The following is a 288,358-nucleotide window of genomic DNA, read 5'->3' as shown; positions in this document are numbered from 1 at the left end:
ATGCAGCCTGAATATTTGATTTCCTAGCTCATCTGACCATAAATCATAAATCCTAGTAATGTGTCCTACATCACAGAAGAAGCAAAAATATCCCGTGCTATTTTTTTCTGCTCACATTTCTTGTCACTTGTCTTACACATACATTCCCAGCTTACTGTGGCAGGAACTGTTATTTGTTATGTAGTTGTACAGCACCTCATACAATGGAATCTGAGCCCACAACCACGCTTTCTATGTGCTATGGCAAGACTGATAAATAAATAACTACCTGAAAGCAGAACAAGCTGCTTTCAGGCAGCGTACCTCTGCAACTGAGAGCAGAATCCAGGGAAGGGCTGAGTGCCTGCAGCTCTCATTGACTCCAGCCAGGCTGTAGTAGCTCAGCAGCTCTCAGCATCTCTGAGGATTTACTCTGCAGTGTGTTTGCTTTTGCCTCCAGTGAGCAATGTGAGGAAGGCAATAGTGTGACTCTGAAAACCACAGCTCCCAGCCACTTCTCCCCTGGTGCTGAGTGAGAGAGTGAAAGCTTGCAGACCAGCGGTTACCTTTCTCATGCGGATGTCGCAGTGGGAATAAAAGCAAAACATGGAGCTGAATTTATTTCTAGCCAACGGAAATTTCATATTGAAGGTTACAGGCGTCCTGTGCCTCTTAAAAGCAAGTAATAAAATGCTGCTCTCAATTACAAATTGTATTTACATTTCAAACCCCCATATGGGTTGGTGAAGTAGGGGGAGGTGTCACATGCATTAGCAGCAGCACTGTGCCATGATTAGTTCCAATTTTTCACTCTTTGTAATATGCAATTAATGCCTCCTCTTTTTTCTTCTTGCAAACTAACCCTGTGGCCATGACAGGTCAATAGCAGACAAGACACAACTCCTGCCTCATACCATGATCCAGTACAAGCAAGAGCATTGAGCTGACCATCTCTAAAATCTCTTGTAACAGGATTCACATGTTAAGTACAAATTCAATAATGATTGACTTTTTTTCTGTCATTTCTTTGTCTAAACTTTTCAAAATGTAGGGTCATTTAGCAGAGAAATGCAAAAATGCCTTCAAATGTGCACAGCTTCATTTTCCTGTGCTAGAAAAGTCAAACTCCTTTCTCTCTGTCCCCAAGCTGTAATAAAGGCAAAGCACCCATCATCTTAAATCATAGAGTCATAGAATGGCATAAGTAGGAAGGAACTTTAAAGATCATCAAGTTTCAACCCCTGCTGCCATGGGCAACGTTGCCACCCACCAGATCAGTTTGCCAAGGGCTCCATCCAACCGAGCCTTGAACACCTCCAGGGTAAGTGATGCACATATCTCATGGCCAGACTGCTGCTTCTCACAGCTCATTTGTGTGCCCTGGCATCAACAGTTCTGTGAGACCATCTTGCCAGGTGTAGTTTCGAAATAAAGGTGTTCAGCATTGCCTACAGGACCTCAAATATTTACACAGACTCTCAGCATTAAAAAAAATCTGCACCAGATCACTGCTCTCACAGTGTTTTTCCCCTTTAGCCAGGATAAGCACATATGAGATTATCTCTACAGATTCTGGGGACTACTGATCATTTGATGTCCCCAGCTGCCTTCTCAGCAGCCTGTATTAGCAACAATATCAAAAGGTGTTTTCATACCAGGAACTGTTCTATGGTCTGGTTATGCTTTGGTTGTAATGATATTCATGTCCAGGTACTGCAGAACAAACCTGAGGCCTCAGAGGTGAAAGGATGCTCCATGCTGCAAGTGAATGAGGACCTGTGGATGAGGCTCTGTGGTGCTTCATAGCCTTGTCTCCCCCACATGCATTCCCAACACAACTGTGATGACCACAATGGAAAAGCTGTGCCAGTTTCCCTGCTGTGTAAATCACTTTTGCAATCATTTGGGCCATGTCAATTTACCGTGGCTAACCTGGTTTGCTTTTATTTATAAATAATACATCTGTTGCACAGTGGTTATAAATAGTATTTCATTAATTTTATTACTTATTTAGATATTTCCCTACAGGGCTAATGCAGAGTTGTAGTTGCATTCCTGTTTCTGCTTCTGTTCTTTCCAAAGTTGAGGCTGCAGCTAAGCTGTATGGTTTGCTTGGAGCCGAGGCTGCGCTCAGCAGCTTGCCTTTGGATGAAGAGCACGTTTGGTGTAATTAGATTTGTGGGTTTAGGTGTTTGGGGGTTATTTTATTTTATTATTTTTTTTAGTGTACAACAGTGTAATAAAAAGAAATGGCTGTAATTTATAGCCTAGCACTTGGCAAGCGGATTGTCTGGTCTCGGATTTTTATAATGGCAGAAATTTTCAATTTAGGTTAGAATTTCAAAAGAGATTAGCACCCACAATTAAGGCAGGTATTCAGTGCTGCAAGGGCCAGGCATTTAAAGATCATGAATCAGGCATGAAAATGCCAATATTAACCTTCAAATGATGAGAAGATATAGACAGAAGCTCACAGCTATGGGTAGATATGTATATCCAGGTACCTCTGAATAAGGCTACTGTTTAGTTCTGCACCAAACTCTCTATTTAAGTAAATATACTCTCTATTATGTTTTTCATTCAAAATGTAACATTTGTGATACTAAATAGAAAGCTAAATTTCTAAAGAAAAACATTTTGACTTTGGATTAAGTATCCTTAAGAAAATAAATTTTAAAATATTTAATTTATCTTAATAGCAGCAGTTCACTAGGAGAACCTGGAACTGAACTATCCTCTGTGCCACAATATTGCACCAGTTTAGCTCAGGAATGCGGGTTCCTTTTTTAGCATTCGAGATTGGCTTCCTTTGTGCCTTTATTTCCAAGCTTTTCTTTGCAAGAATGATCTCAAAACTTCCTGTTCTGAGTACCACACATTCTGAGATTCCACAGCCATAATCTAGCTCCAGGGACTGCAGACTTAAGAAGAACACTAAGTATGATATGAATCACAAAATAAATAAATAAATAAGAGAACTATGAATAAGGTGTGTTGTTTTTCTTTATGAAGAAAGCTCAGACTTTGCTTTCTTTGCAAGAGTTCAATCCTTAGGATAATGAACACCCAGACATAAAGAGAACTTCTGAGACGAGAGACTTCTGAAATATGTAATTGCACTTTTAGGCGCTGAGAGCCTTGGCAGAGCAAATACACATTAGATGGTACAAATGCCAGCATAACAAATGGAAAAGTTTAGTCAAAATGGATTACGAGTTACCGTGTACACTGTACTCTGGTACTGCAAATGCATACATTGGGACATTGTGAAAGAGGGGCCCCTTTCAAACAGATGTATTGACCCAGCCTGATCCAAAGCCATCCAAAAGCAATGAAGCAGTGTGCCATGGCCTCGCATCAAGTGCAAAAGTAAGCACGTCAAGAGGGCCTTGCCGGACTCAGAAGTCTTTTGAGATCATGTCTTGCATTCAGGCACAGAGTGAAGAGTGCTGATTGTATCCCATTGTCCCCGTGCATAACTGCTACAAAGATGGATTTGCACTGTTTACTTAAAGCAGAAGTCTACTTGCCTATGTTATTGTAATACAAAAAAGCGATGCCTTGGTGCTGAAATACAGAGAAGCAATGGCACATTAACACCATGTTACTGGAATACATCAGAGCGGTTTTGCTCTGTGCTGTATTACTTACTACAGGGCATCTCAGTAACAACAGCATTGAAATGCTGAGAACTCCAGCTGAGGTGAAAGAAACATCTTAATGGGACACCCTGACATTTCTGCAGACCCATCTACATTCCTTCCAATCAACACAGTGACTGCCCTAGCATGAGGTCACAAAGAGCTGGGTGAAAACTTTTAATCACAAAAAAGCCCAAACCCCAAACTAAAACATAACTCAGGAGGATGGGAAATCATGCTGGGTGTCGAGCTAACCACATGAACTTTGGAAACAAACAGGGCAGTTCAGAGCATATCAAGAAAAGTCTTACCAACACTTTATTCATGAATTAAATGCTTAAAAGTATCAGTTCAGTTTAAATTCACATTCGAAGTGAAAGCAACAGAGATTTTCAGTGGCCTGGCCTTATCATGTTAGAGTCCATCTGTCCAACAAATGTGTAATGCACAAGGTTTCGACAAGCCAGTAATAAATGGTGACAATGGAATCTCTGTTCCAGAGCCCAAACTCTTGCTGATTCTTAATATTTTAGACTGCATTTTTTTCATTGGTAGTTTTGTTTGAGTGCTTTGCTCTGCACTCAGTCACAATTTGACCCTCATAATTGCTCATCAGGTGAGCAATGAAGTTTGATATCTACTTCTAGCAAATTTGAGGCAATCTCACTTAAGCAAACCTAAAGCATTTGCAGCAGTCTTAGTGTATTTAGTCAGGATTTCATGGAAAAGTTGTGATTTCACTAAAAATAAAAGTACAATATTGTACTTACATTGGTTGGTTTGCTGATGGCATGTTGCTGAAAAAGTAAGATTTATTCAAGTTGAATCTGGTTACTCAGAATGCTCTTGTTTCTGTGGGAAGATTTGGGATGTTTCCATGCTAATTCAGGGATAGATTAAATTTTGTGTCAAAGCCTGTAAAAATGATTGTTCATATTTCAGTGTCAATAATAAATATTGTGTCAGTTTGTGAGGAACTGAGCATGAAGCAAGCAGCAGCAAAATGGGAAAATCTTGTCATGAAACACGTAAGTATTACTTTTTACTCAGCTTGATCTCTGATAAGAAATTAGGGAGGAGTTAGACAGTTCAGTCATTGGTCACTTTAATACAGCAACAGTTCAACATATGTCAGGAGATTTACATTGGATATTAGGAGGAAATTCTTTACTCAGAGGGCGGTGGGGCTCTGGCTCTGCTGCCCAGAGCTGTGGGTGTCCCAAAGCTGTGCCCAGGGCCATGGTTGGGTGCTGGGCAGCCTGAGCTGGTGGGGGCAGCCAGCCCATGGCAGGGGTGGGGCTTTGGGATCTTTAAGGTTCTTTCTATGAGGTCCCAAACCATTCTATGATTCTATTATTAGAAATTCTTAAAATGCCAAAGGAAAAGCATAAAGGGCAGAGAGATTTAGCAAATCATGTTGGCTCCAGTTTGTCCTGAAAAGGCTGTAACATCACCTGTGAAGTATCCACAAGAGTACTTATTTATTCTTTTTTAAAGTGAATGCACAAAACCTCAGTGTGTTTGCTCTTATATATATATATTTATATATGAAACTGTTCTGTTCTGCATCTAAAGAGCAATTCCCATCCAGTGTCCAACTCACAGCAGTGAGGTTAAATTGGTTTGGATGATATCAGCTACATGTAATTAAACCAGCAGCCCATGTCTGATCCTTTCTGTGACCATGTTAGGTGTTAAATTAAGGTCTGATTAAGAGTGTGCTGCTGCAGTTAAGGTCAAGGACTAAAGATCACAAGCTTTGTTTCATCTAATAACAATAAAGACTGTCTGGCTGCCAAATACCACAACAGCCCTTGTTCTCCTATCAGACTGCTGTCCAGCTAGAGGGATCTGATTTCACTGGTATCCCTTTTTAAACCCTACTTCTAAGAGGGTTTGTAGCTATTTCATCTGTGTTAAGCAGCACTCAGTTACCCGAGGCTATATGCTACGTTCTGTATGATCAAAGCAGAAATGCAAGCAGCTTCTGACGAAGAGTTATCGTGGCTGAGGGGAAAAAATATCAAGGAAGGAGAAAAAAAGATACAGCGCTACAAAATACCAGGTCATACCACCAAAGTAAACACCCACAGGTAAGTTCATAGCATGAGACCACACAATGGTGGAAACTGTGCACATGTGTTTGCTTGGAACAAATCACAGGCTCGCCCCACCAGCAGTCAGCAGGAGAGATGTGTCAAATAGGAGAGATGAGAGATAAAAGCAGAGTGGTGAAGAGACAAAACAGCGACTTATTTGTAGGATGAAGACAAGAATCTGTTCATAAAGAGCTTCTCCCTGTGTGAGTGTTTTCCACGAAGACAGGTCAGGAGACATTAACAGATCAGTTATTTGTTAGGAGAGATCAAAATTCCTATCGACCCAATGCCACGCTCTCCCCAGACATGCCCATATGAATCTTAAACAAATGCAGGGTGCTGGGGTATGTTTGCTTCACGAAGAAGGGGTGGAGCAGAGTGAGAAACCACATGGCCCCCAACTAATCTCTCACAGCCGTGTCCTATTGTGTCTCCATACTTGGGGTCCAATTTCACAGTTGATATCAATTCATTTTCCAAGAGTCAGCTGAAGTGTCTGTCATTCACTGCTATTGCAGACGACTTAATAGATTATTAATAGAGCACTATTCATACCTGGAACGATGATTTTGTTATTCTATCAGGCTGCACACAAGAAATTCATAATGGGAACATACTAAACACAATAAGATCACTGTTTGGACAGTTCTTGGTGAATTGCATCATACCTGTTTATTTCTTGGTGAACACTGGGTGAATCCCAATGGATTCAGTGGTGTGGTTTAACATGGATCAGCTTCCAATGGCTTTCTGTAGCTGCTGAGCTGCAGATATTTGCATAGGCTGTGCTGTGGGAGTTCCCACACCTCTTGGAATCTGAATTGTGTCAGAAAGAGCGATCACCATGGAATGACCAGGTGTGAAAACAACTTCTGTGTGATAAGAGAAATTGATTTGCCATTAGGAGTCAGTACCTGAACCAGAAAGCAACCTCCTACTGAATTACGACTTCCTCTACACGTTGTTTCCCACCTATCTGAGAACATACTCTGCCTTTTCCAGTAATACAGTGTGTAAAAACAGTCAAAATAAAGGGCAGGTTTAGTTTGATTTGATTCGTTTCTTGATCATTCTTCTTGCTAAACATTACAAATATCGTGCACAGAGGACCATTGTTTTAATGAAGTGCTGGAGACTGTGACCAAAGCCTTTTTAAACTCAGCACTTAAAAACTGAGCACATCTACCCACATTATCTAAATGATAATGCTGAGCCATCCTTATTGACTGCTGCAAGTCAAAGGAAGCTGCTTTTGAAAAATACCATTCGTTTTCAAAATGGAGCCACTACTGATAATGTACTCTGCTACCATTTTAGATAGCAGAACTGCAATCTGGATCCAGATACATTCAGAGGTGAGGTGTAGGTTGCAGGTCAGCACGGTGCAGGTCAGCCACTTACTCTCATGTAGGAGCAACGTGATAGCACCAAGTCCTGACACCTCTGACTGCCCAGGTTGAATGACCAGGGATCGGGTCACAAGCAAAGTGACTGGCAGAGGCTCTCACCATCAATCTGGAATGAGCTCACAGTCCTGCTGTTGATAGAAGGATTGCTTTTGAAAACTTTCCAGCCTTGTCATGCATAGCTGCATTACGTTATCTCAGTATCGGCAGTATTCCCCGAACTACACTTAAGCTGGTATAAGAGGGATTGTTGTAAGTATTATGGTAATGTCATTTATTTATTTTACACAACTGGAAAATTTAAGGGCAACCACTTCACTTCTGCGCTGTGTATATTAGAGCATTCACGGTAACACCTGCTTAACGGACAGATAGAAAAAAGCCCCTATATTCCTTCTTTATTGCAATTTATTATTATAGCTTGAATGGTTCCTAGTGACTTCCTAAGATTAATGTTAATATTCTGATCGGAGACTTCCCTCTGGGGTTTTATTATGGGTTTTGAACATTCATTTCATTTAACGTACACATGGGAGCAAGTCTGGTGGTTCCAAAAATATTTGTAGTTGGAAATCACAGTGATTTTTTGTTAGGCTCAGTGCCAAAGAAATCACAAATCAGAAGTCTGTTATAGAGTAGTTCCAATTTCTTGGCATCAGAATTTCTCTTTATGTATGTGCATAGTGTGATATTTTCCCCAGCTGTATGGCACTGAAGATTTACTCAGATACGCATTGTTTACCTGCTTTTTAAGGTTTCTCGTGGACCTAAAGAATTTGTCTGGCTGCTTGGGGATTCATAGGGATTTTATGGACTTCCTGTGTGAGCCAGGGGCTGCCCATCAGGTATGCATCTTTCTCTATCGCAGCTGGTGTTTTTGAACCAAAGTGTGGAGTAGAAATTTCACCCCTGATTTTTTTGGCTGGATCGATTGTTTAGTCTAGGAGCTCTAAAGTAGACTTTTTAGGTGCTGGAATTCCTCTTTTTCTTCAGTCAGCAGCTGATGTAGTATGGTGTACATCAGAGTCTAGATTCACATCTTAGTGAGCAAAGATTTATGTTCCTCCTAACGCTTCTTGACATTAATGAGTATTACAGACATGTATCCCCATGGATTAAGTTGAGAACATACCCCAGAGTGTGTGTGGAGTTTGTCATTAGGGCATCACGCGATTAAAACCAACAGAGAAATTCCAAGGGTAAGGAAGCAATTGGATCTCTTCCCTTCTCTCTGCTGGAGTACATGTAAGAGATACACTTTAAATCTTCTCATATTTCCAGCCCTCTCACACCAGTTCCTGCATTCGGTTTTAGTTGTTAATGACTTCAAAGAAGAATTGACTGCCACGTTTAAGACATTTCCCATAACAACGTTATGAGAAATATTTTGCTGGCAGAGAACATTTCTGTAGCTCTTTAATTAAGGAACTTCTATAGAGCTGGGGGAGAGAAGAGAGCACTCTTCCCCAGCCAGACATTTCAGGGATTGGATCAATGCAATGGGATGATCCTGACAGAACACTTCATTATCTAGGGATTGTGATCCTACATTATGGATCCCACTGGATGTGCCAAAGACTGTGGCACGGTCAGACCTGGTAGCAGTGTGCCAGCTGTCATCCCAGAGGGTTCACTAACACCAGGTATATTACAGCAGGTGTGTACAGGAACATGTATGTGGATGTATTTGCTCTCCACTGACCATTGCTCTAGGCTTGGGGCTTATTTCAAATGCAGAGCTGCATGGACACACAGTCAGCTGCATTATCTGTACATCTCAGGAACAATTCAACTGCAAGCCAGACAAACCAGGCACAAATAACAAAACCCTGGATGTAATTTCATTCTCCCTTAAGGCCTCGTATAAAACTGACCTGTGAGATGGATTTGGTGCAGAATTTAACCCCCATAATCTATTGTCTACAACAAACAATTCTGAAGTCAGGATCCTTGTATTTTCTTCGTGATAGCCCAGCCATGGAGTGGAGATAATTACTGTGTGTCTGGTCCATAGGGTTTTCTAGGCTGACTGTTGTCACACACAAGGGTTATTAGCTGGTATAGGCAGGATCATGCAAGACTAACTGCAACATGGAAATAAAAATTCTGTGTTTTCCCATAGAGTCACTTGAGATCTTTTTGAGAGAATTTCCACAGGAAAAATCTGATTTATCTCACTTGAAAGCGGTAATTCCTGGACCAGTCACTTCCCTTGAAACACGGCCATTTCTCTCTCAATAAAAGACGGATAACAATACTTAGATTTTGAAAACTTTGAGATCTGTGGAAAGAAAAGAGCTGCCTGTAAAGTGTTTAGAAAACTTCAAAAAAAGAGAAAGGTGCTACATAAATGCATATTGATTGCAGCTCTGACACTCGTGTGGCAGTTCTGAATGCAGAATCAAAAGCAGAGGGGGCAGCACGTGAGTCAGAATAAGGAGCTGTCAGCCTTTAGCCTGTATCTTAATGTACTTTGAAATGTTGCAGACATTCAGAGGATCTGGTTTGCCAGTACTGTATGTTATAGTAATTACACCAATGTGGAACAGAAGTTTTCCTCCCCACTCCTGAGAGAAGGTAAAGCTCTTAGGGATATACATAAATGGAGCCTTAATCCCACAAACTTTAATGCATGTGCCTAATGCTAGGCAGCAGAGCTATCCCACTGGCTTCAATAGCTCTACTCAGATGCATGTGTGGAAGTGTTTGCGTGCTTAGAAGTTAATTCTAATAAATGCACAGTTCATGCAAGATCCCTATGTAAACAATCTATGTCTGCATCCAAGTGATGATTTTATTGCTGCTCTGTAGTTCTGTGTAGTGGCTTTGAGAAGAAGTCTTGTATTCTCTATAGCAGTAAATGTTTCTGATAGTGTTTTTCATTGCTAGATCTTTGGGGGCTAATTAAAAGAAATATCTGTTAAATTTATTCATTGCTTGGTTCCTTGATAGCAAGAGGCACCTGGTGTAAACATTAAAAAGCAAAGCAGGCAGCAGCCAGACCTCATCAAATACTAGATGCATTAGGACATTTTATTTATAAATATGAAATTGGTTTTAATGACTTCAAAAGGAGGAAATGTCAGCAAGAGCATAATATGTGCAAGCTCAGTAAAACTGTCATGAAGATGCCAAAACCCACAAAAATCTAGAAGCTGTATTTGCTCCCCGCTTCTCCCTTCAAAAAGCAAGTGACAATTCCAACTGCTATTGGCAAAAGTACATGTAAAGTGTTCCAGGACTAGCCAAAGAAAGCTGCCAATGAAACTGAGCATCCCAGAGCAAGTCTGAATGGAAAGCACCATCAGTGGTTGATCAGCAAAGTGCTAATTCATACTGAGTTGATTGATTCATTGAAATGAATCTTGAATTTTATCCCATATGACTTAATGCAAAGTGCTTAAGGATGAGAAATCTATCCTTCTTTTGGGACAACATTTAAGCAGGCACTCCATTAAGCATATGCTTTGCATTCACTTGACTTCATTTTAGAAAATACTTAGCACTGTTTCACTCTGTTGAGACTACAGACATCAGTAAATCTGTGATGAAAAGTGTCTCAACATTATAATGAAGCATGCATTGAGTTCAGTCCCAAATAAAGACACAGTAAATTCCTGGTTAATAGACCATAGTAATACAATTGAGAACAACAATAATTCTTCTGGAAGAAAAAAAAAAAAAAAAGAGTTTTCTATTCTTATGAGGCAAAATCTATCCTAAAGATAGATTTCACTTTAAGGCATTTTATTATAAAAAGGCACAGAGAACGATATTGTTTCAGAGAAGTAACTTTGATGTCTATGAGATCATAGCCTAGTTTTAGAGCAGGATGAACCACAGCATCATTTAGGGAACTGAAATTTTCAGCCAGGTGTAAGGTACGTGGCTGAGTCCAAAGAGGTAGAAATGTACCTGTTATAAGAAGAACTCTCATTGGGTGCTATTAGGAAACGTAAGTTCTAAGCTCAAAGGAATTTTGACTCAAAATAACTAAAGTGCAAACATTCTAACTTAGTGAAAAGAGAGAGAATTCCATTCTAAGCCAATCTACTGTGCGGAAGTGTGACAAAAGGGACATTGCTCACTTGTAGAGCAGAACTGACTCTGTTGGCAGCAGGGCTATAAAAGAATTGGGATTTTGTACAGTAAGGACAAAGGGCCTCCTGGAGTACCATAGGTGTGATCTTCTCAGAGGGTCTGTTCCCAGTTTTAAAGAAGTAGAGATCTGACCTTCTAATCACATCAGACGTGCCCCATTTCTAGGGTTTTTCTCTCACGTCTCTATAAACAAAATACAGAAGCAGTTTTCCATCCTGCCCTGACCTTTGGAAGAAGTCATCCCTGCCAGTGCTGCACTCTGGCACAAGAGGGATTGGAGCGGCCTCTGAATCACCATCACACTTCCTGCAGGCTAGCACCTGTGTTTTCCTTGGAGGTGACCCCATCCAATAACTAACCAGGCCCGACCCTGTTTATCTTACAAGATCCGAGCAGTAGGATCGTTCAGACCTCCAAAATTAAATGTGAAACACTCTATTAGGTCTCAGAGGAGTCTGTGAATAAGCAACTGCAGCCAGGGAACACAGTCCCTGTACAGAGCTGCTGTTTTCAGAATACAAGTAAAAGGATGCTATAGCAGGAGCTCTCCATTCCAGGTTTTAAGTGAATTTGGTGACAGGACCTTGCTAGGTTTGGGATGAGAGCAAGTCTAGACGAGGGGGAGCAGCAGGGACTGCAACTTATGAAGTGACTCACTCCTACCAACCCTATACGTGAGCTTTCTGCATCCACCAAGCCAGGTGACATTTAACCACAGAAATATTTAACCTACTTTTTACAAGGATGTACATCATTGACCAAGATAAAATACAGGGATGTGGGAGAGTCAGGATGCAGCCTTTTCAGAGCAACTCTGTATAAAGAAAAAAAAAAGCTATAAAAAGGAGGTCTTGACATAAGGAAAACATCCCAATGAAATTCTGCCTTTTAATCTGGGCCACAATCTCTCTTCTTGTTATCTTCCCTTTTTTTTAATCCTCTGCTGCACTTAGCTTTTTTATACTCCTTCGCTTTTATCAACTTCACCTGTCTCCAAGTCAGTCAGTGCAAAGGCCGTGGTTTTAAAACACAGGGACATGAGCTGATGCACCAAACTTCTCAGCTTCTCCTGAAGTGCCAACTATTCAAACTGTCAGCAACTTCAAAGCAATCTATGGCTGATCGGTGCCTTTATAAAACTACTTAAACACCCAAGGAGGAACATAATGCAAGAACCCAGTGAATACTGCTTAAAAAAGCATCTGATTGAAGAGACATTATTTCCAGTAATGAAAAGCACTGCACCCCATGATGAGGGAAAGCACATGGAAATCCAAGAACTACTTTAAAAAAAATCAAATATCTTCTGAAATATGTAATTATTTTGGTAAATGATATACAAATGCAAATTTTAATAATATATTTACCCAGAGTTCTAGACCTTCCTCAGAGAGAGCTGCAATATTGTGCACTCATTGTACCTAAATGCTTGTCCAAGTTTGATCAAGCTCTCATCTACTCAAGCTTCACCAGCACTGTGGTGAAAGAGTAACTTCTTATATTCATTGCCTTAGGGAAATTCAGTTCAAGAATGACCTAAACACCAAACTTTACCTCCATTGAAAAACCTGAAGAAAGACTCTCAAGCATTTTATTCATGCCTCTGCTAGGTGGAAATCCCTCATAGGAAAATAGTTTTTTCAGCCTTACTCCTGTTACCATTTTTCTCTGACATCTGTTCGTCACTAAGCCAGCAACAGATTCAATATCATGCCATACTGCATGTGAGCTGCTAAAACACTTTGAGAAGGAGTTTGCTAAGTGTACAGAGAGATGGGCAAAGCCAATCATGTCATGGTTTAAGCCACCTTGTTGATATAGGAGGTTTACAGCTGTCATTAGGGAAATGGAGAAGGGGGCCAGTACTGTAAACTCATACCAGTGACAGCTATAGATCAGGAAAGACCATCTCAACACATGGCAGGCCTTGACTGCTGAACTGTCCGACTGTACTTCTGTTAATAATTTGCTGAGCTTTAGTCTGCAGCTGGTAGCAAATGCAGTCTGAGGTCTTCACGAGATATGTGTTTTGGCTGACTAGAGTCATAGACTAAAGCCTAGCAAGTCTTTCTACCAGTGTCATCTGAATCTAAAAGGGTATGCAACAGTTTCACATAGCTACTTTGAACCTAATGAAGCCACAATCCTAACACCTCTAGAAGAAAAAGGAGTTCCTAGTGACTCTGAATTTAGGGAAGACTGCTGTATATTGAATCTGTAGCCCAGTCTGCTGCATAATTGGTCAGAAGACTGAACTCTTTAGAACTGATCTTTTTTTTCTTTTTTTGTGAGTCTTTGAGGAGACTGAATCTGGAATTGATAACAGCCTGCAGTGCTGCCATTGTGGACAGTGCCTATCTTATCAGGCTAGAACACTGGTTGGAATATTAGATATTATGATATACCTAGAGAGGTATTTCATTCTTCTTAGTTTTTCTCTAGCATGGAGAAGGGAAATCCTCTTGGTTTCTTATTCTCTAATAACACAATTCTAACGCAATCCAAAGAAACTATCTAGCTATATACAAAAAAGGTTTTTCTCACTTTGCCTTCCAGCCTGAAGTGCTGCTCAGATCTCTCTCACTGCAAGAAACCTTCCCTTCTTCTGCTATTCATCATAGCAATTTCACAGGCTCTCTTCAGCTGTTCTCTCCATGGGTTGGTGAAGCTGGTATGGTTATTATCTTCTCTATCCTGTACAAAGTAAGAAAAAAAAGATTATTTATGGATAACACTGCAGACCACCCATAAAGCAAGAAAAATTGAGAAAAAGCAGTTGTTTTCATGCTCAGGGCAGATATAAGCATACATAGCTTGGATTAGACAGTCCTTCCCATTTGACTTCTGTTCCTTCATAAATATTTGTAACTTTGCTGATAAAGCAATGCTGAATTTCTCAGCTGGATTTCCATGTGGCCAATAAGCTGTGGGACTGGAGTATGGATCTCATTCTATAACAATATTTCTTGAATAGTCAGTTGTTCCAGTCTTTATCTTGGTGATGAAAAATCTTTTCAGGAATCAAATGGCAGAACAAAGTCACTACCTACAGCTGCTTTGACTGTGTTACTGATTGCCTGTGAGGCCCATGTGGTAGGTGATAAGGGCTAAAAGACATTAAAATGATTTTTATTGTGACCTGAATGCAGGAGACTTCTGTACAGGAAATTACAACATTGCAACTTTAAAAAAGAATATTATTTGATTTCTATTTAACGCGCAGAATCTTTACTTCAGTCCTGTTGTACCGATGAGCAAAACATAATGCTTTCTTGTGCTTAGAAGCTTCTAAGGACAGTCATTGTGTGTTGAGATAGTTAAGTGCTGAGACCACATAAGGAAGCATAGACAGTGATAACCTGAAGGACAGAGCAGTGTGACTAAGAATTACCCCATGGCTGTCCAGTTTGGGGCTTTATGCCACATAGAGTTAACAGGTAGCCTGAGATAGCCTTCACACCATGATAAACTGTGGCCAGTACCAGGCCAGTGCTAAGAGGACAAGTCCTCTCTAAGAGGAAAGAAGCGTAGGAAGATAGGAATGGTTTCAAACTTCAGTTTTATAGTTGTATCCCTTGTTGAATGAATAACAACACTAAAATATCCCTTTTGTCCCCAGTTCTCAAAGTACTTTACAAAGGCAACAAAAACATCGCTGACACCACTTTACAGCAAGAGAAACAGGAGCAGAAAGGGGAAAGTTATTTGGCTGAGAATCCCTTGAGAGACCAAAAGCAGAGGTAAGAATATAAGCAGCAATGTGCCAAGTAGGAAAGCTGCCCCAACTACATGCTGCCTGTAATCATCACATTTCTGATGCCAATAAAATCTTTGTTTAGCATTCTTTGTCCTTCTGCTCATGCAAGAGTTGTTTAGAATTCTCTGACCCCCTTATCTCTCCTTCCCCTCCCTTTTCAACTTATACATTCCAAGTTTGGCTTCATCTGACAGTGAAAGTCCCTTTGGGTTGAACTTATGGGCTATATTACTAAACTTTCTTTTTCCAGGCCTCTTTTTTTTACAGTATTGGCTCTGGTACTTAAGAAAGAAATGTTCTGTTTCATGAAAAGCAGGCAGATTGGGCATCTGGGAGGTTCAACGTGTTCAGTAGGCAGAGACAACCACTTCTATATAAAGATTATTTCAAAATTGCACTCAGTGCAAGTTACAGTTGAATGCACTATTTAAATGCAGCCCTTGGCCTTTTTGCAGTTTCCTGCCCAGAAGAGCAGCTCTCTAACTCTTTTGAAATAAAAAGATATAAACATTAGAAAGGATGCAAGCAGTCAATTGACCTCAACAGTGCTCAGCCCTGGTGCTAGTCAGGAATTTTCCAACAATTTTTATTTATTTATTTATTTGTTGGACAGAAAATGCTGATCTCTCTGAACTGAAAATCTTTGTGGGAAACAGTTTCAACAAAATTCTTTCTGGGAAGAATCTTCCAGTCCAACTAAAGACTGATGGTCAAAATCTGATTGGGAAAGGATTCTAGCACAGCCAGAAGCACGGTGGTTAGCACATTCCCTGGTGATGTGGATTTATACCGTGTGATACAGGAAAGATTGAGATGGCTCCAAACAAAGCAGGGCAAAGATTTAACATCGTCTTCCCACAGACCTTACTAATGCCCTTATGTCTGGATTGTGGAGCATAGTCTCTCCTTTGTCCGAAGGAATGGGATTTCACTGAGTCAAAACCAATCCACTGGGAGCAATTTTGCATAACAGATTGAACCTAGCCAAGGACATGTTGTAGATTGAGCCCTGGTTTCCCATATCTTACAGGAATGGCCTCAAAGCTGGGCATTGCTGTGCTCCAAGCTGAACCTCTTTCTGTTCACTTGCTCTCTCTATAGGAAGAGGTCTTACTTTTATTTCTATGAGACAAAAATTCTAAAAATTCCACATTTTTCCTGAAACAGATGTTTCACTTTCTAGCCAGCTTTACTCAGCACGTTGTAGAAGGGAGTCCTTGGTCTGATACCAGATGTTTAACATCTGCCCGACTTCAGGTTTTCCACCACAGCCATTTCAAAAAGCATGGCCAACATATACACGACAAGAAGCACTTTCTACCAACCTCAGGACTGCAAATCAGACCTCAAATTCTTTGATATCTCCCCAAAACATTTGTGATCTGCTGACAGAAAAAAAATAATAATACGTGTTCCTTACAATAAACATTCATTTAAAGAGTCACGGCAGGAGACCACCCTGGGAGTGCCAGTGATCTCACATTTTGCCTTCTGTACATGGCTGTTCTTTAACACCTTGTTTTTCCATTCCTACTCTGAGATAACCTGGCAGGACTCATGTAGATCTTTGCACAGATCCTTTTGCCACAGCTCTGCAGCTATAGGAAGAACAGAGACGGATCAGTGATGGCAAGGAGGATAGTGAAACCCAGGGTTGTCTATTCCTCTCTTTTCCTGAGACCAATTATTAGAACCCACTTCCTGAAATTGCTTGGACACATCGGAGGAGTGATGCTGATGATTGTTTCTTTAACCAGCCCAACAGTTTTCATTTGGAAAAGAAGCTCTTTTCTAATCCATCAGTATAAATTAATGCTTTGCTCAAAGCTAATTGTTCTTCTAAATTAGGAACTGAACCCGTATGTATTTACATTTAAGTAACTGGGAGCTGGATGACAACTAAGGGAACATTAACTGAAAGGTGCTGAAGAATAATGGCATTATTCTATCACTACTACGAGAAGAAAAGGAAACTGTACATCACAGAGAAGGGTGACCAGCTGCTAGCGTTACATAACAGATGGGTACACTGCTGATTCAATAAATGCTAAGAATACAGGAATTTATTTAGAAAGGCAGATATTTGTGTGTACATGTTAAGAATTTCCCAAAATTTATCACTCAAATATATTGTATACTTTTTTGTTATTTCTCTCTGCACAATGACTTATTTCATATCTCTTTTCTCCCCAACAGTATTTTTTCCACATAAATGATAAACTGCAGAGGAAAAGGAAAAAAGCATTCTAGCAAACAAGCACCTCATCTTACCAATATAAATTGGGGAAAACAAAGAAAAAAATCATTTCCAGACTTTGCAAGAGCTCAGCTCTGCACAGCACCTTCTGTGTAAGATGTAAAACTTGAATGTAGATAGAGGCACATCGCATCCACCTTCAGAAACAGAAAAGATGCAGCTGAAGAGGAAACTTGAGGAGTAATGATGGTTTAAGTACTCATTTGCTTTTGTCAGTGTGTTTACAACATACCACAGGGAAGATGCACAAAAGGACTCCTTAGACAAATTCCAAGCATATTGACAAAGGAAGAAACAGATCTTATTAAAAAGTCAGCGTTTGTTAAATAAAAGAAAACATTGTGCTGAGACTCCAGCTTAGATTGAAGCAAAGCCAGGCAATGTTCACGGTAACTGGAAAGTACTGGGAGAGAGAAAAATACTTGTGCTTCTGACAGACACCTGGTGATTACAAATTAGAGCTGGATATTTACTGATAAGGTTACCTAGCCCTGGATTATTAATAAATTTCTTGCAGAATGTAGTTCTGGTTGCTGGGATATAAAACACTCAACTATTGCATCCTCATATGGAAAGCAGAAGTAATGGGAAAAATAATCACATCTGTTGTGCAGGTAGGCATGAACATCTGTAAGCACATGCATATGAATACATCTGGCTAATACTGAACATGGATGGAAGCTTTGGGATGCTGAGGGTAGAAGCAGAGACCTGACAGATCTGTAAGTAAAACTTCTGTACTGCAGATATAACGGAGATGTAACAAGCAATAACATACAGCAATCTCACTGTACTGCCTGGACCATGGTTCCACTTTCTCTGCACAAAGAGAAGTTTCCAAGCGTTCAACTGCCATTTAAAATCAAACAAGGCATTTTGGCTTTCCAGAGAGGAGGAAAAATCCTGGCTATCACCAATCTATATCCTGGAATCCATCAGCATAGCTAATAGTATTTCATCTGCAGGAGCACAGCTCCATCAATTTGCGCTAGGCAGCGAGCTTCTGTTTCCAAACAGACCATGAGAGAGTTATGACCCACAAATCAGTCCAGAATATCCTTGGCTCTGTTTCAGGATGCAAATGCTGCTTTTTCTCTTCAAAATATTAAAATTGAATGATCCAGTGAGGAGAGCTTTTCTACCTATTTTGGTTATGGGTCTTTTGAGGGATTGTTTTGACTACCAAGTAGCTTTTAGTGGTAATCAGTGACCTCAAGATCAATTTACACTCTTAGAAAATAAATACAATTCTTGTTTACAATAAAAAGCAAATGTGCAAGGAGAGAGGAAAAGAAGACAGAACGGGATTAATAAATTACAATTGTTAGCAAGCACTAACGTGTATCAAAATGGCAAATCCTCTGGAGTATGGCTGAGTTTCTTTTATTCAGGTCAATGACTCCTTTTGCGATTCCCTTCTCTAAAAAGAGCATTTTTCAATGATTTATGTATAATAATCTCCACATCAGCATATCTTATTTTTCAGTATTTGTTTGTTAAACATGCAGGAAGAATTTCATACTGAAGCTCTTAGCCTTGAAAATACAACTGGGACAGTGGCATAAAAATATGCATATAAAATAGAAATATTTATTAGTAAAGCTCATGCTTATGTTTTGACATGTAGGTAAGGAAACAAAAAAATAAGCCATTTTAGATTGCTGAGTTGAGATTTTAATGGTGTGAGTTTCAGACAGATACACAAGGGTTGATTATTAAGCAAAGAAAAGAAAATCATCCATCATAGGCCAGCAGAGCAGGGAGCTGCAGCGAGCATCACAAAGGCTCCTTTCCATCAGCCAGCACAAAGCACATTTCCCTACATCCTGTAGGAATCAGAACTGGAAAAAAATGGTATTATTTGGTTAGTGATTAAAATGGCTTGAGTCAGTTCAAACACACCTGTAAGCCTGGGTGGGTTTTTCACGACTAGAACTTCATCACAGAAGATTTTCAGCCACCTTTCCTCTATGGCTGCCAACAAAAAACCCAGATCCTCCCATGTGTTTGCCCACCTCACATGCCTGGATCACATTCAGGGACTGGCATTCTGGTTTAATGAAAAAAAATTCAGTCTTCAAAGAAATGGACATCCCATTCCCATACAAATACTTCTGTCTTCTGGTCAAATAATTTGACAAAAAATCCAATCTGAAGACTTGAAAAATGCAGAAGTCACGGATGGGAATTCCACAATGGGCAAAACGCACTGTGTATGAGTGAATAAAGTGCACTGTGTATGAAAAGTGACAGTATTTTAGAGGTTGTAATCTGATATAGAAACTATTTAGATCACTTTGATTGTCTGCAAATGACAATCCCAAGTGATTTCACTTGTAGAATGAATTATTCTCATTACCAGGTTTGCCCTTGGCTAGCTCAGGCATGAGTCAGACCTGAATAGACTCTACTTCTTCTCCAAGGGGCTGTCTGTAGCTACAAAAGAAAGCAGCCTTACTCCTGTTCATACAGTGCCTGTCCCCCAGCATAGCAGAGGATTTCATTCACTGTGCTGTCCATTTGAAGGCACAGGAGAGGGAAGGGGGAACTGATAGATAAAATGGCAGATTTGCAGTACCTTCCAGCTAGGAAGTCTGTCCTACCCAAGACATTAAAGTCACCAAGCCTTCTTACAAGAGCTGTATTCTCCAAGTTGACTGGATACTAAGTAGGCACTGATGTCCATTAATATTTCACAAGGAAAAGAATGCATTTCCCAAGCATTGACTAGCTACATATATTATTTATATAAAACCATGGCTTAAGTTGAAAAACAATAAATGCTTCAACAGTGTACCTATTCACAACCTACTCCACTGCTAAGTAAAGTGGGCTCAGGTTATTCCTCAAGACCTTGAAACTGTGCACAAATTCAATGAGACCTCCATATGAACATGACCTACAAAGGTGAGTATGAGATTGCAGCCTCTTTACCAATACTAGTTAGCTATGAAATTACATGGACCCATGGGCAATAGATTAGAAAGCCGAGACATTCTTTTACATTTTATATTTGTATTATATTTTACACTCCCAACTGAGATCAGGTCTCCCACTCTAAACAAGGGGCTGACAATGCACAAGGAAGCAGTGTTCTGTCCTACTTCACAAACAAAGAGTAAGAGCTCAGGGAGATAAAGGACTACATTTTCCACTGCTATTCAACCAGCTCAGCTCACTGATAGCCTTTTCGAGAGGAATAAGTTGCTACAAAAAAGATGAAGGTCAGAAAAACCAGAGATTGCACATTCCAGGGCCATGCCAAGAGACTGCTAAAGAGTGGAGATATGAATTTAGGCCTTCTTCTTCCCCAGTGACTTTTCCTACAAGACTACTCTTTCTTCGTAAATGATCTTCAAACAGTTGTCTTAATGACTGCTTTGTCATTCAACCTTTTCAAGACTGTAAAGGAGGCATCCCAAAGGAGGTGCAACAGAATAAAGTTATTTTGCCTGAAGCACTTGTAACATTACAGAATCACACAGAATCACAGAATCACAGAATTACCTGGGTTGGAAGGGACCTCAAGGATCATGTAGTTCCAACCCCCCTGCCTAGCAGGGCCACCAAACATACACATTTACTAGATCAGGTTGCCCAGGGCCCCGTCCAACCTGGTCTTGAACACCTCCAAGGACGGGGCATCCACAACCTCACTGGGCAGCCTGTTCCAGGACCTAACCACCCTTCTAGTAAAGAACTTACCCCTAACATCCAACCTAAATCTTCCCTCCTTCAACTTAAAACCATTTCCCCTAGTCCTGCTATTATCAGCCCTTTCGAAGAGTTTACTCCCCTCCTGGATGTAAGTTCCCTTCAGGTACTGAAAGGCTGCAATGAGGTCACCCCGCAACCTTCTCTTCTCCAGGCTGAACAAACCCAACTCCCTCAGCCTGTCCTCATAGGGGAGGTGCTCCAGCCCCCTGATCATCTTTGTGGCCCTCCTCTGGACCCTTTCCAAAATTTCCATATCTTTTTTGTACTGAGGGCTCCACACCTGGACACAGTACTCCAGATGGGGCCTCACAAGAGCAGAGTAGAGAGGGACGATCACCTCCCTATCCCTGCTGACCACCCCTCTCCTGATGGAGCCCAGGATCCCATTTGCTTTCTGGGCTGCCAGAGCGCACTGCTGGCTCATGTTAAGTTTCTCATCTATCAGGACCCCTAGGTCTTTTTCAGCTGAGCTGCTCTCAAGGACAACTCCTCCCAGCCTGTACATGTGCCTGGGGTTCTTCCGGCCCAAGTGCAAAACCTTGCACTTTGCCGTGTTGAACCTCATTAGGTTCACCCGAGCCCAGCTTTCCAGCCTGTCAAGGTCCCTCTGAATGGCATCTGTTCCCTCCACCGTATCAACTGCACCACTCAGCTTGGTGTCATCAGCAAACTTGCTGAGGGTGCACTCCATTCCCTCATCGATGTCATTAATAAAGATGTTAAAGAGCACCGGTCCCAAGACAGACCCTTGAGGGACACCGCTCGTTACCATTAATGGAAGGAATTTAATTCTGTCACTGAAAAAGGGTTAAGAGAGGTTTACTAGCTCATAACCATAACTAGAGAGAAGGGAAAAGCTTGCGGAGGGGAGAAAGTGGATCCAAGATGTAGGCAGTACCATCACCAGTTATGTGTTTACCACTCAGCCGGCAGCTAATGGCCCATGTATAAACTCAGGATGAAAGTGGGTAAAATAAATTGCATTCTTTAAAAAAGCCATCTCTTCTTTCACTGGCACTGAAAATCCATCTGAAATGAACCCCTGAAAGCCATTTTGAGTTTCTTCGGCAACACACAGAAAGTGCCAAGGTAATTCTTCACAATTCAGTATTGGGAAGAAAAACAAAAGCAGTAAAAGCACTGGAAGCTCTGGAGACAAGACTCACCTCAGTGCAGACAGCAAGAAGGATATTTATGCACTATTTATACTACACCAACTGCCACTTTTGCCTTACATCGATTATAATACGTTTCACAGATCCTTCCAAAGCTCTGGCATAACATTAACATAACACAGCACTGGGAGATAGAAGCAGCAGGGCTACAGGCGGCCACTCCATGCAGGGTCAAGTGCTGTATCCCTCTCTCCTTCGCACATCCTGATAAGCAAACACTGAAAAGAGATGGAGAGGCTGCAACACAACAGAGGCTGCATTAGTAAGGGACCATTCCTGAACATCTCCTGGCTGCTGCCCAGCTCTTCCGGATGGACCCAGAGATCCTGCCAGCCTCAGCTGTTCTGTGATGTTATGAAGCAAACAACTGCTGTTCTGCATCTCCTGCCATCACTGCTCCATGGTAGGGGAAAGAAGCAGTAGGTTTGTGAAAGGACAGGGGAAAACGGGGTCTCTGAAGCTTCTCTGGGTCTTCCATTGCCTCTGCAAAGCTTTGCTGCCCTGCTTTCTTTTTCCCTGAGAGAGAAGCAGAGATGAGCATAGATTGTGTTGCACCTGAAACACAGCTCTCAGTAGCGAAGCCCACTCACTTATACAGTATTGCTGGGTTATATGGCAGGTGTGAATGAATGCAGTTCATTTGGATCCAAAAGAACTCAGCAAAAGACAGCAAGATAAATAACCTTGGAAAAGGGGTGTTGACAGGCAGGGACTTGTGGAAAGTAACTGGATGGACCAGGAACCTGCATACACAGCTATCCCCACTGCCTCAGCAGCCTCGAAGCACCCCCACATCATGGCCTGCATACTCTCTGCATTTCCCTTTTCACTGAAAGGGCATTTTGGTGAGGCTCTGCAGGCAGCCAGCCATTACTACCTGGTCCTTCCAAGGCTTCTACCCATGAGGATTTCTGAAAACACAAACCTTGAAGATATGCCCAGCCCACTGCTACCATCGGTAAGTCCTGGCTCCACTGACACTGCTTCTTGCCCTCAGCACCACTTAACCCTATCAAGCTCTGTAGCATCTGTAAGCGCAATCAATCAGCAGGAGGTAGCGAGCATCCAGCTTCTACAAAGGATTATCCAACCTCTGATCATAGATCTGAATGCATACAACATCAAGCACAACTCCAGGTGGTGATTTGCTCTGATTTCTGCAGCAATACCAGTGCAGTGACCATCTTATAGAACTGAGGTAGACCACTGAGAAGTTCACATGAATATCCCACGTGCACAATGTCTGTATCGATTTCCAGCCACTGGCAGAGCACGAGCAATGCAGATGCCAAGTATCAAAGACAGGAGGGTTGTGTCCAAACCAGCTCCCCTCCACACCAGGCTCAAGCAGATGTGAATTTGTATAGGCTGCTTATGAAGGCCTGCAAAAGGAAATCCTGACACAGCAGTGTGAAATCACATGCAGCTCTGTCACTCTAAAGGCTTACACTATAAAACCTTCATTGCTCCAATCCGTGAAGCAAAATGACAAATGACTCCAGTCAAAAGCTTGCAGTCAGGACCTAAATCTTCTACCACCCCCTTTCTGTGTGAATTAATTTTAGGTGTTCTGTGAGATAAATTGAATTTTGCACTCCTCCAACTGCAGAAATAGATTGTTCTAGTTATTAAAATAAATGTATGAAAAATAAAAATAAAGAAGATAAAAGAAAAAGGAAATGCTAATGTAGTCAGAAGCCACAGAATTGTGCCAAAGAATTGCAGTGGTACTAAGACACTTGTGCTATATTTATGCAGGAGCACCAAGCAAGAAATAAACAAAGAAAGAAAAACCAAACTACAGCCCTTTTCAGAGAGTCTTTGGGGAGGCATTTTAAGGTTAAAATGAGAGGCTGCCATGTAGCAGATGTCAGAATTTATCCTGACATTCTACACTGCACTAAGTGATTGACTTCAGAGGGAGAAAGAATGGGCCAAGAGTTTTTAACCTTCTGATTTTCCCTCCAGGAGTGTCTGTGCATTCACTGATCAGTACGGGTTTTTCATGCCTAAATTGCAGATTTTGCTCATCATAGTTGTTCTCTTCAAGCAACCTTCCTCTGCTCTCCTCCACTAGGCACCATGCACCATTGTTCTTTAACTGACCAAGCTCAGTCCTACACAGAAGACACTACAAATCTTAACTGTTCAGGCAGGAGCCTGAAGACTTCCCAGAAAGTCTTCCTGAAAGCTGCCTTGGTCTCTCAGGTACCATTTTCCTCCTTCTTTGATGCATTACTGCACATCTGGTTTACATACCTGCTACCAATATTTCATCAAGGAAAGGTCCTCAGGAGGTGGGAAGACAAACAAACAAATATCAACACTTAGAGATCAAAATTAAGATAGTGGCATCTCCACAGTTGTATGTTTGGGCCCTTGTGAGCATTATGAAGGGATTATCTCTTAAAAGCTATGAGTCTTCACCATCTTAGTCACCCACTAGACTGGAACTTCTCAGGTGGGCCTGTATGATCTTTTTAGACATCTGTTTTCAGACAGCTGTAGATCAGGGTCAACTGGAACTCTGTACCAGGCTTGTAGAAAAACACACTTAGAGAAATGAGGGCATTTTATTCAAAAATCAAGTATCTGCTATCTTTTAAGTAAGCGAGCTTTGAACATGAAGGTTTCATTTCAGCTCAAATAAAATATTTCATTTGATTTGAAACAAAACTTTTCTTAATGTTTTGATTCATCCAGCACAACAAAGAAAAGATCAGTTATTTATACAGCGCTGCTTAGATTTGGGCTCTCAATAGATTTCAGTACAGAAGAAAAACAATCAAGTGCTGTAACGCTAACTATGACCAATTAAGTCTTAGTTCTGCAATAGTGGACTTTTTCTTAAAGCTCCAGCTTCTTGAATCATGTGATTACATGAAGATCTCAGCCTTTGTTAGCACAGAAAGTGAATATCTAATAATCTGGGTTGCAAACAAACACTCACTGACTGGAGTTCCAGAGGCTTAAAGCCCCTAAACAAGCTAAAAAAATATCTTCCCATCTTACTAATTAATAAAATATATATATATCATGATTTGAGATGGGCCTTATTTGTGATTTTTCAACTCTTCAGGTAAACAATATCACAAACGACTTCCCAGCTACCTCCACCCTTTGGACTTTTTCCCCTTCTCTGTTCTTGCCCCCTTCCCTCATTGGCTTCCATTTGGTTTGGGGAAGGAAACCCTCAGTCAGTCAGCTCCAAGCCCCCACCAACAGTAAGAGTTAATTTCTTGCAATGTATCTCAGTGTAGTAACTGATTACATTTTTCCCCAAAGGAAACTTCAGTTAATTTGGTTAGTGACTCATATGCCAGGCTGCCAATTACAACACAGATGATTACACACATAAATTCATGTCGGAGTGGCTCAACGATCACAGGGAAAAAAAAAAAAAGAAAAAAAAAAAAAAAAAAAAAGAAAAAAAAAGAAAGAAAAAGGCAGAAAAGAAACCCCTGGATTCCTCTTTACCTTCCCAGGAAGGGGGTTGGTAAACATCCCACAATGAGGGGTACCCACCAAGGTTTGAGCCTCAGTGCCCCAACCTGTGGGATGGTGGCACAGTCTCTGCAATGGCAGTGCCTCCTAGCTTTCATTTGGGATGTTCGCTGTAGAAATGTGTTGCACGTTCACTAAGAGATTGTTTGCCAGTATCGTTAGAGGAATCCATATACAAAGAGAGCAGGAAGGAGGTTAAATGAGCAGTGCTTGGCAGTACGTCAGTAAATCATTTAAAGATAACCTGTGCATACCAATACAAAAAAAAATCCAATTAAAGTAACTTATTACAAACCTAGCTCTCTCTGAAGTGCTTTAAATTTCCTAAGGAGGATCTGGAGAGGGGGAGGGAAGAAACAGGACAAGGAGTCAGAGTCTGATGCTACAACATGGGGAAGGCCCAAGTTCAGCATTAGAGAAAATCTGCTCCACGCCTCATCAATTAGCCAATGAAACCAATATCCAGGAGTTGGCTGGGCTCCTGAATACGTACATACAGAGAAAATTAGACTTTCTACTTCAGAGCAATAGGAAGCTCTGACATTTGGTGGAGTGCGTAGGAGGAAGGTGTTCTTTAATGAAAGATACTTCGCTGGCCCCAAATGCATTTCTGTCTCGACATTCCTCTAGATAAACAGCTGCATACGTTTCCTTCACTCAGGGTCAATGGGCTGGCTATAGTATAACTCACACAGCTCCTTGCTTGAGAGGTCAAAATCCTTCACAAACAGTAATTAGGCTTCATGGCACTGGGCTATTATTATACCAGTTTTACAAGGGAATAAATAAAAGCATGTAGTGGCAAAGTGATTTGCCCAAGGTCACCAAGCAAGGCAGTGGCAGAATGAAGTCCCATCTCCTATCCTCACCTCTTACCAATATGCAACTCCTCCATGTCAGCCTTTATTAAATAACCATTAGAATACGTATTAATTGTAATTTGGAACTATGTAAATTGACTCTTTCCCAAAAGACAGCAATTGGCTGTTAAATAAATACCAAGTGATTATTACAATCATATTTGCTGAAGGGTGGATCATCAGTGTAATGTGCTGGGTTCAATAAAAAGGTTATTGCCTGTCAAATAAACATGATGAGCAGAGCCTGGACTGACACAAAGCGTATTGAACAGCAACCAGCTCTACTGGGAGCTGCAGCCACTCAGCACCATGCAGCTCAAGCTCAACACATAGGGATCTGGCACTGACAAAGCAGAGACCTCCATTAGCAAAATAACTTCGGGTCAGGATGTGGTACCAAGAACTTCACTGTAAGGACAGCTGTCCTACTGATTTCTGGCAAAACAACTCATGGTGTGAGTTGCTGCTCTTAAGCTGGAGAAAGGTGGAAGAAATCTACTGTATAGAAGAGTGGGATGGTTTTGATGTTAATGGTAAATTAAATGCAGATACAGGAAGCTAAGGATCTTGCTTCTGTTTTTATAACTCACCATAAGGGGACAGCTGTAAATACAGTCGAATGGTCAGATTATGTCTTTCAGGAAAATGGCCTGAGCACAAAGGAAGCTATATTAAATTGCCTGTTTTTTTATGTTTTTAAGTGTGAGCTTGTGAGAATAACATTTGTGCTCTGCCAGACAATTGTGGATGCGTCAAAAAAATCTTTGTACCCTGCAGAACTGACTGTCATTTGTAGTTTCACACGAAGGCAGCGCCCTGCTATGAATGATGGCCATCCATTTTTAGGCTGCTTCTCTGGCAAAGAGGGGTTAAGGGACATGACTACAACAACCCCATTTGGATGCAGTTTGTCAGCACAAGCAGCTGGAACAGCAAACATTGCTGCTTGTCTCAGAGCAAATCTTGTTCTAAAAGCAAAACAGTCCATGCATGCAGTAACTGCCACTTATGTCAAATAAGCAATTTTTAAAAATCAGCTTTTCCAGCAGTGAGGCCGGCAATTGGACGAGGAGAGCAGTACCGAAGCGCAGCACTAGGTGGCAAGCCTCTAACAAAGAAGGAACTTCAGGGAGCAGAGCCTCCACCGAGGCTTGCAGCAGTCACCTGACATTGTCGTGTGGTGGAAAAATGTTCTTGATTTAAACACCTAATGTTTCCCATTAAGAGCTAATGTCCTGTATGCTTTAGCTGTGCCAGCATATAGGGAGGACATGCTGTACTGCAGACAATGCTCGGAGAGAACGATTCTTACCATTCTTATCTGGAGACCTTACCAAGATGTACTTTTCCTGTTAATGTTTCTTTATTACAGTTACTTTCTTCTCTCCTCCCTTCACATTTAGTCTGTTTGTGGTTTGGCTTCTGGAAACAGCTGAAGGTTAACAGATAGGGACTGCAGCAGCACGGGGCTCAGTGTGGTTTGGAGTGGGATTGGGATGCACGCAGTGCGGAGAGCCAGGCAGCACTGCCATGCACATCTGCACTTGCACAGGCCAATTAGAACGTTAATAATAATTAAGTGTCTTACTCCTAAGACACTCCTACACAGGGGAACGCTAAAGTGCCAGTCAGCTCATTTCATTAAAGCCAGACACCTCTCAGACCTGGCTGAGGGAGCAGAGCAGGGCAGTTCCAGTGCAGCTGATGTGCTTATAAACTGGAGAGAAAATATGGTCCTGAAAAGAGAAGTCCAGCTGTGGCAACCAAGCTGCACCTCTCACCCCAAACTGAGCCACAGCAAATAAATGCTGAGTGAAACTGATAAATTTCCAGTTTGCAGGGGTTGGTAGGAGTCTTTATCTAGCTTCAGTTCACACGCTTCAAAGTGGCTCCATTTCAGATTTGAGATAATCTCCTAATTAAACACAAACTCAGCCTTAAGCTGCATGTCATCTGATTTCCACTCAAGCACTCAGAGCTGGACACAAACTCACTCCGAGCTGCTCAGCCCATCCGGCACCAAGATGACATTTCACTGTGCAGCAAGGGCTGGCCCTGAGGTCACCTTCCATCTGAATGTGAGTCACCCACCTTCTTCATCTTCCATAAGCACGGCAGCCTGGCTCTCAGCTGACTGTAGAGTGCCGCTTATTCACCAATGAAGCCATTTCAGATGCTAGTTTTCAAGCAGTGAGATCCTCTGATGGGCGACAGGATAGAAAGCCAGCAGAAGGAATGGGTCTGCTCCTGAAAGAGCTCTAGGGTTCCAGGCTGCCCATCATGTAACACCCTGGAGGGCTGGAAGAAAAGCGTAGGCTAGTTCTCATGAGCACATCCTCTTGGGTGACCCTGACATGTTTTCAAGTTCCACCATCCTTGGCTTTAGCAGAATGGATTCTGTGCATTCCTTCTCTCAGAAATGTTACGGCTACTTTTCACTCAAACCTCTAGGAGCAAATGAAAAAAAAAGAGGAGCAAGAAGCAAAATCCACATAAGTATAAGAACAAAAAGCCCCATTCAGAGCACGCTCTAAACAAAGCAGATAAAAAATATGTTAAAGCAAAACTGAGCCAGTAAATTAAAGGAAAAAAAAATCCTACCACTTTTCACTCACATCAGAGAACAATCACAACAGAATACTCATGTAATGTGATGATGACTTTACTCTTGCACCCAAGGGATTTCCCTGTCTCTCTCATACAGTTCTTACAATTATCACATTTGCTCCCACTTTGCATCCTTCCCTAAATCCAGTTTGCCCTGTTTTGAACACTTTGGGCTGACAGAATTGCCTGCTTGCAGTTTCCTTTTACTATCCTTTGATTTATTTTTTTTTTACCAGCTGCAAGAGAAAAGTCAAGAGAAAACACAAAACCACGAATGTGCTTAGGTGTGCATAATGCAGAACTCTGAAGCTGGTACAACTCAGGTGTCGTTTTCCTGAAAGATCAGAAATGTGAGCAAACTCAAGTCATCCCAACATCCCGAATCCAGCAGAGCAAAGCACAGTGAAGGTCCCCTGCACCCCATTTCTTGCTTCTCCACCTATAACCAGAGGAAATGGTGTTAGCCCAGCTCACTGCCGGGGTAAAAGCCTTGTATACACAACCTCAGTTTTATCTGCAGCCCTTGGAAGTAAAAAATGAAATGAGGAATCTTTCTGTCTTGTGCCCGCTTTGCTTGAGATCAAATTCCATCCATCCACTCAAACAAGAAATTTGTTCTCTGAAAAATGTCACTGAAATTATAAACAGAAAACAACAACCAAAAGTGAAAAAAGTAAGTTTGAATAACTCTAGACAATTTGCATTAGTGTTACGCCACACACACCAACTTTCAAACCACAGAAATAACAAAGTGTTCTCGATAGTCATTTGCCTCTGTGCCGTGCTATAATGAAGAAAGTCTGTTCTCTTGTTACTGTGCCGTGCTATAATGAAGAAAGTCTGTTCTCTTGTTACTGCAAGGTACCAGTGAAACTGTTGGACAATATCTGAAATGGGAATTAGTATTAAAAAAAGTCAGATGATCTGAACTTTGTTATTCACATGTGGCTAATAAGCCTAATGTTAGCATTCGCAGACATTGCTGTCTTATAAATTAATGGAAAATGAGCTGGGCAATTAGCTGGAAGCAAAATAAGCATTCCCACCTCCTGTAAAACACAGCGCAGTATTTTATAAAGGAGCGTTTGATCAAACAATCATTTGATCTTGAGGTCTGTGTAACCAAAGTTTTCAATCACTTCTCCTTGGCTGCCACGAGTTTCAGAATTACGGAAGCTGTATCATTTTGTCAACCTTCAATGCACGGAAACGTTGAGGCATGTCCCCACAAGATGATTATCTGTCTGACTTGCAGTTGAAAGCTATTAGATGTTACTTTTTACATTAGCTGAGAATTGCCCAGTTGCAGTTTTTAAGTCTGTTAAGGATGACAAAGATGGGCATGACAGAGAGACTTGCCGTGATTAAATGCTACTTGAATTTATTTCACAACGTGCTAAATGTTTCTTATGATACGATCTTAAAATTAGAACAAACTGATCTCGTACCTACTGAAGTTTATGACATGATGAATTCTTTAGAGAGTAAATTACAATGAAGCATTGATAGCAAATTACTTGGTTATAAACGTAGCTCATCCAAAAACACATCATTACAAGAACAATGTGAAGGGTTTTATTCGGTAGCATACGTCTGCTCTCATTTCTGATTTCACATTCTGATTACAGCAAATAAGATTATTTTCACCTTAGACAATCATTTTCTCTGGGGAAAAAAAAGAAAGACTTTACAACAACTGCTGAAGAGCTGCAGTTTTACAAGAAGCTGAATTGGGACCGTTTGATGAGAAATGCTGCATATATTATACACTATAAGGTTAAGTGGAGAGTGTGTGTGGATGGACTTCAAAAGCCTTGAATTTGGACATGGTATATTTATCTATCTTCAGAGTTCCGGCTCTTTCAGTTTCTTGCAGTTCATGGAATTAATTATGCCCGTTTCTACCTCAAATGCAGAAGTGGAACAAATAATTTCCTTGGATAAACAGACTTGAGCAGATTGCAGAAGACCACAAAATATCGATTATGTTAAGTCTGAACTTCAAATTAAGGCACAAATGAAGGTTAATTTCAGTTATTCGTGTAAAGAGTCTTATGAATTGCTTTAAAATGTATGAAAAGTATCAGAACTGGCCTTAAGTACTATTTTCAGTAATACGTTTACCTTTACAGGATTGAATTGTACATTCAAGGGTAGAAGATGTGACCACAAGGAGAAAAAAAATACAGGATTTACCAATAGAAAGAACATTTCTTTATATTGCCCCTTCAAAGTGGCATCTTTCCCTAAAGTGCACAACCATTTCCCAGGCAGGTGGTCGTCCATCACTGCAGGTACAAGAAAGGCTGTGGTCAGAACAGCACTGTATTTTTGCTGCTTTGCTACAGTAAGTGACAATAACCTGCTTCAGTTGCTGTCACCGTTGCTTGCTTTTGCAAGCACTAAGAATGTTGTTGCTGTCATTGCTATTAAATTTGTAGTGTGGTTGGTCTGGAGACGCTACATATACACTTCACTTTGGGAAGCTATGCTGAATTCTGAGGTCACAGAGTCACATACACTATGTTCACACTTTCTCTGGGGATGTAGTGTGAGTTTAAGCCAGGGAAACTGAGTCTATCTCTGTAGTAAAACCAGAGAAAATGGCATCATGAAGGCTGTTCAGATAAACTGGAATAAGGGATTTCTCTGTCGTGATACTGCAGAAGGAAATTAGCCATCTAATGGGCTTCAGCATTACGAAGCAGCTCCCTGGCATGGCATTATATCCCCACCATGTCGCAAGAGGTTCCCAGCTGTGGCATCAAGGTGGTGTGACCACACAGCTTTCCTGTGTAAGTCCTGAAATGAACCTGTGAGATGTTTCTGTTTTTAGCAGCAAAATGGACCAAGGGTTCTCCACATACCACTTCAGCTCCACACTTTGGAGTCAAACAATTCTGGTATTTAAGGCTTTAGGAAGCTTCACATCATGGTGTCTTCTTTATAGTATTTGCACATATCCACACCCAGCACTTCATTTTCTTAAAATACAAATATGTACATGTGTAATAAAAATGCTGCCAAGTCATAAGAGTTTTAAATGATTTAAACCCGGAAAAACTAACCTGTTTCTAATTTCTCTGACCTGCTGCCCATCACTGCACTGATGCAGAGCAGTACTGAAAGGGCCATGTGCCACACACTGACAGCTGGCATCAGCAGAGGTGCTCAACTGTAAAGCTACTGACTGTTTTCATGGCATCACATGAAGCACAGAAATAAACAGCTCCTCTCTTATGATCACAGTATGGAAGCTTTGCTTTGCTGTCTATCCCTTCTCACTAAAAGCATAAAGCACAACGCAAGATAGGAATTAGACACAGAGGCAGGCGATAGCAGCTGAACCTCACTCTCTGAGCAGAGGAACAACAGGCACTTGAGACCACACAGATGTGTGCACCCATTTCCTTCTCCGGAGCCTTTATGCAGGTGGTAAGAGAAACCTCTCCCCAGCAAACTGTCACAAAGCTGTTGCTTTTTCTTTTCTAAGTTCTTGAAAACAAACACGCACATGCTCTTTTCCTGTGAAACAAGTTTAGTTTTTGTCCTATTTAAGTTACAAACACATCAGAAATCTTCCTCACCACAGTGCATCCTGTCTTTTCTCTGTCTGACATTTAGAGTACAAACTCTACAGCGCAGGGTCTCTTTATTTTTCAGTGTCTCATGCGGTGCCAAGTCTCAGTGTTAAAAAGTAAGTAGGAAATGCCCACACTCCTATACAAGTTTATAGGATATGTGATAGCTTATGTCTGATACAGGCAATTTTGTCAGTAAAACAGGCCTGTGCAACATACCTGTCTGTTTATACATGGTAAAACAGATCCTGACTTACATGCTTGGGCATACGCACGTGGTGCAATGCTGCCGTCCTCAAAGTAAAGAAGTTTTTCAGCATGTTCAGATGGAACTTCATCTGTTCCAATTTGTGCTTGTTACCCCTTGTTCTGTCACTGAGCCCCACTGAAAAGAGCCTGGCCTCATCCACTTGGCTCTTGGTCATTGGATATTTAGAAGCATCGATAAGATCCTCCCTCAGTCTTCTCCCCGCTGGCCACACTCCTTTTAATGCACCCCAGGTACCATTGGCCTTCCTGGCCACCAGGGCACACTGCTGGCTCATGGTCACCCTGTTGGCCACCAGAACACTCAGGTCCTTTGCAGAGCTCCTTTCCCACAGCTCAGCCTCTAATATATACTCCTGACAATCCAATGAGTGTGGGGTTTGTGAAGGAGACACAGACATTGGGCCCTTGACTGTACACCCACTGTTCAGCCTGACACCTTCCCCAGGCAAAAGCATGGGAGAAGCATCTCCTTCACCAGCTCCCAAGCTCCAGGTCGAGCAGGCGCTGTGATGAGATCAACTTTACTTTCGCAATGATTTAACTCCTTTCAGATCAGCAGTGAACCAGTAAGGGTGACTAACACACACATCAGCTTTGGAAAATTATCAACATACCTAACACAGTGCTGGCACTCAGAAACGAACTATTCTGTTTCATGAGTCAGTTTATTGTGTGTCTGGGGAAAGAACGTATGAAACCAAATGTTGCATGTCCATAAGAAGATACAGGCAAGCTGCCTGTGCCTCAGAGAAAGTTCAGTCCTTGTGCAGATACAGCGGAGATCACTGGTTTGTCTCATTTCTGTTATTTTATGCTACTCCCCTCCAGCTCCAGCTCCTGTTCTTACTCTCCACGCAAGCACAGAAAAGAAGCTTCTCTTAACTTGACATCTGCAACAAACGTGCTGATACTTGAGATATAAACTGGGAGGCTGGCATTATAACAGAGCCTCTAAATCAACCTCAGGACCTCGTTAGCATAATTAGAGATAGGATAGGTATCTTACAAGATCCAGGACAAAAAGCAGAAAAATAGTAATAACAATAAAAAATATAGCTGTACACCCCAGCAACTGCTGGGGGTTCAAGAGCAAGTCATATCTTGTGTGAGATAAATACGTTTTATATGATGTTTAATCTCACAGGAATTCTGTCAGAAATACTCCAAAGCTTGTTAGGTGAAAATAAGAGTATTTATGTGCACGAACAGTAAGAGATTATTGTGCAGAAGAGCTATTGTGGCTTCCATCCCCACAAAGGATGCGCATCTTGCAATCACAAGTGTACTGAAAATTAATGCTATGTTCACTGCTCCTTTCTGCTGATTTAAAAATCCAGAGAACACAGTTCTAATACTTCTTCCTATTGAAACTCAGGTGAGATACAGAAACATAGAGGAAAGGATTTGTTCAAGATCAACAGGAAATCAGTGGCAGATGCAGACCTCACTCATCTGTGAGGTCTCTGAGAGCACTAACCAGATGTAATGGCTCCAAATAGCCTAACCTGGAACTTCCATCCTCTGCCCATGGGCCCAGGAGCCCCATTGAAGATCAGCCCTGAGTCTCTACTCCCTGTAGGAGACCCATTATCCCTTCAGCTCCCAGTCTCTTTGGGAACAGAAAGTGCTTGCTGCACCCTGATGTTATCCCAGGACACCGCCATGCCTTCCTTATTCATTTCCACAGCACCGAGGGCAGGAAGAGAAATGTCATATACATTTTTCAACTGTTGGGAAGCAGAAGTAGAAAGAATTTAAAGCACAAACACAGACTGGAACTCTTCTTTGCTCACTGTCTTAAGCATGTCCTTCCTCCCACTTGATACTGTTGATGGCAGCATCACCTGCCCCCATGCAAAGCAGCAGCAAAACAGTGTCAAGGGGTTAAATGAATGGAGATGTTCCTGTTCTGCATTAACATCCTCTGAGAATAATAAATCATGCCTGGCAGAAGTAAAAGCAGTGGGAATAAGGTTTTAGCAGAAGGAAATTATCACTGCAGAAGGCTTAAGACCCCTGGGAAGGGGAAGAGGCAATATTTAATGGTTCAGTAGCATAACTGGGGAAAATGGGCTAAGCACCCATTGGAGAGAATGTGAGGCACAAACAGCTCACAGCAGAGAGTCAGGTTGTCCTTTGCCTGCCATTAGACACATCCCTGTTCTTAAGTTGTACCAGATCTTAGCCTTCTCCAGCAGTCTTTGGTTCAGGATGAAGCATTCCAGTAAGGTTCATCTTGCAGTGAGGGACCTGGACGTCTAGAGCCCTGGTACCACGTGGGGAGGGCAGAATAGCTCATCCAATGGCTCAGTCTGTAAATACAATCTCACTTAAGCTTGTCTTTTCATGTATAAGAGGAGAAGTTCCACGTGTAGTTCACACTGACATGTGGTATAAGACAGCAGTTGTCTAAATCTTCATATACGTGCAATTACTGGTCATTTAATTTGGAAGCTGGAAGGTTGACTCAACATAAAAAGATTCAGGCTGAGTCGACAAGGTCTTTTCCTTGGGAGTTAGATATACAGCAAGAAAGCAAAATAACTCCGAGGGAGGCACAAAAAACTTTGCATAGTGGAGGTCTGGGACATAGAATACAACTTTTCCCACAGACAGTTTCTGTGCTTTTTCTTCTTCCATCCCTGAGACGTCCATGTGCAGACTGTGGAGTGACTGCAATTAAGAGAGGAAGAAAAAAAGTTAACCCTTTATTCCTCCTGACCAGCTGATACCTCAGTATCTACAAACCTCCTCAGTCACCACTTATCTGGCTCAATGGTGCAGCTCCTCTACTAGAACAGGGCCTTGCCAAAAGTTTATTTTAATTTGGAGATTAGAAACCTCTGTCAACCCTACTGCTCAGTGTCAAAGTAAAGACCAGGATCTAGGCTTCTACAGGAATGGATGAAGAGAAGAAAAATAGTGCATTGCACCTCTCTGGGGTACTACAAGTGGCTAATTAGCCTGAAAAAAGCACAGAAACCCTCAGTCTCTCCCTGCTGGAGGCAAGCCAGGGGAGTCTGCCTTATTCTACATGAAGTGTATGAAGAAAGATCAAAGACCAAGATTTCATGGCTATGTGAAATCAGGAGAGTCTGTCGAGGGTCTCGATATGATCTTTACAGTAAAGAGGAATCTTTTTTGCTTAGTTATATGTCAGTAATGAGATATGTATTTTCTATGTTTTACTAAAATGTACGTTAAATTCCTTGGGTCAGTTGATGGCTCTATAGTTTCATATTCTTCACATGGGAAATACTGGTGCAGATGTTTTCAAATTCTGTGGGGGCTCAGGGGTATTTTTTAAGTGTAATGTCTGAGATTCCTCCACTTTCAAAGGGATTTGGAAGACTCACTTGGATGCTTTGGAAAATATTACCTTAAGCAATTGTTTCCTGAAAGAATTACCACTAAGGCCAGCGAGCAAGCCTCAGTCTCTAAATAAATGCTTTTAGGGACCAGCTAGCAGAGCTGAACGTGATCTATTACGTCTCTTTGCCCTTTCACCAGTGTACCTCAAAGCACTCTGTAATCATAAATATAGGAAGAATTTGCTTCCCTTCCATCCATCCCCACCCTGCTATGGGAAAGAAAAGAAGAATTATGACAATTGAGCAATTGTAGAACAGGGTAATTAAGTGGCTTGCCAAAGGCCAGGTAGCCAAACTGGGGAACTGATCCTAAGCGTCCCAGTTCCCGCTCCTCCTTTGGAGCCAGTGTGCACAGAACCTGCTGCTGAAAGGTCAGAATGCTTCCCTGGGGAAGATTTCATTTCCTCCTTTGAACGCTGAGGGAGGGGCACCTCTAAATCACAGGTTAGGCAGGCACTCAACTGCCTTAACACAATGTACTTCCCTACACCATGTCTTGAAGGTGTAGTTAGATGTTATTACATGTACTGCTGCAGCTCCTAGAGGTCTCTGCCAAGAGCAAGCCCCATTGTGTTGGACACCGTTCACACACAGTATGAGACAGTCCCTGCTCCCAAAGAACTTTAATATTCTTTGATATTTCTGGGAAACGTTTCATGAGAGAATTTTAGCATAGAGTACAGGGCCTGTTTCTTCCTTTTAACCTGGATTACACCAGCATAATTCCATTGACTTCAGTCCACACCTGTCAGAGATGAGACTCCGGATTCCGTATGCTGCAGTCTCTCTTTTTAAATCCACTGGAGCATGTATAACAAAGAATCAGGAAATGAGTGGGCAGTTGGCATTAATTTCCTCCATGTCACCATCTTTGGTTTCTGTTGTGGAAACACAGCAAGGCACAGCAACTGCTATTTCAGTGCACAGAGCCATCCCTAAGCCCAGATGGTGACCATATGATCTGTCCCTCTTATGGACCATGGACACGTTTCTTTTCCTTAGTATTTGACTTCTGCATACAAAGAGTGCTCACCTAAATGTTCCTAACCACCGGAGCATCTGGGTGCAACACAGGTCCCTTTAGGAACCCAGTAAAGACCCAGACAGAGGGTAAACAATTTGTGGAAAAAGCACAACCTGACTCAATTAGAATTTCCTCCATGAATAGCTCCCTATGTCAGAACTTAAGGCCCCAATTCACAGGGAAATCTGGGACCCATTTCCTCAGGAATTGCTAGCTATTTACGCAGAGAAAGTACTGCATTCTGATTTTGTTTTCTGGACAGTCTGGGGTGGGCTTTACTGCTCACTTGAATAGACGGGATTTATGCTGAGCTGGTAGTAGTGAGATGACAGGAGATCTGTACTTCTGAATGTTACCACTTGTGTCCTTTGGCACCCGTCTCTCCTCCTGGCACAAGGTGCCCAGCTATCAGGAACGGCTCAAATTCATCACATAGATCACATTCATCAGCTGCTGCAGATGAGCACACCCTTATACCCACGCTGGCGTTGTCAAATTGTACCCAGCTTGTGTGAAAAGTAGCAGTTTGATGTCCTCTCTTCAATAAGGATGCCTTGGACTCCCACCAGCCATCATGCAGCAATAGTCAGGGTCTAGAGAATTCTGGCATTTTCATTTATAATGGTCCCCTGTGCAAGAATCACCTGTGGGCCAGAGCCCCATACATCTCATAGAGCACACTGCTAGAGCTGCTAAAGGAGAAGCAACAGCTATCTTTGTTCATCTTACTGTGTCCTTTACTCCAGGCAAAGCTGACTGGTCTGTGGAGTAAGACATTATAAGGGGAGAATGAGCCCGGCACAGCCTGACCCTCAAGGAATAGTTACGACAATCTTCCAAAACCTTCAGAGTGTATAATATGCCCTTTCAAAGGCCCAGCCTTAGCCACACACTCCTGTGCAAACAAAAATGGATCTAATTCCAACTCCTATGGCCTTTGCTAGAGTTAAACAAAGCCTTGTAGAGCTGAATGATAACAAACCACAGAGCGAGGGAGAAATTACGCGAGAAAGAAAAAAAACAAAACAAAACAAAACAAAATATTCATCCGTGACATTTCGAAAGCTCTCATTTGCCTAACTGCTGGATTTCAGAAGAGCTGCATGACTTTACACCAGCTTCGAAGACGGGCTCTTTTTTTTTTCATCTTTCTTCTGACAAGCTCTGAAATCAGCAGAGATGTTCAGGCAGACTTGTGTAGGCTGTCTCAGACAGCAGGGGCTTCAGGCAAGAAGAATCTCAGGCCAACAGCAGCAAGAAAGAGAAAAGGTTGGTGGTGGAAGAACAGAAGACGAAGAGGGAAACAGTGAGAGGCAATTCTTGTGGTTTGGAAGTTCCTGTGGCTGTATGTACAGTCAGCATTTCTGTCTGCAAACAGAAACATTTCTGTTTGCTTTGCAAGCCAGATTTCTCAACCTTTGGCCTTCTGACCTTCACTGTATCTGGCACTACAATCAGGTGTGAGATAGGAGTTTGCTGCTTGAGCTGCAGGGCTTTCTCACTTGTCCAGCAGCCTGATGACACAGGGCCTACCCTGTCTGCCATTGACAGAGTGCAGCAAAAGAGACTGCAAGGAGAAAGCGCCCAAACCTCCCTGTTCAGAAGAAAACACAGAGGTTACATGAGCTTAAACAATGCCACGTTATCCAATTCCAACAAATACAGACTTTAAGCATAAGGAGAATCTACACAACCCCTTTTATTTTGCACGGTTGTAAGAATCAGACAAGATTTCCACCTGCTCGAAGACACACAGTGTTATCTCTGTTGGAATCTGGCAGGAGATGAGCAAAGGGGTGTTCTTACCTTTGACCTGAAAGTTCATTCAATTTGCCCTTATCAAATTAAAATAAAGTTTTGTTGTTTTTTTTTTAAGTCTGTACAGTTTCTTTATACCACATGCCCATGTTTATAGCCATATAAAATTCCCTGTTTGCCTACACCCCACCCAGGCTCTTGTACACACCTGCATAAGTCTATAATTTTATCCCATGAATCATTCTGTACCATCAGATCACACCCAAGTTACCAGAACTCTAAGGAAGTGGCGAGTTCATTATGCTCATTTTCATCTTTCAATTTTAAAATAAAAGGTTTTTCTATTGCCGCCCTGAATCCACAAGTATTTTTTCTTTCTCAAATGACAGGCAAAAAGGAGCATGCAAAATTAATTAATTACATGCACCCAACAAAAGGGACTACAAAGGAAGGGAGACCTAATAAATGATTTTTAAGGGACTGTTTGGACCTGTCCTGTAGTGGCTGTATCTACCTCACGTGGCACTGCAAATCTTAAGCCTTCAAAAATCATGACTCAGGTTCACCAGCAATCTCGAGGCTGAGGAAAAATCACAATTTCCAGTTTAAATTAAAGTTTTCTGGCTTATTTGCCTCTGGGTTTTGCAATAGGCCATGGCTTTAAGCGCTTAAGCAGCCATTGGAAGGACCTTTTTCCCTGTTCTTTTCAAGGGAAAGCGGACATTTTCAGCTAATGAATTGTGTCCTAGAACTGGATGCTTAAGGAAACTGCCAGACACAAGAGGTTGGAATCCAACAGAAAGCAAAGTGATGTGTATAAGAGCAACACTGCAGTGACTTGGGATAGTTTAGAGTGTTGTTTGTTAGAAGCACAGAGCAAAGAACAGTACACATGGAGAGAGATGTGAGCAAACAGCCGTAAGTTACAATTTCTTTCACTTCTGTGCAAAAAGTATAGGAATATGCTGCTATCTTGGCAGACATTTCTTAGTTTTAACTTCTTAGGATTGTCTTAGGACTACCACATATCATTCAAATGGGTTGGCTTTGTAGTTATGACAGTGAAGCTCAGTATTCTTTTTGATTTCCAGCCATTTTGTGGCCTCTTCATTGTTTCACAACTGTACCATGCAGTAATGACACGACTTCTTGCCATTCAATCCAAAAATGTCAGGCGGCCAAAAAGTAAATTTGGGCTGTCTCATGGGTAACTTAAGTTCATGTAATATTGCCACTGGGTTGTTTCCTAGCCAGAATGCTTAATTGCTGAGAAATGTGTTTACAGCATTGTATGTCCACCTCTGTCCATTTGGGACTGAGACAGGTGTGACAGAATCCTACCAGCCTTGGACTGGCCAATAGGTTGCAGCAGGCTGCTGCCAGGGGGCAGCTCTTCTGCAGTGCAAAGAGTGAACATCCATAACAAAAGTTGTATCTGACCTAGTGACGAAGGAAAAGCAAAGCAAAGAGGGGTTGAAGTCCTTATCTGCTGTGGAAGGGCTGATTTTTGCAAAAATGATTGTGCACTTTAGACGTGAGGTCTATTTTCCTCTATACACACTCACTGTGCTTTATTGCTTATTAATGGAACGACAAAGAAATGGTCTAAATCTCATCATGCTGCAGCTGACTACAGCTGAAAAAAAAGCTGGAGCACGGAGTATCAGATACCTCACTGGTGCTCCTCTATACAAACTCCTCCTGTTAATGGCCTTCTGTTTTACAACCACAGTCACAATGACATTTAAAACTGTGGTCTCCTCACCGCTTCATTCAGAACTATCAATGCAGTGTCCACTGTTCCCACACAAACCAACTTTTCTGGGTACTTTCGGATGCTCTGTGATTGGCAGGGAGGCTCAGGGTAGCAGACAAGGTGAATTCTGTAAGCATGGTAAGAGATAAGGCAATACCAAAAGGAACAGTAACCACAAAACTAGCTCACAGAGTTCAAGGGATGGAGGTATTGTTTATTTTCTGCGCTCTTGGATCAGCTGCAATTCCACATGTAAGCTAACTTCTTCAGCCCAAACTTTTAGACCTGGAAAGTCCCTTAGCACTGAGCATTATTTAACAAAGAATATATGCTTTCTTTATCTTTTATCTATATAGGAAACAAAACAAAAACAAAACAACCAAGACGGTTGAACAATGCCTACAGCTCTGACTTAGGCCACGTCTCTGCCCTTGTTTGCACTGATGCAAATCAGAGATCACTGGAAGAGATTTAACACGGGCCTTTACATTTCTTATCACATCACTCCTCTGCTCCGCCAGTGATCTGTTCTCTGTATTTGTAACAACAGTGCCCAAGCTTTTGCCAAGCCACAGTTACACATGGAATGTTTTCTCTCTCCAGGCACACAGAGCTCCTGTCCCCTGTACTTCCATATAGAACATGCATCTTTTGTCCTGCTCACAAGAAGCACACCAGCAATTATACCAATCTCAAGGTTTTTTAAGTCATTTCCCCAGCATTAGCTCAGCTGGCTTGCCCATCCCATTTCTTTATGATGAATGTTTTAAGACAATTACATATTCCCAGGTGCATTTAACCAGAAAAGCAGGAACAGAAAGAAGTAACAGACCTGGGACTGCCTGGGCTTGTATGGTGGCAGCAACAAATAAGTTTACATGCTTCAAAGGCACTGATAAATCTGCTTCTGCATTTGAGGGACCCATGATTACAACTGGCTGGTAATGGGTGATTGCTACTTTTCAGTATATTTCTTCTTTTTTTGGGTTTAGCTTTGGCCTCTGTAACTGATCTTGCATTTGCTAGCATTGCTAAGTACCAGTTTAGTCAAGGTCTGGAGATAAACGGTGAATAAATAAATAGACAAAATTTTTCTCTTGTCTGGGAATTACCTGCACCTCTGAACTGCCAGGTAATGTCAACTGAGTTCTATTAGCCCTTGATCTCTATCTACCCATGGTTGCCAAAATTAGTGAAGAGAAACTGATACAGTCGATGGTGACACAAGGCTGAATCTGCATCTGAAAACCAAGCAACAGAGTAATGTGATAAACTACCCACCCCTACACACACTGTACATTGCTCCAAAACATCCAGGCAGTGTGGTCTGTATGATTTTCATACCTTGGATGGTTGAGGAAAGAATAATGCTGATTTAAATAAATAAATAACTCAAATAAGAAATAGGGTCTGAAACTGTATCAAACAGAAATAATCCCCAAGGTGCATTAAGATCTGACAGTTTCTGTTCAATTTGCAAGTGGGAAACAGTTGTCTGTCACTCTTTCTCTTCCTTGAACACAAACACATTCAAAGTTAATCCAAATCTTTTTGTTTCATCAGCAGGTTCATCCAGTTACCTGCAGGATGCAGAACAAGTTTAGGTACCAACAAGTATAAGTCAATAATGGGCCCAGTGTTATTCTCCCTCTCTCTACTTTGTCTGTCAATCTAATTGTCAGAGGAAAGCGAAACCCACTCCCAGACTCTGCAGCTTTGGGTCTCACATCTGCTCCTACATTTGCTGTTTGTATGACCCCTTTTCTAAGCACAGTTTGAGGAACTCTCGCTAAAGAGTAAGGCTCTTTCTCCCAGACACTTTGAGAGATTTCCTATTAGTCACTAGGATAATTAAAGGTTCCAGTTGCATTGCATTAGCACCTTTCATGTCATTAGAGTCCAGCTGCAGTGCGAGAATCACATATTTGCTGAGACTCCTGTGCCAGCCAGCATGCCGAGAGCAGAGTTTTACGTTTCATCACTTTGTAAAAGAAATACAATTAAGCAGTGTTCCCTGATCGTATTGCAGGGCAGGTCATAAGTGGGGCTCTAAGCACCAATCACTGGAATGACTGGACAGGAGTTGTACTCAAATGGTGCCTTGACAAGGTTTTATGAGCACATTGTTATAAATCTGTGCTCACCTAAGACTTCTTATTTGTCAGTGCACCACATGGTGAAGCGGCTCAGGACTCTACAATGAAAATGCCAATAGCACTTGGGCACTTGCTTCACAGTGTGTGGTATCTCTACTTGACTTAGAGGAAAATCTTCACCCTTTATTAGTATTGCAGGTCCTGTGCCACAGGGTTTGGGAGTTCTGAATTCACCCTCCAAAGGCTACTGGTACAAAGATTTACTTCATTATAACATTGTTAATTGACAGACTTGTGTGCCTGTCTAGTCAATAACTGCCTGTTAAAAATATGCATTAACCAGAGAGAATGAATCAGCTGCTAATAGCAGTCTCCTGATTGTCAGCTTCCATCTATCTTCAGTATTTGTTGGAACCTTGTCACTATTGTACTCCCGCGGCTCCAAGCCTCTAACATATTTATCCTCCAAACACCCCTCTGGGGCAGGGCGGTTGTTGCTCTCACCAGCTTACAGATGGGAAACTGTGATACTGAGAGGGAGAGTGATTTGCCCAAGGTCACACAAGAAATCTGTAGCAAAACAAGGAATAACACATCAGTCTATCAACCCCTGGAGGATTAACCTACCCCCAGCCAGGACATCCTTCTTGTCTCCTTCCTCCTTCAAGTGAGCAGAGCTATATCAATTTATACCAGCAGAAATTCTTTGAGATGCTTTGAGAATACAGAGTCTTCTATTTATAGGTGGATAAAGTATTAATTAAATATCCTTTCACATTCTCAAAACGTGGGCATCCAAAAGTCAATCTTAAAAACATGAAATACGCACCCTCAAAACTTGTTTAAAATCAGTGATTCCTGTAAACCATGCCCTATCTCTCTCGCTTGTCTATCTGCAATTCCCACATTCACCAGCATCTCTAGCTGCAGGTGTTGGCAAAGAGTGGCCACCGTGCACTTTTGTTGGAGGTCTAGATAGAATTAGGTCTAGCAGTGTTAGAGAAATGTGAACCCGAGATCTGGCTTAGAGTCTTGGCAATCACATGAGTCCTTTAGTTCATGTACCAAATATGTTTGCTTGTAATTCAATAAACTGACATAGGATCTTAAGTAACATTAACTACCGTGTTACTGCGGCACTGTGATTGATTACAATATTGCTCTTATATTAGTGTTTCTTATGTGCTATGGAATGAAGAAATGTAAGGCAGGCATGATCCTTCACATGACAAGTTTGTCTTCCAAATAACATATGATAAAGAAGAAAAGATAAAGAAAGAGTGGGGCAGTAGATCTCGAGAACATAGACATAAGGTAATTAATAATGGGTTGGAAACTTGCCCAGTTTGTGGGAGCCATGAATTCAAGCAAGGAAGCTAAGCTGTGCCAGTCACACTAGAGGGGAAAGATGGTGTAATCAGGTGAGAGAAAGCAGTGCCAAATGCACATTACTGCAGCATGGCTCCACGTGTCTCACTGCACCAGCTAAAAAAATCAGCCATGCATGTGAAGCCTCTTGAACAGCTCTCTGCTATTGCTTGATGAAGCAGTGACTGTAGCTCTGTTCCTGAACAGACACAGAAAACACAGATGAAAATGTTTAGAATGCAGTAAACCTAGAAGTAAGATGGTAAAAACAGTAATTTCTGGTCAAAGAAAAAGTTGTGTTTCATTTTCATATCTTTTTCCTTTTTGCTTATACACTTTTCCATCAAGAAGCAAACATATGTTGTATTACATCAGGGCTGCCTCCCATTTCTTCCTGCTATGTGCTTCAAAACCAAAACCCCAGGCTGCAGATATTGCTGTTTCAGGACTTCAGTTCAACAGAGGGAGGCAGTGTCAGAAGAAATGGACGGTGGTTTCTCTGGGCTGGGGGGGAGGCCCAAACCACTAGTTCCAGTTCCTCTGCCTGCCTTTCCTCCCTGTGATTATTCTCTCCCCACAGTTTCTAGGAGGCTGCTTCAGGAAGTCAGAGCCCCCATTGCACTCTGCTGTTCCTGCAGGCAGTTGTGGCTTCAGCTGCTGCACAAGACGATGACTCTGCAGGTTTCTCCTTCCTGTCCTTGCAGTCTATCAACCCCTCCATCAAGAGGGGACGCTGAAGTTGGCAGTTGGTGCAGCTGCAGAAGCTCCCAGCTAACCATGGCTACTGGGTGGCATCTTTCAGAGGAAAGGAGAAGTACACCAGAAGGCCTGCCCAGCTGCACAATAGGCACAACCCCTTCCTTGTAAAAACAAAAGTTTTCAGCTTTTCGAGAGCCTCGAGGGATTTTCCTCCACCTTCCTACAGGAGTGTTGGGGCAGACACTTGTCCCAGTTCTGGTGCAGCCCTCCCAGAGCACTAACAATAGGGTTCCTGTTCAAAAGACCTGTGTACAATTAGGCAAAGCAAGCTTCAGAGCTGTCTAGCCCACAGACCCAAGATGGGATAACCCAATTCAAAGAATTAGACATTGATACAGCGTCAGCTTTCACTGGGAAAGATCTTGCTGGAGGTAGAAAAAGGTTGAACTCTGTTCTCAGAGGTGTAGGTTAATTTCCAACCAAGGAGGAACTGAGATCAGGGCTATAAGAACAATATTATTTGAGTACTTGGGTCTGAAATGCCCGTTTTCAAAATTCACTAGGGTCTGGCATTGATTGTTTGCAGTTTTCATCCAATGCCAAGGCAATAAAGGAAAGCAGAGACTGGTCTTTGTGAAATGGATGACTGTCATCATGGGAAGGATGACACCTGACCCAGTGATCCCTCTTGTCTGCCCTCCTGGAAGTATTAATTATTAAGGAGGTGTAAGTAAGTCAATGCAGAAAGAAGAACTCTAACAAACCATAACAGTCTCATTAATTGACACCCCGAACTTCCTTTGCACTATGCAACCATGTGTTTAGTGCCAGATAGAAAGCAACTAAAGCCAGAGAAAGTCTCCAGAATGTAAGGCTACTTGACTGCTTGCAGTTATTAATGAATTAACGACTTTTCAGTGGGATGGGTCAGTGTTCTTAACCCCATTTTACAGACAAGGAGATTGAGGAAGAGAGAGAGGAAGTGACTCACTGAAAAACACCCTGCATTAGAAACAGGAATAGGACTCAGATCTCATGACTCCCATTCCTGAGTCTTAATCACTAGGAGATCGAAGCTGTATAGCTAAGACTAGAAGGTGGGAAGGGTGCGGATCTTCTTTGAGACAAAACGAAATGCAAGTTTCCTGGAATGGAGCCACCACTAATTTCAATAAATTTACTTAGATCTTGAGCTTTGGGATGGCATGAGCAGCTGTGAGTCATCTTGGCCAGTCAAAAGAATAATTAATTGTTGTGGGCAAATCTCAAAAGGTTTAGGGGGTCATGTAAGGTAAGCAGCTCAGCTTATCCTTGACTGCTCTTTTCTGCTGTGCAGACTACGCTGGAGACATTCAACAGAACACTTACCCCATGTTTTCCTTATGCCAGATCTATCCATCTGTTGCACACACTTTCAGCCTTGTCTTATATTTTGATTACAAACTAATCAGTGCTGGGATTGTTTCTTTTTAGAGGATTTATAGCACCTGCCGTGGCACAGCTCTGATCCCTATAAGGATAAGGGAGTCTCAGACATACAACCGTCACCCAAAAGGTAATAAAAGGCTGAAAAGTTTGGCTCCTGAGATTTTTTGTGCTTCCTGATTAGAGCAGGAGTGGTTTCCTTGCGGTGCTTTGATAGTTTTGCTCCCAGCACAACTCACAACCAGGAAGTACAAGAATGCAGTGCAATGACAGCCAGAATTTGCAGAACAGCTCAGCATGCACAATCAGAAGCAGATTTGCAAAGGAGCTCAGCTCTCATTTAGGCACCAAAATCAGTACCTAGATTTTCTAAAGTGCCAAGCTGGCGGGCTGCAGAACTCTTTAGCAAATCCAGCCCTCATGGCAGCTTCTGAGCATGAGGATCTGGCTCAGCTCTTCAGGATGAAATGGAACCAGAGCTATGTGATGAGTCTCTCCTGGACTTGGTGTTAAGTATTCTAATTTTTTTCATACATTTTAGCTCCTGTCAGTACTGCAGTATAAACTGTAAAAACAAGAGTTGTGTTCTTCAACAGCTCTTCATTCCAAACAAAAATTCCAAACAAAACCAAAAGAAGAAAGATGGTTTGGTTTTGGTTTCTTTTGCCTGTTCTCCTGCCCTGAAATCTGATCTTTTCTCTAGCCCCAATCCTTAGGCAGCACCTGAGGTTGGTAATTGTGCTTCAGTATTCTAAGGGTCATATCCAGGTAAAAGAAAATCCCATAGGAAAAAAAAAAATAAAAAATGCTAGCTCTGCAGTTTCCTCTCCATTGTCCAAACTTCATATCTCATCATAATGTCAGGGAGGCAAGCAGGATGGATTGTCACTTAGGACTCCAGCATTCTCCTTGAATGAGACAGGACTGGTAGCTCTAACTGGCTTACCAGCAACGTGCTCAGCTCCATCCCTGCTTCACCCCACAGTAGGGTACCAAGGACAGTCTGGCTGTGGAGGGTGCCTAGGAGGTGTCTCATGCCAAAAGCCATCAGGGCTCCTTGCAAGTATTGACAGGCTGTCAGCAAATGTTGTGTGCTCTCTAGCATGTTTGCAGAACACTACTCTTGGCATCTAATTACCAGGCTGAGACCTAATAGCACATCTCCTCTGAGCTGGGCTGGCACAGCAGCACTATGGGGAAAGGATATGGAGGAGAGGAAGAGAACTCCATACTGGTCTATGGAATCAACAGATCAGGGTCTAATGCACAGGGATAACAACTCAACTGCTGTGGATGTCTCACAGAGCTGGATAAGAATTCACTGCTGAAAATTATTTGCATCTCAAAAGAGACAGTGTCCTCGAAATTCAAGAAACTTACTGGCTTCTTAGACACAGAAGGAATCCTGACCGATCCTGGCCAAGTTAGACTGCCCCATAAGGTATCATGGAGCACAGGCTTCAGGATGTGGAGCCTTGTGACAGCTTCTCTGTGACAGTAGACTGGTCAAAGAGTTATGCAGCTGGTAATATTATGTTAGTGAGAAAGTTCCCATTGCAGATTTGGCCCAGAAAGTGACCTCCTGCTTTTGTGTACTTTTTGCTTCCCATCTGGTCTAGTATGACTGCTCTCTTTCTGTTCCAGAGCAAAGCCAAACAGCCAAACTATTGGTGGTTTAAAATGATTTTTTTTCCCCCTAGAGCAGAGGCACTCAGCCCACACTGTGCACAGGGGAGGTGACGACTAACATACCTGTGGAAGCCCTGAGAACCTCACTGAGAGCCGATAGGCATGCAGGAATTTAAAAGCCCTGAAGCTATGTCTGAACCAGGAACTTCAGAGCACAGACTTTCAGGTTCAGTTTCATTTTGAAATGTCTGCAACGAAACATTTTGATATTTAAAAATCATTGTAATTTATTTTCCCTTCCATGGGAAATTTCAAATATGTCACTTTTTTTGCACTGAAATAGAGCACATCGCCCCCATCTTCTTCCAGGAATTTCCCCATTTTTTCAAATTCAAGGATTGCCTATAAAGCAGAGATGCTGATTTTCAACCCTCTCTCTGCCATTACTCCACAGACTTTTTCCAATGATGATTAAATTTTCAAGAAAGAGTTTATAAACCCCTGCCAAAAAAAAAAAAAAAGAAAGAAAAAAAAGAAAAAAAAAAAAAGCTTCTTTTAGGTTCCAAGTCTGGAGAAAGGTTCCCTTTTGTTCCTCCTAAAGAGATATGTTGCCTGGTGCTGACTGGGAGCAGAGACACTCCTGCATTCCCAGCCCTGACACTAACTGCCCCTGTGGCCCCAGGCTAATCGCTTAAATGCTCTGGCTCAGTCTCCCCATTGGTAAAACAGAGATAATGATACTTACCATCTTCTTCACAGGGGTGTTGCAGAGAAATAATTAGTTTGTCTCTGTAAAGCACTTTGAAGATAAAAAACACAATACCATTGATAATAATTATTGCTATGCAGACTGGTTCTCCCCTCCCTACTGTCTTCTTGGTGCAGAAAGGTAAGAAGAGCCCCAAACTGAACTAAGCATCTCTCCCAGTGAAAAGAAGCTATTATTTCAGCAAAAGTGCATCTAAGCCAAAACCATAAGCCAGTCACCCCAAAATTCTGTCAAATCTGGTTTAGTGACCCCAGTTTTAACTTGCCAAACTTAGATGTACCACTGCTTGGAAAAGAGATTTGTTTTTCACTGTCTCTTTTCCTCCAGTCTCTCGCAGTTTTTAATAGCATTCTGTGCCTTCAAAAGCTTCCACCAGTCCCTGATACCTCTGCCTTTCCCGGCATGGGGCAGCAGCTTATTATACATCAGTTTGTTACAGCCTTTGCTTCAAAGACCCACAGTTCAAAGGGTCCTAGAAGCGTTGAACAGGTCAGTGCTTTAATGCTGATCCACACATCTTTAGAGGGCAGTAACGCAGCCACAGTTTTGTTCCTGGGGGAAACAGGGAACAACTGGTTTGTAGAGTTCCCTTTGGCCTTAAAACTGGCCAAAGAATTGGATGCTCCTGGTGGCAAAGATCAAGCGTCAAGGAACCCTGCAGTGGCTGAGCATGTAGGGCTGTGATGTAGTGAATGAGTGAAAATGTGCCTTTGTGAGTCACTGACTTGTTCCTAATGGGAGCTGCAGAGAAACAGAGGAAGGAAAAAGGAAGAGGGGAGTAAAAGAGAAAAAAAGTATCAGAAAGGATAAAGCAATCTAAACTACTTCTTTCCATGCATGTATTTTTTAAGATACATGATGGTGTGATGGCATACCTAGAGATTATCAAAAGCAAACCAGAGAAAATAATAACCCAAATACACCTCCAAGGCATCCTGAACCACATCCTCTTCTCTAAACTTTGGGGGGGAGGAAAGACAGATATGGAATATTTGCTAAACTATTTTTCACTTGCACGTAGACTTGAACTTCCTGCAAGGTCAAGGTCTTCTGCAAAAGGCCCTTCTTGCTGCACTTATGGCCCAAAAGGAAGCAAGAAAAAGCAGAAATCGTCCTGTTCTGCTGAGATCCTGAAGACCGTTTTCCAAACAGTTTGAAGAAGTAGTGTTTGAGTCTCTGGATAAATCTTTAGACTGAATCCAAACACTGAAACCAAATGCCAGCTCTTCCTTTCTGATATCAGCCGAAGTGGAAGAAGCCATTTTTGCAATGAGTATTATTTATTGTCTTATTGTCTCTGATGTGAATCAGATACGGTATCAAGCCGTGGAAGAGCTTTGCTTTTACCAGCTTTATATGCATACATATATACACCAGTTTTAATCAAAAGCAGCATGCATAAGGGCAGAATTTGCCCTGCAGTATCTAGTTGGGAGATTAATATTAGCAGATTGCTTTGAGTAACAGAAACAGAGACTCTTCAAAGGGGAATATAAAAGGTGGGGGGTGTTTCTGTCTGCAAGGAATTTACCTTGGGAAGAGCTGTTTGCTATAGCCCACGAATGAAACGTATGACTGAAATGTATCCCAAATCAACTGTATGAGAAAACTACAGCATCTCACCGGTGTGATTTTTTGCAAAGCATCATTTAACTACAGATGCTCATAGACTGTAGACATTTAGACTGTAGACATCTCTAGACAATAACAAAAAGACTACTTTGGTTGCTAAAGTATTATGTGGGTCTTGCATTTGGAAGGGCTGAATTTCCCACCATAACAATAATTCAAGCGATATAGAAAATAAATTTGGGCTCTAACAGAATGTGCTCCATCCAACATTGATTTCAGTCGATCATCTTAAAATCCAGTGCACAAATAGGACCAAATTCATTTCTGGTTTCTGTTGTTTCATCTCCCTGTTTCCAGTCCCTGGGGGAAGGGTGTTTTCATTCACTGCAGAGCTGGTACAGCAACATCCTGAACACCAGTACCTACCAGCCTTCGTATGCGAAGGTGAGCACATACACTTCTGAAAGGCTTTTTTTTCTTTGCCATTATCATCCAAATCCAAGTCTATGCTCAGAGACCTGAATTTGTGTTTTCAGAGCTGTTGGAACTGCTGTAAAAACCCACATTTTTTTTGCTAAGCACGTAGGGCTACTGAAAGCATACAAAGTGCACAGGCGCCCACTATAAACAGGTATTTCATTTGAGAAGGGGGATGTTGCATTTGACCTGAACTATGAAAGTATAGTTCTCCCTAGTCTCAGGTGACAAAGTCTATAAAGCTACCTTGTCTATAAAGCCGCATCCTTCTGCTCAGTTTGCCTCAGGCTCAGCCATCCTTGCACCTTCAGAAAAATATTCAGAAATATGTTTCCCTGCCTCTTTTTCCAGGCCTGGGTGGCATGATCTCTTAATGCACCTCCCTGTTTACGTTAACAAAATGGAAAGCAGCTTTGTTTATGGAAAAGATCTATTTTTGTTGTACTTTTTTTCTCTCAACTAAACTGACTTTCATCCAGGATTGTGTTTTGCTTTGGGAAAAGAAATGTGCTGCGATTCTTAGCCTTAGCTTGAAAGTCGGGTCAAGAGGAAAGGGGGAAATCCTGATCATATTATTTAATTTTGTAGGATTACACTGCAGCCTGGAAATCTACAAGACCGGAAGAGTTAATATCCCCCTGTTCTTTGCGACATCATGGTTTGTGTCCCTGTGCAATTATATTTGCTATTCTCTCACATCCATTTAGACAATCCAGACCAGGAACAGAATCAGTATTTCCATTTTATGGGCAGGAGTACAGCGTGTAGAATCCAGGGCAGAAAGAAATTTCAGAAGTCACTGTGCTCCCCTGAGGATAAATCATGTAATTGTGTCTTTCAGCTTCTCCAGACTTTGATCTTGGGAGAGATCAAACAGGGTCAGGCCATGGATAGCAGATTTTGAATGAAAACCCAGACAGGGTTCTGTGACGTGGAGATGATGTGGAGAGGTGAGGAGCACAGCATGCAGTATTCCCCCTCGGCAGATATTACTAAGTACTTGAAAATATATACAAATACTGTTCCATTGCTGAAAGGTGAAGGGTCCCACTCTTGACTTGGAAATCAAATTAAGGTCTGACCAGTCCTCCTCATGAAAGTCTGCTGGGCAAAACTTGGCACTTAAGGCTTGCTTTCTAATTTTAGTTTCAGTTCTGACTCAGAACATGGATTTTGGTAATTGTCTGCATCTTCCTCAAAGAAACTGAGCTTGTACTCTCCTGCTTTGTGGAACTGGACTCTTTGAATGTGCGGTGTAGAGCTGGAGGTTGTATAAGTTATGGACATCACTCACTTTATGACACTTAATAACTCAAGGTGAAGCCTATATATAATATAACTTTATAGCACAGTCCCTGAAGATGTTTCAGAAACATGTGGATGTGGTACTTATAAGGGACATGGGTTAGTGGGCAATATTGGTGGTAGAGGAATGACTGAACTTAGGTCTTTTCCAATGTTAATGATTCTACGATTCTATGATTCTAATCTATTCTTAACATTCTGTGACATAGGGAAAAGTCTTTATCCCAATTCCCATTGTAAAAATTTAAATACGAATGCATATATTGTGGGAAACATTGCCTACTCTAAAGGTTTTCTGACTTTCCACTGTAAAATATTTGTACGCGTGTGTATGCTTGTATAATGTACATACACATAACTGCATTTAAAACCTACTGTGTTAATGCATTGTTATTTTGATTTTAAAGCAAAGTGCTCAAAAACGAAGGAAATTATAGACATGAGGTGGGCCACGCAACTTCAGTTCAGCCCCACTGCGCATATGGCTTTATGACACATCCAGTTAGCATACGATCACACACAGCTTTCATTCCACATATTCCATTTCCAAAGCCTTGTGCAAATCACAATCCTGGTTGCATCCTTCAGCATAACAGCCATAGCAATTTTTAAATACATACTGTTTGAGTGGCCTAAACACGTTTGGTTCTACTCTCTAATATTAACGTAACGTAATAGCCAGGGTATGCACTATTAAAAAGGATGATGAACAACAATAATAATCTTTAATAAGTCATAAGAAATGATAAAGTAGGTAACGAGGTGCTAGTTTTCACAGTTAGCTGTGACATGTTTCTGAAGTTGATGTGAGAAAATCCATAAAAGGGGATGAAAATGACCATATCTCTTGATTTACTCTCACTTTTGATGTTTTTTTTCCTAACATCAAATTTGTGAACTGGAACAACAGAGCTTAACCATGTACCAATACATGTCTGGTGCAAAGAAATCTTTTCCAAAATGCAAAATCAATGTAAGAACAAGAAGCAATAAGATATCTGCTAGTTTCTGGCTGATTTCCCATCTGACACTGTAAAATCATCCAAGACTGTTTGTTTAATTTGAAATAGAATAGTGAACCATGCCATTCTGGAACCCCTCCTAGCACATATGCATATACACAGACACAGCAACAAGCTCCCTACCCACAGCCATCTGTCATATGTGCCAATTGGAGTAAACCACTAATATTACTAAACAAGCAGCTCAGTTTAAATTCCTTCTCATAGGCTGGGCTTTTGTGGAAGATCATGATCTTTGGGAACATACAGCAGGGAGAACAGGTGTTCTGGACTGAGGTGCAGTCTTTTCCACTGCTACACATCCATATCAAAGTCTGTGCCTTTCAGTAACAACTGTCATTATTGTCACTGACGTCTCCCTACCACATAGACCAGCTGTGGAATCAACCTTGAAGATGACTGGCAGACAATCCATTATAACCTTCTCTGGACTATTTCAAGAGTTTATTTCATTTTATCTATCTGTAAGTCTGTTTTGAATCAGCATTTATTTTAAAATCTTCCCAATTTCCCATCACTAAAGTGGACATACTCACTAGAGAGGATTTTCAAGAGATAACACAGTTCAATGCTACTGTTCTACACTTCATTCCCTGTGATTTCACTGCTGGTCATCCCCTATTTAACACTTCAGTGAAGTTTCCTGCCCTTGAAACTCTTTAAACTCTTTGGGACAGAGATGATTTTATTGCACTGCAGTATTCAGTATGCAGCACAGCAAGGCCCTGAGCACAACTACTGTACTATATTAAAGAAAAAGGGCAAAATTACAGTGAAAAACTGGCACACAAACAGATCCCTTCTCTCAACTTGTACCTGAAGCAGATGTTGGTGGTATATTTTCGTGTGAGGCTTCCCTGATTTACACCCTTGTAAAAATCAGTATTCAGAGCTCCTTTTCATGTGCAACTTTCATCTAAGTAAAGGAGATACTGCATATCAAAGGCGGCTGTACCAGCCACTTCAGATTTATTAGTAAATCCATTGAAAAAACATTTCCAGTGAAATAAATCTCAGCCTGCTGACTTCCTCCTATTCTTTACTTATCCTCTTATTGATTTTTGTCTCGGAGATCTAAACCTCTCAATTTGTTTTATGAGACACTTGTCGAACAGATGACAAGAAAAAAGACAGTGCTGGATATTTTCCTTAGCAGTTTTAAGTAGAAATAAAGAGCATTGCTTTGAAATTAGTCTTGCTCTTGTGACATGGGAGGAAGACTGTATCTGACAGGCCCTTTAGAAGGCTTTAACTCAGTGCATAGAGAAAGCTCACCGGCTGCCACTGACACAGTTTTGTGGCAGCAGTGCCCCAGCAGTTCATTGACAGGTTTGACATGTAAACAAGCTGTTGCCAAAGATATTTAACCTGGGGGACCCTGGCTAGTTCAAGAGGCTAGTAATGGAATACAAATCCTTTCACCTCTAGGCATCTGTTCAAAGCTACACCACTGGCTGAGAGTCATTACCGTCTCATAGCTGTTCAGAGGAATGAGAAGGTAGGCTCTGCTCTGTGTCCTGTGAGCAAGTTGTTTTGGCTTTACTAAGCCAATCTCAACAGAATCTCAACAGAAAGGTGGGGCCAGGCCCCTTCCAGCACTGGAGCAGCAACTCCACACATACAAAGTTGTCTACATCTTCCTCTTCTGGAGCTCCCCTCTGTGGATGTGACACCTGGTAGGCAGATGTATCCTTCCAAAACACCCCTCCTGGCTGCTACTGCTGCTCAGGAGGTGAGAGAAGATGGAGCCCACCCATCCCAATTCTGTTCCTAGCACCTGTCCCACAGTCCAAACCTATCCCAGACAAGGAACACTTTGTTGTTTGTTTAGAATCATAGAATGAATCATAAAATTGCTTGGGTTGGAAGGCACCTCAGAGATCATCTAGTTCCAACCCTAAACCAGAGGCAGAGGTGCCCACAACTACATCATGCTGCAGCTCAGGCCTGTTCCTCTCATCCCGCCTGCCTGCATCGGGGTGGGATGTCACAGAAGGAGAGTCTGCATTCCCCCACATTTTAAATTGCTATTATTTCACTTACCCACCTTTGTGTGCTCCGAGATGACTCTGTCAGCTTTCCCTTCAAGTCATTTATGCTTCAAATCCCATCCGGAGGGGTCCAGCACCAAGGCGCTACTTCAGAGGCGCTGGGCATCCCCACACTGGTAACACCCGCTGGCGCCATTTTGTTTTCCCACCACAGGAGGGATGCACCTCAAGCCTCACCTCACGGCCTCCTCAGATCGGTGTGCATTGGAGAGAGGGGTTGCATCTCATACCCTATATTCAAATATATATCTATGTAAGGGTATGGCATAGGTGGGAGAGATTGCTGCCAGGCTCTGGGATTTGTATATGGTGCCCTGTGAGGGGACTGGATGCCATGCAGTGCTGACAGCCATTCCTGAGGTGGATGTCCAGTTGGTGTCCTACTGCACGTTGCAGCATCTTTCTGCCCCCAAAAGCAGAGAAATTAAATCCATTAATTTTTTTAAAAATATATTAAGCTGGCACCTCTCCTGCTTGCTCGTTTCATTGTGAGGCTTTTCAGTTCCCATTTAAGAAGAGACATCTCATCCCAGGAGCTGCAGGGCAAACTCCCTCTCCACACACAGAGGAACATGATGTTGCTAGGCAAGGTTGGTGTTAATTTAACTTTGGGAATAGCAGGAACAATAGGACTGGAAGGGGCCTTCTGGTTCATCAAACTAGTCGTCTGTTGTTAGAGGCAACGATGTTATATAATCCCTTTTGCAAATGAAGCTAGCTCTATCCTAAAGCCTTCTAGGTTATTTTTGTCCTTCTCCCTCCACGGGAAGGCCCTTGGAGGACCTCATTGCTGTAAGGACATCTCTAGTTGAGGAGCACCTTGCTTGCTGCAGAGCATTGCTGTCATCAATCCCAAACTGCACAGCCTGAGATCTCATCCTATTAAATCTCATCTTGTTCCTAATGCTCTTATGTCTGAGATCATACAGGTCTTCCCGTGGAATACTCTCATCTTCCACATTTACAGTACTACTCTTAATTTGTATCACAAGCGTAGTCCTACATTCACCATTTAGGCTTCTTTTTGAGACAACTATCACCTCCTTCTTGCTGTGGAATTCATTGGGCAGAGTTATGTGACCTGGAAAAATCTATTAATTCCTATCCAGTTTTGTTCAAATTCAAGATTGTATCTGCTACTCCAGTTCTTCTGTCATGTAATTTGGAGGATGATACATCCTGGGTTGGCTGAGAGATCTGTGAACTGCTGCCTTCTGGAGAGAACTTGGCTGCCACACCTTCCTGTGGCTTTAACTCAGGTCTCAGCATAGATTCCCTGCATTTATAACCTTCTTTTTCTTTTGCCCTAGCTCTGTGAAGATTTTTTTGTCACATTTAACACTGACTCTTTCCACATGATTTATTTTCATCCAGACTCTTGGCAGGACAGGACAGAGCAGGAAAAGTGCAAGACCTTAGCCACTTGTTGCAAGAAAATTCAGAAACACCCCTGTTTTCTTGTACCCTGACTGTCACACTGAGTATGTGAGTATTTTGGAAATGGAGGAGGGGTCCTGTTAACAAAGAGACCTGCTTCCCACTCTCTTTTTCTAGCACTTCTTAGAAGGCCTCTTTGCAGGGGGAATAATGGCCCTTTGGGACAAGCCCCCTGCTGCCAATAACCATAGGTCAAAAGTTAAAGTGAGCAGAGAAGAATGAAAACCGGATAAAATACACTATAAATCTTGACATTCTAATTGAGAACTGTCCAATGCAAACTGCAGCAGTGTGTCTGTTTTACCTCAATGCTCTACAAGAGGCCAGACTCTGCTTTCCTTAATAGCTTGGAGCATCCTACTGATTTTTACTGGGACCTTTCACTTGATTAAGACGAGCAAGATTTGGACCTATGTAGTCTCTTTGAAAAGACTTGATGTTTGATGGTTAAAATAATTTCTCTTCTGCAGGGGCAGGATGATGCTTTTGATTTCAAAGTAAAGGCAAGTTCATCTCATCTTTCAGAAGAACTGACATGATTGTGGATGTGTGTGTCTGAGGGCAGAGATTTGCAGGACAAAAAGATCTGTGGACAAATATAGCTAGTGCAGAGAATTTCTTGGTGAATAAAAATACGCCTGAATGTAACATGTCATCTTAGATGCTTTATAGATATTTTTGCTGGCTGAAGTAAATGGGGGAGGTTTACACCTATTTCACAAACTGGTGAAATCAGCGCATGAAGAATTTAAATGACTCACCCCAAATTACACAATAACTCAGTGGCAGACCCTAGCAGACATTTCAGGAGTCTGGAGTCCCTGTGCTTGGAACACTAGCCCAAACTGTCTCCTTGGTTTCATCGTTTCTGTCAGACTTACATCGCTTTCAAGACACTTAGAATACATACAGAGTCAAAAATAGAAGAACAGAGCTTGTTTATTCCTCTGCTTATATATTAAACATTAGTTTGCTTTCAGTGAATAGTTTTGTTGTTTACACTTTCATAGGAATTCTAATTATTGAAGCAATTCATTCCAGACTTTTGCTATTCCATTTCACAAAGGGACATACAGATACTGAAACAAAACTACCACTACTATGAGCAGACCGCTGTGGTTCCCACCCTGGCAGCGTGAGAGAACAATCCTGTAATATTGGAGTGAAGGAGCTTTTTATTAATGTTACACCTTGGAGCTCTTCCCTAAATAAGAGACTTTCCCAAAAACTGTATTTGAAATTACATCCCTACACCCTGAGCTAATTGTTTTTCAGCCTGGTTAGCGTCATGGATTGTGAATATGTCCTTTGAAAGCGATGCCAGTTCTCTATAACTTATACAGTATGTATGTGTTGGTGCAAAGAAAACTGCTCCTACTCTTTAGAATATGTGTGCCAGAGAAGAGAGAGAGGGTTAAGGAGGGGAAAACATATACTGGAATGTAGTGGCATAACAAATCCATCCCTAATCTTGAAAGCTCCGTAGTGCATGAGTAATGAAACTAAAGATGAACTATTACGTCTTGCACTCATAATTTACAGGTATGTGTGTATTATCTTACAGCATAAATATTCCATTTATGTTGTGTGTTGATGCTTTTCTTCATATAGGAAAATAAAAGAAATATTAGTCACGTGTCCGTAGCTTTGTCAAGTGGCTGCAAAATGTTTTTCTTTCTGAGAGGAAAGCAAAGTGAATAATGCAACATTTATATTTAGGCTGCTTTTTAATTCATTGACACTTTCAAAATCTAGAAATGATTCTTTTAATTTTAAGGGCTACAGTGTCTGCTCCCTTTATTCCTGCCCTTTATCATCTTACACACCGTGTTCTTATAGACAAGGGGGGCAAAAATAACATTCCAGTGTCTAATAAATCTGAAATCCATCAGGGGCCGCAAAGCGTTCATTCTCCTTCCTTGGTTCAGATCGTGTTACATTCAGCAGCACAACAAATGCACTTTGTGCACAAATGCCAATGGATTAAGCACTTTCGTTCACTTTTCCAAGGCAGGAACTGATTCAATTTTTTCAGAGTTTTGCTAATTTCTAACAAAGAAAAGAGCCCCACAATTGATTTTCAAGCTAAGAGAAGGAACATTTGTATTACAATAGATGTTTCCAAGCAGGACTTTAATATCATTAAAGGATTTTAGAAGTATATTTTATGATACCAGCCTTCCATAGCATGCAGGGCTCTACCTGCAGTTTCCTGAGCTAATTTATGAGAATCTGTGTGCAAATCTCAGAATTACTTTGTTTTGTTCTTAAACCTTTTTCTGCCCATAGTAGTGAATTTGCACATGCTGTGCTTTCTCAAATGGGAATTTTACTTTTGTTCTTTCCTGATGCATTTCCCTGAAGTAAAATATTTCGGGGGCAAAAATAAGTTTTATATTACTATTTGTGTAAGAATCTGTAGTGCAGGGCCAAATTTTTGGGCACACCGAGGCTGGTTTTCGAATACGTGATCTCACAGGTATGAGAGATTTGATTTCAAAAGAGTTCAGTTCACAGTTGCATACATTAAAGAGAAGTGGATTAATAGGTGTTGGGCATTTTAACACTTTTTTTCTGACCCTTGTAGCCTCAAAATAAAAAGCAAATGGACAGACCCTCAAAAGATAGACTTTCAGATGGGTACATTCTAATCTCATAGTCTGCTGAATTTGTGTGTACATATTTTGCGGTGCAGAGGGGAAAGGTTCCTTCATGAGCTTTCTTGTATGTACCAAAATTAAGCACTTACATACAGACAAATTGGTAGATTTGAAAATGTCTGCATTGAATGGTACACAAGCGAGACAGCTATAATTGTGCCTTGATTTCAGTCTGTTGTATTAACTTCCATTCTTGTCCACAGCTTAAAAAGAAGACAAGGCAGTGCAAGTAGTCCAGCCTGAGACATCACTGGCTCTGTGCTCAACTGAATCAAGTCAGAATTCAGACCTCTTATATTAGGTAAGAAAAATGTCTTCTGTGTTACTGTTGTCAATCCACTGCTTTCTTCCTTTCACTGATCCATAAATGCTATTACCAGATCTGGAAGGATGCAAAAAGTTTTGGGTTTTTTTTTCTATTATGTCTGATATTTTGAACATTCAGTACATTGTAGAGGGGTTCTTCTGTTCCAGTCAGTTTTCATCAGGGGTGGCTTATCAGACATAAAAAGCTGTAAATGATGGCTGGTGTTTCAAAGCAGAAATTCTCCTTTGAAAAGAACATGTTCCCAATGCCAGCATGAAATACTTGCCTGAAGACAATATGTTATGGTCCTTTAGACATCATCATCAGTATCAGTAAGGCAGCAGGGGGAGAAAAGCACAATGGAGACACACCTTGAGGAAAAAGGTTTGGTGGGCATCCAGTTTTTTGGGTAACCTGTGTTCTGCCAGTGGTATCACTGCTTTATTTGCAAGAAGCCATCCAGTTCACCCAAAGAAGGTGATCTCATTTTAAAGCAGAAGCATCTGCTTAGAGCTGCAGTCCTCGGTGTTTCTCAAGAAACGGTTGAAACTGTCAGCATTTTAGGAAAGCTAGAGGTATTGCAGCCATTTCCTATCAGATGCTGTCTTTCTAAGTATGCAGAGTAATAGGACAGTTGAACAGATTAGGTTAAATGCTAAATCTGACTTGATTAATACTGATGGAAACACAATGCTCAGTACTCTATGCAAAATTATGGTCTGAATGAAAATTTCATGTTAAATGAGTCAGAATGTTAAATGCAATACTGTTTTAACATAACATGTTTTAAAACTGAGTATCATTCTGAGATAAGCAGACAGGTTCCAGTCCTGTACATTTATAAATGTTGGTGTTACTGGTGTTCTTTCTTTGTACTTTTTGAATCCATTTTCATCAGAAAACTCTGTGTGGGAAATAAATTGGGAGAAATTACTCTCAAGGATCTTGAGTCAAGTAGTCTACTCAGTAATTTTGTTATGCTCATTATTCTGATTAAATAGAGAATTAAGTAGTCAACCCTTATCTATAGCTTGCTGTATATTTGTTTTGCAGAACAAAACCACAACAGAAAGCTCAGAAAGTAACTGTGTGCTTTAGCAGTGCTGGCATCCCTGATGATTCTTGTACACTAACAGGGTAATAATAAACAGAAATGCCTTTTGAATTACAAGTTCCATTGGAATCACAGGGGGAAGGTCAGTGTTTGCCAAATTGAAGAAGACAAAACTGGCATGAAAGGAATTTTATGTTCAGGCTTCTCAGAGGGGATTAGAAGTGCTTTCTTAATAGTGACTGAAAGGAAACTAGAATGGTGTCACTGAACATACAGACATTGCCCTGCTCATGCACATATACTCACAGTCACCACACACAGCAGTATAAGAATCAAATGCATAAAGTTGCTGCAACTTTTTTTCATCCTTCATCTCCACATGCTAAATATATAATAAGATACCTTGTTTTCTTGGCCTGTAGACCCACATGACCAAAATGAGGGACATTAGTAAGTGTTAGAAAAAGTATTCAAGTGTGAAATGAATTTCTCAAACATTAATAAGTATTTCTAGAACCTCAGTTTCATAATTTGACAGTTCCACAGTTAATAAATCACAGCAAAAGGAAAGTGTGATAACAGCAGAGCAAAAGGAAGCCTGGATCTATGAAGTGCAACTGAGGAATAAGTGAAAGAAGCATGCTGATGACCCTGAGTTTACTTTTGGGTTTTCTGAGCTTTCACTCAATTAAATTCATTCCTCTCCTCTAAAGACCTATTATATGCCTTTACCTAGGTTTCTAACTGATTTTTCTTGTAATTCAGCTTCTTTGCCAAGTTATTTCCATGATTTAAGGAGCAATGATTAAGGGAAAAAAAAAAGAAAAAAAAAAAAGAAAAAAAAAAAAAAGCAACACTAAGATGAAAGGAGCATCTACAGTATATTTGAAAGGGTTTTCTAAAGAGGTGGGTTGATTTTAATTAACTTCCTGAATGAAACAATTCAGGTCTGGAGCTGGCAATCTCCAATAATCATTCTTTGGACTCTGGATGAAAAAAAAGGAGTCAATTACACAAAACAATGCAACAAAAAGGCAGTCAATGGAAGGAAGTAGTTATGTGTATTATGGCAGTATACACAGTAAGAGGATCAGCATCTAGAGGCTCAAAGTGAAACAGTCTTAAATGAGTGTCTACTGCAGTAGACACTAAATACACATTTGAAGAGACAGCCCCCTACTCCAGGGCTTATCTTCTTTGCAAGACTAGTTCCTGTTTATGTATTTTGAGCATTTCCCCTAATTCAAACTCTATCTGCACAAAAAATACTTGAACATGAGTTGCTGTCCCAGTAATACCACAAGCTGCAGATCAAGTTACTCAACAACCATATGCCAATGTGACCATCCTGTAACATGGACATCACATCACTGGTCCTGCATCTCTAATTCTTTCCCTCTGTCTCCTCCTTTACATGTTCTGAAAAGAGGTGATTTAGACCACACTTTTTCCCAGTAAGAATTAATACAGAAACTTGAGGAAGTACTCAACACTTTCCAGTTGCTATTGAGCATGAAGGATAGAAAATAAAAGAGTGAATGGGAGAGAATGGCTTGCTGAAGCTCATGGAAATAAGGGCTAAAAGTGCTGGTTTGGTTTCTGCAGGAGACTAACATAGCCCCAAGAGTCTCTCCCTAGAAAACCAGTTTAAATCCTGCAGACATCAATGTCTTTTAGTCCTGACAACATGTGAATATTTACTGCAAAACAAAACAAAGAAGGAAATAACATTAGAGCAAATCCAGAGACATGAGACTAGTTATCTTCTCTCAGCATTTCACCTTTCCCCCCATCTTGGTCTTCCCTTGCAACAAAGCGCGCTCATCCTTTGCAAACACTCATACTTCAAAGGCCACAGCCCAGAGATATGTGAGCGAACAAAAAGAATTCAACAGGATCAAGGCATTTGTCTCTCCTTGCTCTTAGTTTTGGATAATTCTGGGTCAGAATTTAATACCACGCTTTGTTCAGCAAGGCTTTAAGACAGATTTAGTTCTGAACAGCATGGCATATCCTCACTTCAGACGTGCATCTACTCCAGTGCACCTTCAGTCTACCCAGCAAAGCTCCTGGGATTCTCCTGAGCAAAGAATGTCAGTTGAGAGGACTGTGCTAAAATTGCTTCATGGTTTTCTGCTGCTGGGAGAAAGAGAAAACCCTTGTGATGGACTTGAGAGTCTGAACTCTGCCACCTGTCAGTTCCACTGACATTAATGTGGTAATTCTGGGTTAGGATTTGGTTTAGGAAGCCATCCTCAACCAGGTGAGCACACTGGCTTAAAAGCAAGCGTATTTATAAGAGGTTACCCTGAAGCAGTTGCTTTTATTGATATAGCTCAAATCAGAGTCTGACCCACTGACTCGAAGCCCAGAAGACAGTTACTGAGTAGTTTAACAATCAAAGCAGCTTGAAAATAAAGAAAATAAAATTGGCTTCTAAGAGTGAGATTTGTCTTATCACTCCCAGCGTATTTTCCCCCCTGCCTGAGGAATCAGTGTGTGGAGAGTAAGCAGAAAGGAGCAAGAGGAGTAGGGAATCTTTAGGGTTGTGATTTTATCAGAATGGCATATGCACCACTGCTTCATTCTGAATCATCCTATCTATAGATTTAGCAAAAGAAATTTGAGACACTTCAAAAATGAATGAAAGTGATCCTGAATGGGAGGAAGAGAGAGAGAAAAGCTTAAATAGCTTAAGTCAATCTATCCAAATGTCACATGTAAGGATGGCTCTGCTCTGCTTAATGACAGGAGAGCAAAGAAGGTGAGGGGGAGGAAGGGACCCTTTTGAAGGGCTGTTGTTCTAATGTACCTGTGTTTATTTTAAAAGCTTTTCAAGGAGGCAGGGAGGGAAGCTACTGTCTCTCAGCGATAAAAGTTGAGTGATTGAAGACACCATTTGGGGGCAATCTGTTCTCTGTCCGTGTAGTTGCCCACAAAGTTCATGATAGGTAGGTAAAGTGGGCTCAGAAAAACATGGCTGATGGGAGAGGGCTAAGAGTAAGGACTACTGGACTTTATTCCTAGTACTGACCCCATCTCCACATGTTGGCAAGTAATGGGAAATTTCAGTGAAACCATCCATCTGCCAAGTGGATCTTTCCTCCTCTGGTAAGACAGAGATGCAGTGAGGTTGCCAAACAGGAAGATTTCATGGGTAAAAAGTAGTACAGATATATTAAATACCTGGTAGATGAAAGAGATCCTTACTGAAGAAATCCTAATTTCTCTAATACATTTGTCCCCACTCCAATTAAATGTGCTGTAGGAACACCTGCACCCACCATCTCGCTGGTACGTGGCAAATAATATCATGGTTTATGGCTCCTCTGTTACAAATGGCTTTTTGCTCAGAGTCTGATATAAAATGGTTTCAGGTTGGAGTCTACTGTGCTGTACATGAACTACTCTGTTTCAAAAGACAAAAGCTTTTGCTTTAGTTGCTGTCATACACAGACACTGTAACCTGGCTCTTGTGGAGAAAGCTGGCTGTGGAACATCTCCCGGCAGGTTGCTGAGGATAAAGGCATTCTTGGTTTTAGTTCCAGGAGATTGTTCTGCCAGAAGTTCAGAGTCACTTCCAACACTTGCTGACCCCTGCTGTCCTCACACACCTCCAAATGGCCCTTATTTAGCTGATAGGAAAAAAATCTCTCTTTTTTCTCCCTGCCTCTCTCCTGTGCTCTTTCTCTTCTAACGTTGTCCTTCACGAACAATGACATATTCTCACTGTTTCTCATATGCCCTTCCATTAGACGAAAATCTCGGTGCAGATTTGTTTTTTGCTGTCATTCCACATGAAGCCAGAAGAGTTATTCTGGGAATCATCTGCACGCTGCTCTTTACCTAAACAAATTTGGAAGGACAGGTTTTTGAATGCAACTGATCCTGCAAAGCATGCAGGCCTTTAGTCAATGAGAGAGAAGGACATTTGCAGCCACGGTGCCAACAAAGGGCTTTTTCATAGCACGTGCATACTGATTAGAAAACTATTTTCTCCCCATATTCTGTGGTGTGCTCAAATTAGTCCTCAGAAAACATCAGAATCAAGAAAAGGGAGGAAAAAAGGGAGGGGGACAGGGCGGGGGAAGGGGGTGAGGAGGCAGGGGAACAAATAAACTAGTATATAAGGTTTGAGGACATGAGACCAAAGCTGGGAATCAGTATTCCCAGGTACTAGCCATAGCCCCATCCTCAAGTCTACGTGTTGACAGGAGAACCAGATTTTCAAACTTGCATAGCACTCAGACTGTGCCCAGCCAGCCAACCTGTTTTACACAGTCTGATCATTTTTCTGTATGGTTAAATAGGAATAGAGCTCATAAAAGGAAAGGACCCAAAGGTTTTAGACAAATTACTTCACACAAATCCTTGTCACTAGCATTCCCTTTTAGCTTGTGGCTCATTATTGCAGCCTTCTGAGTCATCTTACAGTAACTCTGAAAACTCTTTAAAATGCCTTACTATTCTGTTTTCTATGCAGAGGGACCTGCGTGGAATTTAGATCGTACAGCTGGGAGATGACACAGATGGCTTGGTTTCAACAGGGCAAGTGGTAAACAACAGGTGACAAAGATGGAAGAGATGATAGATAATTTACTGATAGACATTATAGATAGGCAAAGTGAACACGAGGGGTTTGAACTTCATGAGAATGAGAACAAGGAACTTTGAAATGTCAGGTTGGTTAGAAGAGTGTGCTACAGGAGGCAGAGGAAGAAATAATCAGTGTGTAAGCTATCTTGTCCTGAAGTTTGGGTGGAGACTGGGAGTTTCCTTAAGCGTCCTTTTCCCTACTAAGGGCCATGAGACAAAAACTCTGGGGACAACAAGGCGGTCCAGGCAAACCAGATGGGGTTGTTGTAAACAGGCTACTTAATTCATTCTTACGTTCCCTACAACACTTAAGAATTTTCTTATCTTTCATATAATTAATAGTAAATGAGCATAAAATTTCCTAGGAATAAACCTGAGTTCTGCCCCCAAACCAAGAGAAACAGCATCACCTCAGCAAATCTTCAGACATGGATGGATGGTGGTTAGCATCGCTCTAAGTGCAGAACTCCTGAACAAGCAGAGTCAAGTTTCAGCATGGCAGAGCAATAGGAAAGCTGTAAATTGGGGTACATTTATGTCTCAGCTTATTTTCTTCTAGCTCACCATTGGAATTAACTGCAAAGGGGCAAAAAGTCACGTATTTTGACCCCTAAAATATCTGTCCATGTGAGTTCAGCTCTTTGTCCTTGAGGATCTCTGGCTCTGCCTTAATGGAGCTGCAGCCCAAGAAGGAGACAGATGGTACTGATGGGCTGAAATTATACTCAGCTAAGTGCAGAGCTATAACTGCTATTTGTCATTCTAACATCACTGATTTGTCTAGAGAGAAAAGCAAATAACTTGTTGGGGGAGTAAGCAACCGACTGGCTGTGGCCAGGCCAGATTGGAAGTGGGTGGAAGGCTCTGCACACTGAGACCCAGGTGCCATCCGCGCTCAAGGGAAGCTATTAGGATGTCATTTCACTTTCTTTCTCTGTCTGTCTTTCTCTCTGCTAGCTGTGGAGGTGGAAGGTGCATGTGTTGTGAGGTGAACTGGGGAGTGAAGATAAAAATCTGTGGTAAGGAAATGCTACAGCTTTATCTCTCTTCTTTGATGTGGCAGGACAAATTAATTGATAACAGAACCAGCCAAAGCAGATGTGGTCATGGCCTCCTGAACTGCCCTATTGCAAGGAAAGGGCCCAGCAACATCAAAGACAAAGGTCAGCCAGCATTCCCCAAGCACGAAAAGACAAATCGTGACAGGCAAATAGCTTAGGCTGCCATTGGGAAGGGGTTATTACCACGAAAGATGAAGTCTGGCACATGGCCACTACCCCAATCAGCTGGACTCAGTGGCTTCCCTTCTGTGCCATTTCTTTCTGTACCCAAAGGCAGAGTTTTGACATAATATTTTTCTGTAAAAGTGATGGTTACTTTGCTTGTGATGGCTCAGGAGAATAAAAACACAAAGCAGAATCCAAGGAGCAAGACAAAGCCCACAAAATGGAGTTAGAAAATTGTCTTCAGTTACTTTGAATGCTCTCGTAACCATGTCTTTTGGAACTAAGGTAAATCTGTCCTCTCACTTGATAATAAGAATAAAAAGATTTGGATTCTAGTCCTGGTTCTGCCATTTGGCTGTTTGCCTTGAGCAAGGCAGTTCCTCTCTTGTGTCTGAACCTCTCTGTAAAATGGAGGTGGCAGAGACTATGAGACCTCCAGCCCTCCCAGGACTCCAGATGATAGGAGTATTTTGTATCTAGTATTGCTTGTTTCTACCATTCCATTCACTATGCTCTCACCATTATCAATATGCTGATGCTTTCCTAACATGCTTCCTACCTACAAGAAATAAGTGTTTGGTAACTCTCTTGCCAAAGTGCTGACTGCGCAGCATTTCCCAGATTTAGTTTATTTGTTCCTTCTTTCTCCATGTGGGAACAGAAAAATATGTCCTTCAAACACCATGACCTTCAAAACAGAAACCCTCTCTGTGGTTTTCAGCTAACTTGGGGTGTGCATTTTCTTTCTGACTATAGTAATAAATTCCTTGTATTCAGCCTTGCATCACCACACAGCATCAGCACAGTATAGTGACATCGACGTGCCACTGAGGTCTGTGATCACGTATGCCAGGATTTAAGCCAAAGCTTTAGCTACTTTTCTGCCATTCACATGGGCAGATCTGCTACACAGGACCCATGCTGTGTCATAATCTCTGAATGCATTTCTTTTCACTGCAATAAGGCAGTTCAGCAGCAGATCTTGGTGCACTCAGGCAGCCCTGGAGAGCTGCACAGCACTGGCTACCAGGAGATGCTCAGTTGTTCCACTTTTAAGTGTCCTTGTGCCCATTATAACATTGTAACAAAAATAACCTGAAGCGGGTATGTGTTCCCAGCAGGCATCAGTGATTCATAGCAAACTGTAAAAGCCAATGCATGACATAGATAAAGGCATTTGAAGCCCCAAGATACAATGCTGGTGTGTGTATGCACCCTGGACTACGTCACCAGCCAACAGAGGACTGGAAAAGCTTACCTCCTGTAGTGTGCAACAGTAACGCGGGGGGACAGGTCACATTCACAAACAGCCAGATCCCGTCCTTCTCCTATGGAGAAAATGAAAGGAGAGAGCAGAAAGGCAGCAAAGCCCTGGGAGGCAGTCCAGACAATGTTCTGCAAAGGAACCTGGGACAGCTTTAATTGTGGTACCCATGGTACTGCAGAAGCAGCGGGTTGTTAGCTCTGTCCCTGCAGACCTGTGACTCTCTTGGGGAAGGGAATCTCTTGATCATGCCTGTTTGGTTTTCTGAGTTCATTTCTGTTTGGTTCGTTTTGTGTCTTATTTTCTGGAGACAAGGACCAACTAGATTTTGCCCCTTTTTTAGTTAGACTTGTGGACATAGACTTTTACATGACAGAGACAACCTGGATGAAAGAAGTTAATAAAGGAGCCACAGAGGAAGAAGAAATGAGTCAGTGGGGTGTTTTTAGACACGGGAGCAGCTATACAATTTCAGACCTAAAACTGATCCCTACTGGTGCCAAGGGGAACACTCTCATTTACAAAACCGAGAATCAAACCCACTGAAGTTATTTCTGATCTAAACCCAGCATCAGTGCAGGAGAGCTGGACTCTACCTGCACAGTTCTGACAAATCTGAGGAATAAGGGAACTGGGGAAATCTGTAGCTGCTGCTTGAATGTGGGGAGTGTGAGTATGCACACCAGGCAGGCTGGTTGTGGGTCTTGGAGTGATCCTCACTCACTGCTGGTTCCTTTTGCCTTGGTTTTCCTGGCTGTCAGAGTGGGAAGTGACACTGACCCCCTTTCGGAAAGTGATGTGACAAGCACTTAGTATTAGACTGTTAGACAGCTGGGGGAAGCACTGTGAGATCTCTTGGAATTACAGATACAGAAACGAGGAAAGATTTTGTCAGCTGGATACAGGGACCGAAAAAAAAGACATTCTGACATGCTATTGCTGCTGAAGTAACCTCCCTGGAGAGGTCTGGCGAGGGCATTTCTCAGTGCCCACTCTTTATCTGAACTCCTCCACAAGCCTCAATCCTAATCCAGCACAGCAGAGACTCATCCCATTGTGTTACAATCAAATGTACTTACAGGTAAATGTCACTCTGCCATAAAAAGAAAGGAAACCACTTAACTTTCTGTTTCTTTGTCTACCTCCCTCAGTTCTTGTCAATTTACATTATTCATGACTAGCAGAGCTAACTTAAAATGTATCTTTCAATGGAATATAATGCAAACAGTTTTCTGTGTGGGTAGGGTAAAACAAAATAATAATTACCAAACAAAATGGTGGTACTTACAACAAAATATTATTTCCATAAAAAGATTTCTGTGGCAGGAATGCATACTACAGCAACAACAAAAAACAGCGAGAAGGGAAAACATCTCTCCTGGTGTATTTGATTCTGTCAATGACTTTGATGGTTTCATTGTCTAAATAAACATCGAGTGTAGATAAGGTATGACCTGCAAAGTAAATTCTTAGATTGACAGGATAAAACAGATCAACTTTCCTCTGTCTCTGTGCCTCCTACCACATACACAAGCACACTTCTCCCTATGTGGGCACTCTGACTGCAAGCATCTGTCAGGATCATCTATTCTCGTAGCTTGGGTCTTGTAGTTTATGATAAACTGACAAAATTGCACCAGTCCATTTCAGATGCTTTTTCCTCCCTTTTCAGCAATATGAGCACCTACAGTTTTGACTTTCAAAGAACATTGCACCTAGGTAGCTTGATTCTGTGATTCAAGATAATGAACCATATTGTGCGTGTGCAGGTCTGTGCGTACACATCATGTATATGGAATTTAGTTAGAATGTAAACACATAGCAATGCAGCCTCCCCATCTTAAATCGATGAGTGGAAAACCCAAAGTGAAGATTTCTGTGCTGCTCTCACTAAGCTTCTGCTAGCTTTTCTGGCAGGTTTTTTCTGCCTTAGAAGTGAAGTAAGTGCTGTTGGATTAAAGTATTCAGTAAATCAGACCAAAAAGCCGTGTGAAACACAAAGAGGATACACAGGAGTATCTAACAAGTTAATTCAGGCTAACTCTACTGTCCGGAACCAGAGCAATATTAAGATGATAGACTTGGCATAAAATAGCTTAAGCAAAATCCCACCATAACTCACAGCGCTGAGCGAATCCAAAAGTCAGCTGACTGAATCCAGAAGATAAAGTGACAGGGATATATTCCCTCACAGCCCTAAGCAGCTTGCCCCACAGATCACAGTCCACATCATGACAAACTGCAAAGAAAAAGCCGTTAGTTTTAAAAAATAAAATAAAATAAATCACCTGCAGAAATGATGGGATTGTGTTGCACTTTGGGAAAAATAATAACCTGCAACATCACCTGCCTACCTCCACCGCTCTGAAGGTGCCACTGTGAGGGCTGTTTGGGTAATATTCTTGTGCTGGAGGAGGTTTCTCCCATGTTATTAGAGTCCCGATGGACCCCTGTTTATACATCTTCCCCAGCACTATGGTGACCTTTTCTGCAGGGTGGAAATGCTTTCAGAAACTATTAATCTCTCCTCTGGAGTGGATAGAGAGGATCCGTGGAGAGAAAGGCTTCCACACTCTTCTTCATCCTTGTCAACAAAGATCAGAGCCAGGAAGTAGGTTTCTTGTTTGGCAATGCAGAGCAATAAGTGCAGAGCTATTACAGGGCAGGGCTCTGTAAAGATGAAGGGCTGAGGAACACGAAATGGAAAAACAATGCTGCTCAGTAAATATTGATAGATGTTCCCTGTACTCGCTCTACCTCTGTTGCACGGCGATCCCATCACCACTGCCTTTCACGCTGTCACTCTGTAGATGAGAACATTACTTCACCTTCTGGCTGTTTAATTTAAAGCAGGCTTCTGCATTTGCTCTGAAAAGTGAAGAGGTGAGAGAAATGGTAGGAAACTTTCCACTCAAGACTTTCTGCTCAAGGACAGCAGCACAGACGTAACCCCAGCTTATTGCATGAGATGAGGTGAAAGGTTTTGTCAGTGTTGATCAGTGTTCATTTCAGCAGTACTGATTTCCCATTTTGGTAGAAAGATCAAGGGCTGAATGCAGAATGGCAGGAAGACTCTTTCTTCCCAGGAGATGATCACTGTGGGCCAGGCTGGAAGCACATTAGCCAGGTATCATAAGGGGAAGCAATGCTGATACTCCCGCCGTGCCTGTTTGGCAGATAAATAAAGAATTTCAGGCTCTGGGGCAGACAGATCAGCAATAAATTCATATTAAGAAATGTCTGTGAGATTTGCTAACAAGACTTCAAGTACCTCGGGGCAGGGACCACAGCCTTTCATGTGTTTATAAAGCATTTTACTAATGGAGCCCTGGTCCCGAACAGGGCAGTGATGCATTACTGCAGTACAGGTAAGAACTGTTCAACAGTTCTTTGGGCATACAGGTGCAAAAGAGAACAGTATGAGTTCAACAGTACAGACTTGAGGCAAGCTTTGGTTCTAAATGCTCTCTTCATTGTTTTCTCCCTCCTCCTACCAAAAAAGGCAGCTGCTCCCTGGAGATAGCCAGACAGAGGGGTTTGAAGTCGTGGAGGAAAGCCATGTCTCCGCTGGGGTCTGGCTGCCATGAACTCCAGAATGAGTCCAGTTCCAGCTTTGCCACAGATATTCTTCTTAACCAAAGGAAAGGAATTTGGGATGGGATTCTCTGAAAAATGCCTAAATAACTTAAAAGCAACAGGAGTGACTTCGATCATTGTGTGCTTCTAAGCCTCTTGCTCTTAAAGCAGTGTTTCCTGCCTCTGAACAGCATCCATAAGACTGAAGTGAAAATTCAGCATAGAAAGGTATAGTGAGGTAGAATTTGATGAGTTTTTCAAAGCACTGATGTGAGTGCTGAGTGTCACTCTGTGATAGCAAAGCAGAGGGAAAGTCATGTGGAATGGAGGAACCAGCTCCTCTCACTAGATTGCTTTCAAACAGACACCTATGCTTTTGCCATGCAAAGTTGAGGTCCAACTCCCCATTCCCCAACTCCCTACCCCTCCCTGTCATAATGCCCTCCTACTTTCTGCCATCTTCTCTCTTTCAAATTAAGCAGGTCCCCTTGGATGAGACATTCACTGAACTGTTTTGGGTTGGGCAGGACTGGAGTTTGGGATGCTGCCACATGCAAGAAGGGAAGCAGAGGAGCACATTACTGCTTAGAGTTTATAAGGACAGCAAATTTATCCTGGCTTCAGGAGGTCCTGCTTTCTCTGCCCCCTCTCCATCATAATTAGACACATCAAAGAGCTGATCTGTCATCAGGGATGGCAAGATGCCTAATAGTCATATTAGAAGGAGTCAAGCCCCAAGCGAACAAAGATCAGGAACGTGATGGTGAATGTGGGTGGGGGGTTGGGGGTGGGGAAGATTAAAGTCTGTCTGTGGACCCCAAGGAAGCTAAAGTGATGGAAAGTGTAAAAGCAAAGAAGAAAAGGCAATCAACCTTCCGATTAAAATCCCCAAGGATGAGAGTTTTGTCTGTGTTCGTATTAATCAAGGGTAAGAAATCAGACAACTCAATGAGACAGGAAAAATTGTGCTCAGAAGCAAAGGATGGGGAAGAGCTGGGGTCACTGGGGGATGGGCACGCACAGGAAGAAAGAAAACAATGACTAAAAATTTAACTACAAGGTGCTTAAAGGAAATAAAAATCTCCCCAGGTGCCGGGAGTGTTCTAAAGGCAAGACTGGCTTTACTCACCCCTCGACCTAAACAGCAGGCTTTCTTCAAAGTGGAGACCTACTCAAACATGCTTATGCAAAGAGGTTTTAAAGCTTTTATTGACAGCACTTAGCAACTATGGCTTTCCTGCACCTCAACTTGCCTGGGGTGAACATTGCATAGGTTGAAGTTCTTCCTCTGGTCAGGAACGCTGTCCCACAGCTCAGGGAGGTGCTGGCTGTGTACTGGGGGTAGCAGAGGGAAGGGTTCCTGCTCACTTTCATTGCATCAGGAATTCTGCAGCAGCCCCTACCTCCTGCACCCATAGGAGAGATCTCAGTCAAGCCCATGCTGATTAGCCTCAGGCAATAGATGGTGTCAGTGTCAGAGCCAGGATTAAAACTCCCGTGGTTTTTGGCTGCCAGTCTGATGCTCAAATCACTAGACCACACCTCTCATTATAAAATAATTGTCTGATTTTCCCTTTGAAATCAAAGCTGTTTACAATTATATGGGAGAGAGCTAGAAAATGCAATCTGGGATGGTTCTGTTTAAAAGCATTTATTTGCACCTTTTTATGCAAAATTTCAGCTTAAACCATCTCTGTGCGTGCAGTTGTTAGGGGACTCTAATCCTTTATTTTGACTTCTGTTTGACAATAGGATTTCTTGCTCCTTTTGGAGAAACTCTGCAGATTGAGATGAGTTCATGTATTTTCATCTTCCTGAGAGCTGATTGTGAGGAATATAAAATGTGAATCTTGAAACACAACATAAATGTCTGCCCCTAAATGAGGAGGTGAAGCTTTTTGGTAATGGATATCTTATAAATTCACAAGTATCGTGTAAGACCAAGAGTTTTGCTGAAATAATTCAAAACAAGCTTATAACACCGTACAAATAAGTGTTAAATATCTGTTTCTCTATGAATTAATTTTTTTAATAGTAAACTAATATTACTACTAATGAAATCATATTTTTTAATTAATTAAACACCCAGAAATAGGAAATTTCTATGTAGGCTAACAACCGAGTGCCATCAACTGCCAGAAAAACCCACAGAACTACTCCAGCATTTCAGGTTGTGCACATGTCCAATACCAACTAATCAGGCCTCATTTAGTAACAGAAGGGGACACCACCTTTGAAGGGTTTTAACAGAGTTGCATGGAAACTTATTGATACTGAACATATATCTGCTTTCTTATATAGAATTTCAGGGGGAAGGGTGTTGGGAGTTTTTATGTTTGATACTTTGGGCTTAAGCTAAGTAATACTAACATCAGTGGGAGCTTCTCCCGTGAGTTTAGGGGCTTTGGACTGGATCCTGGATACCTGAGGAGCTGTAGACAAGTCTGTATTGTAGTCAGCCTTCATATTTAGATGGTAATGTATATTGCTCATAGTTATTATGAAAATGATTCCAATTAGAGATACCAGATGCCATGATATGAGGTAAGCTAAAGAAGCTGTCTTTAGCTAAGGAATCGCATCCAGACCTATCATTAACAAAAAAGGCTGAAGCTGTTGATACTTAAGACTGCACATAAATATTAGTCAGTAAAACCTGTGCAATATGTTCTCCCAATTATTCTATAACTAAAACCAGCAAGATGGTGCAAAAATGTTATTTTCAATATTACTCTTCCTTCAGCTGCATTGCGCTTTTCATGTAATACACTGTAGATAGACACATATTAGTTCATTAAGATACCTATTTAACCAGATAATCAACATTGCAAAGTATGTTCTCTGTGCATTGCCTTTGAGTTAACACTGCTCCTGGGTCTTTGAAGTTCACTTTCCTGTGGAAATGGACTACAGATAAGCATAGGTCGACTAAAGGCAAGTGTTTGACACAGAGGTAGATTTTCCTTCAGTGATTCAGTGATTTCACTGATTCAGTGTACTCAGTAACAAAGAGAAAGCTGCCAAAAGAAGCGATGAGAAGAAGAAAAGTGAAAAGGAAGGGTAAATTTAACCCCAAATACTCAAGTCCTGTGGGTTTTTCTTGTTATATCACATATACAGAAACAAAAGTGTTATTTTCAAGTTCAGTAGGGCTTGGGTGGTGGCATGTACATAGTCTCATCTTCCTGGGTGGCATATGACAAATGTGTTGACACCAATCAGGATAACCACGTTTTGTTTTAGTGTTAAGCATAATGATAATGATGTAACCTTAGATAGTGCTGTATTGTAATTACACAGTTGTGCCAGTTATTACATAGTTGTAACACAGATCAGCTTCTTGATCAGATATGCCCAGGAGCTTCTTTTGCTTTACTCCTAATGTAGGAACAGAAAACTAGATCCCTAATTAACTTTGATTGAACTGTGATTAGATAAGGAAGTGGGGCTAGTAGGCACCAAGCGGGCGGGGAAGTCAGCCCATATGTAGATATGGTAAGTGTGTAGGCACCATCCTGACTAAGTCATAGGAAAGAGAAAGGAAACTCCCTTTTCAGGAATTGATACCTCCCGACAAGCACGAAGGAATTGGCCCAGACTAGCCCTCAAAATTCAAGCAGCTTCTACCTTCCCCATCTAGCACTGCCCCCACCCCACAAGCAATTCACCTTGGGAGCAGATAGATTTCTATCATTATCTCCTGCCAGCACAGAAGGGAATTTTAGAGAGAATTTAGTATAAAACTTAATTATTGCTAAGTAGTCATTTCTTAGCCTTTTTTTTTTTTTCCCTCCTAAAAGTGCTGAATTGTTGGTGCTCCACAGAGCCCCTTTGGCCTGTCTGAACAACCTCACCGAATATATGTGATTTAATAATCAAGTGAATGAAGCCAGACTTGGTTAACTGTCTGGTGGACAGCTGAAACCTAACAAGCAACAGATGCATCTGAGGAGAACACAGTAATAAATCTGATTATGAGACAGGAGATGCACAGATATCATCTCACTTTTCCAGAGCTGCAGTGGTCATTTTCTTTTAATGCAAATGGTGTATTTGGTAATTATACCACCATAAAGTGAAGCTTCAGTGTAGTAGAATACACATCATCCTTCTTTTCAAGAGTAGAACTGCATTGAACACCAAATTTTTGCTATGCTCATTTTTCTAGGAATCCCTATTGATACAAACTCAACATAGCTCTAGGATGTGTAGTATCCCTTAAAACCTCACTACTTCTAATCTAACTATTGAGCAATAAATTGGGAAAGCTTGAGACACCCCAAAAACCTTTCTTAATCAACTAAGGATGACCTTTTTGAACGGGTTAAGCCGTCCTGTTGATTCCTAACCTGTTTTACAGAGTGCGTTTTGCCTTAGCTCTGTGAAGAGCGTGAAGATATTTAGGATCACTGAGCACAGAATATTGGGAAAGTGCAAGTGCCACTGCAGGTTCGACTGTGGTCAGTCCTACTAAGTTGTTATCATCTGGGTGATGGAACCTCAGCATTTCCTAACTCCTACATCTTTCCTGCTTCCTAGGAAGCCTTCTCCCTTCCAGCACCTTCCCAGTGTATAGGACTCAGACCTGAACCTTTATCTCAACCTACATTCAAACTTTGAAAAAAGCTGAATCACCAGCTTTGCTGATTGAACAAATCAGCAATTATATGCCTAACATGGAGCTGGTGAGCAGTAATCCGTTGTTTCAGTCCAGGATATGCCTCCGTATGCTGGATCAGAGGCAGTATTCTTAGGACTGAGCCACCTTTATGATTTTGCTGCTTTCAGAGCAAGGGAGGTAATAGTGACGTAGTACGAAAAGCATCCTGTAGATCATTTAGGAGTTTGTAATAGCCACAGAGACTCCAGTGCAAATAAACTATCTGATGATACTGATTTGGTTTCTGCTGAGTAGGGCCTTAATAGTGTGAGGCTGAGATAACCAGCTCAGCCCCAACGGAGAGCTTGGCTCTACATTTGTCCCACTTCGCTCATATTCATTTCACACAGAAAAAAACAGCTTAGCAGTTTTGCCTGCTTTACAGCCAACAACAGAGTGACAGAAAGCTGTAATAAATGGCAGAGAAAATGTGGCTTCCAGCATCTGAACCTCTGAAAAAAAAATTACGTTTCATTTAGGGCTCTAGGGAGGGACTCTGTAAGTATAATGCTGGCTTTTTCTCTTTGCCATGGCCTGCAATTCTTTTGCCAGGACTGGCTTCTCTTTCTGCCTTAACAAATCATCACAATTTGGGCAAGTACTCCATTGACTGCCAATGCTGTGCTACCAATAATTCACCAGAATTGAGAAATTGTGCTTTCAGTCTGCGCAGCTAAATTATCCCCTGCATGCCTGGATCTGTTCAGTTCTGGATTACGTACTGGAAGCTCCATCCTACCCTGATACTGGGCACCGTCTCTAGACTATGAGCACTCCCAAGGATTTCAAAGTTAAGACAGCAAGTGAATGTTTTTGGTTCAAGTGGGGACACTGTGCTCTTGGAAAAGGACTGGGGATTTGTATTAGCGCTGTAAATCAGAAAGCAAAAGGAGTTGTTCACAGCATATTGTATTTTTAAGGCTTCTATGCAATTTTGTGATTTCTGATAAGTCAGCAGCAATGAGCACCTTCTGCAAGATGCTGCACCAATACAGATTACAAAGGGCCCCTATTTAAGCAGTTGGTAAAACTGATGTAAAACAAGGTGAGATAGCAGCAGAAAGATGCACAAAACAAGAACAAGGGAACAGCCTGTGACTGTAGTGATGCCTTCTTCTAGGAATCTTTCTTTGGGTGAGCAGGAGGTACAGCAAGGAGATGCTGCATAAAACTGCAATGAAATTTGTCATATTAGCCTTCATGCTTAGACCAAAACTTGTATTAACGCGGGCAATAATACAAATGCCATTAGAAAGCCCCTTCTGGTAACATTTCTGACCCACTTCAGACTCCTTTTGGTAATGTGGGCAAGGACTTTTGTTCCCATAGCAGCCCATAATTTCCTGACTGAAACAGTTCAGCTGAGCTCTGAATGACACAGTCAGGCATTTGGATGCTTATCTTGCTTCCAAGTGTTCTGAGGTTCCTCATTTCTCACTTATTGCACAATGCCCCAATCTCACCGGGAAGGTGAGAACTGGATCAGAAAGAAATATAATTGCTTTTTTTTTTTTTTTATTAGCTTATGATACAGTCCCGCCCTTCTGTGTTGCCAGCTTACCCAGTTATTCACAAATGATGATATACATACAGGGAATTATATAATTATCAGCCTATAATTACAGGTATATAGATATATGCATCCCCCTGGAGGAGAGTGGGACTTGGCACATACCTGCTTGCACCTCTGGGTCTTTAGGGGATTCGTGCCCGTTTTAAGTAGAAGATTATTTATTTATCAAATGCTTGAGACATTTTATGAAAAATGAACCCAAAAGAATCCTTTGATTCTTTTTAATAATGTTCATAAAGTATGTAACTGAACAAATCCGGGCATGCAGGAGCAAACTCACTTGTGCAGAGTGAGAGCAGGGAAGTTTCTCAATAGTAGTAAATTATCGGTAGCGCAGCATTGGCAGTCAATGAAGAGTTTGCAGGAGCCATGCTGATTTGTTGAGGGAAGAGAAGATGCCAGTGTTGGCACAGTGATCAGAAGCTAACATTGAGAAAGAGGAGTCGGCGCAGTGTTTCTATAGACACCTTTTCTGAAAGCATTAGACAAGAATTAGTTTATCTTATGATGATGTTTTAATGCTGTAACCGTAGATAAACCCTACTGCCTTCCCACTACGTTTCAGTGCCTCATTTTGTCACTGGGGCAGATAGTGATTCTCAGCTGATATAAATCAGCAAAGCTCCACTGATTTTTAACAAAGCTGTGCCAGCTTCAGCGAGCCGAGGGTCTGCCTGGATGTTTCTCTGCTTGTAAAGCAAAGAATCCAGCAGGCAAAGCTGATGTAGGTTGGATATTTTTCTTGGCTTGTTTCTCTTTGTTCTGTCTTTCAAACGCTGCTCTCATTCATAACTGCTTGGATGCTTTTGAGCCGGCGTATGAGAATTACGGAGCCTGAGCTGGCTCCTACAATGGTGCAAATCCAGGGTAGCTCAGTGTAAATCAAAAGCTTCACTCAGAGGTATTGCAGAACAGTTAAAGCAGAGCACTCGTGCAAAGCATCCGGTCTGTAAATCTCATCAGGTGCCCAGTATCTTTTCAAGAGTTTATTAGCAAACAAACAAACAAACAAACAAAAAGAATCATCGTGGCTGAGCAAAGCTGATTCCAATCCCTGAAAAATGGACTGAGCCTCCGCCAGAAATCAGCCATAGACACTTGCTAATTACAGTTTGTGGCCAGCTTACAAAGTTCAGGAAAGGAGAAAACTACCCCATTCAGATCCTCTTTCCCAGCCTGATGACATCATTCACATCATTATGTTGTGATATGCCAGATGGGAAAACTTGAGGTGGAGATGAAGTGAAAACCCGGTTACACCTTCTCTGCAGGCTATCTGCCTCTCCATCATTTTACAACATCACAGAGACTCTCAGACAGTTTCACTCTGCATCCCCAGCTGCTTTGGACCAAACTGATAAATGCTGAACCATTAAGAGTCAATACGCTTGCACCAATGTGACAGGTTATGTTGCACGCAGTTAACTGCAGTTTATTTAATTAATTTAGGCTCATATGTATGTTTAAATAGAAAGTGAAGGTAATGGCATAAACTCTGTAATCTCTATTCCCTAGAAAAAAAAAAAAAAAAGGAAAAAAAAAGGAAAAAAAAAAAAGCAGCCCTGCATCGAATGCTTATTGAAACTGAAACATATGTATTAACATATGGCAGAATTTCACTTACTGTATGTTTTAGTGCGGAGCTGATGAGGAAGGCATCTGTGCCGAGAGAGTCTGAATGGAGGCTCAGATAATGAGCAGAGCTCAAAAAAAAACACTCTGAAAGGTTGGGATGTGTCAAAGTGCCCTGCAGTTGATTTGTGTTAGAGCCAAAAGAATGTACTTAAGCTTCCATGCAGGTACATTGCTGTGCTTTGCTTTTTGCATGGAGACCCGTCTGAGTCCTCGTGTGCTACTTTGGGCACTGCCTTGAACCGCAGAACCATTAAGGTTGGAAAGCCCACTCAGATCGTCTGGTTCAACCATCAGCCCATGGTCTTGAAAGAAATGCTCTTGACAAAAGTATTTTCACACCAGAAATGCTGACACAGCATCTGCCTGGAGTTTAGGGAAGTGTACTTTCAGTATGACTGTTTAACAAAGATATTATTAGAGAAGATCTTAAACACCAAGCCTAAATCTGGGTCTCGATTTCAGACTCTCTGAGGAACAGCAGCTCTTTGGAGCTGAGATTGTGGTTTTGTGCTTTCTGCAGACATATGAACTGGGATGGTTTGTAAACGTTCTCTGTCTTCAAGCAAGAGAAAGCTTTCCCTGAAGATATTCTCATCCCAGTCATAGAAACTTACATAAAGGAATGTCATTGGGTTCCAAGATGAACCCCTGAACACTCTGAACATCAACCATTTCTCCTGTACACCGTGATGTGGTGCAAGCTGCATAAAGACTCCCAGAGGCTCTTGCTGCCAAGTACTGATATTGCTAATGGGCACTACAAAGCCACATTGTTCTGCACCTACTTACTGGAAGCAAGATATGAGGATACCAAGTGTAATTACTTTACTGCCTTAAGGATAGAAGTCTTTCTTTCTGATTTGACCACAGCTGAACATCTGCATCGCTCAACCACAGCTTACCTGGCTCCCGGGAGATGCTTTCAAAGCACCCAATAGCTGCCTGGTGACCCAAAAGAAAGTTTACCACCTACTCACAAATCCTCATTTGGAAGTACTGTGCCTCTTGTAAAAACAAGGAATCTTAATCTTCCCCAGGGCACAGGCCACAAATTAAGTGTGCAAACTGCTTGTGCTCTGCTGTACAAAGAAATTGTGGCTTTCAGATGAAGCTGTATTCCAGAGGTTATTCCTTCTCCATAACTATATTCCACTGAGTATACACCACTGCCTATACTACACTGACCGTACTCCATCAAGTATATAAATCCTTCTCCACAACTATACTTCATAACATAACTCCAGTAAGACTATGGAAAAGTATTTAACGCATTTACATTGCTTTTTCTGGAAGTCTGCGTGGAAATCAAGTAAGACGGGAATACTCAGAAGTTTATTTCCCAGAAGTACTGAAGAGTGACACAGGGAAGGCATTGCTGCATACAAACCATGCTTCTCTTTTCTGAGAAGGTCCAAATCTGTCATATTTCTGCTATTAGCTGTACTGAGGGGCTGCACCCATGGAGTGGAATGGTTCTTGCCATCACGAGGTTTCAGTTTGTGGCCCTAGAACAGGAATATTCTTCTTATATTTATCGAACTCCACCCAGGTACAAGTTTCTCCTTGACAGGAAGGACAGGTTGTATAATTAGGGGCAAAACCAAACTAAATACAAAGGGATGTCTCAGTTCTGCAGGGTAAATGCTGACGTGCTTATGTCCCAGCTGCAGTGCAAGCCTGCTGAATCCCCTTTGGCTGCAGAAGATGGCATTACTCCCACTGCTCTGCTCAGTCTCTGTGCTGCAGCTCACATCTCACTGTAGCATAATGGATTGGCAGGGAGGGAGGCACCTGCCTGTGTCTTTGGGACAAAATGGAGATGAGTAACTTCTCCTCTTTGAAGATGGGTTTGTGCTGAGGGCCCAGAAGTTACACTGAAGTGGCTGATGCTATCTGGGGGACAAGGGGGAGCCTTTGGCAGCAGACAGCTGAAAGCTGTGTCATCTTCAGCCAACAAAGGAGGATTTTCCTGAGCTTGTCTGAAGCCCCCGACTTAAATCCATCATGACTGAGAAAAGGGCAAAAGAGTCTATGTATGCATACAGTTATGCAAAAACATACTTAAATGTCGGTTCAGGTATCTAAATAATGCTGTGAACAGAGCCTTGGTGTTTTGCTCTAAGTGAGGCAGAACCACTCGGCACTGCCTGGATGCTGAGCTTGGCTCTCCCAGGCCCCAGCCCACCATTTCATTCACAGGGCTATTAGTCTTCCTGAGTATGGATTTGTCTATCCCCTATGTCTTTTCCATCATCTCTAAACTTGAGTGACTCCTATGACTAATGTGATTGTAAGTCATAAAACATTAAGTTATGACACAATCAAATCAAAGCCAAGAAATTCATAGTTAGGGTGTAGGCTACATTCTTAACTCAAAACCAGAAAAGCAGCATTACAGGATAAACAAAAGGATGAAGTGTCAGCCCTCATTTTTCATTTTTGGGCTCTTATCAGTTTGTATCAATTTAAGCCTTTTTTAAATATGTAATTTCTTTGACTTACTTTTTCCCTCTAGGAACTGAAAATTATTCTGCTTTGAGGTCTGGAACCTGCCATACAATAAACACTACTTAATTGGGACATGCTTAATAGGGATGGCCACTTTAATGGGACATCTCCTAGGGAACCTATTTATGTTAATAAGACTGAATGACAGTGGCTGTTTCTTAAGTGGGACAACAAAAGGAAAGGAACTCCACTTCACAGGGATGCACTCAGCTGTTACCAGACTGTTAAGTGTTCAACCAGGTGTTAAATAGGTATCACATTCTGAGCTTCCATATTTTAATTCAAAAAGGAGAAACTAAAATCTACCTCATGATGAAAGGTGGTGCTATTTGTACAGTGCATTTAATACAAAGAAAGGGCCAGGCTCTTCTCTGTGCCAGAGATGGAGGTTCTCTTCATCAAAGAGCTAAAATAACTTTTTCCAAGCATGGAACTACCTGTAGATTGAATTTGTTCAGTTTCATTCCAAAAGCTGGAAATAACCCTTGTCTACCCTAATTCTCAGCCTTACATTTTACCCCCTCCCCTCAAATCCTTCCACTTCTGTATTTAGGACAGTAAGATGGAAGCAATAAAATACAAATAGAAAAGCTTTTAAAACCTAAGTGATCCTTTCTCAGTCTTAAAACCCCCTAAGAAATGATGTCTGAAGACTTCCAGGAGCTTCCAGAAGCCTGTAAGCCATTTGGAAGGTTATTCCCTTCCTAAAGATCCTTCTTGCTCTGCAGTTGCCCCTGAAGATGTGTATGCTTGTTTTAGGGGTGAAAGGAGACTGTGCTAAGAAGTTGTCTTAAAAACAAAAATCCCATCTTAGATGGAAGCAATATGAATCTGGGGACTCTCCCAGGCAAACCAAGACATCTGATTATGCCATTGTATCCTGTTTGGCAAAAGAGAGAGTGAAGGAAAGTGATAGACATGAGGGGCAGATGGAGTTTGCCTAATGTGTCTGTTCTTTTCTTCGCTGCCTTTTCAATTTAAGAATGTAGCAAAATAGCAGCTGCTCATAATTTCATGAATCAAGAAGTATGTAAATTTCAGCTACAAAATTTGTTGCATAGACACATGCACAAAAAGAAGGGGGAATAAAAAAGGGAAAAAGATCTTGCTTGCATCTACAAGTTTCTTAATCTCACATGCAAATTTAGCTTTCAGGCCTGGATCTCCTCTTGTTTCAACCAAGAGCAGTTCAATCAGTTTTGTTGCTGTCACAGAGGGCAAACACTGGGATAATCCTGCTCTAAGGATGCTGCTGGTCTCTGCTTGTTGCCCTAACACTTTGCCTGGAAGGGTGAGGCAGGATCCTTCCATGCCCCTGAGCCAAGAGGGCTTTGTGCCTCTGCTTCCAGGCTGCAGGTGGAGGTGAGGGATGGGACAGGAATGGCTCTGTAATGGGAATGGGAATGGGAGCGGCTGGTGATGGAAAGGGCTCCACGGAAGCCATGGTGGCGAACTGCTCTACCTGAGGATGCTGGTGGCCTCTTAGGTTGAGATGGAACTCATGTGCCTTGTATTTCAGTCCTTAGCAGCCTCTGAATGAAAGGATGGAAAAAGTGACTTGAAATGTATCATCCAAATGTACAAAAGAAAGAGCCGGGGATCAGGGCCTCCATATACTATACAGCTGGTTCTAGTTTTCAGACAAGATTTACTAAACACATGTAAACCGTGCATATCTGTTTGAATACTTTTTGTGCAAATAACTTCCTCTGTGGTCAAGCTGTTTCTTTCAGATCCAGGCTGCAGATCTGTGCTTTCTACTCACTGCTTTTTTACCCTTGGATTTCCACCAGTATCAGTTCACACTCAGAGTACGAAACTGTGAAGAGCGGAGCTGAGTTTGGCAGCATGAGTCGGGAGAATTTACAACGCGAAACTCAGAGCAAACTCATGATAAAGGGCAGAAATCAGCGCTGGCTGAGCTCCATCCCAGTCAGTGGGCCAGATCCTGAGCAGCTATAAACAGACACAGCGCTGAGTATTTCATAGCAACTGCAGCACTCGTGTCGTTCAGCCCAACAGCCTCTTGCACGGAGGAAGAGTTTGACTGGTTCTGGTGGGGCTCCTCCTGATTTATACCCCTGAGCAAGCAAGCAGAGCGCTGGTCTGTCCTCACCAATTAAAGCTGCCCCACAATTACGTCTGCTGAGTGTCACAGATTCAAACTTTAAACACAAAGCAACAGCCGAAGCTGGATATAAAGAAGCGGGAGGGCAGAGTTTTATGATCAATGTTTTATTGGAATCATATAAAAAAGCATTTCACATCTTTCACGGAGGCATTTTATGTGCAAATTTAATATAAATCCTTTTCCTGTTAAACTCTTAAGCGATCTGTGCCTTTCGGTATATAAAGCAACGTATAAGACAACTACGAACAAGTTTATTAAAGCAGCTCGGGTTCCTGTTGACATCACCAACCACACAAGTGCTTGCTCAGGGTTGGTGCGATCTTATCAGCCTCCCCTTACATTTCAGGTTGCCTACTTGTTCATTTTCCCAATATATCTTTCATTGCTACAAGAATTCAACTCATGGGCAGATCTCTAAGATAAATCTACTTGTCTGCTTTGGGAATATGGCTCTAGTTCTAATTTTGCAGACTTCGTTCAGGCAATACTCCCTTTGACTTCAGGGATTTTTGCCTGAGTAATCCTTTCAGAATTGGACTCTCCATGATTTTCATTTACTTAACAACTTGGCATTACATCTGTAAAATATTAGCCCAGTAATGTGAAATATCAAATTAGATTTATGTATTAATCTAATCTATATATGAGACATGATAGTCAGCGCTGTTACACTGCGTTACTGCAATTCCAGCCTTTCTGTGTTCCTTCAGATTCACACTGATGCTGTAAGAGAAATAGAAATTGGGGGGGGGGCTGTAGATCAAATTCAGCAACCTGCGTGTCATCAAATCACGGAACACCCCGAGCTGGGAGAGACCCGCCAGCACCACTGAGGTCAACATCTGGCTCTACCTAGAAGTAAATCACACGCTTGAGAAAGTCCAACATTTTGTTGAAAATTTCCTAAAAATTTCAGTTTTCAGAGGAAGCAGACAAACAATTTCCTATCAGCCACGCGTGGAGAGCAGACAAAAACACCCATTAGAACCAATCAGCCAAACAATAAGATATTTTAAAAGAAGAAAAGGTCAAAATAGATATCTGGAGCGCAGTGTGTCCTCTTGAAATCCTTGATAAAGACAAATCAGCAATTATTCCTTTTCTGTGTGACAGTTGAGGCCTGAAAAATTAAAATATATATATATATTACTCTTTCATGCATGTTGATGAACTGCATTTATAAACACTTCACTTGATGAAATTATCCGCGTTTCCTCCCGGCTGGCTGCCCTCGAACATTTTCCTCCTTGCAGTTTTTAAATGTTTTAATATAATCCTTCCATGAAAACAGGTCTTACGCTCACGGCCCGGAGCCAGCAGCCGGCCCCACACAGCAGCACATTTAGGACCGCGTTAAACTAAAGTTTTGTGTGAGCTTGGGTACTATTAAAAACTGGAGACTTGGAGGCAGCCCACCAATACGCTGCTCTGATCCCTACAACCATTTACCTCTTCTCTTTATGAATGGTTTCAATTTGTTTTACTCTTGTTGGGCCAAATCCAGCTGGTTATTTACAGAAAGAACACAACAAGATGCATCGGCCATGGTCTGCACTAGCCTACCCCCAGGGAATGCATTGCAGTCCCACGGGCTCTCATGTAACTCCTCTGGATTCACATCAGGTTAAAGCTTCCATCCAGGACAAGGCCAAGCAGTGCAAATATGGGCCAGGATGTACATGTGGAGAATTGTGACCTGAATGAGACTGGATCTATTTATTCAAAAGCAGAAGGTAATTTTAAAATATATTTACTTTTTCTTTCTTTTATTTTTTTTTTAATTTTTTTTATTTTTTTTTTCCTTTTTGGTAATCCATCACCAACCAAACACCAAATAGGAAGTGAAGCAATGCCAAGGGAAAAGCAATCAACTTCTTTCCTACATGTTACAGAACAAATACAATCCCGATCTGCTGTCTTGAGCACATGGGTTCATTTTCAGCTGTAAAGTTTCCCATTGGGGATATTGACCTTCTGGACATGGACTTCTTATAGCACAGTGACACAGGACTGGTGCTGAGCTGGTGCTGTGTTGTGTCTCCCATTCACTTGGATGGGTCTCATATAGGTGAGAGTGGCACAAAAAGCCGAGCAGCAGCTTTGCATGTGCTCTGTGCTGATAGGAACCCCATGCACTTCCCTCGAGGAGATTCTCCGCAGCAAAATATTTACTGCACTGTGCCAGTATATGGCGGCTGCAGTGAACTTATGGCTCCCTCGAAGGGTCTCTGTTTTCTCCCTTTCTGCATTAATTCACAGTTATTTCTCCTCCTACCCCAGCGTTCTGACCCAACCGCCCCAAACACAGTTGTGTCTGCAGCAAATCACTGTTGTTCCAAGCAAGTCACAGTCTTGCTTCTAAGAAAAGATGCGCTTCCCCAAATGAAATCACACACGTTATTTGAAGACAAACCACCTCAACCATCCTAAACATCCTGTGCTGCGATGAATGCAGCTCCCAGCGAGAGCTGCGGGGTTTTGTTTCGCACTGGATGAGGCTGTCTGTCTGCCTCGCTATCCGCCCATCTCCGCACACACCTGTCTCCCAGCCCCGCACACCCGTCTGCCTCCCGTCTCCCATCGCTGCATGTTGCAACAGGGCCTGGTGTGGCTGCCTCTCCCTGAGCACTGCAGGGCTGAGCCAGCAGCATCGGACCCGGTGCCACCCCTGGGCCACCCTTGGCAGGGTGAGCAGGAGGAGGGGGAGGCAGTGCCAGGCTGGGGGGGAGCACGAGGACCTGCCCTTCTTCCCAGTGGGAGAGGGAGCTGCCACAATTGGAAAGTGCAAGAACAACCTCTCTTCTTTTCCAAGACAGCACCAGCTGTACCCTTACCTGCTTTATGGGCCCTATCTGAAAGTGAATGAAAGGGAAATTGGCAGGAGATGGAGAGCCCTCTGAGCTGTCTCAGGTACACATCACATCTCTCCATCGCCTGCTTGCAGCTTCCCTCTTTTGCCCTCGCAGCCACCACAAGATTTGTATCTCCTGGTGACCACAGGTGTTTCACAGAATGGAGAAACTGAGGGGAGATTCAATGAATGTCACGAAGAGAGCCGTGACAGCGGCTGAGCACAGCTCCAGCACTAAACCAGCACTCCCACCATGGGGGAATGGCACAAAGAAAGGAGCACATCAGCACAGCTCAGAAAGCAGGAAGGGATTTTGTTTATTGGTTTCAGATTTTGATTCTTAAGTAATATGGAAAATACTGAAGGTCCACAAGAGGAGAAGCAAGAGTTGAGAAATAGCAATAGGAGAGGAGCAGCAAGGGCTGAGGAGAAGCAAGGGCTGAATAACACAGAAAGAGATGTGCAAAGAACGAAAGAAACCGTGAAGAAGTAAAAAAGAAGTGGTAAGTTCCAGGAGTGGGGGAAAAAAAGGTGGGAATTTTGCCCACCCAGAACAGACACCTGCAGGCTCACCCCAGCAGAACGCTGCCTCGGATATCACCCTGCAAATGGGGTGAAGCTCAATCAGGCAAGGGTAATGCCTACAATTAAAGCTGGAACAAACCACATGCTTATTGGATTTGGTGTGAAGCTGTTCTTCACCGCCAGCTGCAGGGAGTAGATGATCTGATAGGTCCTTTTCTTCTCTAATTCTCTTGATTGCCTATGGGTATTGTTATTGCTTGTGTTGGCCAAAACCTGACCACGCATCTGGATAGAAGGTGCTGTAAAGAGAAGCAGTTATTTGACAGAAATACTGCAAATGTGCCCAGTTGGAAAGGCAGAATCCATTCACTATGCACACCAATGTTATTTGTTCTTTTGGGGTCTTCCAACTTCTTCAGTAACTTCTACCACACGCGGCAATGAATACCACTGCGATGTCATCACACGTCTTTGTTGCTGTGGGTTAATCCACAAATTCCCAATGAAGATCTGTTGTGGGTTATGCTGGATGCTTATGAATGTCTTCAGAGCTAATGAGCAAGCAACCACACTGCCCAAATTTGCTTCGCTTTTAATTGTGGCCATTTTCCCTGCCCTCTGTAAGAACTGCTTTCTTCTCTTCCACCTACCTGTGCCTCTGTTCTACACAGAGGATTTCACGCTTCGATCACGTGTGCCACCACGTACATGATTTGTACAAAAACTTCCCCAAATCACCAAACAATATGGGAACCCCCACAGCGATTCCAAGCACCCTGGATAAGAACAGGAGCCCAGCCAGGTGAGAGTGCTGTCTGCCACTGCCCTCGGGTGGGCACCCAGGGAAGGCTGCAGTGCCCTCTGCTTCCATCCCTCTGCAGCTCAGGGGGGTCCTGAGCCTGCACAGATCACCATGGATCTGCTGGCCAAATTTTCTGCAATTTATGTGCTGCAAAACCTCCGGCTGCTACAGGATATAAATCAGTGGAGTCATTGACAATAATTGGAAAAAAAAAATCCGCGATGTTAAAGGCATAATATGAATCTTGATCTTAATCTGGACTAAATCTCTCAGCAACATAAATTACCTGTCTGCTTGGCTAGCTCTGTTCTCTGCGGTCCCTGTGGAGTCTGACTGTGCAATGGGCACGGTGTAACACGATAGATGGAACAAGGCTTACTGTGCTCTCAAATCCAGCTGGAGAGTGGCAGAATGATGTGTTCAGACTGGAGAGGGACAGGATTTGGGACAAGTTCCTCTTTCTTTTTCATGTTCTGGACAACGACACATGAAGCACAAGTCCAGTTGATCAATGATGGTCCAATGCAAGTGGCAGAGCAACTGTGCTGGTTAAATATCTGTATTAGTGCCATCTTATAGCACGGTGACATTAATAAGAAATGAATTTTAATTGAATACTTGTACCTAAAACCATAGAATCACAGAATGGTTTGAGCTGGAAGGGACCCCCAGAGGCCGTCTGGTCCCACTGTCTGCAATGCACAGGGACACCCACAGCTCCATCAGTGCTCACAGCCCTCCAGCCTGACCCTGGGGGTGTGCAGGGATGGGCACCACTCCATGGGCAAACTGTGCAGTGTCTCTCCACTCTAATGGTTAAAATCTCTCCTGTACCTAATTGCAATCCTTTTCTCTTAGCTTGGTAAGGGTGTCAGTGTGGCTACACCTGGAAGAAAAGGAAAAAGAAATCAGTGTAACACACCTACAACTGAAGTGCTGCAATTGCCATCCTTTTAGATTTAAACTTCAAGCGCACTGTGCTTACTTTCGCAGCGCTCGGTTAATGCGCGTTGAGAGAAGTTAGCATTTACACAGATCAAATGTAACCTTAAGGAAGCCCACCTCAAACGAGCACACACAACTGATTCCTTAAAACATCATAATCCGAGCAAACTCCAGCCCCGCCGGCTGCTTCTCTCGGCCAGATACGATCCAGCACAACACGGCACACATCACCGCTGCTCTGCGGAGCTCCGTGCCCCGCAGGACGGCGTGGAATGCTGCGCTTCCAGAAAGCAGAGCCAGAGGGAGAGACCTCCTCGGGTGAACGGCAGGAGAGACGATGATCCTGCACTGCAGCCAACAGGAGCTCGGGGTGTCCTCAATTCGGCCGCACCGTGTGCTCCTCCTCATCACCGCGCTGCTGAAACACAGCGGGATCCAGCACTGAGCTGCTCTGCCAGCCTGGCAACAAGGCGACAAGATGGAACTCCTGCAAGAACAGAAAAAAAGACTGCAATAATGTTCAAACCGTCGTAAAAATGTTATTTATATCAGGACACATTTGTTGCCCCATATGACAATCATTCACGTTGCTTGACAGATATAAACCTCTGCTTAACACATTAGTATCATAAATATTATCAGATATAACGCCGTAATTTAATACCTACCAAATGCATTTTAAAATATTACCCAATTTGAAACTTTGGATTTTAACCAGATGTGTTTCCAGCACAGGATTCGGGTCAGATGCTTTTTTTTCCTTTCCCTCTCTCTGTGCGTGTGTTCAAAGCGGAGCGTTACTCTGTGATTTATTGCGCTGCGACTGCGTGCCCCCAACCCAAAGCAGCGCCGCGATACTTCATCCTTGAGGCACACACACACCTGCAGTCCAAACTAACAAGAGAAAACATCTCCATGGCACGGCAGGAGCCTTTGAAATGTCTCTTTGCAGTTGCCTGGACACAGAACAGACTGGTAGAACGGGGAGGTAACAGAGAAAGGGTGAAGGCAGCAACTCCGGCCTCTTTCATCTAGAAAGGGGGGACCGTGCAGAGATTAGAGGAGAGGATTTTGATTAGATCACTGGAATGTGAAATGATGCTTCCCAGGATTAAAATCCTATTTTTGTGCTATCCAAACCGGTTACGTCGTTAGCCGGGCTCCGGAGGGGCTGCACGGCTTAGTCCCTACAGGCATCCATCAGGCTGCCCCTCAGTGCCCCCCATAGCACAGAACCCAGCTGTATTAAGGAGCCAGCAGCCCTACATGCAAAGGGCTTCGGGACCTGCCCGGTGCTGTCGGTTGTGAGCTCGGCTTTGAGCTCGGCTGGCAGGCCCGGCTCGTCCCCACCCAGTGCCATTGGTCACAGGCACAGGCAGCAATTTGAAGGTCTGTAGTTGCCGGGTTGATCATTACGTGCGACTCATTAACATAAAACCCGCCATGGCGATTAGTATCAGCGAGAGCTGCAGCCTCGGCAAAAAGTGGAAATGGAGACAGAAGCGGCCGGTGCTGCTCCGAATGGGAAACCAACCATCGGCAGCCAGTGGGACTTGAGCAGTGACAGGCAGGGCCGTGTCCGAGCAGCCCGAGCTCTGCGTGCACTTAGAGAGTTAAGGACAAATCTACACTCACCCAGATGGATTTATTTATGTATTTTATTTCCCTCCCCCCCCCCCCCCAAATGCACACAGCAGCGCAGGGAGCACAGAGTGGGGCTGAGCTGGAGCTGGAGAGTATAGGGCAGGGATGGGAGCACAGTGTAGGGGATGGGGACACAGTGTAGGGCTGACAATAAATGGGGCTTTGGGGGCTGCTGTATTTGCCGGCTGTGAGCGCAGTTTGTTTTGGGCAGAGATGCGGCGGGCAGAGCGCTCCGTGCTTTTCAGGAAAGGAGCAAGGGAAAATGTTTGTATTTGTAGGGCGCGTCTTACAGCACAAAACAACAACTTCTCGCACCTTTTTACATCCCCTTTTCTATAGACGTGCCGCATTTCCCGGCCCTCCCCGAACAACGCGCTGCGGCACCGACCGCCCCCATCTCCCCGACCCCCCCTTCCAGCACAGCCCCGTCCAGCGAACCACCCCCCCCCGGCACTTTCCCATCGCCGTTTCCCTTCGATTCTCCGCTCTCACCCCGCACTATGGGGCAGCTCCTTCCCCCACATCTCAGCCCTCTCGGGCGCTGCGGGGGGGGAACACCGGGAGCTCCGGAGCGCCGCCCCCCCCCTCATAGTCCCCCCCCCCCCCCGCATTGACTCCACGTTCCGGGCGTTGCGGGCTCCAGGCCGGGATTTGGGCGCTCCCCGCCGCCGCCCTCCCCTCGCCCCCCCGCCCCTCCTCCCCCCTCCCTCCCTCCCCCTCCCTCCCGGCTCCGAACTCCAGCCCCTCTCTCTCTCTCTATCAGCCGCTCACTCTGTCTCAATATGTCTCAAGATGGCGGCCAATGTGGGATCGATGTTTCAATATTGGAAGCGCTTTGATTTACAGCAGCTGCAGGTCAGACTCTCCCGTTCGTCTCACCGGCCGGGCCGTTCCGCCGGACCCCCCCCCCCCCCCTTTTCCTCCCCTTCTCCGCCTTCCCTCGGGCCCGTCCTCCCCCCTCCTCCTCCTCCCGCTGCCGGCCCCGCCGCCTGCAGGGATCCCCCGCTCCGCCCGGCCGCGCCGCGCCGCTCCCTCCGCCCCCCCCCCCCAGCACCGATCGTCGCCCCCATCGGACATCGATCCCCTTTGTTCAATTCATCGATCGGCCCAAGATGGCGCCGGAGCCGGCTCTGCTTTACCGGGGCCGTCGCCGTTTCGCCCCGCTCCGTCCCGGGGCTGCGCTCCGTCGTTCCCCGCGGTCGAACCGCGCCGGGCCGAGCGCTGCCACCGCTCCGAGCGCTCTCCTTCCCAACCCCCCCATCCTCTCGTCCTCCTCCTCCTCCTCCTCGTCTCCCTCCGTCCCTCCTGCGGCGGCCGGGGAAAGTTTCCCGAGTGCCAGGACTTTGTGTGCGCGGGGGCGCGGGGCGGCGGGGGCCGGGGGGGCGCTGTAACGCCAGACCCCGGGGTATCGGCACCGGGCAGCGGGGGAACGGCCGGGAGGGGACGGCGGCAATGGGGGGAGAAGGGGGGCGAGATCAGGGGGAAGCCCCGCGGGAGACGGGGGACGGCGGCGGGGCCCTCAGGTGCGGCGTCCCCTATCGCCGCCGTATTGTTTGTGCGGAGGCTGCGCGGGTGAGGCGGACTTGGCCGAACTTTGGGAGCTCGGAAGGGAGAACGACAGGGAGAGACAGGGAGAGACAGGGAGATGCGGAGCGGGATGTTCCGGCGGAGTTGGAACCGCTTTGCCGGGCGGTACCGGCGTGTCAGCAAAAGGCTGCGGCTCATCGCGGTGCCGGCCGGAGCGTTGTGATCCGTTCGGAGTAAAGGAAAGGGAAAAAAAACCACCGACCGAGTGGCGTTTGTCGGGGTTTAATTTCTGTGTGCGCTGTAAAACCTGTTGTGGAGCGTCGCGCTGTGACGCCGGGTGACGCCAGCGTTGGGCTCTTGGCTGCCCGCGTTGCGGCCCTGCACGGAGCAGAGCACGGAGCAGAGCACGGAGCAGAGCACGGAGCAGAGCACGGAGCGCCTCATCCCCGCACAGAGCGGATAATTGTCTGAAATTAGCCTTTTTTTCCCCTTTAATTACCCGCCCGGCCGCACACAGAGGCAGCGCGGTGTTAGCACGGTGTTTCCCCCCGCTCGCAGGTGACTGTGCTGTGCTATGAATGCTGCTGTGCAGTGTGAGGTTCGGTTTTAGGGAGCTGAGTGTGCCCCCGTTCATTGACAGTGATGTGTTTGAAGGGCACTGACAAAGCTGGAGCTGCTTTCCCTGTGATCCCTGTGCTCCAGGCAGGTCTCACAGCACAGAAGTTGGGTTGAGGGTCAGACTGTGCCATTGGGATGAGCAGTGTGTTGTGGCAGCTCAGTGTCAGATGCGGCTCTTTCCCTTCAGCCCATCCCTGGGTGCTCTTGTTGTAGGGGATAGATCCGTTTCCTAAAGAGGCAATGAAATGAACGTGACATCACTTCAGCGTGAGTTTGCCACGTGGTGGAAGAGGGACCCACGTCGGGTAACTCATGGTGAAGGTGAGAGTGGAGAGAAGGAGCCCTCAATGCGGGTGACCGTGGTGGTGGTAGATGTGAATCCCATCATTGTGGAGCAGCACTGCCGCCCTCAGCTCTATCTCCAGCTGGGAGGCACCGTGATGGATCCTGCAGCTCCGAGGCTGTGGGTCTGGTGCTGATAACCTACAATTCCCACAAACACCCCTCTGCTGGTGAGCAGGGAAACCAGCGCTGTGCTGCAGGGGCAATGGGGCAGCGTGAGTCTGGCACCACTGACTGTGTCTGTGTGTGTTGGAGGATGCAGCACTTCCAGCTGCACATCCATGGTCAGCATGGCTCGGCCCGACCCTCAGCCTTGAGCTGAATCCATGCGATGGATGGAGGGGTTGGAAATGCTTGATGGAAAGCAAAGGAATGCGGTGTTGAGGTGCTGTGAAGATAAGCACGAGGCCCAAAGACTCACTTTTTGGGTATGCCCTGCTGGTGAGCATTATTGCATCGTATCCGATGGACATCAGGGTGGGTATCAGTTCCCACCCCGCTGTGATTAATTGTAAGGAAACCATTGATCTTCCCGCAACCTTCCGAAATTTGCACCAAGTCTGGAAAAAACGAAGTAGCAATGAGTAGCGCTTAAATACTGAAGCTATTCAATTATTTAATTAGAAACAGGTGGAGCTCTTGGCATCCGCTCCTGGATCCGATCGCGGCGGAGCAGGGGCTGATTTGCTTTAAGTGAAGGAGTTAACGTGCTTCAGCACAAGTGGAATTAGCGGCTCCGCGTTCATTTCTTTTGCCCGTACGGCTCCGTGTGTAGAACTTTTAGCTCCTGTTTAACAGCTGCCCTGTTGGAGGCTCATGTGGCCGGCTGGGTTCTGTGCTGAGAAACGTGGAGCTGTTGGTGTGGAGTGTGGGATCGAGTTGTGTTTGTATGTAACAGCAGCATGTACGTGATGGGTGAAGTGTCCAAAATGCCACTGAGCCGTGATTTGTTACCTGCGAGCTGATTTGTAATGGAAAAGATGGATGGAGGAAGATTTGTGATCCCGAGTTTCAGTTTGATCATCGTGATCTGGAGATGAAGGCTCAGGAGAGGGCAGTGCACCCATAGTGGGAAGGGGTCGGGGCTCTGATGTGTGTGATGAGTTTCCTGGGGAAGAAGGGAGAAAACAAGGCCTGGTGCTGCTGAGGTGCCTTTGCAGCGGTGAAGGTACGGCTTCCTCATTTCATGGAAGACGTTCTCAGCTTGTTTGTGTTTTCTCTGCCCTGACAAGGCAAACGCGTCTGTCACTTCTGCTTTTCCTGTTAATTATCATGTTAAAACACAGCAAGCTGCGGCGCAGGGGTTGTGAAGAACACGGGAGTCTGAACAGGTGACTGAAAACGTGTGCGGTTCAAAGTTCTTAGCACAGATCAGCACGGAGTGGTGCAGATGTTGGGTGCAGGCTATGGATGTGCAGCTTTCCTGGTGTCAGACTGCATTCCCAGGAAGCAGCAGGCAGCCAAGGCTTCGTGCTGCTGGATCCGCTGCTGTCTGTGGCTGCAGCAGCTCCTCGGTCCCTCAGCTCAGAGCTGTGTATCTCTGTGTGCATTACCATGTCCCTGGGAGCCGGCAGTGCCCCGTGGCTCCATGCGGCAGCAGCTCGCACTGTGCAGACTGACGGACGCTGTCTGATGCTGCTGGCTGGGCTGGTGGCTCACACTGCCCTGCAATGATCACAGAATGGCCCGGGTTGGAAGGACCCTCAAGGATCATCAATCTCCAACCCCCTGCCACAGGCAGGACCACCAGCCTCCCCATTTAATAGCAGACCAGGCTGCCCAGGTAGTGCCTATGGCTCTGTGCTGCGGATCCCTGGGGGTTCCTCGTGTGCTTCTTTCTATGTAACCTGTGTCCATGCTGATGCCTGTGTCGTGGGGATCTTCCCTTGCTGGGAAGTGGTGGCTTCAGTGTGGGGCCCTTGAGGACAAGCTGTAGGAATGCAATAAAAGCAAGTGGAGTGCAGGGAAAGGTGCTGCTTGGAGCTGGAAGGGAAAAGGGGAAGGAGGGAGCCTGCAGCTGGGGCTTGGAGGTGAAAAAGCTGCAGATGGTTTTTCAGGCTTGTTTCTGGAAGTGGTGCATATAGAAGTAAATGTGAACAGAGCACTGAGTGGTGTCCTAAACAAGTGTTGGCTGTGGCTGGGACCAAATGGAGACACACAAATCATCAGGTTTCCCTTCAGATTTCTCTGTACGGTAAAGGCTGCTTAAAATCCACACTGCAGGCGGCTGGAGGGGTGAGTGTTGAACTCTGTACCCATTGGTTTGTGGGTGCATCATTGAAGCTGCCCATGTCAGAGCATGGCTGGCCATGGGGCAGGTTGGTGTCTGAGCAGGGCTGTGTGGGTCAGTTCTGTGCTCACACAACTACACGAGATGTGGTACCCCCAAGCTTCTCCTTCCAGCAGCTGTATCCCAGGGCAGGTTTTGCAGCCCAGGTATTGATGTGCTCCTGCTGAGGCTGCCAGCAGGACCAGTGGTGGTGATTTAGATGTCTCCTGTGCCATCAGAGCTATTGATTGCTGCTCACTTCCCACACATTTGCTGCCTGCAGAGCCCTGGGGCAGCACTGGTCCCTACACACAGCTCAGGGAACTTTGCAAAGTGAATGGGCTCCATCCCTGTTCAGCACAGCACGGGGCAATTGGCCCAGGCAGCATCATCACCTGGGCTTAGTTTTATACACACATGCTTGGAATCTCTGAGTTCAGTGGGGAGGGGGCTGCTTTGTCAGTAGGGATGGACCCCCATCCCATCCCATCCCATCCCATCCCATCCCATCCCATCCCATCCCATCCCATCCCATCCCATCCCATCCCATCCCATCCTCACCCCTCCTGCCATGCCCAGCGCCTCTCCCCCCATTTCCCATTTCCAATCAGCCCCATTCTGTTTCTCGTTGTTCTGTGGATGTCAACTATAAATGTCGTCAGAGTCGCTCAATAAAATTTATACTTGGCCTTTTGTCTGCAATTATTTTCTGTTTTATTTTTATTGGATATTTACACGTTTTATTGCGGACGAGCGTCAAAGTAAATTTATGTCACGTTATCACTTAAAGATGTTTGCTTTGTTTTCAGACATAAATAAAATGTACCCTTTGTCTGCCGTCTGAAATACGATCGTGTTAATTTGGTCAGCAAAGTGTGCATCTATTTTTATGTCGCAACTTTTGTGTGTGTGTGTTAATATTGATAGTGCTGGGATAACTCGGGCTCGGTATGTCTGGTATGAGCATCGTTGCTTTGCTAATACTAATTGTGGAGATGGGATAATATTAAACATTCAGAAAGCAGGAGCCAGGAGTCTGGCAATTGATTTGTGGGGAGACCTCTGTGCTGAGTTACTTACAGAACTGTAACCTTCATATCTTTTATGTGAGCACAAGGAGTGTTTGTATTTAAAGAAATAAAACGTTCTGAGGATGGAGGCCCTTCCCTTCCCTTCCCTTCCCTTCCCTTCCCTTCCCTTCCCTTCCCTTCCCTTCCCTTCCCTTCCCTTCCCTTCCCTTCCCTTCCCTTCCCTTCCCTTCCCTTCCCTTCCCTTCCCTTCCCTTCCCTTCCCTTCCCTTCCCTTCCCTTCCCTTCCCTTCCCTTCCCTTCCCTTCCCTTCCCCCTGTTACCACCCAGCACAGGACCAGGAATGGATGAAGAAACAAGAAGTTTTTTGTCCTTGGGTTGTTTTGGTAAATGCAGCAGAAGTGATTAAAGCTGCACAGACAGTGCTGCGATCAGCTCGTTTAGGGCAATAGATTAAAATCCATTCGCATCTGAGATATCGTGGCACATCCCGAGCACAGTTTGTCCTTTAATGTGCCACGTCTTACACCAGGCGAAGGAAAACTTGATTAATGTCACTATCTGGGATTTTCTGTCCTGTAAATAGGACTTGAGGTCTAAAATTGGAACGGTGAAAACCTACTTTAAATAGGATTAGAAGAAGAACTTAATAGTTCAGGTTGTTTTCACAGTCCTGGGAAGGGTCAGCAGGGCCCTCCCCGCTGTGTTTTGTGAGCACTGCTGTGGTTGTGGGGGCTCTGCAGTGCTCTGAGCACTGGGAGGCATTGCTCTCCAGCTTGGGATCACTGCATTTATTGCCCACCCAAAGTCGGGTTTAGCACAGGAGATGGGGAGCAGGAAGGTGGCGGGGTGGGTTCGTAAAGAGCGCTCTGACTTCTGTTGTTTCAGGCCACGCTTTGCTCTTTATCTTATTTGCTTCGAGGGATGTCATGGCAAAATGAAGTCACACGTCACCGTTTTTACGCCCTATTTATTTGCTATAATCATTTTTCCGACAAATTGTGAAGTTAATTTTGGTGCTCAGAAGCGTTGGTGCTGCGCTGAGCTCGGTGAGCGCCGGCGCTCGGCAGCATCCCCTTTGTACGGCGCCTTGATTGGCAGCTCTTCATTATAAATTTACTTTCTAAATGCTGACTTAAGGCCTGACACGTTGTTTGTTTCACTGTCAGTTACGCTCCTTGGGAGACCTAATAAAAACCTCTCAGATCTTTCTATTGAATTAGGCCATCCTTTGCCACCCCGGTGACTGAAGTCAGGCAGGTGTAATGCTGCCGTACCGCATCCATCCCCACTTTGTTGGAGCCCTTCTTAGGTCACCTCCCTGTGTTCTGTCCTCGGTGCCACAGTAGTGAGTTCTTTGCTGAAAGGTCACCGTAATGTTTTAATTGGGTTTTTCAGCTGCGAGGGACGTAAAGACACGGGCTTTATTAATAGAGCACCTTTGATCTCGGAGGATTCCCACCCAGTGCTGTGTGGCACAAGCAGGGGTGGTTTGTGCTGTGGTTGTTGGTAGGGTTGGTGATGGGGAAGGGCTCTGTTTCCCAAAGCACAGCTTCCCCAGGACGTGGGGCTGGACTGTGCTTCTATCTATTCTATTCTAGAGGTGCTGCAGCAGTTTTCAGGCGTTGTTTCGGTTTTGTTTTCCATCTGAGGTGCTGGAGGCTCAGGGGCAGTGCGCAATTAAGGAGCACTCGGGCAGCCTCGTCGGTGTCTGTTTGGGGAGTTGCTGTGTTTTTGAGTTCTTGCTGCTTTATGCAGCTGCCCATTGCTGGTTTCCATCTGTTGGTTAAGCAGAAGTAAGGATGGGGAGCAGCAGCCGTGCTGGGTTTTTAGCCAGAACTTTTAGTTTTACCTCTTTGACTGCATGGAGTTGATCTGTGGGTACGGACAGCTGTGCTCCCGAGGGACAGAAATCAAACTGGGGGCTTGTCTGTGCCCATGGGCTGCAATGGCACCTTCATTGTGTCATACAGTGCCATCCAAGCACCCCTTGGTGGTGTCAGGGGACAAGGGCTGAGCTGGGGAGCTGCTCCCAGCGTGGCACAGAATGCTCCCTTCAATCCTCAGCCTCCTTTGCCAGTTGCTCGACCAGATGTCCTCAGTACTTGGTGCTGTAAGATGTTAAGTAATTAGATCATTCACATTCTAGTTAAACATAATTAGAGCCCTGTGTAAACTGAGCGAAGCTGACAGGTTTTATAGGTTGGTCATAGCAAAAATATCAGATGATATAGTTCAGCATTAATACAAAAAGATTTAAACCTCCCTGCCCTCGAATAAGAAGGTGTTTAGTCTCCGGATTTAATCCTTAATTAGAACTAAAGTTTATGGATCTCGCTAAAAATGCTTTCAGGACCTTGGAAGTCTCACTCAAAACTACTCCTAAGCAGCGTTTGCCAGTTAAAATCTCCTTCTGTGATCCGAGCTGGAAGTTGAAAACCTCCCAATCTCCTGGTGTGTGCAGTTAAAGGAGAAGATAACCAAAAGGTAACAGCATCCCAGCCTGGGTTTTCTTCTCCCTGCTGCTCAGACCAGTGGGTCAGTCGGTCATGGTGATGCTCATGGACTTGAGGAGGTGTCCCCACTCATAGGTGGTCCCACACATTGGGGTATCGCTGCTTTTTCAGCCCTTTGAAGCTGATCCTGCTCGTTTCCCTCTCTCCGTACAGATACGACGCGTTATTTTGTTGTTTGTTTGCTGGCAGGCGAAACATATTTTCCGAAGGAAAGTGTTAACAGATAGGCTGATAAAATGTCTGTCTTCCAAAAACTGTCTGAAGACAAATGGAGTGTTGGTGCGCACGTGGTGCTCACACTGTTGTTGTATGAGCTACCCAACAGATTAACGAGATGATTCTTGTCTCTTCGGGGAGGTAAACTTTCTTTATAGGTGTTGTAGGAGTCCAAAGCGATGAACTCAGCGCAGGGTGAGCTGCACTGTGAGCTGATGGGTGCACCTTTGCCACAGCTCGTGGAAAAGATCAGGTGCAGAACGTCCATAGAAAAGTAAAAGTATGTCAGAAAATTCCATTTACTGTCATTAAAGGAACGTGGCAGCTGGGCTTAGTGAGAAAGGGAAGAGCAGAAGGAAGACAACAGCAGTTATTCCTCGGTAACCCCGAATGATGGAGCTGTGTGGGTATGGAAGGCAGTGCGCTGCTGGGTGGCTGCACGGAGCTCCCCGTGTCCCCTCCAGCCTCTGCGATGCTCCGAGCCTTGCTGTCCTGGCTGGAATCTGAAGCCTGTTTCCAAGCTTGCATTTCTCACTTGGCAGCGCATGATGAGGCTGGTGGCCAATGTGCCGTATCCCTTTTTTGTCAAACATTGGAGTTGGTGGCTGACACTGAATCCAGGAAGGAGCAGGGAGGGCAAAACGCCGGGTGGATTCGTGCATCTCTCTGGTGGGATTGCTTGGTTTGGTGTTCGGTTCCGATGCTGATAGAATGGCAAAGATTTGGGTTGGTTGCTTCTTTTTCCCCTCTTTGTGTTTTTGGTAATTAGCACGACCTGCAAGTGGAAATTTTTCAGCTCCCTTTTCATATCAGGTCAGGTTTGCAGACAAGGGAAAAGCTCCCTTTGAGGAAAATCCCCTACAGATACATGGAAACAAAACAATCTTACAAAGCTGCGTGTGTGTATGCATGCATGTATGTGTGTTTGTGTAAACACACAAGCTCACACAGGCACAATCTCCTTCCTGGATCGGCTCCCACCATGCAAAATCCAAACCTGAAAGTGCTATAATTGATTACGTGCAATAGGAGACAAACAGCCGAGATTTGGGGAGAGGGCAGGGTGTGGTCCAGATCTGGCAAAACATTTAAGAGCAGAGCATTATTTTTTCAAAGGTAGGGAAACTTTAAAACATCGGTCCAAGAGTTAAGACTGGTTGGGAGAAGGAAAAGAGTACGGCAAAGCGAGACGTGCTCTTTGTAGGGGGAGGCGTTGGGGGAGGAATTGGGAAGAAAGAACACGCAAGTTTAGGTTAGTACATGTTCGTGTTCTGCTGGTTTTTTAACTTCATTTGTTTCCCTGGCAGATGTCCCATGGCTTTGAGGCCTTTGTCTGTGTGAGAGAGAGAACATGAAGGAGGGCTTGGCAGGGCACTTGGGGGTTGTGTGGAATAGCTGGTAGTCATATTTATAGTCGGTGTTGTCTCTTGGCAATCACCGTTCTGATAACCAGCAATTGTTCTATAAAGTTATATGTTACGTTGGCAAAGGAGCTTTCCCTGAGTTTCCTGCAGCGTTGTGTCGATTGATTTCACATGCAGGTTCTTGTAAGGCCGGGGCAGGACTTCCCAAAGTGCAGTACAAAGTACCCAGCTCTGTACCTGGTGCTTAGGAGCTCCCCCAGCCCAACCTTTCCTCTATCAACCATATTCATAGTCTGAGTTGCTCCACATCACACTGCTTACATTGAAAAGAAGTGGTGGTTCATAGTATGCTGAAACATCTCTAGCAGTCTGTGGGTGATAATACTGCTCTGAGCTTTGCAGCCTGTGCTGCATCCTCTGTTTAGGGCTGGTGGTTCAGTTGTAACGCTGCTCTGGAACTGTTTAATCCAGCATTGCTTTGACTTGCTCATGTTGGTGCTGCAGGGAAGGGGAGCAGTGCTGGGCTGCTCTCAGCCTTCTGGTAGCCTTTTGCTTTTTCCATGTCTGTGCCTCTAAATGGATTTATAACAATGCGGCTTTATGCCTTTAAAACACCTGCTGTAATTGCTTAGAAATATACTCCGTGTCAGCCTTTATTGCTTACTGTGATTATGCTTCTGGTAACCATCCCTTTTGGCAGACTCATAAAATAAGTTTCTCATAATAGGATTCCTAACAGACTTAAACATTATGCATAGCTTAAAGTGCAAATATGTTTTATTGGCGTAAGGAAGAGCTGCTGTTCTTCGATACCTTTCATTTGAGACTCGAGCAGGTGCTCTGCTTTCAGTAGATGCTGAAGTTGAACCCATTACATGGAGGAGAGGAACACAGGTCTGTTCTTTGCATGGCAGGTTTGTAGTGGAAAAGAATGTGCAGATGAGTTCTCGAACTTCTAGTCCTGCCTTTCAGCAATCAGCACGGTTGATGGTTGATGGATAAGCTGTACAGAAGGGGGGAGAAGTGTTGCTTCATGTTGCTGGTTTAACACCTCAGTGCTCTGTGAATACAGAGTGATTTCTGGCTTCAGAGGGTTGTGCCTTCAGTGTAGTAGTCAGTGTGTTGTACCTTGTGTTTGCTTCCTTGTGACACGGCTGTGACTTACATTTAGTGATGGTACACTCAGGAAACATCAGGGAGTTATGCATTAACATGGCAGTGAAGGTATAGAGCACTGGGGCTGCTGGGTACCAAGTTGTAGGACTCAGGCCTTGAGATCTTCATGAGTTGGGCATCAGAGAGCTGGGAAGTTCGGGCTTAACCTACAGATAGATCAATATTAGTTCCCCTAAACTGCTCTGAAAGATTGCAGGAGTGAGGAGGTGTTATTTATCATCACTTTGAGCTGAAGAGTTCCACCCATGCAAAATTCTTTGCGCGAAGAGAATGAGACTTTTTGGTAGGCGGGTTGTTCTCAAAATCTTGAGGAGAGGAAAAGGTGATGAATAGTTATTTTGGGGCTCTTTTAAAATACGAAAATAAAATTGCTGGGGTTGGTTGATGTTCTGTACTTCAGCACCTTTATCCTCAAGAATATTTTGGCATTTTTACCTTAGAAATTTAGGCTAGACTTCAAAGGATACATGGAATTTCCCGGGTGAAGCAGGGTGCGATGGAATGGCTGGAGCTGGGGGAGACGAGGGAGCAATGCGGGCAGCTCAGCCCCTTATAGCTGGCATAGAGCTCAAAGGGAGGGGATGGGGTCGGGGAGATGGTTAACGATTGAGTTTCATTGTTGTTTTTTTATAAGCATAGAGGATATTATACAGGCACAAAATCAAATCCTGCGGGGTGGCAAATGCTGTTTTTTTTTCCCAACTATTGGCTTGTTGTAGCTGTGATAATCTGTGTTGATCAACCCTTTTGGTGTTTGCTACAAAATTCATTCTACAAGGCATGGCGGCTCCTTCTTGTTGGTGACGGTCCAAATCGTCTGCGCTGCCAAACTTGGCACTGGTGCCAGTGGTTTGCTATTGCTGATCTAAGAATGTAATACAGATGGTTTGATAGGCAGCGCAGATACCTACAGATGGTTTGAAACTTTCGAATGTCTTTATTTGGTTCCTTTGTTTCTTTTCAGTGTTTTCAGTATCTCTTGGTACACAGTGGCTATTCTTGAAACATTCGGAGCCCTATTGGGTTTAATTTATGCCTGTTTTTGCCATAAGGCCTTGTCAGCAAAAGGCATCTGTTCTGGATGGGTTCAAACGTTCTGCGTGTTGGTGCAGGTATCATGATTTAAAATGCACAGGGATATTTCTGTCAAGCTCTGTGACCACCACACCTGTATATGTTCTTTGGTTACATAGAGGGAATAAAGCAGATACCATAAAATAAGCTCGTAGGCCTGAAAATCCCAAGATTGTGGTCCCTGGCTTTGCTTCAGATTATTGCTGAAGCTGGTAATGACTTCTTTGTAGTCAGAACAGTGAAGCTTTAGCCTGGTGTAATAGTTCAAGCAGACATCAGTGAGGTCTGGCTGAGGGCTGGATCGTTTGTTTTCAGTGCTCATTACAGCCCGCTGATCTCTTGCCAGCAGAAATTTCTAGGTTGTGAATTTGTTTCTGTTGTGTACAGGCGTATGACATCAGTTGCCTTGCTAGCAGGACGGGGTGTAAATAGTGTCATGACAGCACAACTTCAGTACTCGGCACTTCTTCACGTGTACCATTTAATGTAATGATGTTACAGTGGCTGATGTTGACATCGCTCATTGCCTGGGCGAATGGTACAAGCAGGCTCTGCTTTGATCTGCTGCTGGTCTGATCGAGTCTGAAAGGTCCTCGCTGTGCACTTGGGGGCTATCAGCAGCTCTGTCCTGCCTATGGAAATGGTTGTACAGATATTCTTTGGAGCGGTGATTTACTTCGCTTCCTTGGTAAGGTCGTTAAAGTGCTTAACAGCGCAATTAATGTAATTTAAGAACAGTTAAAAGCACCAGTGGTTCTTTTCAACTTAATTTTAAATGCTGAGACAGATTAAGCAGTTTGAACAATGACAAGATGATGCTCCGTAGCCATTGAGTGTATAAGTGAAATATGTCCCAGCACTTGGTATTTTGAATCCAAAACTTATGGACCACTGAAATGACTGATTATGGCTATATTGCCTTGTTCGGGGATCATCAGACATCTGACAAGTTGAGCACGATGGGCGCAAGTCAGTATTTAGATGTCAAACCCGTGATGAATATTTCACTGCTATAGGAAGTGCTGTTGTGTCTCTCCAATCAATTCCTTTCAGCTCCACTGTAGACAGGGACATAACGATGATTCCTGAGATGAGACATAAAATAGATCTATGTGTCTCTGAATGCGTTCTTTTCCGTTTGCATGGGGACATTAGCATTTTATTCAAATAATCTCTTCGTTTTTTGTGCGTGTGAATAGTCTACGGCTTTTTCTCCCTCCATAAGTTTCACTAATGTTTTAAGTTAACGCTTCATACTTGTAATACAATTCTTATTTGTAATACATTGTAATACAGAGCAGCTGAGATTTTACTCAACAGGAAGGGAAATTTCCTAAGAGGATTCAGCACCAGCCCTTGGGAACAAGCAGCAGGAGTCATCTCTGTTGGGCAGAGTTTGGTGGCTGCTGTACAGTAGGGCAAGTTCACCCTTCTAATGGGAAGATGTTGGTTGTGTCTGTAAATGATCATGGAGCTTCAACCTCTGCTATGGTCTGGTTCCCCCACCAGCCGTGGCCTTGGACACCTCCAGGGGCACCCAACAGCTCTCTGGGCAGCACCACCACTTTGGCTCTGAGTCAGTCATAGGGAAAGACTGGTTCCTAAAACTCAGCTTCTATCCTTCCATAGCAAGGATAGGGCTTAATCAGGGTGGTTCCCAGAGAGCTTGTTTAGGAGTGACTGCCGGCTAGTGATGAGTGACAGCATTAGCATCGATTCAGGTTGGCTGGTGCCAACTGCCTGCATGGTACAAGGCTGCTCTGAGCAATGACAGAGCCTGGTTTTATCCCTCAGCCCCACTGCCTTCCCACCCAGGCTGCAGAGCATCCAGTGGGATGTTTAATGCTTGTAAACCAGCCTGGAACGGGCTCTGAGAATGGGGCTTTAAAAGGGAGGGCTTGTTAGGGCTGAGCTTGGTGTAGGTGCTGCCAGCACCATGCAGGGCTCCATGCAGGTGCAGAGTGGGCCGCGGTGCGGTGCCGATCCCCAAGCAGTGCAATGGAGGCACACAGCCAGCTTGTCATGTCAGCGCTGAAAACCAACCTGCACCTCTCCAAACATTTCCAACCTGTCTGGATCTGCCCTGTTACCTCGCTGTGTCTCCAGGCTCGGCGTGCAGCAGGTCTCAGCCAGCAGCCTGCTGCCAAGCACCGCAGCGGGACGCTGCTCTCGGGGTCTGCCATGTCCCATTCCCTCAGCTGCCCCCCATCAGATTTCTGCTCCAGACCCCTCACAGCTTTGTTGCCCCCATCTGGACACACTCCAGTACCTCACTACCTTCCTCAGAGTGAGAAAACTCAATAATATTATCATTAAAATGTGTATTTTTAAATGTGAAACACTGTCCTGCTTGTTCAGTGCAGCTGTACTGGGCTGTGTGGAGGAATTTGTCATGAGATTTCATGGATGTCATTTTGTTTGCCTTGCCCACTGCTCCCACACCACACACTCATTACACATCACTTGGTGCAGTTTTCTCGCTGCTTGTTACTGCTTTGCTTGTTTGAGTGAGATAAAAACTTGTTGAACTACTAAAGTGGACAGAGTTTAAAATTACAGACGCATTACTTTCCTTTGCAGCCATAATATGTTTGTTTTGGCAGTATGTCTCCTCACTGTAACATGGAACAGTTCCCCTTTTTTTGAGATTATTCAGAGTTTTTATTCGTCGTGCTCGGTCATACAGCACCAAGTATTATTCATGTTCCTGGAAAAAGTTACTCTTTCTCAAAACAAAAGCATAGGAAGCATTCTGAGCCACGGTCTGAGGGGCATTAAGGATCGGAGGTGGCACGTATTGCAGGGTCTGCTTGACACCAACATGGAGCACATGGGGTTGTGTACCCACCATATTTGGGTGACCTGGTGGGACCCTTGGGGTGATGCTTCAGGGATCCCCCCCTGGTATCCTGGACTAGTGCTAAGCTTCTCCCACATGGTGGAGCTTTTACCCTCAACTTGACCACAAAAAGACATTTATAAAGCAGATGAGTGAAGCTGAAGAGATGCAGCTGAGTGAAGGAAGGCTCTGCTCGCCGTGTCCATTGTTGCATCTCATCTAATGATGTGTTTAAACCACGCAGACACGGTCACTGAATTCATGTCTGCAGATGGGTGAGTGGTGAAGGGGAGGTGGGCTGCCTGGATACCTTCACAACCATGAGGCAGCTCCTTAGTGCTGTGTAGCTGCAGAGCTGTGCATTGTTACAGGCACTGACAAAACAAGCATCTGTTTTTAAGCTAAAACAGCCTAATCAGATTTGCATCACGTTCAACAGGTATCTGGCCTGCTCTCCCACCCGATTTACCCGTTTCCAGCTGCCTTATTTTGAAGCATCTTGCTGTTCTGTTTCTCCGTAGCGCAGGAATAGCGCTAATTATTAAGATTAATGGTTCTTTAAGCAAAGTGCTTTTGAAAGGAGTATTGAATAATGTGGAAGTCTGTGTGACTTGAACCATACGTAGGAACTGAGGAGTGTGCCAGTGAGAACTGCCTGTTTTGCAGAAGGGATCCATTTCTTTCTGCTTTGATACGTTATTCTGATGCTGTGCAGCCTTGTAAAGCGACTCCTTGCTTGTCCAAACTAATTCACTTTCCTCCAGTGCTTATCTGTTTTATAATAATACTTAATACGCACTTAGAGCCATATCTGGCCTTTCCTTTTTTGTTCCCAGGGAAAAGGAAAAGAATAACTTCAGTGTCTTGTTCTTTTTTTTTTTCCCCTTTTGAGTAAGAATGCCATTTCCTCCAGTGGAAATGAGTAATGGTGATGGGGGTCAGTGTAGATTTCTACATTAGCCACTTGTTTACGTAAAAATAAACTATTCTTTTGGAAATGGATAATCTTCATGGGAACTGTGCATTAATTTTAAGCTCTCCCTGCCCAGCACACAGCAATGTACTTTCACCTATCGTTTGCATGGGTGGAAATGGGGATCGTTTCTCCTGCCCAGCAGCTTATGAATTCTTCATAGTGGTGAATATAACTGCCCACCTTTTGTGCCCGCTTGTCTGTGGCTCATTTTTCCCCTACAGGTTGCTTCTGTAAGAGATTTAGATGGTTTTAAGTGATGGATGAGTTAAGCTTTGTGTTTCGTAGCGCAGGAATAGGTCTCTCCATATGGTAGCACAGAGAACAAAGTGATGCTTGCAGTCAGTGGAAGGTTCCTGGACAGAGGAAGGTGGTTGGTATTTTTTGGAAGTAATGGCTTCTTCCCATAATCTCAGCACTCTTTTAATTTTGGTGATTCAGCCTTTAGTATAAATACAACAAAGGGACAGGCTTCATGCTCTTAATGTTCAGGGCCTTTAGTCATCGTCTGAATTCATCTAGGTTTCAGTGGAAGCATCTGTTATTAAAGAAAATACAGGCTCAGATACTCGCTTGATTTTCCTTTTCTAACAGATTTCAGAACATCTGTGGATTCTAATGAAGTCAGTGAGACTGAGCCCCTCCGAGCTGCCTACACGTTTACAGGGATGTGGGAGGAGGGGAAGGGCTGGGGTGGAGGGCAGGGTGCTGTGAAGACGCCTGGCACTCATTTTGAGAAGAGTTACAGTATTTTTAGCTAGTGAATATGTTTGGAGTGTCATTCATTTCTGAGAGTCAGACTTGTTCTCCGTGGCTTGAATTTCTGAGGTTTGTTGGTAGGATGCACCGGAGTTTTCTTGTAGAAGAACTGAGAGTTGGATGATTCCTGGCTGTGAAAGAAATACTTTACACTGATCACAGGATCATAGAATGGCCTGGGTTGAAAAGGACCACAGCGATCATCTCATTCCAACCCCCTGCTGTGTGCAGGTCACCAAACACCAGACCAGGCAGGTTCTGCATTTACATTGGGGTGCACATAGAACATGTTCTGCTCCTCTCCGTCCTCTAGAAAGAGGAAGGAAGGGGGGGGGGGGGGGAAGAAAAAAAGCACAGAATCAATTTCAGTACTTTCTCAGAAGTTTGCTCTTATGAATTTCTCTTTCCTGTGAGATGCTTGAAAAGCAGCCACGTTTCTGAAGGGCCAATTCTGCTTCGTGATGAAACGTAAGGACTAACCATTCACAGTCAGGGATCTGAACAGAAGCAACTGGTGGTCTATGAAACAAGAAGCCAATGGCTGTTTCTTTATGTTTTTATCACCGTGGTGTTATCAGATGGCTGTGTGTGTGTGTGTGTGTGTGTGTGTGTGTAAGGGCTGCATGTGCTGCTGCATTTCAGGCTCTTGCAGTGAAGTTTTCACTTTGCATTGGGCTCCACACCGACCTCACAGACAAGCTTTGTTTCCCAGAACAAACACAGACATCACCAGGTTGAGCAGCTTTGCCTTCTAGTCAGTTTTTTTTTCCTTCTTTGTGGTCTGGTAATTACGTTGTGTTAAATGCAGTTCTCTTCACTGTTGTGGTACAGCAGACTTTAAGGAAGGGAGCTGTGCATGTGCAGTAGTTGGTGTTTGCTCGGAGTGTGTAAGCTGAGAAGAGAAAAATGTCTCTTATCTCTTTCCGTTATCTCTGCTTACCTCACTTTTTTGGGGGGGGCTGGTTTCCACCTTGAGAACACATTGCTGCAAAATGGACCTAATGAAAGAGGTGGCAGCAGTGCTCGGGGCTGCAGGTGATTTGTTTCAGTGGAGGCCTTGTTTTGTTCCTAATACATGAGCACGCAATAGCAAGTTAAGTGCATTGTTCTTGGAGAGCTTTTTTGTAGGAGCTCTGACCTGGGTGTGGTTTTATGGACCGTGCTGGATGTTGTTTGAATCAGGGAATATCTGCTGTATGCTTAAATAGTAAAAAAAAACCCAAGCATTGACCTCAGTCTGTAGTCAAGGAATGGGGATGCTGCTGGTTGTGTCCTCAGATCCCTGAGCAAAACCTAATAAAGTGGCAAGAAACCCATTAATGGGGCTCGTGGCTTCCTTGCAATGAGCAGCGAGGCGGCTGCCCCCGAGTCATCCCGGAGCCTCACCTGCTCAGCTCAGTGCCAGGCTCAAGTTCTCTGTATCAGCATTGAAGGCAGCGGCACAACCTGATGCGACTGATGGGTTATATCAACATCAGTGTGTTATCTGCAGGAGGAGGAGAAACAGGAGTGAATAATAGGCTAAACAACAAAATAACGTAGCTAATGAAAAGGCAAATAGCACAGCTACTGAGTGGAGGATGCGTAGTTCATTGTTTGACATTTTTCTCTTAATTTATGAGAGAAAGATTGGAAAAAATCTCATGGCCGAGTGTTGGGCAAAGTATTGAACTGTAAGCATTGCCCTGAGCTGGGAGGAGAAATGTTTGTTAGGGGCTGCTTAAGGAGAACAGACATTGAGTTGTTTGTGACAACGTGAACCACAGCTGCTGTCCTGCTGGGGAGGGGGGATGGCTGAGCAGCAGCGCTTGTTCCTGCAGAGCTGTGCTGAGTGTTTAATGGGCAGCCAGAGGGGGGAATTATTGGAGAGAGTGGGGGCAATTTTATACCTGTAATCTAAATCCAGCGCTGTATTAAAAACCAGCCAGCTTAACCAGTGCTATTACCGAGCAGCATTTCTGTCAGCTCGAGGGTTTGATTCAAAATAGATATGGCAGCACTAAGTAAAAGCCTTGTCTGTATTTTAAAGTATATTTGGCTGCCGAGCGTGGCCTGTAATTGATGGGAGTCTGGTTCTTTGTCAGTTAGCCCTGTTATAGAAAGCAGAAGAATCTGAACCAAAAGTTATTCGTTCTCATCCAGAAATTACATCTGGTAGCAAAGCTGTTGACAGCATCTAGAAATAAGCATGTGAGTGACTCTGGTATTCTGGATACATACTTATGGGTGCTTCAGTAGCATTCATGATTCCAGGAGTTTCTAAACAGAGGGAAAAAATGTCTTAACTTTCAGGTGTTCAATATTTGCAGCTATATTTACCATCTGCCTGAATTATTGAAGCCATAAAGCAGCATCTTGCAACAAATTCTTATCCCTATGATCTGCTTTTGTTTTCTTTTTAATCCATATAAATATTTCAAGTCCATACAAGAGACAAACCATGTACAGAAGTTACTCTGTCAGCCATGAGTAAGGGAAGCGAATGAAGGTGGAACAGGGTGTTGGAATGGGAACGTCACATTCCCTAGAATAGCCTGTTACCAAGGAATGCTGAATACACGATAAAAGAACTCATTTCTTCTAATTTCCAAGAGTTTTCTCCGTGCTGTTTTAATGTGCCTTGAATATATCCAGCCTGATGGTGATGAGAGTGGTTGCTTTGGATAATGATTGACTGTTGCAGCAAAAGGGATCACTCAGATTTTTAATTTGGGTGATTTCCTTTTCTCATCACACTACTCCAGAACTGCTCTGTAAGATTCTCCCCAGTGGAAGAATGAGACGTAGAATACACTGGAACCAGAGTCCATGAGACAACTGAAGTTGAATTAAAATGATCCTAAGAGTTCGGTTTTTTTATTCTATTGTGTATTTGCATCCATAGGGTAGTGGTTACGTCCTTCAGGTGCCCGGCTGCCATTGTAACAACCTTTTAGCTGAGGCTTAGTGAGTGTGTTTCTGTTCCCTGCTTGGAAATGGGTTGTTATCTTTCATCCTCATCCTGAAATTCTCACAGTTCCCCATTTGAGACCATTTGAGACCATCACCCATGAAATGGGGTATTCGATCTGGCACTGACTGGAGGCAAAGTCAGCGCTCGACTGTTCTGTTTCACTGCTGCAAACAGACATCAAGAATCCCTCCAAAAAGAAAACTCCTCAAGGATCCTTCATTAGGTGCGCTCGTGGGAATTGGTAATAGATACTTGAATATCATTCATTTTAGGAGGAAGGATTTGATGCCTATTAAAATCAATGCGCACGCTAAATATTTACTCGGTTTGTTTTGAGATGTGTATTCCTTTGCAAAGAGCTTCTGTTGCATCTGTAGGGTAAGTGCAGAGCTCAGGGAGCTGCTGCTGGGCTCCCAGAGCTGTGGTGTTTTTGCAGAACAGGACCTTGCTTTCCCCATTCCCGGAGGTGCTTGCAGCCTTTGGCTGCCCTTGCACGGAGCAGATGCTCAAGTAGGGAGAGCTTGCAAATTCTGTGGGCCAAGGTTTATAGCGAGCAGGAAAAAAAAGGAAATGCTAATTTAGAGACGTGAAAAATCCCCTGATAAAGAGAAGGGAGAAATGCCAAAGGGGAGAAGCAGTGGTATTGCTCTAGGAGTGGTATTCACATCCTAAGCATCAAACTAAAAAGCTATCCTGATCTCACCCGTGCGAGGTCTGTAAAACCCAATTACTCTGATATCTGGAATTTAAATAACTGGAAACTTTTTTGTCTCGTCTTGCCTTGCTTTTAGCTTCCTTTTCAGTGGGAAAAATTGTCCAAGTCGGCGATAAGGAACCATTTTATTTGGGGAGGAGTTTCAAACAACACCCAGAGATGATGTCATCCCTGACACTGTGCATATCCCCATTCTGGATCTGGGATGGTAAAAGAAAGCAGTCTGCAGCACGAGCGCCGTCTCCTTACAAACTTGGGAGGCATCGTTGCAGATGCTTTAAAACAAGTCTTGGCTTATAGAGCGGCTCATTGGGTTTACAGTAGTCTGATCTGCTTTTTAACTGGGGGAAAAAAACCATTAGCCAACACCTGATGAAGCGATAGCGCACGGATTTGGGGCTGCGGTGCTTCTTTTTGGCAGTGCGTTAAAATGGAAAAGGCGCGAAGGGTTTTTTGCAGGTAAAATATTAAACATTGCTTTTAGAACATGAAAGGAAGAAAGACTTGGAAGCATCTGAAAAGGAAGTAGATTGTTAAAGTTGCTTGAGAATTTCTTTTGCTGTCTGTTTAGGTAATCATAATTAAAAAATGCCTGAATGATCTTAATAACACATGATTCAACTGACAAGCACTAATTGCTCTCTATCAGGCCAAGAGAAGATGAATGTTGTCAAGAAAACCACAAGTCAGACAAGCTGATTCTCTTCTAGTCTGACACCGTGTTCCCATGTACAAACCAGTTTTTACTGGAGCCTTTCCAACATCAAAAGAAAATCCGTGCCTTCCCATTAATTCTCGCTGCTGGCAGGCTGGGGCTGTTTGTGACGAGTTACTTTCGTTACTATTGCTGGCCTGCTAACGCGGGATTGTGCAAAGGCAAAAATGTAAACAGGTTTCCCAACTTCTCTTTATCTTTTGTAGCTTCAGCTTCATACATTCTTCCATCGGAACATGAAGTATTAGGTATGAAAAATAAAGTGGGTAGATAACTTGTAAGTCACAGGGGTCTTTTTTGTCGTTGTTCTTCCTACCTCCCCAGAGTGTCACAGCACAGTGGGCTGGGATAACCATTGCTTCCAATGATCGCCTTTCTTTAAGACAACCTATGCAGATTGTTTCATTGCTCTGAAACATCATGTCAGTTATCAACCTCATGTTATTTCCCTGCCAAATTTGATTAATTATTTGATGTCCACCTTTCATGGCTGGAGACCTTTAGAAGGACTCAGGATGAAATGTTGAATTCTCTCTCAAATTTGACATCTGAAACATCCTGATGTGCTAAACCTGGCTTAGAAATGGAGTAGTAATGAGCATGTTTTCCTCACCAGCTTCTATTGCTGTCTGGAAACAAAACTTGCTAATGGGGAATGTTGTGATGCAGAGGGAAAGATGGGGGAGAACATTGGAAGAGGGGATCCCCAATGGCCTCCCTAACAGGATGCAGTCCCTCCTGTTTGCAGGTTTTGTTCCCCAGCTTTGGGGTCACAGACAGTAGAAACGAGTAAATAAATTGGAGTAGATAGACAAGGCTATAAGCTGACAGTGGGTTGATTTGTCATTTCAGATCTTCCAGAAACAAAACCCTACCTATGTTTGTGTGTCAAAACTATTATCAAATCTACCTGAAATTTTAATGATCCGTGACAGTTTAACAACACACCAGGTTATGAGAGGCGTAGCGCTGAGGTCTCGTTCTCAATTTTTGCATGTGATGGAGAAGAACAAATTCCATCTCTTCTCATCCGGGGCGCTGGGATGCTGCTTGTTGTGCTGCTGCCTGAAATGCACAAGGATTCCAGGTGCAGACCTGCAATGCGAGGGGCTTGTTAAAATCAGAGGGCAGAGCTCTGCTTGGCAGCGGAGTCAGCTCCGTCTGGGGCAGCAGCAGGAGAGGTCTCCTTTGTTCCTACTTCAGAGTTTGCTGTAGAAAATAATGAGAACCCTGGAGTCTGTCCTGAAATGGTGAAATCCTTTGCTGCTGTGGAAATGTGAGCAGATATTAAAAAAAGAAGGGGGTTGGGGGGGGGTGCAGCTGGGAGTGGGGTGAGGAGGAGGTAGGGGGGGATTGGTATTTAGACCGTGTTCAGTGAAGAACACCAGGCGTTGTAGGGTATTCTGAAAACAGCCAGTACCAAACCCCGTTTAACACTTCGTCGGTGAGTTTGATATGTAATTCTAGCTTGTATTTGAGTGAAAATATTCAGAAATCCAGTCCATCTCTTTCTGCTGCACAGAACAGCCGTGTTGCTGCTATCTCTGGCATCACAGCATTTTTTTTTTTTTGTTGTGGTGGTTTCAGTGGATTTCATGAGAAAACAACGTAGGACTTTATTCACTCTGTAGAGTGATGCATCAAACCCAGACTGCTCCCCAGGGGCAGCCCCACACCGGGGGAAGGCGTGTGGGATGGAAGCATAAGTGGCCCCACTCCCACCCTTGGTTCACGGTGGGTGATGGTGTGAGCACAGCCTGCTGTCCCACGCTGCTTCCTGGGATCTTGCAGGTTCCCTGTCCTCGTATGGGGTGTCTGAGGTCTTAATGGATACCTTTGAATGCATAATTTATGATGGGATGAACGCGTTCCTTGGCGCCGTTCCCTGCGTGCAGCGTGCCAGTGAGCGATGAGCAGTGCCATCTAGGGTTGAGCCTGCCCTGGGCTCCTCACAGCCAGCTGCACATGAAGGCAGAGCGTATCTTTAATCTTACCAAACTCAAATTTCCTTCAGATGAGCACACGCTTTTAAAGTATTGAGCTGAATCTTAGCAAGAACATTGAATCCAAAAATACATAACCTGTGCCAGGAAGGGACAAGTTATGTTATGGGAGGCTTTTGCTGGGTCTGTGATGCTGTGGGAAGTACCTGGTTTGTAAGGGAGAGGGCATTTGGTTTATTCATCACAACCAGAGGACGTTGCCTTCTAGCTGATACATGCAGCTTGAGGAAACGCTGCTGCATGTGCTTGAAGGGAAATAATGCGGCTTGATCATATGGTTGAGAGAACCCAGCCAAGCCAGACAAGTTGCCCAGAAGTAACTTGGTATCCCGTCTGGATCTTCATGTCCCCAAAGACCTTTGTGAGGAGTGTGGGATGAAATAGAAGAATAAGCATCTTTTCCGTGGGGCAAAACGTTTGAAGCCTTAAGTAACAGAGTCCTCTGACAGCACATTTATATATATGGCACATATCTCCATCTCTTTGGCTTTGTAGCCGAGGCATCCCAGGGGCTAAAGTCTGAAAAAGTCAATTAACTCTATAACTGACCTGTGCCCAGAAGCAGAAGATTTTGTTTTACAGATTTATCTGAGGTTTGCGTGTAGCTGTGGGGGAACTCATTAAACTTAACAGCAAATGGTACGGTCTTGTTCGTACCATCCAGAAAGGCCTTGTGGTTAAGGCTTTGGATTACAAGTTCTCCCCAGAGAACCACAGCATTTTGGGGCAGGTAATTGAAGAAGGTGCCAAGGTTGAAGTTCGATCATGTCCTTTGGTACTGATGTCACCCACCCTGCAGTCTGTACCCCATGATGCAGCCTGGGCCATCACCTCATCCCCACACTTGGGGTGAGCTGGGGACGACTCCTGGCTGGTGCCCGTGGGCAGCGTGGGTTTGCATTATCCCGCTGTAATATTTGAGCCTAAATAACTATAACTTATAATAGCAAAACCATAATTTAGTAAACAGCAGTGATTTATCTCCCAAAGTGCTGAGCGCTCTGTCTTCTCCCGTCACCAAATTAGAGCAGGATGTACAGTGGCCTGTGGATTATCTCTGCCTGAATTAGATGAGTTTCCTCAGCTGGTTTGCTATGGCTGGGGTGGGTTTTGGTGAGTGGAGGGGTGGGATGGAGTCGGGTCTGTCACTTGCAGTTTCTGCTTGTGCTGCTTTCAGCTCCGAGGTGTTGTAGATGAGCTGTGTGGATGTGGCACTGAGTGCAGTGGGGTGGTGGGGTTGGCTGGGGTTGGAATTGGGGGTCTCAGGGGTCCCTTCAGCCAGAATGGTTCTGTGGTTCTGTAGTTATTTTGGAGGTGCCCTGCACACCAAAGCAGCGAGCACAGTTTGCTTTGGCATTTCAGGCCCCGGCTTCTTCCTGTTTGAATGTCAGTGTTTGGTAGTTTCATGATTGCCGTTTCCTTGTTGTTTTAGGCTTTTTTTTTTTCTTTTTAACCCTTTCTTTTTTTTTCCTGAAAAGTCCCAGCAAAAAGTTCTTGAGCAGATTCTTTTTTGGCTCTATGATGGGATGACTCAAGGCTGCAGTGGGAAGAATGTCTGGGCTTCATGTTTGCGATCTGCTGATTCACAGATAAGTGTTCTATAAAATGCATAGTTGGGCTGCTCTGACTGTAGGGCTGGATATTCTTTGATGGTCTGTTTGGAAAAACAATTGCAACTTGACTCAAACTTTCCAGTTCAGTGTGTCCCGGTGTTATGAAGTTCATCACCCTGACTTAAAGGGGAATCCTGGTTCTTGCTGCCCTGCGTTGTATTTGTCTGCATGCAGGGCACTGGTGAGGCTCCATGTCCTCCTAGCAAAGCTACACTGGGAGAACAGAAAGCTGAAGATAAGGGCTGCTGGCATGCAGTGCTATCTGTCCCTGCTTGGTTTTCATGTAGCCAAATAAATGATGTACAGTTTGAGAAGCACTTGTTTTCCTTCTTGATCCTTTTAAAGCATTTCTTAACACAATGGCTTTTTTTCTTTTCCTCAAGTATTAGCATTAATTACTGAAAACGTTAATAGGTTTCGTGGATTGAAGAAGTGGGAAGGCCAGCAACAACCTGCTATTTCAAAAGGAAATAATATTCTGTCCTCTAGATTCAAAGATAATTCGGGAAAGTAATAAAAGCTTATGAAATCATATGGAAGAAAGCTTGATGTCACTTCGCTCCTTCATCAGATAGGAAGCAAATGCCTCATTTCATTGGCCAAAAATCTGTATCTGGGAAACGACCCTGTTATTTTTTTTCTTGCTCTTTTCCACACGTTTCAATGCGTTTCTTCCTCCCCATCTCACACTGTGAGCTCAAACCCACCACGTTCTCAGGGTGTTCTGGCAGCCAGGTTTGCTGCGGGTGCTTCCCGGAGTCAGTGTGTGCTGATGAGCTCTGTGTAAATCACAAAGCACGAGATTTCATTAAGAATTTGGAGAGCCTTTTATGACTGGGTTGGTGATCTCACTTCATCCATACGTGGCTCTTATTAAATAAATACCTTTGAAGCGTAGGAAGCCGCCTGGGAACCGATTTGTGTTTCTTCCTTTGCTGCGTTATCTTCATTTGATTGGTGGTACAGAAGCCCTGAAAATAGTTTGTAAGGGAAATGTATGTTGGAACTAACAGTGCTATTCTTAGCTCTTTTTTTTTTTCCAAACTTCCTACTTTTTATTCTCTTCTTTGGGGCTTTGCTGCTCTTCACGTTGTGTTGAGGATTCAGCGAGGTGCCCAGGACCCCTCAGTGTTGACTCCAACAGGAGCTTCTCCAAAAGCCAGTTCTTTCAATGAGAATCCTTGTCAGCACGTGTTCACTTAATGAAACCAGGAGCAGTTTGGGTAGCAGTGCAGTGCTGTGCCTGTGCTGTGGGTGTGCTTTGGATCCTTGGGTACTGCACATCTTGTGTGTGTTTCTGCCTTAGTTATGAGGAAGTATTTATGCCGACAGGCCGAGACAGAAGCTTTTAGGAGTGATCACCTGTTGTCTCAGCATGGGTAGTAATCATCCTCTCCTCTTCCATAGTTATTAACTGTTTGGTTGGAAGCCTGAGCCTTTAAAAAATCTGGCCGAGGATGTCAGCTCCTTATAATCCCTCTCATGTGGAGGCATCTGAAACTGGATGCCTGGAAAGAAGGCTCTTGGCATTGCAGGGAGGTTTGGGGGCACGTCTGTAGTGTGACCTCCTGATTTGGGGCTGGGACTGACCCCCACGTCACAGCCCTGTCTGAGCAGAGCACTGGTGGTCCCTGGAGATGGAGGGAAGTCCAGCTCTCATGACTTCTCAGTGCTGTCCTGTGCTGAGAATGAAGTGAAAACGTGTGCTCTGAGCTCCTCAAGGAGCAGTTCTGGCTATTACTCTGCTGTCCAAAACCTCCTCACTAAGTCTCATTGCCTTTTTGCTTTAGAGGATTCCCACAGGCAAACTGAAATGAACCCCTGCCTGCTTTGGTGCTCTGTGTTAGAAAGCCAACGCGTTCTTTTGAAAGAGGATGTAGCTGTTCATCTCAGCCTCGTTTTTCATACGTTAGCGTTGTTATCTGCTATGGTGAACTTCTGGTTTTGATAGAGAGCAGAGTCAGAAGGACGTTGATGAAGAGGAGGAGGAACCACGCAGTGTTCTGTGTGTCGTATCCTGGACTTCCCAAATTGGATTGGATGTCATGATTGAAAAGACTGTCAGCACTATGTAAATGAGAAAGAGAAGTGAAAGTGCATCTCATGCAGATAATTTCTATGTAGATAATTTGCCATAAAAATTTATATTGCAGTCCTTAAAACCTTCAGAGATTTATTCTGTCTAGGGAAAGGTGATTTATATGGTATTAAAACACTTTTTATGTTCCAGTCCTTTAGATTTAATGTTTATTGCCTATAAAAATGAAATCTTCATGTGGATATTTAAAAGTTTTGGTACTGTGTGAAATATATATTCAGCTTGGAATCTGAAATGCTTTAGAGATGCAGTAAATAAGCAGTGGAGGGTTACCTCAGGTTCACTGGCCTCGACAGTCCACGCTCACTCCAGGGCTGAATCCATTATGCAGATGCCATTCTGCACTGAGATGAAGGTAATGTGGAGTTTTGTCATTCTTGCTTTGGTGAAATACTTAGGACACTGTGTGTAGGCAGTGGTAAAATGCAGAGGTAGGTTTATTCCCTGCCCACCAAGGGCTGGATTAAAGCACAAGGTTCAGCCCTTGTACTGCTCATCCAGATGCAGTCAGGAATCCAGGTCTCATGGACTGAGAACTGTGGTTTTGTGGGTCCACTTGATTCTTCTGTTATAAGCTGAGTATTTGGACGTTCTGTTCATATCAGAAACGCGTTGTGTCTTGAATATATGGACGTTCTTTGACCAAAACCTTTTTCCTAACCACATAGAATCAGAATCTTCTTTTCTTTCTCTTAAGCTACGGGAGGAAGAAAGCTGATCTCAAACAGAAACTTCTATTATTCAATACAACACATCATCTCCAAACAATGATTTGGAGTCAAACCTCCCAATGGTCAGACAGATCACTGCTGTCCCAAGTGCATCATCTACCTCCTGAAACTGCCAGGGAGCAAAAATCACTGTATTGCAAATAACTCTATTTGTAGAGGGTTTTTTTCTGTGCGTGGGAAGGGAATGAAGTAATCTGTTCCATCAGCTTCTAAAACCGAACTAATTAACAGACAATCAGCATTGATTGAGGCAGCTGCATTCTTTACTGAGGGCTTGTAAACACACAGTTTACACAGAATTGTTTTTACTGCTCTGAAGTGCAAGGAACTGAAATTGTATTTGATAACCAAAATTAAGGATTTTTAGTGACAGGGTGTCATAGCAAAGTTGACGGTGCCACTGCAGCTTAATCTGTTGTTTTCATAGCAATCCTTATTTCAGTGTGATTTTGTCACAGCGAATAGTGGTGGAATTACATAAACTATCACTGAGTGTGTGTATATATATATATACACACTTGAAGATTAAAGGTTTTTAGGTTGTGCTGCATACCTGATTTGTATTGATGGAGCGAGCAGACGTGGGCTGCCCTTGGTTCAGTGTTCATCCAGAGAGGCCTGGAACTTTCACTGCTCCTCAGTGCTGCAGGATGGTTTGCAGTGTTAAGAATATTTGGTGTGAGGCTGTTCATGCATGATCTAGAAGACCAATGTTTTATATATATATATATATATGTATATATATACTTCAGGGAATGTTACCAGAAATGCTGATCTAAAAAAACCCCATCAGTCTATGTTAAAAATACAGTAATGAGCAGAGTGCTTCTGCTTCTAAATTAGCTCCAGCACCACCGAACACACAGAGCACGCTGTTCTTTGTTGGGGGCTGTTCCGTGTGCTGCCACCTCAGCCCAACCTCCCTGTGACTGTACATCAGCTAATTTTACTCCGTGAGTCAATTCTGCTATTTTCCTTTTCATGCCACAGAAAATGAGCTTAACCCAAGTCGTGCAATGTGATGTTGGGAAACACCTCACCAGGAAGGGCGTTCTGTGCTCTGATCCGAGTTGTGCATAAATCGTGCTGCTTGTGCTGAACTGTTGGGGACCAGATCAGGGATTAAAAGCTGTAAAGGCATCAAATTCTCTTTTCTTGTCCAAAATACGGAGCATTTGCTGTTGGTGTTAACAGCTAAGCATAAAGTTGTGTATTGTCACAGCAAGCTGAGTCATTATTTGGGATTTAGATGTGAAAGAAAACCAAGACTCTGAACGGAACTTCAACGGTAAAGAACATCTAAATAAAGAAAATGTTGCTTTCTTATTTTCCTATTTATGTCTCTAATTTTTCAGCAAACATCCACCAATTGCATTCACAGAAACGCTGTATTTTTCCCATCATGGGAAAATGTGTAAACCTCGCAGTGTGCCCAGAAAGTCAACAAACTCAGACCAAGGGAGGAAGCGCATTAGTCAGGAGTCAAGGACCGTTCTCTGAGAGCCCTCTGCCAAATACCCTTCCTGCTCAAATTGTTTATCAAACAACAATTTCATTTGCCAGTAATTTGCTTCTGATTTTTTTCCTTTTTCCCCTTATTTTTTTACTGCTGATTTCTTAATGGAAGTTCCCCATACAGCTTCCTCTGTTAAACACTGCACTCTCTGTCCTGTGTCCGGTGTCCGTCTGTCTGTAAGTCCGGCTCTTGTGCAGAGGTCAGGCAGCCTGTGATGGACCATCAGCCTGTAAATATGTCTCTCCATCAGTAGAAGAAGGGGCAGGTGATGGAGGGCCTTCTAGGAGGGGGTAACCAGGCAGTGATTCCAAGGTGCATCCTATAGGCTTCCCCTGGTGCAGATATCTGCTGTTGAGGTCTTTAATAGCAAAAAGTTCCAACTTGAGTCTCTTCCATCTTTAACTGTGTTGTGGAACACAAGGTAGGACAGTTCATTCACCTGCTGTGCCACTTCTGCTCCATCCAACAGCAGAAGGGAGCAGGGAGGTTTGTTAGCTCAAGGCTGAAGAGATTCTCTCCTGCTCCTCAAGGAATTGCTTGGCTGGAATGTGGTTTCATAGTATTTTAGGGCTCTTTTTTAGTACGTGCTTCTTTCTTTTGTTGGTAAATATTTTATGTCCAATGGTTATTGTCCATATTTTACATTAAGAAGCAGCTTAAGTAGCTTTGAGATTGGTGATTGCATTTGGAGACTGAAGGATTGTGGAGCGGCTGCTGTGATGGACTTTGGGGCAGACAGTTGGTCTGTCTTCAATGGTTAACCATGTTAAAAGCCTTCCAAGAATAAAATGGCATCAAAGGAAAAACAATTGCGACTTCTTGCTCTAAATTACAGCATAGTGAGGATTTGGGTGAAGGGAAATAAAATCTGAGCAGTGAGTTTGTTTTTCATTTAGAATGAAGCAAACAAAACGAAACAAAAAGAAAACCCTTTTGAGTTTATTATTTCTTTTAAATAAGTCCCCAGAACTCACAGTGAAACAAGACTGTGTGTGTGTGTGTGTGTGTGTGTGCATTACTGATTTATTAGCGGCAGCCTTTGGAGCAAGTTATAAATCCCAATGTGTGTTACAGTGTGTGTCTTGCTTAAAGCACGGTCATGCTTCATTTGCTAGCAAAGCTTGGGCTGAAAAGAGGAGTAACCAAATACTCTAAATGATGTAGCAGAGCTTAGATACAGGACTGAGTGCTTCGTTATTTGGACCATTCTTTTAATACTACATTTTGCTTTCATCGGTGGTCAGAAGAATTGGGTGACTTGATGAATCTGATGGTAGGTGGGAATGGGATGTGAATGAAGTTGTGAAGGCATCCTGCTACAAGATGGCAGTGCAGATCCCTGCACTGGAATGGAGGTGCTGTATTGAAACAGATGAGAGGAGTGCATGAAGTAGTTGGTAATTAGCTATTATTCGTTTATGGTTAAGGAGGGGTGGACTGTAGTGTAGTGAGACTGGCACAGGAGCACTCACTGTCTTTTCTCAGCTCAGGATCAACTCCCAAAACAGACGATTGGGCAGATATGTGTTACTTGTGGGTCTGGGCAAAGTGGGTTTTCTTTGTTTTGCTGTAGTTTAATTGGTAGAAGATGGTGCCGTTTGGTTCCCCAGCACCCTGCAGTTGCTATGAAATAACAAGTCTGAAGCTGAGGCTGTTTTTTTTCTCCTTGCAAAGTAATTAACCAGTGCATATGCAATAACCTGATGAATTCCCTCTCCTGGAAGGCCACCAGCAGTGTGTGCAGGGCTGTGCTGTGAGCTGAAGCTGACGTGCTGTTACAGCCAGGGCTGGCCAGCAGAGCAGCAGATTGCTCCCAGAAGGACCTTTGGAGAAGTCTGACTGCAGCCACCTTTAAATCAATATATTACTTTCTCTTTTGGCCCTTTTCATTGTCGATTTGGAAAGAAGCAGTTTACACTTCCAGCAGGATGGGAGCTGGAGCTGGGCCATGCTGAGTCCTCCAAAGCAGGGGAGCAAATGGCTCCCCAGCAAACGGCTGCACTTTCTGGTCAGGAAACTCCTGTCCTTAGAGACTGCAGTGAACTGAAAGGCAGGACCCAGCGGGGTGTTAAGTAACTGATGGAGTGGGTTTGCTGACAGGTTTTCTTTTGCCAGGTTTTGAAACCGAACGACAAGGTGAGGTAATGGAAGGTGGTGGTTTCACAGCATTACAGTGCAGGCAGGAGAGCATCTGTGTGGGAGCCCTTCCAGAGAGTGTGGGGGGAGCAGATGGGGAGAGAGCAAAGCTTTGGGGTCTCACTGACACCATATCTGGGTTTGGATTGCCCAGAATGTTAAGGGCATGCTTACTACTGGATGCTAGTGATGGGTGAGAATAGGTGGGAAGGGAAACAGGGATGACTGAGACACATGAGAAGGAGGCAAGGAGCATCAGCAGGGCTGGAGCACTGCGAGAACCTGGAGCCTGTTACTGGGAGCAGCACGATGGTGGTGCCCACCAAGGCCTGTCTATGGATTCAGTGTGATGGTGGTGCCCACTAACACCTCTTTGTAGGGTTAGGGTTAGGGTTAGGGTTAGTACTTCATGCTGAGCAGGATGGAAAGTGAACGAACAATGCCAGAGGGTGAGAACTGCCTCTAGGAATGAAGATCTGATGTTTTGTTATTCCTGAGCAGGAGGGAAGGCTCATTCAATAGATCCTACAGACCTCTGACACTGAGGTGTTCACAGCTCTGGACGATTGTCTGCATTTTAACACAGTTCAGAGCTAAGGGTGTACACAAAAAGATGGCACAGTGCTGAGCTGCTCCCATCTGTGTGGTTTTGTTGCTGATGTGGGTATTGGTGCAACTGGTCTGTGCTGATACCAGCTGCCTTTGAAAAGCCAGCACTGACTTTCTGATAGGCTTTCCCTGCATTTGCAATAGGGCTGGTGTCAGTTTGAGCAAAGCCAACAGCAAACTTTCTTACATCTCTCACTCTTTTAAGATACCTCATCAATAATCTCTATTAGCACTTCTGCTTTTGTTCCCTCTCCGCTTCCTGCAGAGGCCACACACACATTGACTCTCTGTCCAGAAGTGCTGCACAGAGCACAGCATTTGTTCCAGTTAAAGCTCATTTAAAAGCTGCCTGGGAGTCAAGTTACTGGAGTATGCGGAAATAAAACGTGTTTATTGAAACTTCCTTAGCTAATTCTGCGTGCAAAAGGTGGTTGCATCATTTTGCCAAGTGGCAGAATGCTTCTTAACCAATAAGTTTATTTTAATGCGTACGGGTTTTATTTATTCGTAAAGTAGGAGAGCAGCAGTTCTGTGCTCTCATTGAACTCTGATCTTTCCTTTGGCTTTGTTAGAAAGGGCTTCAGAGCACGAAGTCACCTTGCAGAAAGAAAGCTTGGGGTTTTTCAGGTGGAAAGATTGCATAATACATGTTAGGGAGGCGCAGTGTCCCCCAGCCAAGCAGGCTGCAGGTATGCAGGGCTGGGCCAGGCACTTCTGCTTCGGTGTCATCAGTGCACTGAGAAATTGTCTTGCAGTAGGAAATGAAAAGCTGCAGAAAGTCATGTTGAGAACTGTCATAGATGCAACATAAATGAAACTTCTGAATTTGTATAGAAATACTGGTCCTGAGCAGCAGCAGAGCATTTGTTATGGCAGATTGTTAGAGCAGCTTCTGGGGGAGCTGGGCTGCTGTATAAAGAACAGGAGGGGAAGGGTGGGCTGTCCTGCCCCCAATACATTTGTCACAGTGAGGCAAAGTAGGAGCCCTGGTTGTTCCCCAGCTCTGTGTGGCTCAAGCATCGTCACCAGCCTGTCCTAAATCGATGGCACATTGGGGAGAGGGGAAAGAAGTGGGAAAGAGAATAGTGCTGCTTGTTCTGCTTCCTCCAGGCTGTGTCTGTGGGGGTGACTGAACAGTGCCAGCTCTTGGCCAGGAAGTTCATTGGACACTGATATCAAAGAGGTGGAGAATGGCACTCAGACACGGTCTGCTATGTTTGTTTTGCATGAAGGGACTGTGCAGTGCACTTACATATCAGGTCTCGTATCCAGGGTTAGATATTCACACTGCTCTTGTCCTCCAAGCCTGTTAGTGTAGGTCTCTAAATCCCACTTGCCATTTGTAGAGTTCCTCGCAAACCCTCTGTGCTGTAAAACAAGCTCTGAATTCTTTGGCCTGCTGAAATTCCCTCGTACTTCACTATTAGTGTTTGCTTTGCTTTGCTTTAAATGTGGGCTTCCTTTTTAAATATAGTTTTCCAAGTTGCCGGCCGTACCAGATTGTTTATATTTTTTAAAAGCCTTCTGCTTAGCCGTTATATTGCTCTTTATAGTACTGCTTAACCACATTGGTTTCTGTTGCTCTTTTTTCTTGCATAAACTTAGCTGGGATGAATTTCAAATGTGGTTTATCCAACTGTTAAGTATTTCCCACTTTTCTGCAATAGATTTCACATATGTTACAGAATTCCAAACCAAGATCTGGTGGACATATTGCCCTATTTCTTTTTTTTTTTTCCCCCTCAAAGTCAGAAATATGGTGTTTTTAAAGCCTTGCAATGACGATATTTAGGTCACTGGCTCCAGTGTGCTGCCTGGCTTCAAATCCATTTGTCATATTTAGCTTATTTCTAAGGATTAAGATAACTGTGGTCCATATACGTAGGAAAAAAGAGAAGACTTAAAGGGGAAAAAAGTTGATTCTTTTGAGCTGGAAGTTGCAGAAAGGAGTTTTTCCCTCCGGAATTCAGGCTGTGGGGTCACATGGAACACATCTCCATCCCATTGCTGAAGGTGCCAGCATTCAGCCCCCACAAAAAGTAACCAACTGTCTAAACTTAGCCACATCTGCTTTATTTTTACTGCAGTCCATTACTCCCAGTGATTTGGGGATGGAGTCTGTGGCTGAGTGGAGGATTGAGCCTTTTTTTTTAGTGTTATGTGGAAGTATTGCAAGAAGGGGATGGACAGACAGGGAAGATTGTGCTGTTGGTTTATGCACTGCAAGGTGACACATTCAGTCCAGTCGGGATCAGTGCAGTGGCATCCTGGAAGCAGAGTCTTGAGCAAAGGAACTGGTGGGGAGTGAACTTGGGTGGTGTGTATGTATGTCATAGCATCACTGAGTTGGAAGGGACCTTAAAGGCCATCTGGTCCAACTCCCCTGCGATGAACAGGGACACCCGCAGCTCCATCAAGTGCTCATATATATATAAACATCTTTTGGAGTGGAGACAGGGAGGCTATCCCAGGCCATGTGATGGACTCAGACATGATGTTATTTCAATTTCTGTAATAAACAGAACTCTAACTGTGGTCCTTCTTCTTTTTCTTGACAGAGAGAACTCGATGCCACAGCAACAATATTGGCCAACCGGCAAGATGAAAGCGAGCAGTCCAGGAAGAAACTTATCGAGCAAAGTCGGGAGTTCAAGAAGAACACTCCAGAGGTAAGGAGCCAACGTGTTTAGGGGGCTCTGTTCTTAATGTTTGGTTCTTATGATGTTCTCTGCTGAGACCATTCTGTGTTGTGAGTATTAGAATAGGAGGTGACTTCTCAGAGCAGGTCTGAGCGTCATCCTGCAATCAGGCTCACTCTAAGTTTTGTTGTAATCTAAAACGTGGGGAAGTGCAAAAAAAAGAAAGATTCTTCAGTTAAACCTAATTCTCTTAGCGCTTGGGTGTAGCGAGTGATGTTTTGCAGCATAAATAAATCTACATCAAGGGCATGACTTCAAAGATGCTCATTTTTCCACCAAGAATCAAACGAAGTTCAGTTGTTGATTTCGCTGGAAATGCAACAAGGTCAGCGCTGAGCTGCGGGCACAGCTCTGCACCACGGCCGTGCATTGCACTCCAGCTGGTGTGCGAAGGGTTGGACCGGTGCTGGGCCAACCTCAAGGAGCTGAGTGCTGCAGGGATGGAGAGGGTGGTTTGCAAACTCTTCCATGGCTATGATACTGTGTGCAGTGTGTCTGTGCACACACGTGTGGTTGTGTATAGGATAGATACAAACTCATTTTCTATTGGGAACGGAGAGAAGTGAAACAATATAAAGGTATAGGAAACTATACAGAATCCAGAAAATAAACTCTTGTCTGGGGCCGCATTTTTTGAATTGTTTGCTAGAAGCTGAAGTTCATTCTCCAAAACTTATTTGAGTTTCCTGCTTCCTTCCTTTCTTTCCTGTAAGGAGAATTGCAGGCTGGGGCTGCAGCTGCCGGCTCCTGAGGGACAGCAAACTCCTGGATCCATCTCAGGGTGATTTCTTGAGGCCAGTTTTGTTTTTACAGAGCAGGTTACTGGCAGGGAAAATAATCCAGCCCTGCACTTTTTGGAAAGATAAGGAATAATACTGAGTAATAGTCAAAGCTTAGACTGTTTTGGAGGGCAGGAGGATGACAGAAAGCAATGTTAGGGCACCTCGATCTGATTTGTTTTCCAAAACTTCAGCTCCATCATAAAACCTGTACCATGTGATAAAACCTTCCCTGAGGTGGGCAGGAAGCACACAGTGAGCCACTGGCATTTCCCAGCTGACCCATTCATGTTACTGAACTTCAAGCATACTCTTTATAATAACAAAGAGAACTCTAGTAGCAAACTTGCTGGCTTGCAGAACTGTTCTTTGAATAGATAAGTCAGTATACAGCTTAATTAAAATTTCCAAGATGAAGCAACATCTTTCTTCCTGTAAAGAGTGTGGATGGAATCTCTAAATATAACAGCTCTAGAGCCCTGCTTTCCATTTTCATTGCTCATTCTGGATGCATCCCCACTGGTGCAGCAGTGGTTTGGTCTGCTGCGGCATCTCCTGCCTTCAGCTGTTGCTGTTCCCACCATAAATCAGGAAACAAATGTCGTTTGCCTTGAGTTTCCTATCAATTGCTGTCTGAGGTGTCCTCTAGACTTTCCATAGTGTCTGCCATAAGCAATCTCGTGCATAGCAGAAAAGGACTTTTAAAAACTACTGATGGAGTTGAGGATGTTTATGCTGCTGTTTTAGGAGACTTGAAAAGATGTGACAGATCCATTGGGATTATTTCTGCCTTCTTTGCAAATTATCACATTGCAAAAGAAATGTAATAATATTTCCGTGCTTATTGGAACTACTGCAGGGCTCGATATTGCAAAGTATTGGAGTACCAGGTCTGAGTTGACATGCTGGGATGTTAATCTAAGAGGCAGCATTTCAATCTGCAGTCATTGTGTAGCTGCACGTTTGAGTTTGATTCCCAAAGCAAGGTGTATTTCAGCGAGGAGAATGATGCATTACAGCATGCACGCTAATTATTCTTTGCACAGCAGGTCATTTAGTATAGCAGGTTGTATTGTGCTTAGGTGTGTCTGCAGCTCTCAGTGTCTAATGAGGTCTGGCTGTTGGTTTGGCTGTGTCATGAAGTGGGTTCCTGTCCAGTTTTAGACCTGAGGAGTGATAGAGTCAGGACTCCTGAAGGTTGGGTGAGGATGGGCACTGCTGTGCACACAGCTGTACAAGGGGAGGTGGTGAGGTTGGCTGGCACTGCTGCTTATGTGAATGTGAACACCTGGACAGACACTTTTTGGCCCCTTTTTAATTCTGATTGTAACAGAAGGCAGTTCAGTGTTTCTGATTTAGCCATCTGAAACAGAGAATCGCTGAGCTGTGCTGACTGTTGTCAGTCTCACCTGCAATAAGGATGGTAAAATGGAGGGTCCGCATCCAAGAGCCCACAGGAGCCCCCCACAGCTCATGACTTTGGTCGCTCTGTGTTTTCCTGGGGGGATGCTGAGCTGTGGGTTCCTCCCTGCTGTTGTTCCTGGGCTGTAAATGTGCTCTGTCTGTGAGATTTGGAAAGCCAAGATTACCTTAAAATGCTCCAATGGGCAGCTGTGTTTTGCAAAGCAGATTAAAGATTGGATCAGCAGTTAGGGAAGGACGGGGGGGAACTGTAAGCACAGACAGCAGAAGGGGGTTCTTGGAGCAAAGCTTTTAAATGCCCTGGGAAATGGAATATTGAAAGATGCCAGAAATCAAACAGCCTGGGCTTCTCTCACTGCCCGACCCATCCTGCTCCTGTGTGGGATCCATGTATGAAGGTGATGCTTGTCTGTAAGACCCACATTTGTTTTACAGAGGTGGCATTATGGCAGCTGTAACTACAGGAGGGGAGCTCAGTTATTATTAAACGAGGGCTCTGTTTGTCAATATCCAACCTGCCAGAATTCTTCAAGTCTCCATCAGTTCTGGTGCATTCGGTTGGGTTGGCTGGTCTGCAGTGAAAGATAATCAAATTAAGCTTAAAGAAAAGAAAAAAAAAATCACCAATTGGAACGAGAGGAGCGGTGTTCTAATTGCAGGTAGTGAAGTGTGGTGGGATCCTGACAGCTCTGCATGCTCAGCTCTGGTCTGCAGGATCCCCTGCTTAGCAAAGCTCCTGGAGATGCACAGCACCAGGCTGTGTGCAGGGGTGGATATTGATTTGCTGCCATCTAGAGCTGGGCTCTTCTACTCTTCTTTCTCCTGTTAAAAACAGCTTTGCTTTGCATTCCCTGTGCTCATGGGAGTGCACAGTGTGGGGATGGCCCTCCTCCCCTTCCATGGGGAGCCCTGGGATGGCTGTGTTTGGAGCAGGGCACAGTCCTGTGCCACAGCACAGCTCGATGTGATGTGAAACTGGACATCTCAATGCACGGCAGGGCGTGAAAAGAACCACCTTTAGATGCCTTTCCATACTTAATACTTGAAAATTAGTGCAGGAGAAAATGACTGTGGGAGCATCAGTTCTCTTCTTCATTCTCCCTGTGGCTTTGAAGAGAGATTGGTGTTAGGAAGCAGTGAATTTGCAGACAAGCAGTTTGTTCAGAAAGAGTCTTTGTTTTCCTACTCTGTGTGTGACTCAAACATTGTCATTATCAATGTTCTTTCAATTCTATCATAAAATTGTTCCGTGTTTTTAAGGTTCCTCATGTATTTAAAACCTCAGCAGAACGTTACAATACCTCACTTGCTGATGTAAAACATTGCCATGTCCTTCTGTAAAGGGACAAGATAATAAGAACAGAGGAAGTAGGGCTTATCTTCCAGGTCTAGAACATAGACAGATACCTTCAGGATAATCAGTTTTCAACACGTTTTACCTTGAGAGTCTTTGGATAAAGCTGGAGACATATGGGTGATTGCTTTATTCAGGAGTTCCAAAAATATTCAAGAAGGAGGCACATCTGATTGAGCTGAATGTGTTAATGTGGTTCAAGTAATTAATTCCTCTGAAGCCACTTGCTCTTGGTGATTTTGATTTATTCTATTTAAGCGCTTTTCTGGTTAAACATGCTTGACAGCTGAATGTATTTTTGTTCTAGCAGCATCAGTTGCAGATACTGGATCTCAGTAATGCCAGGAGTGCTGTGTTTTGCATTGCATAAGAGAGGAATGAGGGACATTTTATATATTTCAGTAGTTTAAATGCTCCCTTCAAGTACTGGAAGGCCACAATGAGGTCTCCCCAGAGCCTTCTCTTCTCCAAGCTAAACAAGCCCAGTTCCCTCAACCTTTCCTCATAGGAGAGGTGCTCCAGCCTTCTGTTTATACAGGTAAGTGTGAAACTGGGTAGTTGGATGCAGATCCCACAGCGATAAGGCTGAATGCTCCCAAAGCAAGTCTGAAGTTCACATCCTGAATTCACTCAGACCCTTAAAACAGTAGGTGGGCTTATTTTCAAGGCTCAGCATCTAAACATGCTCTTCCTTCCTGTGTGCGCTTACCAGAAGAAATAATTAAACATCTTCCATCGGCGCTTTTCCTTTTAACTTGGTGAGCAAATGTTCTGTGAGTCTCCTCCAGTTCATCCACTGGCCCACCTCAAAGTCATTCAGGTGTAATTAAAGGCACATGTTGTTCTCATTAAAATTATTATGTTGTCGTGAATAACTTTTAATAACAGTTGCCAGTAACGAGGGATTCTTTTCATTGCTCTGACAGTGGATAAGTGAAAAGTTGGATCTACTTGAAACAAGAGCAGAAACGATTAATGCACTGAGGGAAAATGCTCACTAACAAAGTGACTGCGGTGCGGAGCTGAGAGCGTTTCTCTTTAGAAAACAAACAAGAAGGCAGCAAACTTTCTGCTCAGTTGCTCTTTTGCAGGGCCAGATTTTGGATGGGAAACTTTTGAGAAGAGAAATATCGGTAAAATCCTCTTCAAACCTGTTGGCATCCACATACTTGTTGCGCGTTTTGCCTTTTTCCTTACTTTATATGTTTTAAAGGCTTCCTGGTGACTGTTTTCAAGTGACTTGAATGACATACGAGAATTAGAGCAGAGGAGAGCCGGTCTTATTTCTGAATTCTTTTTGCATTAACACATCCGCGGCGTTGATGAATATATGGAAAAATGAAATTGTGCTTCTATCCCGCCGTGTCTCCAACGTGACAATAAATCAACTTCTATTTTTTTTTTCCCCCCCTTTTAAAATGTCTGGCCTTGTAATTTATGTTTGCGTAACCCATTACTAAATTCATAGTAGGTGTTTTGGTTGGCAGGCATGGTTCCAGAGATTCAGTGGACCCGCTTTAATACTGAGCTTTTGTTACTGCTCATAATTACGTGCAGTAATGGATGTGTTTTCTTAATTATAAAGAGCAGCTCGCCTTCAGTTTGGGATCTCTTACTTCCTCAGCAGAAAACTGTGCTTTAATCCTTTGAAAGAATCAGTGTCTTTTAGGCTTTTGAGAAACAAAATGCGTTTTCCAGGTTGTTCTTTTTCTCCCCATTTTCAGAGGAAGAAACAGAAAAGGTGAAAATATACAGAAATTAAAGCCACGATATTGAGAGTTTTTGAGGATTCTTTTATGGTCGAGCTGTAAATATTGAGACCAGCTTCAAGACAGTATGCAAATAAAAGGAGTTTTATTAATAACCATTATCTGGACCCTGGCAATAAATATGTATGACTCACACAGGAGTAAACCCACCCAATAAATATAAAAGCCATACAAAACCATTAAAAAATGTTAATGGACTTGCAGATGGAAGAATTTAATGCAACTGTAGTTACTCAGGTTCCAACTCCTGTTAGTATTTCTCATCTGCTTGAAAGCTTTCATCTGAAATACATTGCTACCATTCACGATTCCACCTTGTCTCTGTTTAAAACCATAAAATTGTGGTTTCACAATTTGCAGAGCACTAATGCTTATTTATGGCGATATTTCTGCGTTTTTAAGCATAGAGGTGGTTATTTATTTCTTGAACATACATTGACTTTCCAAGAGAAGGTTCTCAGAAGCTGCAGCAGGTCTGTGCTCTGCCCACGTCTGGGTTTGCAGAGTGATGCCAAGGGACCGTGTTGGGTTGGAATAGACCTTGAAGATCATGTAGTTCCAACCCTACAGTGCCTGGATGTGTTGGGACTCCTCAGTCCTGCGTGTCGAAAGGGGTCATAGAATCATTATGGTTGGGAAAGACCTCTAAGATCTCCACATCCAACCCCAACAGCCCCCCAACATGCCGACTGCCTAATTGGTCCTAATACCCAACCTGAACTTCCCCTGGTGCTACTTGAAGCCACAAAGACCTAAGTGTTGTCATAGAATCATAGGGCCTGGAGGGACATCTAGAGATCATCAAATCCAACTCCTGGTAGGTTCCCTAGGATAGGTTGCAATGCTGGTGAGGTCTTGATGCCGTCAGCCCTCAGAGTGCTGAGATTCAGCTCTAAGTCAAAGGTTGAATGTGGCCATCAGCATGCAGCAGTCCTGGAGAGCATTGTGCCTTTAAACCAAGCACTTATTGCAGGCAGCACATCTTGTGCCTGCGGTGCGCCTGGTTCATCCATGCAGTGAAAATAAGGGCAACAATAAAAGAAGTGAAGTGACGCTTTGTTAGGAAGACATTTTTAGTCCAAAAAAATCAGGTAACTGGTTGAAGTGGTTGTTCAATTAATGCTTGATAAAGCAATAAGCCAGTTTAAAATGTACTTGCAGTTACAGGAAGAGGAATATATTAAGCTCACCTGTTGAGAGGATTATCTCTGCTAAACACACGCATTTTACATGAGACCAAAATAGATCCTTAAAAAATTAATACTAAAATAGGTTTACAGCCGAGAGAGAGGTTTCTTTCCGACCTGTTTTGCCGTGTGCTCATCTGCTTTTGCAGGAATTTTAAGCACTGAAGGAATGAAGTCAAAGCTGCTGCTTGTCTTTGAAATGGATGCCTCTTTGATAAGCCTCTGATCTCCGTACCCACAGTTGTAGCAGCAGATTCAAACACTGATTGTAAAATTGAGAGACTAAAACGTAGCCACGACAGCTTCAAACACTCTGTCTCTCTGTCAGATTCAATGCACAGGACATTGCCAGGAGTTAAAACGATGCAAAATTAAAGTAGCCTACTAAATTTACCTGCCATGGCGAATCCACAAAAGAGCTGCCACTTCTAATCCTCAGATTCATTTCAGATTATTATTTTTTCAAATTAGACTCCCTGATCTCTTCAGCTCAAGCTGTTGTACGGATTTGAAAAGCTGTCTCTTCTTGTCAGATCACTGGTTTAATAATAATAATATCTCGCGTTTATATAGTCCTTTTCATCCTGCAGCTTCCTAAAGTGCTTTACAAGCTTTATGTGTACAAAACCGTGCAACCACCTCTTGGGTGGCTGGTGCTGCTCAGCTGCAGGATGGCTGGCAGCTTGCTGTGCTCACCTTCCTGCTTCCCATGGAAGCCTTGAGGGAAAGGCAAGGCTGCTTATGGACCCAGTTGATCCCAAAGGGATCACGCTGTTAATCCCTGGTGCAGGGCAGGGATGCTGTGTCCATCCCTGGGCATGGTGATGAAGGTCACTCAGTGCTGCATTGCCTTTTTCACTAGGGGCAGGTACATGGGTAACTTGAATATATAGACTGGTTTTAAATAATCCAGTCTTGTCATGTCTTTCTGATAGAGACTGCTTGGACTTTGGCCTGTCAATAAACACATTGCATTGAGGATGGTCATACAGGATGGATATTTGTCAGATGAGTCCCAGTGCTGGAGGACATCATCCAGCTCGTGTATTTTTCAGCTCTATTCCCACTGTATCTTTATTCTTGCAGCCTAGTCTGCAGGTTTCTTAAAGGGATTATGCTCCCAAGCCCAGGTCTTAAAGATAGTTTTAATGAGTTTGATGAGGCTGTGTAGCAGGCTTCCACAGATGCCCATCTGTCTGAGTAGCATTTTTAATGGCAATTCCCTCTGCTCAGGAGATTAACATAATGCTTTGAGGGCTTCTTCCCCACCTCATGGTGGCATATAAAGGCAAGCTCTATTGTGTGCCAATATCCTTCCCCAATAAAAGAGCATCTTTAGACTTAAAGCTGTGGTTTGCTGGTGCAAGAGCTTTGTTCTTTGTCAGCAGTAAAGGAGTGTAGAGGCTCATGTGAGTCCAGAATCATAGAATCCTTTGAGTTGGAAGAGACCCTTAAAGATCATCAAGTCCAGCTCCCCACAACAAACAGGGACATCTACAGGGATGCTCAGCCCCTCAGGCTCTGCTCCCACTGCTTTCAGTGGAGGATACTTCATGCCAATTTCAGGTGGCAATTTGCTCTAAAATGCCCCCATCAACCCCAGCCTTCAAGATTCCTTCCTAGGGAACGTAACCTGTGAGTTCATATTACCTGCTTCAGTTTCTTACATCTTTAGATGTGTACCTGAGTAAGGGCTCGGAAAACAGCTTCTAGTAAGTATTAACTTACATGAGTTATAACTCATATGTTTACAACATATGTTTTAAAGAGCTTTTGACTATTAAAACCTGCTGCTTGTCCAAAGTTAAATACTGCCGTGCTGTTTTCCAATCAGTGTAATTTCAGAGCAAGGAAGAAAGATGTCTGCATTCCTTGATATTCCTATTCCTGATAACAGAGGAAAGAGACACAACATGTTTTTTGCCCGTGAGCTTTTGAAGCATCAGAAATATGTTGGGGAGATAGATTCATTGGCCAAGTGTGTGCTGTTGGGCTGCTGTTCAGAAACAAAGGCTTTTGGTGGGTGTGAATGTTATCTTTTCTGTAGCTGATCATATATATTCATTTTATGACTTCAAAAAGAGACTGACTGTCTTCGCGTGGAACAGTGAACAATTCTGATAACTAAGATATGACCCCATACAATGTATGGATGTAGAAAAATAGCAGTTATAATGTTAATGCTCACCAGTTTGATAGTTCCCAGGATCAGCTCTTCTCCCATTGGTTTCATTTTGGTTTCAGTTCTATAAAAAAGGGTGGAAAAGTGTTTTATTTCCTTGTCAATACATGCAAATGCAAAGTGCTTAGATGTGGCATCCTTTGCAGCTTTTAAGGATAAGCAGGTACTTAAGTGCTAATAACATCACTAGATTTGTTTCCTCCTTTAGCGAGCGGGGTGATCTGAAGGAGCAGAAAATGGCTCTCAAGTCCCGACTTGCTGCTGCCAAATGCAAAGGTCTATAATTGAAGCCTGGCATTGGTTGCACGCCCCTTTCATAAGTGCTTGTGTTTTACCATGCAGGAATAAAAAAACTGGGAGTCAAACACCATCAGTTGTAAATGATGTTATATAAAATCCACCAAATCTCTGCTGCTGAGACCCAGCCTGATGGACAGGTTGATGTTGTCAGATACGTCGTGTTTGTAGAACCTTGTGTGTCCCATGCTTTGGTACCCTTAAAGTTGTGCCAGGAATCAGAATCTAACATTGGGATTAATGAAGATCCAGAACATTGAACGGCTGCATTTGTTGGCCATAGAAGATAATGGAAGGATAACCAGTAAACCAATACATTGGGCTTGGAAAGTCCTCAGTGTTAGATCAGTCAGTTGAGGAAGCTATGTCAGTCTATTGAGAAAGAGCTATTTCTGGGAATTAAGTGACTGTTTAGGTTAAATAAAAAAGGAAATAGTAGCCACAATGTCAGTAGGTAGGAAAAAAGATGCTTAGCAGTAAAAATCACAATATTCACCTTTATCAAAGCAGGGTCTTTGCAGGTTGGGATCTTTGGCTGGAGGCCTTCCAATGCAGAATGACTAAGTAAGAAAAGACAACTCCCAAAGCTGCTGGGTGGAGTCCCTAAGGCTGGTACCAGCTAATTCCCAGAAAGGAAAACAATCACTCCTTAATGGGAATTCTTTAAACCGAAGATTATTCGCTTATCAATACTCTAAAAATATCTTAAATAGTTCTCCAGGTTCTCAAGCACAGCAGTGCTTTTGCTCAGAGCTGAGCGGGGATGGCAGACGTGCACTGGAGTGTTTTTAAATACTTCTTGAGCTTCTAAGAGCAGAAGGGGGAGATGAGAATGGAAAGAAAGGGATTAAACAAGGTGCGGTGCTGTGCTGTTTCTTGGCCAGTGAGGAAAGGACTGAGAAAGGTCAGAGTTCCAGGTCTTTCCCTTAGAAATTTTAGAGGGAAATGGTACATTTCTAATACTTGCCTCCTTGTATTGCTGGACCGTATGGACTTTATTTCAGATCAGTATAAATAATGTGATTTTTCTGAATACCTCTGTGGAGTGTTATGTGTTCTGAGGTTATGGGGAGGTGCCAGGTTGTTGTATACAACATGATGCAGTGAGGTGGTGTGAAGGTGCAGTAGCAGCAGGTATTGCTTTAATATTGATAAAACGCTTTGCAGACGAACACTTCCCAGTTAGAATGGATTGGCAGGGATCTCCATCCTTGTCATCAGTAAACCTTCGTGCCTTAAAACATTCAGCTGTGCTTTTCTGTTGTATTTCTCGCACATGAGCTAATTAGCAGGTAGTTTGTGCTAAGATAATGAGAACACTAACAGTCAGAGATTGTTTTCTACACCAAATCAAAGGAAACTTCCAGAGGTTGATCATTTCTAGTGTTCTGAAGGTGATATTTGCTTTTTGTTTCGGGAAATTAGTCTTCAAGGTACCTGGTTAGAATCTTAGAATCCTTAAGGATGGAAAGAGCTGTAAGATCATTTATTTGAAGTTGGGCAGGCTGCTCAGTAATCCTTCTGTGGAGTTATGTGCCCAGACTCCTGCAGTGCGTATCTCAAGACTTGGATCTTGCAGATTAATCCAGATTTAACAAAATAAGCAGCATTCTTGTGCTAAAATGACTTTTTGGCTTACAGCAAGGGTGTAGTCACTGTCCTCCCTTCATCTGGGGAGACTGATTCCTTGTGGTTGCATTGAAAAAAACAGACAACATTGCAGCTTCTCCTTTCCCCTAATTTGACCCCAGCTACAGAAAGTTGCCTGAAGTTCTTGCTTTTCTCATTGACTGAAGCAAGCAGGTCTAAACAAGACTCCTAAATTTCACCAACTGCCTTAATCAGGGTTAGCTCCGTTTTATCATGTGGAAGCCTGTTGTTGGCCTCAAAGCTGGATGTGCAGTGTTCCCCATTTGGGAATGTTTCTCATGAAAGAACCATCTAGCAGTGCCAGCTGATCAAACCAAGCTTCTCACTGAAGGATGGGGTGATGATGTTTAACCAGGGATGCCCAGTCTAGGAGGTCACCTGCAAAGAGCTCTGGTGATGTGGACACTGGGACAGTTGCTCCCTTGTTTCTATTTTAACTTTTTAATACCAGAAAGTTCCATGGGAAGGGTCCCATGTTGCTGCCTGAGTGCAGTCAGTGCCTTGGGGCCAGCAGGGGATGCAGAGAGGCTGTTCACATCCTCCCATCCCATAGACCCCAATGGCCGCCATGATGCAATGTGCTGTGGGCCTTGACTTGGAGACCCTGCACCGCCTGCAATCAGAGCAGCAACAAAGGTGAAGACATTCCAGAGCAATTAACGTGTTGTGCAATATTTAAATTATTTTTAATCATAGTTTTACCTCAAATTATAATTTAAGATATATCGTGTAATCAGTGGTAATACCAAATGAAAAGGGAAAGGGCATGTTCTTTCTTCTGAATGCTCTCCGTGTAATAATCAGCTAATAATGCTGTCTGCTTTAATTCAGAAGTTCCACTTGCTCAGTTCCTAAGTTGGCAGGCTGCTTTTTTAATTCTTCTCTTCTAATTTGTTGTAACATGTATGAAATACATGTGTTCATTTGAGTAAATACAGTGCAGTTAATCAAAGGAAATGATTGCAGAAGAAACCCAGGAGGGCAGCTAGTTATCGCATAGAAAGAAGTTATGTAGTTCTGCCAAATTAATTAAACTTCACCAGTTAAAGGCAAAGGTTATGCTAGGAATCTTGCAGAGTGTTGGGTGCAGGTGGCTTGTTTTAATGGGTGAAATGATGACCCTTTGGTTGGGCAGATTCTTTCTTGTTTCCAGGTTGTTTATTCATGACATCCCAGTGCACTGTTGCTCTGAATTTCCACATGGGTTTCCCTTAATGGGACGGGCAGCAGAGTTCTGCCTCCCTCACCCCAATGGAGGGCTGAGTATTTGCTGTCCCCGCGTCACTGCTGAGTGTCCCCACTCTGCAAGGAGAGCTGTAATTAACTCGCAGGCGCTCGTCAGAGGATCCGGCAGAGTGCCAGGAAATCAACCCCAATTACTGTATTCACGTTGTCAGTAATGCCCACTTCATGGTTCCTGCTAATTTGAAATGGCAAGTCCCAACTTCCCATAGCAAAATTGCCATTTTTTTACACCGTTCTTCTATTTTCTGTTCCTTATTCTGTTATTTTGACTCCATTAAATTACTGCTGTAAAGAGAATTACAAGCCATCTCGCTGAACTCTCATCAGGTAATTGCAGTGATACAATATAAATATAGCAGATCCAGAATTATACAACGTGTGTTTAATACCATCTTAGAAAAGAGAAAGGGGGGGGAAAAGTACATTATTTGCAATTATTTGCATTTACCGAGGGACCGTTCTAGGGCTGCTCCAGAAGTTCTTCTGGTCTCAGTGTCTATAATGCAGGTGAGCCAGGATTTGACCCCTGTGGTGCCTCACTAAATCAGGAGGAAGGAGCTGGTTGTTGTTAGATGTGCTCTGAAGTGCCTGGGCTGGATGCTGGCTCCATAGAGGAGTTATTTCTATGGTCTGAGTTTCTGGGATCATGCCTGGCTGATCGGATCCAGCTCTTATCCTTTGATATTCAACAGATGTGATTATCACTTTGTAGACTTATTTCACTTCCATAATGAGTTCCTGATAGTGTCACCCAGTAATAATCTGATACCGAGAACAGAATTAATATGTTCCCTTGTATTTCTCTAACGTTAGCTTAAGGGCGAGATCATTGGGTAGGAAGTATTTTAATTCAGCAGCTTCACGTTCCCTGCTAGATAGTGGTTCTGACAAGAAGATTGCTTTTGTTGGTAGTTCACTGAAACACATTCACTGCTGTTATTTCTAGTTGTGGCCTCCCCTTCAATTCCTATGCAACTTCCTTAGGAGCCGTTTTTACATTTAGATCATAACTTCCATTAACTGTCTGTAAATCTGCCTGGTTACCCCAAACTGGCCCTTGGCCACTGGTGCATTTATTGGCGTTTTCCTTGCTTGCAAAATGCTTCTTTGAGTACATCATTACGAGTGTTGTAGGGATTATCAGGTGAGTTTCCCCTACAGCTTCATTCTTAGCTTTTGGCACTGTGTTTTGCCCTATATGGGAGATTCTATATAGAAATAATGCCTATTTCCACACTGTCCCATCCTTTTCAACACAGCAAATAATGGCATTTTGTCCAGCAGTCACTCTGAAACCAATTGTAACCAGGGTGGAGTTGCTTACAGTTTGTTTTTAAAACACGCTGTACCTTTTATTTTTTCCTTTCCCTGTTCTTGGTTTTTAGGAGGATTCAGGTATTGCTATTTAATTAATAGGGAAAGCATCCTGCTTTTTAATCTTGCATCATGTGTAGGATCCACGTTCCGACACGGCGAAGCCTGTGGACCCTTTTAAGTACAGCTTCATTATTTATTAGGCATTAATCAGATTAATTTCGTAATAGTTTCCTGCTAATCCTGCCATTGTTCCTTAACTCAGAACAAACGAAAGCATGATTTTAATTCCCTTTTAGTTGCTGCAACATCTTTTTATTATCAGTTACATTTTTATTAGAGCACTTTCAGGCAGTTGTTTAAAACCTGAAAATGATCGTGCAACACCTTACAATTACAGCACTAACTCTTTTACTGCTGATAAGAGGACGATTTATCAGGCCAATCCCCCTTTGGTTAAACTCGTGGTTCTTTGTCAGTTAAACTTTGCAGTTTTCCTGCTTTCTGCTTAATCCCAGCCCTTGTTGTCATAACCCCCAAGTAAGTCCGAGCTCCTGCACAGGCAGCCCCATTGATTTCAGTCTGTCTTTACCGCTGCTCATCTCATCTCCAACAGCGCTTTAAATACTCCAATGTAAGTGTATATGTAATTACAACAAGGCTGTTACCATCAAAATCAAAAGGTCATCAGGCAGATTCCCGAATGGACGTACCTAAGAAGCGCCATCATTTTCAATGCTGATCAAGATTTATGTTTTCTGTACTGAAAAGGATGATTGGGAAGAGCAGAGTTTTACTCAATAGCTCATCATGATAGGGTCATTGAGATGTCAATTACATGTTCTGTATTTATAGAGCACTTCTGCTCAAGAAAGATTCCAAAGTGTCTCCCAGACATCAACATGTTCCTATGGGAAAATTAATAGGGTTTTTTACATCTTGAAATGGGAATGGCTCAGAAATAGGAGGTATGTCCTATAAAATGCTACAGTTGAATGAGTCTGCAGTGTCCACCCTTAGGAACAAACTATCAGAGAGTTTTTGCATGTCACATTCTGTATGGTCCAAAACAGCTCAAGTTGCTGTTTGCAGTTGAACATCTGTTGTGGTCCCATTAACGTATGGTTGTGTTACACTGGCAAGTAAATCATTTCTGTGCACATTCTGGAAGTGCTGCATGTTTTAATATTGTGCGAATCTTGTTGTTGTTCTTGAGGATCAAAGCTGGCACAGCAGTGAAAACTTCAGCCCCGTGTCTGCTTAGTTTGTAAGCGTGTGTTCTTCCTATGTATTGTTGTGTTCTTTCTAAGCCGACACATCCATAGGGTTGTTCAGGTTGGATAGACCACTAAGATCAGCCAGCCCAGTGCTGTCAGACCATTGGAGCGCAGAAACCACAGTTAGGAAGATATCTTGGGAAGCAGTTAGTCCTGGGAGAGCATAATTAAGGCAGATCTTATAAATATTTTTGTGTTCCTTAAAATGCCATCACGTATTACCTCAGTTAGTCGTGACAATAACCAGCAGCAAGGGAGAGAGGAAGTAGAAGGAAAGGGAATTAATACACAGACCAGCGACGGGGCCATTCCTCTTTCTAAGAGCCGCTGCACGATGGACAGCTGAACTGGAGCAGCCGTAAATCTCCCAACCTCTTGTTTCTTTTTTCTGCAAGTGGGAAAATGCACTTTCAGATGGGCAGCCTCCAAAAAGCTGCGTCCTCGGATTTTCATGTTAAATCATGCTCAGGATTTTATGGTTCGGAGGAATTGCGGTGCCAGAATCCCAACTGCTCAGTTGTGAAAGCAGCTTTTCAAAGTAAGGAAGGAGCACGGTCCCACATTCATTATGAGGCTGTTGCAAGGAACTAAATTGTTTTTATGGCTTCGCCTTCTTTGGCTCAAAATGTAGAAATCAAACAAGAGATTCTGCTTCTTATTATACAGGTGCGTGAGTCAGCTCCTTGTTTAGATTCTTAAAGCCTTTCCAATTGTGTAATAAAGTCATGTTGAAATGCATTTTAGCACTAAGTGTGTTGTTTCTCTAAAAGCTTCACCGTAGCTGTCTCTAGAATTATTCCATTTTGCATCCAGACGATGACAGCTACCCACAGTAGGAGCTCCTGGCTCAGCACCCAGCGTTACCAGAGCTCAGCTGAAGGTAAATGCAGCTTAAGGTCGGACTGGGCTCATGAAAACAGAAGTGACCAAGGGAGACCTGTGTGCAAATATTGCTGATCCTAATGTGGGTCCCAGGAGATAGGAGCGCGCACTACAAAGGTCTAGGTTAGAAGTGAAGGAAAATGAGATTCTTCCTGTGCACGAAGTCTGCGAGGAAATGCATTCTCATGCACAGTGGAAAGGTGTGTTTTGTGTGGTGCAGGAGACTGGACCTCTGTTTCTCAAGTCTTGTCTTAACACACCTTGTCTTGGTTTAAATAAAACCCACTGACTTGCCCATTAATTATGCAGTTACTTTTGATTTTCTTCTGTTTGACTGAAGCAGTTGTTTCCCTTCTAATTCAGGTTCAAGGCAAAGCATCCAAGAAAGTTGAAGTTCCCCATTTCTTGATGATCTTGCTTACAGACATAAATGCAATATGCTTTAAAAGGGACCGTTTGGGAGGGAACAAATGAGCTTCTTATTGCACTTGAGGAATTAACTTTCATTTTAGTGGTGGAAATTGGAAACACCGGTATAGAGGGTCAGGTAGGGGAAATGGGCCATAGCTTTGTAATTGTGGATGTGTAAGCACTGCAGTTCCTAAGGAAAGATGGAGTTAGGTGTGTACTTCTGTTGCATGTTTTTGCAAAGCCTATTAGCAAGGTGCACTAAGAAAAATGTTCTTCATTCAGTGTTCAGTGTTCAATTCAATTCTTCATTCTTCCATTCAAGTGTTCAATGCACTTACAAGCAGGTTATTATTTGTTCTGTAGAGTGCTTGGTTTTTTGGTTGCTGGTAAAGATATCTAGACTCCATCTACTTCTTTTCTGGGCTGTATTCATTGTTCTCCATTTGGAGCTGAGATTTGATTCCCATTATAAGATCTACTCCATAATGTTCTGCTTTGGTGGTGACCAGAGGTGTTGGGCAGTTTGTTATGTAAAGGCATCTAAATCTCGCACCAGCGCTGATAATTGAGACAACCCTTCTGTGTTCCAGCCCCGTGCTCCCTGCCTCCATCTCATTGTGCATTTTGCACCACGCGTGCTCCTCTTTGAGCACAGTCCCAGGGCTCTCCCTGCTCAGCATTATGCTCCAGTACACGCTCCGAAACCTGAAGGCATCTTTAACAAGGTGTGACAGAAGTTGATTGCCCTGATTTTTTACTCCTTAAAAATGTGCAGAGTCAAGTCTGAGGTGGTTCTACTGACACTGTGATTGAATTTACTGAGTCCGGTGATGTAAACACACAGTGACGGTACGGACTGGAGACACAGTTGGGAGATGCATGTGTATGCGTTTATTCAGAAGCTCGCTGATGTTAATGGATGAAGACAAGGGGTGGGAGGGCAGAATTGATAACTTTCCGGGGGATGCAAGTAATAGATACTGTAAGGAAATTAAGTGCCTTATTAAAGGTGGTTAACTAGGCGTCCTGACAAGCGCTGAAATAGCGTTTGTTACGTGGTGTGTGCTGGGAAGGTGCAGTTTGGAGGCGTCATAAGAAACGTGACAGAGGATTTCAGATGGGTTTCCCAGCTCTCAGGTCTCTCCTTCCTCCCTGGGATAGTGCCTTGCTTATTTCTGGGCCTGTCAGACTGTGTGCAGCCTCTGTAGCTGATACATGGGGTTAATACTGGTTAATGAAGCCAAGCATCACTGTTACTTTCTCCCGATAGCCCAATTTTTGAACGTTTGGGGGCTCTTTTGGCTTCACAATCCTTGTTCTGCCTTCATAAAGGAGCTTTAGGAGACGGAGAAGATGCTTTTATGTTTAACCAGGAGCAACTGTGTTTTAATCTTGCTGTTTTGTTCTTAATGTTGGCACGATGGTTTTTATTGTGTGTGGAGCTGGGAGAAGTCATGCAGCGAAGAGATGAGCAGCTCTCATAGAGTCCGTGGACTCACTGATAACACTTAAAATCGTCCATTACTACTCCTTAAGAGCAGCTCTCCTGCTCTTAGACCTGCCAGCGTGTGGTCCTTAAGAACCCCATTTTGGGCGGAAGGAAACAGGGCTGTAATCAAAACAATGATTACCGTCACAGTCATTTAAATGCAGGAGGAGCAACTAATGTGTGCTCCAGAGGGGTGTGAAAAATGCACAAGTAATCCCTGGTTTTTGAGGTTGGGTTTCTGATGTCCATGGGGAAAAAGTTAATTTCTTACCTTTCACTTTCAAGTGAATATTTCTGTATTCATTTTTTTTTCACTCTGCATTTAAATGAACGTGAGAGTAATCATTGTTTTGATTACAGTTGTGCTTCCTTTCCCCTGTAATGGTGTTCTTGAGTACCCCATGCTGGCAGTGCTAAGAGCAGGGAGCTGCTCCCAACGAGGAATAATGGACAATTATGTGAACATTAGCAGAGATCTGTGGACTTTTTAGGACTCCTCAGCTCTTAGAGAACTCTTCTGCTCTTCCTCTGTGACATGGGGTGGCTCCTCCATGTCTGTGTGATCACACCAGGTGGAGTTGTGCAGTGTGTCAAAGGATGGCAGTGGGGCTGTTGTGTCCCACTCAGTGCACACTGCACTGTGTGCAACTGCAACACCCCATAACTCAAATACAGACCTTTCTGTTCCTAATGATGGGTGACGACGTGCTGTAAGCAGCATGCCCCAAAGCTGCCATTCTTCCTTTCCCCTGCTCCCCATCCACTCCTGCCTTTAATATTATTACTGCTGTAATTATTAGTAGTATTTCTGAGGCAGACGTTGTATCTGTGAGATTAACAGGATGATTCCATTTGGCAGCAGGTGAGCAGCATCAGTTTTGGGATCTGCTGTGTCCTTTGGGATGTGGCTTGGTGGGATGTGGGTTAGTGGGAACCTGCCTGCAGATGGTGGGGGGAGTTGTTTTGTGGCTGTCGTTCCTTAAAGCCTTGCATATACAGGATACTTTTCCGAATGCTTTTAGTCCTAATTTGTGCTTTAAAGCCAAAAGATACTGGGAATATAATGTGTTTTATTTAGAATTATGGTGCGTGTTGGGGTGGCTGTCAGTACAAAGGCTAATGCTATTTATTAAGGTCCTGGTTTTATTTAATAGCCAGATGAATGGAACAGTTAATAAAAGAAATATTGCTTTATTCCCTGACATTTATGTCCTTGGTTTCCAATAAAGAATTGAAATTATGAATAGTTGATGGTTTAAATTGATGTTTTATGTTGAACGCTAGCTATAATTTCCCCTCTGAGAATTGTAATACCGAGAAACAGATGGTTTTTCACAGTAACAAATTGCCATGTGTACGCTGTACATAGTGCTGGCTTTCAGATGCCTTCACCTCCAGCACGGCGCAGCCCAGCACTGCAGCGCTCGGTGATCCCTGCTCCATGACGGGCAGCATCGGTGCCCAGGGGGGAAACAAAGTCATATTGGTTGGGCTGCTACAAGCAAAGCCCGCAGTTACATGGACAGCTCAGGGCCCAGCTTGGTGCTCCATTGGGTTGCGGTGTGCTTTGCTTCCAGCTCACAGAGGATGAATGAGGGCCCCCTCCCACCTGTCATCATTGGAGCACCCCCAGCTCTGTGCAACCCAGCTCTGAATGCTCCTTTGTGCTGTTGTTAAAGTGTTCCTGCCTAATTGTTGCAGTGGGGAGGTGGTGTGAGTTGATTAGCGGAGGGTTGGTTTGGCAATCCACGGTAAAAACGCACTTTTTATCAGCTAATTATCCGGGGAATTGGTTAGTAATTCTCACTGCTAAATGCTGAAAGATACCTGCGCCATTTGGACTGAAGTCACCTTAAGCTGCTCTTAGGGCAGAAGGAGGATGGACATGAGCAGGTTGGTGCCATACCAGCCAACCCAGCACACGGCCAACAGCACAGCATCAGTGGGCACTGAAAACTCACAGCTCCCAACCCAGGGCAGTTTGTAAGTAAGGCATTCATCATTCAAAGCTGCACTGATCACATTTAGAGTAGAACTGGGTGGTTTGGTTGAAGGGCATCGAGTCCAACTTTCTGAGCACTGAACATGGAAAAGCTCCTGTTCAGAGAAGCAATGGAACTGCTCCCCATATCCCTTCCTCTTCTCCACCAGGGAGGTCACTGCTTTGTGAGTCCCAGCACCCTGTGTCTCTTACAAGAGATTAATGTCAGGAAATGGCCCTTTGCAGTTGGTCTGACTCTGCGCTGCTGCTGGCAGATAAAGCACCAAGAACTGCAGGACTGGAACTGACTGTGGCCTTTGACAAGGGCAGCCAAGGTCGGAAAAGATTGCGATGATTGAGAATGCCATTCTGAATCTACCAACCGGTGCTTAATAAGTTACCTGGAACCAGTTCCCAGCAGTTCACATCACGGGGCTTAACCAGGAAAATTCAACAGCACTCCCATCTAAAGTAACTTGACTGTGGGTTGGAAGTTAAGGCTGCTACTTGAAGCCTGCAGCTTCTTAGAGCTTGTGTAATGAGAACATCACAATCGTAGTGATTGAAAAGGGATTGTTCTGTTGGTAGCTTGTAGGTTGATTAGAAAGCACAAGATTGCCATTAATTGTCTAGTAGGAAGGAATGGGCAGGGAGGGTTTTTGTGCCCTGCTGGAGCAGTGGGATCAGCCAGAGGTGGGCAAGAGCCCCTACTGGTTCAGAGTCTGTGCCGAGGGCTCTTAATGCATTTTATTTATTGCTCTTACCTTGAAGAATTCTGTCCTAACGCAGCTGGGTTGAAGTCCCAGATGAGGGGAAGATGGGACAGAAGGTTTGTGTTGGAGGGGACATTAAAGCTCAGCCTGCACAGACCCATCCACAGCCTGGGGCACCGCAGGGATGGGGCAGCACAGCTCTGTGCAGCATCTCATAACGCACTTCTCTTTTCAGTGTAAGAGTGCACAAATTATCACTATAGCACATTTTAATGGAGTAATAGTAGATTTAGCATCGCACACAACAGATTATCATCACAGCTTGCGTGACCAGAAGATGAATCTCAAAAGACACTACATGAGATGTGATCTTCCCATGCAGGGCTTTGTGAAGGTACTGAGCAGCACAGAGAACAGAGGGAAGGGGTTTGGCTGCAGCCTGCCCATGGATAAGCAGTGTGAGCTGCATGCAGGTGTAGCCATCCCCATGCTGTGTGCATCCCATACAGCAGCACTCGGCCCAATGCTCCTTCCACTCTTACACATCCGACCGAGTCTGATCGCTGCTCCATATAAATGAGGCACAATCTGAAGCTGTCAGACCTAAACTGTGCCTCGCATATACACTAAGTGAATTTATTCAAATTTCTCTTTAAAGCTGGGAATATTTATAACGAAACTTGTCAGGGCTTCAGTTAACAGTTTACACTGGGAGTATTTTTGGTTGTGAAATACAAAAACAAGTCCAAGAACGACTCTGCGAGCTGATATTATTCTGGTTGCCTCGCATATGGAAAAGTCGGGTAGTGATTTCAACAACAAATGAGGAAATTGTCAAAGTTCTATGAAAATTAATTAAGCTCAAACTTGTGTGAAAATTAATTAAGCTGGAACTCCTGTGAAAATTAATTAAGCTCGAATGAAAATATGTTAAAACACTCTGCAAATTTATACTAATGCGGCTGGCAACTATTGCAATAAAAAGAGCAGCAGATGCCTCTGGTTGCACTGCTTCTGTCTGGGGGCTGAACTGGGATATATATATATAGCGTGAGGGGGAACGGCCTTAACCTGACAGAGGGAGGTTTGGGTGGGATGTGGGGAAGGAATGCTGTGTTCAGGGTGGTGAGGATCTGCACTGCCCATAGAGCAGGGCTGCCCTATGGCTGGAGGTGCTGGGGCTGTGGATGCAGCCTGAGCTGGGAGCAGCCCATGGCACAGGGCATGGAACTGCCTGAGCTTTGAGGTCCCCTCCAACCGAAGCCGTTCTGTGATAGCAAAGCACAAGCAGCAAGGCTCATTTTTCATACCCTGTGATGTTCCTGGGGAAGGATGCGGTGTGGAAATGGCTCCTGGAGCTGCGGGCTCCCATTCGCTGCCTGTCTGCTATTCGTGTCAGCAGCATTTCCCCAGCCCACGGCCGTCTGTCCTCGTGTATCCTGTCTGAAGGTCTGTGCTGGGGCAGAGGCCAACGCGGAGCGAGTGCGTCCCGTCTGCGTTTCGCTTTGTGCTCCTCAGCACAAATATGTAAAATCATATGTTTGAGTGGAGGAAGCGCAGAAGTAAACAGTATATAAAGATGACTTCTGAATCCCGAGCGGCAGAAGGGCTGGCTGCAATACGGAACTGTCAGAAGGAACAATAGTGGGAGCAAATCATGTCTTTTTTTAGCTACTGGGATAATATTTTGGAACAGAATGAAGGCTATAGCTTACGAATCTCATTTCCCTCCTTGGCTGTATCAAACGCAGGAGGGGAATGAATCTCACAAATGTCTGCTGGCACGTTAGAAAAAAAATGAAAGCAAAACATGGAGTTCTGGATGTGGTGCGTGGTTTGTATGCTGGGCTGAGCACACACAGCCCACAGCATCCCTGGGTCCAATGGGAGCACCCACAGAGTTCAGCCCTGGCTGCAGCCCTTATCTCAGCCCCATCTTTGTCTGGTCCTGCATCCAGGACAGACCAAAACCCTCCAACATCAGCTGAACCAAATGCATGGAAGCCTTGATGCGAACAGGAAATCGATCCTCCAGCACAGCCATCCTGAGCGCCAAAAGCTCGTCTTTCAGGAAGATAATCAGACAGAAAACGTTGCAATCTCATCAGCTGGGTTTCACTTCGGTATTTACCGTCAGTTCAGTTTAAAACAAGCATTAAATTTGTTCTCAAAGTGTATTTGGAAGCCTTCGTGCTGGAACTCACAGATAATAGCCCCAGAGTTTTGTTTTGTTACTGGAAAGTGAAACCAGATGCAGCGTGGCCGTCCAGGGCTGGCTTTGGCTGGCTGGGAGCTGTGGGAGAGAGCTTTAATCGCATTGGGAGCACTGCAACAGGGCTGGCTGGGAGGGTGTGGGTTCCACATGGGGCTTTAAGGTGTTGGAACAGAACTCCAACAGCAGCAGAATGAGACCGTCGTCGTGTTCATAAATGGGAGGAGAAAAAGAGATTCGTTGGTGGTTAATTTGACAACTCCCAAAGCTGTCAGTACAATGCTGCTATATTAATTTCCATAAGTACTACGTGCTTGTGCTATCTGAGCCTCCTTTCTATGCTGTGGGATCAAGTTCTTGTCCCAAGTGTGAAGCCAAACTGCTTTTTGTATTGAGCATCGCTGAGGGACCCTTTTCTGCACCAGCACAGCCGCAGTGGAGCTGTAGCTTCTTGAACACAAGGTCACTTTTCCACGTGCAATGCAGACAGGCTGCTGTTTGTGACAGCCACACCAGAAATACCCACTTCACATTTACTTTCCAAGCAGCTCTGTGTGCTCTCTTCCTGCCTGTGTCTCTTGTGTTGATGTGTTACGGATCATCCCTGAGGAGATGCAGAGGGAATAACCCTCTGTGTTTGCCATGCACTTAACACACGGCACACTGAAATAAGCACAGCATCCACCTTCCTGTTCATGCATCCCTTCCAAACACAACCAGAGCCTCACCTATGCCATCCCAACTCACACAGGCCTGCGCTAAGCAGGTCTGATTCTTATTGACCACTTCTTTTAGGAGATGATGAATCCCCGTTCTCCCAGAGCAAATAGATTTAATAGAGCCGATTTTTTTCTTTGATTTATGTTGGCCATGAGCAGGAAGCGGGATTTCGGCATCCAGTCAGCAGTGCTGTGCAATTACAGAGCGAGGTGGGCAGCGTCTGTTGTGCTGCCCTGTGATAAATGGTGCAGGGAGTTCTGGTGTCAGTGTATGATGTGTTCATAGAGAACCAGAGCACTCAGTGCAGCGCTGGCTTCAGGATTGAGCTTGCTTGAAAACTTGCTTTGAACATAGGGTGTTCCTTGGTGTGTGTGAGGTCTTCAGCTTAGTGGCTGGAGAATGAAGAGAGGCAGAACCAAGAGCAGTGTGTTAGCCTTGAGAACAGAGATGAGGTGTTAATCATGGAACCACAGAATGGTTTGAGATGGAAGGGACCCCCAGAGCCCATCTGGTCCCACTGCCTGCAGTGCACAGGGACACCCACAGCTCCATCAGTGCTCACAGCCCTCCAGCCTGACCCAGGGATGGGCCCCACTCCATGGGCAGCCTGTGCAGTGCCTCACCACCCTCAATGTGCACACAGCAGTTCCAGGCTGCTGTGAGCCTTTAATATTGAACACAATATGACCCAGCTGACGTGGCTGCTCCTGACTTCTCAAGTATTTAAATACCTTTGAGTGAAGCGTACACTTGTGCTTAATGTACCCGATGCACTCAGAACATGGACAACACTCCATTTTTTAAGCTGGATTCTATATGAAGTTTAATTTTTAAAGGCGTCTATGAATTATCAATGACATCTGTTCTGAAAAATGTCAATTCCTATCCTTAGGTTGACGGAATCTTTTTGCCTCGTGTCACATCCTCTTCACATTCAAGCCCTATTGACACACAGTTTTCAAGCGATACGTTGCTATTCTAGGACCTCATTATTTAGATAAATCTCGTTCTAATGCAGTGACAACATTAAGTAAACACAACTATTTCTGGTGCTCTTCTAATCCCATGGCGATAACTACCAATGATCTTGGAGTCACAAGGCCGCTCTTGGTTAAACTGACCTATCTGCAACCAAAGAGGGGTTAACACACACTGTGCTGAGCACGAAAAGTAACAAGGAGGAAAAGAAAACAGAGGCTCAGCCCAGGAAGATGGGAATTCTGAGATAATATTCAATGTGCCCAAAGGGACAATGCCTCCTCTTGTTGTTGCCGTCTATATTTAGACACCATGCTCATATGCAACTTAAAATACCTAGAATAGCACAAAGAAAATTTTTTTCCCCCCTTTCATTTGAAGTGGCTGTTAATTCTGGCTTATCACAGCTGACACTTGATTGGGGGGGGTGTAAAACGGCAGTTTGAAGCTTTAACTCTTTCCATGTCCACCCCTTGAGGGCCCCTGGGTGCTGTTTGCTCCCCTGGCTGAGCTGAGCTCCGTACCCCTCATGCCGGGCAGCTCAGTGGGTCACTGGGGTGATTTAATGCCCACTGTTGTTTGTGCAGCTGATAAAGGGCAGAACAGCCATTAGTGAACCTTCCGGCAGCTCACTAATAGGTTTTCCTAACTCTGGTTTCCTACTTACATCAGCTGAAACTCCTGATTAGTTAATGTAAGCAGTGTGATTTATACTGCCGTCCTCCAGTTTGCATAAGCGGTGATTTTCACACTACTGGGACTGGAGTTTCTCCTTTTCTTCTTTTCTTTTGCTGTTTCAACGCAGCTCTACCAAGTTTTAACCCATTCCAGACGATGTGATGGAGCACTTCTGTCTGAGGATCTGTGAAGCACAGAATCTCAGAATCACAGAATGGCTTAATGGACCTTAATGCTCACAGAGCTCCATCCCCTGTGCTATGGGATAGTGCTCAGGCTGCCCAGGGCCCATCCACAGCCTCAGCACCTCCATAGTCAGAAGTACTGAGCAGAAGGATGGAAGTGGAATCGCTGCTGCCCTTCCCTGAGCTCCACGCTATTACAAAGCATAAGGAGCAGAGCTGATTTCCACCCCTCCTCTTGCAATAGGAGCCAACAGCTGTTTGTGCTTCCATTATCTGATAATGGCAATGAAACATTTCCCTGCTTTTGTGATGATAACTTCAAGAGCGGCATCAAACACAGCGTGTGGGACAGCACTGTGTGCTGTGAGGGGTCCGTTCACAAGTGATTTACCTTATTCCTCAGGTCTGCAGGGCTGTGACACTGTGAGGGCTGCTCCTGTCCCTCCATCCCCTCCATCCAGGGGGGGCTGCCTGCCAAGGGGCTGGGCTGCCATCCCTGATGCTGTGTCCTTATGCTTCTCCTGGGAGAGCTGATAGGAACACAGCCCCGGAGCAGCCAGGGAATTTGTTCAGTTCTTCATTCTGTTCCCTGCTGTTCCACCATCTCTTGCAGTTTGCTTTTCAGGAGGTGGTGCTTCTGTTTCTTTTACTCTGTATATTTTTCATTACGACGCTTTAATGGAAGCAGTTCACTAAAGCAGTTTCTGAGTCCCTGCAGCTCCTGGCTCAGCTCATCCTTACGGCACCATCCCTCAGGGCCACGCTCTCCATCACTCTGTTGCATTCACAAAACTCCATATTAACTTCCATTCTTGCAGCCTGTTTGCCCAGGTTTCACTGCTGGGTTTGAGGATCCACAGCCTTCTCCGTGTTGAGCCCTCAGAGGCTCTGGCTGTCACTTCTGAGGTATGTTGGAAGCAGGAAAAGGCCTCTGAGATCACCAAGCCCAGCCCCAGCCCACCACACTGTGCTGCTGACTGTGTCTGACGGACACCTCCACCTATCCTAATGCAAGCATGGTCCTGCATTGCTTCTACAGTCTTGTAAAGAGTGGAAAAATGCTTTTGGGAAAAGGATCTGATGGTTTGTCCAATTCCATGGCACTGCAGATCAAGGAATTCTGCTATTAGGAATAAGGTAAAAAGTTTGCAGCCTGGGCTGAAGTGATGGGAGATAACTCCATCTGCAGTTGCCATATATAGTCATACAAGGAAAAGTCTGCACAAATCCTCCAGACGTTTATGGACTTCTCTGATTCATCTGTCAGAGCCAAACAGCTCCAGCCAAGAGATAGGGGATTTGTGAGCCCGCACCACGTCCCCGCACTGCTGTGAGCTGGAGGAGCTCAGGGGGGAGAGGAGGAGGAGCAGGAGGAAGGGCAGCGCTCTGAAGGCTCCGCTTATGGTGGGAGGTTCAAGAAGATGAGTAACGTTCTGGAGCTCTCCATAAAACAGAAAAACACAAAAAAAAGCCCCTTGAATTCATTTCCGTTGCTATAATCAAAAGCTGGCTTGCTAAATTTAGCAGTCTCCTATAGACGCTGGGCTTGTGCTAGCAACTGTAAAACTATTTTTCCTTAAGTGCAATTTGTCACCTCCCCCTTCTAAGTTAGGAGAAGATAAGCTTGTATTAATGCTGTTGATTTATTATTACACAAGTATGTCTCATTTTAATCTGTTATTGAGTTCATTGTGATTCAGCGCTGGGCTCGCATGCCTTCTGCCATGGAAAAACAGAGCTCAGAGCAGCACGGACTCAGCTCTGTCTCTTCTCCTTTTCAAACCTTCAGACCTCTGCGTTTCTTCCCCCGGACTTCTCATCCCCCCACAGCGCTCCGGGGCAGTTCACAGTTCACCATCTGAATTTGGGAGTCACTCCCATTTGAGACCATATATTACAATGTGAGGAGATGCTGCTGCCCCAGAGCGCTTCATGTGGGATTTTTGTTTCTGAAGTTGAACTAACAAGCACTAAATGCACTGAAAAAGGCTGCAGCGAGGCTTTGCTTTCTTTCATCCAGATGATTCATTTATTTCTTCTGTCTGCTACCAAAGCACATGCGCTGTGAGCAGCACAGGAACTTGGCCGGGAAGCACCGTGCTAGCAAAAAGTTTGTTTTCTCTTCAATAGCTTCGTGTACAGAAGCGGTGTGAAAAGACCTGCGCCGTGTTTCGGTTTGATTTAGGTCAGGAGGATGACGGCTGCATTGATTTTGAGGGGTTGAATTAGATGCAGCAAATCCTAGCATTGCTATCAGTTGGAAGGGATCCCCAATGCCTGCACTGCACAGGGCACCCACAGCCCAAAAGCACCAGCACTTGCATTGGAAGAAGAGAATGCTGAGTGTAACGATATAAATCAGTAGGTGTTCCTGTGTTCCTACACGCAGCTGTGCTGCTGGTTCATAACACGGCTGTGTGATAAGGGATGGTGAGAAGGTTTTGCAATATCTGTTGTCCTGTCAGCTCACAGCCCGGCCCTGACTCACCTGTGGTCAGTACAGATCTGGGAGGATAACATCTCTTTCCTTCTTTTCATGTTTAACATGGAGTTCTTCTTCCAAACTTAGCCTGTCTCTAAAGCAGTGCACTTACATTTGGGTTCAGCCTTCTACCTGTCGCTCAGGTAGGATGTGCTGATTCACACACAGCTCTGCTGGTGGTGGAAAATTACTGGCGCAATTATGGTTTCACATTAAATTCTCCTCGTTCCAAATCCACCCTGTGAAGCATTACTCTGCATTTGAACTGGTGTTGGTAATTGGACCACAGCACTCGTAGGTGCCTTTGCTGCAGAGTCATGGCCCATGTCATTAGCTTCTCATTAGGCACGTTAATTTTTTAAGGCTCATAATAATGCCCTTTTTTCCAGACGCTCCCCATTTTACACCGAGGTTTTAACCATCAGCCTTTCAGTTGCCTGGAATTGGCTCTTTCCAGAGCTCTCCTACCTGAGTCATTTTTGTTTGAATGATCTTTTTTTTGTTTCCTAGCAACTCCGGTTTTAAAGTTCCGAATTGTTTCTGTTCAGTGTCTTTTGTAGCCAATGTTAACTTGCTGGTTTATAAATGACAGTGAGCTTTCAGCGTGGTTCAGTGCATTCGTTTGTAAAGCCAGGTTAAAAAAAGAACATTTTTTAATGTTATATATAGTCGGTGTGTTTATATGCAGACGTGTGTATGTATACATGTGTGCAACAGTTCTTCTTTTGCACAGCTGATTCTTTAAACAGTTGTGAGGTCGCCGGTCTGTTTATACGTTGCTGCATAAGCCCAGGGGTAAACTCGGTTTATTTGAGCTTGGAGGAAGATTGCAGCACAGCCAGGGGACACCTCTGCCAGCGCTTTGCTTTCCTCATGCCCAGAGGAGCAGGGTTTGTCTCCACCAGCACAAGACACAGGCTGAGCCCCCGGCTGCTCAGTGGTTGCTTGGAGCAAGGAGGGGATTCCACCAGCAGTCAGCTGTCGTGCTCGCAGTCCTGCAGGTCTGAGGATGCTGCTCAGCGCATCCTGCTTTATGTCAGGGCATCTCCTCCCGTTTCCATCCCTCACTGCATGCCCTGCTCCGTAACCTCCCCGAGGTGGGAGCGTCTCCCCCTGAATCACAGCACATGTGTTTTGCTCCTCTCCCTCCTCGCAGCTCGGAGCCCACACCGCCGCAGCCCTTTGCAAATGGAATATTTTTTCACTTCTTGCTGGGTGGGTCCGTGCGCCGAAAAATAGGTCAAGAACAGTAATCTAAATCTACTGCTAATAAATAATTAAAGCTAATGGAATTTGCACAAGATCTGGGGGCTGAGATATTTCAGAACGCTGCCATGTACATTCAGACACTGTGGATTGGGATTCTTTATTTATCGTTGTTCTGCGTTGAAACCTGTCTATAAACGTCCCTTAAAAACCCACATCTTCTTGTGCAGGGAAATAACTACAAAGTAATAGAAAATGGTTAACATCGAGATTCATTCTTCAACGGTCAGATTTGAAGTAAATACTTTAGCACCCTTAAGCAATAAGAGCTTTTATATCTCATTAAATCGTAGTTTAGCTTGAGCAATAAATGGTTCGCTCGTATGATTTAATTTGTCTTATATTTTAGGAATTAAATAAGTCATCTGGGCTGCTGCACGGTGCCTGTTCGGACAACTGGCTGGGATGTCAATTTCAGAGCAACGCTAAGTGAAAGCAATCACAGACAAAGCTTTGTTTCCCATAGTGCATCTCCATGCATGTGCCCAGGGTCTCCAATGGAGGGGCCATATCAGCCTTGCCAGCCCTGAGCTCCTCATTCATTGTGGGCTAATAGGGAAGGAATGCAAAGGGGTGGCATGCGGCAACATGGGCACCTGGCTGGGGATGGGGCAGCTCTGAGAGGTGCTGACAGCTGAGCTAATGGGGTCAGCAGTGCTGCAAGTGGCTGCAGCTCATAGGGATGTCTGCCCTTCCCAGTGCAGCTGGCAGCCCGCGTGGCTCAGGGGAAGGCAATACGTGCAGCAGATCACGGGAAGTGTCGCCAGAGGGGTAGGAAACGTCTGCCCGTTCCTTTGGGTTTGGTTTTGTTTCACGGCAGCACAATAGTTGTGCAGATGATGAAGGTGCGTGCAGGTCGAGCTCAGCTTCCCGCGCTGCTTTATCAAACCAGGGTCAGAGGGCTCTTGTTGTGACATTCAGAGATAAGCGTTTGGGAAGTAAATGAGATCGGGAGTCTGAGGGGAGATCAGAAGATGCTGCACAGCTTCAGACCTCCAGTAAATTAGCAGCACGGCGCTGGTACAACTGATGTGTCCTTTGGACTGTGCCATGTATCGAGATAGAGGGAAATAATGCAGTTGTCTGAATGATGCATTTGTCACCCAGGTTTTCCCGTAGATTTATTCTTGGCTTATTTTCCACAGTTATTTTTAATGCGAATGGAAAGGGAGTTAAAAATTGTTTGGATTCGGGTTTCATTGCGTGGCTGCTTCATCAATATATAAACCAGTTGTTTGTGCTCCTGAAAAGAGGAAAAAGCTGCACTCACTTTCAGATTTGATTCAGACAATGATACAGCATCCTAATTCATCTGCTTCACATATCGAGTTTGTCTGTGATGGAGTCTTGTTCAGAAAACCGCTCCATCCCAATACATCATCTGCAGAGAGTGAGCTTGGACAGCGTGGAGAAACAGGCAGATGATGTGACTGTATGGGAGTGCAGCAATGTGGTAAAGTGTTGTGCCATATAAGTTTAAAAGGATGCCAGCGTCCTGACTGTACATCATGTGTCTCGCTTTAAGTGCTTTAAGGTTTTGGTCCCAAATACAGGCATGTATTTTGCCGCTGCTGGTTTTGTGTTTTCTTTGATGATGGCATTATGTCAGGCTACAAGGAAAACACATTATAAAAGGTGCAAAGCCTCCTGGCCTCCCAGCCAGGAGATGGGAAAAGCTGCTCGACCTGCTGGTCTGCTCTGGGGGAGGCTTTACTGACAGGCAGTCGTGGTGCACACGGACAGCACTTCCCCTTTTTCTGTCCCAAAACAGACGACAGAAAATATCAGGAAGCATTAAGGTGTAAAAACAGAAGCGTTTATAGGTTTGGTACGGAAGAATGAGCTTATAAAGCTGTGACATTATCCTGAGCTTGATGGGGATTAGCTGTGTGGTAGCGCAGTAAGCATGAGAGCAGTGAAATTTGGCCGATCATTTGTCTTTGATGGCTTCATTTACGTTCAGCCCCCTAAGCCATCTCTCAGGGAGTGCAAGAGCTCCTGCTTCTGCAACTCTCTCTACCACTTGTCATTGAAATGACAACAACCACTTCTCCAAAAGCCTGTTTTTCCTTCAGCAAATCAGACTAAACCCAGTGCTGTGGGTATTTGGGTGTGTGGTTTGATGTCCAACTTGCTGTGTGACTCCGAATGGAAACATTATTGCACTGGAAAAGAGAACGTCCCAAATATTCATGGTGACCCATTTTTCTGACAGAGCCACCCATCCTGGGTGACCAACCTCAGTGCTGCCCTGATGGAGCCGTGCAAGGCCAGGGTGTTGGGTTGTGCCTCATGCACATCTTTGGCTGTAGATGTGCTGTGCAGGTACTGCTTGTGCCTCAGCAGTGGAACATGGTGGCAGAAATGGAACAACCAACAGAATAGTTGGGTTGGAAGGGACTGCACAGCCCTCATCCACAACCCCTGCCATGGGCTGGGACCCCCCCATGGACAGAAAATGAGACCTGAGCCAGCTAACAGTGTGGCCCCTGAGAGTTTGATAGAAGATAGATAGCACTACTTCTGCTGTCCTATCTTGTGTTGGTTGCCAATTAAAACTATGCTAGAAACTTCTAGATGTTTCTGTAGGCGTTTGTAATGAATTCAGTAGTACAGCGTGTTGTAATTCTGAGGAAGAAATACTTGAGTTGCACAGAAAGCAACAAACAGTTCTCTCTTCTTCAGCCTGGCTATCTCCAGTTCTCTGATGGCTGAAGTCGGAGCAGCCTTGAGGGAATAACAGATAAATCAGACCTTGTACAAAATGAAGGCACTCCTCGCTGGGAGGGTGGTCCAGTCATATTTCTTTAAGCCTGACTTCCGTGTGTGGGATGAGTTCAGAGGTGTAGCTGCTGTGTAGGTAGATAGAGGCATTTGCTTCTAATCGTATTAGTGTTTCAGCTGAATGATGAGATTGAAGACGTCCGGTGCTTACCTGACATCAGTACAGTTTGTTAATTCATACTATCACCACACATACAGGTATGTGTCAGATTGGAAACACAGGCTTGTTCAAACTTCATTTTAGATGTACTTCTGCTTAAATCAGAGCCCCCATGAAATGCAGCCAAGTCTTAAGCGGTATCCCAGACCTGAAAGCAGAGTTAGAGATAACTTGACAACGACGCATCCTTTTACATTTGTCTGATGGAATATTTTGCTTCTGTCTTCCAGGACCTGCGCAAACAGGTAGCTCCACTACTGAAGAGTTTCCAGGGAGAGGTAAGAGCTTCTCTTCTCTTCATGCTTTAGTTTTTGCTCCATGTGATCAGTGTGACCACAGTCTGTCAGCACAGCCAGGATGGGAGCTGTGAGCAGGGAGCATTGCAGGGGATCTGCTTCCCTGTGTGCTGCCATGCATGTGATACATTGCATTTGTGCTGGACGGGCTAAACTCATCTAGTTCCACTGCATTTAGCAGCCCTGGATGCAAGCTTTGTGCTGTGACTCAGGTGCACACACTCGCTTCGTACGCCCCGGTGACTTGGTGGTTTGAATGCTTAATGAACTCAACGTGACATATGCATGCAAAACTATGAAGGTACCACACGTTGTTCCAGCTGTAACAGACTGTATTGTGGCTGTATTTCAGAGGGCTTGTTGGAAGACTCAGAGTTGGCAGGTGTTGGTTGGAAAACCAAGAAGTGCTCACAGCTCCAGGCCTGGCTCATTCCTTGGTGTCTCTATGAGATGTGCATGAGCAGAGCCATCACAACTTGAAAAGCCAAGTGGTGTTATTGTGAAGGGTTTCCATATGAAAAGGCAGCTGAACCAGTCACAGAATGGGCCATTCTAGCTGAAGCTCTCCCTCACTATGTGCAGGCCAGGTGGGGGCTGTTGTACTCCTTCAGGACAGTGCTGTGTATGGAGTTTGCAAGTTACATTTCTCTTTATCAGTGCCTTGGGTTAGGCTTAGCTCACACTTTGTGCTCTGCTGTAGAGCTCTGCTTTTAAAGTCAGCTCAGTCACAACAGCAGCACTTTGGGCTCTGTCTATCCGTAACAAGTTGTTGGCTGATTTTGTGCTGTTGCAGTTCCCATCAGCGCACAGAGAAATTCAGGAGCATGTTTTCAGAAGCCTGCCTAGAGAATTAAGCACACAACTCCTATTATCTGTAATGAGGGTTGCATTTCTGATTGCTCTCACATCCTGCTGAATCCGTATCCCAAATAAGCAACAGATTCTCATCTTAAAAGCAGCGTGGAATTAATTCTTGGTTTGCTCTCCGATTTCCCAAGTACTGCCATAAATAAATAAATAAGTGGAACAGCTTTGTCCTTGATATATCTAATAGCAGTTTGTGAGAACAAAGAATGACTTGTGTGAGTCCATTTGCCAGTAGAAATTTACACTTCAAAATTGCTTCAAGTGAGTTGCTGTGCTCTTAAACCTTTTCACTTTAGTTTCAAGCTTGCGAAGCACTGACTGGAGTGTATGTATGCTTGCAGCACTGTTCTTTAATGAAGGGAATGTCTGAGGATCAAGTAAGAACCATAAATCCAAGTTTTGCCACAGTGAAGGAATATCCTGCTGTTAGATCTCACCTGTTGGAGGCCTTGGTGTGGCTCATACTCACTCCTCCTGCATAGATATCTGCTTCACTAATGTAAGAGTGAGCTTGGTGCTTTGAGGAAGTGTGGATTTTTTGTCACTATGGTTGGAGTAAAAGCATTACAAAATGAAATCTAACCCACTGCCGATGTTAAGTCTTGTGTTTGCTCGCTTCTCACTCACCTGAGGATGGATCTTAGTCATGGCTTGTTCACAGTGTGCTGGGTTAAACGCAAGGCAGAATTGGAGGTTTAAGAGCTTTATCATTCAATCATAAAATCATTAGCATTTCCACATTGGTGCTGCCCTCAGACAAGCAGTTCCTGCCCACCAGGCCGTGCTGCATCGCTGTGCTTACGGCAGCGGATGGATATTTGTCCAAGAAACCTTAAAAACAAAACTTCACATTCTTGGGCTATGTGAATTTACAGAACTGACGTTGTGCTATGGAAATAAAATGTCCAAATCCGTATTTGTGAAGTCACCAAGTAGATATTTTAAGGCTGGGAAAGGATTTCCTGAGGTCATTAGCATTCTTTTCATGTGGCATGGCAGTACTGTCCAACAGTAATGCAGTAATCCCTCATTTGGAGAACCCTTTAAGGCACGGGCTCCAAACAACACGTGAGGCTTCGTTTCTGTAAAATCCATTTCTCAGACTCTTCTCACAAAGCGAACACTTCTAAGAGTGCTGCCGTGCTGATGAGACCACTCCGGCTCCCCACTTAGCTGAATTGCTCTTTAAACTATTAATTCGGTCAGCAGAGTCATTTAATAATTTTCCATATGCAGACAACAGGAGCTGAAGGTCTGTTTGGTGTGCTGGAACTCCTAATCACGCCTTTGAAGCAGCTCTGTAATAACGCGTGTGCCTACAGAACTTCAGGCATACTTTCCTTCTGTGTTTTTCAAGGAGTGTTCCTCAGCTGATACTCAGCCCCTTTAATTTCCTTATGTTAAATTTACAAAGCTAATTAATACAATTTCTTTCCTGTAGGTTCGCTCCATGATGGCTCAATTAGAGTAGCAGTAGAACTGTGGTTCAATATTCAGGCCAGCTTCATAATTGAAAACACATTTTCTTCTCAAAAGCTGCAGCTGGTTTGGTTCTGCTCATGCAGAAAAGGATATAACCTTGCATAACATAGGAAATGAACGGTTGAGAGAGAAGCCAAATTCAATTTCAGTCAGATATTTTGAGGATAAGTCCGTGATCTATGGAAGCAAGGGAATGAAAAGTGTGTGTATGTGGAAAGCAGCGTATTCAGCACTCTATTAATCACGGCTAGCCTGGGTGCTGTTGTGTGCTGTTGCGTTAGTGCTGATTCGAGTACAGAGGCTGGAGAGCAGCCAAGCACTCCAGAAGTTAACCTCTTAAAGACCCTGAGCTGCTTTCTGTTGAATAAATGTAATTTTGTGGTCAGAAATAAATGCTTGTGATGTAGCAGGAGCTTTGAAAACAACAGCATGGCAAAGCTATTACAAATTGCTCCGTGTTGTAGAAGTCAACAGCACACATCAAAATTCAGAGCTCGCGTCGAGGCGATCCCATTGCAGCCACCCTCCCATGAAGGTCCCATTAAGCCAAACCATGTAACAAAATGGAGTCAGTCTAGTATTTCTGGTGGTAATTGTTATCTTCCCGGGACACATCTCAGCAATTGGGATAACAGACCAAGTCCCAAATCCTAACAGCCCTCAGCCAGACACTGGGCACCTTTCCGAAGCTCTTGCAGGTTCATCTCCATCCCGTCTGGTGTGCAAAGTCCCACAGAAACAGGCATCACTGCCAGGGTAACTTTGTGGAGGGGATCAACCCAAATCCTCTTATTTTTATATAATTGACAATGTGCTGAAATTCCTGTTGGCAGCTGGTGGGCTGTCTATATTAAGGCTTGCTGTGCCGCTGCCACGCGTTTGGGTGAAATGCTAACAGTGGTGGGAAACTATTTATGCAAAATTGAGCTAGGCAGCACTGTTTCAGTTCACAGTGTCAGAAGTATCTTCTCCTCCCCTTAAAAAAAGGGAGCTTGAAGTGTGCTGGAAGGAATGGGGTGGGGGGGCTGTGCAGGGCCGGATTCTGCCGAGCATCATCATAATCCAGTCCCTGCTTCTCCAAATACAGAATTATTCCTGTATTTACTGCACAATTTCTGCAAGGCTCTATACAAGCCCATGTCTGGTTTTGCTTTGCTGTAGTAAAGCAGTGGTGATTTTTAATGGGGCATCCATTGAAGTGGTGAAGCGGGATGGCACCGGCTGGCACCATGTCCTCCTTCCTCCCCTTTGCTGTGCCATGCACTGAGTTTTGGTGTGCCCCTCTATGGGCAGGTGTATCATCTTGCACAGAGCTTGGAGGATGGAAATCCCTGCTCTGGGAGCTGTGTCCTGCTCGTGCTGAGCATCCCCTGGTGAGTGCCACCCATCCTGCACTCACAGCTGCATTTGTTGCCTTGCCATGGAAGAACTGAGCTGCTGTCATATTTACCTGCAGAGTGTCTTCTCTGCTTCCTGACTTCCTGAGACTTTTTACTTTTTATAACACTTTGACCCCAATTTGCCACCCACACCTTGACACGGGTTTCACGCCATACCCAGCCCATGCCAGCACAGGACTGCCGCTGGCAGTGTCCTCTCCCCAGCCCCATTACCCACCTCCTCCCTTATGCTGAGTCTAGCAAATGTATGAGATGAGTCAGTTCAGTTCGCCAACACGATGGAAAATAAATTTTCTCTCCTCCGTTGCTTCGTTTTCCATTGAGTCAGTGAGCTGAATCACGCTCCGGCACTGCTGCGATTGCTGGGTCTGATGCAGAAGGAGCCGGTGGCCCGAGGCAGGAGGGAGCTGAGCTGCTCCCTTCATGCCTGCCCTGGGATGGGTGAGGAGCAGAGTGAGAGCGTAAACTGAGAAACGCTGCTCAGAAATGCAGAGAGAAGCGTGGAGGAAGGCATGCAGGTTATGGAAGGATGCAGGGGAGGTTGAGCAGTCATGGCAGACCCACCGCTGCAAGAATCTGAAGGCAGGGTGGCAGATAGGAAGAGCTGTTCAAACTGAGCTGTCATTCAGCTGTCAATATTCCGGGGCAAACAAACGTTGGGCTGGGCTGGTTTACTGGGAAAGCAGATCAAAGGCTGGAGAGCAACAAGCAGCTGTCTGGGGAGGAGGGAGCTGAGCTTTCCTCCAGGGACGGCAGCGTTGTTTGTCTGGGAAGAGCAGGATCTATCTGGGCATGAAAGAAGAAAAGGTTTCAAGGGTTCAAGGTTGCAGCTGTTTTGCAGGAGCAGAATTGAAAGCTGAAGGATCTGAGTCCCTCTCGAAGCCCTCTCATTAACATGAACTCGAAGCAGGGAGCTGGGAGGTCTGCGTGATCCCCCCATGCCTGTGCCAGGCAGTGTACCTGTGCAGCACCAGGCAGCTGAGCAGGCCTCACTTTGGTTTGTAGAACTGATAGCACAGCTAAAATACACACCATGTGCTTTAAGTGGCTCAGAGGGAATCATTTCATGTAATTTTGTTTCAAAAATATTCTAATTGTAGCAAAGAGAGAGACAAAATAGCAGCTTTACTTCCCTCAGCTGCAGGACCTCCAGTTCATGAGTTCTTCACCTTCACTAATTCTCCATGTAGGCACCTGTTGGTATTAATAATGGCAAATCAGGCCAACCACACACAGACACTGTTTGCTTCCTAATGCAGAGAGCTCATGGCAGGGCTGCTCCCATACACCGATATAAATTTTGGGTTAAGTTGATTATTTTTACTCGCTGCTTTGGTTCCAGACTGGGAGCAGGACAGCAAAAGTCGATATCTTTCATAGTGAGGTTGTTAATGAGAGTGAGAATTGCAACTGAAGGGCTGCAATGATAAGAGCTGTGCCTACAGCACTCACGCTTGGCACAGTGTTGTGTTTGAGACTCGATATGGGTGTACAAGCTCTTTGTGCTCCATGCAGATCACTGAGGTGTCCTGCAGCTCTGGGATCAACTCGGTGCCTCTGCAGCAACTCCTGACAGCACTTGACCTGGAAAAACTGTTGGTGGAGGGATGGGCTGAGCCCAACGTGGCGTCTGACCGCGCTGCTCCCCACAGGGCCCCGGGGAGGGTCTGAAAGATGAAGGGTGTGCGAAGGAGGGAGGATTCCTCGCGTCTCATTTCTGTTATCTCCCTGTAGCTCCAGTGGTATTATCAAGACAAATAGTATGCCAGAACTTAAAAGTGAACATATGTTTATGGGGGTGGTAGGGAATACAGAGGTCACTGTTGTTTCTTTCTAGTCACAGAAGACATAATGGGGCCTGGTTCAGATAAATTAAGATGTGGAGCTTAGCTCGTGTCAAGCCTGCGATGGTGTAATTATAAGTTGACTTCTTTCTGGGTCCCTCAAGTTTTCAGAGTCAAATAAAAGTGTTCAGCAAGAGTTTTCTAATGCACTTCAACGGTTGCAGTGTGATCTCTGTTGGCTCCCAAACTGATTTTACTCAGATTGGAAAAGGTTTCAGTCAGCTTCCAAACACTTATTTCCCTGTCATTTCAGTGCTCTGCTTCCTTTGTAACTGGACTTTATTTATATCTTGCTATTTTGATGACCTTCTCATCCCATATCTTCTTACGCAGCTGGAAGCTGACATATGTAATTCATTTGTTATTCTAGTTAAAGTTGGCATAGTGCTTTCTTGAAGATACCAAGTAATTGCAGAGCTCATTTTTAATGGAACTTTAAGCAGCTTCACTGATTTTTAACTGTTTGAAAAACAAAAATAAATGAAAGCTTTTCAGCCCGGTGGGATTGTTTGGAGTTCTGGTTCTGAATCTGGGGAGGAAAAAAGCAAAGGTGTGAAAGTTCCTGTGATTTACAAACTGTTTCCGTCAGAAAGTCTCTGATCTCCTCGGAATATGTTGTTTCAGTTCTGCTTTATACTTCAGCCACGGTGTAAGTGGCGAGGAGTGAATAAACCATGTGTAATATTTAAGGAGAACATAAGTACAAATGCCCTTTATTAAAATGTAAGAAGCTGTATTAAGAAAACAGAACCATTCGGTTATTTCGAAGGAATGGAAGTGCATTTGCTCTAAATGCTTTGCTTTTCCTAGAAGGGGAAAATGAGTTTTTCAGAATACAGTGCAGAATCCGTTCTGCAATGCTAATTGTATTTAATAATAGTCATTTAAATTTGGCTGCACTGTGCTGATCAGCAGCAAGAGAAAATCGTGTGTGGGAACACAGAGGTCCCAAAGTCTGACATATGGTGTTCTGGCCTTCAAAGTCTGTCTTTGTGCACCCAGCAAATATCTCCGAAGCCTTTCTGGTGGCTGCTCCCTCCTTCTCCCATCTGATTCTCAGGCACGGATTTGTGCTACCCGGTGCCTTTCCAGCGTTGGCACTTGGTTCCATATTCTCATTTCAAATACTCTGCGTGTGAAGAATGTTCTGAGTTGCTTATGTTCTCATTCCCTAATGAGCATCGGTCCATCTGTGATTGCTTGGATTGGAATTAATAAATGGGTTATTCACCAGCACAAACCCGTTGCTCTCTGGCACGTCACACCAGATGCCCTGTGCGGTTCTGGTGCCTCCCGCAGCCTTTCTTGGTGAGCTCTGGAAGCACAGGCCGTGATTCTTGAGGGTTTTATACCTCGCGCTCCCATGCAATTTCCACACTCGTCCTGACAGTTCAGTTTTCTGCTCTTAATCCTCTCCGCGGTGATCCCTGCAGGTCACTCTCAGCCATAAGACTAATCTACAGCAGTCACGTGCATGTCCCGCGCTCTGCCCCCGTGCTCCCTGCCTCCATTGCTCTGACCATCCCCCAAACCCTTCCCCTGCCCTCTCCATTCTCTCAGCACAGCCGTGGCACTGAGGACGGCAGCTCTGTGCCTTGTCTCCTCTCCTGGCACCTCTGCTTCCCGGCGGCGCGTCGGGCTGGCAGCACGCACAGCAAAACACCACAATAAAACACTTTCCTGAAACACAGAGACAGTAAACTCTGTCCATTGTTTCTGCCTTATCTGCCGAATCAATAAGTGGTTAAAGAATTCAAGGACGTTTTTCAGACAAGACCTTCCTTTTTTTAGTCCATGTTGACGTACGCACCTTTAAATGGCTGCATAATATTAGCTGCTTTTCAAATATGCAGGAGAATTGGTATCAGGCCTTTGTATCTGTAGTTCTTCAGATCCTTCCTTGCTTTTTATTAAAATATGGGAACGATAATCTCCGTGCTTTTAGTTTCCTGATTTGAGTAAGCTGCTGGAAAGCGCTGCCAGGCTCCCTGCTTCCCCTTCTGTCTGTGCTTTGGAGCAGCAATGCAGTGGAACTGGGCTTGGTTTGGGGAGTTTCTGTCAGTATTTAGTAATTGTAAACCCTCCGTTTTCCAATACATTAAGAAAAAGTTTGCAAAAAAATACCCCAAAAGTTGCTGTGGAATGAATGCTTCACTGTCAGAGCTGTAAAGTGCCCTTCCTTCCATAGTGAAGCTTTGGAGGAAAATAGAAGTTTAGAGAAAATAATGGATGGTGGGAGGTAGTTATTCTCCCTTACCTGAGCAGGCAGCTTCCTAAATGAGCACTGCATGAATTAATGCAAAGTAAGAACAGACATGAAGCCAGAGCAGCCTGCCTTCAGCTCCACAGCACCTGGTCTCCACGGGTCTTTGCATGGAGAAGTTTCAGAGCTGTTCAGCTTTCGGTAGCAGAACGTGCCCCAAAGTGCATCTTCTCATCTTCTCACAGGCTTAGTGGAAATAATAGAAAAATATGCTTCCTGCAATGAAAGCAGAGCGTGACATCAGAAGAGCACACAGATCCCATTCGTTGTGTTACATCTTAATTAGCGGTAAAAGAAAGTTACTGAGGAGAACGCCTGTCCGGCCAGCTCCTGGCTTGCTTTCTTTGTAATAAGATTTAAAGTGAAGAATCCCAGCAGGCAGCAGTGTTCTTAAAAATATCGATTGCCGTTGTGCTGAAACAGGACTTCAAATTACATTCAGTGCAAACATAGCAGAAATAACTTACAAGGCTACAGGAGCTGGGCACGGGAGATAAAGTTCCCTCTTTACGTATTATGTTTTCATTTATCCTTATAGCTCTGATACAACACGAGTTGTATTGGATCCAGTCTAACGCCTTCTTTCTCCTCACCCCCTCAGATTGACGCGTTGGGTAAAAGAAGCAAAGAAGCAGAGGCAGCCTTCTTGAATGTTTATAAGAGATTAATTGATGTCCCAGGTAAGAAAATGAATTCCTTATTCTGCAAATCCTTCCGTGTGTTCTGGTGTGAATGATGCTGGCTGTTTGTTCTCCCTTTGCTAAGTTAAACACGAGTTGTGTTTTGATTCTGAAACCAAACGCTCCAGCATTCTTGCTAATGGAAGGAACTAAGTAAGGCTCATTTTATGGCTTCGCTTGAAACTGTTCTTGACTTCTCAGTGTTTGTAAGAGTCAGTTTTTATTATTCAAATATTGAACAGTTCATTCACTATGTTTCACAGTTAAAAAGAAATACATTTCCACAATCCATGGAGAGGCAATGTGGGTGCTTCCAAAGGGGCTTGCAGTGCTTGTCCCAGACCATGACTGCCCTTCCCTCTCCATCCCAGCCCTGCCCAGGCTGCTTGTTTCCTGCTGTAATTTGGGAAGCCAATCTTGTGTGGTGCTTTGGGTATTTTTCACCACCAGAATTCCATGGGAGCCTTCAGATGCTCTCGTGCAGAGGCTTTTTTTTCTGGAGCCTTGCATCACCACAGGTGCTGGAGTTAGAGTAGCAGAGTCAGGCTGAAGCCCAGTGCAGTAGGTAGGATGTACCTCCTATGCTGTGATGGGAGATGGCTTTACAGAAAAGGAATGTTTTCCTCCTTTTGCAAGAGCAAAATTTGCACTGCGCCGTACACAGTCACAGCCCTTTGTCCAGCCTTCCCCTGCACATGCCTTATGTTAAGTGTCAGAGAAGTATTTCTTTGATATTCTGACTCCATGTAAACATTTTGGCCTGGCTAAGTTGTGAGTGCGCTGGAGTCTGTGGGATTAGAAATATCTGCAGGTCTTAGTTCCATCTTACATCCGTGGGTCTCAGAGCATGGCAGTGCTGTCAGAAGCACATTCCAGATGCTGCAGAAGTCTGACCAGTCTCCCGTAGCTGTGTGCAAGCACAGCCAGTACTCAGTATTTACAACAAATAACAGGACAAGAAGGGGAACAGCCATTAGGAATGTACAGCACTGTGATGGTCACGGCACGGTGGGGCTGAGTGAGGCAGAGGCTCTCATGGCGCAGCACAGACAGTCTTCCACACTGGACGTGTCTTCATGGAGGGCTTTCCTGTACAGAAGACATCAGCCTTGATTTATCTCATGTGCTGTTCTGCCTTTGTGTGGCTTATATATCTTCAGTCCTGTCCGTTTGGTATTTCAGATATTTAGGTAGAGGTTTCGCTCTGAAATCCTGCAGTGTTTTCTTTTCGGTGTGAGAAGGGAGCTGGGATGTTCTGAGAAAGCTATGGCTGGAATGCCGCAGTGGTTGTTTGGCATTAAGCATCACTGTTACATGACAAGGGCGCAGTTTTATCAGACGTTCAATATCCTTTATAGGACCATATAATAATTGCAGTTGAAGTTTAATTCCCAGCAGCCAATTTTATGGTTCTTGAGGAAAGCTTGTATTCCTCTCTTCAGTAATAACGCGCACACTTTATGTAATTAAAAAGGGCTTCTATTTTAATTTTAGTACACAATGATCTGTATGGAAACTCCAGCTCTGGTGCTTTATGGGTTCGGCGAAGTTTAATGATTTTCTTTCCTGACTCAGAGCAGAGGTTTGTTTTTTCTCAGGCTGTCCAAGCGAAGGATTTGTGGGAAAAGTGGCATTCTGTGCATTTTTCTACATCCATCAAGTGCTTTTCTCTTTAGGAAATAAACCTTTCCACGTCTCTCCAATCTCAGGGTGCTGTTAAAATAGAATTGTCATTGGTTGGTGCTGCAAAACGTGTCCGTCCTAAAGGGGAGCGCATATGACAGAGAACACTTTGCTTTGCATGCGTTTGTACAGCTGTGATTCTCACTCAGATCACTCTGTATGCTTGAGACTGAACATTTCTAATTAATGGGATTAATTTTCTCATTTAATTGCCATACTTTCAGTATGCAGTAGAGAAAAGTGAACGCTGCCACATGAATTGCACTAATCAGCAAGGTTGTCACAACTTACCTTTAAAAATACTGCAAATGTATTTATTGTGAGGCAAAGGGAGGTTGAGTTTGTGTTATTGAGGAAGCTTTCTGCCATCTGTGCAAGGCTGCCTTCCTTCTAATTCAATACAGCAAGTGTGTTATGTTGGGCCCTTGGTTTTCAGGGTCTTAATGTTGCAAACACTGAGAGTGAAACTTGAGCCCATCTTTCTGAGTGTTAGGAGGTGCAGTACACTCCTAATTCACTCTAAAGCTGTAGCAGAAAAAATATTAAATATGAGCAATATTAAAAATTCAGTATTTTTCTTTTCGAACTTGTGTTCGATTATCACAGTGTTTATTTTTCTCTTCTTAAACTCAACTTCACTCTGATTTTCAAGTAAAGGTTAAAAGACCAGGGTGAATGCGAGGCAGCAGTATCTGAATAAACTGCTTGAATTTCACTTTATGCTGTCTCTTTATTGCTGTGCAATTACTGCGCAATGCCAGACTTTCATTTTCTTGGCTTTCAGTAATACCCCCGTTACGAATGGCTGCTGCGTAGACAAAAAGAAACAACTTCTGCCTTTAAACAGAAACTCCTCTATCTTGCGGTGGCATCAATTAAACTGAATTGGGGTGCCATCAATCACTCCCTGGAACAGCCGATGGTGCACACTTTGCAGCAGTGCCCAGAGCTGTCAGAGCGGTACCTGTGTCTGCCTGCTCCTGCTGGGGAAGCTCACTTAGGTGCTGCAGTGCTCAGGTCCCACACTCAGCCCTCAGCCTCCCTGCCACTGTCCCACACCTCGTTACACCCTGCCATACAGTCAGGGATCAGGTGGAGGTTTGTCAGCATGTGCATGTTCTGAAAGGCAGGGTAGTTTAGCACAGACTTGCTCTCAGTTTGGTGGGACTGTGCAGCTTTAGGGCTGAGCTGTAAACGGTGCACATTTCTGCTTGATCTGAATGTCATCAAGAAGGAGCTAAATGAAATGTCTCTTGCAGTGTAAAAGGGTGTGTGTTTTTATTGGAGGCTCTTCACAGGTCTGCTGTGATCAGATTCGCCGTCAGTTTGGTGCTACATAATGTGCATTTTAGCTCAGAGGAGCCCCTGCTAAGGACAGCATAAAACAAAATAGAGGCTAGAAAGAAGAAATGTACCATTTTTTTAATGCGTCCTGTCAAAACAATAAAAAGCAGTAACTGTGAGAGATGGCTGGAGTGGAAATTTAGTCTTTCCCTTGCTCCTGGCTGCCATAAATCGTGTGCCAAGCGCCGGGCTGCCCTGCAGGAGGGCTGGAGGGAGGGATGCTGTGCTTGCAGGACTCTCAGCCTTGCAGATTTCACACTGCCCGGCACAGGGCTTTCTTTTCCAAGTGATTTGGCTGAAGAAGCACAAACTTCTTTGAAAATAAGTAATCAATTAAAGTAAATGTTAGTGACTGACTTCTACAGGCAGAAATGTGCTTCTCACCCATGAGGAAAGCTCCATTCCTTTACCGAGGCACACAGTCCCCAGCTCCATTTGCTTGTGTTCAGTTACCATTTAGCCACTTGGTTTGCTGCTTGGGCTGTGAGAAGACTGCCATTAAAACACTCACTCGATCAATGTTCTGTGATTAAAGGTGACACGAGAAAAAAACAGGTTAGATTTCTTCTCAGAAAAGTTATCTCTTGCTTATGTTGGAGGTGATGAATGTGTGTGAAGTCGTCGTATTCTCGGACATTATGTGACTTGTTTGGATTGTTTTGTTGGGCGTAATGTTAAGCAGAAGGCGTAAAGGTTAATACCAGTGCTGATAGGAGAAGGTCTGCACGGCCTGTTTGCACCCAGATGACCAGAAGGCTGCACAGTGCTAAAGTTAAAAGCCAAGCAGACAGAGCCTTTATGCCTGCAAAGGAGGGCTGAGTGAATACACTTCAGGAAACTGAAGAAATACACTTAAATCACGGCAGGCAAAAGTTAATTCTCAAGGTCCTTTTCATTCAGTTAATTGTTAATTGTTTCAGAAGCTCTCAGCACTATCAGGCTGTGACACAAGTTTGTGGCGTATTGTGTCTGATCAGCACGGATCATTTCTGAGCGATGTCAGCACACTTGATGTGAAAAATCCTAAGCAGTCCCAGGTTTGATAAACAGTGATAGGTGTCAAAGTGATCACCCTTCCTCAACTGAAATATACGTAAATAAAACTGGAGCTAGAAGAGTAAAACAAAAGGGCTGTTGGTATTTTTGCTGCCCCTAACTTTGCAGTGGAAATGAATATTCATAACGAGTGCTTTTGCTCGACGTTAGAGAGAAAACAAATCAGCGTGACAGTGAGTAGTCCTAGGAGGAAAGGAAGCAAAATGAACTTATTCATGGACAGCAGCAGCAGTGCATGCACCGCCTCGCAGAGAGCAGTAGGGTGTCTTTCTAAAGGCACTTGAAAATCTGATAAAATTAAGCAGAAAATTGGACGTAGTTAATACTTGAAAGAGTGAAAATGAGTGAAGCCATGCGGCTGCAGGTAGCGATGGAGCGTGCGGCTGTATCCCATCTGAAGGCTGGCACTGTGATGCTTCGCCAGCATGTTCGGGCCAGGTTAACAAAAAAAAAGAGGCAGACTTATATAAACATATTTAAAATGCCCCAGTTTGGGCTGGAAGAGGAGTCTACAGAATCAGAAATGAGGGAACGTAGGCATTGGTGATTTACCCACAAACTGTTCTGCAAACCTTTGCACTAAAGAATGCCTGAAGTGGGGGTGAAGAGCTGCGTGGGGAGATTGGGAGCTGCAGTCAGTGGCTGCTACCCTGAATTTCCAGCACTGAGGATCGTGGAAGCAGCTCGTAATCACTTCAGCCTCCTCCCCTCTGGGGTGGCAGTTCTGTGCTGTGCCTCTCGGGAGCACATTGTAAGATACCATGTGGGATCTGTGCTGGCTGAGTGCACACTGGGAGGGCACACTGAGGGCTACGTGGTTGTTTTCTGATGAGGCACAAAGGCCTGGCCACTGCTGGTCTTCATACCCGCTCACTTTATCCTCACCGAGACCAGTGTCACAATAACTAAAAATAGCTTTGATACTTGAATATGCAGCTTCCAATTGGGGCCTGTCTGATCACATACCTTTTTCATCCATTTTTTCCTCGATGAATTAATAATTGGATAAATTCCTTTGTAAAAGCTGGAATAAATATTCTAAGGAAGAAATATCCCTAAAGCACGGACTTTGAAAAATTTATTGTGTGGTTGTCAAGCCCTGTTTTACTTGGTAGGATGGAGGCACGGAAGGAAGAGGGGAGGTGTAGATAAGGGGAAGGATGCATTGAATGGGCACAGGAGAGCCCTGCAGCAATGGGTACCTGAGCCTGGAGGTGCTGCTGCTGCACCCTGTGCAAGCTCCTGCTTTAGAGACTGGGCTTAGGACAACCCTAACCATGGTAGCTGGAGCAGGGCTGTGTATTCAGACAGAAGAGGCAGCGTGTGTGATGGGGGATAGCAGACTTTCCCTTCCTCAGTTGCAGGAATGTGAAATGGAATCAGAACAAACCCCTCTGAGTATACACGGAGCTTTGGAACACAATGGAGCGTTCTCTTTTATAATCTCAAAACAGAAGAAATGAAACTTTCAGCATATGAATGATTTTCTGTAAAATGCCCTTTGCTTTGTATTGAGCTCAGTGTGCAAGCAGTAAATTCCAATGTCTTCAGCCATTACAAGAATATTAATGACAAACTGGAGCATTTTCAGTGGCAGTGGTATCTCTTATAACTCACTAGCTCCTTTTTTAGCTGGCACATTATAGTGCCATAAAATCTTGTATCACCTATTATGCGTACCCACTTTGAATATTAAGAACTTCTCCGTGGATTAATTTTGGTTCCTTCTTTGAAAATAAAGGGAACTGAGACACAATTCATTAAGGAATCAATCATTTACACTGCCTTGTTTGACTCCTTTGGTTACTGGGATGGAGATGCATCTCACGTCCTGGTGTAAGGCCAGAGCATCCCTCCAGCAGGTTGGTAGATGAAAAAAGGATCATAGAATGATAGAATATCTCAAGTTGGGAGGGACTTGTAAGGATCGAGTCCAACTCATAGCTCCAAAAAAGCATCCAAAAATCAGGCTATACAGCTCAGTGTTATCCACACATGTCTTGGATGCCACCAGCTCAGGGCAGTGCCCACACCCTGATGCCCAACCTGGCACTCCCCTGTTGCAGCTCCATGTCTTTCCCTTGAGTTCTGTTGTTGCTCACCAAAAAGAGGATGTTTTGAAATAGCAGCCCGCCAGTCTAAAAGCCCCATAATGGCAAAGCGGGATCCATAGGATTGTGGCCAAAATGGCCCTATTGCATCTCACACCATTTCAGATGACCCCGTGGGCATCAGAGTGTTGCCACTGCCACTTAATTGCAATTAACGAGCAGCAGGGCCTGTCGTTTTGTTACTCCTATTCCAAGGTGCTGCATCAGAACTGGATATAATTCTGCGGCCGTAGCTGCTCTGTCCCCGGGCTGCCAGAGTCAGGGGGGAAAGGGAGCAAAGTTATCATTCATTCCGCGAAATCTTTGTCTCAGTCTCTCCAGGCTATATCAATTTACCCCTGAAATTTCTGGGGAATAATTAATGAATTAATTAAGTACGCTGCGAGGTGTTTGAATATTCAAAAGCCACAGTGTAATTACTAGTATTTTTTTTTTCCAAAGCAGCCTCTCAGGTTATTTTCAGATACGATCTCCAGAGGAAGAAGCTCAGGACCGGGAGCGGTGCCTTCAGGAAACCCAAAAACCTTCAGCACTGTGGTGAAAGCATGTTGGCACCGCCGGCCTTTAAAAATAAGCAATAAAAACAGCTTAAAAAAATGCTAAAATCGCGCTAATAACGCCGTGCTGAGGAGGAGTTGTTTTTCTCCCCTCTCTTATCACTTGCTGTGGGTGTTTGTGAGCGACCAGGGGGAGCTTTCCTTACACCACATTTTGGGCAATAAAACCAGGCTCTTTGTGAAACGGATTATTTTTAGACCCAAACCTTCGGAAACGCATTACGGCGGAATGAAATATTAATTGCCCCCGAAGTTTGGCACTGTTTCATAACTCGATTTCTTGGCCAGGAGGGAGTTTGGGAGCCCTTTGTTTTGGAAAGGAGAGCTCCATCTTAAGATACAGATTGCTGCGTGGCTCTACCCACGTTGTAAACAAACCAAGCGGGCCCGCAGGCACCGCATTAACACAAAAAGGGTTCGGGTTGCGTTATTAAAACAGCGGATTGAGACTTTTTGCTTCGTGCAGCCCACAGCTCCGCGCAGCGCCTGAGGGAGCGCGGCCATTCCCGCTCACGGTTCCGCTCCAGGCTGCTCCAGGCCAGGCCTTGCCTCACTCCCCCCGGGGCTGCCGGGAAGGGCTGAGTGAGGGCGGCCGCAGCATCCGTATTTCTCTCTGTATTTAAGCACTGACAGTGTCCCCCCCTTGTCTGACAGCTCCAAACTGAGCGAGATGTTCGGATAACTTTAGAGCTTCCACCATCCGAAACGCCGACCTCCAACACGACGTTACGATGCGGAGCTTTCCCCCTCCTCTCCTTAAATAACGAGGGTGGTCCCAGCATACTCCATATCGAGACAGCTTTTCATCAGTTGCTCATCAGCATGCTAATTGCTGTATGACTAATTATGCCCTGAATTCCAGTTGATTTTCTTAATGAGACAGCTGGGTTAATTATGTAATCGTATGATTACATTAGCCCAGAGTGCCCCGGCTCAACGTGAGCGGTGTGATGTCAGCGTCCAGCCCCACAGTGCCCATGGAGGGCAGCGGGTGCTGCTCTGCCACTGAGCGCTGCCTTTGTGCTGGGTTTGGTCTTCATGAACAACACTCAGTTTGGAAGTGGTGTTGGCCACCGATAGGCCAGGCTTGGAGTTTGGGGCTGCAGTTGTGATGCACTGCCTCCATCCAGCTCCTAATGCAAAGCAGAGTTGCACTAGAACCTGTCTTTAGGTTGCTTCAAAACTGGTGCTATGTTTACAACGCAGAAGCAGCAGCACTGATAATATGTTCTTTTGCACATCATGAGGATGGTCTGGAAGTGCACAGCTTCTGCTTTGCACCGCACTCATTAGATGGACGATATTAACTTCTCTATAATGTTGCCCTTTTTGTTTGCTCACATTTGCATTAGTTGGGCAATGTCCGCTCAGCTCAGCGAGGTCTTTGGGGAAGCAAAAGCAGCAGTGCTGGTGCTAAAGTGCAGTGTTGCTGTGGTAGTGCATGGAAACCTCATGGAGTCACAGAATGGTTAGAGTTGGAAGGGATCCTTAAAGGCAGTCAGATCCAACGCCCCTGCCATGAGCAGGGACACCCATGGCTCATCAGGGATCAGCTCAGGGTGTGTGGGGTCTGTATTCACACATAGTGCACAGGGCATCTCTGTGGGTAGGGTGCAACAAGTGGCTTAAGAGAGCAGGACAGGGCAGGATAAGACAGAAACGTGTACAGAACTCAGTGTAAAAACAGGCATCTCCATTTGCTGGGCAGGACCAGTCGCATTGAGGGCTTTTCAATGAGCTGATTCTTTTTGTCTTTTTTCTCATTTCTTATTTATCTCGTGCCATGCAGAGATCCCGAAATTCCGCAAGCCAGATAAGAGCCGAACAAGGGGAATAATTTGCAACGAGTTTTCTACGTTTAGGTGTTATTTAAGATGATTTTGCTCTTTTAGCAGTTAGAGAAAAGGCATTTCTGTCTTTGTTGCATCCTGTGAGCTCGTGGCGTTTGATTTGTCTGAAACACGTGTGCCTGTTGTTTGTGTAATGAATCGAAAGTTTTGGTCCATTGCTTGTTTAAAAATTCAGTGACCTCCTGTTAAATGACATGAAGCACACTTTGTAAGCCTGGTTAATATACGGAGGTATGCTTCTTCATGCATGCACGCATTGGGAAAAGCGGGCTATTTTTATTTATATTTAAATCCCCTCCACTCCAACAGGATTTATGCTTGTTTCGTATTAATTGGCGTTCATAAATACTTCAGAAATCGTGGCCTTTTAGGGGTGTTTCTTTAAATTGAAGAGCACGTTGAGGCTGGTCGCAAGAACTGGATGCTTTGTGTCTCTGGTCGCAGTGTCTCGGTCAGCTTATTGCCATGCAGTGATAACAATTAAGGCTAAGAGGTGCTCATGCCGTGTCCTTCGCAGTATTTAGTGGCTGCAGGCCATCAGTCCTTCAAATGGGTTCTGGGAAAGTTTAATGCTCGGAGACTGTTTTTGCATTTTGTTTGTTCTGCCACTGTTTTGCTACTTGAACATTAACCTTTAATAGAGCTAAATTAAATATACATGTCCTGATGAATAATTATGAGATCGTGAGCATTTTCATTTTGTGCATGAAGCTGCTCGGGGACCTGAGATTTGACTAAAGGTTTGTCATTATTCACTTCACAACGCCCACGTTGGTTTTTTGTCTTGTTTTAAAAGCAAAAAGCCACGTGCATTTGGAACAAAACGATGTGCAGCGTTCTTACATTGGGCTTAGGTGTAAAACTAAAAGGAAGAGGGGTTCAAATGGCACTCACAGTTTGGTGAAGTTCACTTTCTCTCCTTGTGGCATCTTAATGCTACGTTGTAGAGATACCATAAGCAGCACTCAGATCCCTGCTGCCCAGGCCTGGCTCTGCAGCACGGTGCTGATGGAGCGGTTGGTCCCATAAAGGGTCGCAGACCTCCATAGGAGAAGGGCATGTTGTGACAGCCTGCGCCTTAATGGGGCCGCACAGCAGTGCTGTAGGGACTGTAACTTGTGCTGCTGCTGTGCCTTAAGCTTGGTGTGTAATTCCTTACCTGTTCCCCCCCACACACCCCGTCTCTGCCGCAATAACATTTTAAGTTTGATTTATTATAAATATTTTAATGCAGATAATAATAACGAAAAGTATTTGGCCTAAAAAGCATAAATGAAAAAGCGATGTAGTCATAAACTATGTATGCACAGAGAGCAGATGACAAGCAACCTAGATTTTGTATTATGAACGGGGTAATGCCATGAGCTGTTGAAGAAGTGAAGTAACAAAATGCAGCAGACTGCTACTTACAGTGTCTCCGAGCTCAACATAACCCAGTACTATTCTTTTATAAACTATGAAACAATGCTGGCATATTGAAAAAACACACAGGCTCATGCTTAATGTGTTAACAGAGGTACAATAGACTTATTATGTGTTTCCAGAGACTGAGGGTGGTCTGAAAAATTAATGACTGTGGTGGTTGGAAATTAAGTGAACTCCCTAACATATACTGTTGTTGATCCGCTGAGTTTGGTGTTTAGCATTCCTCGACAGGAGACTAAATCTTTGCAGCCATTCCGCAAGAGATGCTGGCGCCCATAACAGAAATGTATTCAATAATCTTTTATAAGTCCGCCGGACTCCAGCATTTTCCTGTCCCGATGGGGAAGAAATCCCAGAATAAATCACACGTGTGCATGTCAGGTGTGTCCTCGGGAAGGGAACCGGCATCGGAGAATTAATATTACAACAACTTAGGAAACAATTTCTGATGTTTATTCAATTAGAAGTGTAAGAAAAATGGGGAACGCAGGTCACAGAATCCAAGATTTATGGTGTTAAATTCACACAATTATTATTGATCTGTCGCTCTGAGAAAACACAGCTTACATCTCTCTCATCAAATAAGCTCTTAGTGTGCTCAGCTGTGCGGGAGGGCAGAGTTTTCATCACAAATCCACTCCTGCAGAAGCGAAGGTATTTAAGGGACACCAGCTGTCCGTGGATGGTATTGTCTGGGTTGCTTTTCTCCCTCTAACTTCTCATTTTGGAAAGGAAAATAGCTAGTTTTAGGCTGTCACACGCTGTTACATTGAGACTGGCTGCACCCGGGGCAGACTGCCCTGTGGGTAAATACCCAGTGAAGAAGATACGCCCCAATCTAAAGGGTAGCCTAGATAAAGTTACCTGTCCATACTTTTTCATAATGTAGATTATAGAGAGGGGAAAGTACAGGAAAAGTAATTCAAGCTTGTCGCTGAGTATCAATAGAGAAAGAAGGCTACTTGTACTCTGAACTGCTGCAGTTGCAGAAGTGTTACTTATGGTTTCCTTTACTGTTTCTTTTTCAGATCCAGTTCCAGCTTTGGATTTAGGACAGCAGCTCCAGCTGAAGGTTCAACGCATGCACGATATTGAAACAGAGAACCAGAAACTTAGGGAAACTCTAGAGGAATACAACAAGGAATTTGCCGAGGTGAAAAATCAGGGTAGGTTGCAAATGTGTTCATTTATCGGCTTTTAATGCATACTGACATTTGACTGAGAGTGAATTTAGTTCTATTTCTTACTGGCAGAGTTGACGGGAGCATTGAAATTCAGTAAAGAAAGCATAGTAGTGTATTATTGCCACTTGGGCATTTGTGCGTGTGTGGCTTTGGGTTACACTCTTTGGGTTTCTTGAAAGGTTTCTGTAGCACCACATCAAAGAATGAGGCTGTCACTGTGTTGTAGCCTCCTCCAGCACTGCCTGGAAGTGACTCCACCAGCTGAAGTTACACGTAGGCTGTGCTGCTGCTGACATCAAGCTGAATGGGCGCGTGGGTGCACATGGAACACACATCTTACACAGCTGTGCACAAAAAAAACAACCCGGTATTTCATACATGGGCACAGACTTGTACAGATGGAAATTTTACTCTTGATTTTCCCTCATGTGGATCTGGATTGTGCTGCTGGAATACATTCAGAATGCATATATTACATTTACTGTGCGAACTGTGCAAAGAACAGCGTGGAATAACTCAAACAAGCTAATTATGTTTAATTAAGTTTTCATGAGACTGGAGTAGATGGACATACATGAAAATCTCAATTAGATTTAAAGCCTGTTGTCTTTAGGACTGTTCAAGTTTTCTTGTATCTCAGAAGAACACGTTTCCTGCACCAGGAAACAAATTCTGCTTGGTTGTACGCCTGCTTCCCTGTACGTGGTGCCTGTCAATGTCATATTCAGTACCAAGTGCTGCATCATAGAATAGGAGCTTTTCTACACATTTGGAGTGAAGCTTTCTTAGACTGTGGAGCCTTTGCACCCAAATGGGTAACGTTGGAAAGCAACATAAACAGCCAGGTTGGATTTATTGCATCTCATTTTCAGCAGAAGGAGCATCTGTACACCTACATGATATTAACGTGGAAGGGATGGCCCTTGGGGAGGACAGGTCCCAGCCTGCAAAGACTGAGGCTGCACTGCAGAAAGGGTTACGTGGCAACTATAATGCTGCACGCTGACAGTGTGCAAGAATTGTAACTCACTGCAGTTTTTGTGAGGCTGTGTATCCCATACATGCAGGCACGACACAGGGCTTCATCCCTGAAAGTGGGATAGATCTCAGGTTCCATAGTTATTTGCAGCAGCTGTGCACAAACTGGTGTCTTTGTTTCCCCTTGTGCACGCTGACTTCCTCTCCGCGTTGCCACTCTGGTGTTTGCGCTGTGTTTGACGCCAGCGCAATAGTTTCACACTCTATTTCAAACAGGCATTAATAAGATATCCAGGGAAAAGCCTGTTGTTAGCTAAGGGTGCTTTGATCAGTTAATCTCTTTGTTTGGAGGGCTGTATACAAGCTGTACAATGCCTTTAAGAACTTCTTCCAAAACTGGTATAAATGGCAGTGGCTAACAAGCTTCAGCTGACCTGAACAGCAAAAGAGGCACTTAGTTCTTGGAATGGTGCAGAGGATTAGATTGTGCCTAGAGGTAAAAGCAGATTTTGTTACAAAAGTTATACTTTTTTTCCCCATATTTGTTCATTTTTGCATTAATTTTAGTACTCTGTTTTAAAATAGAGCACTCTGAATGGATAAGATGCAACTCTAATATTAAACTTCCTTGAGATTATTGCAGTGGAAGCTGCTTATTGGATTCTGTGCTTATTCAGATACCTGAATACTTTTGCACATTTAGATGTGGAAATACTTGCAGCAAAGATACCCCAGCACAAATAGTGCATCCTTTGTATGTATGAATGAGCATCCTTTTGAATGTGTCAAGGAGCACCCTTTGCTTATTCAGGAGAGCAGAATTCCTATTTCCCACATCTCAGAAGCATCTTTTTGCTTCTATATTAAAAAAAAGCATTGTGTCCCTTTCATGGCTTAACAATCAGTAATGAGACCCATCTGATTTTTGCATGGCAAGTACAATCCCACTCCTTCATTCAGAAGTAACGGGTGTGCTGGCAGTCCCTTCTCCACTCTCCCTCTGCTCTCGTGGTCTCTCTGGCTAGCTGCCTTCAGTGCAGTTCCCAGCCTGCAGACCTTATCTCCAGGTATCTGCTGTCTGCTGGGACGGTTCCCCAGTCAGCTCTGAAAGTGCAGGCTTTTAAAGGATTATGCTTGGTTTTGGTTGTGTTATTGAGATCTTTTTTCCCAAGTACTTAGGCTTTACTTTTCATAGCAGAGATTGTCTTTTTCCCATATTTCTGCAGTGCCAGAAATGTTTTATATCCAAAGGTATTTCTCCCAAAGCATCGTTAATGGCAGCTGCTAATAAGCGGATGCCTTTAGCCCGCCACATCTCTCTGTAAGTACACTGAAGCATGTTGCTAGCTGCAAGACTTCTGGCACTGTGATGCTTTTTCCAAATTCCATTATTGTTACAAAGCACACTCTGCTGAATGTCCTGCTTTTCCTCTCATGGCCCCTATAAGGATTCGGTCCTTTCCTGTGGGTGGGATCAGAGGGTTTTCACATAGGAATGGATGAGGACACGTGTGATACTGTCCATCAGTGCCTCCATGTGACTCTCCAGGTTTCTGCCTCATCTCTCATCCATCACCAGGCGCAGGAAATGCAAGGAACCTCCTTAATGTGCAAGGAGGGTTTATTCAGATTCCCTGAAAGACTACAAGTGCACTCACAGAGCTGTAATAGTTGGTGCTTGTGCATGAAGCCCAGCGAGGATGACAAGGCAGTCTGAGTAACAGGGTATGAAGGGCTCCAGAGTGTCTGTTGCATCTGATCTGTTGTTAGTACTGCAGTTAAATCTTAACTGCCGCGTTTGTCATCAGTTGTGAAGCAGAACAAAGCTGTACCCGAGATATGTGTTCAATTAGTGTTAGATTGCATCTGTGCATGAACCATAGTAAAACTGCCTCTTTTTACATGAGCACAGTTAGGTGAATTAACTGTCCTATGTATAAATGCATACTTAAACCCACAGTGGGACTTTATTAATCTGTACTCAGCAGCGAGCTAATTCGAGACCAGTCAATAAGGTGATATTATATTTTAGAATTGATTTTTTTTTTTTTTTTTAAGTCATGTTAGAGAAACCTCCTCTCTGCTTTCCAGCAAACTGCATTGATCCTTCTCAACATAAACACTTAAAGTTCAATTTAACATTTAGGGAGTAAAAGGTCTCTGAAGGGACTCATAGCCATCGATTTTGTGTCAGAGTTGAAGAGCTAAAGTTTAAAACACACTGAGCCTACAGGGTAAAGAGAGCCTTGTGTTGTGGAGCCACGTGGAGCCGTGTAAACTCATTCTTTCCCTATTGTTTTTCTGTAGAGGTTACAATAAAAGCACTTAAAGAGAAGATCCGAGAATATGAACAGACCCTGAAGAACCAAGCTGAGAACATAGCTCTGGAAAAAGAACAAAAGCTACAAAATGATTTCGCAGAGAAGGAGAGGTGAGTGTGCATGTGTCCTCTGTAGGTACTGTAGAAAAAATGAGATGTGTTTTTCTGCTTACTCCTCCCATCCAGGGTCCTTTCTTTGGTGTGCTGAGACAGGTCATTATTTGAGGGGTTCTGGTGATTTATGTGTTTGACACAGAATCATCTGATACTCAACTTTGCACAGAAAAACAATCGTGAAAGTGTAGGAGTAAAACCAGGACAGATTGTTGCTTGGCAGTAGCGTTGTGTGGAGGGGTGTCGTGTTCAGAAGAATGCAAACCTGCTTTTATTCTTCACTGGCTTCATTGTCCTTTGTGACACTGATCTTTCTCCATTAGCTCGCAGTGTATTTCATTCTGCTGTGCTCATTTGCTGTGTCAGAATATCGTTGTGCAGTCGGTACAACCCTGAGATATTTCAGGTGCCCAAGAGGTGCTTCATACGATCATGTCTAAGAGTGGGTCTGTGTTCCTGAACTAGAACTTCAAATAGCTTGCATATTCTGGTTTTAAAATTAACGAGTATTTTAGTTTTTTACATTATTACTGTCGCATGTTTCTCACTACAGATAGTTACCATCCTGATCAGTTGTGTTGGAGAATAAAGGAGTGTACTGTAGAGAGCACGAGTCAGATGGTCGTTTTATCATAAGGCATTTCACAATTCCAAAATCTGCAGAATATCTTAAAAGTAGTGTCACAAAAATAACGTCTTCAGGGAGATGCTGGACAAACTCCTTTCTAACGATGCGTTTTATAACTCGTTTCATTCACCCATTAGCAAAGGATGTAGTGGCTGCGTGGAAGGATGATGCTAACGTGTGCATTGCTGCCACACACCAGAAAATACTGCCTGTGGTCATAAGAAATGTGAGCGTATTAAAGGTCTGATTATGTTATAGAGAAAATATCAATGTGAAATTTGTTTTGAAATCTCCAGATTATTTTTTTTTTTGGAGTAGCTAAATAATATTACTGAAATTGACATCCATTATAACTGTGATGAAACAGCTGCCTCATCTATCCAGTATATCACTTATGGCAAGAAATTTCTTCATTATGACAGTAAAATGGAAATGCATCATTCTCCTTGTACTAACTTTGTACAACAGAGGGTGCTTGGTGACAATTTTCTTAATGTGTGTGACATTTCCAAAACAAATTATGCTCAAGAAAACCTTCCTCTGAAGTTGTCATTTATATAGCAGTCAACTCTTGTATAATGTTCACAGCTTATGTTATGAGGTGGCTACACTGCTAAAATTTTAATAAGTGGGACTGCAAAGTATGAACAGTATTGCAATGTGACATGATTTATGGGTCCCACTGAAGCACCTTGTAGTCTGTGTGGTGTTGTCAGTTGTCTGATTACGGCGGAGACAGTTAATCACTTTATCTTCCAAATTTGCAAAATACAAGTAAGTTGTTTAACATGATGCCGTGCTCCGTTCTCACCTTTTCTTTTCCCCTCACAGAAAATTGCAGGAGACGCAGATGTCGACAGCCTCGAAGCTGGAAGAAGCCGAACACAAAGTTCAAGCTTTGCAAACAGGTTTGGCATCGCTATTCTGACCTATACCAATGCTCAGGCTGGAGGTGAGAGGACAGAGATCCTCCACTGAGTCAGGACTGTGTGTGAACCAGCAGAGCTCGAATGTGCTTTGTGAATCAGAGCTTCTTTGGGGCTTCGCACCTTAAATGAACGCTTCAGTTGAAGCCAGTCTGTTGATAAATAACAGTGGGCACGGCCAAGCACAAAGCTCATACAGCTTTAGAGCATCACTGCAATGAAAAGAAGCCATGGAACTTTTCATCCACGTTGTGTTTTGCTCTGGTTTCACACATTTCTGATCTGTGATAAATATTTATAGCGGGCTGGGTTCAGTATGAGCCCAGTATCTCCTGGTGTGTCTCTTCTGTTCTGTGACTTGCCATTAATATTTCTGTCCATCTCTGCACTCTTACATATTCCAGGTCAGGATGCGTTTGTTTTTGTTTCCTTTGAGAACACAAGAAATTTTATTGCCTGAATTATTGCAGTAAATATTTCAAATGAATAAGCAGTTTAGCCGGCTTAATAAGAAATGAATAATGTTTAGTTTTGTTCAGCAGAATGGAAACTGGAAATTTTTATAATGTAAAAGTAATATCAGAAGAAAAGGAAAAATGGAAGGATAAGTTTCTGCTAAGTCGTAATGGTTTGCCTAGGTAAGAAGGTAGAGCAAGGAAATTCTCATCAGGAGATACAGAGCTTTATTTATGTCTGGATTAAAAAGAATGGAGCGGGCTTCTTGCTTTCACTATTGTTACAGCAGTGTAATGCTTCATGCTTTTGCCTTTTAGCCTTGGAAAAAACCCGAACAGAACTGTTTGATCTGAAAACAAAATACGATGAAGAAACTACTGCAAAGTAAGAATTCGCTGCTTTCCTCCCATTTCTTCCTTCAGGGTGTCGTTGCTTTTTTGTATTTTCTGGCTGCCTGTTGGAAATGGACAAGATGGGAGAGGTTTAGGAGTCCACATTTTTTTGAACCACACTGTCATAATTTGGTCTCCTGCGGAGAGTTGATTAATTCTCATGGTTTTCTACCCAACAATACACTTTTCCTGGGCCACATGCTGCTGCATTCCCAATTTAATTCTCAGGTGCTGCATCTTTTATTCCGTCTCTTATATTTTATTTAGAAATCGGGCACTTTCAGAATTAAGATGTTTTCTGTGATTTTGCAGTCTTGCTGAGAAGGATGGGGGTTTACTGAGGGATATCCACTGCACTGATGAGCACCCTGACTCTTTCTGGTTGTGGCATCGCATTCCCAAATCCACCCCAATCTGAACAGAATGACATTTTTGGCCGATAGTTGCTTTTCTCAAGCAGAACACGGAAGTATTCTCAAATCTCTCTGTCCTTGTCTGTGTAATGGCTACTGTAGTCAATTATCCCTTGGTTTTATTAACAATCAGTTCCAGAAAAAGGCACAAACCAGATTTTTTTGCCTTTTTTTTTTTTCTTTTCACCCTTTTGTATTTATGAAAATGTTGTGATGAGAAAAAAATCTCATGAGCAGCAGCAATCCCAGTATTAAGCCCAAACAGTGCTTCCTTCTTCTGGAAATGAGATGGGAAAGCAAGGGGTGCCCTCTGGAAGTGCAAGGTGTGGAAGATGCGGCCACATCCTTGTGCCAGCTGCATGTGTCACACCCAGGGCAGCACTGCCTCCTCCTTTTCAAGGTAGGAGGGTGATGGGTGAATAGACAGGAAATCTCTTCCTCCCAGCTGTGTGTGGTTCTGCCAGCACGGAGGATCCAGTTCCTCACTGAAGAACATGGGGAGCTTGGAGCTTACAGAGTTCTGTCCGTAGCAGTTAAGAATCAGTGTCTGGAGTTGAAATAGCTTTTACATCATTAACAGTAATTTTCAAAGTAAATTTTGGTTATTCCCTGTAATTCCAGTCTCCTTCAAGGTCTATATGAGGTGATTGAATGTATTTTTTTCCCTCATTCATGCCATCCTTCTCTAAGAGATGCATACTGATGATGTTTCCGATGGAGCCTTAAATTACTGCAGATTGCCTTTATTTCCCTTTCTGCTCGTAACTGATGCTTGGCAGCTCTGTTGCTGTGATTCTGTCTTGCAGTCACTGCTGCAGGAACAGAGCTCAGGGCTCAATGGTTGCAGGCTCTGAACCTTTTAACCCCTCACTCTTTTCAGTGTTCTTACTTGCAGTGTTTGGTTCGGATTTTACTACTGTTTTCCTTAGTAGAATGATTTATCTTACACTGTGCCAAAGATGTACTCTGAGCAGTTTGCTTACACTTCTAACGTATTCAGTTTTCTTGGGGAGATTCACACGTTTCATATGATCTTGAATACAATTCTTACCTACCACACAGAGAACTACATCAAATTAGCAGGATCTGCAGTAGCAAGAAGCTTTATTGTTGTCTGTAGCAGAACAATGATGAAGATTGGGTTTGTAAAGTAGAGATCACAGAGCTGAATCCTGAAGCAGGCATTAGGCACGTTGTACTTTATCTCCTAAACTAACACGCTGTGAAAACAAACTTGTCGACTGTAATAACAGCAGAAATATTTTATCATTGTTTCGGATATTTATGGCAGGAATAGTTGTTGCATTATAGCATTCATCCATGGTGTCTGTAGCCCAGATTCTGCAATATGGAAATCCAGAAAGCCATGAAAAGGGAACTGAATGCAGACAGTGAGATTGAGTCATCTATTTTAATTGTCAAAGCTGGGAGGAAAGTTGAAAAAACACCAATAAAAATGGTGAAAGACAGTTTGATTCTTCTCCGAAAAGAAACCTCTTTTGATCTAAGTCTGAAAAGCTACTTGTATTGCCAGTTTTAATTCTGTGTTTTAAAAACATGTGATTTTTATCTTAGGCCAGAATTGTTAGTTTTACAGACACTTATTTGATGCAGATGAATTGGAATGCCTTCAGGAAAAGAAAAAAAAAAAAGATAATTGTCAATTTTTTGAAGCTAAAAGTACTTTGAAGATTGTCAGTTTTGGAGTCAATCTGTCTTTTAACTGTTTGTAACTGTGCGAAGCTTTCAAACAAACAACAGAAAAAGAAGCCTTCAGTATCAGCATGAAGGAGTCTGGATTTTCTCCTGCTGACTGGTGGTTGTGATCTTGAAGCTGGAAGTCACTATGTCAGCTTGTTTGTTTATCTTCTGCTGGTGGTTTCAGAACGTCCCAGCACAGAGCGCTGTGTGCAGAGGGAGGTATGGAGTAACCGAGCTCGGTGCTAGCAGGGCATCTTCCACTGAGACTGGATTCTGGACTTAAAATCTTCATTGAAATCAGCTCCTTGCATTGGAATTGACAGAAATCAGCCTTCCCTTTGGCAGGAGCCGGGCACTGCATTGCACACATAGCCCATGTGCAGGGTGCCGAAGGTGTTAACGGCAGAAAGGAGTTTATTATGTGCAGTCATTGCAGTCTGTCAGCTGGAATATCAGACGCTGAATTTGACAAGATGGCAGCAGAAAAGTTTTCCATGTGTAGGCTTGAAGTAAAATGTAATTAGCCTTTATGTGCAGAACAAGGATCCATTGATGAATACAGCTGGTCTTTGTTTTCTTCTGTCATTGAGTGTGGGAGGTAAGAGTGTTCTTCTTCATGTTTATTAATACAAGATTCCTTAGACAAATGGCAAGCACAGTTTAATATTTGTTGGAACACAGAGGGGCTTGCCAAAACAGTTGTTGTGTAAGAGGATTTCAAGGTTTTCAGATTATAATCATCTCTGGGTTAAATAAATGAATGATTACGCTGCCTTTTTCAATTAAAGAGGCACATCCTCTCTCGAGGCCTGATACTGATTTTGTTTGCTGTCCCACACGTTTCTATCAGCAAACCTGGTTTCAACGAACGCTAATGAGTTTGATCTGGAGATTCTACCAGAGCTGGAACTGAAAAGCAAACTCAGGCTCAAGTTTCAGGAAAATTAAACCATTTTTTCCCTAATCCAACAGACGTGATTTTTTTCTTTAAGTTCTGTTGTGCATTTCCTTGGCTTTCCGAGGACAAACTGTGCTCCCCGCTAACGAGTTCTTTCACTTCTGTTTCTCTGCAGAGTCCTAACAAGTGTGTAGGTTCCCAGCTGAGCTGCTGACGCTCCAAGCCAGAATGGTCCAATTCCAGTACTGAATAAATTCCAGAGCCACCTCTTTGCTCCTGCCCCTCCTCTCCCCAGTGTAAATGAATTCTAATTGGAAAAGGATCTTCAGTTGTAGCACATGCAGTAGGCTTGTTACATTACTGTTAACATGTGGGCGGAGGCTCCCTGCCTTTGATGAAAAAAAAATATCAAATTTCACAGAAATGCTCCATTTTCACCAGTAAATGTTAAATAGCCTTGTGAGGTTTTTAGGTACTGCACCCGATCCTGCAATAAAAAGCCTTAGAAAACAACACAGAGCAGAAAACGTTGAGGTTGAGGTTGTCGGTGGAGGCGGCTTTGCCACTGCTTTCATTCCTGGGTGATTTACTGGGAGATTCCAACTTTTTGATCTTTTTAAAGTGGTGTGTGCACAGAAAATGAAGCAGACGAAAAACGTCCTATTTACTGGAGGATTTAACCTAAAACGATTGCTTTCAGTAGCCTATAGAAACTAAACATGTTGTTTTCCAATACGTAAAGCAGGAATCTGTTTTCTATTTATAGATGAGGCTGATTAATATATATTTTTTACAGTGTGGTAAAGGATGACACAGAGGGTTGTGTTTGTGCAGCGTCATTAAGATTGAACGCTGGTACAATATTGCACATTGCCTGCACCACACAGATCCAGCTGACTGGTTTTAATCCTGGGCTACACTTTAATGAGAACGGAATCAGGAAATGACGAGAGTGCAGCTGATGTAAATGCAGCCTGTGAGCTGGCAGCCCCTGCTTTATGATACGGGAGAGATGTTTGATGTTTGAAGGCCTGATTCTGTGAACACAGCTCACAACATTTTGATCTTTATATTTAATATTATTGCTCTTGTGGTGGTCTCACAGCGAGGCTGGGGCAGCAGGGTGGGAATTTATCTTGTAGAGTCCATATCTGCCCTAAAGAGCTTACAGTGTAATATCATGACAACACCAAAGTTAATGAAACAAATAGGTGGAAGCTAAGGAGCAAGAGGACAAAGTAGTGCCTGTTTTCATCCGTGTATCCTGCTTGGAAATAAATCCTTGAGTAATCTGTGCAAAGTCAGAGCTGGGTGACAGATGGGGATTGCTGAGCAGGGAGGCAGGTGATGCTGCAACGCGGGCAGGAGGGCTGTAGTGAGGCAAATGTCCCCTCCTGTTACCTGCATGTGAGTGCAGGGTGTGTGAGTCACCAGTGCTGGGGATGGGAGGAGGGTTTTTGGGTGATATGCCAAAATGCAGTGACAGAAGGACGCGGTTGGGTTTGGTGGCTGCTGGGGGTGAAGGGCACTCCTGTTTGCTGTTCAGCAGACCTGTTCTTTGGGCATCGGTGTAGGGTTAAATTCTAATAGGTGGCTTTGAAGGAGTGTTGGGTTGGGCTCTGAAGCAGGAACAGCAGTTTTAATCATGAGAATTGTTGCTGCCTAAAGTTACACGGCGGAATTGAAGTTCAAGTATTCATGTAAAATCTTCTGTTGCATTGGGGCAAGTCTCAGTTAACTCTGACTTCAGGGGAATAATTCCCAATATATCCTGAGAATTGAATTTGGCCTATGAATTATTTACTTCATTTTTTTTTTAAACCCTTTCTTGTTTAAGTATGAGATCGTACCAATATATCACATTCCAAATGTTTGTAGTCTTCCATTTTGATGGTGCTCAGGGTCAAACTGAATAAAAAATCAAGTTGTGCTCCCTCCAGCATTACATAATTACCGTGATGGATGTCTTCAAATGCTGTTTCCCCCCATTGAGCGTGAAATACTGTAGTTAGGCTGGTTGTGTTGTACATGACATGAAATACCTTCTCTTTGCTGTGCCTTTAAGGTCTTAAAGTTTCCTATTTCCTGTTCTTTTGATGAGTCATTAACTTCTAATGCTCGTCTCTGGAATTATTGCTGTACTTAAAGTGATTTCCCTAAAAACAGGAGATGGAGAGCTTCACAGGCCGTGCTTCTTACAGCCTTTTCTCTTTACATTCTCTATAGTCATTTTGCTGTCAGTGGCACCCAGGAGTAGTGATAGAGGGAGATGAAAATACGGGGAAGATGTTAAAGAGAACTAATTTAAACATAAAGGAAGAAAAATTAGTCTTGGAACTTACAGAAAGCTCTGCGTGCATTTTACAAGTTGGGTTTTTTATTAAAGGTTTTAATTGTACCTTATGCACAGTCACTGTGCAACGTTAATGTGGAGCTTGATGAGAATACTTCTGAGATCTGTACAGTTTCTCGGAATCACCAGGGTTGTGTTTTGGTGTAAAGCTCTGTGACACAGGACTGCAAAGTTCCTCTGCAAAACCAGCTTTTCTTTTTCTCTGTCATTGGTTTATTTGGAGGGGGTTTGGGCAAATTTTGGCTCAGCCTACATTGAAACCATAAAGTCTCAATGCTGTTTGCTGTGAGGACTGTATTACTGCTTTACCATCAAACACCTTTGCGTTACCATCTTACAAACCTTTATGTGAAAGGCTTGCTTTGCAACCTTGCTGTTAGCCTCTATTTTTGGGTAGAGAGGCTGAGGCAAGAGGAACAAGCGTGGTGCTCAGAGAGAGCAAGTCTGCTCTTGGCTGGGATCAGGAAATATGCAGACATCAGGAACGTAAACCACAAGCTGGCAAAAGAGGATTTTCTTCTTGTTATTGAGTTTGTATTTTTGAGAACTCCATAGAAATGGAGCTTTTAGTTTGTGGGACTTAGTGCTGTAGCTGCACTGTGTTGTCTCTTGCTCGGCTCGTAATTAGCTAATGCAACTTTCTGACAGCACAGAAGTGCCCTAAGTCCATGCAGGGTTTTTATTTGTTTGTTTTTTAACCTCGAGTGAGAATGTTCAGTTCCCTTTCCTAGTGTAGCCTAAAAGCTGGTGTTATTTAACAGACCAAAGTAGAAAAAAATAGCCTTAGGGTATTCCAGCATATTCTAGTCATCACCCTGTTATGTTATCTATAACCTTGGCTTGACACAGGATCCTTAGCTGGAAGTCTAGAAATAAATATGTAGCATTGCTGCAGAGGGTCACACAGCGCTGTGTTTGTGTGCTGGGTGCTCAGCTGTGTCCTGGGCCTGCAATCCAATGGATAAGGTTGGAGCTTTGTGGGTTTCCATGAGGCAGACAGGCAGGAGCAGCGTTGGCCCTGTCCTGTTGATCCTCACTTGCCCTTGCTGGGCCCAAATCTCCTCCGGATTTTGCATTGCTCCACTGAGCAGAAATGACCCTGAGCATCTTCCTGCCAGCAGGACCCTGCAAGCCTGACAAAAGCAGCAGTCTCACTGAGCCAGGCAGTTGCCACACAGGCCTTCCTCGCTGCCATTTACATCACCCTCTTCTCCCTGTGCTCAGTCGATGGATTCCAGCTGCATTTCCCACTCCCACGCAACAACAAAGCGGGTGAGAAAATGAGTCACGTAGGGTACGTTGTGCTGCCTCATTGAATGGAAAAAGATGGAGAGGAAACTTTGCAAGGGTCCAACCACCAAAACACAGCGAGTGTCCTGGAAAACAGTCTCTTCTTTCTGCATTTGTCACCTTTCCCTTTGGGAAGCCATGTGTGCCCTGGGGGCTGCTGATCTGCTCCCCTGTGTCCTGCCTTGTTCCACATGAGCAGCTTCCATGGCTCTCCTTTGTTTTCATTTTATCTTCATTTGAATTCCAAGAACAGGAACATGTTCGTAGTTACCATCAGCAACTGTGTCTGGCACAACCTTCGTTAAAGTATCCATATGCTGTTTCCTCATTAGACTGGTTTTTCGGCATCTCATTAAATGTGCACATAAATGTGCCTTATCCTTTTCCTACCTTAAAAAGTTACTGTGACACTACAGCTGTTAGCCACCGTACTACACAAACAAGGGCATTTTCCTATCCACAGTTGCTTTAAAAGTGTATTTTCAGTCAGTTTTCAACATATTATCCACTGATACTGTTGATTTTCTATCCAAGAAACGTTTAGATGTGGTACTAAGGAACATGTTTTGGTGGGGAAGTGTTGGTGGTAGGTGGACAGTTGGACTGAGTGATCTTCAACAACTTTTCCAGCCTTTGTGATTCTGTGACTCTGTGTTAGAAACGTTCATGTGTTCACATAGCTCGGGGTGAATCCTGCAGCTGCCATCTCTGCCACCATTGATGGAGCTTTATAGTTTCTGGCAAGGATTTCTTCTGCCCACCTCACGTAAATCTTTTATTTCTGTTTTAATCCTTACCCTCAATGCCTGTGGCTGAAGCCTGGGGAGAATGATCAATGTTGGACATGAGAGATGCTTGTCCTGTCTGGCTCAGCCCCATCCTGGAGATATCACTTAATGAGACCTAAGAAATATTGTCTCACTTATGTATCTTCTGATCTCAGTTAAAAGACAAGAGCACCAGGTGAGGTTGCAGGTTGGTAAGCCCCAGAAAAGGTCTGCTATGATGAAAATGGATCTCATTATCTGCAGGTTTTTAAAGTATGTTTTACTGAATGTGATTTAAAAAATTCAGTCTCTGAGTAAGGAAGTGATAATCCCAGCCATGAGGAGCTGGCAGCCAAGGCTGAGCACTAATTCAGGGATTTGGAAGAGAGAGATGTTGGGCAGCTCATGGAGCAGGAGGGATAAGGCAGTGTGGTGCAGGCTCTGAAACCAAGAAAAACAATAGGCAACATGCAGGCCTGTTAATAACTTCATTAGCATTCATGTAAAGCATTAAATAAACAAATGCATTTACAATCCTGTAAGCCTGATATTACTAACCCTTACCATTTATCTAGTGTGTTTCTGCAGGGGCAGATCATAGCAGAGGCTAATTAACTGCTTTCTGGCTCTGGCAGCCTCTCCTCCCATTCTTTTAGATGTTGGGAAATGGAGTCACACGGAGCTTGGTCAGGCAGCAAAGGGCAATTGGTGCTGGAATCAACACTAAGGAAGCAGCAGCTAGAAGGAAGGCCTGCTCCTTCCCTTTTTCCACTCAGATACAACTTCTTGATGCTGCCTGAACACTCACTGATTGAATCTCGTGAGTTTTAAATGCCTGTTAGCAACAAATTTTGAACAAAAAGCATATTTGACTGAAATGCTGCCTTAGGGTTGCTCATCTTTTGTAGCAGGCTTTCAGTGGCTTGTACTAGGAGATCTCTGGTTACTTGTGATCGCTGCTTTTACAACCTGCCTTCGTTCTTTCCCTCTAACTAATGAACTTTAAACTGAATGAGGGATTATTCCCCACTTCAAAAGACTTCTATGCATTTGTGGGGGTTTATAAGCTACTCTGGGCTTGGTTTGGTTTGTCTTTGATTCTCTCTGGACTGCACATGTTAGATGAATACAGATGATACTGCCATCCTCCTGAGTGAACTCATGGGGTGAATCACCCCAAACCAGGTTGAAATCAGTTGGGTTTCCAACTGTGCTAATGAGAGTGGGCCTAATTTAGTTGGACACCTGTAACTGTTCCCCTCCAGGTGTGTGTGGCAATGTCCTTGCAGCAATACACAAGCTGCAGACTCAAGTACAAAGCAGCATTTGTTTGTTTTACACAAAAGAAAGCATTCTAACAAAGGATTAAAACTAAAATAAAGCCTTGAAAAGTTTCTTAGAACTTGGTTAATTTCATCAGCCCATCCGTCGTGGTCTTTTTGTGCTCAGATACTCAAAGTGAATGATGCTCACATACATTTATCCAGGTAGCACCAGGGCAGCATTTGTCCATCTTGCTCACCTTTAATTCAACATTCAGCACTGGGAAGAGTGAATCTTTCTGTGCAGGGGAAGACTGTAAAATGGGTAGCTTTCTTTCCACAGTTCCTCAAGAAACTATTTACTGATGTTTCATTTCCTGTGTCTTTCTCCACTTACTGTGCCTGTATTATTAACCTGCCTGAATACAGTGGTTACATCAGGTGACCTGAGGGGCACATCTGCCTTTCATTAAAATCTAACACCAATCACTGTCATTGCCAACCATGTCATCTTACCAGCTGGGTAGCCATAAATTGCTGTGAAATGCATACAGCCTTAACCAGCAGTGAGGAGCACATCACTTAACCATGGAGTCACTCACCACCTTAATAAATCTAAACTCACTCTTTGCTAGAGACACTTTAGGGAAAGTGGCAGCAGTTCCTCCAGCTCCGTTATCCCACATGGTCACAGCGATGCAAAGGGTGAGTAGAGCAGTTCTGTGGGGGGGATGGCTCTGCCCTGTGCTGTGCTTCACCCTCGGTGGCTGGGAACCCGCGTCTCATGTAAAACAAATAAAAAAGCACTGCCAAGCAGCTGGCTTTGCAGCCAGAATGCCCAGCATCCTCGTTCAGGGCCGTCATTAAAAGATTTCATGAAACAGCCTTAAAAATGAAAAGTTTCCTTTCTGAGAGAGAGAGAGATAATTGAACTCATTGATTTGTTTCACGGTTTGTTTGCCCTTTCATTCCCTTCCTGAGGTGCTGTTTGTTGAGGAATGTCTCCAATTGCCAGAAAGACAGTGGGGTGTCTAATATTTCCCCGGCAGCTCTCCTTTCAGCCAGAGCAGAGTACTGTGGCAAGCCTCCGATATGAATTTTTAATGCAGAACTTTATAACATAGCCCTTGCAGCACGGCTGCACTACTCTCTTGAGCTTTCAGATTTAATGCTCTGATGAACAGAGCACAGACTTGGGGCATTCGACAGCAGTCAGAATTAACCCCTACATTTCCGACTGTTGTAGCAGTTAATTTCCCTGTAGATTAATACAGCCGTGGGTGGAAAGATTCCAGATACTTCTGCGCTGGAAAAGTAACAGAATAACTTGGAATTTGACTCCAGAAATTATCAGTGATACATACTGTTAGCTTTTTCCCTCTTCCTCTAACAAAAAGAATTTCTAAGGCTGTTTACTTTCCCTCGGCTCAACACTAATGCAGTCATTCTGCATTGGGTATATGGGCACCGTGCTGCCTGGTGTCTCATCTCTGATAAAGACCTGTGCTGGTATGTTGAATGCCCAAAAAGGGGCAGGAACTGAAATAGCTTTATAATGCGTAGCTGTAGATTAATTTACTGTGGGAATGTTCTTCCAGATCATTTTCTTGCAGTCCTGGTAAACTTGAATAATTCCCCCATACTATTCATGCCACTGCACCCGCTGCTCATCAGCTTTTCTAAATCATTCCTTTACTTATTAAACAATACCCGTCCTGCTGTATTATCTGAGGGAATATTCCTCTCCAAATCCTTTAAAGTCTGTTTGCACAGTCTTTGGGGTGTTTGTAGACAGCTCTTTTGGCAGCAGATCATGTCACAGCCGGGCCTGGCCTTTCGGGGACCTTGGCAGGATTCTGTTGAGAGAAGAATGCTGCATTTGTAGGTTTAACTTTGATAATGGAAAAGAAGTTTGATGTATTTAAATTGTGATAGAACTGATGTAAGCCAGAGAGAATTGGATGGGACACAGAACATGCAGAGGTGTTAATGGCATTTGGGAGAAGGGCTTAGGAAAGAGTTTGTGCTCTGGTGATGTTAAGCCATTTGCCTTAAGCCCTTGCGAATGAAACATGCGAGTTGCTCTCAACTGATATCACAGAAGTACATTTACACTTTTTAATCATAAATCAGCATCTCTGTTCTGGTGAGACATGCACATGTTTATTTCAGATGAGGTCTTTTAAGCAGCTTGTCTTATTGATTACAGGCCTAAAATTGTCTTTACTTCCCCCACTGTTATTACTGACTCATGAGATTAAGGTTTTCAAAGCTTGTTGCTAAATGCAGAGAAGAGCCATGGTTTCATTCAGTAGATGGAGGCATCTACTAACTGTGCTTCTGTAAAACAGCCTTGTATTTTGATAGACAGTTCAAGAGTTGGGAAAGGACTCAGCTGTTCTCTTTACTGTACTGGTAATTAGTTCCTACCTCGTGTTTTGTTGCGTCAAGCGTGCTACCTAAAACAAGTCTGATGACTCAGTTTTGCCATGTGTAAAAAGGGCACGTGGGGTAAGGCCAGGCTTTATTAATGTGGATGGTCTTTCAGTCCTTGGATAGAAAAGTGGAAGTGCTGTACTGATGCTTGCATTGTAGCCTGTAAAAATAAATGTACATAAATAGAAGGAAGTAAATGCACTCGCTGAGCATTCAATTGAACAGTGCCATCCATCCATTAGGTCATTCTGTAGTGAATGGAAATGCTCTTTCCTAAAGACCACACCAAAGGAAGAAGATGCATGTGACGTGTGTTGTAATGCTGCAGTGCCCCTGGCTGCCCCATCGTGGGGGCATTTTAGCTCACTTCAGTGGGTGACTTTAAGCATAACAGCATTTCTTATTCTTTTACCTGTGTGGTGCTTTATTGTGGTAGTCTGTTGACTTTACAGAGTGAAGGTGGAAACATTTCTAGTACATGTAGTGGTAATGTTGAGGAGCATGACTCAGAGGAGGTAAAAAGATCAACCAATTCAGTGCCTTTAACTGCTCTAAAAGTTCCTTCCTACTTGGGGGAAGGGAATGAAGGCTCCAGAGGACGAGAGGCAGAGTCTCCTGTCCCACATCCCAGTGGTGCTGCTCCCCATAGCTTACACTCCTGACCTCAATTCAAGCAATAGGCAGAAGGGGCTTCAGGAGCCTCCCAGCTTTCAGCTGCACACTTTCTGTGGCTTTGAAGTTTGTCTGGCTGGCCCGGATGATCTTTTCCTGGTACTGACCCAAGATAAATCTGTGATTATTATTTTAAAGGCATGCAATCTTTAGAACATTGCCTGCTGTAAGTTATTCTTTTATAATTAAAGATTCTGAAGTTGAGATATGCAGGATCTGAATCGGGGGATACAGGATCTGTGTGTGGAATTCTTACACTGGGGAAGTGAAAACGTTGGCTTCAGTTGGGGGCTCAAAGCCTGAATTAATACAAGTTGCACTTTAAAAATGCACGTAAATCACTAGAATGGCTTATATTTTTAGGACAGAGATCAAAATACTTAAATTGCAGACGAGTGCGTCGTGTTTGTGTCTTTGAAGATCACAGTAAGAAAGTATTCCGCAGTAATATACAGCAGCACTTTTAATAACTTCACAGTCCCGGGTTGTTTCAGATTTGTGGAGCCAGTAGGGAAATGTGCATTAGCATTGCAACTTGCCATCTGAGTGTGACAACAAACAGCTCCTGCTATGTGAATGCTAACAACTGACAAGGCATCGGCTGTAGCCATTTGCCAGTTTAATGGCTTAAGCAGCTTAGTTTTAATTAAACAGTGGCTTCTGTGTATGGTATCAGAGAAAATAATGCTCTGCTTACAGCTCAGTTGTTTACTGTTGTCCCCAACTTGCTGAAGATACCGAGTTTCTCTGTGTTAGCTTTCAGCCTGTGCCGTGTCTGCCATTTCATTGCAAACCGTGTAACAAAGGGGTGAGGATGAGCCCTGATGCATGAGTTAATTGCTAACACAGCATCACCTTGGTGGCAGTGGTTCTTGTGCAGGCAGAGCTCCATGTAGGGGCTGCAGCTCTGGGTACGTTCCATCCCAGCACTGTGTACACTGGGGATCCTTCATCCCTGTAGTACAGCAGCCAGGGCTGTGTGGGAGATGGGAGCACAGGGCTGGGGGCTTGTGATAAAGAGATAAAATCCTGGCCTCCTGTCAGGAGATGCACCTAATGTGAAGTGACTGTAGTAGAAGGAGGGTTGCTTGTTGTTGTTGTTATAGCTGGAATTAATTTGAGATACACCACCAGGGAAAAAAAAGGTCGTGTCCTTTGCGTGTCACTCCGTGGTACCTGGAAACCAGAAGGCAGCTCTGTGGGTTGGAGATGATAACCCTGTCAGTGTGTTAGGTCCAGACTGAGGCAGGTTGGTGGCGAGCAGCAGAGAAAGGTCACATTGCCAGACACAGTTCCTTTCCTTAATCACACTGCTGTTCAACTGATAGCTTTTCCAAAAGACTTTTTTTATTCTACAAAGAGTACATGGCGTGGGATCGCTGTGTTCTTTGGCTGATGTTCCTTTCCCTCTCAAAGAGGATGGTGTAACGTGAACTTCTGCACAGCAGATGAAGATTTAGCACTCGGGCTGCTTCAGATTAGACCTGTAACACCATGCGTACACAACTGATTATGAGCAGCCTGGATTTCAGCATTGTTCTTTTCGATTCCTGTTATCAGGCGGTGTCAGCCGCAGCCCTCGTTTCCCTGTTACCTGATCCTTCTGTGCGCTAAAAGCCGTGAGCTCCAAGTAAGTCAAATTACTTCACAGGAATGTTTCCATCTTTTGTTTTTCTTTTCATTTTCATTTCCTTTCCCTCCGGTCCTTGGAATCCACATGTAAATTGTGTGGCTCTGGTGGTACACTCGTGTCAGTGAGGAGGTGAGCGGGGTATTTTTGTGATCAACAGGTAATAAAAATCTATAACACACAAGATTTGGTTCAGGTTCTGCTTACTGGGACAAGTGTTTCACATCTTGAACTGGAACCTCTTGAGACTGGCGCAGCCTGGCATTGTCTGATTTATTTAATCACATTTACATGAAATCAGATATATTCATCGACAGAGAACATTGGGAGCAAATTGAATGAAAGCATTACTCAACAGAATTTCTTTCTTTGATAATAGGAAATATCCAGTGAGTTTCAGCTAGCAGAGCTGCTGCCTGTAGCTCAGTAGCAGACCATCCACGAAGGAAATGAGGCCCAGACAGCTCCTGCTATCTGTGGCTTCTGCTAATTCCCTGCTTGATAAATCCATGTCCGGAGCTCCAGCCAGTGCGCCTGAGGGACGCTGCTCATTAGCCAGCAGCGCTGGGAAGTTCCTAACCAGGGGCAGGAAGGAGTGACCTGCGTTGTTGTTTGTTTAGTACGATAAGTGATGGTCTCCATTTGGGCATGTTTGGAGAACGAAAAGCTTCAGTGCTCTTGTGCAGATGGGGGGATGCTGAGCTGTCCTGCAGCTGTTCTGCACTCCTTGGCACTGCAGTAATACTCCATAGGGTGAATTCAACCAGCAACTCGTGGCTACTAGACGTGGTTTTCCTCTGGTCATGCAGGTCTGTGGAGTTCCCAGATCACACATTATTGGTCTTTCCATCACCTTGGCAAATCTTGTTGCCAGTCACAAAAGGAAGACAATACAACAGACATTCTCGATGTTGTGTGCTTCAGAGTTTCTGTTATAAAACAGTTAATCCTTTTTTTCCAGCTATCTACATTTAAGGGCTTTGTTTTGCACGCTGTTACGAATACATTTGCTGCATGCATTAGTCATTTACAGTACTTAGATCCTGTAACTATTAAATTGTTAACATTTGGAGCCAGCTATAATTATCTTTTATTGTTATTATTTTTAATGGCCATAGTGCTTTCTTTTCTCTCCAGCTTTCCTAAACATTTGAGAGATCTCTAAGGTATCTGTTACGCTGCAGTCGTGCTGTTTGATCTCTGTTTATCATGCTTGTTTTCCTATCTTTCTAAAGTACCATGACCACTAAGAACTTCTAGTCCGCATGAAGTGTTTTGTTCTCTTGAATGTCTTAAATGAGCACCCCAGAGCAAAACGTACCTTAAAGGTATGGCCATGCAGAATTGGTTATCTGAAATCATGAAAGCCAGAAGTGCTTGATTTCAGAACTAACTGCGCTCCATTTTCCAGCGTACATCGGTTGATGGGAGAGGTGGAGGGACAGACGGATGGACAGTGGCCCTGATGATTCCTCTGTTCACATCTGGGGGGCTGCCCACAGACCAGCATTTCTTTAAGCTTTCAGTTATGACCCCGTGGGTTTGGGGAGTGGTGCGAGGCCCTGAGCTGAGGTGCTACTGAGTGAGCTCTGTGCTAAACGTCTACATCAGTGATTTTCAGTGTGTTGTGCAAATTCCTGGAATTCCTCTGCTTATTGCTAAGAGGTCACAAAAATAACTGTGAAAAGCAACCAGTCATTAAGTGCAAACGTGCTATGCTAACATTTCATCTTTCGATGGAAAACTCAAAGTAATCAGAAGATTGAGAAGGGTGGAAGCAGTGTTATAGATCCTCTGGCATATGAGTTTTAGTTGGGCTTCTTTCAGAACCTCTTGTGATCCTCGGACCCCGATGGATAATTCCATACAACAGCAGTGACTTTCTTCTCTTTTCCCAATTCATCAGCCTGTCACAGTTGTTGGTGTAGTTTCAGATACATGATTCCTTCACCTTGAGTTCATTGGACCAGCTTATAGAGCATAAGACCATTGCAGCAATGGGCTTGTAACCAATAATGGGTGTACTTTCACCCTCTCTGAAAGGCAGTGACCACTAAATATAGCATAGTGAGCTGTTTTGGATTATGTAACACCTCTATCCGCCTGCACTCTGATTAAATAATCTATTTTCTTGGCAAAGGAGTAGGAATTAATTTTCTATTATTGATCAAAACCATATTTGAGCTGTGATACCCATGACTTACTGGTCTTGCTGCCTGCTGGATTGATTTTTGTCACTGCATTGGCAGTGATGCCGTGGTTGATGTTAGCACAGAGTCGTGCCAGGTGCTTGCAGTGCTCACCCATGTCACTGTACAACAGCCTCTGTTTGAGTGTAGTATGTAAGCCTTGCCCTTTCTCTTGCATCTTTACTACTGTTTCTTTGGTAATCTATTGTGTGATATCCATACTAACTAAACTTCAGTAAATAACCTCTCTTTCTCCCACATTTTTTGTAGTTAGTTCCTGTTTGCTCATCTCTTCTGCCTGAAGTTGCCAGCGAGTCTGGCCCTATCCTCTCTGTTTGTTTAACAAACACTTCAGGAGCACAGTAAGGTTCCATGAATTGCTGATTTACTGCTCAGTGCCATAAAAGGAGCTGAGCCTTGGGAAAACAGAGGAAGACTAGATAGGCTTTGTTTGGAAAGTTTAAAACTCTTACACATACAGCACAGGAGCTTGCACAGAATGTCCAGCGTTAAAAAGAAGGGGAAATTACCCAGCTGTGTAGCAACAGGGAAGTACCCAACTGATCCCAGTGGACTGAGACAGACAGGCTGCATCTTTGCAGCCACTGTGTCCCCATAGCATCCCATCAGGCATCAGGTGTGCAGGTGCATCCCAGTTCACATCCAGCCTGATCTGAGTGTTGTCAATGAACCATATACTGGTCTCATGACTCCAAGACGCATTGGTTAACAGAGTTGGAGCTGCATTAAAAACTAAGCAAATCCAAAAGGGAGATGTGCGTTACCTTACCTCCTTTCTCTGCTGCAGCTGTTCACACAGTTAGGAAGGATTGTTTTTGTCTGCTGGAGAGGTTTGTGACATCAGTGTTTGTCTGGATATAGCAGAGTGGTTGAGGAACAGAAAACTGTTTCCAGTTCAAACGTCACTTCTGTGGAAATAGTGAACCTGTTACATAAAAGGTTGAAACAGAATAATCAAACAGTTCTGTACCACAGCCTACAATACTTGTCAGGCCCGGAGCTATTTCACTTCTGCAGGTTTTTTAAAGGCTAACAACTGTTGAAAGGGAAATAGAGAACAGGAAAAGTGCTTCTGCAAATAAAATTGAAAGAGGTTAAATTAGAAAATACTGCACTGTCATCCTCCAAGGGCCTGCAGTACTACCTGGTGCTGCTGGTTTTTACCAACAGTTATTTTAAGTAATTTCTTTGTTTGATATAACCCTTGTTGTGATTCTGTGTAGACGGGCGCTCTGTCAATCATATCAGCGAGCACCTCTTACCATACGACGCAACTGAAGGCTTAAGTTTGAGGAGGACAGAACAGCTTCTATGTATTCAGCAAAGATGTAAAGATAATATATGCCAGCTGCTCTGCTGGCCACAGCGACTGGCGTGAAGCTGCGTTGCTTCATTCCCACATAGCAGCTAATTGGGGCCAGCCAACCTACCCATCAGCAGCTCCTGGGGAAGTGGAGGCTGAGGCTGCTCATCAGGATGCCCCATGGGGTGAGAGCAGGGCAGGGGAAGCAGGGCAGGCAGCGCTTTCATCTGGACACCACGAGGTTGTTCTGTGTCTCAGGTGATGGGTCTCCCTTAAGTGCTAAGGAGCTGTGCTTGTTGTGCTGACTTAGCCCATAGCTGCCTTTTCCCCTTGCTCCTGTTTGTTTTCTCAGCATGTTTCCTTTCCCTCAGCTGGATTTTTGTGTCGGCTTTTTGGGTTGGTTGGTTGTTTTTTGTTTTGCAGCTTTGTCACTCAGGTCAGTGAGATCCAAGTTACTGATAGCAATAAACTGAACCTGCAAAATGGTGGCATGGCTGCGGTTTGACAGAAGTAGTGCTTCCTTTCAGAACAAAGCTAGAACAAATTGGGAAGAGAGAAAACTCTATTTGTAATCAGATACCTTGTTGTAAAGATAGCAATCATCCTGGTTGTTAATCTTCAGCATAGCTCATGGGAAAGGTAAAGCCTGCTCTAGATGTACAGTATAACACATCCCCCATCGTGGCTTACGCTATTTTCAGCCCATTTATTGGGCAGAAGGACATCAGTTGCCTTTATCAGAGACCATGTAATGCAGTTTTCTTCAATAGCCAGAAGGAAATCCTTGTTTCAGTAGCTTGCAGAGAATAGGCACATCACCTATATTCACTTCTACAGCCAAGAGCACTGAAGCATTCAAATACATCTCCCACTTGAATGCTGTGTTGCTGCAGAGTCAACATTTAGCCTTTCTTGTGCACAAAGAGCACGTCCTTAAAACAACTAAATGAAAAAGGAAAAAAAATAAGGCGTATTTTCATACAGATGCGAGAAGTAAATGTTTTTTTTTTTCTTGTTGTGCTTATTGGTAAATCAATATCCAGATGCTCTGGGAGCAGGTAGGGAAGCAGGATTTGGGCACCTGTTAGTAAATGCTTGAAGGGATACAGAAGGAGCATGTGAAACCTGACTGGATGTGTTTCATCTTGCTACATGCCAGCAGATCCTTCGAAAGGCCATAGGATGCTGTTGAAGTCTTCACAGCACCAATTATCAAAGTCAGGTGTAATGGAATAGAGAGAACTGATTGAGACAGGTGTGCCTTTCTCTTCTTTTGTCCGTTATATTTACCCTGATACTTGTTCAGGCCACTGGAAAATTACTGTTCTCCATAAGGTAGGAGCTGATGTTCTGTCATTGCTGCAGTGGTAAACAGTAATTTTCCCTTGATATATGCCTGTGGAGTGACACACGTACATAAAACTGCCTCGCTGTACTGCTTTATTTTCAAACTGATTTAAATCTGTTTCACTGAATGTAGACCGAGTTAAAGAAAAGCTTTTTATAGATTCTGTCAGTGATGGATAAAGATACACAAAATAAATAAGGGGAGAAATTAATAGGTGCCTCTATTTTCTAAATTACTGAGCGCCCCAGCTCTTCTTGCATTTAAGGGCAGGAGATGCTGAGTCTGAAAAAAGCTCCTGAAGGTGAATCTGGTACGTTGCTATAGTAAAAACAATGAACAGAGTCCAACTTTTGAGGCTGTTTTTGTTTGGAAGCAAACAAACCTACAGAAATATGTGATATTCGCATTCACAGAGAATGAGAGAAGATTGTGCATTTAGTGATTATTAACTATTCAAAATCGAGTCATTCTTCACATGTACGTGATGGTTCTGACTCCCTCCAGAAAAGCAAAAAACCATCAGCAACAAAAAGCCCATGGCCTTGCTCAGGTGTATATTCTCATTTCACATACTGTAACTCCGGTGACATTAATAAGCTGAAATATTTGTGTGTATATTTAGGGGATCTTTAATCAAAGCGCAGACTATTCTTCCTGCGGATTCTTCAGGGTTTAAAATACATCATTCCCTTAAAAAGGAATGATACCTCGGATGCCTCCAATTAAGGTGTCTAATTTTGGATACGTGGTCTGTTTTAACTCCACCAGTAAAAATGAGTTGATGTTGCAGGTGCTTTCTTTCCTAAAATCACGCAGTGTCCATTATTATCACTGGTAGGTATTTGAAGAAACAATTATGAAACAGCTTATGCAAGCTGTGGAGCAGCGTAGGTAATCGCTTACTGCTCTTTAAGGAAGTTTTCATTTTGTATTCGTTGCACTTTTTTTTTTCCAAGCAGAAGCAAAACTGGCAATTTCATCCATGGTGCAGAGGGAGCAGAGCAGAACAGCCAGCACTAGCCCTGCAGGAGCACTGCTTTCAGCCCTGCTTCCCAAGGAAACAGAGCTTCCATGGCCTTGTGGTCTGCTTTACTGCCAACCTGCTGGGTGCTCAGCGTGCAGTTGGTCAGCTAACCTCCTAAATTAACTTGAGATTGACTTCAGTGGAAATTAACAGCATTAAAGATCCCCAGGATGGTGTCTCTGGTAGGAATTGGGAGCGGGTAGGAAAGACAGCCAGATCAGCCATGTGAATGGAGGGCTGCACTTGGAGAGCAGCAGCTGCCTGTGCACTTGCTGGTTGAGCAGCTATCTCTGTGTTGCTGGAAAGCATCCATAGTCTATAGTGCCATTTGTGAGCAGGGAAGGGAGGAGATGGCATTTAGGAGACAAGGGAGTGACCTAGAAATATTGTAGGAGGATGTAGCACTGGGGGGCAGCTACAAAGCGCAGATGGGACAGCTGATACTATCACAATAGATACTGTCCAAACAACATTATAGGAACAATCAATAGGAAACAGTGCTTTATTTGTATTTAGGCTTACGAATGAGAATCTGCTATTTTAGCCACTGACTCAGCTCTGTGTAGGGCATCACCAGGAGCAGCGTGCAGGATTTCAGGGTGTCAGGTAAAACTCTTGGCCTACTGAATCTCATTTTGCAATAACACTGACTTGTTGCTTTCTATCGAGGATTTTGCTCACTGTAGGAATCCTGTAGATGTGCTTTCCTTCTGCTTCCATTGGGACCAAAAAAGAAGTGAGGGGGTGGAAAAGATGGAGAACAGTGAGGAAGTGGCTTTGTTCATGAGGATTTATCATAGCAGATTTATCATAGAAGGACCTCTACAGCTCATGTTTGAATCTTTGAGAAATAATGATTTTCTTATCAAATCAAACTGCAGAGTGCGCCCAAAAGAACCAAAATGAGGAGCAATACAAGGACCATAAAGTTTAATAATGATGCCATCTTCGTGTGATTAATAAGACTGCTGATTTCCCACCTCTTATCAGCTGACTGTAACTCTGCTTTGTGTATTTGTTATCTCCATTTTGCGTTGTAGCGTGCGTAGATAAATGAAATACCATGGAGGCAACAGGAAACAAAACAAAAGTAATCAAACATGTTTATCACTAGAGCATTAAAATGGCTGCTCTGGCAGACACCAGATGAATTATGCAATACATAACTTAATTCTCTGGGCCACAGATGTTTCATTTTTCCTGCAAGAAGATGATTGAACCTTGAATGACAGTTTCAGGCAGTCTTTGATTGCTCTGTGGGTCACATGCTTGCTATGACCTGCATTTGAGTTGCTTTCTACATGCTGTTGCTTTATAAAACATGTAAAATTGACATCATGTTGGCTGCTCAAGGCCAAGTCAGGAGTAATTCCATGCTTTTGATACGCTTTGTGTGTGAGCGAAGCGGAGGGAAGGATGCCTGTGTTTAAATTCTGATGTGTTATTGAATCAACTGGAGTCAGGAGGGGGGAATTGCAGCAGGCTTTTTCAATTTGTGAGAGGAGGCACTAGGAAATACAGAGTTTGTCATATTTGTGTCATCTTGTATTGTTAGAAAATCTTTAGAGCTGTGGTGTTGCATCAGGCAATGACTCCTGCTGCCCAGGGCACAGCGCAGCACAGATTGGCATTGGCGGGGAGGGCAGGTAGGAATGTTGGTTAATCTAAATCAGCACCCTTGAGCATGAATGTGCCTCACGTTCTGAATCTGGAGATTGTGTTCCTCACCTTGAGGACTTTATCCTGTAAATCTGATGGATTTGTAGTGATTCTGGTGCAGCATGTCAGTCTCAATATATGTGCCTCTAGGTACTAATACAGGCCGTATTCAGGTGTAAATACATCCAAACTTAAACATCCATAAGGTCTCATTTTCTCCATAGCATCTGAAGGTCCAAATGTTTGCACCAGAGCTGCATTGCTGAGCTGCCTCTCCTTGCCTACCGGCATTAGAACCTGCAAGAGGCCGAGCCCTCACCTCCCACGTGAGGTCTGAGGCTTCTCATCCACTCCCACAGAAGCTGGAAACTGATTTTTAGATGAGACTGAGCGAGGTCTTTTGTTCCTGCAGGTTTCAGGTGCAGACATAATATTGTGCTTCAGCAGCCCTCTTTGAACTCCTCTATGAGCCAAAGGATCGTTACCAGCAATGTGGTGGGAGGGAACCCACAGTAATCCCAATCGGGACACTCCTGATTACTAATTTTACCATTACTCATAAGGCTCTGTGGGGTAGAGCAAAAATACTATATGAAGTAGAGCATGAGACTAGGAAAAAATAAGATAGATGGCATTTCTTTTCCTGGTGTCCCTGTCCGTAAGGGGTGATGCGATGGCTGGGTGCGCAACACAATGAGGACCTAGAGAAAACCAAAATGATCCTTGAATGAGGGTGTTTAAATGGAGGAATGAGCCGCTGGGGGAGCTCAACATTCGTGTTGGCTGCGGTACAACATTTATAAATACATAAGAAAAGATTGTCATTGAATTAAAAAGTGCACCATCTATTTATAGGTTGGGCTAGTCCTTAATGCAGCCAGCGCGTCTTCACCCCCCTTCATTCCAGCTGCTGACGTTAAGCATTCTTCTTTGGTGTGGAGAGTGTGCTGAGGTCATGTGTGCTATGAAACTACGGAGCTCTGGGATTCCATCAGCTGACATTTTCCTTCTCTGTTTAACTGGTTTTTTTTCCTCTTTGTATTTTATTAGGTAGTGTCATTCATACCAGTTCCTCTCTGTAAAAATGATTGATAAAACACTGCTGATCTTTAGAAACCCTGCTCCCTATTTGTAGCACTGCGGCAATGCTGACTTCTATTGACTTTTGGCTGCCCCAAAAGTGTTGCCCTCTTATTTTATTATAACAAAGTGTCGTGCATGTTTTCTTAGAAAACAATGTATCTGCAGACTCAAAGAGGTTTTGTACAACAGGGGCTTATTTTATTTCCTCCTGGCAATCAGGAGTGTTGTTTTGCATTGCTCAAATATTGTGCGGTATCTTGAGCTGTAGAAACTTTTGTATCAGCTTTTATCTCTGTCCACATTTGATGATCACTTGGCATCTTTCAGGCACCTCAGACACCATTTACTTGCAGGTTTTACCTGCAGCTGATGCAAAGGCAGCTCACAGCACTAACGTGGTGTGTTTAATGAGAAGTGTTTGCGTGAGATTTTGCTTATTTCTCAGCTTGAATCTTCATGCAGCCACATTGCTGCAAGGCTCCCAATGAGGGGAAACAGGGCTTCATTTCCAAAAGAAAACCTAAAAACCTGGAAAGTTGGGTTTAAGTTTCTCCCCCTTTTCCTGGGGGAAGAGTTGGATTCAATGTGGGATGACAGCCTAGAGGAGTCTGGACAGTGTCCACCGGGCAGTTAACTGCTCCCCAGGTGAATGCTGGTGATGTTCTGTGTAATCACCAGAGCACCTGAAAGCACCATTTCTTTGATCTCTTAATTTAAAGCCTTCAGTGTTTCACTGCTAAGCAGAGAGAGGATTTTTTCTTCAATTGAGTTCCTAGGAAAAGAAACGCCCAATTCATTACTATAGTTGGTGGATTTATGAATCCCTGAACAGAGAAATTCTTTTACGAGAGGCCCGGATTTATATGACATTGGAAAAAGGATTATCTGATCTGAAGATCCTCAGAGGGTTGATGTGAAAGAAAATATTAACCTACAGCTCTTGCAATTTGAAAAGTAGATTTGAGAAGTCGGTACTAAAAAGTGAGTGAGTTTGTGCCTTTGGACGTGCTGCACAGCTGGCTGAAATAAACATTTCTCCTTCATTTGCACAGCCTTTGTGTCTTCAGCTTTTGGAGGTGCTGTCAGCAGTAAATGTGGATTTATTTCACGTGGGTGTTTATTGCGTTAGAATCGTGATGAGTTCAGAAGAAGCCTGAATTGTGTGTGCAGCAATATTCATACCGTGTGAGTGCGTAGAGTTGGCAGTGGTTTTGTATTACCTCGTGTCTGAGATGATGTAAGCCATTAGGTGTGCTGTGTTCCCTATAGGTAGGTCCTGGAAATGAAGGACAGCGTGCTCCATTAGTGGGCACCAAAGAGCAGGAGTTAAATGGGGGAACCTACCGGCAGAGTTCAGAAAGAATCTGGAGTTTGGGTAGGAAATGTCAGCTTCATTTGCTCAGAGCAGAAACAAAAGTGAGTGTTCCAATGTAGGAATTGTGCCCTGAGTGAATGCTGTCATCATTGGACCATCATGTTAATAAAAAAGGAATGGTTTCTGCCTTTTTAAGCTTAATGAAGGAGTTGGATTGACTGGATTTTAATCATCAAGTCTGCATTCTTCTTGCTTGCGAGTGAACAGCTTCATGGTGTTCAGGGTGTTCATCTGATCTATTTAGAGGAAGAAACTGAGTTGCATCCATTTTACCAGCACTTTTTGCACAATTTGTTTGCTTGTTATGCTGTTCAAACCTAATCGGTTGAGCTTAGAAAGAAAATTGAACCTTACTGCGTTTTTCACTTCTCATAAGAATTGAGTGCTCTTGTTTTTTGAACTCCTTGTGTTTTTTCTTGGGGGGGGGGGGCTGGGTTTTTAGGGTTTTTGCCCACTCTCTTTTTCATTATCTGTTTCAATATTAAGTATCAACCCTGACAAACCCTGGATAAAGCTGGCATTAACCCTGACTGTTGTAATGTGGGAATCTGCTCTAAAAGACCATAAATAGTGGTTTATTCCACTAATAGGTTCTCTTGCTACTAATGACCCTCGCTCTCTGTATTCACACAAAAAAGGAACTTTGCTTTCTGTTGTTCCTGCCTACAGCTCTTGGGGTCATGGGGAGAGTGTAGGCCCTTACAAGGGCCAACTCAACCTTTCCTTCAGGAGTTAAGAAGGTTAAAAGTAAAACCATCTGATTGTGACTCTTCCAAGTGAGTTTAGTTCTCTTGGAACGGCTTTGGTCAGAAATACAGGATCAGGTTTGTTAAACCTGGTCGTCGTTGTCTGCAAGTTTCCCATCAGGTCTGCAGTGACAACTTGCAGGACAGGGTGCCATCAGCGCTGATTCATGGTGTTTTTGCTGTCAAAAAATTCCACCAAAATGGGAAGGTCTGAAAGTGAGCAAATCCAGTGGATGCTGAATACATCAAAACTGACCTGTGTGGACCCACTTCAGCAGCCAGAGTGGGGTTTCCTCATGCCTCACAGGTTTGAGTTCAACACGGTGCTCGGTAAACAATAAATCAATGACAGTTGTTTCTGTGACTGCATAAAAGGGGTGAGAACTGTAATTTATTTTATAATAAATACTATTGCTGAGCAAACAGCGAACGTAGCTATTAGAGACTTTGCTCAAATAAGTGATTTTAGACTGCTGAGCGCCAGCTACCAATGTGGGAGTTGAGCTTTTAAAATGAAAAGGCTGCATTCCTTTTGAAGGCTCTTCTGAACGCTGTTGACACTTGTGCTTGTAAAGAATACAGAGTAATTTAATTCATTACTTCGCTTGAAGATAACATTTACGGTTGCAGCATCAACCTTGGTAGGTGTGCAGGCTGCTGGAGATTCTCTGCTGGGATGCTGCATCCTTGTAGAGGGGTTTGGGGGTAAAAGGGCTTTGGGACCAGGGAAAAAAGGGACATTTTGCCCTTGGCTACAGTTTGACACACCACCAGATTTGGTCAGAATTACCCATCCATACTGAAGGGCACTGCTGCTTGCGTCTGCCTTAAAGACCCCACTTTAGAGGCTCACCTTAAGGTGCTGCTGTGCCTCTGCTTCTCCAGGATCTGGGGCTCAGTGTTCCTCATTCTGAGGGCTCCCCGTTCCCATTTGCAGCTGTGTGCAGTGGAATTCCTTCGTGTTGCTAGAATGTGGATCAATATAGAATGTTCTTGGCTTTCACAGCCCTTGGCTTCCTACATTCACTGCTGTGACCTCTACAGGTGGCTGAGGGTCCTGTGGTGGGCCCAGATGCCCTCATACATCTTTTCTGCGTCAGAGCCTTTTTCTTTTCTATACAGCCAGCCCTCTCCCTCGGCTGGACTCAAGAATGACCCTTCTGCTGCAAAAGCAGGGTGCTTTTCTCCTCCTGGCCAGGGCTCTTTGTGCTCTGCTCTTAGGCTCAATACTTTGGCTGATACTTGATACCTGTGTTCCCTTGTTTGGGGGCGAAAGGAGGGATTTTATGGCTCTTTGGGCCTGGTAAGAAATGAGCAGAAACTGCATCCTCTGGAGCTGCAGCCCTGTGTTGCAGTGGGATGCTCCGGCGCTGCTCCGGGAGGCGTGTGACACAATCCAGACATCATTTACTGGCTCCATATAACCTGAGGCATTCACACATAAATTCAACCTGAATACATAAGCTTATATAGAGAGGATCCTTAAAGTATCCCAGCTAAAAATATTTGTAACATGCTGGGAAACTTTTTGCAATACATTTGGATACTCTCTTCCCTGTTACGAATGTGTGCTGGGGTCACTTGCGTGTCCGTGCAAACATCTGAGATGTGATTTCCATATGTGGGTTAACAGGATGGAGGAGTTCTTCAGGCCTGGAGCCTAAACAGAAGGTGCTGTTTCACAACTAGGCTAAAGAGATGAAAGATATTATTGTAGACTTATGTGAACCTGTCTGTGTTGGTCTCCTGGTTAGGCCCTGTGTACTCTGAGTCTTTGTTTGCCCAGAGAGCAGTTGTTTGATTGATTAAATAATATGTTATCATTAATTCACAACATCTTGTGTGTGGTTTCTTTCCAATGTAATGACACATTAGCTTCTTCTGCATGAGAAAATACACATTAATCTGTTTTCCATTGTGGTCCAAAAGCTTTTTCATGTCGCCCCATCCTTGATTTGTTTATATGAATACACATTTACCTATTGTGATCTTCTACTGCATTTCCCAAATGCTGTTGAAGAGTAAGCCAGCATTCAGTGTCAGGTGTGTTAGTACTCCTGTGTACTTCAGTAACTGTCTTACCCAGAAAATACCTACATAGAAAAATGGATTTTCGTTCAGATAATCAGAAAAAATCACCCCACCAAATCCCAACATTCTTCTCATCAGCAGCAGAAGGGAATTCCAGTATTTCACAGCTTTTACTGATAATGATCTGCTACAGATTAAAAACAAAAAACAGACATCGTGGTGTTGGCAGATTGCAAAAGGACTTGCTGGATAAAGCTACTGCTCATAGGAGAAGAGGGTAGTGTTTATTGCATCCATATGGCCCAGAGATAAGACAGGCAGAGTGTCTAGTAGAAGTACGGTGTCTTCATATGTTGATGCAGAGCATTCTTTTAGCACTGCAGGCCATTTTGCTGGTACCTTTCAAAGATTGTAGTGTATGAATAGAAGTATTGGCCCACGATTTGGCGTGGTGATAGAATTTATTGCCTAATTATTATATCCATTTGTGTGAGCCAATCTTAGAAATGCTGGAGATTTTGAAGGGTCAGGACTGATAGCTGGCACCTAACGCACATGTACCTGATTGATCCATTTTTCCTTACCTGTATAGCTTTCAACCCTTTGAGTTTCCCATCCAAATTTGTAAAGTGCGTTAAGAGCCCGAGTCTGAATTTAGTTTCTTAGATTTCTGCCAAAAAACACTTTTCCATACTTGAAATTTCTGACTCTATTTGACTTTTTCTGGCAGTGGAGCCAAACAGTGGAGTAACAAACTGCACACATAATAGAGCCTCCGCATACACAGGTAGTTGACTAAGGAGCCTATGGCTTCTTCATAATAATCCTTTTTGAAGCACCCTTACATCCAAGAGAGCTGACACAGCTGTTCTGCACAAGGTTTAGGAATCAGATCTAATAAATGTGCTCAGATATCGGGATGGCGCTTCGTTGGAAAATGGGAAACAGAAAAAAGATTCAGAGATTTACAAATCAATCCACAGAGCTAAAATCCAACAGGGTTTCACCAGCCAACAGCTGAACTGCTCAGTCTTTACTATGCCCTTAAAAAAATTCAAGTTGGTATTGTTTGTATGAATGTCACAGTTGTACAGTGCATGAACTCATATAACGTAACCTCTGCTCTCTTGTTCTCCCAGGGCTGATGAAATCGAGATGATCATGACAGACCTTGAAAGAGCAAATCAGGTAGGATTTAAAATTAGTTTCTCACATTCTAAGTATGACTTTTTTTTAATTTTTTTTCCTTCCTTTTTAGAATTTCTTGACAGTTCTTTTGTATGCAATTAACAGTCATAACTGCACAGTAAGAAAGTACTTAAATTTAGAGAAGAATGTAGATCTTTGGGAATACTCTCAATTCTCTACACAGAGTGAATGTATGAGGTGATGAGGAAGATGTGTATGGACATGCAGATTCCCAGGTGGTATATGAAACAGGTAATGGTTTCATAGAGAGAAACATCAACCAGGCATTTCTTTGTCAGTGAGCTTCATTAATCCATCTGTCATGTAAGATCAGAGATTTCAGATCATAAGTTGCTCGGTTCATGGTTTTATAATCCAATTTAAGCGTACGCAAGAGCAGCTTGCTTTCAGTTACACAGAAGGGGGGATGCACAGTTGTGGGTTAGGAGGAGGATTGTCCCCTTTCAGATAAGTAAACCAGTCGTGAATCTCACCCTCAGTCCTTTCATTCCAAGCCACAGCCTGCATGATGTCTTGTTATATGGGACTGGATAATCACAGCAAGCACATTGTTCTTTCTATTAGTTCTATATATGTTGGAGAGATGTTAATAAAGTAGAAGGCAGATTTGTAAGTTGTTGGTTTGATGATATAGTCAGCGAAGGAAAATTGGGTTTTGCACAGTGGGTTTTTAGTTCTGCCAGAGAATTTTTGAAGACAGCATTAAATATTTATGACAGTGCTAGCAATAATTTGAAAATCCATAGACTTTCTAGAAATTATGTTTGTGAAACACTTCTACAAACGATAACTGAGTAATCTTCATAGCAGCCTCACTTTACAGTTGGAAAAAAGCTGGAAGAAATTAAATCAAGTGCAGGGGCCAAAAAAGTGAGTTTGCATCAGGCTGGAGTGTTACAATTGCAGAAACAAGTACTTAACATAATTATGTATTTAATAGTTAAATTAACATTTCCTTTTAGTGTTTCAGTAAGTACTTATTCCCCATTATTATGGCTACCTTTAAAGAGTAGTGCTCAGCATGACTCCTGCTTTGAGGCTCAATAGATCTCCTTGATGATCTTGATGCAGTGTTTTGCTGTTCTGGAATTAACGCTGACCCAAACTGAACTGGGATTCAAAGGAGAAATTTACAGAACTGCAAAATGTTTTTGCCAAAAAAAGAGAAATATTTTTGCTGTAAATTTTTAAATGTCAGGCACTTCTGCAGGTTTCCATGTTGTTTGTGATTGGAAGCCAAGGGATCAGGGTGGATGTAATTCCCACCCTCTTGTTCCATTGGATCGAGCATGGCTGCTGCATGAATCACTCCTCCATCTTTAGACTCCATCACCTCTCTTCTCCCACTGTTTTTTCTTCATTTGGATCCTTAAATCGTTTCATGCAGGAGTTTTATTGGCTTGTTTGTGTGTTATCACAGCACTCTCATCCCCAGAAGAAATTACTAGATCATAGACATAATTACCTTTAAATACTTCACAATTTTCTGCTCAGAAAGAAAAAGAGGCAGTGACCGAGTGACCACAGAATTCAGTTTCTCTTCATTAACTCAAAGTATAAATGGAGCTTTGTCTCCAGCTGTACCTCTAATAAAGAGAAACAGCTCTAAATCCCTGGCCTGAAGGAACGAGCTGCCTGCTGGGGCTGAGGAGCACGGGGTGGCTGCCCTGGTGCTGGAGGTAGCGATGTGGTGGCAGCACAGCTGCTCAGATAACAGCCCTGCATCAGTTGATAATCCAGGCACTCACTGTGGGTAATCCAAGATCTTGAGTGATGTTTTGCTGTTGAAATGGTCTCGCTCAGGCTGGCAAAGCTCAGAGAGGGTAACTGAAGTGTTGCAACTTGCCCTGTTACGGACAGACAGGTCCTGGCAGAAGTGTGGGTGTCAGTGATGGTTTGCTTTAACCTCTTGAGAGATGTAAATCAATACAAAAAGGATGAGACTAGTGCATAAAAATGGATGATTCTCCCTTAAGAGCAGTGATGACGTAGCTCTGCAACAGGGAGATGTACTAGGGGTGTAGGGGCTGAAGGTTTGCATCCAGCAGCTCCCTCCTGTTGAGCAGTAGGATGCTGCTGCACCATCTGCACAGCAGCAGGAGAGCTGTGGGCAGCAGCAGCTGGGTGTGCGTGAGCTCTCCTTCTCTCACAGCTCCTGAGGTTGTACGACATGGGCCCATAGGAGATGGAAGTCAGACTATAACAAAATGCAATAGGCTTTGCTTATTTCCACGTTACAAACCAGCCAGCTCAATAGTGAAAATAACCTGAGAGTTCACCCGCACATTTCCATGAAGATTTAATAATCCCGCAGTTTGAGGAAGGGACCCGTTTTATTAAGATTTCATTTTGCACAATAAATCACTGCATATTTTCTGATACGCTACGAAGTATAATAATAAATAATTAAAGCAAAACTACCCTTACTTGTCAAAATAAATGATTTATCATAGTTTGGGATATAGCATCTCTGAATTTTTTATTGTTTGATTCCCAGAATATTACTGTTTCCAATCAGTGAAGTTAATGAAGCACCAGTGTATTTTCCTGCATGTACAACAGTTACGGTTACGTGAATGTGTATTTTATATAAATATTTATGATCAGTCCTTTTCTGTACCTTTTCAAGTTTACACCTTTCTCATAAGCGTTTATGGCAGTAAGCCGCAAATATTTGGGATGAGGAATTGATTCAGATGAGTTATCCTTCTGTTTCTGTGTTTTATCTGGCAACCCAGAATCCAGTTGTGCACAGGGAGCACTGAGGCTTCTGTTCAAAACTGCCCCTTGTGTGTTGCAAAACCAGAAACACGTTGGAGTGTTTCATTTAAGAAGAAGAGGGAGAAGGCGGCTCGATGTGAGCTTTAATGATGGAGTCGAGGTTTGTTGTTTCATGGCATCGATGTGTCCATGTCTGCTGACTCTGTACAGTCCCTTCTCATTGTTAAGAAAAGAAAGGAAGTGTTTTTCCACTTATGGAAGATAAAGAGAAGGACTTCAGCTGGGGTCGACACGAGATGATTATGTTTTAATCTTTAGGAGGAAATAGACTTGAAAGGTCTCAGCTAAAGGTGTCCGTAGACTTTGAGAGTAATAAGAGAAAGAGTACATAGGAATTTATTTTTTCCTGCAGACTGTATTGCAAAAGTTATAGAAGAATAATTAAATTTGTCTTTTTCTTCTGTGTCTGTGCCACGTTATCCCTTTGGAAAAAGCAACGCGTTTCCATTGGTTTTCTTCCCATCTTTGCAGTGCTGAATGTATTCCCAGATTTCTTCAGCTTATTTTTCCGAGGGAAAGAAAATAAAATATAGAAACTTCTGTTATCAATAAAACAACAGCTCCTCTCAGATACATAGGAGAGGATCTGGTACGTGGCCATTTAGGAAAGGATCTGGACTAGATCAGTGCCGTGTATCCCCAAGAAATGCAGCATTAGACTTTCAGATCTATAAAGCAAGGGCTAATAAGTGTTAATATTTTTGTATCAAACTACCACTGAAATAAATAAAGCAGTGTGTGCTGTAGAAGTACAAACAAAGCCTCACTTGGTCATCATAGCAGGAAAGCTCTTCTCAGGTACTTTTCTTTCTATGTCATTGGTTACGGTACCTTCCTATCTTGAGTACGTCATCTTGGAAAATGGTTTGAAAAGATATTCCCACTAAGTGAGATTGCTATCAAATATGTATGTTTCCAAGCAGCAGATGGAATAATTTCTCCTCTTTCACTTAGCAACACAAATGCAATAGAATATAGGTGTAAGTGCTGTGCAGGGGAGGGCTGCTCTGAACCACCAGTGGTCTCAAACCCAGTGACAATCCAGTCCTCCTTGTTGGGTTTCCATGCAGATGGGCATTCGTCTTGGCTTCCTTCATCTGCACCAGTGCTTGCACATGCAGTACCGGGTAGCGGAGCCTTTTGTTTCTGAGTGCCTTTGCCATGAGCTGGAGCCCATGCTGCCGTGCTGTGCCGCGGCTCCCCTGGCCTTGGGAAGCGATGCCATTTTATAGCCGATGAGGTCATGCACTCAACACTGTGATTTAATTTCACTGTCTGTAAAATGGGAACAATAACATTTACTTTATAAAGCGCACGGAGATCCTTGCATGGAAAAGGGCTGTATAAAGGCAAAATACGGTTAATATTATTTTCATACAAACACAGGAGTTTCCTGTAAATGCTTGGCTTTCAGTTGGGAATACATTTATCTGGCAGCCTTTCAAGGTGGAAAGAAAAGCACAATAGCCTGGAGACAAGAACGAAGACAACCCAACATCTTCTGTTTGTTGGGTATTTTTTTATTCTGGGTTTTTTTAATGTAATTCTCCTTTGCTGGAAGAAAAAAAAAAGTAGGTGCCAGAGTCCTGGAGAGTCTTTCATGTCTCTGATTCTCTGATAACCTGACTGTTGTTTTGTGAGAGCTGGCGGGGTGGCTTAAAGGTCTTGACATGAATTTGTTTATCACCAGAGTTAGGCAGAATGTCAGTCACCTTGGAGCAGTGCTTTATGTGATCCTGCCCCGCCAGAAACACGGCTTTTGGAGCAGCTGGAGGATAAGACAGCATGGACTGGAAGCACTTAGACCATGTGTGATGATTACTGCCATAACCAGGCTCGTTAACTTCAGCAGATTTACTTGTGCTGATGTACGCTCCTGGCCCATAGGAGGATTTTTCCACGTATAGCCCTGGATTTAACATGTAAAAAGAAAGAACGGTTTGGCTCATGGAATTTTAAGGAAAAAATGATACTTCTTGCTTGTATCTCATTTCCCCATTCACACCACTGCTCGAATTCATGTTTTACTGTGAGTAGAAGAGCACTCAGTTCTTGTTATTTGTTAAATTGTTGAGAAACAAGGAGAATAATTTGAACTGGATGTATCGCGTTAGGCTTTTAGGTCTTTGCGAGTGGAAAGCAACATTCTGATTGTGACCTGCTGGCTTCGCCGTGAAGAGTACTAGAAAGATTGAACACATTTGGATCTGTTGTGGCACCAAGGAGGGAACTCTGTGCTTGAGAACGAGTGGTGTTGAAGTTAGGTGGAATTGTTTGGCTGCTGTATCTAGAACAAAAATGGCTTTTTTTAGGAGGTGCTGAATGTGAATGGTCTTCGCCAAGGCGTGTGACTGTTGTGGGCACCGAGGCTCTTCTGTGTCATCGATTTGGAAGCGACAGCCCAAGAGTTTTAGCACTTTGCAATGGAGCACCTATTTCTCAGGGTATTTTCACACACAGAGAAGGTTCTGTGAACTTTCCAAGTTGTGCAAGATTGCTGTTTTATCCATTTTCCATACTGGGCGTCTGTCTCTGGCTGCATATTGTTGAATTCAGGAAAAATTGTCCAACTATTTCTAAGAACAAGATTAGGGGAAAAAAAAAGTCCTGCTTTTCCCACATGTTAGGAGCTGCTCTTGCTCTTCTGGTGAGGAGCCTGCTGTGCCCAGATTGAAGGGAAGGGGCTTGGCGCTCAGTGAAGGGAGGCTTTGCCTTTTTTCTCAGGGTTGTATCTTCTTATTGCTTCAAGTAGCAAAGTAGGGAAGGAAAAAAAACCCAACAACTGCCAACCCCAATTTTGGCCAGCCTGTAAGTGTCTGAGAAGAGCTGAGTTCACACAAACCCAACGGGATCTGGTTTGAATTTGCGGGCTTTGATGTCCGTGTCTGTCCCAATCATGCTGCTGTCTGACTGCGCGGCCGGGTGAACACGAACCAGGCAGGCTGTACTGCTGGGTATGGGGAGCGGTGCCACTTTGACGCAGGGCACTGGGAGGGGAGGGGGAAACTGGAGATGCTGGGGTGGGAGTTGGGAGGTGGAGAAGAGGCGGTGGGGAGGAGGGAAGGAGCAGAACGGCGCTGCTTTGAGGAAGACTGGAGAAGAACCAAGGAGGGAAAGCAGGAGGTCGTCAGGGTAAGACAAGTCTGTATCTGTTTGTTGGGTGTTTGAGGCAAGAGCTTGCTTTTGCCAGCTTGGAGCTCATGGCACCATTAGGCTCGCACAAGATGGAAATGCTACGGTGACTTCAAAAGAGGACAGAACAACAAGCAGAAGGACTGGGAATCCAAGGGGCAGGGTGAGGACTGCAGAGCCCTGTTGTGCCTGGCAGACAGCAGTGGGAGAGAAGGGGTGAGAATGGAGGAGCCAGCGTTGGCATGGCCGTGCCAAGCACTGCTGGGAGGCACGTTGGGGTCCAGGCAGTGTGGGTGGCTCAGCACAGGGCTTTGCATGTGTGTTCATGAACGTTTCTGAAGCCCTTCAGTCCTGTAGCAGGGAAGAGCAGGAGGGAGGAAGCGATTAATTCCATCTTCGGAATGGAGTAGGATTAGTTAGCAGTAAATAAGCCACAGAGGTCACTCAGTGAACGAGAACAAAACAAAACACTCATTTGCTGAGCAGTGTTCCTGCTGAAGGTTGCATCAAGTAGGAGGGCTCGTTGGAGCACAGGGGTAGCACGTTAGTGGGGAGTTACTGTGTACACAGCCCCAAGCTCGGGGGAGGCTGAGCACAGCAGTGCTGAGCTGGGCTTTCAGAACTTCTAAGTGCTCCATTTTGAAACCATAATGTTCTTTTAACAGGTTTTTGTGTGTGATTTATAATTCATATTGCAATAGCACCCAAAAGTGCTTTTGAGGCACTGAACGCATCTATAATTCTACCTCTAAAGAACTTAGATTCTGGGAGAAAAAAGGGGAAAATGGACCCGTTTTTCCCAAACAGAACGTCTCAAAGTTTCTGTTGATGTATTTTTAACAGTGCATAGTATGAAATGTTGTCTAATATTATTCGCAGGGTGTCAACAGGTGTTGTGAGTTGGCTGGGGAGACTCTGCAGAAAGGGCAGCTGACAGCTTACTGCACATGCAGATGTAACATCTATTAGAAATATCCTCTGTGGTTCACTTGCAAGCTGAATAGATTCTCAAAACAATGATGTTACGTGAATGGAAGCCATCAGCAGAATTGCTTAAGGCTGCAAAACCCATTACTTATACAGCAGTAGATGCAAGATCCATGGTGTGGTACCTTGTCTTCCTTTTGCTGTAGCTGCTTAGCAGTTATTCTGTCAATATATTCACCTCCACATCTAATGAAGTTCAAGAAAATAATTAATCTCAATCCATATCGGTAGCTCAGTTTTCCATCCTAATACCACCCAGCTGCACAAACAACAGAAACTTTCTCTTTTTGGATCTTGTTAATGCTGCTACCATTTTATTCATGCACACAATAGGTTGCATACCGTGCTCTGATAATTAGAGCCCTGTTACTGTACTTCTTTACAATTGCATTTTAATTACAGTTGTAGAACCTATGCAAAATCATTTAATATAATGTTGTGAGCAAATAGCGCAGACGATGTAGTTAGTGTTTGATTGCAGTTAGTTTACTGATTGATTAAACGCACAGCAGAGTCTGCTTTGACTAGTGACTCCAAGACCATGCACACGCACATGGGTATACAGGATTTATACTCATGATGTTTAAATGATGTATTTTAAATGAAGGACGTGGCTGAGTGGCACCGTGGTGATGGGCTGATAGTTGTACTTGATGATCTTAGAGGTCTTTTCCATCCCTATCAATTCTGTGATCCTGAGATTTAGGTTTTCAACAGGAGGAGCTGGAAAAGGGAGGAGTCTGGCACACAGATATATGGCTGTTTTGGTGGCTAAAAGGTGGAGATGTGGGTTTGTTGCTGCATAAAAGAAGGGACCCATCAGCATAAAGAACAAAAGCTGGTCAAGGAAAGTTCTGGCTTTGACTGGAGGCAGTTTTTGGGTTTGGAAGTGTTGGTTATATCTTGGAAATGGAGACAGCCGAGTGCAGTGTGATGTGCATGGAGCAGCCCAGGTGAAAAACAAGCAGTGATTACTCAAGGAGGAAAGCTCTGTGTTTGGAAAAGAGAGGAAGAAGAAACTAAGCAGAGGGAGCGTACAGTGTAAAAACAACCAAGTGTTGGTCTATTCAGTATTTATATGGCAACTTGGTCGGGTAGCCAAGTCCCAGGCTTATCAGATACTGTGTAAATCCTCAGCAGTTGTAACCGATCTGTGCAAAACTGTCAGTGCAGGGTTAAATGTTGTTGAATAAATCGACCTGCTGAAAGAACAGAATCCAACTATTCATGTTTGGGGAAATAATTACTGAGGAAAGACAGCCCACAACATTGTATGTGTGTTAGAGAGAATGGTCAGAATATCTTTTAATTCAGCATTTACCCGTGAGAATTGTTCCCATGAGGAACCTTGCAATAAAATCTGCTTGGTCTATGAGAATAGAAAGAAATTGAATAAAAAGACTCCATTTCCACTTGTATTTATTCAGTCTGGGAAATTCAGTGGGCCGCAGCATTAGTATCAGCAGGGGATTCCTTGCTCCTAGCGTTAAATTACTGTCATAATCGCTCAATTATTTCTTCCTTGTACTGTTTAAAATAAAAATCCATCACATTCAATGTTTTTTTCTAACATTTATTAGGTTGAGTGTTTAGGAAAATCAATTATATTCAGTCAGGCATGAATTGATGAATGTTCTTGTAATAATTGTCAGTTGTTAAACTGAATGTACTTTCTCTTTTCACCCCTTTTCATTTCCTTCAGAGGGCAGAGGTGGCTCAGAGAGAGGCAGAGACCTTAAGGGAGCAGCTCTCGTCAGCTAACAAATCTCTCCAACTCGCTACACAGATCCAGAAGGCACCTGATGTGGTGAGAGAAAATATTTACTGACTCTTACAGGTTTCTGACATTCCTGCCGTACAGCTCTTTCAATTTATGCTCACAGCTATAAAAATATCTACTCGGAATAATATTTTAACTGAAATGGAATCGTGTTCCTTTGGGATTGCAGTTTTGTTGGACTTCTAAGGGGGGTTGGTAGCTGCAAAAGACCCCGGGGTGGACAGAAATGGCTCTGGTCTGTGATCCACTGCTGCCAGTGCTGACAGCAACTCCTAGAAATCATTTCACATTCATACCAGCATCAACCATAGGAAAGTAAAGCAGCAGTACGACGTAACAGAGTGCTGTTATTGCTCTGCATGCCTCAAGGGGCTTTAATTGAGGGGCTGTAACCAATTTCACCCAAAGGGCAACAGCGGGTCCAGTTGGGTGAATGCAAAGACACGATGAAGTGACATTGGGTCTACTTCTAAGCAGCAAATTTAACAAACAGATCTTGCTCCTTATGTTGCCCTTTTCTTGGAAACCATGTACATGCATAATATCAGAAAAACACCCGGTTGTCTTTAAATTCATTCAAATGAGTAACAAATTGCAAGTCCTCCAGATCCCTTTGGTCGCCTATTAACATGACCCAACATTTTCTTGCAGAAGTCAAAAGACACAGAAGCAGACTGCAGAACAAGAAATAAAAAGCCTGAATCTCTCTTGTAACTCTGAATTACCTGCCTCTTCCTATCCTGTGTCCTCGTCTTATCATTATTTTAACATTAGGTCTTTCTTGTATTTAATAGTACTTCTGCACTTCATTTATATTTAATATGACAACTACTGCAGGATGAAAATGATCATTATCTATCTTATTTCAGACTCTACATTCTAGTCTCAATAGGCACAAGCAGCAGATGATTATACAACTTGTGATGTTTCATGCAAGCAAATTAGAGGGTTTTTTCAAGTTAAAAGTATAATTCAGTGTAATAGGAGAGCGTTGTTAACTGCTGTTCGTACATGCAGCTTTCTGTGAGACACAATGGTACGTAGTCACTGAGAATCAAGCTGAGTGTTTAGGAGACACAGAGAAGGTATTTTGTTGTGCCTGTATTTTCCAAAAGAGGGTATGGAGTGAATTTCAGCCTGCTGCAATGGCATCTCAAATTGTAAGGAGAGCGCTTGGGTGACAGCATTGCTGGGTTGAATTCTCAGCTCTTTCACCGTAGGATCTTCGATATAATGCTCACGATCATTGTTTCTCTCTTGGTAAATGGATTCATTCCTTCTTCTCTGGTGTTTTGTGAGGAGCAGCCATTAACCTTTCTGAGATGCCTTTTAGGCTTTTTAATGGAATGTGTGTTCACCTCCGGGCTGCCTCGTGCTCCCTGGATCTGCCCAGGGGTTTCCTTGTGTTCCTTGTGGAAGAGAGGTCCAGAGCTCTCCAATGCATTATAGCTATTGATTTCTTAACACAAAAGGAGACAAAAGAGATGTTGCAGTCAGCCTGCGCTACCTTTTCTGAAAAGACCTACCTTCTTTCCTTCTTTGCTCTTTCTTATTTCTTGTTAGTCTAGCAAGGACATTTCAGGCTTGAAGATGGAGTTGGCAGCCGTGGAAAACTGGAGTAAAAAAGATTCTGATTTAGGGAATCAAGTGGAATGCATAGGCAGAACAGCCTTGTCTTACAGGTGTCACGTGGATCTGCATCCCTATGGAGAAGAGGCTTCGCTTGCTAGCAATAACATAATGCTGAATGATTGTCATGCAAGGAGCAAGTTCATTGGAAATAACAGTTTGGGGCAATTTCTGACAATTTTGCCTGAAATGTGTGGCATACATATGAAGAGCCAAAGGCACGTCTCTGCTATTCTTGATTAAGAAATTCTGCTCCATTACTTCGGAATATTTTATCTGATTAGTATTTTGCTAGCACAGATTTTCATCGTTGTCAAAGCACTTGGACTATTAATAATAAATCTGAATAGCGTCCTTTGACTTTCACTACTGCAGTTTTCCAGTACATTTAGGAAACAGGAGGATTTATTTGGCCCATTATCCCTGTTTTACCAAGGAGATGTCCTGGGCTAAAAGGTCCATCCTCCATATTCAAGCAGCCACAGGAGTACAGGTTTAGGAGTTGTTTCTGTCTCCCATGCCATGCTGAGGCCTTACCTAACTGCCCTGAATTCACGCTCATTGCCTGCCTTTATTTATGTGGTCTCATGTTTTTTTCACATCAGGAGCAGGCCATCGAGGTGCTGACACGGTCCAGCCTGGAAGTAGAACTGGCTGCGAAGGAGAGAGAGATTGCCCAGCTCGTAGAAGATGTCCAGAGACTACAGGGCAGCCTCACCAAGCTGCGGGAGAACTCCAGCAGCCAGATCTCCCAGCTGGAGCAGCAGCTGACCGCCAAGAACAGCACGCTTAAAGTAAGGCTCCATTTGGTGTTTTAAAACTTAGCTCCCATTCCAGTGGCTGGTGCTGTAGATCTGCCATGGCTGTTCGTTGTGCTCTGGTTTATCTTTGAATTTCCCTGCTATTCCCTCCATTCTTCCACCCACTGAAAAAGGCAGGTTACCATTTTAAGCCTGAAAACCAATGAAATGAAGACACAAAGAAAAGGCTTTTTAGTAAACACCTGAAATTTATTTCAGCTGTTGTTTGCTGCACAGCAATTCCCATTGACAGCGAGCAGTGCAGTCCTGTACTCATTTGGTACCAGTAGCACTGCACTAAAACTAGAAGGGCAGAAACATGCACCAGTTTTGTGAGTGACCCCTTTACCTTTTATTCGAGCAGCTTTACTTTCTTTGTTGCACTGTTCCACGCAGTGTTGATTTATCAATAAGCATCAGGAGTGTTTCCTGACACCCGTTATGAATCAGTTTCCTTTTAACTCCTGTCACCTTCATTGTTCTACCATCTTGAAGCTTCACATTGTAAACAAGATAAATTTATCTATTCCGATAAATACTGTGTAGTTTTGCAGGTTTTATAGTCAGAGAGTTTTTTGAAAGCAGGAGGCTGATGGTACCCACTTAGCTCTAACTGTGGCGTGGGTAGCTTTCCTCTATCAGAATGATTTAATGCTCAATTGAAACTCTTACAAATTGTCCTAATTCTGACATTTCAGAGAGGTTATTCGTTTTGCTCTGGTGCAGTGTAATTTATGTGGGGTGAAATATCTGCTGCGGATGAAAGTTAGAGTAATGCAGTCAGTATAATCTCTACATTCTGCCTGTTTTAAGACAGCTTTGGAGAATCGTTGGGAAAATCAGTAGAGCCAAGGAACCTTGCTGGGTTCCTGCATTGCTGGTGTCGGTCTCTGCCCATCTGTTGTAAATGTGGGTGCTGCTCAGTGCAGGAGCAAAGAGTTGACCTGGAACTGAGGAGCAGATATTGCTGGCTCACCCATGCTCTGAGGCTTGTTAATTTTATCATAAAACACGATAGAAAGTGTCTTGAATCCTTGCACTTGGCAGATTTGTTTGGAATAAAGCAAGCTCCCGTTCAGGTCGGTATCAGTTTAGCCATTAACTTCAAAGGGAAGAGGATCACAGAAATGACAGAGCGAGGCTTTGATTTGCATTTTGGTAATCTCCCATTTTCCCAGTCCTGCCCAGCTGATGCTTTGTATTTAGGATCCAGTTGATTATGCCGTGATGCTATTGATGAAGTTTCAGTCATTTCACCTTTCTTTAACCTTATTTGTTGTGCTGTTAAAGTATTTGAAATGCATTTTTTTCCCCAAAGTGTTGGGAAGGCCCATGTCTGAGATCTGTCATACAAGGAGCCAAATCTCAGTAGTGATGTGTTGATCTCATGTCTGATTGTAGAGGAATTGCTTCTAGAATAGCTAAGATGGTAATGGTTGCCTCCACAACTAATGAATCATAGTTTCACAAATTAAAGCAATGTTCTCAGACCGTATCTTGGGGGAATTCTTTAATGCTCTATGACTTAATGAAACAATACAGAAATACTCCCAAAATTATTGCTTCTTTATCTTCATCTGATCTAATAATCAAAATATGTCCTCTAGTAACGAGACTTTTCTAGCTGTAATTATGTTAACCCTTCATTGCTGGCAGTTAGATCTTCCCTGCCACCCAGTTAAAACACAGCAGTGCCAGTTAGCAAAGATACAGCAGGTAACCTTGCTTAACTGGTCTTTATGGTTTATCACTCTAGACTAAACTAAGACATTAAGGTTTTTTTCTTTAAATAAAGCTCATTCTGTTTTACCTCAGACACTTTAGTTAACGATATGATAAGGGTTATTTGATCTTTAAAACAAGAGGGGACCCAGTATGTGCGTGCTCTGATGGGTTCATTCATACAGCAAATGCAACGTGATTCCTTAACATGGAATGCTTGCAGATGTAGTGTATAGAAATGCCACCAGTCCACCCCTTTCCTTCTCTATCTCAGTGCATTTGGTTGTGCTGGAGGATGTTAGGATGTATTTTGTCTGAATTAACCAGGTTGATATTTAGTGCAAGATATTAGTTCCTCCAGATTGTCTCACAGCTTGAGCCTTTGTTATGCTATGTTCTGTGCATTTTACAGGGTTCTTCGAGACAATTACCATACTAATACATTTTAAAGCAGTCATTGACTGGGAAGATGCCAAGTGTCTAAATGGTCTGCTTATATATGGGCACTGCATTCCCGGGTGTTGGTTTGTATTGTTTAGTGAAAGTATACATTTAGGTGCAGATTTTCATGGCAACAGTCTCTGTATTAGGTACTTGGGAATGATGGATGTATGTGTTTTTTATACAATTCAAAGTAAAAGATTGCTGCTTGTCATACTGCTATAACAGCATAAAAGTGGTCTTATGCCCCAAGAGTCCAAACCAGCTTCATTCTATCAGCATCTTTTTTTTTCATTAATATGTTTTCTTGCCTAAAATTTCCTGACAGTTACTGAATATGACACACACCCAGACAGAATTACATTCAATATTGGTTGCATTAAAATGGAAATCAGTCGTTTTTCTGTATTTTATATGTGTTTGTGCAGAAGGCTTTTTTCTTAATGTATCCTTGCCTAAGTAAGTAACATTTTACCTGACAACACTGGTTGTTTTACATGCACTCCAGTGCTTCTTACACTGAGAACTAATGTAATTAGCCAGTTATCCCTGCTGTTAGAGCTGTTCTGCTCTAGACTCCAAAATAAGATGTTACCTTATGAGGCACAGAGTTAAGGGGCAGAATGGCTCTGCTTCCCATAGCATCTGCCCCAGCCCTGCTGTTGGTGTGCCCAGATCTGCGCTGCTGCAGGACTTTATGGGGCTGCATTTTCAAGCAGTTTGCTCCCAGTGCTCCAGGTTCACATTAGCCCTCAGCCAGCATCCATCTGCATGCAGACAAGCAGGCTGGGAGCTGCACAGGATCACCCCAAATTCTCATAACCACAGGGAGCCCCACAGCCCTGTTCTTTGTTGCATCATTCTTTCCTTTCCCTCTAAAGTAGATGCCCTTTCATTGAGGGTGATACATCCTTATGTCATTTCTTTGGGATTCTGTGTTACTACCAGAAATTCAGCCTGAGCTTAAGCATGGAGAATGCGAGGCAGTAAATTCCATTCTTTCTCTGCTTAGATCAGGTACGCCTGCACTAAGCAAAGAAATCATTAGTGGGAAATTAATTTGGCTTCCACAAGCGACATAACAGACATCAATTATGTATCGCTATGTTTTAGGCCTCCTGAAGCATTTATCCTGTAGTGCTGAGCACTGTTGTTGGGAGCAGGGGCTTTGGGGTAAGGTCCAAATGTGTGGCACTGCATTCTGGATTGTTTTAGGAGGTTTGTTGTGGCACCTTCACACCAAAGAGAAGCCATTGAGACTGCCCCAGGTCAGGCAGACCTGAGCCAGAAGCCGAGTGGTCTCAATGCTTCATCTCTGCTGTGTAATTGGATTCGTTACTGCGATACGTAGTGCTTGTAAAATAACTCAGTACAGCTGTTTTGTTTGGGCATGAGGCATTGGAGAAGTCTTATGAGCCAAAGGTACTCCAGTCAACGGCAGCTTTTTCAGTCTTTTCATCTGGGTAAGGCTACCAGGAGCTGTCATATGAAGAATACAGTGTGTGCCAAAGCATCCTGCTTGTTTACTCAGTTTATTAGTTCTTGTAAAAATTTCAGCTGCCCCATTTTTAATGTCTCCTTCACCGATCTCTTTATTGAATGTATGGCAGCTACATTACAAACAGCCAAATTGGGACCTACTGAATTCTGTAACGCTTGGCACCCTGTAAATAAAGGAACAGCGAGGTGTAATTGTGTTTATGTTGAATTGGTTATAGTTTGTTTCCTAATATATGCAAATTAGGTATGAGTCATTAACCTTCACTTGTGCACTGCTGTATATATGGAATAATTTAAAGATGATTTTGAAAGCCTGCAGGAAAAAAAAATGTAAACTAAATTTCGTGTTCTTTCTTTTAAAGCAACTGGAAGAAAAACTGAAAGGACAGGCTGATTATGAAGAGGTTAAGAAAGAATTAAAGTAAGTGTTAAATGCTCGCATAATTTGTTCACAAACTATTTTAACAATACTTGTTAAATAAAGCCACAAGTCTGTGTTCTTGGAACAATAAAGAATTCAGTCAAAACCACAAAGACGGGGAATTAGGGAGCATTGGCTGAAATGGCATCCAGATCCAGGGTGGCTGCTATAGCTGAGGGCATGTCGTCTTTGTTCTAGCAGAGTATCGCAGTCACAAATGATGCAGGTGCCTGTGGAGAAAGGGCTCTACAATTATTATCCACTGAGGGTAAAAGTCTGATAATCTCTGGTATTTTCAGTGGACCACTTTTGAAAATCCCCAGCCAACAGCTTAATGTGGTGTGGACCAAGAATTTAACACATGGCCTTTGGCCATATTACCTTTCTCTGCTTCAGCCAACCAGTGTTCAGCACTTACATTTTGTTGCTGTGCTTGTTTCACTGTATATTTTTGCTAACATACTGTGGTTTAAGCTAAAGCCACAAACAGCCTCTTCCTATTTCAAGGGTGGTGTTTTTTTTTTAAGAGACTTAAAAGAGCCTCATTTTAAACCATAACAAGATAAGCTGTCAGGTTCAGAAGAGAAGGTTCTTGACTAGAGATATGTTTAGTGTCAAGGTTTAAGTAACTGCAAGGAGCTCCATCTCTTCTTTCATCATTCTGGCATTTTTGTGTGTATTTTAAGAAGACTGAAAAAATGTTACCTTGTTTAATGAGGTATTTCAGATGAAGCTGGAGTCATGTGCTTTTGTTTACACATCCCTGCAGAATGTGGAAAGCAGGTTTGGTTTTGCACACCCGGTGACTTTCCAGACCTGGTGCTATTATATTCGAACCATGCTGGCTGCAGTTCTTGTTCAGCAGCAGCAGCAGCCTGTACTGATGCAGGCTTGTAGTTTCAGTAAAGTAAAATGAGTTATTTCAAGATAAGCCTGCAGTTAAATAGACTGGAGAATCTCTTGGAAGTGGCCTCTTTGTTGGGTGCCAGCAAATTAAGTCTCCCCTTTCCTGGCCAGTTATGAAGGCATGGGTGGCATGTCTGCCATCTCACCACTTCAATGCCTTTCAGTGCTATCAAATGCAACAATGCATCTGGGACGAAGAGCAGAAATCATCTCCTCTTCTTTGGACTTTATCAGTGGAACTAAAGGAGTTCTCCTGGATCAGTGAAAATTCAGATGCTGCTTGTTCTAGCTTTTATATCACTGCATGTGCAGGTAATGTCTTCTATGTGGGCAGTGTGACTTAGGACAGACAGCTGCTAGTTAGTAATCGGCCTGGGGCTCATGCACCTGCTGGACTGGGCTGGGGGCTACAGCCCTTTGTAAAAGCACTACTGACAGTTTTACAGTGCTGCATCATCACAGCAGCTCATGCCTGCCAGCCCCTCTGCTCCCATCTGGTCCCAAAGATGTTCCAGAACCTGAAAGTGCATCACCTGACAGTCTGATCTGAAGTGAAACCACAAAAAGCATATTGCTCTAAGTCTGGTGCCCCATACATTGCTACAGTACCCTGAAGCACTGACAGGAATTAGCTGTTCATAATGCGCATGTGTACCAGGGAAAAAGGATCTTGTCAATAAGAATATATTTCTCAGTCCTTTGGGCACTGTTCTCTGTTTTTCTTAATCCTCCCAGAGATGTTAGAGCTATTCCAGAGTAAGGGATCTCAAGCATCAGCCTGCTTCCACTGTTGGAGAAACTTAATGGGGTCCACGTCAAGATCTGGAGTGGAAGAATTCCTTGCTCTCTGCACAGGCTTTTGTCCCAAATGGCTTTTAAAACTATTTTTGAGATCTGAGAGCTCTGTGTGTCCTTTCAGTTCCCTCTTGAGTAATACGACAGTGCTAACCTTCCTGCCTTTGCAGCCAAGATCATAAAAACAGAAAGTCGAGCTGTCCCAATGCACATTTTGCTTTAGAGTAAGGTCTTTCAAGTGGTCTTAGATGTGCAGATTGAAGTCATAAGATCATTCTTCTAAAAAGCAGATAACTGATCTTGATAAGCAGCAGACTGAGCTGAGATCTCATGGGCAAAGATATTCCCAGAATCCAAAGGGGAAACATTTTGCTTCCTCATATTCCTGAGAAAATGTCTCTTTCATGACACGTTTGGAGAGTCATTTTAACATGTTTAAGGTGTACATGATATGAAAAAATGAACCTGTTGTACTGAGTATCCCTCCAAGGGCAATTCAAGATACCATCGACCTGATTTTTAATTCATTTTGGCTTCTAAGAGAAGGAAATTACCTGTGAAATTGCTAGTAAGCTATTTCAGGTAGCAGAGAAGCCACTTCAAACAGGCAGAGGTCACTGAGTTTCCAGCTGAGGTTGCTCGTGCCTGTTCCAAGCTCAAGGCAAAACGCAGCTGCTGCAGGGTTCAGGGGCCTTGCTGGTCCCTTGGTGTTCGTGCTGAGAACCCAATACACACACTGAATGCATTCAGGCTTACTTTGCACTCCAGACTGCTACCAGTCTGGCACATCCCTGTGGGAGCACAGGGCTTCTGGCTCAGCCCTCCCAGAAGGGAACATGGCTGGGGTGCTCCAGGATCGCTCCTCACAGCCACAGTGGTAAGTGGGGGCACTGGGATCCAGGCATGTGATCATCACAGCAGTGATGGCCATGGAAAGGTTGGCTCATGATTGTCATAGTTTTCAGTTTGGACATATCTCCATATACTATCTCCATATACTACTGTACTCTGCCATTTGCTGACCTCTCGAGGCCATACTTGTCCATGGAGGATGCAGAAATTGCTTACCTGAGCCTGGGACATGTCCTGGATGGGTCTCCTCGGTCTATTTGTCTTCCACAGCTCTGAACAGACAGAGCTGTTCCTCTGCAGAGGTGTCCTAGGAAAAACTTGCTTTCAGCAGCGATTGGCAGCTCAAGTAAACATCTGCAAAGTCCATATAATGCCAGCAGCTTTAAGAACTTGAGCCCTTACAGCATGGTCTGTACCTGACGCTGCTCCATCAATGGCAGAAAAGAAGCAGTTGTGTGTATAGGTGGGCTGCATAAATGCTATCTATATCTGTTGAAAGCTCAAACTATGCATTCCTTCGGACTGAGGAGCATAACAGCCTGCCCACACATGGCCTATTTAAAGAAATAGGTAAGACAAAGCACAGTAATAAGTTGGTGTTCCTGTAAGGCTGTTGGCAGTCAGCACCAACAGAAGGGGGCGGTCCTCTGACCACTCAGTATTTATGTAAAGCATCGACAACGAGGCCATCAGATTCTTCTCTTAACGTACTTATAAATATGTGGATCTTTCCTATTTCTTAAGAAATATTGGGCCATTGTGTCTTCCCTTTGCCTTAGAACGAGGAGGTGATTAAAATGAAGAACTGCCTTTTAGGCTGTGGTGACTTGGTGGGGAGGATTATTTGTGCATATTTTCCTTGATATGTGAGCTGCTGTATATTATATAAAGCACTGTAACCATGGCGGTGATTCCCCTGTTTTGTTGCTTTGCTGCAACTCTTCCATTCCCTTCAAGCTTCACAGATAAATTATTATTGTTTCTGACAGCTTAAAATGTTATATCCTTATTAACCTTTAAATTTACGCTTTAAACTGGCCTTGTGGGACTGCATATGGAATGATTTAGAAGACGCTTGAGAAAATTTTCTTATCCAATAACTAGTTTGAGTAGTTATTCCGTATTCATTATCAGATGGAATTACTGCGAGGAAAGTTGTTACCACTTGTAGTGTTGCTGGAGATGAGGAAATGATAATGTTAATGCTCATTAGTGCGGTTGTTATGAGGAGAAGAAACAGAAAATAATTTCTTTTCTGCCTTCCACAGTATATTGAAATCCATGGAGTTTGCACCACCTGAAAGCTCTGGTGCGCAGGTACCGAATCTACTTTTCTTTTCTTAATTACTCGGGCAGTTCAGTTAATTAACCCAAATTTCTCTTATTACTTGCTCACGTTAGTGCGGGCAGCTCCCTGTTGGTGCTGGGACACGTGGGATGGTCGCTGCTTTCCTGATGATCTCCATGTAAAAAGCTGAACTGAACGTTTTTTGCCTGTTAGTTTCCTGTCCTGGCCAAGGAGAAAGAATTGCGTTTGAGCTGGTGCTGCACCGGGTAACTGCAGTGGTGTGCAGTTGGGTCTTTTAAAGATCCTAGAGCTGATATGTAGCTAAGCCAAGGTTTGCATGTATCTCATACTGGTAGTGCAGCAGTCATGGACTGGAGCATAAGTGCTAACCTTGAACATAACACTCCCAAATAAAACAGACCTGGGAGCGTTGGAAAGGCAGGAATCAAACCTCAGCTCTCCCAGCGAGTTACTCTTACATAAGTTCGTACGTTTTGAATTAAACTCCTGCTCCTGAAATCTGAATGGAACATCAGCCTGGGGGGGTTAATTTTCAATGTGTGTTCTGGTGACTGAGGGTCGGCTGTTTACAGGGAGGTAAATGGCAGCTTTCTGTGACTGAATTTCTTCTTGAACAAAGCGTTCCTGCTGAAAGGCGGCATTTCAAGGAGATGCTTAGCTTGGGTCGCTTGGCCTAGAAGAAATGAAATAATCTGAGCTCCTGTTATAATCAGATTAAAAGTAGCCTACGGCTCTTAAATTGAAAGCACGCCAGTCTCGTTTCAAAAGAAGTTGGATTAAGTAGATGTTCCATTACACACTTCCAAATAACGCAGAATTGATGAATGATTTCCAGTGGAAATTAAACAGTGCATCTCTACTACAGCTCATGTAGGAGCGCTGAGCGATTCCTGCAAATATATGCGTGGTGAATTCCCCAGCTGCTCTCGGAGCAGAGATGAGCACTTGTTTTCCTCTTCTGAAATCCTTTCTTGGTGCCTGAGTGAGACTTTTAATGCTGTTGGAAACAAACCTCCCACTTTGATTTTCCTTAGGATGCATCGAAACCGCTGGAGGTGCTGCTGCTGGAGAAGAACCGCTCGCTGCAGTCTGAGAACGCCACGCTGCGAATCACTAACAGTGACCTGAGTGGTAGGTTGACACCGTTTTCGGCTCTTCTCATATGTTTCTGTCTCATAAAGGGAGGGAGGGTTGAAGAAGAGGTGAGAGTGTGAGCTCATGCACGGCAGGAAGACATACAGGCAACCAGAATGCTGAAAAGTGTTTGATTTCTGCAATTTTATGGGCTGGATAGTAAAATAAAGCTCGGAGACCTTGGAGACTCTTTAAAGGTTAGGAAAGAGGCGTTACGAGACGTACCGAGTGGTAGCGTTTGAGGCCGTCTGCTGTTTTGGGAACAAATTCATCTGTGGCACCAGAAGTCTCTCCCCCCACGCACAATGTTATGCAAAATGTTTGCATGCAGAACACAATAATCTTCCTGTCGGATACATTTAGATGTATTACCAGCAGGTCAGCTTGGAAAAACAAAATACTGTCTTTTTTAGTGAAGTGTGTTTGCTGTTTAGCTTTCCTAATGTGGGCTTTTTACATTTTGTGTGCACATTTTTTAAATGGCAAGTCATGGAATTTCCAGATACTTGAATGCTTATGGTTTTTGCAGCTGGAAGAAAGTTAAAAGTTGCCACTGGCACTGGGATTACTGAATTCTGAAGGGTTTTATGGCTTAACCGAGTGATCTTGGTGCATCCACCTATTGGTGATTCCTTCATTCAAATTGGTTTGTTCCAAAATGTAAATGTTTGCTGCATTTGGGCTCAGTCAGGTCCGACGAGTAATGTCTTGAATGAGAGACATCAAAGGGACTTGCTGTCTGTAACTGCATTGATTTCAAATGTGTAACTGCACTTCATGTAATTGTTCTAGTTTTAATGTCTGTAAGGGGGATTCTCCAGGCTGCAACATACAAGAAAGGTGCAAACATGAAATGCATGTTGTTTGTTTTGGGGGCCTTGTTTGGCTTATTGAAATTTGAATTATGAAAAAAAGAAAAAAGAAGAAAAAAAAAAAGAAAACAAACCAAAACCGAAACGAAAACAAAAATCCCACCACCACTTCATTGGCCCTTGTCAACCTGCACTTTTTCCCTTTGCGGGGCAAACTTTGCATTTTTTATCTTGGTTTTTCCCTCTTTAATCCCCCATAATGCATTATGTTTGACCTTCCTTGTAGGGTCAGCCAGGAGAAAAGGGAAAGACCAGCCTGAGAGTCAGCGTCCTGCAACCTTGCCGGCTTCCCCTCCTTCTCAGTTGCTCCGCAACGCGGGGGAGCAGGCTTCCAATACTAATGGTACACACCAGTTCTCACCAACGGGTTTAAGTCAAGACTTTTTCAGCTCATCCCTGGCAAGCCCCAGCTTACCCCTGGCCTCCACAGGAAAATTTGCACTAAACTCTCTCCTCCAGCGACAGCTAATGCAGTCCTTCTACTCCAAGGCAATGCAGGAAGCAGGAAGCACAAGCATGATTTTTTCAACAGGTCCTTACAGCACAAACTCCATCTCTTCCCAAAGTCCATTACAACAAAGTCCGGATGTAAATGGCATGGCCCCATCTCCCAGCCAGTCAGAAAGTGCTGGGAGCATCTCCGAAGGCGAGGAGATAGACACGGCCGAAATTGCACGTCAGGTGAAAGAGCAGTTGATCAAGCACAATATTGGACAGCGGATATTTGGACATTATGTGTTGGGACTGTCGCAAGGGTCTGTGAGTGAGATACTAGCCCGGCCAAAGCCATGGAATAAACTGACTGTGAGAGGCAAGGAGCCATTTCATAAGATGAAGCAGTTCCTGTCGGACGAGCAGAACATCCTGGCTCTTCGCAGCATCCAGGGGAGACAAAGAGGTAAGCACTCACCAGCCGAGGGACTTGCCCTGTTTTCCTCTTAGTTGCAAGTGCAAAAAGCTGAAGGTTTCCGTGCTTGAAGCCATTTGTGCACTGCTGCTAATGTCACCTCCATCAGTAAGCTGTAGAAGGTAGAGCTCTGTAGCAGTGCTATTCAGCACCATGCAGGTTGGTACCTTGGCTGATGACCAGAAATACTTGGCAGTTCTTTATTCTCTTGTTTATTGAGGCCATGTTTTTGTTGTGTCTTGTAATTTTTTTTCACGGTATTCTGACAAAATATCATAGGTGATGCGTGAGATGACTGATTAAAAAAGGAAGCCAATTTAAAGCAGCTTTGCATATATGTAGGGTGGTGGTTTTAAGAAACAACATATGCATTTCACTGTGATTCATCTTAAACAGAGACTGGGATTTACATTTAGAGAAACTGAAAAGTAAGTTGTTTACAGTCCAGAACTATTGGAAAGGGCAGGCAGGATTTGTCTAGATTTTGTTTAATTGAAAGTGAACGCTGTTAGATTTATAATCTGCTCTTCCTTTTGATGATTGTACTTGAGGGGATTATCTGCCCATCTTTAACCTCTTCATTTTTGGTATCTCTAGACATTTATTTATATCTGTCTAATCTCCTTTCCGAACGTAGCTGTAATCTTTATTAACAAATCAGCCAGCCTTGCTTCTTCCAAAGTAGCCAGCTCCTCCAGCGCTCACACAGAGACTCGAGGGTTTGAGGAATGCTTGAACCCTCGTCTCTAGAGACAGGCTGCTATCTTCTCATGTCACACAGCCCATGATGTCAGAGCAACCATCCCCTGATTGTTTTGTTCTTACCAAACTTGTTTTTCAACAGAGAATCCAGGCCAGAACCTGAACAGACTATTTCAGGAAGTACCGAAACGAAGAAATGGGTCTGAAGGTACGTCACAGGCAGGTGTTTTTCCTTTGCAGTCAATACGTAGGAAGTGGAGTGTGCTTTAGCTGTGTGTTTCCTTAAAACTGTGCAGTTTGATTCTGGCCTGGAATCTGATAGAAAAACAGACAGTAAGTATAAAACAAACCATGGGTTAGACCAGCACTTTGCTTTTCTAATTCTGCTGCTTCTGTACTAACTTAACCCTGTTTGGATACTTTCCCTACTCTCCTCCTCACTAGATACGCAGATAGAGAGATGAGTGATAGAAGTGACTTTAAAAATCATTGCATCTACTGAAATGCTCTCTTTGCTATCTTTATTATTTTAGAGCAGGAAAGTTGCACAGTTGTGTGTAATACAAGCTCAGCCGCATTCTGCTTCTGCTCTCGATTTTCCTTCTTTCTCCTCACGGGGCTTATGTTGACAAATACACTCGAATCAGCTGTTAAATTAGCGTGGTGCTTCATTTAGTATGGTGTATGAAAGAGACTGAACAAAAAGACATCCGATCAGTAAATTATCATTAAAGTATGAACGTTTTGCTTTGTAGCACATCGGCTGCAGCATTTTGCTTTTAGGCAGACAAAAAGAAAAGCAAAAACTCCTACCTCAAAGCCCCTCAAGTTGTTTTGATTTCGGTCAGAAGTTATGAGGTTTGCTTACAATTGATAATCCATTAATGAACAAGGCAGTAGTTTCCCAGTCTTAGGAATTTTCCCTTCTTTCTCTCCCCGTAGTGATTAAAAGAAAAAACAAAGGGGAAAAGAAAATCCAACAAAAGACAAGGAATAGCTCCTAGCTGGAGAGAACTTTAAATGGTATCAGTGCTTAAATGGCTGCTCCTGTTAATGTACCAGCCTCTAGAAAGGCACAGATTAGGTTTGATTTCCTGTATCCAGGTTTTTGACAGTCTGTTCTGATCTGAATGTGCCCTCGTCCTGCTTTGCCTGGTAGCTGATGCAGTTTTCAAGGATGGTTCCTGTGCTGATGTTTCTGTCTTTCTTCCTTTCTCCTCCACTTTTCCCTTCTGTCTCCATTCCCCCTCCAAAAAGAAAAGGAAAAAGTTAAGGAAAAAAAGAATGGAAAGGGAAGGTAAAAATACAGACCTGTGTGTTATACATGAATATGCGATATGACCACATAGCTCTTCCTCTGGTGATGTTAGTGCTCTCACCACACAGTGCAGCAGGTGCACAGCTTTCATGCAATGAGGGTGTTTTTTCTCTGTTGTGTTAAGGGCGTTCTTAGTGTTGTAGATGTTGGTAAGGGTTTGATGTGAGCTGCTGTCAGGTCACGCTGGCAGCACATCAGTATTTACTGTCTGCATTTGTGTTTAAAAAAGCCAAAGAAATGATAGTTTTCCCAGTGTCATTGGTTTTGTTTTCCTCCTCAGGTAATATAACCACACGAATCCGAACCACAGAGACTGGCTCTGATGAAGCCATCAAATCCATTCTTGAACAAGCCAAAAGGGAGCTGCAAGTACAGAAAACAGGTACAGCCTCATTTTGTCTCTCGCTCCTTTTATTTCCGAATTTAATTAAAACAATTACCATGAGCTTTCTGGTCAGTTAATTATATTCTTAAAACCTTGAATGTCGGTTTAAAGTGCCTTTTAAAATTTCTTTATTTAGCGGAGCGGTTTCTGTCTGTAACACTGCCCAAGATAAGTTAATACACATTGATGTTGATGGGGCCTTTGCTCAGTGCTCTCCCTTTCAGGCCCCAGGGACACAGTTATATGGGAGAGGGAGCTGAGGAGGTCTGCTGGAGTGAAGGTCACAGAGTAGCCAGCAGTTACCAGCTTACTGTGCACATTGTGTGCTCAAATGATAATACAGGCAGACTTGATTTTGGTTACAGAATGTAAGGACATACATAGGCCTTTTTCAATGAACAAGCTGGCAAGTCCCAAAAGAATTTTGTTTCCCCACAATTTCATTAATGTCTAACATCTTGGCCTGAGATAAGTTTAGTCTCTCTTTGTATGCTGCCATGCAGTTAATGTTCCTGTCTACTCCACAGTTCTCTTAGCTTTAAAGGGATCTGCAGTACATCTAGAGGGCTGGTGCTGAGGTAGACGCTGCTTTGCAATACTTCTGTTTCATTTCCTTAAAGAATGAATGCTGATCTGCAGTTTTGCATGGTCATCTTGGAAATGAAAACTAAGCTGATTTCGTGGCAAAATGTAAAATACTTGTTCATACATGATTTAAATGAGTTTATGCCACTAGTGATGATGTAGAGAAAAATGGGGGCAGGAAGCTGGAAGCACATTGTTCAGTGTCATCTGTTAGCTGAGTGTGTCAGACTTCCTTTCTAATATAACTCAGCCTCCAAACTCCCTATGAAACCAGTAGGTAGCTCAGAAAAGATGGCCTCACTGTCTTCTCCCACTTCTTAGTTTTTCCCATGTCTTACAGCATGTGGCAGGAAGGAAGGTAAGGAGGCAGACCTGGAAATGTGTTCAGGTGAGGCATATTGCTAGGACAGTCTCACTTCACTTTGAGGTCACTGTTTGCAGTGTATGGGATTCCCGAGTGCTTCACTTCCCATCCTGCATAGAGTAGCTTTCAAAGGAACTGCTTTTCATACACTGGGATCCTCAGTGGAAACTAACTTAAATAATGGAACAGATGCCATTGCAAAGCTTTCATATTCTGCAGAGATAACTGTATGCCTGTGTTCCAGGCTCTGCTCATCCCCTAACTGCTGCAGAACCCCAGTTCACCACTTAGTACCTCCTTTAGGTGCTATCTCTTCCAAGAGCACCCATGTCTCCATTCTGGAGGTTTGAATGGGGCACAGAGTGGTGTGGAGGCGTCAGTCTGATTTTTGTAGAGCTGTTTATTTCAGTTACTAAACTTCTTGCTTTGTGGTAATTTGTGTGCTTTATTTTTGGAGTATAGAAAGATTCACCTTATTTATACCATAAGAGGTTATTAATAGGCCACCCAGGTGAATGCAGCTGTGCTCAGCTTTGAGTGCATACAATTCATTTGTGGAGATAGAAGGGAAAGGTTAAATAACTCTGTAAATAGAATCATAAAACATTACTGACCACTTGGGAGTGGGAGAAGAAGAGTCGAAGGCTTGATTTTTCATTTATTTGATGATTTTTACAATGGTGGAAAACATGCAAATGGTAACAGCCTTCTGCAGTTGGGTCAGTGCGTGCAAACGTCCAGCCCTTTGGCAATGATAGACATTTTCCAGTGCAGAACTTTGGAAATCTTACCTTACTTTGAAAAGTGAGAATCGTTGCTTAGTGAAAACCTCCCCCCCTTCCCTCCCTCCCATCCAGAAATTTACTGCAGCCCTTTTTCATACAGGGAAATATTTACAGTAGCGCATGTTGAATATAAAGCATGTTCCTCTGTTGCATTTAGTCTTTTGGTTGTTTTTCATAGCTGAGCCGGCTCAGCCGCCTTCTGCATCTAGCAGTGGCAATTCTGATGATGCTATTCGATCCATTCTGCAACAAGCCCGACGCGAAATGGAGGCACAGCAGGCTGCCCTTGATCCTGCCTTAAAAACAACACCTTTGTCTCAAGCTGACATTTCTATCCTGTCCCCCAAACTAGTATCTACATCTGCAATGTCTTCGGTTTCCAGCTATCCTCCTTTGGCCATATCCCTGAAGAAACATTCATCTGTTACTGATTCCAGTATCTCTGCATTGCAGAACCTCTCTGGGCTCAAAAAGGAGCCGCAGGAGGCGCCTGTTTTAGAGCTTCATGGAATAAGTGATTCTGCCCAGGGTATGTTGAGGCATGTTAAAAATGAGTTGGGACGTGGTGGTGTTTGGAAGGACCATTGGTGGAATACTGTGCAGCATGAGAGAAGAAATGCAGCTCTTCCCGAAGATATAAAAGTTGAGGAAGCCAGTGGTGGAAAAGAAAAGGTCAGCAATCAGACTAGGCCAGATCGTAGCCAGCTCCAAGGACCATCTTCTTCAGAGTATTGGAAAGAGTGGCCAAACGCTGAATCTCCGTACTCGCAGAGTTCTGAATTGAGCATGACTGGGGCGAGTCGCAGTGAGACGCCACAAAATAGCCCCCTCCCTTCATCCCCTATCGTGTCCTTGTCCAAGCCATCCAAACCTTCAGTTCCTCCTCTGACACCTGAGCAGTATGAGATTTATATGTACCAGGAAGTGGATACGATAGAACTAACGCGGCAGGTCAAAGAAAAGCTAGCAAAGAATGGCATCTGCCAAAGGATCTTTGGGGAAAAGGTAAAGAATTGGTTCTCTTATTACCCCGGTGTTTTGATGTGCTTTATGCTCCTTACATCAGTACACAGCTCAGTTTAACACAGCCGTGCCACAGAAGGGGTTTGAACGTGTGCTTTATGGAAATTGAAATGTTTTTGTTTAGGTTGCTGAAGGAAAGTGCTGGTTTTCCTGCCTCCTGTGAATTGCACAGACTTTGTACAAAGATTTATTTCAGTTCCTTGCAATTAGAAACTGGGCCGCCATGTTTGGAAACAAGGGAAGCTGAAGCAAATATCACTGAGACTCGGTATTTCATGCTTAATATAATGAATTCATGGAATACTTGAGTAATGCCATTGCCGTGACTGGAGAGTCTTAAATTTGTTTTGGTTGAAGATGATGGACATGAGAGCATTTTTCCTTTTTTTTGTTATTATTTGGTAACGTGCACAGGAGTATTTAAACAACACATGGAGAATCCCCTCCATCTCCTTAGTCTGAAGTCAATTCCCAGCCTTGTTATGTATCTGGTGCTGGGCATCCCAGGTGTTTAAGCACACCTGATGACAGATGTAGACCAAGATAAGGAGCACTGAGCACCAGAAAGCACTTGCAGGCTGTGAGGAGTGGTGGGCACCCCATGTTCCTTCTTCCCATAGCGAGTTGAATGGATCCAGTGGTGCAGAAGGAGCTGCCATTGCCCTGTTACCTTTTCACCAAATGCTAAATGAAAAGCCTGACCTCTCAGGGTCGTTAAGGATCCTGTGACACTTTTCATAAGGGTGAATTTTAATCCCTGCACCCGGTGCTGAGCTCCTGGCAAATGAGCAGCCTGCCCATCTGAACCCCCTCTCTGCTGTGCATGGCCGTGTTCTTGAGTAGTTGCTGTCATGGAGCTGCTGCTGCTACAGGTGAAAACACACATCGTTAGAATTCACACCAAAGAAATGAACCAATTTCAGGCCTAGTCTCAGAAGTCCCAATTATATTTGCTTGAGAACAAAATACGTGGCAATCATGTCCTGTTTTATCTACCTCTGTGTGCTGCTGTGCTGTGTTTTTGCTGTTAGAACCGATGAAATTGTTTGACAGGATGGAAAGCATGCAGATCTCGTACCATCCTTTTGCTGTTTGCACTGCTGCTCCTGCAGGAAAAAGAAAAACACAGCACAAAACGCTCTCCAGAGCGAAGCAATGGCAAGGGAAAGGAATCTCCATCCCAGTGCATATCTGTGTCGTTGTCCGAGTTTTGTTAATTGCCCACATTAAAATGACTTGAGCAGCGTAGCAGTAGAGGAAGCTGCAGTGACTTGCATTATCCCCTTCAAAGCAAATGTGTTAACATGCCCTTCTTGGTTGCTTCACTTCAGGTATTGGGGCTGTCCCAAGGAAGTGTCAGTGACATGCTCTCCAGGCCAAAGCCATGGAGTAAATTGACACAAAAAGGCCGAGAACCATTTATTCGTATGCAGCTCTGGTTGAATGGTGAGCTGGGACAGTGTGTCCTGCCTGCACAAGGGCAGCAACAAGGACAAGGTAATTAAAATTCCACTCTGTTGTTTGAGTTGAGGAGGAGATCTGTTTAAGGTTGCAGTGAGCAGGACTTCAGCCATGTGCTGGCCTCGCATCCCAGCCGGCTCCTAGGGGTCTCACTGGGAGCACTTACACAAGGAGCGCTCGTTTCTGCCTAATTGATAAGCAGCTGTTATGGAGTTCCTAATGAGGACGATGTTATGTAGGCATGAATTCCACACATAACTCAAAAAAATTCAGCCAGAGAGCTGGCAAATGTTGTGTGCTGTTTTCTAGTGTCGCATAGGGGACTGTTATTGACCCTAGGAGAATATTGATTGCTGTCTCAGGAGGTGAGCTAGAACTCAGCTCTGAAGGGGGAATGCTCTGTTGCAATTATGCTTTTATTGTGACTCTCTTTCTTATCCTAATACCCACTGATGCAGAAAGGCCAGGCTAGAGCTTGGCCTCGGTAGTACCCTTATAATGCCACTGACTTCTATGAGCAGTGTGCCCTTGCTGAGCTCAGCCATTTGCTGTTTGTTGAGCTGCTTACGGTTTGTTTGTGGTTTGGCATCTCCTTTTATTGTTCCCTGATTTTCCTCTCCTCTCTTATCTAGTCCTTCACTCTGTGACATCATTACAGGATTCCCTACAGCAGGGATGTGCAAGCTCAGGTAATCAGCTGGTTTCAATGATTTGCTCTGAAATAATTCTCTGTGCTTTTGTTACGTTTCTTTTGCTTTGATGCCGAGAGGTTTCTCTTGTTTTGTTCTATCATACAGGAGACCCTTCCGTTGTTTTTTGTATTAACCCAGTTAATTCCTCCTTCCCTCCTTGTTGCTATGGCAGATACAGGGCATACACATATTTGGCTGCATATATTAGATGAAGAGACTCTGTCTGATGTTAGGGATCCTTGGCTCCGTGGGATGTTTTTTTTACCATAGTTCAGCTTATCAGGCTGACGTGTGACGGTGGCAGTAAAACAAGCCTTTGGTTTGTAATGTGATCTGCGTACCCCAGCTGCCTGATTCGCTGCCATATTTTTCCACTTCCATTTGCACAAAATCTGCTTTGTTAATTCGAAGGTGGGGAGAAGACGGCGTGACGTGTTCGTTCTGTATCCCGAGCCGACCTTGTTTCACCCCCCTTTCCTGTTTGCCAAGAAAGCAGATGTAACAAAGATGGGTGTCAAAGAGAATTGCTAAAGGTTTTACATCAATGGCCACAGCATAGGAAGGAGCAGAACAGCTGTGCTCCTGCTGTTAGATACCAAACTCTACCCACACTTAGCAGTGATCAGCTTCACTCACAGAAACTGTTCTGTACTCCATAAATGTGCTCGTGCCCCACTCCATGCCCCATATGTGAGAGCTGCAGCTCTTCAGGACACATCACACAGTGTGTTATGTTGTTTTGCCACCTTCCTGCCATTCTGAAGAGCTCCTTTTCTGGAGCATGTTGGGTTTCATGTGAATATCCCAACTGAGCTGTTTCTCCTCGCTACTGGGAAAATATTTTGCATTCTAAAAGCTTTTACTAGAAGAAAATCTATGATGGTATTCAATCCGTGTTATTTCTTAAGAAGAACAGCTGAAAAACAAATAGATAAAAGCAAAAACATGCCGCTGGAAAAGGAAAAAAACAAGGCATGAAAACAAAGCCAAAATGGGGAAAATTGTTTGCAGTCGTGAAGCTGTTGTTACTTATAGGCAGGCATTTAGAAAACGTGAACATTTCCTGTGACATTTTATATGCTGCTGTTCATTAAGTGTCTGCCATTGACTTCTTTATGCAGCATCGATACTGCGCGAGAGTAACGGTTATAAATGCCTAAGACGGCATGGAAAATATGAGTAATTAATTATAGCCATTTTGAGTGGAATTTGAAATCAGAGGAGCTGGGAAAAGGCTGCATTGTTATTGCTAATCATCCTATTTATGACTAACTGTAATTAGAAAAGATGGAAAGGCAAACCCAGAGCATTAAAATCCGACCACCTTGGGGATCCCCAGGAGGATCGCTGGTAGCTGGAAGTGATTTCCTTCAGGAAGTTCAGTTTTGCTGCTGTGATATTTTGCTGCACTCCCACACTCCCGGTCTCGTTTGTCAGCTCTTGCCCTTGAGCTCCTATTTTGTGACGCAGCGCGTTCCTATCAGCTCATAAAATCCCGTTATTGATGATCGCTGTCCTTCTTTCCTTAAAGCAAACTTAGCAATGAGAAAATGGGTTCGTGCCCTTCCCTTTCTCCTTCCCGATGATTAAAATTGTTTTACCAGGCGCTGCTCTTTTCCTCAGCACCTCTCAGTGTGTGGAGCAATGAGGGGGTTGTGACACCGCGCAGAACAAAAGGCGAATTTGAATGACTAATTGGTCGTTCTCTTTTATTAGCGGCTCTTCTGTAATTAAACGCTCAGCAAATAGGTTGGAAAAGGTAAAAATAATGACGCAGTTGTGAAAGATCCTCCAGTGCAGGGCAGGAGGAGGAGGGGAAAAAAAGCCAGCTACAATTTTTAGGTCTTTTCCCAGGAAAATCAAGGCAGGAAGGCTTGCATACTTGTCATTTTAAAACAGAAATTAATCAGAACAGTTTTAAAATGAGAAAAGGTCTGGAGCCTTTCCCGTGTGTTATAATTGGCTCAGAGCTTGTTGAATGCATGAAGGGAAAGAAGTGAAATTAAACTAATACATTCAGTGGCTCCTGAGTGCTTTGCCAAGAAGGTCTTCAGTGTGCGGAGTGTCAACACGCATAGTAACGTCTCCAGCTTTTATTAGCTGTGAGTATTTTCGTTACTGTTTGGCACCATTATATCAAACTAGCGGGATTTTCTGGAGTTCTGACCCACTTTGTTACTCTTCCAGATCGTAAGGTTTTGATTAACACCTCATTCATGAAAATCTGTTCTTTTGTCCGGTGTTTTTCCATTGTTACACGTGGACAGATGGACCCATCAGCCTTTTGTGTGTAAGGACGAGTAGAGGGGCATCATATAGATATCATTAGAGATAAAGCAGGCTCGTTGTTCTTCTCTGCAAGCTCTATTGATACAAATACCTGAAATCAGTCTGTACCAAGACTCCAACCAGGTGCACCCATCCAGGTCCAGTCTCTGTGACCTCAGCTTTGGTGCTGAGAAGAGCCCCATGCAAGTCCTAGTGAACGCGTTGTACACAGAAGCGACGTCCATACCCTGGGTGCCCGAAAATAGCATCACTGTGCCTTTCCTAACATTTCTTCTGTGCGTTTCTTTCCACCTAAATGCTCTGATGCCCTTTGGGTAAATCTGCCTTTTTAATGATTTATGTGTCAAAAGCCTGGACCAAATCACATGGAAAAAAAAAAGGAAAAAAAGTTGAATTAGTGTCACCCAACGGCATCAGCATTTTTTCATGATGAATTTGGCCCTTATTTAGTTGCGTTGCTGATGGTCGGGGCTGGGTTGGGTTTGGATGGTAGCCATGTGTTGGGAGAAGCTTTATATGCTTGGATGTTGTTCTGAATACTTGCACTGCATACAGCCTGTATTGGTTCGTTTTATTTCGGCATCTTGTATCTTTAGTGAGCATCTATACGGCATTAAGATGTTTCTGTTGTTGCTCGTCTCCAAACTACTCCCAGGCAGGCTGAATTCTTGTTCGCTTTAGTGCGTATCCTCTGTGAAGGACACACACTCTCTATATACTACATTAAAGACTAGCAAATACTCAGCGGGATAAAGACGTGCCTTTTTGGTGTGTGTTTCTGTAAGGGTCGTCTTATGACCTAATGTGGAAATCTTCATTTGCCGATACAGCTGCGGGTGATCTCAGGGGATTCTGAATTTCCCTTTTGTTTGTCTTCCTTTCTGGGTATCATCCATCATTCCTAACCTCATGCTGCTTAGCAATGGTAACGCTCATGGGAGTTGAAGAAAGGATTATAGCAGCATAAAATGGGCAGCTAATTAGAGCTTGTTTCAAAATCAGAATCTGGCTTGAGATAATTGTGTATTATCTGGTGATTTTAAAGCCCAAGATCTACTGTATTTAGATCAACTAAAATATGCATAAAAGCTTTATTTTCAACATAAAACATTGGTAACAACAGGGAAATTACTTCTTGTCGTCTCTTGGGAAAGAAGTCTGATAAAAAGTCAGAATGCAGTGCGTGTTTTCCCGTCGTTACGATGCTAGCAGACATGATGGAGAATGATGGCAGACCCAGCCATGCCTTATGTGTTTTTTAATGCATAATACTCATTCCTCAGCTCAGAAGCTGCCAGGTGGGCAGGAAGTTGCAGTGCACCAGGTTGGCTCTTCCTGTTTGTCAGGATGATGCCGCATTTACTGCACTGAGAGAAATAAAGTGCAGAGAGAGCATCTCATCTCAGGTTTGCAGCCCACATAGGGGATGATGCTAAGATTACCATCCCAACTCATACGGGGCCGTGTGGCACATGGAGGCAGTGGAGCATGGGCTGTGGTTTCCTTCCTTGTACTGGTTTTACTGGTTTGTTTTGCTGTGCTGTGATGGGGGTCAGGCTGTGGGGCTGGGCACGCTGCACCTGGAGATGCCACCAGCATTTGAGCTGGTGGTGCTGCTGGATTTTCCCCCAGTGTGAGTTAGTTGTGCTTTGCTGGTGAATCGGAAGGAAGAGGGAGATGGTTTTGCAGTCATTTTGCAGGCATTGTGAGTGAACAAAACTGTGCTTGGCATGAAATGGTTCTGGTTAATGTAGCCTGTAGAATGGGAGAGAAGAGGGATGACGTGGCTCTAATAGCTAAGAATTCCTTTGCTGGATAGTCCTTTGGTGACTGGTTTTGAATCTGCATTTGGTCAAGAAGTTACCTCCTTGTGTGCTGGATGCAGGAGTTAGGAGCTGAACCACAAAGCTGGCTGAGCACTGTCTCTGTAAGCCCCAAACACAGTGCTGTGCACTGGGGAGCTTCCCACATTCTTTGTGTGGGGCTCGAGATTGCGCTGCTGCAGCAGTTGGCCCTGGCTGTCTTGATTTCAAACCAAGGGGTATCAGTTGGCTCCTCGCACGGGCAGCTGTTGCAGTCTGTCTGTAGTGTGTGTGATCGTATTCTGTGCCATTTCTCTGACATTTGGACCATGAAAACCTTCCTGGCAACCCTTCTGGTATGAGTAAATCTGGGAGAAATGCTGTCAGGGCACCTCACTGGGACCTGTGAATGCAGCATAAAGTGATAGCATTGAGTTAGTTCTTAACATTGGATGCCATTGCTGGGCATCACCTGCTCACTCCTGCCTGTCACCTGGGTCTATCCTTGCAGCCCTTTGTCCATCAGGGATGCTTAGTGAATAGTTGGGAGGAATTTCTATCCTGGTTGCATTCCTTTCTGCACACTGAGCCACCCAGTGATTAAACTTGCAGAAGATGACTCCATCCTCATTGTGGTCATAGCTGTAATCACGGAGCGAACACTATTTTCTAGGCAGATATTCCTTGCGGCTGAATTACAATGACAAAGCACCAACACACTTTTCACATTAATATGGCAAGAGGAGACTCCTGCTGGATTCTGAAGACAAATTTAATTCACTCTGAAGCACGGCAGTGAGTTGGTGGTGTCCGCTTTCGAGAAGTTTCCCACTCTGGTTGTAAATAGGTATTTCAACTTCCCTTTGGTATCAGTCCAAGCATCCTTGCTCCCCATGGGTGCTGGATATTAGAGCTCTGTAAGCTTCGGCTTCTGTCATTTCATTAATCAACAAGAGAGAGAACAACTTTGTACACGGGCAGATAGTGACAGGACAAGAAGGAATGGCTTTAAACTAAAAGAGAAGAGGTTTAGGTTGGATGTCAGGTGGAAATTCTTTGCTATGAAGATGGCCCTGGCACTGCTGCCCTGAGCTGGTGGGGGGCAGCCAGCCCATGGCAGGGGATTGGGGATGGGTGGGCTCTGAGTTCCCATCCAGTCTGATAGTCTGTTCTTTGTAACTTATTACCTCATTCCATTAATTATTGGTGCTTACTGCTTCCCCCATTCAGAGAGGAGCAGCCTCTGAGGAAGGGGCCCATTCCTGCTCTCCTCCTGGGTACACTGGGATCCTCCTGCCAGCTGCCAACTGTAGTAGAGCCGTGTGGAAGGCACAGAGCTGCTGCATTACAAAGCCAAATGCAAAAATAACTGGAGCAGCACTGAAAGGCAAGCAGAGCTGTCACAGCCGTGCCACAGCTCCAGGGGGGTCAGGAGCTGGGGCAGTGGCTGGGCTCCATCCCCGTGGGCTGGCAGCTGCAGGAGAGGTCGGGAGGGCTCCGAAGAGATGGGGCGTTCTGCTGTTGGGAGGCTCTGGCAGCTGGCAGGAGCTCACTGGTTGTTTATAGGAAGAGGAAATACAGGAACTGCTGCCAGCAGGATGGAGCTGCTGGGATGGAGCTGCCCTCCCAGGTACCAGCCCCACCCGCTGCCCACTGAGTCACACCGTGCTCCTCTGGGGATGAAAATTGCCTTGCTTTCAATTCAAAGAACAGATAATGGGCTATTTTCCTTCCAAAATACTGAAAAAGAGGTGTGCTGGCAATGAATGCGCAGGTTGTTATTTCCATTTTGTAATGGGGATGGAGCTACGAGGCAGCTGTCTTCTGCACAAAGTAGCTCTGGAACAGGGAAATAAGCAGCATGTTGGATTCGAACAACAAAATCCTCTTACGATTATAAAGAGTTCTGCATTACTTATATCAAATTGGTCCTAAGAAGAAAAAAAAAAAGAAAGAAAATTACCAGAAAATTAATATCTGCTAAGCTCCATCCCAGCCTGTCCTTTGCATTTCAGGGAGAAAAACTGACAACTCTGTCTCACCACATTTGATAGGTGTTGGAGGTCTTAGAACCTGCCCACAGCCATCCAAAGAAACAGCGCAGGAAGGGATCCTGTGGTTATTTGAAATCTGATAGGAAGCAGAGCTTGCATTGAAAGCAAGATGTATTTGAAATCAAATTTAAGTAACAGTGAAAATAGAACAATGTCTGATTAATAAGCCTAATGAAAGGAGGAAGTCCAGCAGCTCTCAGAAACAAGAAGTAAGACTGATGGTTAAATATTCCACTTTTACTCTTTAAGATCCTGCTAATAACAACTTAAAATACGTTTTTTTCTTGGCTCTGTGAGTCCTGCCCTATAATAGCGTGCTTGAAAAGAGCAATTCTTCCCCAGAATAATCATTTTGATTCCACTCATTGGCACAGCCTGAGCTTGACAGAACATCCCCATTTGGTGTCATATCCCTCCAATGGGGCTGTCCAAAGGCAGAGAGCTGCTCAGGAGCGTCTTGTTGTTCCTATCCAGCCCAGCCACACTTAGTTCTGTCCCACATGCTCCCTACACCTTCTCCTGTGGCATCCACCCAGGTGCGTTTTCTTGCCTAAGGGAGGTTGGGATGGGAGCCTTCCCCATGTAGCTCCCCCCATCTGGTTCTGCACGGACAAATGAGGTGTGGCATTAACTGCCCTATAACTACAGCAATGCTTTGATTTGTTCCTCTCTTTTTACCCCCCTGGAACTGGGATCCTAAAAATAGTGCGAGTTGGAACTGGCAGATGTTTCATTTGTCCTTTACCAGAGGACCAAAATTAGCCTCTCATTTGGCACCTAAATAAAGCAGCTCCACTGCCTTTAGACGAACTTTGCAATTACTGTCTATTGAAGTTGCAACGTTTTGTTGTGTTTGATGGGGAGAGGCATTATGTAAGCAATGCCAGCACCTCAAAAGCCACCAGACCTTGAAAGAGGGGACGGACCAGAAGTGTTATTTAAGAGTGGTTGGGTTTGTTTGGTTTTTTTTTTCCTTATATTTTTTAATAGGAGGCAGATGTGCTCCTTTTTCCTAATGAAGGCAAAAAGTGCCTTGGAACTGCTCTGAGAGCTGCCTATTGTAAAGGTAGGAAAAAAACGAATGAAAGGACAGCAATGGGTTCTCTAATTTTCAGAGAAAAATCTGCCCAGAATGCCTGAAGCTGGGTTAGCAGTGGGACTCCCCAGGGGCAACAGAAAGATGTTATAATCAATTACCACATCATAACACTGATGTATGATAATTACTGAGTGTTCCTCCTGAGATAGTGCAGCATTTGGCTGGGATGCGGCTCTTTCATGGTCCACTGCCTGATTAATATGCAAATAATAGGCTGATTGCATGATGAATGCAGAAAATGAGTTCGCTGATAACGTGAGCACCGAAGCGGGAAGATGATAAATTACTTTTACTGACTGTCCTACATTAAGTACCCTTTCTCAACAATTTTATCACAAATTAAGTAAAGCAGTATGGAGAGATTATGAGGATGTGTAAAATAATGTACCTTAATCGCTTTTATAATATTGTTGCATACAGTGTAAATGTCATTTTGTTTCAGTACTTTTGCCAGTGCTGCTCCTGGAGAGGAGTGCAGCCACCTTCAGGGTCACTCTGTTAAGGAGTGCTTGCTTTTAAGAACACTGTGTGGTTGTTAGCTGGGACTGTTGGGGAGGGAATCCAGCCCTTAGACTCACATCCATCCCATAAGCGTCCTGCCCATAGTACTTAATAAGTACGGAAGAATCTGCATGTTAAGCACAGATTAGCAGAGCACAGGAATTTCTTCTGAAGACGCCATGATTTTGCCATTAATCACCTAAATTAAAATCTGATTCCGTTTTATGAAGGTTGTTTTTAATTGTTAAGGAACATGAGAAGCCACCATTCAGCAGTTTCCAGTGCAAAAACTACCTCAGGAACCCATGCACAAGCTGGCATGCACTTGAGGAAGCTTTCCCTGTGTGTTTGCTGTGTTTGCTGTGCTATTTACCTCTTCCATGGTCACCCCTTAGAATGGAAAAGGCTTTGGGGCTGCTGGGCTGACCTGAGTGTTGGCCTGATGATGTTTCAGGTGATGATGATCCAACTAGTCCTGTGTGCTTGTCTCTAACATCCCTATGACTCTGTTCCTGTGCAGGACGGGGATCTTTGTTCTTCTTGTTCCCCTGCTGACCCCATGCTGGTTCCTCCCCTCTCAGTGCAGACATACAGACCTCTTTGTGCCTCCCCGAAGGGCTTTTCCTTTGACCCCTCCCCCAGCCACATGCAATTTCCCTGAGCCAAAACCCAAAATAACATTTTCCCCCCCAAGTTAAAACGTTTGTGAAACAAACAAAGTCCCTGGGGTCACAGTGGGGATCTGTAACTGTGGCAAACACTTGCTGCAGCATGGCTGTACATACCTACATGTATGGTGTCTTTCTGTGTGCAGGCTGGAGGGAGCTTTCCGTGCTCCCTACATATAGATGGGGGAGTTTATAACACCAGGGAGGACTGTATTTTCATAAGCCGCATTAATTTGCACAGTGTAGATAGGCAGGAATGATGCACTTAAAATAAATCCACCAAGAATGCTACCTGTGAGGAAGAGTTCATCATTCAGGGGTGTTTTGGTGTAATTAGTCAGAAGTGGGATGCATTGCAGCGCTGCTCCACAAATGCTGATCTGATCTATTAGAGACCAAACCTGTGCTCTGTTAATGGGAAGAGCTGCTGGGTGCTTTAGGAGAGCCTGGGGTTACCATCAGGTGGGAGATGGGGAGCAAAAGCTCTGCCTGGGATTTCCAGATGCTGGCAAACACAACTAGTTTATGGTCTACAGACTGGGCAGCTCAGTGGCTGGAAACAGGAGAACAGAACTTAACCTCATCCCAGCATGAGATACTGGGATCTCAGGCGTCCTGCCAGGGCTGTTGTTGTCCATTAACTCATCTGTACAGGTAGGTGAAGGTGGGCCCTGAAATATCAAATGCTCTTTCAAGAAGTTGCCAAGAAATCTCCTATCTGTATCTGCCTACTTTCATCTTCTGTATGAATCTACCATAGAGGAAGGGATCAGAGCACGGGGTGCTTGCTGCCCTGCATGGCACATCACCACTCCTGCTATTCCTGGGCTGTTCAGTGTGTCCAACTTGGGGTTGGATGGTGCAGACCTGGAGCCTGGGCTGTGGACACCGAGAGAAGCGGTGCATCAAACCGAGCGCTGGGTAAATCATGTTTGGGTTACTGTCGGAATGTCACGGAGTACCCTGTCATTTTGTTTTAGCAACTTGTCCTTCCAAATGCGCAGTTCGCCTTATGGCATGCCAGCAGTAAAAATGTCACTTACAATAATTACTTTTTGGTGAAAATGCTTGCTGACTTCCTACCTTCAAGCTGTTTTTTACACAGTGGGGAGATAATAAGAAATGACTTTATCCTGACTGCTCAAATGAACACTAAATGGAATTTAGGTTATTATTGCTGCAGATAGAGGACTCTGTATTGAAATTTAAATAGTGGATCAGATAAACTACAGAGATTTGTCTCCGAAAATTACAGTGGATCTGCTTTTCCAATCCACTTCTCCCCGAAACTTAAGGCAGCTGTTGTCTGCCTGCTGTCTTTAGATACAGTATTTTTCATAATCCTTTTAGAGGTCCCTAAATGCCTTCTGCGTCTCGCATGATCTTCCCCAACTTCTCTGTGCTCCGTACCTTGTTTCCCCTGAGTCACTTTGAAGCCTATTAGCTCAGCTCACGTTAGCAATGCAGCAGTTCCCAGGTGGACAAAGGGCAGGGTGCTCTGTACGGATGTGTGTGCTGTGGGTGTGCTGTCCTGCTGCTTCTGTGCAAAGGCTGTGGTGGAGAAGTTGTGTTCTGCAGGTGGAGGAGCTGCTGTGCATCACCAGAATGGACCCTGGTGGGATAATCATAGTCCAGAGCATTTACAGACAGTGTAGGGATTGTGTGTGTTACCAGCAGGGCTGTGTGCCCAGCCGATGCACTCTGGTTCCCCCACACTAAATCAGTTGTGTTTCTCTTCCTAAAAGACACACTTGCCTTCAGAGAGTTGAAGGCTCCCCATCAGCATCCCATACCTGGTGTCGGTGTCCAGTAGTTGTTCTGTTTTTGCTATGGATGGAGGACAGTCAACTCTTGACAAGTGTTTCTGATGCTGGATGTCAGCTCCCAGTACTTGATCTCCATCTGATTATTGTTTAGTGGCACATACAGGTGTGCTTTTAAGAGTGGCTTGGTGATGCCTAACTTCCCTGTACCCAAAAATGGATTCCAGATGAGTAACCTAAGAGGGACATGGCTTTGGCCTTCCATCACTTGGTTGTATTTGCAGCTTTAGAAGATTTGCGTCACCTCAATGCGTTTATGGGGCCTTTGAATCCTTAATGGCACTTGTCAGTATCACTGTAGTGACTTTAGATTGGCAGTTTAATGCATAATAGTGAACACATCCTGTTCTCCCTTTGTTCCGTCGGCAATCGCTTGCACTCCAAATGTCTGTTTAATTCTTTAGTAGGTGAATGGGAAACGTTTGAGTTATTCGATTATCAAATTCACTTTCCCAAATAATGGACCTTTTTCCTCCAATATTTGTATCACATTGAAAATGTTTTTCCATAATGGAAAAGCGCCAGAAGCGGAATAGGGACCGTATCTGGAGTTATTTGTGGTTTATGCACATAATGTCTCATTGGAACCACTCTACATTGGGAGGAAAACAACAGTTTGTCATCTGCGCTGCCTTCCAAAATTAGAGCCACGTAATCCTACCTTTCTGAGTAAATAAGCAGCAGATTGGTCTTAAAAACGAAATTCGAGCAAGCTCTTGATATGTGATATAAAAAATAAATAAGCTAATATGTGAGCAGCATCGAGCATTGCGGTGATAGATGATGGCAGAGATTACCTCTGTTGTTTACATAATGAGGCTGGGCAGGGAAGGAGAGGGAGGAGGAGGCATCACCGAATGCTTTGCTGACTCCTGCATGGCTGTTGGGTGGGTTTTTATTTAGGATCCTTTCTGCTCTCCATGTGTGTGTTTTGCAGTGCACAGATGAGGAATTGTATAGGAAATCTGCAGCTGCTCTGGTTACTCGGTAAGATTTGTGTAAGCTGGCACAAGGGACAAAATTAGAGGGAAGTTGAGCGAGTGGCACGCTGTTTATTAGCCAGGCAGCCATAATTTTGACCTTGCTGTGGGTTAAAGGACGCAGACCTGAGAAGAAATCTGTTTATCATGTAGGGAATTCATGCCATCCCTGACAGTGTACAGTGAACAAGATGGATGATCTGCCAAATTGGTCCCTCGCATGGGTGAATCAGGGCAAATTTACTGTACAATTCCTTTGCTGCTCTCGATACAAAAATAACATTTGCCGGGTTTTATATTCAGTTGTATGATGACCTGGGGTGAACAGAGAGAAGAAATAAGATTTGCAAGATCCCTCTTGCCTTAAAGATTTATATGCAGCTCGCTTTCCCTTTATGCCTGCCTGTTTTGCATCTCTCACAAAGCTCCAAGTAAAAGCTCTGTGTTTGAGAGACAACTTTATGTAAGTGTGTCAGGGAACCTCTCTTAAATCGCAGAGTCCTGGAAGCTTCTGTTGCCTTGAACAGCACGACTGTGCTGTGAACCCTGCGCCGAGTGAACCCTACTTGAACTTAGGCAGTGTTTCCTGTGGTGCTGAGAATGTGTTTTCCCATACAGCCTGAGCACAGACAGGCTGTGAGGGTTTGGTAGTGATGTGAACAGCGAGATATGGTGATGTCTGGTGTGAACCATCAGCTTGTGGCTGCCGTTGTAGCAGAGCAGTGCTCAGAAAACACGGTCCTGTTGCGAAGAATAGGATTCGGGGTGTGCTTGGCCTCATCTCTGCACGATGGAGGGCGCTGTGTTAGAAATAATTGTGAACTTCCATAGGGAAAACAGCACTTTGTGCAGAAACCTTTGTTGGCAAATGAGCAGATTCAAAAATCTTTCTTTCAAAGTGTCAAAATAACAGATTTGCTTGTCTCCCGACCCACTCGCTATCTTTATGTTGGATCCTCAAACACATTAATTAATACGACATAATTGCAGGCTGTATTTTAATTGTGTTAAGTTATTCCTGGGCAAAGAGAGGTGCTAAAATGTGATGTGGGTGATAAGAAACAATATGACACGTGTAACACTCTCAAGATACGAAGCTGGGTCAGGTGTAGGAAATCCCCCACCAATACAACCCCATAGTGGTGATTTTCTTATAGGTCATAGAGATTAAACCTGTGTCATTTTGTATGAAGAGTTCTTAGGCAGCAACGTTGTGAAAGCAAAGCTGGAAAGTTTCCCAAGCGAGGGAATTCCTTGCAACCATCCAAACTATTGCACTTCATGTGCTCCTGATCTTTATTTGTATATTCGTGTTTTTTATATGAGAGAAAAGGTGACTGAAGATAAACTGAGAAAATAATTCTGTTTTGGAAAGGAGGCCTTTTAGTAACCAAGTTGTAAGAAACAGTGTTTTGCATACGTAGGCATTTCTTAACGTAGGTAGAACATAAACAAGGAGGAAAGTTAAATATCCTGCAGTCAAAACGTTACAATTCTGCTAAAGTGGGGACTTGTTTCTTTTTTTTAATTACAGAAAGCACTCCAAAGACTTCTGCCAGTTGCAGCCCTGCTCCTGAATCTCCCATGAGCTCCAGCGAATCGGTTAAAAGCCTGACAGAATTGGTACAGCAGCCCTGTCCTTCTATAGAGACCAGTAAGGATGGCAAAGCCCAGGAACCCAATGAACCTCCTGCTTCAGAATCCCAGTCCACAACACCTTTGCCACTGTCGGGCCATTCGGCACTCAGCATCCAAGAGCTGGTCGCTATGTCCCCAGAGCTGGATACGTATGGCATTACAAAAAGGGTCAAGGAAGTGCTAACGGACAACAATCTTGGTAAGTCGCTTTATTCTCATCTCTTGACCAAAATAAAGCGTTGGTGCTGTTGTTTTTAAGCTGCATTTCAGTAGACATTGACAAGAACATTTGATTTTGACTCTGGCCTTGGCTTTCATCTTTTAAAGATTTCTTTTAGCCAGTAAAAAACTCCTTCTGGATTGTCACATCTACTTGTCAATATATTATCTTACCCTCACTGTCCTTAAGCTCTGATTCTGGCTCAGCAGCCGGGTACTAGTCCAGCCTCCCTAAATACAGGCCAGCAGGCTGTTGAGAGGACCAAAACCCCAAAGCACGTGAGGTCTCCCCTTGAGAAATGCAAATTTCCCTGTTCTTATACATTCAGTACCCAGCAGGGCAGGCAGAAGAGGAGCAGAGGAGGGCAGTTTGATTGCAAAGTGAGGTGTATCCTATGGAAGTGGTGTGCCTTAGAGCTAGGAGGGCAAATTCAGACTTAGTTGAGGTTTATGTGGATCCTTAGGTAACTACATGGGGTCATTCAATTGTTCTGCTTTTGAGACATGCAAAGCAAAGGCTGCTTTTGCTGCAGGTGAGATTTTGGGCATCAAATTAAGTATAATGTTGATATGGCTGACAACATTTGGAATAGTCAGAGGGACCAAAAACTATTTTAGCACATAAAGAAGCCTTTTTTTGGCAGGACAATGAATGCAAGGCGTTGTTCTTTTAGATTTTTATGAGGTGGGGGAGGTTGCAAATTCTCATTAAATGTAATTGGGGAATAAAAACAAAGAATAGACCCTGATCCTGGGCATACCTTGCATGAGAGTGTGTTCCACTGAACCCAGCAGAGTTACTGGTCAGGCACACTGGGATAGGCCAGCTGTGGTGGCTTGTTAGTAGAGATATGTACAGACAGAGCCACAGGTAAGAGTTTGCAGGCTGAATCATTTGCTTTTTGAGCAGAATACTGCTGAGTTTTGTGCTTGCTCTGGTGTGCCAGGGAGGTTTGAAAAAGTATTTTTGCTTACATTTGCTTTGATGCCATTTTCACTTAGTCTTTTTTATTTCCCATGATTTTTTGTTTTCCTACAGTGTGGCTGACAAGCCTAAAAAACAGCAGAAGAGCCAGGAAATGTGCCCCAAACTCTGCATTAGGTGTGGAACCAGTTTCAATGTCTCCTTTTGTGCCCTCAGTGTGCTGCTGCACCACATTGACTTGGTGCACAGCGTTCTGTGTCTCAGGCCACAGGGCCTTGTCAAGCTGTCTTAGGCAATGGATGGTGGCCCAGTCCCAGCACCACTAGCCACAACATACCATGATTGTATGAAACCATTCAGGGTGGGGAAGGCAGTAGGCAAAAAGACAGGGAGAACTGACAGGAGTTTCTGGAAGCCTGTGCTTAAAGATACTGAGGTTATTAATAACACTGATGGAGTGTGATACACCTGCTGCCTCCTGAGAATGGTTCCTAACACATCCTGCATTAGCTCAGGAGTCTTTCAGGTGTTTTATGCTGTTCTGCTGTATCCTAGGATACAGTAAGTGACACAAACATGTTGAGATTCTTCCTTAGCACCTAAAGAATTCAACGTTATGTCTTCCCTTGGATTCTTAATTTCTAGGCTATGATCTGAAGGTCATTTCCTTCAGCAGCATCGCTTATACCTATCCTGGGATACTCATTCCTGCCCTGTTTATATTCCATTATTCCTTCCTGGTGGCTGCACAGCAAACACAGCAGCTGCCTGGGTCCCAGGTGGCCATTACACTCCTGGGGGGCTCCTGTGACCCACATCAGGTCCCACTGACTGCACAGCTCTGTGTGGGTTGTAGTGCCCGTGCTGGTGCCTGAATGTGGGCATAGGGAGCGTGGGAATGCCAGAGGGAAGTCATTTGCAGAGGCAGATTAAAAGGTGTTTAAAGTAGCTGTCTTGGCTCAAAAGTAGCTGTTTTAAAGGCAAATTGATGAGTTCTTCCTGATTTTTTTTTTTTTAATGTAAGGGAGAGAGCACGTTAGCTCTGAAATGCAGATGGAAAATTAGCCCTGAATTACAGCTTCTGATTTTACTGATGTTGTGTTGAAAGTGGAAAAACACTTAGGAAATTACGTTTTGATCTTTGGTTTCTGTTCTGTCTGTAGGATCCATTTTGAGGGTTAGTTCTGGAGGTGTGAGCAGACATTTCTGAGCCCTGTCCTTGCTCCCCTCTGCACCTTTTGTGATCCCAGCTGCTGCCTTCCAAAGCTTTGCCCCAGTCCATCTACATGGGATGTGCTGTAGCTCCTGCCTGCTCCATCCTTCTCTCTTAGCCTGTGAAGTAAAAGAACTTGTGAAGCCAGAAGTCTTGGGGGGGGATGTAAAGCAGAGGGGGAGATTATGGAGTCAGGCACACGGAGGGCTCTGTGGACCTGATATTTTCATTGGTCCTATACCTGTCCCTCAGGATCTGTTGGTTGCCCATGGCTGATGCTGGCACTGCTGACAAGTGAAGTAGCCTTCTGCTTCATGCTGGAGTGAGGGGTTCTGAGGGCACTGATCAGACAGCAGAGCTCAAGGCCTCAGTGTGATTGGGATAGGAAGATGTTTGGGTTAACAAGTCCATGATGGCCTCCTTGCTTCCATCAGAAATCCCCAGCAGTGACTCAGATGACTCCAGGCTCTGTCTTGTAACAAAAGCTGTTGCATATTAGGGCAACTGAGCTTAGGGAGAATGCTAAAGGGAAGGCTGTTAGGAAACCAGCTGTCTGGGCTTGAGCTGCACAGGCATTTTCCAGAGTCTTCAGTAAGTGAGATCTTAACCACGTAAAGCTGGTGTTCGTAATGTGCTTACAAGTGCCTCACACTGAAAACCGTTTAGTAGATTTTGCCCTGCTAGGCAATCGTGTTTTAAAAGAAGTAAAAGTAATTATTAACCAGAAGCACTGTTAGGAGCTATAGAAACAGGAAAAAGTGTTATATTGTAAAATGTGATTATCCACAGCCACTAAAACACTGTTAGAGCACAACAGCTAGTACAACGCAGAGAGCATTTACATGCCTTTGAGGGCATTTGGATGGCTGTTGCTGAATGGGTGCTGCATTGGTTTTGGTTCACTGATAGCTTGAAATGTTCAGATTGCCCTGCTGGAACAAAGCTATTGCAGCTCCTCCTGCATAAGAGCTGAGTAGCCTCACTGCTCTCACTGGTTTCCAGCTGGGCTGAAAGTTTGGTTTATTTTTAATCTATTAATTTTGGGGGTATTTTGCACACTCTTTCCACTGTGAGGTCCTCATCCCCAGAGGTGTTGAGTTCACATCCTTGTCACTGCCAGATCTTAAGGATTAAACTAAAGCTCAATATTTACACCTTTCGTGGGTGGGGAGAGCTTTTATGCTTCTCAATCCTTCTTTCGGGTTTGCAAGCAGTTTTGAAGTAAAAATAATTGATGACTGATCTGGTAGATGTGGTCTGTCTTTTTAGCTCTCCTCGTCTCTTAGTGAATTCATGCCATTTTCAATTTCTTACCAGGTCAGCGTTTGTTTGGGGAGACAATCCTGGGGCTGACACAAGGCTCTGTCTCAGACCTGCTGGCTCGCCCGAAGCCCTGGCACAAGCTGAGTCTGAAGGGCCGGGAGCCCTTTGTCCGCATGCAGCTGTGGCTGAACGATCCCAACAACGTGGAGAAGCTGATGGATATGAAACGGATGGAGAAAAAAGGTAACGTGGAGCAGAATGTTGAGTCATGCTCTCCTTTGTTTCAGAGGTGACCGTGCTGTATAATTCTCTGTAAAGAGTTATCGAGGCAACAGTGATCCAGCACGACAAAGGTTGTTCAGACAGCTTTTTCTTGGCTGTATTTGATGCTAGCTCAAGATCTCAGAAACAAAAAACAAGAAGAAAGCCCAACAACCCCTAAATATTCACCAGCTGTCATGAAGTCATTGCTGTATTCTCCTATAGATTAATTACCGAGGCCCTAGTGTATCACTGATAACTTGCCTTAGCAAATGAGAAATGTGAGTTGGGGAGCTGGCTTTGGGTTGTTAGTTAATGGCACTGCAGCTGCTCGCAGATGTTGCTCTAAAAACCATGCTTTGATTCCTGAGAGCTTCTTGCCAGTCCTGCATGGATGGCCACTAAGAGGAAAGGAAAATGCAGCACTTATGGAAGGGTGTTTGAGAATAGTTAAATCTGTAGCCCTTGTAGGGATGGGGAAGGTGACTGTGCTCAGACACACTTGTGTGAAGCGTTTGTGTCGTGAATGTGCACCTGTGAGAGATTAACTTCCTTTGGTCTCTTACCAGGAGCATATCATGCTTATCTCAGCCTACTCTGTGTATCTTAAATTCATTACTAGAAAACAGCAGTTATTCAGAGCCTGGTTTTAGTGCATACATGTGATTTTAAAAGAGAGGCTCGTAGGCTGCCATTACCAGCAGTTAACTGATTAATGATGTATCCATCTCTCGAGGTATCTCTTAATGATATTAGCTCAGACAGCATTAATTGTGTGCACTGAAAGCGCTGCTGTTGGCTGATGTCCTGAAAACATTCACACGTTTGATCAAGAACTTTTGGGATTATGTTAAAAATTACAGTGCAGGAGGTTCTGGGAAGAAGGGACCCTGTGTGCTTCACATCCTTGTGCAGGGCAGCATCCCACCTCAAACTGTGTGTCATCTGCCACCAGGAGCACAGTCCAGAGGGGTTTCCCACTTCCAATTGTAAACCATAGGGAACCATGATGGGTTTTGCTCCATCAGAAATACAGCACAGATCAAATTGTCAACGAGGTGGATTTTTATGGCTTCAAAGAGGATTTCCACCCTAATGCAGGAAAATAAAATAAAAATAATTTGAAAGCAGCGCCGTCAATATCCTTTCAAAGCTGTTTTCTAAACTGGATTCTTATCAAATGCTGTGCAATACGTATGCTGTGTAGATGGCACCTGAATGGAGATAGGGCTATAAATCATCTGAGTCTCTGTGCTGAGCTCCTGAGCTGTGTCAGTGTTGGCCTCATCTCAGAGCTCTCTGCAGTGAATTCAGCCCTTTATTTTCTGCTAACTCCTTTTTGCAGGTAAGGATCCTGCGATGTAACCTTTCAAGTTGCACGAGAGCCACATTAAGAATTTAACTTCCCCTTAAGCTAATGTCAATTAAAGAACAATGCAACTGCATCTACTACCAGTAGAACATTATTATCAATTATTTCTCTGCCACAGTGTATTAGGAGACTAGATTGACAATTATGATAAAGTTGAGCTGCACATCTCTCTTTTTTTTCCTCCTGTTCTGCCCGTCTGATATTTAAGCTATAAATGCCCCTTGTAAGAGATTCTGAAGCTTTGCAATGTACATTAAGTAACCTCATGGAGGAAGCTGAGGGTCACGCTCACTAGGCTGAGACTCTGCACTGTGTTTTCTGCCAAGGAGGAGTTCATTCCCTTCCTTCCAACCTCCCGGTGTGTGTGCTGCTGGTAACGTCACACTCCTCACTGAACAGTACTGAAGCCTGCTGTCAGGAGAAAATTTAATTCCCTTTATTTCCCCATTATTTCACTTTTTAATAATCTTGTTCAATACCGCATAAGATAAAAATTATATTAAAAGAGGCTCTGTTTTACCTCAGTGGGCAGCCGCTAGCTCTGCCTCATCTGAAGCTGGGCGCATGCTGGGGAGTCTGCCCATAGGAACACAGGGATGCTGGGATTCAAACAGCAGGAGGAAGGTAGAGGTAGTAAAACTCAGCAGATGGAGCTGGCCTTGACAGGTTGGTCTCAGATTCGCATCCAGACCTTTGCCCAAATTAAGTGTGTGGTGTTTTTTTCTTTGGTCTCCTGAGAAGTGGAGACCAGTCACACTCAAAAACTGAACACCTCCAAACATCAGGTGTGTTTGCAGTTTGGATTGCAGTTTGAGCCTTGCTGTTTACTGGAAATGTGCTCAGTGATATGTTTAAAATCAGAACTAAAAAAGGAAACGCTTTTATAAAGTATCCAGAGAACTCTGCTAAAGCCTAAAACCCAAGTACAGGTTCAGCACGTGGCCTCGTGCTAAGGTTGTGCCTTTGGCCCAATGGAAGACACTGGGGGCGTTCAAGACCATTGGGGATGTGGCACTGAGGGATATGGTCAGTGGGCATCATGGGTTGGGGTTGGACTTGATCTTAGAGGCCTTTTCCAACCTTAATAATTCTGTGATTCTAAGTTTGTTCTAATAGTGTGTTGTTCTCCAGATACGTTTATGTCCTAACAGTGGGACTTTGTATGTTAGAGGCTCTGGGCAGCCTGGTCTGGTGGTTGGTGACCCTGCCTGTAGCAGCGGGGTTGAAACTAGATGGTCATTATGGTCCTTTTCAACCCAGGCCATTCTATGATTCTGTGAAATACGTACATTTGTAAGATCAGTTCCATTCACACAGGATACCCAAATAAATCTTTGCACCTTTAGTGAGGTTACAAGCACAGCAGTAGGTGCAGGGCATGGTGTTCTTCCCGAGCTGTCACAGCTGTGTGCTGTCTTTAGGAGCTCTGAGCTGCCAGAAATGCCATCCTTTGGAGGGCAGGGAGAGATGCAGAGCGTGCCATAATCTGACCAAATTCCAGCACCTCCAGCTGGAGATACCCTGCACACTGCTGACATCTTCCACACCAGGCTCTGTTCTGTCTCACGGCCGCCTTTAAGTTGTTGCACACTGATGGAGAGGTAGAGGCTCTTTTGGTTGTGTTGTCAGAGTAGACAAGGGAACCTTGTATATGGTTTGCATATCAGTACAAGTTTGAAGGAACACCTGGGAGTCTTTGAAATTGAAGGCATTACATTTACCTGTAATCACAGTGAGTGGAACAGCTTAAATAGGTGATTTTCAATGCAGCTTGTTGAAAAATAATAACAATAAAAAAGGAAACCCAAACTTTTTTTATATATAGTTATTTCAAGCACACGCAGCACTGCGTTATGGCAGAGTGATGGATCATGAGCAGCTCACGCTCTGTTCCGTATCAGTGATCTTACACAGGTAATCTGTCACATTAAGAAAGAACAAACTGAGGGCCGTGCAGATACCCCCAAAGGTTACAGAGCACATTCAGAATTCACTTCAACAAAAGTAAGATGTTGTGTAAGAAGGTCCCATTGGACACAGCTCTGCATACAGGGCAGCATGGTGGTACCCACTGGAGGCAAAAGAACTCGCCAAGCCTTTAGGGTTGGCATGCGTGTGAAAGGCTCTCAGCATTTCAGTTGGTTTGACTGCATCGGATTTTTCTTCTTTGTGCACCCTCAGAGCTGTGCAGGGAAAGAATTCTATTTTATTTATTTTATTTTATTTTATTTATTTATTTTTTTGAATGATTTGGTTTCTGGCCGGTGTGACCTGCCCTGCGCTGCTCCCTGGCTCCAATCAGAGCTGCTGCCTACTGGAGATTTACTGCCTGCCTGATTGATGTCAGGCTGCTGTAAGCTGGAACAGAATAGGCAAGGTTATCAAATTGCAGCTCCCGAATACCTCAACTCTTAAATATCTAGAAGGTATTTAACAGAGCATTAAATATTTTATTCACAAGATTCATCAGTACTTGAAGTTCTCAACCCTCTCATTAGCAGTGCTTGTGCATGGTGCTGCCAGGTACGGTAAATCCCACCTGCCTTTGCCCAGAGGAAATCCATCAAGACAGTGACAGCATTTGCTGGGACTCTCCTTGCAGGGTTTTTCAGGATAATTCAGTCCCTGCTGGGGAGGAGTTGGCGGTGGCTCACAGCCCTGGAGATGCAGCAGCACAAGGAGAGTTATTACAAGCACAGGCGTCTTTAAAAGAGCCTTGTATAAGGGAGGAGGATGCTGTGGGCTGTTTTCCTTTCATAACCTGTCACCGCTCTAGCAAAAATGTGGAAGAGAAAGCAGCAAACGCCGGGTGGGTGCGCAGCCCCTCGCTGGGATGCCCGAGCTCCGTGCGCCATCGTGTGTTGGAGATGTAGCTACGACTGCACCCAGCTTCCACTGTGCTGATGGAGAGACCTGAAGTGTTAGAGAGACCCTCGCATTTAACACCTAGTGCCATTTAGGCTCTTAATAATTGTCCCTAATCCGGTGCTTATGTGGAATTTCACCACCCCTGAAACTGTGAATTTAAAGCACCTCCTGTTATCTGACCGCTGTTACTCATGTCCCACATCCACTGGAAAAGCAGAAAAATCAGGCAGGTTTCCAGTTGATTTACCTTCTTTTCTTTCCCTTCTTTCTTCCTTTTCTGTATCTTACACCTTCCCCACATTTGCTTCCCTCTGGTGATGTCCCTTCCTTCTTGTTCCCCCCGAACAGCCCATCCGTGCAGCCTCAGCCTGTCACCGTCGCATTTATCCCGCAGCTTGTATATTCATTGATTTTGCATTTGTATTCAGCCGGGGCTGATCCCATGTGCCTCTCTTTCAGCCTACATGAAGCGGCGACACAGCTCCGTGAGCGACAGTCAGTCGTGTGAGTCCTCCTCCACTGGAATCGACTACAGCCAAGGCGCCAGCCCGCAGCCGCAGCACCAGCTGAAGAAGCCCCGGGTGGTGCTGGCACCAGAAGAGAAGGAAGCTCTGAAACGAGCCTACCAGCAAAAGCCATACCCATCACCAAAAACCATTGAGGAACTGGCGACGCAGCTCAACTTGAAAACCAGCACCGTGATCAACTGGTTCCACAATTACAGGTAGGAGATCTCCCAGGAGCCCCGCTCATAAAGGATTTATTTTATTTGCTCTGGCAGGGCGCTGCTTTCCTTCAGCACGCTGTGTCTGCTTCTGCTAGCATTTAGTGCTTGTACAAAGTGAATGGTTTCGACAGCAGGGAGGTTCTGACTAACAGCAATGCCAATGCTCCAGCCTAATTTTAAGTCATCCCTGAGGATGAGCAATCTTCACATACTGATGTAAGCAGAGCTTTTAGACAGGAAGTCTTGCTTTTGGGATGGGCATTGATCTAGAGGTGTCTGCTGCTTTGCTGAATATTTATAAAGCCCATTGCAGTAAGCAAGACTGGTCTTCATTACTTGCATATGCATACACACAGACACACTCACATATATCTACGTATAGGTGTGTGTTGTGCATGTTATACATCGGTGGGGATTGCTTAGAAGTGTCCTCTACTGGATGGCACCAGAATTACAGTGCTTTCATTGTACATCTTTGCAGAATAAGAGCAAAAAACAGGTTTTCTTGTATGTCTTGGGTCAGTGAGCTCAGAAAATAGACATGATGTGTGCTGGAAGCTCTGCAGTCACAAAGGACAGAGAACTGATAACCTGAAGTCACAGACGTATTTCATAATTATGATTAAATCATTGAGTCCCACTGAGATGGAATTTGATGTTGGTCTGTTCAGTGCCTTTCTCTTATTAAAGGGAACCTTCTCAACATTGGGACAGTTGAAGTAGGTTTTGGCCTAGAGACACCAATAAAAAGAAACAATGCTGGAATGGCATGCAAGAATTAGAAGGATTTGAATAAACATATTTTCAGCTGTGTTAAGGATTGGGAATCTTAATTAGTTCAGCAGACTTTTCTCCGAGAAATTTGTTCTAATGAATATTAAACAGGTACAGTTAAGACACCAGATTTAATGCCGTTCTGCTCCTTCACTCAGAGCCAGTAATGTTCCTAATTATTCTAACAGCGGCTTGCTAAACTTGTTTGTTTTTAGAAAACTGCTAACATTTAAAGGGTATTTTCCACTTTAGCCCTTCTCAGCTTTTCACAGGCAAGTTGCTGAAGCAGAAGAAGCACGGTTTAATGAGATATCTCAGAAATATTATGTACAATAGGAGAATAATGTTTATAGTAAACAATATAAAATTCAAAAATTATAACCAGCCAGTAATCATATTTACGCTGAATTTCATTGACTTGAATTTGCTACAGATGCAGCCTCTTTCACTGCTCAGTTCTCCAAATACAGGCCTCTATTCCAGTTCCCACTTCTAGGCAATTATACACAAGTTGGAGGAATGCCTATGAAAATATGTTCCCTTCGGCCTGACAGCAAAATGTGCTGTTCTCACTTAGGCAGACGAGTGCGGGAGCACTGGTGGCATGTGTCATCTTCCTCATTATCATCAGATCTCCTGTTCAGGCGTGCTGCGAGAAAGCGTGACAAGTCATGATTGATCAGCGTGTTTGGCCACACCAAGCCGCGCATCGACGTAGACTAGGTGCTGACAGTTGTATACAACAGAAAAATGCATAAGCAACTTACAGCAGTAAGCTGGTGGGCAGCACGAGCTTCACAGCGCTGAGTGGGCTGGACCTGTTCCCAGATGTGCTGCTGCTGAGTCTGTAGGACTTTAAAGAGGTGCTGCAAGCCTATTCCATTCCTTAGACAGTAACTTTTCTTAGCCTTCATGCATGAAGTACTATTAAAATATTTGCAGGACATCAGTGAAAAATATGATTAGGAGTACTCCTAAGGGAACAGAGTCTTCCTGTTCTGCAGCTCATGTGTTAAAACTAATTGAGAGACTTTTCATCTTCTTCAGGCTGCACAATTTTATTTATCTCCTTTGTACTCCTCCCTCAATCGTTGCCTTTCCACACTGAAGAGTCTTCATACAGAACCAGTTCCACACCTCGGAACACCTCACTGTTCTGTAACCTTAGTTTTTCCTTAAAGAACCTTTCACTAGGGAGGGACAGCTTAGGACACATCAGTCTTGTTGTCTCTTGGGAACATGGTTGCAGTGATGTTTCCTTTGGGATTCAGCTCAATGCTCTCTTTCCAGAGGTGGCTGCTACAACAGAATCTGGCTTTTTGCTTACCAGGTGGGAAGCCAGCAATAGCATGTAAGAGACTAGGAGGTAGGAATTGCTGTCCATCTTCACAGGGGGATATTGGCACAGAGATTTCTGATATTTTGAATCCCACTGAGGAATGCCAACAGGATGTGCTGTTGTCAAGGACAGCACCATAGGGATTTAATACGAAGTTAATCTGGAGCCAGATGAGAATCCAGAAGCAATGCATTGGGTGTGAATTCCACGGACTTTGAAGCTGTGTTCTATAGGGCTGTGGTCAGGTATTCAGTCATCATTTGCTGTCTTGCTGGAGCTGAGGTATTTTAAAAGCTGTGCAGGCAGGAAGCTCTTAATCTTTCTTCTCTTTACTTGTGGAATACCACGAAAGTAGCATGTTCTGTGTTGCTGTCCATGCAGGGAGGTTACAGGTGTGAAGAGCACCTGAGAATTGATGTTCCAGAATGCACAGAACTGATGGTAATAGAAAATTAATGCTAGCACCTGTGGTCCTCTGTTAGGTGAAAAATGCTCTCTGAGGGAAAATTACAAACCTTCTAAATCCTTCAATACTGTGGCATCAGCAAGTACTGCTGAAATACTCTCTTGCATTTCAAGTAAGTCAATAATATCATTAGCTTCCAAAGCAGTATTCAGTTGGTGTTTGCATTCATGCTGTTTTCTTTCCATCCTGTGCTGCTTTTGGTGGCAAGATGAGCAATAAACTGAGGATTCTTACAGCCATCTGTGGGATGGTGTTTCACCTGTGATCTGCAGGATCACACCCTGAGCAGTCCTTCCTGATAGAAACCAGAAGCGAAAGATAAAGTTCTGCTGGTCTGTGCTCTCATCCCTTATCATGAGTCACGGAGGTTCCCTCTTGGTTGCAAACTGGGACCTGAGTGGTGGTTGTTTGCTTTCCTGCTGGTGGTCTAGGCAGTGTGTTTGGGGGATTATTACATGCTTCCAGTAACAGGAGGCAGGGGGTGGAACGCCAGGCAGTTTTAGCCACATGTGGAGTGCGTTAATTCCCTTGAAATGCACTGCTTGCCTTGTCACTAGTCGTGTTCTGAAATCGATTTTTTAAATAAAAAATAAGACAGAAGTCAGACTGGCTTTTAGACTGACAACCTGTCACAAGGCGCTGCTTCCCCGGAGGGCTTTCAGAACAACGGACTTTCATCTTCCTTTCTGCTTGGTGGCTGTTTTTCCCCCGATTTTTTTTTTTCCTCGTTTCTTTTATGTTTAAACAAGTTGTGTCTCACTTCTAGAGAAGTCTGAATTCTTTTGTATTTATAAGCTGTTTTCCTCTGGATCTAGTAGAAATGTATTCATAGTTTTTAAATCGTCTCTTTTGTGGTCCAGAGTGTTGTAAACGTTTGTGTTCCTGATGTCAGACTTCCAGTAAGAATGGGAGACTGCAGAGCCTTTCATCTCTGTCCATGAAACTGCATCCAGAGCTGTAAAAATACAGCATGAAATTATGAGTTTTACTTGATTTAAAATCATAAAGGAAAAATTCTTACGTTGCTTTTCACCAGTCGTATTATTACAAATTGATTCTCATCTATGTAAAATGTTACATATTTGCTTCGTTCCGCAGTGCCTGCTGTGGTTATTAGAAGGGTCGGTTGTTAAAGTAAATGGGCTGCTTGGAGTTAAGGTCGGGCTTGATGGGGCTCTGAGCACCTGTTGGAGCTGTGGGTGTCCCTGTGCAGCGCAGGGGGTTGGACCGGGTGACCCATGGAGGTCCCTTCCAACTCGGTGCTTCTCTGATGACAACCCAGCACCACGCAGGCTACCTGCAGTGCAGTCATACTGAAAGCCATGGGTCCCTCCAACCTCCCTCCCACTGCACTTCGTAGAAGCTGCATTTTGCAGCCTGTGTCCCTCTTTGCACATCAGGCTTAGAAGTGGGTGTGTGGCCAGGGATGAATGAAATTAAGAACATCTTGACAGTATTTCATATTTTTCCCAATGCCTTTTTTTGCCAGTCTTTCGAGCTCACATTTGCAGGCCCTCCCAACGCCCCGGCTGTCCTGCAGCTGAGGCAGGCTGGTTTCTGCTGTTGGCTCCATGGGAAGGAGCCTGCTACGTGTCAGCACTCACCGTCCCTTTGTCCCCCCAGGTCTCGCATCCGCCGGGAGCTGTTCATCGAGGAGATCCAAGCGGGAAGCCAGAGCCAGGCCGGGTCGAGCGATTCTCCTTCGGCACGAAGCAGCAGAGCCGCCCACAGCTCGGAGGGAGACAGCTGCGACGGCGTGGACACGGAGGGCCCACCTGAAGGAAAGCCGAGCGGTCCGGAGGCGGACGAGTACAGCAATGCAACCACAAAGTCTCAGGGAGGGCAAGTGGAGTCGGCTCTGGAGGTGGGGGAAGAGGCAGCGCCGGGCGCCCGGCCCACGGAGCGAGGGGAGCAAGGGGAACCACTGCTCGCGGCAGCCGAGGGCCTGGAGGACACTGACGACGAGGGCAGGCCCAGAGCACCACGACACGGCTCTCCAACGGGGTGTCAGCGATCAGGAGAAGCTCCGGAGACACTGCCCAGCTCCGGCACAGAAGGGGATGCCTCTACCTCAGCTGCCTCCACCTCAGTCCTTACAGGGGAGAGCTCCTACAAGTCAAAGGATTCAAAGAAAAGCTCCAGCGTGCCAAGTACGAGTTCGACGCCGGGCGCAGGCTCGCAGAAAGCCAACTCTCTGCAGAGCTTGTTCAGCTTCTCCGAGGCCGCGAGCTCCAGGAACACACGAGACAGCTCCTTGAGGAAAAAGAAAGCCGCAAACTTGAACAACATAATCCACCGCTTGGAGAAGGCCGCCAGCCGGGAGGAGGCTGCCGAGTGGGAGTTTTGAGATTAAAACTCGCCCAACTCTGGAGAGCTGGGAAGTGAAACTGGACCTCTACTGGTTTTATTGTGTTGCGCACTTATCCGCCCTGCGGGCCACAGGGCAAAAACGCCATAGGCCAAGGTGCATATAGAAAACAAAAGGAGCGTTAAGCCCAATTTATGTTTGTGTTTTCAAGGAAGAAAACTGAAATGTGTAGTCGAGCTTTTTTGTACCCTGAAGTGTTTTTATTATTGCCCTAAGTGATTTCCACGGTTTCTGGAATAACTCATCCAGCTTTGCCTTGTGCCCTCCCCTTCGGTGTGGGCTTTAAAAGAAAAAAAAAGAAAAGAAAAAAAAAAAAAAAGAAAAAAAAAAAAACATTTTAAAAAAGAAAAAAAAATCGAACCCACATATTAAAAGGGGGCTTTTTATCTGCCATCTAATGGCTACAGAGCGATAAGACACTATTATTATCTTCTTAAACCAGGAAAACAAAAAAAAAAAAAAAAAGGGGGGGGAGATTTTTCAGAAAAAAAAAAACAAAAAGAAAAAGAAAAAAAAACACAAAAAAGGTTTTTTTTGTAGCTGTTCAGTTGCCACTAAGAGATTGCACAGTCAACCGACTCTAAACACACTAGTTTGGATTCCTACGTATTTTCAAGGAAAGAAAAGAATCTTCTTTGTTTGAAGCTTTGAATTAAAAAGAAAGAACACATTTACTCCACGTATTTTTTAACGAAACGAAAAGGAAAAAAAAAGTCACGTCAGGAAAAGTATCTTAATTTGTGGTAGCTGACTTAGTGTTTTTCTTGTAAGTGAAATAGAATATTGACACGTAGTGCACATTGTTTCATAGCTTTAACTGATTCTGGTCTTTTGCAGGCTGGGATTTGTTTAATACACTCCATTTTAGGCCAAATCAGGACAAAAAAAAAAAAAAAAGAAAAGAAAAAAAAAAAAAGTAAATCTGAATCTAGGTATTTTATAATCTGCTTTTTAACCTCTAACCACAGAGCACGCTGATCAGACCTCATATCTGGGAGGTTTGGGAGACAACTTAGAAACAGCATGTACTTGATCATTTCACTTGGGTCGTAGTGCACAGGATTTCCTTTCAGCCAAGTCAGATTGCTCAAAACACGTCGGCCAGTAACATTTCAGCCTGCTGCTTCGGGGACACGCTCCGTGACCCGAAGCGTTCACCTTACCTGGAGCCGAGGGAAGCGTAGTTCATGTGTACGACTGCTGTCACACCACTAAGGGGACGGGAGCTGCCTCAGATGGAGACGTTTTCCTGCTGTAGGTGGCCATTTACTGACTCTCTTCCCACCGCAAGCACTGATTTTAAATACGTTTTAGTTGTGGGAAGCTTGTTTTTATGTGGAGGAATAGTACATGGCAATGACCAGACAGGCTCTTACCAGGGCGGAAGGAGCCCAAACTCCAAACCAAAATGTTGATGCTCTCCAGTCCCGGTCTCGCCCGTTCTGCCCCGCAGAAATGCAGCCTTTCGCCATTGTTTTATGCACAGGTTAGGGCTGATCAAAGTACAAATCAAATTCTAACTTGTCTCTAACTCCTCCTGTTGTCTATATGTATATGCGTGAGCATAGAGGTGTGTGGAAGGACGTGTGTGCGTGAGTGTGTGCGTGCAATTTTATACGTCTGTGTATTTTCTTACGTACTTGTGCACACATAGAGTGCATTACTGCCACCTTTTTTCAATAAGCTGTTTTATCAGTTATGGCTTCTACAAGTTTGCTAATTTAGACTCCTTTATTGCCATATCTTTAAAACTAACAATAGATGATTTCGGAATATATATATATATATATAAATATATATATATATAATTTTTTTTTTTTTTTTTTTTGCTTATTTATAGGTGCTGTATTTTATTATCTGATTGTTAGGAAGGGATGAAAGGGGGCAAATATTCTTTAGAGGGATAGACTGCCGGCAGTATTGGGTATAATTTACAAGATGTAGTTGTCATACTGTATATTATTGATTGAAGACTTTTTGACCGTATTGTGTATCATTGAACTTTTGTCTTAGGTCAGCATCTTTTTGATGACACTTTAATGGTGCATTCATTACTTCTTAAGTTTAATTAATATTACTTTTCTGATTCTGGGGGAGGGAGGGACGGGGAGAGGAGTTCCGACTTTAAAGGTATGTTCCCAATATTACACCTCAGTGTGCTTGTATTAATTCATTAGTAGGATTTTTGACTGTAAGATGTGAAACCACATTTCTTGCATGATGTTTTAGAACGTATGTATTTCATTTACAGTCTCTTAACATGCAACAGCAGCACGTAGTGCAAGTGTCACCAATCGAGAATCAGTACACTAAAACCAATCCTTTTCATGATTGAGGGAAGAAGGCTCTAGGAGGCTGAAAGGCAGGGACTCGTTTCCTATTTCCACTGCTAGCTGTCTCAGGATACCTCCTTGGGTAGCTGGGGACTTGTGATGCAGAACTTAGACTGAGGAACAGAGAGAGCAACCGCCCCTTTCTGTGATGAGCTGAGGAGATGGTTTGTAATAGCAAACACTGGCGTGTGACAGCGCTGGGAGCGATTCCAGCTTCTGATCTGAGTGCAGTTATGCCCACAGGAACGGCCAGCGGGGGAAGCAGCGTGGTGAAGCAGAGCGGTACCTCTCTGTACCTGTGCAGTGGTGTGACTTACAAAGCACAGCTCCGCCTGTAAATGCACGTCCTGGTAGAAGTGCACATACCTTAATACGAGTCACAACAAGGTGTGTCTTCAGCCACGGAGCAAAGCTTCTGACCAGAAGACACAGATATTTTCTTACGGTCTTTTATTATTGTTGTTGTTGTTGTTGTTGTTATTCGGTTCAGGTTGGGTTTTTTAATTAATTCTGGGCAATCCGTTTGCCGGTCTGGTTCTGCTGTCCTTGTCTGCTGATTGGAGATCCAGGTGCTTGATGCAGCCAAGTGGTTACTCTCGGCTTTCTCAACAGGGAGGGTTTTGTTCTGTTTGATCATCTGTTTTTATTTTTAAATTAATATTCCCCAAACTGTTCTTGTGCCTGTGTCTATACAATTGCATTCCACAATGCTTACTGAGAGCTCTTGCTGCATCATCCGACAGCAGAACTGTATTCACAGGTTGAACACAAATGCAGCATTTAAGGTCAATCTCTCTTCTTAATAAGCAATACGTAAGTGCCTTGAAACTTGTATCTTTTCTTTTCCTGTTTGTTTTTGGGTTGCTTTTCGGACTCCCAATGGTTCTTTAGGGTTCTTTAGTGTCTGCCCGGTTTTTAATGCTATAATGGTTTTTTAAAAGCATATCTGTAGCTTGCCCTAGAGGAAATGTTTCTTTAATAACACTAACTGTTAATTCTGAGCTCCATTATTACATTTGAATCATGTAATTTTGCTGGATAAAGACAGCATTCGTAAGTCAGAAGTCACTCCATCCCGCCAAGGGTTGTCACTGGTATCTATTACAAAATTAATCAAATAAAATGCTGTCAGTATTTCCGATATTTTTGGCACTTTATTGATGACTTAGCTCCTTTTGTTGTTTCGCATGTAACGATCTGCATTGAATGTGGATTAGCCTGCTGAGATGCTCCGGGGGTGCCCCGGCCGGGCGTCACTCCAGTCCCTCTGTGACCACGTTGTGTAGGGGCACGGCAGACCCACAGCGTCCAGCCGAGCTCATAGAGTCAAAGTGATGTGCCCAGCTTTTGGTTCCCTGTTTTTAGCCAAGATTGCAGCTGCTTTTCTGTTCTGGTGGAAAGTAAAATGGATTAGCTTGTACTACTGCTGAGATTTCTCTTGTTGGAGATGAGCCACCTACTGGCTTTCTGAACAGTCTGAGACCTCCCTGGTTTGGAGACTTTTAACTTCAGCAATGCTGAAAGATGTTAGCTGTATTTCTTATCTAGTGCGGCGTTTGAAGGTAACGCTTATAGGGAAATGTATATCCAGGTCATTTTTTTACTTGATGGACAAAAGAGGATAAAAAAGCTATAGGAGAGGACATGCCAAAGAGTAGCACTGGGCTTTTTTGTGTTCTTCGGTCACAGGAAGGCAAGGGGTGGTACTTAAGGATGTGGGCTGGGGGCTGTCCCATGGCACGATGGCTTTGTAGAGCACGGAGCCTGGGGACAAGGCTCTCACTGCCCACATTTCTTATCCCAGTGGATGAAAGCACAGTCTGCAGAAAACCCGTAATCCCAGAGTCTGGTTTTATCTTGAGGTTCTTGAAAAATATCTTTATTTTCTCTTTCCATTTCCAATTCCATGTTCTTACTGAAGCTGTGGTTGAAGGGCCTGAGCTATTTTAACCAAAAATAGCTTTCCACTGCAGCAAAACTTGTTGTTTTTCTTCCTGGATGGCTGGGGAAGGAGGCAGGTCTGATACTTGGGCTGAAAGCTGGAGAAGAGAATCCCTTGGAGAGGAGTCATGCATGGGACTGTCAGTATGCTTCTGATTCTGAGGGTACAGATTTCAGACTATAATTGGCAGAAATATCTCTACTTGCAGTTGTTGATGCTGCAAAATGTGACCATTTTGTTTATTCATCTGTAAAATGTCTGTAAGTAGAGCCACTCCTTAAAGGAATCTCTATCAGCGCGCTCTGTACCGTGAATTAGTGAATCCTTTAGTAAGAACTCCTTGCTGTAATAAGAAAATCTTATCATACAGTTAAAGAGAAGAAAATACATGTGCCTTTCTCATGAGGTGAAAGATCCTTGCATTGTTTCTATCTAAGCTGTTCATATGGGAATGCTTAAGAGAAGGGGGTTAACAAACATGGCAGAATTCTATGCAATATTCTCTGTCGTATTACTGAAGAGTGGCTGTTTTTCAGTTGTTTAATTAGAGAAATAGCGAGCTAATGAGTGCATCGTTCTGGTTGTAGCTCAAACTATAGAGGTGATTCGTTTACCTAAAACAGAGCTGAGGGAAGCCTGACAAAGTAGTAAAAATGAGTTGGTTTTGAACATTTCTTTGCACTTAAATCCAAACCAGTTTATTTCAGCTGAAATGATAGAATCGTGGAATATCCTGAGTTGGAAGGAGACCCCCAGGGATCATTGAGTCCAAATGGCTGCAGTGAGCCGGAGCAGTGCCTTCAGCAAAGGTGCAAAGAGAGCAGTACTTATATGTGGCGATTTGTTGTGTGCTGATGGAGGGCACTATTTTTGCTTCATTTGTGTCTTTCTAGCACAGATCTTAAGGGCTCTCCTATTACATCTTCATCAGCATACGTATCCTAGAATATTTCCTATCTCAGAGACTCTGTGTGGCTGAGCCCTGTGCTGTAGGCACTCACTGAAGACTATCAGAAAACGAGGAGGAAGAGAGAAGTTGGTTCTTAGGTGGGGGAACCTGATTTCACATTCACAGACACAAATGCAGTCTGTCCCGGGGCAGTGGGACAAGCTGCTTGCATCTCTTAGTGCTCAGTGTGGCTCACATGGATGGAACAGTCGTTCACTTCCCCCATATGTTGGCTGCTCCGCTCCTCTTGCACTTTCTGCTGCCCCACTGTTGGAACATCAGCGTTTTCTTCCTTTGCATTGCATATACAATCAATTTTTTTTTCTTTTTTTAAGTAGAGAATTTAAAAATTCTGTTTCAGCAAAGTATTATTTTTTTCCCAGCTGTTTAAAATCTTTGCCAGATGGTTTTAAATGGCAATCACTGGCTTTTAAAGCACAAAATCTTAAGTTTCTTTTCTGACGTTCAGCTTTCTGAGTTGAAGGAGTGACCGAGTGGTCCGTGTCTCTTTCCCTGTACGCATTTGAGCTTTGACATGTAGAAATATTATTTCGTGAATTAAATCTTTCCTCCCTTTTTGTAGGATGTATCGACCGTGCCATGTGTAAAATGTAGTTACTAAGGATCTTTAAAGCAAGACAAGCCCTTTGTGCTATGCCTAGGGACCAATCTGTCCTATGTGACCAGGTCGTGTCCTCTACCCTGCCCTGTGAATATGCAAGTATATCGAGTTTCTCTGCTCCAAAGGTGAGGTTTATCCTTTTGGAGAAGGTTATCATTAGGCTGTGCACTTGAGTTTCTAAAAAAGCCTTAAAAATAGGTGTGTGAGTGGTGCCATCTCCTCCTCAGGGATGATTTCCCCCAGTCGAGCGGTTCTGTGATGCAGTTGCTGGATGGAAGGTTGTTTCCCAGCAAGAGGAAGTCGTTCATTGCAGTGTTTAGTAGTAGGAGCCTCTAGTGCAGCCAAGGACCCAGCCAGGCTGCACGCCTGCTTTCCCCCAAACCCTCCTTGTGGCAGCCCTGCCTGACCAGGGAAGTTTGCATTTCTGTAGCTGTTTTATGAATGAAATTTAAGTAAATCTGATGCCCAGTGTTGGTTTCTCATTGCTGGTCACAGACATGCTCAGGCACAAAAGTGCTTTAAAATGAAACATCTGCTTTATAAAATTAATGAGCTTATGTTTTTCCTTGTCCAGCCATTCCACAAAGGACAGTTTTGCCATCGTTCACATTTGCTTTATTTCCATGGGTGCCAGTAGAGGAGTTTTGTCACAGTTCTGTAGATAAGGTAACACTAAAGCTGTTGGTTTCGTGGTACTGCTTGTTTGTTGAAACAGTCATGTGCAGGTTAAAGTCTTAACCATAGCAAAACAGTGCAGGAGATGCAGTGGATGTCTGCAGTCCCCATGGCATCACATCTTTGAGTTTCCTTCATAGAGCTACTTGTATGATGTGGTACAGCACTCATCCAAAGACCCTTGGGAGCAGAGAGGGCCAGGAACTCCTGCTCGTGGGTGACAGAGCTTCTGGTGACATGGTTACTATGTGATGTGTAGTGACGTTCATCGCAGTACAGCCTCTCTGTTGGTAACAGGAATAACAGCGTTGAGTTGCATCGTCATCATCCGTCTATGCGGGTAATTAATAGATATTTTTAGGAGTTGTTAAGTGTCTGCATGTCCATGTTTCCATAGGGGGAAGCCCCTCTGTGTGTGTAGCATTTATGTGCTTGGCGTCAGTTGAAGTGCTGCAGCCAGATACGTGAAATCATTTGGGGCATAGGTGAGCGGAGGCAGAAAACCAAGTTGTATTATCATGCATAGGATGCTGTTTTCCCACTTGTCAGACAGGTTCCATGTTGTAAATGCAGAATTATCCATTGGAGAGGACGGATTTCTTGAGACATGCGGGTTTAGCTAAACTGGGTAGGGAAGAGATGCTCAGAATACATAAAAATAATGCCAGGGCTCTGAGATGTGCCAGAGCTGGGGGGTTCAAAGTCAGGAGTCAGTCCATGTCTATAACATCCCCCTTCAGAACAGCCTGCAGGAAATTCATGTGCTGGACACTTGCACAAGTCACTTGTTTTCTTCTGTCTCTGTGTACAGTGAGAAGGCACAGAGTTTTGCTGTGTATTTAAACAACTGCAAAAACAGCCCATGTGTACATGAAGCCGAGTAACAAATACGAGTGTGGCTCATTCTTTCTCTCCCTGAGCTGAATATTCAAGTACTCTTTGGAATGAGACTGAAATTCTGTTACAGCATCCCTCTCAGAGGTTTGTTTGGAAGAGTGTTTGGAAGAGAAGTAAAACTTGGCACTTGACTTGCTCTGAAGTACAATCTATCCCCAAGCAACGAAAAGTTTCCCTACAATCAGTCCCTCAGTCAGACTTCCCTGGCTTTTGTTAGCTTCCCTTAGAGCCCTCCTCCTATTTTAACGTATGGTCTATGTGAGTAAATTATTGCTAGCTTTAAAAGTGTTTCCAAAGTACCTGGTTACCTCTGGATGCTTGCACAGCTGCACAGCAGTACCCGAGCTCCAGCTCGAGGGGCAGCGTGCGGGCAGTTGGCATGGTCACCTCCGTGTCCTGTTCCTTGTCCTCCATCAGGGCTTCCAGTTCCTTCCACCTGCAGGGAGTGGGGGATGAGAAGAGTTTAGTTTAGTTTGGAATGCTTTGTTCTGATTCAGTAGGCGTCTCGTCAGGACTCTGTACGCTACCACATTTCCCGTTGAGTTTTCAGTTCTTGCTACTGTCCTAAAATTCACTCTTGAACAAACTTTCTATACTTGGAAAGCTATGTGCCTTATTTTCTAATCTCTTCATGGAGAATAACCTAAAGCACAGTGATCTCGATTGCAGCATTCACAGCCACCTGCTTGTCATTTAGTGCGGGAAAGGAAGCGTCAACCGAGGTGTGATTCATGGCCCAGCGCTCGTTGTCCCCTTGCTGATGAGTTGTCCCTTTGCTGATGAGTTGTCCCCTTGCTGATGAGCACTTCAAGCACTGTGCATTACGTCTTTGTGCAATAGAAATCCTCATTCTGCATCCAGAGGTCGTTGGCCCATCCAATGAGCATAGGCAAGCGGTAGCATAGAGAACTCAGGTTCCAAAAAACAAGCCTGCCTGGGTTGGCTCCAGCAACAAGGTTGGTTGTGGGCTTGGAAATTAAGGCAAAACCTGACTGGTTTGTGCTCGCAGGCTGCCAGTATTCAGGAGCTGCTCGTGGTGCCACGTTGGTACCATTGGCCATCTTACTGGTTGGCAGCAGTGAGGCACTGCAGTTCATCCCAGTCCTAACCCGGCTGTTACAAACAGGCTTCCACCCGCCAGCATCCTCAGCCCTTAGCAGCACTCGCGTGTCATTCTCCAAGCTTGCTCTCTCTACAGCATCATAAGGTGAAATACACAGAGGTGGTTTGTTGTCAGGAAAACAACCGAGCATTTCCTATTTATGAGATTGATTTTATCAGTTTCTTTGCTGAGGTTTGTTTTTATTTGATATAAACACAACAGGAGCATGCATATCCTGCAGGCGGACCTTGTATGGAGCGGGGTGCTGTCAGCTTGTCTGAGTATCCATATCATTGTGCCCCTGTTGTGTTTTGTAGAGCAATCATATTTTTTTTTCTTTTAAAGATATTTTATCTAAATGCCTAATAAATAATATTATTTAAATAGTTTTAAAGTAATTTAGGACTGAGAATAAACCTCCGTTGTGAGAGAAGAGACATAAAATATACAGAGAGAAAATCCCCTTAGCCTCCTAGAGCCTCTACTGAGAATGTCATGAAGATGCAGTGCCCCTTTGTCAAAGCACGTTGCCATCTCCTCCAGTGTTGATGTAAAATGAGAGACTGGTTTCCTGTGACGTTCATCTCTGTTGGCATATGTTTGAATTCCTGAATTCAGAGCTGGTTTTTCAGCCATTTCTCAGCGCGGCTCCCTCGCAGTGGGCAGGATCATCCCTGGAGAGATGGGACGGGAGAAAAGCTGCCAAAGCAAAAGTGAAATAGAGATCCCCCATGTGTGGCAGGGCTGGAGCTGGGCTGCTGCAGGGCGCTGGGGTTGGATGCAGATTTGCACTTTGCCTTTCGAGGATGGCCCGCTAGAAACCATCCAGTGAATTCCCACGCGAGGTTTCTTTCCTTTGGTGATGTGGTCTGAAAGCAAAGGGGAAAAAAAAAAACAACAAAAAAAGAGCCCTTTGGAAACAATTGGATAACCCTTAAAAAATGGGGAGGGGGAAAAAAAAGAGATGAAAAAGCTTGTTGCTGTCTGGATGCTCCGTGCAGTTCTGTGCTGACCATCCCACTCCAGCAGTGCAGGGCTCCGGGTCCCAAAGCAGGTGGAGGCTGGTGGGGGGGATGGGGATGGGGATGGCGTTTCTTCTGTTGGCTTTGGTTTGGTTTTCTTTTCCTTTTCCGATAGTTTCCCTCATGTTCCCTTTTGTCATTGTTTTTATTAAGAAATTAACTCTCTGCATTTGTGCAATAACTACTTGCCATGATGATGGGCAGACCTTTGTAATGCCCCGACTACTAACACAGCACAAGATGAACTCAAACAGAAAGTGGTGTACTTTTTCCTGAGAACGTTGGTTGTTTTTTCTGTTGTTTTTGACGCGATAAGCTCCGTTTTCACCCCGCCGTATCGTGGTGTCTTACATTTTTAGCAGTATTTGATATTTTGGGGGCTGTAACGCACTAAGCCGTAGGTGTTTTTTAGAGCTTGTTTGTTATATTCACCATCACGGATTTAAACAAAAAAAAAACAAAAAGATCCTCACAAAGACCCAATTGACCAAAAAAAAAAAAAAACAAAAAAAAAAGGAAAAAAATAATCTTTTTTTTTTTTTTTTTTTTGTACGAGTAGCTCCGAGATGCCCACGTTGTGTTGCTGTGACTCATCTTTTGTAACGTTTTATTTCTTGCTATTTGTTTGAACATAAAGAAAAGTTTTAAGAGTTTATATGGCTGGCAGTAGCGGGGAGCGCTCCCTCCGTCAGCAGAACGGCATTGTTTATCTGTCTTTGTTTGGTTAGCCATACGATGTTTGTTCTCAGCACTGTACAACGGTCCCTATATGATATGGAGAAGCAATATCACTGTATGAAACTCACACGATGTATTATTATTATTATTATTCACTAGCACCCTAGGTGTGATAATTGAAGTAAATATCTTTTATACAAACACAATCACGCGTCGGCTGTCTTTATTAAGGTGAAACCTGAGTCCAAGCAGCAAACATTTACATTGGTGGTTTTGGCTCCGTGTGGGGCAGTGGTGGGTCTGAGTTCCATGGGGTTTGTGTTTGTGTTGGAGAAGGAAGATCAGTTTTTGTGTATCCTTTTCCAAGGTGGGGATGAGATTCAGTGCCACATTGTAGTGTCAGCTTCCAATTTGTGTTTTTGTCTGGCAATGTTCAAGTGCGAATGGTGGGCAGAAAACGTGTGCTGTGAGACTGCAGGGGGTGTGCTGAGCACCGAGCCCATAGATCAGATGCTTAAAAATAATATTAATAAGTGGAAGAAATGGGAATTTTGCCAGATATGCAGCTTGCTTTTTATTTTTACTGCATGTAAAGATCAGTTCCTCTTCCAGTGCCTCATAAGATGCTGTTCCTATAAACATCCTGAGTATTTGCAGAGTGGTGAGTTGAAGTTTGGTGTTGGTGAGGACCAGATATCTTCACCCGGATGTTGAATTCCATTTTGGAAACCAGCGGCCCAAACCTCAAGCTGGAATGCTCTGGTTTTCAGGCAGGGTATGTGGGTTTGTGTGCTGCCACCTTCCATTCCCAGCCTTGGTTAGGAGCAACTCACTTGGAAATGGAACTATTAACCATGCCTTAACTTCTTTGCAAATGTGTGTTTGCTGTTTCTGATGTGTCTGACAGCTTGTTCCACAGCATGTGAAGGTTCTGGGCTTAACAAACAGTCTTTTTTTCCTACTGCTCAGTGATCGGTCGGACTGTTGTTGGCTGTTGCTGTATTGTATGATTTCACCATCATCACCTGAAGCTTCTCAGCTTAAAACTTTTGAAGTATTATGCCTCGGGTTGGTTAATTTGTATGGTTATAACTCACATTTTCCTTTAGGTATGGTGGTATTGCACTGGGGAACAAAGCTACGCGTGGCCATGCGAACAGCGTGGTGTGGAAGCAAAGAGCTGGACAAGTTACAGAGTTAATGTTAATCCTGGTCTGAAGTCTCCTTGGGTGCAGGGATACATCAGCACTGTGTTGGGTGGGCAATGGCCTTGGGCCCATCCTGACCTCATCAGTGGGGACATGATGGACAGATACATCCCAATGGGAGCAGACACAGCTGAGCAGCCCACGTTGTGCTTTTGGGCCCCACCTCTTTCCATTGCAAAAAGCATTTCTGTTTTAATGGGAGTGCTGAAGAGATTGTGTGCTTGCCAACAGAGGGCTTCAGAAAACATGATTTGATTATAGCAAAGCATTTTATTTTCTTTTTGCTCCGAGCTATGGAAAACTGATAAGAAAATTCAAACTGTGTTCTTGAACTCTTCCTCGTTACCCGTGTAATTATCTTCGTACCCTTGGAAATAATCCGCTCTTCTACGAAATCCCTCCTTCCAGGGTGGATTTCTGAAGTGGCAGCTTCCTGGGGGCTGTTTGTTTTGGAGTGGCTGGGCCAGAGAAAAGGGAAGGAGAAAGTCCTCAGCCCTTCCCACCACTATTTGATTTGCTGCCCTCACTACTGTCAGTCCCAGCCCTTGCCATCTTGGTCTTCCTATCTCCCGCATGCATCTCTGAAGGACATCACTGAAGGTTCTTGATGTATTCTCCTCATTGTCCACATCTTCAGAGCAATCCTTACACTTGGGCCTTGGGGCTCATCCAGGGCTGCTACCTGTGGATAAAGAGGGGGCAGATTGTGCAGGTGGCTGTGAGGGATGTCACCATCCCTTCCTTTTTGTCATCTGCCTCCTGGGCAAACATGAACATCTGATTGCTCCGGACTGACCTTCCTCCCTCCCTGAGACCTTTCTTCCCTTTCCAGAGAGGTTGCTTTAAAATGCCCCTGAAGACCAATCTGTGTGCACCTTCTGTAGAGTTGCTGGCCTTTCTGGAGCACTTGGCTTGCATCTCCAGTGTCTTCCTTCACTCTGAGGAGATCTTTGGAAGGATTAGCAGCCTTTGGGTGATGGTGACCTTTATTCATTGCCCTGTGAGATGAGATGAGGGGCAGTTTAGCTGGGCTGCTGGGCTACAGCCTGATGGCAGCATTTCCTTCTGAGCAGGTTTGCATTGGAGAAGATGCTGCTAGATTTGAGTGAGAGGGCTCTGATGCCTCGTATAAAGGAACACCACCAAATCATTCCCTGCCTTCTTGTCCTGCTTCTCAGCCTACTGACAGCTCACAGCAACAGCAGCCCCAGGGAAGAGCATTAGGACAGAATAAATGACCTCATGTATCTGTGGACAACACAGGAATGCTGTCCCACATTACAGAAAGGCCAAGATAGAATATGAACTGTTGAGATGTACAACACAAAAAGGCTTTTGACGACCCTTCCTGTTATGGGAAGAACTTGTGCTCTGATCTTTTTTGTTCCTTGGGATCAAAAGAGGACAAAGATGACCTGGTTGATCCAGGAGTGAATCTGCAGCCTATGGACTTTGCCCCGCTCATCCCTTCGGCTGCAGAAAACAGTCAGCTCCCTTTGATTCACCCATACAGAGAGCAGGACTTTGGGCTAAAATAATTCAATTTCAGATTTCCTTAAAAGCCCAATGCAAAGTATTTCAATAACCTTAAGTTGTTCTTATACAAATATAAACCTGGGAGCTCCAGCATCAGGTAGGACTGGAGCTGAGACATTGCTGGCTTGGAAAAATTCATGGGAGAGAGATGCCAAAAAGTCTTTGCGTGGGGAAGAGCAACCATTTTGACTTCCAAGTGACTGTCCTCAGCACCCGGGAAGGGCTCAGTGACCTGTTAAGGGCAGACCCAGTTCCTGATGCTGTCTTTGGCTCTCAGCCTTGACTCGAGGCTCCCAAGCCTCCCTTATCTTGCCATCATCTTCCTTCCAGTCAGTAAAATGTACCTGAAGCCTTTGAAGTGCTGGATTTCAATGCACTTCAGTTGACTTCTGAAGGGAGACTTTCTCAAAGAAAGCTCCAAGCATGCCACATCATTCCTCATTTTCTTATTTGTTACAGTTCTGTAAATCCCGGGATGCCAGACAGTAATGGAGGCAGATTAGAAAGTTACCATCAGGCAGATGAGGGTGTGAACTCACCAAGTGCCAGCTAATTTGCAGTAAGTGCCCATGTGTGTGCTCCTGCCCTGCAGGTCCCTTCCACAGTATCACTCAGCTCCCATTTCCTTCAGGCTAAGAGGATTCACACGAGCAGATCCTGCAGTCCCATGGATGTGTAGCAAGTTACAGCCTACCACCCCCAAGGTGATTTATTCATCTGTCTCTATCCTCAGTAATCAAGCCACCATCTTATGGAAAGATTGCCTCTCATTTATTTATGTCTGGCCTTATAACTTCAGACTAAGTTGCCAGTATGTCTTAATTTTCCCCATCTGTGAAAACAGATGCTGTTTATTTTGGACAATTTGCCAACGGAGTCCAACTGGGGCTTGTTGCAGGAGGCCGAGCTGCCACTGCTCCATGGCCACGCGGGACTCGAGGTCTGGTGGGCGCTCCTGATGAGCTGCACACAATGTGCTCGTAGGGCTTCTCCATCTTTGCTTTATGATTGCTGTGCCTATTTAATATAGAATGTATCTGATCAGTGCTACGCCATCTCCATGAGGTTGTTCAGTTGTAGGGACCCTCACTCCTCCAGGCACAGCTCAGTGCAGTGCAGGGACACGGGGCAGGGCTGGGGGCTTCTGTCTGCACTCAGCTGCCCAGTTGCTGCATTGCCTTCATAAAGCAGTAGCACGTTGGATATGGCTTCTCTGTTGTGTGAAAAGTCAAGGACAAAGAAACTTGAGGAGAAAGACACAGGGTTTAAAATCCCATTTTCCTCAGGACTTCACCTTCTTTGTCCCATTATCTTCTGTCTCTCTTTTGAGGCTTTTGCACATCTGAAGGGTCAGGGCCGGGTCATGGCAGCACAGCAGCTCCGAGGATGCAAAGGTGGAATCCAACGCTCATCCCCAGTGCCCAGCTGAGCCGGGGCCGCTCCTGCTGCTGCCCTTTGGGGCAAAGAAAGCTATGATTAAAAAAACACCTTAAACAAAGATATGGGGCGCTGGGATCAGAGAGAAGCTCCGTCCGTTTCAGTTGCTTTAGGATTAGAGGTGATTCCCAGCTTTTCTCTTTTCATGGTGATGAACCCCAAGGGAAAGAAGAAACGAGAGAAGAACGAGTTGTTCTTTAAAAGTGGGAGATGCGCTTCCCTGGAGAACAGACAGCAAACTGCACTTCTGCTCTGTGCACCCCGAAAGCAAAAAGGTTGAGGAGGAAATGGGGATGCAGAGCTGCTCCAGCAGCAGCAAAGAGTGGGGAAGAGCAGGGCAGCATCACACCATCGCAGCCACTTTCCTTTGGCTAACGAGAGCTTCCCAATGACACGTGAACAGGCAATTTTAAGGAACATCCAATTAAATAATTAACCGTAGGGAAGAGTTTTTCTTCTTTCCAAATCTTGTTAATGCAAGTATTTCGCATTGGACCACCCGTGTTTTGGGATCGGAGCCGTCACCATTTCTTGAGAAATAGTGACCTCCAGTGGGACGGCTCTGCCAGCACAGCTTTGGGGTTGGATGGCCCTTTTTGGGGTCTTGTGCTGCTCTGGTTTGGGGGCTGGGTATGACTGGGGGACACTGGAAGGTTGTTGCCCTGCTGGAAGCTGGCAGATGTCCCTGTCCCCCATCTCACCCCAGTGGGTGCTTTGTCCGGAGCAGCTCAGGACTGTTGATGTATTTCTGCTGCCGCCAGAAGCAGGGATGGAGCCCTGGAACAACGGGATTTGCTGCCTATGAGGCAGCTTTAGCACTCTGGTTGGGAACTCCACATCTCTTGCTGTCCCCTTGGGCCCCAGGTGACGGCCCCGGCTCTGTTTTGCAGTGCGCTGTGCGGAGCTGCAGATCCAGCTGACGGAGGCCGTGTCGGGGCTGGCAGGGCAGAAGGAGTTGGTGGCCAAACTGGAGCACGACCTCAGCACCATCCAGGCCCTCTCCGCTGTGCATCGTCCAGACGCAGAGGTAACCCCATGGCTCACAGCTCCATGACTTGGGGTAGCCCCAGGGATGACCACCAATGGAGGAAGGCCTGCAGCAGGGATGGGGTTGTCATATCACCTCCTCTATTATTTCTTCTTCTGTTTGGTTTTGGGTTTTGTTTTCCCTCATTTTCTTTCTTTTTATTTTCCCACCTGTTGCCCACCTGGGTGCTGCATCAAGCCCTTATACGGGATGGTGCAGGCAATTGAGAGGTGTCAGGAATGGCTTCTGAGAGCCACACAGCCATTCTCCTCCCATAGAGGGACAGGTTTTAGGGTTGAAAACCGCAGCAATTAGGATCAAGCATCATTGTCTTTGGCTTGACCCTTGCCGAGCACCCATCTGGCAGAGATGCTCCCAAACAGGCACCAAGTGGGAAATGCTGAATCCCTTCTGCTTGTCCCCAGGGCGCAGCCATCCCCAGCCTGGAGAAGATACCGGAGCCCATCAAGGAGGCCACCGCGCTGTTCTATGGTGAGAGGAAGCTACAAAACTCCTCAGGGTGCAGGTGGGAGCCATCCTGGGGCCATGGGCAGGGCGCTCACCCCTTGGGGACAGCAACATGGAGATGCTCCCACGCAGACACAGCCAGCATCCTCTCAGCACATCCCTCACTGGAGACAGTGATGCGCTTTGTGTTCAGCACACATTGCTGGTCCTCCTGGCCACAGCCCAGCACCCATAGAGGGCACCCATGGAATGGGGCGATGCTGCTGCAAGTAGTGGATGCCTATTGGGTTTTGCTTCACACTCGCTGCTGTTCACAGGTCACCCACCATCCCCCAGTGCCCCGTTCCCTGAGGGGCAGGTGGACTCGCTGCTTTCCATCATCTCCAGCCAGAGGGAACGCTTCCGAGCCAGGAACCAGGAGCTGGAGGGGGTAAGCAGGGTGGGTGGGTCCTGAGCACTGTGATGGGCTGCTTGTCTGCTGTGTGGGGTTTGTCATCAGCACAGTGCCAGTGCAAGCAGCAAGAAATATACATTCTAGGGTTAGTGGGACCAGGACCTTCCACCTGTCAGTGTTGCTCTAAAGGGCAGTCCAGATCCCTGCTCTGCAGTGTGGGTGCACTTGGCTGTCTTGCATCCCCGTGTGTTTGGCCATCCAGCATAGCATTGGGACTGCTGGATGAAAAGAGCACCTAATGAATGTGGGCCGGGGCAGAGTTTCACCCAAGAGCTCTAGAAGTTGAAGGATGGCTCCAAAGAACCTTTTATATGGGCAGAGCTGGCTCTGCAGCTCCCATAGCAACATGGGATTGGGTTCTTCAATAAAGCAAGGCTGGGCCAGCAGGACAGTTCTGATCAAGGAGCAATTTTAATTGAGATCCAGGAGGTTGGAGGTGCTGAGAATGGAGAGCATGGAGAGGAATGTGGTGCTGCATCAAGGATGCGTCAGCAAGTCCCCTCCTACCATGTTTTGGAGTCCCATTGGGGTACACTGTGGGGAGCAGGCTCCCATCACATCCCATCACCCTCATTGCATGGCTGTGTTGAACCAAGAGTGGAGCCATGCCACTGTGCCACTGAGGACACCCCACACTTTTAGCGTCAGGGACTTCAGACAGGTGAACCTTCCAGCCCCAGAAGTGAAGTGGGGCTCTGCATCCCATATACAGACAGTGCCACAGGGGCTGAACCTGGCTGCTATCTGCTCCCCGTGCAGGAGAACCGCATGATGCAGCACACGGTGCACGCGCTGCAGAGCGAGCTGGACAACCTGCGGGCTGACAACATCAAGCTCTACGAGAAGATCAAGTTCCTGCAGAGCTACCCCGGCCGGGTGAGTGCTGCTGGTTGTCCTCCAGTTGGGTGGGCACAGACAGGCAGACCCCAAACCCCCCATTCATCCCAGTAACAGCAGCAGGAGGCAGTCCCCTGCCACCTCCCTGCCTTACCTCCCCTGTTATTGATGGACATTTTAATGTTGTTTGGGGATGGGAGACTCCCACAGCTGCACAGGACCTTATTTGGGTCTCATTCACGCCGGGGTGAGGTTGGCCCCTCTGACATTTTTCCCCGTGTCTCCCACGGAAGATCATCCCCATGTTTGTCTGTGCCACAAGGCAACCCCTGGATGCCATCGGCATGAGCTAAAGAGCACACGGCTCCCGCGCGCCGCGTTGCATAATTCACAACCTAATCAGGCATGTGACAAGTTAAAAATAATCATCAAAGATCATTCAATAAGGCCAGATCTGATGAATTCACCGTCCCTATATCGGGATCTGGCCTCATCGGGGTATCGCATTGCAGAACGTAAGGGCATAGTTGCTAAAGGTCCTCTTGCAGTGCGGTTTGAGTGTCTTGAAGCCACTGGTGGCCATGTGCTGGTGAGGGCAGGGCAGAGCCGCCATCCCTGAGCCCATCCCAACTGTTCCCTTCTGTCAAGAGGTTTCCTTACTCTTCCTCACCATCTGCCCTGCTGGCAGTAGCTATGGGGTTAAGCACTGATTTCTTCCCCATAAGTCACTGTCCTTGTCCTGCCCATCCTGCAGGGATTTGGGGTGTGATGTTCGGAATGCACTGGTCCTGCTGGTCCATCCATTGGATCATGCACCACTCCATCCATTGGGACACTTCCCAATGAGGACGGGTAGGGCAGCACTATGTCCAGGGTTGTGGGACAGGGACGTGGCCATGCCATCCATGGGTCTCATTGTGCCTTCACCTCTACAGGGCAGCAGCAGGGATGACACAGAGCTGCGTTACTCCTCTCAGTACGAAGAGCGCCTGGACCCCTTCTCCTCCTTCAGCAGGAAGGTATGGGACCCCTCACAATGTGCCCACACCTGCAGCAGCACCTTCCCAGACCTGCATCCCCCACATCACTCCTTCCAGCCCCCAGTTCAGCTCTGTGCACCCTTCTCTTTGCAGGAGCGCCAGCGCAAATACCTGAGCCTGAGTCCCTGGGACAAAGCCACGCTGAGCATGGTGAGATGTGGGGCAGACCCATCCCTGCCCCGGGGTGTGGGATTTGGGGGTGTTGACCCCCAGCTATCCAGCACGACAGAGGTTAACACTGGCCTGCAGCAGCCACAGAGTGCTGAAATATCTCATAAGGAAAGCAAAGTTGTCATTTGCATAAAAACCAAGCAAATGCCAGCATGAATATGGATCGGGTGGTGTGCCAGCGCCACGGAGAATTAATGAGAGGCATTTACAAAAAAACTGACTTACGGGAGTTACTCCCTGGGAATATTTAAGAACATAATCTTGTTTGTTACAGCAGCCTCCGCCGTGGCCCTGAATAGCAAAGATGATTTCAGCACGGGGTTGGTTTGGTGGGAGATCTGTGGGTTTTAATGCCACCCTCAGAAATCCCACACGGTGTTTTGGGGAATTTGCTTCTGTCCATAATGAATCCCCAGCATTCACAGCAGGAATACAAAGTGGCAGTGTAGGATCTGTTCTCCATAAGCTGCTTTTCTGGGCTGTGGTTGCTCCCAAGCTTGGCTCTTTCCAAGGGATGGACACCCAATTCCATCCACCCTAAACCAGTGTCAATGGCCAACGGTATCCTAAAGGGCTGACATCTTCCAAGGGGCTCAGCCCTGTGGTTCACAGCCTTGAGTTCACTTTAGGCATTGGATCCTTAGCACGCATCAAAATGGGATTTCATCTCCTTTCTTGCTGCAGGGGAGGCTCATCCTATCCAACAAGACCGCTCGCACCATCGCGTTTTTCTACACGCTGCTCTTGCACTGCCTTGTCTTCCTGGTAAGTGTGGTGGGAGCAAAGCACGGCCACGTGGAGCAGTGCTGGGTCTGCCCAGAATCCCATAGCTCACATGTCTGCTGGGGGCTGAGTTATCATTTCAAGGGGAAAAAAAAACATATAGAGAAATCTCAGCATCAATAATTAAAGGATGAAACGAGATGAAAGACAAGTCAGAACAATGTTTCTATCCCGATCGTCTGAAAGTAAACCCAACCTTGTGTTATTTTGGTGAGGGAAGGAGCATAGAAAATAAAAAGTTAAGTGTCATTAAAGTTTAAAGCTGTAACCTAAAAAAATAATCATAAATATTGCATGGTTGGGATGATCTGGCTTCACCTAGAAACAAAAGGGCTTGGAGACTGCCTGGGAGTGGGCAGAGCTGCTGCTCCTGCAGCACTGCTGAGGATGGGAATGTCGTGGGATGCTGCAGAGAGGAGGGATGTCGTGTCGTGGTGAGGAAGGGATGCTTCATGAGATGCCGTGATAGGGTTGGGATGCCATGATGGGGTTGGGATGCCATGATGGGGTTGGGATGGCATGATGGGTTAGAATGCCATGGTAGGGATGGGATGTCATGATGGGGCAGGAATGTCATTGTAAGGGATGAGATGTCATGGTGGATTGGAATATCATGATAGGGATGGGATGTCACAAGGTGTCATGGTGGGGATGGGATGCCACAGTGGGGACACATCAGGCAGGGACCTGCACACAAACCCACCCCCTTTGCATTCCTTATTTTGCAGGTTCTCTACAAAACCGCCTGGAGCGAAAGCGTGGGCAGGGACTGCGCTGCGTTCTGCGCCAAGAAGTGGGTGTGAGCGGGGCTGGATGGGGCCGGGGTGGCAGTGTGGGGTCTGAGCAGAGCTGGGTGCTGTGAGCGAGGGCGGGGGTTGGGTTGGGAAAGCAGCTAAAGGTGGAGTGAAGGCAAGATGGGATCTCTTGGCTTCCCCCCATGTCTGCAGGAACTCCCTAACCCAGTCGTGTCCTTTCTCCAGGTTTGCCGACCACCTGCACAAGTTCCATGAGAACGGGGATGGAGTTGACATGTGGCAGTGACAGCCTGACCACGTCAATCCTGCAGCAGGATCCGGCCATTCGCTATCGCTTTGCTTTCTGCTTTGTTGGACGGGGGTAACGCTGCACCCTCAGCCCCTGTTGGGAACCTGTAGCCCCAGTGTGGGGTAAGACCAACCCACGGCACTTTGAGGATGGGTACACCAAGGATGCAGCCATGGGATGCTCAGCACCACCTGAAGGCAGGGTGTAGGGCTGCTCCCCCGTTAGGTTTAGGTGATGATATTTGCTTTGTGCCATTGGGAAATGTGATCCAGGGAGGGGTGGGCTGCTCGCCGGGGCTTTGCTGGGTTGGTTCAATTGGCTTTTTTTAGATGTTACATAGGGTGATTTGGAATGGCAAAACCTCCGCTGCTATTCACACTCATACTCTTCGTAAATCATTTCGAATAATGTCGAGTTCTGCAGGATGGGTGATTAAATAAACAGCTACACATCGAGTGCGTTGTTTGGGGTTTCCTTTCCGGGATGTTTTGCTCAGGTGCACAGTCAGATGAGATGATCTCAGTGGTTATTTCCCCACCCCAATGATCCCAGGAGTCTGCCACGCTGGCTCCAGGGATGGCAGAACCCCAATCCCTGCAGTGAGAGGATGGTACAGGGCTGACCATGATTTCCCCCATCCTTTTCCCTTCCTTTTCCATCCCAAGCACAGCCCTCAACCCCACTTCAGCTCACCCCCATATCATCCCTATTGCCGTGCAGTGTGGGGCTGTGGCCCTGCCCCATCCACACTGAGCAGCTGATGGACGTCCTTACACCAGGGAAACGAGTGGCAATTTTTATCCTATTTTCCTTTTTGTCCTATTTTTTTTTGCAGGGTTGCCAGGCTTCCCCCCTCAGACGTCGCCGTCCTTCAGTGCTGCAGCTGCTGGGGGAGATGGGAGCTTGTTGCTAATTTACTCTGAAAGCCGCTTTGATCCCAATGCAGCACAAGAGGGAAGGATTTCAGCGACCCCCCACTCTCCCTCGCTGCTTTAAATTTGATTATGGGAAATAGTCTTAATTAGTATCGACAGCCATTCAGGGAAATAATTAAAGGAAAACCTGTGCTGTCTGTATCCCTCTAACCTGCACATTGCTCACGCAGACCCTGGCTGCATTTTGGGGGCCACGGTGGGGGCACATCTCTCCTCCTCCTGCTGTCACCGCAGCAGTGCTGGGTCTCCATAGCCACGAGGCAGCGCCGTGTCCATGCTCTGCAAATGGAGCTCTGCAATCGATCGCGCTCAGCAGCGCCGGCTGCACGCGATGCAGACACCCACAGGATGCTGCCCCATTGCACTGCAGCTGGAAATATGGGAACTGGGCACAAAGGGTTAACCTTGGGTGCAGCCCGGCCCCAGGGATCAATAGGTGGTTGTGTCATTTGTGGTTATTTTTGGCAGTAGTGCAGTGTAACCTCACAGGGAGCAGCGCCTCCGCTGCTGCCCCATCCCACATCGCACCCACCCAGCACCCCAGACGTCCCAGCATCTCAATATCAGAACACCCCTATCCCAATATCAGAGCACCCCTACCCCGAGGGAGCCCCCACCCACACACAGGGATAGATTGATTGATTCACAGAGCTGGAGCCAGGCCCAGAGATGGGGCAGCACACAGCCTGCCCCCCGCACAGCTCCTGCATTACAGGCAGAGCTTCCATTGCATGGAGCTGGGTGTCTTGTCCCCGCTGCACAGCGCATCGCTGCTCTGCTCCCCCATGTGCCCCCTGCATGGAGTTTTATCCCTGTTGCATTAAGGTTTTCCCCATTGGTGCTTTGTTCCCACTGAATTCAGCTTTGTCCCCATTGCATGGAACTCCGGCCTTGCCGCCCTGGGGTCTCATGCCCACTGTGCAGTGCACTGGTGCTTTGTCCCTGCTATGTGAAGCTTTGTCTTCATGCACGGAACTTTCCCCCCATTGCAGGGAGCTCTGCCCCCATTGCATTCATGTTTTGTCCTCAGCGTGGTGCACTGGTGCTTCGTCCCCATTGAGTGGAGCTTTGTCCCCACTGCATAGAAGTCAATCCTTAATACCTTGCATTCGTGCTTTGCTCCCCGCTGCATGATGCTTTGTCTGCACTGCACAGAGCTCTGTCCCCATTGCACAGGTGCCACCCCCAGCAATTCACCCTGAGTTCAGCAGTGCCCAACAAGTCCCACATGCTGCTGGAGGGCACACAGGGCAGCCAGCCCCACATCCTTGCAGAGCAGCCGGGATCTGGGGCTTTTCGGGTGCTGGTAGCTATGGAAACCCTTCTGCAAGCACCGGGCCATGCGAGCGCTGTCTGTGCTGCGTGTGCTGCTGGAGGAGCGATGCTGCGGGGGGACACAGGGGATGGGGCTCTGCAGGGCCCTG

At 44.1% G+C, this 288,358-nt stretch overlaps 3 protein-coding genes across 16 annotated transcripts; 2 read left to right on the top strand and 1 right to left on the bottom strand.

The window, feature by feature from the left end:
- Nucleotides 1–5,502: 5,502 nt before the first annotated feature.
- Nucleotides 5,503–18,367, top strand: LOC107322705 (uncharacterized). Of its 3 annotated transcripts, XR_001559023.3 has the most exons (6): nucleotides 5,503–5,713; nucleotides 7,880–7,970; nucleotides 9,613–9,702; nucleotides 13,783–13,897; nucleotides 14,846–14,966; nucleotides 17,180–18,367. XR_001559023.3 is itself a non-coding variant. In XM_085521700.1 (5 exons), exons 1-5 carry the CDS (start codon nucleotides 5,580–5,582, stop codon nucleotides 17,193–17,195), a joined length of 477 nt encoding a protein of 158 aa, XP_085377826.1. In that variant the 5' UTR covers nucleotides 5,504–5,579; the 3' UTR covers nucleotides 17,196–18,367. The 3 variants fall into 3 exon arrangements, 1 of the variants encoding a protein (XP_085377826.1); XM_085521700.1 differs by lacking the exon at nucleotides 9,613–9,702 and having other exon boundaries at nucleotides 5,504–5,713; XR_014936382.1 differs by lacking the exons at nucleotides 7,880–7,970; nucleotides 9,613–9,702 and having other exon boundaries at nucleotides 5,504–5,713.
- A 68,683-nt stretch (nucleotides 18,368–87,050) lies between these two features.
- On the bottom strand, nucleotides 87,051–93,721 carry LOC146757411 (uncharacterized). 4 transcript variants are annotated; one of them, XR_014936591.1, is made up of 3 exons: nucleotides 91,810–93,721; nucleotides 89,144–89,513; nucleotides 87,051–88,967 (listed from the first exon to the last, which is right to left on the bottom strand). XR_014936591.1 is itself a non-coding variant. In XM_085522358.1 (2 exons), exons 1-2 carry the CDS (start codon nucleotides 92,393–92,395, stop codon nucleotides 89,434–89,436), a joined length of 666 nt encoding a protein of 221 aa, XP_085378484.1. In that variant the 5' UTR covers nucleotides 92,396–93,721; the 3' UTR covers nucleotides 87,051–89,433. The 4 variants fall into 4 exon arrangements, 1 of the variants encoding a protein (XP_085378484.1); XR_014936592.1 differs by lacking the exon at nucleotides 91,810–93,721 and adding an exon at nucleotides 91,163–91,226; XR_014936593.1 differs by lacking the exon at nucleotides 91,810–93,721 and adding an exon at nucleotides 89,695–89,914.
- On the top strand, nucleotides 91,440–286,454 carry CUX1 (cut like homeobox 1). 9 transcript variants are annotated; one of them, XM_085522353.1, is made up of 24 exons: nucleotides 91,440–91,525; nucleotides 125,019–125,129; nucleotides 156,807–156,854; nucleotides 165,330–165,408; nucleotides 176,463–176,600; nucleotides 179,904–180,027; nucleotides 181,490–181,566; nucleotides 182,358–182,424; nucleotides 209,773–209,821; nucleotides 218,445–218,549; nucleotides 220,757–220,945; nucleotides 224,977–225,035; nucleotides 228,857–228,905; nucleotides 229,932–230,028; nucleotides 231,436–231,801; nucleotides 232,655–232,720; nucleotides 234,111–234,212; nucleotides 236,128–236,954; nucleotides 238,304–238,469; nucleotides 239,066–239,122; nucleotides 251,876–252,178; nucleotides 255,654–255,842; nucleotides 260,560–260,824; nucleotides 265,030–266,695. In XM_085522353.1, exons 1-24 carry the CDS (start codon nucleotides 91,463–91,465, stop codon nucleotides 265,751–265,753), a joined length of 4,320 nt encoding a protein of 1,439 aa, XP_085378479.1. In that variant the 5' UTR covers nucleotides 91,440–91,462; the 3' UTR covers nucleotides 265,754–266,695. The 9 variants fall into 9 exon arrangements, with proteins under 9 accessions (XP_085378479.1, XP_085378475.1, XP_085378483.1 ...); XM_085522349.1 differs by having other exon boundaries at nucleotides 231,130–231,801; XM_085522357.1 differs by lacking the exons at nucleotides 231,436–231,801; nucleotides 232,655–232,720; nucleotides 234,111–234,212; ... (5 more) ...; nucleotides 260,560–260,824; nucleotides 265,030–266,695 and adding exons at nucleotides 281,066–281,202; nucleotides 281,628–281,694; nucleotides 281,988–282,100; ... (4 more) ...; nucleotides 285,684–285,748; nucleotides 285,936–286,454.
- The last annotated feature ends 1,904 nt before the right edge of the window (nucleotides 286,455–288,358 follow it).

Source organism: Coturnix japonica, chromosome 22 (assembly GCF_054131305.1).
Source record: "Coturnix japonica strain WE chromosome 22, WE-NBRP24, whole genome shotgun sequence".
Lineage (NCBI taxonomy): Eukaryota > Metazoa > Chordata > Aves > Galliformes > Phasianidae > Coturnix > Coturnix japonica.
Note: the sequence above shows the minus strand (reverse complement) of the source record. Positions and strands in the feature narration are given on the sequence as shown.

What these genes read in the sequence shown, in the direction of transcription:
- LOC107322705 (XM_085521700.1), top strand. Translation starts at nt 5,580, where the DNA reads ATGATCAAAGCAGAAATGCAAGCAGCTTCTGACGAAGAGTTATCGTGG. An exon ending in ACCAAAGTAAACACCCACAG is followed by an intron (nt 5,714 to 7,879) that starts GTAAGTTCATAG and finishes CTGCTTTTTAAG; the next exon opens with GTTTCTCGTGGACCTAAAGA. An exon ending in TCCATGGGTTGGTGAAGCTG is followed by an intron (nt 13,898 to 14,845) that starts GTATGGTTATTA and finishes TTTTGTCCCCAG; the next exon opens with TTCTCAAAGTACTTTACAAA.
- CUX1 (XM_085522349.1), top strand. Translation starts at nt 91,463, where the DNA reads ATGGCGGCCAATGTGGGATCGATGTTTCAATATTGGAAGCGCTTTGAT. An exon ending in AGTTCAAGCTTTGCAAACAG is followed by an intron (nt 181,567 to 182,357) that starts GTTTGGCATCGC and finishes TTTGCCTTTTAG; the next exon opens with CCTTGGAAAAAACCCGAACA. An exon ending in GCAGGGATGTGCAAGCTCAG is followed by an intron (nt 239,123 to 251,875) that starts GTAATCAGCTGG and finishes TTTTAATTACAG; the next exon opens with AAAGCACTCCAAAGACTTCT.
- LOC146757411 (XM_085522358.1), bottom strand. Translation starts at nt 92,395, where the DNA reads ATGAGCCGCAGCCTTTTGCTGACACGCCGGTACCGCCCGGCAAAGCGG. An exon ending in GCGAAACGGCGACGGCCCCG is followed by an intron (nt 89,514 to 91,809) that starts GTAAAGCAGAGC and finishes CTGTTCTTGCAG; the next exon opens with GAGTTCCATCTTGTCGCCTT.